Below are 288,358 nucleotides of genomic sequence, written 5' to 3' on the forward strand. Positions count from 1 at the left end.
GAGCTTGTTAGAAACAAGGACATAGTGACTCCCAAACCAGTAAAAAGTCATTAGTAACAAAGGGCAAATGTAATTAATAATTAAAGGGTCTTAAGGGCAAATGTAATTAGAGGGTCTCTGAGAAGGGAGCTGACATCACTGGCATATCTACAAACCACAGAAGGGGCGTTTAGATAACCGTGTTAGATTGTAACTCCGGAGTAACCAGTCATGGAGAAACGGGGAAGAAGGAGAGGGGAGGGGGAGCTATTTGCTTTAGGGAGGGGGAGCGCTCTCACTTTAGGGTGAGGACGCTGGTCAATTTCGCTTTGCCGTGGCAATTTCAGGGTGGGGAAGCCAAAACTATAAAACCAGCCATCTTTGTCTACTTGGCGCGCACATTCTCCTGGCTGTGAGGGTGCGCCCGGCTCTGCAGACTCGTGAATAAAGGCCTCGTTTTACTGCTCAAGTCCTGTGTCCCAGTTTTTATTGTGAGCGTTTCTCACAAGCTGACTCTCCAAGTGTTATCCCCAAGGAGACCTTCTTAGAAATACAAATTCTTAGTCCCCATCCCCAACCTACTGAGTCAGAAATCTGCTTTGTAATTAACAAGACCTCTGGGTGAGAAGGCACTGAGTAAGCCACTGTGGAGCTGATCCCTACATTCCTTACAGCCCTAAACATTTAATTCTAAGCAAACAATGAGAGAGTGCTAAGATTTTTAAAAAGATATTCAACAGGACAAGACATGATTATTTGTTTTGAATTATGTGTTTGGTTAACCATTTGATTTTCTGAGGCGTGAGAACACCGTACGCAGGCAAGGAGCGCTCCAACAGTGAAACGAAGCAAAGTTTAAGAACAGGCAGGAGGGCAGACAGGGCAGTCATTGGCAGGAACCCCCCTATTTGGGTACATACGTATCAGGATGAGTTCAGCGGGCAGACAGGAAAAAAAAAATCCCTCCCTTTTAGTGTTTAAATTTTATAGTTAAAAATAAAGTTATAACTCAGTTAATGAATTACCTTATAATTAGCTACTTTGTATTAATGCTGCTTATGTTTACAAAAATAAAATCTGCAAGGCTCATTGGATGAGTCATAAAAGCTCAAAGGTTGAGCTCTAATCCCAAAAAGCAAAGCAAGGCAAAGCAAAGCAAAACACACAAGCAAAGAAACAAATTAAACAAGAAGCAACTTCTTTCTTTCCAGGCCTGGTTACAGATGAAAAAGCCTGCAAAACTGGGATTTTCCTTTGTGTTCCATAGCATTCCCCTTGGGGTCTTCCCCCTTCACTTTTCAGGGACCAGCTCTTGAATTTCTTCTCCTTGTCAGTCATTTATGTTTGTCATTTCATTGACTCTTAACACTTTAGTAAGAATAAGCTTCATGTTGTGCTGTCAACCACACATTTTAATTTTGTTTGTCATAATAAATTCTAGAACGAAAGGTCCTGCCATTGATGAAAGGAGCTATAGGTATCACGCACTAAGTAGAGACATTTCAGAGCCAAGCAGAAAAGCCTCCAAAGGCAGTAAGGAGAGTTCTGAAAGTCGATCTTAGTGATTTTTCAGTGCAGTTGGGAGTAGTGATAGCAGGGGAAGAAGAGTAGTAGGAGTCATAGAGTAGCAGGGGGTGGTGGAGTAGCAGGGGAAGTGGAGTAGCAGGAGGGGTGGAGCTGGGAGGAGCAGTCCAGGAGCCTGTGGTAAAATGAATAGTAACTATATAGGCCTCTTTGCTAAAGAACATTCTCCCACAGATGGGCAATCTGCAGGTGGGCTTGTCAAGGCAGTCTGCATCAGTTGTCACAAAATCTGTATGGCGTCTTTTCCGGGACTGAACTCTTCCTGACCTACAGGTAAGATCTTCCCCTTCCTTCCTGCTTGTTTATACCATCTTTTCATGCATGAGTACAGATTAGCTCCTGCCCCCTCCCCCTAATCATAATCCATCTTCTGTCCCCGGAGCCAGGGCTGCTGTGTTGGTTGTATAGGTTGTACCCTTACACAGAAGGGTCCACCAAAGTGGCACCATGCCCAGGAGGCAAACGGAGACTAAAATCTAGTCCATGGTTTTCTCACCGAACCCTGTGTTAGGGGAGTGCGTTTTTAAACTCACACAAAAGGCCCCATAAGCTCGCGACAACCATGTCAGTAACCCCTGCATTGTTTTTTTGGACACATCTGACTCTCTAGATTAACCCATGTTTCTCATTCCCTCTGCAAAACACTCTGACAAGTGCCATGACACACCAGGCCAGCAGCTGGTAGATGCTCTCTTGTAGATCTAGGCATATCTGCACCCCCAGTTAGGTCTCTGCATGTCAGTCATCCTGATTGGTTCCCAGAATGGTTTCCACCAGTTGTACTTGTTTAATTATCCAGGTAAATTAAATATTAAATAAACTGATGACATGGCGTAAAAAGAGAGAGGGTTGTGGTTTCTGTGAAAACTAAGTTTAACACTTTGCAAAGATTGAAAAGGGGTAAGTACTAGAAATAGCTATAGCGTTAGCTGTTGGGAGGCAGCCAATAAAGATTGGCAAAAGAAAAATGCAAAATCTAAGATTCTGCACTCAATTATTTTATATGTGATTTGAAGTCCTTGAAGCACATTAAAGAAATTCAATCTAGAAATCACAGACCATGAATTATGGGTGTAGTTTATGAAAGAAAGACGTGCCTGCAGACCCATGTTAAAAACAAAAAATAATTTAAAATCTTTTTAAAGAGTTTTGGCACAATACTTAAAAACATATATTTTCATGTTTTAAGGTAAAATACATGCCTAAGAAATGATTTTTAATCAATTTCTATCAATATTTTAATCAATTTTAATCAACTGTAACAAATATGCAGTACAGATGTTGTCATATAAGGTTTCTACAGAATTTTATTTAAGCCTAATGAGATGTGTGTGTAGTAGCTCCTTATCTGATGCCTTTCCATGCAACTTGTAGTATCCTATCAAATACCTGCCTTTGCTAAAAGTATTTTTGGTTTTTAACTTTTTAATTTTTAATTGCTAACAGTATTTTGACAAACAATAAATACCGTCTCACATGAGAAAAGAGTCATTCTCAGTATGAGCCATATAATCATATCTATAGCAATTCAAAATATTTTTCATTTTTTAAAATTCATTTTAACTTTATGAAATACATTACAGATTAGAACAAGGCACACATTCCATTCGGCAACCATAAATTAGTATTTGGCATCTCTGTTGGGAATTTTGTAAAAATTGTCATTTAAGTTCAAACTAACTAAAATACAGCTGGGTATAACAAACTCAACTTCTCTTAGGAAGCATGATTCAATGTGAGGTTAATTATTCATTAAGGTAGGAAGGAAGAAGATTGGAAATAGGTTTTGTTTCATCATTTCCCATCCATCTGGAATCGAAGAATCATTCCCAGTTCTGGAACTAGGGAGAAACATAGAGGCATGCAGGTTATGCCTTTTCTTTCATGGCAGAAATTTCTTGCTAACATCAAACGGACCCCCACTGTGTTTTATTACCACTTAAAGTGAGATGTCCCCACACTGAACAGGATTATGCCTCAACATTGAAAAGCTCAATTTAGAAAATTCTTTCTTTTTAAAAAAGTGTAACAAATTACTAAAATTTAGCATCTGAAAAGAACATCAATTTATTTCTCATAGTTTGCACAGGTCCATGTCCTCTGTGAGTCTGGGCACAACTTAGCTGTGTCCTCTACCCTGGGTCTCACAGGCTGTAACCGTGGCATGCGCTGCAGCTGACATCTCATCTGAGGCTCAGGAACTTCTTCCAGACTTAATGGATGTTGGCAGAACTCTGTTCTTTGTGACTGTAAGATTGAGGTCCTCAGCTACTAGGGCCACTCCTCTCCATAGATAGTTCACAACATAGGTATTTATTTCTTCTTCCAGACCAGCAGAATCAGAAAAAAATTTTTCTTAGAAATTTTTTTTATTTTTAGAGAGAGGGTTAGGGAAGGAGAAAGCGAGGGAGAGAGATATCAGGTGTGAGAGAAATATCCATTGCTTGCCTGTCATGTGCCCCAACTGGGGACCTGGTTTGCAACACAGGCATGTGCCCTGGCCAGAAATCAAATCAGCAACCTTTGGGTTTGCAGGACGACATCCAACCCACTGAACCACACCAGTCAGAGCAAAAAATTCTATCACATTGTGAGTCTTGCTCTTGTCATTTTATCACCTCTACTTTTGAATATTGATTCTGAACTTTGCAATTTGAACATTTTTGTCCCTGTATATTTTGAGGGAACTGGGCGAATTTATCTTGGAGAAAACAAAATGTGTGTGTGTGTGTGTGTGTGCTAGATAGATTGTAGCTAAGAGTAATAAGCTTCTCAGTATAAGAAAAAACTGCCTATTAGTGTAGCAATTAAATGATATGGAGACTTGCCTTAAAAAGTTGTGTACACCCTTGCTCCAAAAGAGAGTAGTGATTCCCTACTTGGAAGTCTTTAGGACAGGGTTCTTACATTGTATAGAAAGTCAGAATAAGAGGCCTCTAAAATTCCTTCTTAAATTTTATCTTTAATATATTTGATATTTTCCCTGACTTTCTACTCCAAAACATACTTGGTTTATTCAAATATCCTTCATATGTTATGGTTTCCAGAACTTTTTGCTATTTTACTTGACCTGCTATGAGATAAATAACCTTAAAAATTTTAATCCACAATTACAATTTATAATTGGTAAACATGACACTGAAATGGAGTCATCATAAATTAACCTCCAGTTAGTAATGTAGATATTGCTTGTAAAAACCAGCATGAAAAGCATTGTTGTTAAAGAGCCTTGGAAAACACTAATTTCACTAAAGTGGCCAGAATTTATCCTTAGAACTAAAATGTCACTAATAAATCAATAAGTTAATCAGTTACTCCGTAGTTTAACAAAGAAATACAGGTCAATAATACCTTATAAATAATTCCAGAAAACTATGAACACCAATTTTTTCCATAACTAATTTGGTGGCAGGCCCTGATATGAACCACTGTAAGCTATTTGATTATTTGTATTTATCCTATTTTTCTGAATATTGACATATTTGGCTACTGAATTATTATAATCTTTGATTTGGAGGTACACTATATTATTTTTCTAAAATCAAGATATTTAAATTTAGAAACAAAACACATCTGGACAAAGAATTTTGGCTTAGGGACTACAAACCTGTGATATGTGATGTGAAAGGAGACTTTGGTGGGCATCTGTGTACTTGCAAGAAAAAGAAGTGATTCCATTTGTAATAGTGTGGTGTTCTAGACAGCCTGAAGATTCCAGCAATACAAATAAAAAAATTAGATCCTGAATAAAACATACTTTAAAGCCATGCTAGATTCCAAAGCAGCAATGGAATTCTCCCTCAAAAGCACAATCTATATACAAAATAAATAGAAATAGACCAAAAGACATTCCAAACCAAGGGAAAAAATAGAAAAAGGGAAGAAAATTAAAACACAATCATTCCAACAATTTTAGTATAATTTATTAGCCATAATAGGCTACTTGGCACTATGATGATAAATTAACTTCAATATCTTACTGACATAACATAAACACAATTAACTTCTCATTCTTGCTGCACACCAATGCAGGTTGGTAGGATACAGCTCTACAGTCATTGAAGGACTTGGTTGATGAAGGCTTTGTCACTAGCATGTTGTAAGTTATTACAACACGATAAAAGAACACATGCAGGATCATACCCACCTTTTCCAGCTTTGGACCAGAAGTGACATATCCCTTTCATTCCTATTGCTCAGGATTACTCATGCTGCTTCTCCTAAATGTAGGGTAGCACGTGGAATAGTGCCTATTGGCTATCTGTGCCATGAAAGGAGAATAAAGAAACATAGAAAAAGTAGGACAAATAGCAATTTTAAGTGACACAGCATAAAAAAGTCCAGATAAATCTGTAAGCACAATACACGATGAAATATTCTCATAAGTAAAAAAGCAGGTCATGTCAGAAAGGATTTTTTAAATCTAGTTATATTATGTTCAGAAGAGGTCCACCAAAAAATGTTGAAAACCAATAAAGCTTTAAAATAAAAGGACAAAAATGATATAACAGGCAAATATTAACCAAAATAAAGCTTATATGGCTATATTTTATTAAAATAATAGATATTAAGACTAAAAAGGAAGTAAAAAGAGAGAAACTCATACTAGTTTTTAAAAAGCCCCATTCACCAAAAAGATAGAAAAATTCTAAACCTATGTGCACCTAATAAAATAGTATCAAATTATATGAAGTAAAAATTGATAAGGTGAAGAGAGAATATGTCCCAAAAGTTTGAAGTGTTTATTATCTGGGCTTTTATAGAAGAAGTTTGTAGACCTCTGTACATGGACATAAGGTGTCTCAGCTAATTTCAAAATGTATCAAATTACAACAATCTTTGAATCACAATGCAATTAAGATGCCAATGAAAAATAAAACAACATCAAAAAAAATGCCATGCTCTTGAAATTTTTTAAAGATTTAAAATTGCATGGGTAAAAGAAGAAAAAAATAATGGGATTTAAAAATACTATATAGTAAAGGATAAAGAAACTATATTATATTAAAACTTGATAGATGGCCAAGGATAGACAAATTGAACATCACTAAGGGCACTAATTGCAATGCATTAAAACAGATCAAATATGTGTAAATCCGTAAGTGTAAATACTTGGGAAAAAGCTAGTAGGTCACCTTGGGAAGATGATAAAGAATCATACATTATGTTGAGAACTGGTAAATAAAGAGAAAAAAATGAAGCACTTATATCTTTACTACAGAGACTGTACCAGTGAACAGTCAATAATCTGTCAAGTGGAAACACTGGCACAGGTGGGCAAGTGGAAACTTGCAGGGAAACCCAAGAGGCCAATCATATCCAGATGCCTAAATGAAGGAGACTGTTGCCTCTGTGGGCTGATCATGGAATTTACGGAAAACAAAGACAAGCTGGGATCCAACCAGAAACTCACCATATTTGACTTCAACTAACTTCCAAAAGCAGAGGCCACTACTCCACTTATGCCTTATGGGAGAAGATGTGATAGAGTATTGAAAAATTCTAAGAATATAACTGTCAGAGGGAGCTTATCAAAAGCTGATTATTGGCTATTTTACCCAGCAAGGCTATCATTTAAAATTAAAGAGAAATAAGGAGCTTCCCAGAAAAGAAAAGGGTAAAGGAGTTTGTTAACACCAAACCAGTACCAGCAACAAATGTTAAATGGCTTGCTTGAAGAAGAAGAAGAAGAAAAAAGTGAAAGAAAGAAAAAAAAAATGAGGAAACTAGTCTAACAATAAAATGACACTAAATATGTATCTATCAATATCACCTTAAATGTAAATGGCTTAAATGCTCCAACTAAAAGACACAAGGTAGCTGAATAAATAAGAAAATAAGACCTTTATATATGCTGCCTCCAAGAGAACCATCTCAGATCGAAAGCTATACATAGACTAAAAATAAAGGGTTGGAAAAAGATATTTCATGCAAATGGAAAGGAAAAAAGGCTGGGGTAGCAGTACTTATATCCCACAAAATAGACTTTAAAAGCAAGGCTATAGTAAGAGACAAAGAAGAACACTACATAATGATGAGGGAACAATTCAATAAGAGGATATAACCCTAGTGAACATTTACACACCCAACATAGGAGCACCTAAATATATTAAGCAAATCTTGATGGACATAAAGGGAGAGATCAACAGAAATACAGTCATAGTTGGGTATTTTAACAACCCATTGACTCCAATGGATAGATGTGCCAGGCAGAAAATCAACAAGGAGACAGCAGCCTTAAACGACACACTGGATCAAATGGACTTAATTGATATTTTCAGAGCATTTCACCCCAAAGCAGCAGAATATACATACTTTTCAAACTTACATGGGATGTTTTCTAGCATAGACCATGTGTTGGGACACAAAACAAGTCTCAATAAATTTAAAAAGATTGAAATCATATCAAGCATCTTTTCTGACTGCAATGCTATGAAACTAGAAATCAATCACAAGAACACTGAAAAACATGCAAAGACATGGAAGCTAAATAACATATTACTAAACAATGCATGGGTCAACAATGAGATCAAGGAAGAAATAAAAAGATATCTTGAAACAAATGAAAATGAGGGACACTGGGAAAGCAATCTTAAGAGGGAAATTCATGGCATTACAGGCCTATCTCAAAAAAAAAAAAGAAAAAGAAAAAGAAAAAGCTCAAATAAACAATCTAAAAAGGAACTTGAAAAAGAACAACAAACAAAGCCCAAAGTGAGTATAAGGAAGGAAATAATAATGATCAGAGCAGAAATAAATGAAATAGAATCTAGAAAAATGATACAAAAGATCAATGGATCCAAGTGTTGTTTCTTTGAAAAGATAAACAAGATTGACAAACCTTAAACCAGACTCATCAAGAAAAAAAGGGAAAGGACCCAAATAAATAAAATAAGAAATGAAAAAGAATTGTAAGAAAATATTATGAATGACTATATGCCAACAAACCGGACAACCTAGACAAAATGGATAAATTCCTAGCAGCAACAATCAGGAAGAATCAGCAAATCTGAATAGACAGATTACACCTAGTGAAATTGAAGCAGTAATCATAAAACTCCCAACAAACAAAATCCCTGGACCAGATGGCTTCACAGGTGAATTTTGCCAAACATTCCAAGAGAACTGAAGTCTCTCCTTCTCAAACTATTTCAAAAAATTCGAGAGGCGGGAAGGCTCCCAAACTCATTTGATGATGCCAGCATTATCCTAATTGTAAAACCAGATAAAGACACTACAAAGAAAGGAAATTATAGGCCAATGTTCCTGATGGATATAAACACTAAAATCCTCAACAAAATATTAGCAAACTGAATACAGCAATACATCAAAAGGACCATATACCATGATCAAGTGGGATTTACTCCAGGAATGCAAGGGTGGTACAACATTCACAAATCAATAAAAGTTATTCACCACATAAAAAAATGAAGGATCAAAACCACATGATAATGTCAATACATGCAGAAAAACATACAATAAAATGTAGTACCCATTATGATAAAAACTCTCAGCAAAGTGGGAATACAGGGAAATACCTAACATAATAAAGGCCATATATGACAAACCCACTGCCAGAATCATACGCAACAGGCAAAAAATAACAGTGTTCCCCTTAAGATTAGGAACAAGACAGGGATTTCTGCTTTCACCCTCTTATTCAACATAGTACTGAAAGTCCAAGCCACAGCAATCAAGACAAGAAAAAGAAATAAAAGGCATCCAAATTGGAAAGGAAGAAGTAAAACTGTTATTATTTGCAGATGACATGATACTGTACATAGAGAATCCCAAAGATTCCACTAAGAAACTACTAGAACTGATAAATGAATTCAGCAAAACAGCAGGACACAAAATTAATATCCAGAAATCACTTGCATTTTTATATGCCAGTAATAAACTAACAGAAAGGGAAATTAAGAAAACAATCCTATTCACAATTGCTACAAAAAGAATAAAATACCCAGGAATAAACCTAACCAAGGATATAAAAGATGTGTACTCAGAAAATCAGAAGACACTGAAGAAGGAAGTCGAAGAAAATACAAATAAGTGGAAGCACATACTGTGTTCATGGATAGGAAGAATTAACATCAGTAAAATGTCCTTACTACCCAAAACAGTCTATAATTCAATGCAATTCCTATCAAGATTCCAATGATGTATTTCACAGAACTAAGACAAATATTTCAAAAATGTATATGGGACAAAAAAGGCCCTGCATGGCAATGGCAATCCTGAGAAAGAAGAACAAAGTTGGAGGAATCATGCTACCTAATATGAAACTATTATAAGGCCATAGTAATCAAAACAGCATGGCACTGGCATAAAAACAGACACATAGATCAATGGAACAGAATAAAGAGCCCAGAAATAAACCCACACCTTTATAGTAAATTAATATTCAACAGAAGAAAGCAAGCACATACAATGGGCTAAAGATAGTCTATTCAATAAATGATGTTGGGAAAATGGGACAGATACATGCAGGAAAATGAAACTAGATCACTTTCTTACACCACACACAAGAATAAATTCAAAATGGATCAAAGATTTAAATGTTAGACCTGAAATTATAAGAAGCCTAGAAGAAAACACAGGCAGCAAAATCTCGGAGATTGCACATAGCAATATTTTATCAGACAAGGGAAACAAAACAAAAAATAAACAAGTGGGACTACATCAACCTAAAAAGATTTTGGACAGCAAAGGAAATCATAAACAAAATAAAAATACAACCCACAGAATGAGAGGACTTATTCGCAATACATCTGATAATATCCAAAATTTATAAAGAACTTACAAAACTCTATACAAAAAAAAAATTAAAAATGGACAAAGGATCTGAATAGACACTTCTCCCAAGAGGACATACAAATGACCAATAAATATATGAAAAGATGCTCAACATCACTAGCCATCAGAGAAATGCAAATTAAAACCACAATGAGATACCACCTCACACCTGTGACAATGGCTATCATCAATAAATGAAAAACAACATGTGCTGGCGAGGATGTGGAGAAAAGGGAACCCTTTTGCACTGTTGGTGGGAATGCAGACTGGTGCAGCCACTGTGGAAAGCAGTATGGAGATACTTCAAAAACTTAAAAATGGATCTGCCTTTTGACCAAGTGATCCCGTTTCTGGGAATATATCCAAAGGATTCCAAAACACTAATTCAAAGGAACATAAGCACCCTTATGTTCATTGCAGCATTATATACAATCGCCAAGATACGGAAGCAGCCCAAGTGTTCATTGGTAGATGGGTGGATAAAACAACTGTGAGACATTTACACAATGGAATACTACTCAGCCATAAAAAAAATAAATAAAAAGTTTTACCCTTTGCAAAAGTATGGATGGACCTGGAGAAAAGACAAATACCATATGATTTTACTCATACGTGGAATCTAATGAACAAACTGAACTAACAAGGAAAATGGGGCCAGACTCAGATGGAGAGCAGGGTGACAACTAGTCGTTGGGCGCTGAGGGGATGAGGGATTGAGTAAAAAGGAAAAAGGACTCATGGACATGGACAACAGTGTGATGATTGCTGGGGTGGAGAAGGTAGATACAAGGGGACTAAACGGTAACGGAAAAAATACAGTGAAGATTAAATTAAAAAATTTTAAGCTGATTATGATATATAGTGACTTTGTAATTTGACAACTTCGTTAGGTTAAACTACATTCCCAGAATTCTCTTCTTTGTGTTTCCAGTTAGGGTGGGCCACAAGAGAGAGGCTTATGTGATCTGGTAAAAACATGAAACAGCATTTATTTTGTAGCTTGCATATATTGTCATTTATCTGTTGCCTCACCTCATTAGTGTGTGAGCTGATGACTGATCCTCCTTTGCCCAGATACTTGCAGAGCTTCTGCAACTCCTGAATCAGGAGTTCGTTCGTTCGGCAGCCGTCCGTCTCAAGAGACGATGGTGTAGCTTCTTAAGAGTCTATCTGCACCGCCGAGAATGGCTGTGCAGTCCAACTCGGGAGTGACACGGTATCTGTCTCCTCCCGTGTTGAATCAACATCTTTCGATGACGCTGGAGTGTCCTCTCCAGTGAAGCTGAAGCTACAGAGCCTGGGCAGGGTGATATGGAGGGTCTGCTGTTGCCCATGCAGCAGACCCCCCCTCTCTTCGCAGCTGAAGGGTCCAAGGGAAAGACGGAGTCAATACAGCTTGGCTTCAGGTGCGCCGCAGGAGTTGCCGGTATTGACTACAACATCAAACCGCCTTAGGGACTCCGGCTCCGGATTTTCTGTCGGGGTTTACTCCCTTAGCCTTTCCCCTGAAGAGGTATGCCGCCGCAAGGCAGCGGAGGTTTTTTGGAGTCAGAGTTTTCCTTCTCTGATGTGCCCTGACTGGAAGATCGAACCAGCGACACTTAGCTCGCAGGCCGACGCTCAATCCACTGAGCCAAACCAGCCAGGAAGTGAATCAGGAGTGTGTGTATGTTTAGTTCCATGACAGAGGGCCCCAGCTTGTGCAGGGAACCCAGGCCATCAAGGTCAGAGGCAATGCGGACTGACATGGGTTTTAGTCTATCCTCATGGACTCCAGCTCATGCTTTTGCGTTGTAGCTTATCCTTGATTATATCCACTTTATATCAATCTGCTTTTCTCGACTGCCTGCCCTGTATATACATTTTTTTACTATATCAGCCAGCATGCAATCAGAGAAGCAAAATCACTATGTACATATATGTATATATATTATACACACCAAACACACACATGTGATTCTGCTTCTCTGACTGCACCTTGATATAATAAAGAGAATATATAGTTTAGGACAGTGCTTCTCAATATTTCAAAAGCCATGTCTTATTTGGATAAGCATAAACACTTCTCCAGTTATGACAGACCCCTCTTAAAGAAGCATGCCCGTTAGGTTAAGGAATTCTGGTTCAGCAGAGATATACGGATGCTGTTTCCTATTGTAATTTATATTGTTTAAAATGTTATCATTTTCACTTTTTAAAAAGATTTTATATTTATTTATTTTTAGAGAGAGGGAAAGGGAAGGAGAAAAGAGAAGGAAAGAAACATTGATGTGCAAGAGAAACATTGATTGATTGCCTCTCACATGCCCCCAACTGGAAACCCGCCTGCAACTCAGACATGTGCCCTGATTGGGAATCAAACCGGCGACCCTTCAGTTCGTAGGCCAGCACTCAATCCACTGAGCCACACCAGCCAGGGTATGTTTTCATTTTTTAAATATAACATTATACTATGATAATAGCTATAGGTTTTTATTTTTATTTTATATTAAACACATCCACTTCCACATATTCTTAACTGTTCATTCTTCCCCACTCTTTGCCCCTCCCCATCACTTTTGGAGGATAAAGATTAGACATTCAGGTTCCTCTTTCAGTTTGTATGTAGAAAGTCACAAGAGACCACATAATTCATTCCCTAACACCTCCCCAAAACCCGATAATCTACATAATTATAGCTCTTTTCAACCATCAGAGAGATGAGAACACAGAGAAAACTAAATGAACTGAATTTCAGAAAATGACAATCCTTCATATGAGAGAAAAGATCCACAGTGGTTCTCACTCCTGACTAAAGTATAGAAAAGAGGAATCCAACATAGACAATGGTAAAGAGAAATTAACAAATTTTAATGGTAGTGTGTGGGCTGACATGGCAGGTTGGAATCCAGAGGAGTCACAGGCACAGAGCAAAGCCATACTACCTCATAATTCTTTCCTACTGATACTCACTAATTACTGGGGTAGGACCACAAAAACAAGGGCAATGAAGGAGAGCTAAGAGAAACTCGCAGAGATATACTGGACTTTCAAGCTAAGAAAGACAATAGAAGGAGAGTGGGGCTGAGAGAAAACCCCTGGCTTTTCAGAACTTCAGATAAGAAGGACTGAGGCTGGTAGCAGAAGAGCAGTGAAATCTTCTCCCGAGGCTAGAAACTAAGGAGGACATCAAGAAGAGCAGAAAGCTGAGAATAACAGATCTAAAATGGCATTTGCTTGTAAGAAAAGTCCTGATCCTGACTTCAAAATATTTGAGGGCAGTGGTGAATTGAATCAAACTAAAAAATTACAACATAACCCAAATCCAGCTTAACTATAATATAAATATAGAATAAATATAATACAGATTATATTTACTCAGCCTCAATTCCAGTGGCCTTATAAAGTGGCCTTTTGGAGAAAAATATCATTTAATTCATTGTCTACTGTGTTTTTACATAAAATGTCCAGCACAAATTTAAGAAATTAAGACACATACAAAAAAAAGCAGGAAAATGTATACCGTTGTCAAGAAAGACAACCCTCAATAGCCCCAGGTGCTAAAATTATCACAGCATGACAAAAATATTAAGGGACTCAGAGGAAAGAGTGGAAACCACGTATGAAGATATGGGCAACTTCAGAAATGTGATGAAGATTATATTTTTTTAAAAAGGAAATTCTAGGAAAAATACAGTATTAGAAGTAGTGTATTAGATAGGCTTAACAGTAAGCTGGACAATACAGAGGAAAGAAATTTGAAGAGATAAATAAAAGCAACCAAATTGAAAAACAAAGAAAAAAATTATTTTAGAAAGAGTATTTGAGACCTATGGAACAATGTCATGTGGTCTAACATTTGTATTATCAAGCAATAAAAGGAGAGGAGAGAATGGGCAGAAACAATATTCAAAGAGATAATAGATGAGAATTTTCCAAAAACAATGAAAAATATCAACTTACTGGTCCAAGAACTGCAGCCAACATCAAGCAGAGTAAACAGAAGGATAAGTATACCTAGGCACATCATAGTTAAAATTCTGTAAACCAAATTTAGAAGTCAGATCTTAAAAGTATCCAGAAAAAAATACATGACACACAGCTAAAATATGAACTACAAATGACTTTTAATAAGAAAATAATGGAGATAGAAATAGAATGACATGTTTAAAGTGTCAAAAGGGAAAAAATCTGTCAACCTAAAATTCTATATACAGTGAAAAGTATTCTTCAAAAGTGAATGTGAAATAAAGACATCCTCATAGAGACAAAAGCTGAGAGACTTCACCTTCAACAAACTGCACTACAAGAAATGTTGTAAAAAGTTCTTCAGGCCAAAGGGAAATAATATATGATCTGCAAGAAGAAATTTTAAAGAGTACCATAAATGACAAGTCTGGGAAAATTAACAAGAGACATGTATTTTATTACTTTCATTAAATACATATATTCACAATTTTTAAATGTCAAAAAACCCTACAATGTATAACATGCAGAAATAAAATATAAAACAATACAAAGGATGGGAGAGGGACAAATGAAATCATGCTGTGGTAAATTTCTTATAGTCATAAAATAAAATAATATTACTTGAAGATAGACTGTGATCATTAAAGATGCAAATTGTAATTTTGAGAACAAACACTATCCTTAATATAAAGAAGAAAAACTAGAACGACAACCTAGGAATTTAAACAAAATATTTAAAAAACACCCGATTTACCTAAAATAAGTCAGGAAACAAGACAAAGAGAAAACAACTGACAAATGGAAATGAATTAATGAAAAGAACTTCCCTCAATCACTATTGTTAAACACTGGAAGCTTTGGAAATTAGCTTTTGCTACACACGTGATAACGATTTTCATGAATTCAACCTAAAACTACAAGGCAAAAGAGCTATGTGTGAAGCTTATGCTGCAGTTAAATCACCTTGATACAACTAACATTGTTTGAATCACAAATAATATTAATCTGCTTTATACACTTCCCGTGCTACCAAAAGTTAAAACAAGAATCAAGATTTCCATTCTGACACAAATTTGGAGCATTTATTTTTTTTTCAACTCAAACTACAGTTACAACAGTGGTTTGTGGATTTGGATGTATGTGAAAAGGAAATTTTCATATTTAAAATCCATGTAACTGTGCAACTGAGGTGCTTCCACCTAACCTTCAATTGGAAGTGATTATCTGTAATGTAATGACATGCTAAAAGGGAACTATCAAGAGAATTTACAGAATTCTAATAGAATGGTATAAATGCCTGCTAAACAATGAATATGCTCAAAAAACCATATGCTCATGGATTGATATATTTGACAGTACGTATCTGGGTGAAAAGATATTTTAAAAAATGAAACCTGTAAAATCTCATTATCAATCAATATTAACAGATAAATATTTACAATTAGTTTTGATGATAGAGAACACCTGAATTGGGGTTTAAGTGAAATGCTACTCACCACCCCCCCACAAAAGAATTCCATTCCTCTCATCATTAGACCTGTATTACAATTATTATTACTATTACACCTTACATTTTTGTCAATAAAAATTGTGGATATTTATTTTCTCTTGTTATATAAGTACCTACTCAATGTTACCTCCGTGCACAAAGCCTAAAATTATTCATTATCGGCCCCTTCACAAAAAGAGATTGCCAATCCCTAGTCTAAACGCAATTTTTGCCACAGTTTCCACTGTGTATTTTGCTTTCGGACTACATACAATCCATTCTAATTCAAACTACTGCTTCAATGAGTCACCTGGAGAAGATAAGGAGATAGAAAGGGAGGTTGAGAGCTGTTTCAGTCATGAGGTTAAATAATTGTAGCTAACATTAGTTGAGCACATATAATATGTAAAAAGCATTCAGGTTATTGAGTACTTTGTATATATTTGCTCATTTAATACAAGAATCTTAATGAGATAGGTTCTATTCAGCGCCCCTATTTAGAAGCTGCGAGTTGCCCACTATTATACCGAGGTTTCTAGGATTTAACCCAGCAATAGGACATCAGAACCAACGTTTGCAACATCAGCCCAGAGATCAAAAGCAGATAGATTAATTGTTGGGGTAGAGAGGCAACAGGTGCGCCAAGAGGAGTTGTTGTGGACGTGAGCTCTCTTGGGGAGGACAGGACTACCAGGTGACAAAAACTGCTAAGGTCCCTGGACGCTTTCAAATACCCATTATCCTCACCTTCCCAGCAACAGGATTCTTTCCACCCTAATCCCTTTAATAAATTCTGGTTCAGAGTGTTCTGGTGAGCAAGTGAAAAAGCCTGAACTTTTGGAGAAGTGAGGGACAGTAGGTAGGACGGGGATAATCTGGGAAATCTGTCCTGGTCTGTACGTAGAAATACACGCACTATATTTATATGTGTACTTGTATATCTGGAACATAACACACATCTACACATTAAACCCCTGTGTATGTAATAGCAGAGTTTAGAATTTAAATATAATTATAATCTTCTCAGTCTTAAGTGGGTACTTAACAGCGCTTAGAGAGCCCATAAATAATAATAATAATAAATAATCAGACCACCTATACATGCCCTGAACTAGAACCCTCAGCTCCACCGACTTAACTTCCCCCTCAATTGTTCTTCCAATCATTTATTGCTCCCCTGGTAGCAGAGTCGTTCAATCGGCCGATGACCATTTCAGAGCAGTGGTCCTGGGGAGGGCTTTTATTTTCAGGAACATGGCCTGTCAAGTTTGCAGTCGACTCACCTATTTCGGTTGATAGCGACCGCTATTTCTTTAAATGGACAGAGTATTTCGAAACGGGGAGGAAGGGGGAGGGCGGTCAGGAAAAGGAACTCAACTGTCTTTGATAACTGCCCAGTAGCCTTCCCTTCCCTAGAACGCGTGCTTGGTGCGGGAAGCGCCTGCGGCGGTCGCAGCCCCAGACTGGCGCTCGCGGTGCGTCCTCCTTTCCGGGCGCCCACCTTAGCGGGGAATCCCCCCACCCGGCCGTCCTCCTGCCACTGCAGAGCGGCCGCCGGGGCTTTGTCTCCGGCGTCGCGCTCCGGCGCTCGCTCTCCCCACATTTCCCGGTGTGCAGGCTGTAATCCGATCTCCCATTTCCTGGTGGATTCTCTTAAAGAGGCAGCAGTCGAGAAGCAGAACAAAGGCTATTGTTTTATTTCCTCCTTTGGATTCTGCGTCCTTACTGGAATGTCCCTTCATATATAATGTTCTGTGCTTGGAGGGGGAAAACCTTGTGCATCGAAGAGACGGAGCTGGGGAAGGTGGGAGGCGTTTAATAAACCTGTTTTGTGGTTTCCTGGGCCCCGATGTAACGTTTTTTAACCATGTCTTCCTTGAGCGAAGCAATTGTTTGGTTCAGCCTAGGAAACCCGGGTCCCGGGCCGGCAGAGGGGCGCGGCGGGGAGGGCGGGCGCCCGCGCCATGGCCGCGCTGCGGTGGGTGGGCTGTGCCGCCCGCCTTGCCAGCAGCCCGGCATCGCGCGGCCCCGCTTCCCGGGTTTCCTCCGCCCGCGCCCCCGCCGGCGCCCCTCCCCCCAGCCAGCTTTTATTTCCCCGATGTCGGGCTGTAACCCGAGCTTTTATTTCCTGGTGGCTCCTTTAAGAGACGGAGCTCAGTGCTGGGAATTCGCGTCAGTTTCTGCACTGAAACTCTCAAGATCAATGAGCAAAGAGCTTTCTCCGTTCTGCCTTTCAGTTTCTCTCTTCCAGGAAGGAAAACATTCGAGAGAGCGAGCGAGGGAGAGCAGCGGGAGGGCGGGGGGCGGGGGCGCCGGCCGCGGGTGGGAGGAGAGAGCGGGAGGCCGGCCGGGCTGCGCCCCCGGTCGCCGCGCCGCGCCGCGACCTGCAGACCCCGCCGCTGCGCCGGGGCCCGGCTCCCACGCCCCCGCCGCCCAGCGCACCCAACTCCGCCCGCCGCCCCGCCCGCCCCGCGCGCTCGCAGACCCCCGGGGCGGCTGCCGGGAGAGATGCTGAAGAAACTTCTTAAATGACCGCGTCCGACTGGCCGTGGAGCGTTTCTGGGTTGGGGAGAGGAAAGGAAAGTGGAAAAAAACTGAGAACTTCCTGATCTCTCTCGCTGTGAGACATGTCTGAGACTCCTGCTCAGTGTAGCATTAAGGTAAAGATCTTCTCCCCCTCCTTCTCCGTGGTCGAAAACCTTGAGCTGCACCGGCCAGGGTAGTCGTGCTGGGCTCTTCAGAGGGGGCTACTGCAGTCGCTCTCATCGCAGGAGATTATTTGGGGCGCCAGGGAAAGAGATGCGGCTCGCGGCGGCTGTTTGTATCCTTTAGTGTAACCTTGCTACTTCCCCTTCGAGCCCCCTGCCGGCTCCATCGCCCCCACCCCACCCCCTTTCTTTTTGACAATGAAATGCCCATCGCAATTGGTCAGGAGGAGCCCGAGTGGTCTCTAGAACTGTAAAACACCCCCGTAATTAGTGCGCTTAAAAAAAAACAACAACAACAAAAACTGCTCCCTACTCCTACTCCCACCATGTGACTGAAATGTAACTTTTGTTCCCGAGGGGTGGTCCCCTTAGAAAAAAAGTTCTCCGGCCCCTATTGGGGATGGAATCGCTTGTTTTTTTTAAGGACTCCCTAGGTTTGATCAGACAGGATCTCCCCACCTCTGATGGTAATTGCAAGCGCTTGTCGGAGAGACAGTCCTGGTGTCAGCTTTTCCTGGGCATTGCACAATGAATGTCTTTCTCTCTCTCTCTCTCTCTCTCTCTCTCTCTCTCTCTGAAATAAGGTGAATAAAGTTGCTGAATGTTTATTTTACAACGATGCATGTGCAAGTTGAGCAATCCCAAAGTAGAAAACTGTGATGCAGGGAGAGAAGGAATTATCTGAGTGACCGGGCAAAATGACCTTCCTCGTTTGACAGTGCAGGGAGGATATCTAAGAGGAGAAATCTCCCGGCTTTCTGGCCGTGTTTCGCAGTACTGCAAATGCAGGGTGCTGGATATTTGCAGGCACCGTTCTTGGCTTCCAAGTACTTTTGTTTGCGCACATCTATCTGTCTGTCTGTCTCTATTGTAGGCTGGTGGCGCTTCCGTTTGTTGCTTCTCAGAAGTTGTAAAGTTTGCCACCGTGAGGAGGCAGAATGATTTGTCCATCTCCCCCAATTATTTTTCCCATGGCTGCCTTTCTTGGCCACTATTTATTTCACGGTTCCATTAGTACCCAGGTGGAAAGGCTGTCTGCTTCTGTGAGAGGCTGAAGCTGCTGGTTTGTTTGGTTTTGGTTTGGCCCATTTAGTGTGTGTTTATTGAGTAGACACATTGCAGGAACAATGAACAAATAACCTGTTTTCTTCATCTGTGGGGAACTAGGGTAACCATTCCTGTTTGAACGCCGCTTTTCATTAGCATATGTTTAGGGGAAACAGTATTTTATCAAATAGGCTTACTAAGTTTTCATACTTGTACTCAGATCTTAGTGTTTCTTATCAGGGAATATTTTCATGGGTTTGATGTGAACTGAAAAAGTCAGTTGGGTTTCTTTGTTTTTGCCTTACTAAAATGCCCAATGGAACTTTCAGCTTCTGTGATCATACCCAGCTGGGGGGTAGCAATACTTTTGTGGTGGAGGGGGTGTCAGAGTAAAGAACTTAGGATACTTTGCTACTTCCAAACCAGTTTCTTTTGCTGCGTAAATTAGACTCTCCAATAGGTTCAGAAAAATTCTAGGGTATGGATAATCTAATTTATTTGACACTTCATAACACAAACAGAGGTAACTAAATAATAGGGTATTAAATCAGTAAATTGTATTTAGCTCGCCAGTAAATCAGACACCAAGAAAACCTGGGCCAATGATGGGCAGTAATTTTAGGTTGAAACAACAACAAAAAACCTTTCCGTGACTTTTCTTGATGCCGCTTCAAAAGAGACTGTTATCCCCACTATTCTGATAGGCTTATGTTTGTGTGCTGCAGACAGAAGTGCTACCAAGTGGCTCATTTCACTGTGTTTTAGTGGGAGAAGAGCACATCAGCCCCTTTCCATACCCCCTCTCCCTCACACACACAACCAGTCCCAAACCCCAACAAAACACTTTCTTAAAGGTGACACAAAAATCGGAGCCATAGTTTGCCTGTCATTTCTTTCCTTATTATTTAGCCTCTGACTTCTTTTTAGGTGCCTCTTTTCATGGCTGTATTTCTGTGTAATTAAGAAAAATAAATGTAAATGCTCTTTACTAGTAATAGAAGTATCTTATTTTGGATTGTTCTTTGTGGAGCAAGTATACAGACTTACAGACACTCTGTTTGAGAGCACATATGTGAAGTGTGTTTTTCCGAGGAATGTGTTTAATTCACAGTGTTCCAATAATAAGTGCTGGCGATCAAGGAGTGGGATTATTCCAGGTCATCTGAAAATGTTCTGGTTGTGTGTGCCGTGTTTCCTTTAGTCCTTGGGATGTGCTACAGTGCATAATAAATGTGTTTGCTGGTAACCCGCAAGCAAGTCCTGGGATTGCTTCTAGAGTTCAGTAAACTATTAATAAACTTCTCTGTGGAGTGGAGAATGGATGTCAGAGTCTTTCAAGGATGAACTGATGAATCAGATGTGCTGGACACATGTGACATGGAAGGCTCTCTGCGTGTGAAGAGATTTCCCTTGCTCCTCTCCATTCCTGAAACTTTCCTCCCTTGCTCTCATTCCATACAGGCAGCTGGTCAGCAGGCAGCTGGGGTGATGGAGCACAGAGAACCAGAGGCAGCCACAGAGGGAAGGACTTGGTTTACTTCTGAATAGTGGACCATTTAGGTGGAATTTCCAGGGTGAAAGTTTCTGAGTTAATCAGTGTCACCATTATAAGCACTGCTTATATGGTACTGGTTGCCAGTGTATGCACGATAGTGGCTTTTATGTTCATTTTGTGCTTTCAAAGCACATTCCCCTCACCTAGGGCAGTTAATATCAGGCCCGCATTTTACAGACAACAGGTTGACTTGCTTAAGGTCACCTAAACTATCACTGAGCCCAACACTGTTCCTCTTCATTGGGCATGTGTAGTGACGCTCTCCTAGGGAGGGTTAAATGCTTCCATTTCTGACTGGGGTTGTTCAAATGTAAGGACAGGGACACCTAACTATCTAAAAAATCCAGTGATTTTTTTTTTTTTTTCCCCAGAGGATTTAGTGGCTGACTGTACTGGTCAAAGGAGGAAGGAAGAGGCTGTCTTTTCCATCATCAGCCTTCACCTTCAAGTCACCTGTTCAGTTTTAAGTTCAGCCAAGTTGCAGCGGAAAGTGGTTATGGCCCAGTAGACACAGTGCTCCGTAAGGCTTGGCACGGCTCTTTAGTCAGGGAGGGCTATCCAGAAAACAAAACCTAGTCATATAACTCTCCCTCTCTCCTGCCCTCTGTACTGGTTGGCTTTATGAGCAGACGAAATCTCTTTATTTTGCTACTAACTGGAAGACTCTCTGGGTTTCCCCCATTGGACTCTGAGCTCCTTGGGTTTAATGGTGGTTAACTTGGCGTCCCAGTACCTAGCTTGGCACATGGCACAGAAATGTTTCTCAGTAATGCTTGCTGATTTGAAGAGAGACATGGGATGAGGTCATTGCTCTTTCCTCTGTCTGTCCCCGTACACCTCAGGGAGACTTAACACCTTCATCTACTAGTTTGCACAAAGTATTTAATGGGGTCACACTACTGTCTCAGGGAAGCCTAAAACACTCCCTGGTTGTCTGCCCCAAAGTTATCATCAGTAGAATTTTGGTATTATTTTGATAACATTTTCAGGAACTGCTTTTGTGTCTAAATACAAATAGACCAAAAAAAAAAAAAAAATCATAAGGAATTGAATCAAAGATACAGCAAAGGAAGTTTCAGAATCACTTTAGAAGGTTCAGATGAGCAGGCTTCTATGTTTTCCTGTTTCTTGTCAATCAAATCAGGGAACTTATAGACATTCAGAGCTGAAAGATCACTGGGCCAACGTCTTATTTTTATAGAGAAGAGGTCCAGAGAGCTAACTGGTTTTGCTTAGCTGATTGGTGACTGAGCCAGGTTTAGAGCCACACAGGCCTCCTGGTTCTCAGCCCTAAAAAAGGCCAAGGAAATTCGATACAATAGGTTGTACTCTCTGTGGCATTTCCTAGCCTGGTCCATTTTAATCGCAAGCCAGCTGGTATGAGGGCACGGAGGTATGTGCCAAGGAAGATGGTGTGTGGGGGGAACATTGGGCAGAGGGGATATACTGTTAGATGTGAGAAGAGGAAGGAGTAGGAGTAGGAGATGAGGGAAGAAGGGCTTAATGGACTTGTATTTGTACCATTCACAGCAATAATTTTTTTAAATTACAGTACAAAACACATAACATTAAATTTACCACTTTAATTATTTTAAGATAAAAATAATTTAAATTTATTTTTAGAGAGGAAGGGAGGAAGAGAGAGAGAGAGAGAAACATTGATGTGAGAGAGAAAGAAACATTGATTGGTTACCTGTTGCACACACCCCAACTGGGGACTGAACCTGCAGCCCAGGCATGTGCCCTGGCCAGGAATTGAACCGGTGACCTTTCACTTTGTGGGACAATGTCCAACCAATGGAGCCACACCAGTCAGGGCCATCTTAACCATTTTTAAGTGTACTGTTCTGTAGTGTTAAGTATGTTCACATTGTTGTGCAACAGATTTATAGAACTTTTTCATCTTGCAGCTGCGAAAATCTCCACCCACCAAAAGTTAATTTCTCCTTCTCTCTTCCCAGCCCTTGATTTTGACTGCTGTAGATACTTCATATGTGTGCGACCATACATTATTTGTATCTTGCTTAGCATAATATCCTTGAGGCCCATCAGTGTTATAGCATGTGACAAGGTTTCCTTCTTCTTGTTCTTTTTTTTTTATTAAGGCCGTACTGTAGAAGCCACATTTTATTTACCCATTCATCTGTTGATGGAATTGGTTTACTTCCATCTCCTGGTTGTTGTGAATGAAGCTGGGGTGAACATGAGTGTGCAAATATCTCTTCAGGATCCTGTTTTGAGGTCTTCAGATATATACCCACTATGGGAGGGGTAGGATGCGATAGTACTTTTCTTTTTCTGTGAGTGAGTGACTGGTACTTCTACTTTGAGCTGAGGGCACCAGACCTGTTATCAGGATTTTTTTGGAGGAATCCTTAAGTGGACCAGAGGCTCGTTTATCCAGGGGCAACCAAACTTGTACCTCGATTTATGTGTGGTTAAGTTCCCTATTTCAGACAGTATTGGCCAAAAACATGGCAGCTGGTCCTAGAGAAATAGCTTATCTCCTCCTTAGCATAGACAAGTCAAGTTTAAAAAATACACCCAACGGGGCACTAGAGGAAGGTGGAAATAAACCAAATTCTATCAATCTGAGTTGAGCTGCATTTATACAGAGGAAGGTTGTGGGTGATGGGGTAAGGAGTTGTTGGGACTAACTTGAAGAGCAGTTGCATTTTATTATCCATTTTCCAAAGCTGCCCTGTGGTGTGGGATCTCCCAATTCAGTGACTCAGTGTCAAATGGAGCCCCCTAGGGTGTGGAGTATACAAATGACATATTTTTTCTCTGTGAATGCTACTTTAGAAAGAACACTGGAGTTTGTTTTCTGGCAGAGTCCTTCACTGCTGTACTTGTTTTTAAATGTGTTTAAGAATCTAATCTCTGTGTGTATTTGTTGAACAGAATGAGTGTGCGAATACTCAGGGTTCCCACACCCAAAGGGGCCCCGCTTAAAGACCGTTCACTGCCAGACCTAGTATTTGGGGAGCAAAACACTAGACTAAATTAGTGAGAAATTAGAATTATAGCCTGTTACCAAACAAACACAGTTTTATTGAGTTTTGAATATCAGGAACCGAACTAATAAAATGTTACCTACTGGGACATCTCGGTGCGCCTCGGTGAATAGGCAAAAGTGACTTGTATCATCTTTTGGAACAAGTGCTCCTATGTGTTTGAAACTGTTCCTTCAGTGTCAAAATATGCATATTACAGCAAATATATTATATGCTGGGTAACCTTTTCCTCATAGATTGTGAAAATACACAGATCAGCCTGGCCTTTGTCTAAATGAATTGGAATTTTCAGAGCATGGGCAGGGAAGGGGGGCTGATTAAGGAAGGCATTAGCCTGAGTTTGATAGGCGTGGACTTCCAGGTGAGCATAATGCTCACTCAGTCCTGTGGACCATGCTAATGGAAAACTGTCAAACACTTGCATCTTGGGAGCTTTATACATTCTATATAATTAAAGGTGTTTGTGAGCTGTTTTAGTGGTCATTGCTTCTATAGTTCCTCCTTTTCCTCCTCCTTCATCATCATCATCATCATCCCCATCATTTAGTCAATGGTCCTAGTGTTAAGTGTTTTATTACATTATCTCTCATTCAGTCTTAACAACTCTCAGGGATGCAGTGTTTCTCCCCATTTTGCAAATGAGGGACCTGAAGCCCAGACTGGTTAGGCGATGTGTTGGCCTGAGTTCTCACAGGCTGTACCTGGCAGCCGTAGGGCCAGCCAGCATCTACTTCGTGGGACTGCTGTTCCAAAGCATTTCCCATGACACTGTTCTCAAGTACAGCCATTGCTATGAAGAAAACTAGGAAACTAAGAGTGATGGGGAGATGGTAAGGCTTCAGGTAAACCAAGCTGAGAGGCAGGAAAAGAGCAGGTAGAGATTAGAGATGTCTACTGAAGTCCTGACTTTTGTTCCCTCTCTGGTTTCTGTGCAGGTGGGTTATTCAAGACATCCTGTCATAGTAGGGACAGCCAGGTGGTCACGCTTTGGAACGAATGGTCAGATCTTCCATTTTTATACCAACCCAATGCTCTCTAGTCATATTTTGTCTTTCAATGGGCTTCATTTTGAGTCCTTCATGTTTTTCTCAGAAATCTTTCTTTCTGCTCTCTGCCTCTCTTCTTTCCCCCAGTGCTTAATCACTTCTTAGTTAAGCAGGTGACAGGCTGAGGCTATATCCTCTCACCCTGTCCAACCTCAGGGGTACACACCTTACCTGTATCACTCCCTGGACAGTCTCTTCTCCTTCCACAATTTTTTGTTTCCTTTAAAACTTTTTAAACAATCCATAAACATGATGTTTTGTGTGTGTGTGTGTGTGTTTTAACCATCCTTGGTGTACATCTTTGAAACTGATTTCTAGGAATCTATTTGAAGTGTTTCCAGGTGTTCCCTGATGGTTCCCCACTACCAAAAGAATCATCTTTTTTTCTCTTCCTCTCACCTGATGCTGTGACCATACTGGCGTTGTTTTAATTGACTTAAATGAAGAGAGAATTTTAGCTTTTACTTGATAAATTTCTGGATTAGAACAGCTATCATGAAGCATGTTTTCAGTGCATATATAGTAAATGAAGCAGAGAGACAGGTGTCCTATGGAGGCAATAAGAGTGGATTAAGAAAGAATAACCCAAATTTCTCATGGAACAGATGACGAAACTGAGTCCCTTGGCTTCTTAATAGCATGCCCGAGGCCACCTTGTTCATTGTATCTGAGCCAGAGTCACAGTCAGGTATTCTGTCCTCAGGCCATGCCTCTCAACAGTGTGGCAGAGGAAAATTGATAAAAAGCGACCAGAATTCTAAAAGCATAGCTTCATTGGGAGGACACACATAGCATTAAGCCCCCCTGTATGGCACCACACCGTGACTGATGATATTCGCGATCATAATAATGACGTTCTCGTTAAAGACAAACTTTAAATTATGAGACTTAGGAAGTGAGGAAATCATATAATGTATTTTGGAAAGCTCTCCAACGAAAATGGTTGGCATAAAATAAAGTTAAGCTTCAAAAGGCCACACGTCAGCTATCTGGACGAATGACTTAAGAAAAATACTTCACTCCCCAGTGAAGTCAGGAACGAGCTATTCAATAAATCTGCAGGCTCACCAGACCTTGTGTTCTCCTCAGGGGTGTTTTCCCTTGGTATGTGGGAGTCAGACATACGGAAAACGATCTCATTTCCTGAATGACCTGAAAAGGATGTGCCGCCCTGCTGGGGTGAGTGTGCCCAGTGATGTGTGTTGCCACAATGTAGTGCCAGTCAGATCTGCTTCAGATTTTGATTTGTATTTCTGTTTGATGTTGTTCTTGAGTTCTTATCTGTGAAGTTGATTTCCCTTAAGGGGATTGCAGGTTGCTGAGAAGAGGCATCAGGTCATTGCCATACTGTGGAGTGCTTCTAGGGGAAGAACACAGACCCTGGAGCACACAAAACTGAGTGTGAGATCTGGTTCTTGAACTTGTTCATCTTCATCTTGAACCTGTTAACTCATCTGAAGTGGTAATAAAAAGGCTGATCTCTTAGGGCTGTTGGGATATGTAAATTCTCTAGTTCAGTGTCTTATAATGCTTTTTTTTTAAAGTTAGTTCTGCCCTGGCTGGTGTGACTCGGTTGGAGTGTTGTTCATGGGTTTGATTCCCGGTCAGGGCATATATCCAGGTTGCAAGTTTGATCCACAGTCAGGGCATGTACAAGAAGGCAACCAATTGATGTTTCTCACATTGATGTTTCTCTCTCTCTCTCTAAAAGTAATGAAAAGATGTTTTCAGATGGAGATTTTAAAAAGAAAGTTCTTTTTCCTCTTTATGATCCTCCACATGGTATGGATCTAGAAGGCCTAGAGGCTTTCTAGTCCTTTGCCTAGATTATACAGTTGAGAATACGGAGGCCAGAGATGTTAATGGTCAGGTTCAAGTTCACATGGCTGGTTCACGGCCCTCCCTGCCTGAACTAAAACCTAGGCTTCTCAAGTTGGCTGACGTAGCAAGTACGCTTGTCACTATGCCATTGAATTTCTCATAGGGCTGGGGTCACTCAGTCAGTGCTCAGAAAAGCTCTTATTCTAACTTTAATTGAATACTCGCCTCAACAGCAGGAGAGATGAGCCAACTGCAATTACAGGATAATAAATGCCTTTTGCATCTTACAGTAAAGTTTTGAGGGAATAGCTAGTATGGGTCTGAATAAGTTTCCAGAGATGAAAGAAAGGAAAAAAACCTGAGCCTGGAAGTACTGTACAGTGATTCTAACTAGCTCTATTACTCAGAACTCAAGCATTCAAACCTGTTGAGGGATCTGCTTGTTCATACAGTTGCTTATTATTTGCAACTGGAGTGAGTCTTAAAAGAGAGCATCAATTCCTCAGTCTGCTTTTGTTTAACAGGCAGTCCCATGTCTGTCTGACCACAGAACAGACACTGTTTGCTCTGGGCGGTGAATTCCCAGTTTCAAGAGCAGGGAATAGATGGCTCTTAGTGGAAGTTTATACAGAAGAGCTGGAAAAAGCCGAATTTTTTACTTTGGGGCATGCGGGGACCTTTGTTTTTAGATGTTGAGGGACCGACTTATCTATTTTGAGCAGCTATATTCTCTTTGCTGAGGATTTAAAATGTACTCCCGAGTTTTCCTTTATATATACAAGTTAAGAAGGTGAAATATAGACTGCAAAAGACCCTTTTTGAAGAATAGTGGAGAGAAGAACGTTAGCTGCCTCTACCGCTGACCCCATGAAAGCAGATGTAGATGAGAAGAAAGAGCTTGTTTAGGTTCAGAGAGACATCGTTCCTCCGCACTCCTGGAAAACACAGCAAAAGGTCGTGATTTCTTCTTGGCTGCCTTGACCCCTCTCTAGTAGGCTGTGACGGGGCCACGTAACTTTTTCTTTCTGGAGACTTATCTGGAGAATGAGGTCAGTAATCCTGCCTCACTTACATCCTCCTGTACGTGAGGAAGCAGAAACCAAAGATGAGATGCTGACTGTAAAGTATTTCCTGGAAGAAATGAACTACAGATAGAAACTGCCTTGTAATTAAAAAAAAATCCAACCCCAAAGAGCAGCCTGTTTATTCCTGAAGTTGCCCATTTCCCTCGCACTTCCCCTGTTCCCTAGTGGAAGTGTGGGTCTAGGTGTGGCCAGTGTGGCCCTGCTGACACATGAGAGAGGGAGGGAGGGCTCAGGTGGCCCCTTGCTGTGGGTGTGGTTAGGAACAGTGCCGGGGTCTCTAACAAAGAACCCAGGTCAAGAGACAGTTTAGAATTAGTGTTGTTCCAGCCTAATTTTGACTACTCAGATAAATAGGTCTGCACTGGAGTGGGCAAGAAGAAATGCAGTACAGACTTGCTAACGAGGGGAGTGGGAGTTTGCCGGGGTCTGCTGTGGACTGCTCTGAAGAGTTCAGACAAAGGAAGGAAACTTCTGCACCCTAGTTCCTTCATTATTCATTGTTGCTTCTGGACCATTCGTCTTGCCCAGACTATTCTTAACCATCCAGTCAGACTCCTCAGAGAACAAACTGGACTGGAGTGTCTCCTCACTCTGCCATATGGACCAGCTATGTATTTTTGTGTATAGATTTTGTGATCAAAGGCCGGCACCTGAGGGAACAGATGTGAGTTCTCTTTGGACCTGTTTGTGTGCTCCTGCCCAACTTCCTGCCACAGAGTTGGCACACCTGGTTTTGGGAAATGGAAAATTTTAAGAATTGGACCCCTGGTCTGTTTTGTAGCTGCTATGTCCTTCTTTTGACTTGAGATGTTGAAGATTTAAAAATCCGTGTCATGCATTCACTGGACTAGTGCCTTGCACTGTTGATACCCAGGGCTCTCCTGACTCACCAGACCTGACAGTAATGGCCAGTGAGAGGTGGGGACAGCAGGTCAGTAGTCACTCTCACTTTGCGCCCTTTGATCTGATCTATATTCCAAGTGAGGTAATGCAGGTGGGAGAGCTGTCATTTGGGGAATGAAGTCTGAATACTGTAGATTCCCTGAGGCTGAGTAAGTCTCCTCTTCTCCTGCCTTGGAGACCTGAATGACCCAATTTGGCTGACTACGTCTCAAATCCTCTGGAAAGCCGCCAGCTCCTTACTTGACTTTGTGCCATTTAGTGATTCCCTTCATCTGCTGACTCAAATACTTTAGGGTGAAAATAGAGACCATACCATTTGGGAAGGTAAGAGAACCAGAGAAACAAAGGCTCACTTTCTGACTTCTGCATTCAGCTTTTCTGTGCCTGTGAGGCTCTGTGCTGTGGCAGGGCGTGACTTCCATGGTGAGGGTGCACTGCTCCGCAGGCAGAAGTCAGCTGTAGGTCAGACACTGCGTTTGAACACGATGGAATCCAGAGGGAATGTTGGCGAGCCCAGGAAGGCCGGAGTGATGATCCTCTAATCGTTTTCAGCATGCTGTAAAGGTATCTAACTTTCACTCAGACAGGCAGGGCGATGGGCAGAGGGACCTAGGTGTTCGGTTACATCTCAAGTAGGGCACCTCTTAGTGTCCCCGTCTTCCATGCTCCCACCCCTCCTGGCAGCGTGGCTTTTCTGAGCTGCCTACCCTAGAAAATGAACAAGGAGGCACTGACATCAATGGCAGGATATTTTTTTCATTATATTCTGAGTGCAAGGCAGTGTGCTGTGCTTGGAGATATGTGGGATAAGGTGTCAGAGGGAAAAGAGCCTTAAAAACATAAGAAGGAAAAAGGCACAGAGCCACGTGGGCCCCACTGAAAGGCCTTGTTATTCTAGCCGAGAGGGAAGGGGTGGGCCCAGGGCACAGTCGACCGTTCACGTTAGCCGGTTCTTCTGAGAATTTGTCTTGCTTGAAGATTTTGGGAAAATGGCCAAATGGAGGTTGCCTAAGGTAGGACGAAGGCCTCTGGGAGCATCTGTGGTTGGCTGTCATGTGGAGTTGTCCAATGTAGGGGGAAGAGGGTTCTGTGTACATTGCCGTGTCGGCTGTGGTACTTAAAGGTTTACCATGGAGGAGGTGTGGGTGGATGAGAGTGCAGGCCTCTTGCCTCTTGGTTCATTTGTATCTAGGTTACAGGTGAAAGTGAGTTCACAACATGTCCTGTTTCTTACTTGGATGCAGTTTAGGATGAGCTGCAGAGCCCAGGGTCAGTTCAGTTACTCAGCCTCGATGCCCATGTTTGTGGCCTGCCGGGCTAAGTGCCAAAGGGGTTATTGGAAAGAATTCACTTCACAGCTCTGGCCCCCAGATTGGTAGTGTCTGTGGGTCTTCTTTGGGTCTTGCATTCCTAGGGTTTTCTTCTCTAATCTTCTTGAGACTCCGAGTGGGGCCTGTGCTGACAGGATTGTGCTACTTGAGGAGGTCTGGCTGCATATTTCTCCAGGCAGCGTGAGGCATGTGTCATTCTGGCTGGCTGCATGGTGGGCAGTTGACCACTTCAGGGGTTTTTAGGATAGCATTTGCCAGAAAGGCAGTCTTTCTGCTTGTCCTAGGGTCCCCGGGGCACAAATGTTAGGCTTTGGGGGGGAAAATCACAATTTTAGATTCACTCTTTGTTTGCATTGGTGTGCATGTTTGGCCTCATAATTGAAGTGCATTGAAAGATTGTTCTACACTCCAAAGCCTAGAAAGGAACTTTTGGGTTGGGGTAAGGTTCCTAGGTTGTTATTGAAGGCCCAAGTTTAAGAATCAACACTGGAGGTTAGAATTAGCGTGTTCTAGTGAGTACAGTGAGAGGGTAGCTGACACCATGCCTTGCGTGCTATTTTTAGTTCTAGTCAGGACTGTATGGAATGACTTGTGCTTTCTTGGGCATCATTCTGCTTTGTTCTTGTGACTCTTTGCACATATGCCCATACATGGCATGCTTACAGGGTCAGAAGTCACAGAAGCTATGGTATAATCTGATTTCTGGCTTACAGAGTGAAAGACTGTACAAAATCCAGCCTTATGACAAAGAAACCTTACATAGAGATATGAAATATATCTCCCTGGAGGGCTGGCTTTCTGACGGGCTATAAACAGATTGTTAACAAGCAGTGTGAGGGGCTGATAACAAGCTGCTTCTAAGGGCATCTCCTTGGTCTGATCTGGGAAGGTAATGTGGACATTGCAGCTATGAAGTAATTTGCCTGTGGAGTTTCTAAGTTGGTCGCTTATGTGTGTTTATATCTGCAGTAGCCAATGAACTGAAAAGATAATGCTAAATGTTAGTTGCTTCTTCAGTAGTATCCACATTCTACATTGGGCTATAGTCTGGTTTCTTTCTTTAAGCTGGCTTAAATGAAGAGGTGTTCGGTCAGCCACAGGGCATAAATCAACCAATCTTCAAAAAGCTTCAGTTTGTTTATGATAGTACCCTAAGTATGTAATAGATGCTTTAAGGATTTAGAATACTTGAAGAAGAGATAATCACCTCCTTGTTAGCAAACCAGCATTGAGGTTCCCAAGTTCAGCAAAGCAGGGTTTGTAATATGTGTTGAATCGAACTTGAACTTCTTTCTACATTCAGGTGACATTGCTGAAAATTGGTTCATACCAGTTTCTGCTGCTACTAGGTTTTAATGATAACTCTCTTATAACTAGGATGCCATCCTTGTACTGTGTTCGCAGCTGTTGTGTTAAAAAAAACAAACAAACAAACAGGTGTCTCTTACAATCCTCTGACTAGATCAGTTTGCCAGCTTGGCAAAGCCTTATTATTATTGTTTTTATTTATTTACTTTGTCCCACCTAGGTTAGATACTGTCAAGAGGCTGATGAGCAGGATTAATGTGAGAGACGGCAGCTATTTCTGGTGGCGGTTTCTGTTAAAAGAATCCATCTAAGAGTCTTATACCATAAAGACAGAGCTAAATAAAACTGTTTTGGCCCTGGCTGGTTTAGCTCAGTGGATTGAGCGTCGGCCTGCGAGCTAAGTGTCGCTGGTTCGATCTTCCAGTCAGGGTACATCAGAGAAGGAAAACTCTGACTCCAAAAAACCTCCGCTGCCTTGCGGCATACCTCTTCAGGGGAAAGGCTAAGGGAGTAAACCCCGACAGAAAATCCGGAGCCGGAGTCCCTAAGGCGGTTTGACGTTGTAGTCAACACCGGCAACTCCTGCGGCGCACCTGAAGCCAAGCTGTATTGACTCCGTCTTTCCCTTGGACCCTTCAGCTGCGAAGAGAGGGGGGGTCTGCTGCATGGGCAACAGCAGACCCTCCATATCACCCTGCCCAGGCTCTGTAGCTTCGTCGCAAGATGTCGATTCAACACGGGAGGAGACAGATACCGTGTCACTCCCGAGTCGGACTGCACAGCCATTCTCGGCGGTGCAGATAGACTCTTAAGAAGCTACACCATCGTCTCTCGAGACGGACGGCTGCCGACGAAATAAAACTGTTCAGGACATGAATCTCAGGGGAGAATAGCCAAAAGAAGGAGAGTCAATGAATAGTTCTGCCAAGTCACCTCTCTGCCATTCTTCAAAGGCCAACTTAAAGCCAGCACTGCCACAACAGCCATCCAGGACTAAGGAGAGTGAGTGATGACCATTCTCTGGTCCACAACATACTGCTAGACTCCCCCACCGTTGCTCCTTTAGGCTACTGGATCATACGCTTCTGGAGGGCAGATGTACTATCCTCTTGGACCTACAACCCAGTATCTCTTACACTGTTCTTCCATCTCCATCCTGAGTTGCACTGTCTTCCTTCTGACCCCAGACTCTCAGCTCTCTCTCATCTGATTGTCTTAGCTCCACTCATGCACCTTCCAATCAAACCCAGATTGGTTCTTTGCAAATAAAACTTTGTCACACCAGTTTCTTTCTGACACTGCAGTTCAGGGTAAAACCCAGCTCTTTATCATGGCATGTGAAGCCCTGTACAGTCTGCCTTTCTAGAATCATCTCTAACCTCCCCCTCCACGTTATGTTCCAGCCAACAACCTGCTGTTCTCCCAAACCACATAATGGACTTTTATGCCTGGAATCTTCCCCTGATCCTTTTTCTGCCCTGTAGCCAATTTGTCATCTGAAGCCTTCCTTGTTGCTGACAGGCACAGTGTTGGTCATGCTGTGTTGAACATGCCTTTGTTACTTGCAATGATCCTAGTATAGTTTAATTGCTTATCATCCTCTAACTAGCATGGAACGTCCACTGAGAGCCGGAGTCTGATGGATTCATTTTTATATTCCCTGGACACACAGATGGTCCAGTGTATGTGGGTTGAACAGAAGTCTTTAAATCAGCAAGTATTTATTAAGCTTCTGGTAAGGGCTCAGTAGGTACTAGGCTCTGCAAGACAGAAGGAAATTGTAAGATAAAGACCTCACGAAGTCCTAATCCTGAGCAATGACCTTGGAAGGTAGAGGAAGGCCTCATTTTTGTTGCCGTGTCAGGGCTAACCGCACTGCCACCCCCAACCCTGAAGTGTTCCCATGGGCTTAAGCACTGAATGTACTTGTGCACACGTAGCACCCACTCATTCTTTGCCGCTCCATTGCTCACCTTCCAGAGAGGAGCACAGAAAGCTGGAGAAAAGGCTTGAAGACATTCAGGCCAGATGTACAAGAAGAAGCATGGACAGCCCAAAACAAACGAACTTCATCACTTGTCCATCCTCTTGTCCTCGACGTAGCTCAAGATGCCTTCTGGAGGAGGAAGAGTGAGCTGACGGCTGCTCGTTGCAGCTGTGTGCAGTCTTACCTTTGCTAGCTGGGCTGCTCTGGGACCCAGCGGCCTGTCACCACTGTGTGGGACTGCCCATCATTCCCGTGCCTCGTTCCTCTGCTGCTGATTGGCAGAGATAAGTTGCAAGAGCAGCATAGCTTTCTGAGCCTTCCATGACGTCTGCAATGGCCTTTCCAAATCTGGGATTGCCCTTCAAGTGGGTCGCTTCTTTTCAGCCTTCTCCTTCAAATCCCATGTTCTCGTCCCCTATGTGTGATGATGACCTCTTATTTCACTCCCAGTGTCTTGCCCTGGAGGACTAAACTAATGAGAATGACTGAGTGTCCCACAGGACTAGAAACACAACTCCAAGTCATGCGTCTTAATGGATGGTGTGACAGCCTTCACGTGTCTGTTTACGGTAGACAACTCAGTGCTATTTGCTTAAAGAGGAGACTATTGGGAGAGTGTATTGAGGTTATGAACTGTCTGCTAAGTGTGAAATGGGCCAGTCAGGAGAAGTCGGGTATTTTTAGATAGAAGCAGATACACCTGGACCTTCCACATACGCCCAAATGGCTCAATTTTCCTTATTCTTGTTGCCGTTGACACAGTGCAGGGATATGGAGCATCAGGATAGCGAAGTTTTAACTTCCTGAACCCAACAGACTTCAGCAAGGGTTTGTTTTTGTTTGTTTGTTTTTTTTTACAATTCTCTCCAAACTGACATCTGCCAGATTTTCCTGGCCATCTGCCAGGGGCTGTCTTTTCCAGACCCACGCTGCATCTGCCTGGCAGCCCTGCTGGCCTTGATGTCATCTTGGCTGCAGGTGGGTTGTCCGCACACTGCTTTACTTGAGGCCTTTCTGTCTTCTCAGGAGCCCCAGGTTACCCTTGCCCCTCTCTGGCTCCAAGAGGGTTTCTGTGGCAAGTTGGGAGTTGTTACAGGAATGCTAATCTGAGCCACCGCGGGGAAGAGCAAAGCATAGGTCCACGTGTTCCCAGGGAAAACACACATCGATGAAACTGCTAAGGTGGGGGTGGCCGCTAAGGGTGTGCCCTCTCGTGAACTCAGCTCATATACCTCATACTTGGACAATGTGTCTTGTCGGGTTTCCTCCCACTGTTGCTATCCTTTCCCAACATCTCCACTGCCAAGACTGTTGATGTAGAGGCCGTTTCCTTCCCCATACACTTCCTCCCTCTCCCTGCCTTACCAGATTCCGTCAGTAAGCTGACTGCTCAGGGAACATGGGGGCTTCACACTGATGGGAATTAGGGTTCCTGACAATGAGTGTATCACAATCTAATCTTGGGTGGGACTGCCTCCATTTAGTCCTGGGAGGAATTGTGATCTCAGTTCTAGCAACCTGCTTAAGAATAACATGTGAACCTCAATGACTCTGTTAGGGCTATCAGTCATTGTTTTCACTTGAAGTTGTTTAAAAATTGACCTGACTAGGAGAACATTTCTTAATGAGCTGTCGAAATGTAAGCAGGAGTGGAATAACAAGTGTCCATGTAGGAGTTATCACATTTTCCAAACCCTACATTGTGATGTGTGGTCTGAGAAAGGACTTTTCACTGGCAAGTCTTACCCAAAAAAGGGAGTGTGCTGTTATATTTTAGCAATTACTTTTATTGAAAAGAAAATTCCATGAGATCAGGGTTGTTGAGGAATAGCCTTGTTTCTGACCAGACTTCAGTGGGGCGAAGGTGACACTCAGTGACCAAAGACACCACCACACCATGGCTTTTGTCTGAACTTCCTCCATTTTTCCGACCCCTGGCTGGTGTTGAAGAAGGACTCCTTAGTATGTTTGTCTTTCTTCTGGATAAAAGTTGCAAGGACACTTAAGCCTTATGCTTCAGGGCAGAATCTGATCACAAGTTGAGTCTGGGAAGAAATTTTCCCCCTGTGGTATCAGATTGCACAGCTGCCCAGCCAGGTGTGCTCCCTCTGTTAAACAAACACACACACAAGCACAAGCCTCCTCCCTGGCCATCTTCAGAGCAGGATGTGAGACCTCCTGGGCCAGTAGCCTAATCCCTTTGGCAAGCCCTGCACTCTGAGATGGAAGGTAGCTCCTCCACTTGGCTTTCCTCCAGGTGTGCTGGATTGAACTCAGGGCCATGTCTTCAAACCCTACAACTCCTTGCAGTTCTCACTGCAGATATCTCACTGGAGATATGACATAGGGTCTAAGTGGGTACACACTCACAGAAGCATAAACACACACATCTTTAAAGAATTTTTCATTAAACTCGTTTCCCATTCCCTGGACTTTACTTTAGTTCCCAGACTGCATCAAACCGGTATGCATTCCCAGAACATCAAAATGCTGTTCACAACTAATAGTAGAATTCTGTAACAGAAGGCCCACAGTTGCCACTCTCAACATTGTATTGTAAGTAATTTCGAAGTCTGATCTAATAGAAGTTGGGGAGGGGGCTGATGGCCTCTTCCTCCCTCCCTCCCCCTCCCTCCTTTCCTTCCTTCCTTCCTCCCTCCCTCCCTTCCTTCCTTCCTTCCTTCCTCCTTTCCTGCCTGCCTGCCTTCCTTCCTGCCTGCCTTTCTTTCTTCAAGGCTCTGCCTGTGCCACCTCTTGTGCAATAGGATTATTACCAGCAATTCCCAGGCTTACCTGCCTGCTTTTCTTCTTTGGTTCTCTGTCTCTTGTGGTGCAGAACTTCCTTCTGTCTCTATTATTAGCCTACTTAGCTTTATCATTCCCTTCCAGACCGCTCCCCGGCTCCCTCCTCATCTTTCTTTCCCTTTCACCTCTGTAAACTTATTTGGGGGGGACTTTTCTTTCTTTATTAAAATAATATTGTTTCTCCTTCAATGCATCATGTCTTGTACTCATTCATAGTCCCCAAATAGAAACCATCACCCATAATGTCTGGCTGAACCTTTAAAACGAGATGTGCTGAAGTGAGTCTCCAAAAACACACTTGCTCTGGTCGCAGGGCTGTGGGCTGATACCCCAGCTGCCATGTGCACATTCCCCCGCCATTTCTTGCCTTTCTGTCTGCTTTTTGATGATTCTACTACAGTCAAGTTCCTTCCCCAAATGACTGTTTTAGTACTTAAAGGTTAACTTGCTTTGTCCATTTTGTACTTTATTGTTTCCTTCTAACCTTGCAGTTTTTCTTGTTCTGATATTCCTGTTAATTAAAGATTATACGAATTTTCATTACCTAAATTTGCTTAGTGGACATAATAGCATTTAGTACTTATATTAAGTATATCCATTGGAAGGAGGGGAAGGAAAGTAAATTTTTGGCATCTTTTGATATGATAATTCCAACTTATAATAATTGAAAAATTGTTCATGTGATTGTTACAATGTAAAAGCATAAAAGTTAATCTTTTCTTTCTCATTTACTTAGGCCTCGTTCAACTTGGGTAAGCAACCCAGTTTAAATGTATGACTTTTTCATATAGTGGCCTTATAACTTATAATTATTGTTTCAATTTCAACAACTAACAATTTAATTTCTGTATGCTAAGACTTCTAATGTTTATGATGTGTTACTATGTAATATTAGCCTATTGACAATTATAATTTTCTCATTTTATAGCAGTTTATAATATGTACTATGCTATATTTAAGTAGTGAAGTTGAAGTCTTTTAAATAGGTTTTCCTATTCAGACTTTTACTGAGAGACCCATATTCTTTGACCCTTTATTACTACCCATGTGTAAGATTTTTCTGTAGTTTCATCCTGTTTGCAATATACCCTGTCCTGAAAAGGTGGAGGGAATTTGTTTGGTTCATACCTCACCAAAGAGCAACATCATTTAGGAATGAAAGCAGAGAAGTTCTCACTCTTCTAAAAATAATGGGGAGAAGATTTGGGGAGGTGGCTTATGGGATCAGTGGTAAGACCTGGCCAGACATACATGCTAATTCCCTCTCTGAGAATGAGAAGTAGCCTTTAATATAAGCTTTAATAATGGTCAGATGAGTAGGTGAAATTTTATGCCACCTAAAGGATGACATTTCTGTAAGTATTACACTTTGAAATTTTCCTTGTAGGGTTCTAAACATGTTCATGTCATGATTAATCATGTATAATAAAACAAAGAGTCCCTAACATTTTATTAAAACCACGTAGACATTTTGGAGAGGGATGGATGGAGGGAGCAGGGTCTGTGGGTTGTTCTTGCTTTTCCATATGTATTTGCTCTTATGAAATGATGAGAGCAACCAGAACCTTGAAGGTTATTGTGCATTTCTCTTTCCCAGAACAGGGACCTTCTCCCCTTGACTTGCATCCTATGGTTCTGCAGAGAAGGAGAGGAGAATGCTGTTAATTTATTATTATTTTTTTATTTGAACTCAGTGTTAGCCTCCATAGCAATTTCAAAACAGTGAGGACTCACCAACTCAGTTTGGGAATTCAGTGGGGTTTAGTGGTTGGGATTCCAGCTCAGGACTGCTGCTGTAGTCTGAGTCTGAAGCTTTGTTTCTTTGACTTTTTCATTAAAGCTTGGTGTGCTGTACAGGGCTCTGGGTCTCCTGTCACAGGGATAAAGGACCAGAACAAGCAGCATCATGATGTCTATCCAATCAGGTGTAACTGCTAAACACTTGTAATTCAGAAGATAGTTATTAGAATAGTAGAATTTAGATGTGTAGAGCTACGGGAATTTCAGACTAAGGCCCAAACTAGAACCCAGGTCTACTAATTCCCAGCTAGCTTGACGATTTTTGACTCAGTAGTTGGTTTTATTTACTGAAGGCTATATTTTCAGAATAATAGATTATTTTAAGTCAAATCCTTCTAATTCATTGATTTTTTTTTTCTTTTTAGTCAACCAGGTGAACTGAGTGAACACATGTACTTTAAAAAAAAAGTATTTATTTTTAGAGAAAGGGGAAGGGAGGAAGAAAGAGAGGGAAAGAAATATCAATGTGTGGTTGCCTCTCACACACCCCCAACTGGGGACCTGGCCTGCAACCTAGGCATATGCCCTACCTGAGAATTGAACCCGTGACTCTTTGGTTTGCAGGCTGGTGCTCAATCCACTGAGCCACACCAGCCAGGGCCAAACTTACTTTTCAATCAGGTGTTTTTTTATCATGTAAAGGAAACGACAAACTCAGAAGGTCTTGAATGCTTCATGTTTGAATTTATTTTTAATTCAAAATGAATTAAGGACAGTAGAGTAGGAAATAGGTCATATACATAACATACCGTTGGCTCACCTGTCTCATCACCTGCTCTCTCTTTGGGTGTTTCAGGGGTCATATTAAGGTGAGAGGTTAGTTCTGGTCCCTTGACTACTTTCTTTCCTTCTGGTAAAAAACAAACAAAAAAAAAACTGGTATCACAAAGTTTTTATTTTACAATGCACTTGGACTATGAAAAGGAACCAACTTCCAACCCAAACTGAATCGCCTCCGAGATCCTATTAAACAGCGAATGCCCTGAAAACCAGTATATGAAAATGCTTTTCTAGGAGGAGCTCAAAGCATTTCATCCTCCAAATAAAATCTATCTGCTCGCACTTAGATTGTTCAAAGGCAGATGGTAGGCAATTGAAACTGAGAGGCAAGCTGGCAAAAGGAAAAATAAAACCACAAATATCTGTACATGAAGGTGATCTATGCTCTTGCCAAACCCCCTCCTAACTTCGTTAACACAGTAGTGTAGCAATTAAATAACATGGGAACTCAGATTCATATGGCTAATACAATTGTCCTCTGTTAATGGGGTGAAACAAAGCTTGCCTGTAATATACAGTGCTATTTACCAAAATGCGAGCTAAAGGAGAGCTAAGAGGGAATCAGCAGAGGAGCCCATAAACCATGCTACCCGTAGCAGACAGCCACCTTGCTGGAATCTCACTGACCTGCACCACACGTTAATCATGGGGGTCCCGGCTATGAAATGTTTGCTGTTACAGAGTTGCCCTGGCTTAAGAAAAGGGCCCAGTCAGCAATATTGAGCTTCAGATTGGAAGGAAAATGTCCTCGAGGTGAGGGACGGAAGGTGGTCAGCAGAGCTACTCAGAACACTGACCGAGTCCCTCGCCATTGCTTCGTGGGCAACCCCGCATTAGCCAGGAACGGAGGCGACTGCCGCGTTACTGCTGCGGGAGGCTGTGTGCTGTGAAAGCCCTTCTCCCTTCCTCAGCCTTTTCACAGACTGAAGGACTTTCCAGACTTTGAAATTTGGCACTTCTCACTAACTTTGAACTTGAACATCCAGCGACAGAAGGCAAAGGGAGTGTCTCAGCTGCCGGAGCTGGGTATTTGTGCAGCTCTGACAGTGCCAAACTGTGGCGTTGTGATGGTGCGCGCAGGAGAGGCTGCTGATCCAGACTGTGGAAGGGGCAGCTTTCGGAGCAGGTGGGCGTGGTGAGTGAGGATGGACGCGGTGGCGCAGGATGTGAGATGAGTTCACAGCGCTGCGGAACAATCTGGGGCTATCTGTGAGGGAAGAAATCGGGGTGGCTGGTGAGACTGGGCTGACGTAGGAGAGAAGCTAGTGCTGCCCACCAGAAGAAGGGCAAGGCTATCTTAGTATCAGAAGGGAGCCACTGTTAGGACCTTAAACCTTTTGCTGCCTAAGTGACCAAGGGAAGACCTGGAAGACTTCAACATATTTTGAAATGGCAGTTAAATCAAGTCTAAACCTTGAACTTTTTAGTCATATCAAGTTCAAATATCAGGTGTTGGAGAGCAGTGATTAGAGGAAAAGTACGTTGGATGAATAAATGCATTCCTTCAAAAATTAATATATTTTTTCCACGTAAGCCCTTCAAATTTTATTAGTTACCCCCGATACATCAATTTATCTCTTCCATAAGAGAGTTTGTCTTGTTTTATCACCATATACCATTTTCAGTTGTTTTCTTGTTTAATTGTCCCATTTTTTACTCTGGCCAGATAATGCCAGTGGCTATTGTTAGAATGGTCTTTTTCCTCTTTCCCAGCCCAGTCAGCTGGTGGCCCATGGTCTCCAAACTGGGAGTTGGCAGTAATTCACTACCGTTGGGAGCACACTTCAGTAATAATACTCAGGAATGGAATGGCCATGCTGTGGAATTTGGTTGAAGCAGGTGTCATGTTCATTCCTCTGCTAATGCAAATGTATCTCAGAGAATTTTTCTGTACCCAGAAAGAATGGCCTCCGTGCCCCCTTCCTCTAAAAGGTACAAGGGGACAGTTATGTGTATTTAGTTGGTGTTCACCTTGGGGGCCGTACAAGGACAATGTGCGGAATCCAGCAAACAATAAAGAGCGTGTGGGTGCGCGTGGCTGGATCATTAGCTTCCTTCCTTTTTCGCCTGATTTTTGGGAAGTCCTTACTTGTTAGTTCCATAGGCCAGGGGACATAGCTGTCTAAAATGCCAGAGGATGTTCAAAAGGGCGTGTGGAGGAAGAGGGAAAGCAGGAATTCTGGGCCAGAGAGCAGACAGCCAGCCAGTGACCTAGGAAGGGGGATACTCAAGCTTTAAAAGTGAAAAAATAGTAATATTTTCTTTTATGCATGGCTTTCATTACGTGATACCATCGCTCCAAATCGGAGAGTTCCAAAAGTGGTCCTAGGTGCCTGCCCTCAAGGGTTTACAATCTGAAGAGGAGGCTGTGTATTTAGAGTAAGAACGACGTGCGGAAAACAGCCGGAGAGAATGGAGACACCCTTTGGTTTGGCACTTTCTGTGTCCCTGCTGAAGTGTGTGCTGTGGCTCAGGGCCTAGGGGATTTTTTTAGGTTTGTTTTTGATGTTTTCCCCACGATGACCTGGTTGTGCAACCCTGCCTTTGGAAGCCAGCTGCTTCCTGCTTCTCTTTTCCAGGAGTGCATGAATGTTCATCCTCCTGGAGTGATGATGGACCTGAGGGGTTGGGGAGGGGGACAGCTTGGCCGTCATTGCTTCCATGTCCTCCAGGAGTCAGGAACCGAGTCCTGATGGCCGCATCCCTGCTTCGCTAAGCGTGGTGGGGAAGCTGGTGGTAACCTGATGAGAGCCATAGGCCCCTAACGTCAGAGGGTGGCTGCAGCTCCCAGTCAACACTTGTTGAAGGCATTGCTTGCAGTATGGACGGTGCAGGTGCAGCTGGACCTTCATTCAGTTCCCTGGGGTAGCCCTTGCCTCTGTGTGTGCATTTGTTTATTTATTTAAGACATTTTTTTAATTGTATTTTTTCCCCTTGCCATTTAGTCCCCTTATAGTGCCCCCACCCCATAATCACTACAGTGCTGTCCAGGTCCATGAGTCTTTTTTCCTTTTTACGCAATCCTTCCACCCCCTCACCTCCCCCCGACTCCACAAACTAGCTGTCATCCCGCTCTCTATCTTTGAGTCTGGCCCCATTTTCCTTGTTAGTTCTATTTGTTCAGTAGGTTCCACATATGAGTGAAATCATATGGTATTTGTCTTTCTCTGACTTCCTTATTTCACTTAGCATACTGTTCTCCAGGTCCATCCATACTGTCCCAAAGGGTAAAATCTTTTTTATGGCCGAGTAGTATTCCATTGAGTAAATGTCCCATAGTTGTTTTATCCACTTATCTGCTGATGGACACTTGGACTGCTTCCATATCTTGGCGACTATAAATAATGCTGCAGTGAATATAACGGTGCTTATGTTCTTTCAAATAGGTGTTTTGGGTTCCTTCAGATATATTCGCAGAAGTGGGGTTACTAAGTCAACAGGCAGATCCATTTTTAATTTTTTGAGGTATCTGCATACTGCTTTCCACATTGGTTGCACCGATCTGCATTGCCCCACCAACGATGCAAAAAGGTTCCCATTTCTCCACATATTTATTTTTTATTATTATTATTTAATCATCACCTGAGGACATGTTTATTGATTTTAGAGAGAGGAAGGGAAAGAGAGTGTGAGCACGAGAGAGAAACATTGACGTGAGAGAGAAACATCTATTGGTTGTCTCCCATATGTACCCTGACCAGGGATCAAACCTGTAACCCTTTGTTGTATGGGATGATGCTCGAACCAACTGAACCACCTGGTCAGGGTTAGGATTAGGGTTAGGTTTAGGGTTATTATTTAATAGTAATAGACCTAATATTTCTGCAGGTTGGTGAGCCTACCTCTCCAACCTGCGGAAATATTACCACTGGTATGTTTTTGGCCCAAAACACCAGCAGCTCCCATATTTTTTTACATTGATCTCAGAATTACCCAGAAAGCATTCAGAGAGGACTTTGTAGAGATCACTACTTATACTTCTGCTCTAAAGGGCAGAAATAAAACAAGCAAACAAACAAACACAAAGCCCTTGAAAATCCTTTAGTAATATATATTTGAAAAATATAAATTACTCTCTGGGGCATCTATACATTTCAGACCTTTGAAAAATTCACTCCCCAACTCATGATACAGCCCTCTAAAGTTAGCACATCTTATACATGCAAAGGAAATGTTAATTTGAAACTAATACATGGGGCTTCTTTTTCTTTAGGAAAGAGTAAAGGTAGAGTTATGTATCCATAGAAATGGTTAAAAAAAAATACTTTAAAGAAAAAGTCATTGAAGACAGCCTAAAGGGTCCTGTCTTGTTCCTAGCCCTGTGTTTCTTGCCATAGTCTATGGCCGTGTCATGTCATTTTGCTTGTTAGTTTGCAGTGGGTCCAGGCTGGGTGATGGCTTTGCAGATGACTGCAGACAGTCGTTAGGGACTTCAGGTCTCACAAAGTGACGTGATGGAGCACACGAGCTCTCTGCCTTTTTCTTAGTGTACTCTCAGCTTGGAAACGCAGGAGCTCTGTCTGCCTCTCCCTCACCCCCAGTCATGCTTTCCCAAACTCCTCCAATAATTCCCTACTGCCCTCAGGTGAAAGCCCAGCCAACCCTGACTAGGCTGTGACACCCCGTGTGATCTGGCCTTACTTCTCTGGCCCTGTCCTGCGTCTCTTACTTACCCCCAGACCCCCTTTACCCAAACCAATATCTCAGAACTCTACAATGGTACCATCCTCCCATCTCCCAGTCTTTGCACCTGCCATTTCCTCTCCCTGAAACACTCCTTCCATCTTCCTTCTCCCAGCCGACTCCCTTCTCCTACTCATCCTCAGGTCTCAGCCCCCAGGAGCCTCTTCCTGAGTCTGGATAAGATGTCCCTCTCCTGTACCCTCATAACACCCATTTTGAAATTTCTGTCACATGAACCTGTAATTGCCTGTTTATATTCATCCCCTGACAATGAGCCCATTAAGTTAGGGCCCACCTTGGTTTTGTGGCCAGACCACAGGGCTGGGCATAGATTTGGTGCTCCATAAATAATTGTTGAATGGAGAAATGTGTAGAAAACTGAATACAGTCTTGGATTAATTCTGTTTGGCTCAGTGTCTGATGCTGCAGTCTGACTGCTAGCTGAGGGTAATGTGGATCTGCAGCATTATCAGATGTAGTCAGATTGTTAGGAAGTTTGCTTATGCAAAGAACAACACAGAATTTTTACTTGTAGTTGTCAACTCAAAATCTTCAGTCATACATGAGCTGCAGTAGTTCGGTTTTTAAATTGAGTTTCTTCTTATTGTTAAATGTAAACCAAATCAATGAAAGGAAGGTCTCCCTGTCATTTGCTCCTCCCTGCAAAGACAATGTGGCTTGCTTGGATGTTCCTGAAAGACAGGAAAAGCGATCACAGATAAATTCTACTTGCTGCCTCTGAAAAAAGAGAAAGATAGATGGGTCTGGCTTTGTGAGGAACCTTTTCTGTCTCTTCCCTCTCTCTCTCTGCCAGTAATTGCAAAACTGAACTGAAGTGCTACTAAGGATCCAAGTTCTTTCTTGGCTCTGCATAAGAGAGCATAGCATATACATCTAGACTACTTGGAAATACAGGGGTGGGGCAAAACTAGGTTTACAGTTGTGAATACGTGAAACACAAAGTTTATTCTTCTATTATTTCTTTATTACTGTGTTATTTATTTGCATTACAAATAGGTTGTAAACCTACTTTTGCCCATCCCTGTATACATACGTGCATATATACTTACATGCATACACACATGCATCTGCCTTTGACCTGATATGATGGTCCTACATGAAGACCTGTTTCTTTTTCCTAGGCAGGTAAATTGCTAGATTTATGTTTCTTTGCATCTTTCTTGGTTATTTTACTGGGATGTAGCTAACATAGCATGGGATATGGAGTCTGATCGCTGGATTAATTGAACAAATACTGACAGCTACAATATGTAATGGGGCCAGTCTAGTGCCACTTACTCTAACTGTAGCGAACAAATCATTTACCTCTTTAAACTTCCCATTTCTTCACTGTAAAATCAGGACAGTGATACCTACATAGGGTTGCTGTGAGGATGGTAACACATGCTTTGTAGGACTGCTAAGAGCATCTACTGCATTAATGTTTGTCCATTTCCACCTGACAAGCACCTGTTCATTCTTGACGTCTCTCAGTGTCGTCCCCCAGCCCTTTCAGACCCCCCCAGTGGCAGAGGAGGTGCTCCCCTCAGCACTCCACAGCCCCTCATACAGTCTGATGGGCACTTCGCTCCCCACTGTAAGCATCATTTGCTTTGGTGCCTGCACCTGGGCCAGGCTTCTTGCTGAAGTGCCACATTGTGCCCATCGCTGTAATCCCAGCACCTGGCACGATGTCTAGCACATGACACTTGATATATTTGCTGCTGAATCAATTAAAGAACAAGGTTTATGAATGACCAATTACCACACATGTCGTGTTATTGCTATAAGAACTTTGGGCAAGAAAACAGAACCAGAAGAGAGTGCTTTGAGGCTCTGGAAGTCGAAGAAGATCCTGGCATACCAACTTCTATTTTAAGGTTGTAAATATGTGCTGCTTTTTACCATGGATACTGAGAAACTACCCTAGTCTGTCTGATCAGATGTGAAGGTAAAGAAACTTCTTGAGGCCAGGGAGGAAGTCTAATTGTGTGTTTAACCTTAAGGTTAGAAAAGGTCTCACTAGCTAACAAAACTAACAGATCTAGGTGGTTGGCAGTAAGAGGCTTGTTCTGATTGTTTTATGCCTTGTGCTCCATGACTCACATGGTGGCACCTTCTTCCCCTCCCATAAAGAAGTATGTTTCTCCTCTTCTTGAAATTGCCTTTTTTTTCTGCTCTGACCATACATTTTGTTGTATCTATATAAATTAGATAATTAATATGGACTATTAAGACATTTGAATTGAGAAGAAATGTTATGTCCATTGTGGGGTGTGTGTGTGTGTGTGTGTGTGTGTGTGTGTGTGTGTAAAAATCTTTGACACAGTCTGAATGTGTGGGAAATAAGGGGTAAGCACTTTTGGGAAGAGATCATATTTTGGAGGATTATTATTTTTTCTCTTTACCCACCTGTTTGGCTCTCAGCATTGAATTCAAAGTAAGGTCAGATTGTTGTTTGAAAAGAAACAGCCACTCTTAGCACTTGTGTGCAGTGTTCTAGGCTGAATAAGTTCTTGGTGCCTGACGAATGAGTGAATGAATGGATGGATTGTTGCAGCTTTGAGAGCAAATATTTCTGAGTGAAGTTTGGTAATTCTTCCCACAGAATGTCCTTTCATCCCTCCTTAGTTTCTGCAGACCAGGGTGATAGAGTGATCTTTTTCCCTCCCTCCCTATGGGACTGCCACAAAGTTCACTTAGGGCATGTTCGGTGATCTTGGTGTCTCTCCAATCCCAAAATAAATACTTTAAAATGGGTCCATCATCCGCTTTGACTGTATTTATTCTTGTCACTCTTGTTCTCCTTTCCTCTCACAGGGAAATGGATTTAGGGAGACTTTTCCCTCATTGGTAACATTCGATGATTTGTGTCTTTCATAGACCATGTTTCTCTCCTGGTACCAGAGCTGGAGAAATGCAGTTTCTTATTTTCAAACCTGCTTGTTCTCGGATCCAAGAGTGATCTAGGAGAGTGACCACGCTTCTGCTGGCATCCATCATTATGACATCCTCTGGGTTTCTCACAGCTTCTCATCATATTTCTCCTCTCAGGTTTGCAGATCTCTTCCTACTGATTGTGTTTTAGTTTGGCATCATGATGTAGTGGGACCAGCACTTGGCTGGGAGTTAGGACTAGCTGTTCCCTTAGATAAGACACTCATCATTCCTGGTTTGTAGTTTTCTCTTCTGTCAAAGTTGAGACATCCAGCTTGATAGTTCTCTGGCAGTAAGGGCATTTTGACCTCTGAAGGCTGAAAGGAGGCAGGTGGGATTTCAATCTTTCATATCTCATGCTTTCCGGGGGCATTTTGGTCAGCCATCTGAGTGATGATTTAAAAAATCCTGTGTTCCCATGAGAACCAAAGAGAACTAACTACGTTGGCCATTTCAGATGGTAGCTGCTAGAAACAGAAACCCTACAGTTGTTGGGAGCAGTCAATTTATTTCAGGTCTATTGACAATAAGCTAGAAACCCAATTGCAAAATTGATCCATGCATATTATTTAATATCACCAATGTTTACATTTAAACATTTCTAAGCTACTTTTGATAGTGGAGTATTTTGCTTCCTTTGTATTTTATGGTTGAGAACTCCTTTGCCCTGTAACAGTGGTGCTGTAGCTGACTTCATGCCAAATGGTCCATATTACATGTCCAGCTAGGACAGGGACTGCATCAGGGCAAGCATCTCTAGTAGAATTTGACTTGATGTGAACACTTTAATTTTTTTGCAGCCAGGGATTAACTCTCTCCATCGAAGACTCATGTGAGGGGAAGAACAGATAGCAAATTGTTTGTGAAAATGATGGACTGTCCTTATTTGGCCTTCCGGCAGCAAAATGATCTGCTTGGGAACTAATTATAACATTTCCCCAATGGTGGTGATGATCTGCTTCTCCTCCTGGCTATAATTTGAACACTCCTGTGGTCTCTCAGGCAGTTGCACCACGCGCCAGGGCCTGGCCGGGAAGCAGTTGCCCATCCCTCCATCTTCCTAGCCTGCCTCCCTCAAGGAGCAGAATGATGGGAATGGCTTGTTCCTTCGACTGAATCTCAGACCTCTGATTTCAGGTTTGTTGTTTTAAAAGGTTTTCTTTAGTCCTGTTCAATGCTCGTTACTTCCTGCTTTTCAGAATCTTTCCTTTTGGGTCCCGGAGTGGACCGGGAAAATGTGCATCATCTACAATATCATGCATAGGGTGTTCGGAGACTTTCAGACCCTCCGAGTCTGGTCCACGTCTGTGGCAGCACAGGAACAAAGCTGACCTTGACCCTGGAAGCCCACTAGGCCAGTCTCTCTTCTCAGCACCCCACGGAGCCTAGACTTAATTTCTGTCTAATATGACTGGTGTACTTGTCACATGGATAGAGGATAAGGATGATCTTTGTCATGCCAAGGTAGCTGTAAGCCACATGCATCTGGGTTCCATAGAGGGTGAAGGCACCATCGAGTCCATTGGGCTTTTTTTTTAAAGGTAATTTTTGGTTGGTTCATATAATGAGTAGCAGACATAGCCCCACCTTTTCTTTCTTTCATAATGTGCTAATGATTCAGGTTCTGTGGCCTTATACGGTCATTTACATAGTTAAAGTTACCTATTAACAATCTTGAGGAAATTCTGTGCCCCTTTCTGGTGGGTTCCTTATATTTTGTATTATAAATCATAAAGTTCATAGCTTGCGTGAGATAATGCAGAAAATCAGGTGTGAGACTGAAAATAGGAATTAAAAGTTTCTGACTGTAAGTGTAATGCTCATTTTTACCTCTGAGTAAAGGCTTCAGGCCACAGTTCAAAGAGTCTGTTTATATGGCATATTTTTTTTACACTTTGAGGGTCAAAGCTAATTTTTTGAATTTTAAGATTTTTGCCTTGATTAGATTTAGTAATTCCTATTAGACATAAACTCATAAAATTTGTTTGTATTTCTACAAGACTGCTTTAATTTCACATTTCACAGGTGACACATAGACTTAGCCAAACTTTTCATACTCATACCTCCATTTTAGATATTTAAATTATAAGACAACTAAGATAAATTTAAAATGTAAAAAAGAACTCCAATAAATGAATTTATTCTTTCTTTCTTGAGAAACTTATTTATTATTTAATTATTAATTCATTCATTGATTTATTTTTAGCTGTGATGTATATACCACTAGGCTGTATTACTTTCTAATTTATATATAAGTTCAGAGTACTAGGACTGGAAAGAGGAAGAGGGAAAGGGAACATCAGCTCTCCCTTACGACTACTTTGTAAGTCTGACTATTCCTTCTCATGTCTCAAGTAACAGAGGGCAAACTGTGACCCTGAATTTAAAGTTTGTTTTCCTACAAATGTCATCAGAATGTAAACTCAAAGACAAATTGCCCAATGAAAAATTCCCTAAAGAATTGTTATTAATTTTTTTCTTATGTTACCGGTTTTCTTGTGGGATTTCATGTAATAATGTACTTCATAAAGTTGCCTCCCAAACTTCCCTGCTTAGCTCCTTTTCGGGACTATGTATTTTTTTAATTACTGTATGAGCATGTGCATAAAGACAAAAGCCTGACCTTCCTAAACACTATGTTATAAAATTAATTGCTAATTAATTCCACAGATGTGTATTGCCACATGGGTGGAGGATAAGGGTGGTCATTTGTCACAGACATTGACAACTGAGTCAAAAGTGACTCAAGGGAGTTGGCCCTGCATATAGGAAGTTTTAAGAACACCATGGCCAAGTCACGTCACTTATTTTTCTCTTAATATTTGCACAAGATGAGAGTAAGCATCATGTGTACATCTGAAAGTTCTTTCAAAAAGTACAAAATATTATAAATGATAAAGCATTTTTGCTTAGTGGTAGATAAATTGGTACGTGATACAAGCTACTAATCTAAGGCATGCTTTGAATCATTACTAATTTGATAAACTGAAAGACCATCTAGGTATGTATATATGTAGCTTTAAAATGTTTTTTCTTTCTTCTTTTGATATTTTACTTAGAAAGACATTCTCTCTCCTAAAATCAAATAAATAGTTAAATATGTGGAATGCCACCTGTTTCATTTTTTCAATTAGGTTTTAAGATTTTATTTAAAAAATTTCCCCACATATTTAGAAGTTAAGAGAACAGTGTAATGAACTATATATATTCATCACTCACTTTCAACAATTTCAGTCAATACATGATCAATCTGGTTCTATCTATAACCTATCACTTCTCACTACTTTCCCATTTATTATTTTGAGCTATAAATCCCTCACATAATTTCATCAATAAATACTTAAGTATATGTTTTTAACAGACTTAAAAAAATAAACAAAATGTCATTATTACACCTAACAAAGCTAACAGTAGTTTCTTCATATTATATAATTAATATCTGGAATTCAAATATACCTAGTATTGTAGGCACTGAGGATACAGCCTTTAAAAGGAAGGCCTAAAAGGTTTTGATACCCACTGGCCAATATTCTCATGTGAAGAGACCTACAAAAAAATAAATAAAATAAAAACAAGACCTTTTCTACTAATGATGAGTAATAGGAAGGAGAATGACCCAGGTGAGGGCGGGCTGTTCCAGGTAGGGTGGTTGGGAAAATCCTCAGGGGGTGGTTCATGGGAGCTGAGACAAGATTGAAAAGAAGAAGCTGGGAACCACCTTCACTTCCCGGCACTTGACGGACTTGTCAGGGTGCTAAGAGTGGTGAACTTGGGGAGAGTCATCTAAAAAAGCAGACTTTTTCTTTTTCTTTTACTGTCAATGTTGTCTGTAATTTTAGTCATTTGGAATGTGTAACTTTTCAGTATCTTAACTTTTCAGCAGGGTAAATAGAACCATTAAAAATATACTGATAATGGAACTCTGTGATAATTTTTGGCTGATTTATCGGCTATGCTTAATTGACCCTGGACATTCCAGAAAACAATGACACTGAAAATTTAGGCTACTTAAAGACCCTGTGAAATATGCAAACTCCTAAGGGCACAGAACTTATCTGTGTAATAATAGAGATCTAATTTCTGTAGGGCAGGTTCCCTCTTGAGAGTTTTGGGCACTTCCTGATTTTTTCTGAGTAAAATAAAAGTGACAACTTCCTTTTTTTTTTCCTTATGACTTTTTAATACTTCTTCTCTGAGTAGAAACCAGGAAGTGGGAAATAGAAAGCAACAATACACACACACACACGTATTTTCACATGTATGTGAATATATATGTGGGCAATGGAAAGGAGGCATAGAGTAGATAGTCTATCATATTTGATTTAAATGTAATAGCAAATTAGAGTACATTCTTGTTCTAACTTTTTCTGTAATAAAGATAAAATGGGGCATAATGCTCATAAGGTTAAATAAAAGTAGATGATTTCAGCCTTTTTCTTCTCAGCCATTAAAAGAATTTGAAAGAGACAGCCCTTACATATACATAGAAAGAGTTTGTCAGCCTATCTTCAAACACAACCAGCCACAGTCAGACTAAACATTGGTAGACATTTCATTTAGTCCATGGTGAAGATATTTGTTGAATCACATATTTTCCTTTTTACAAGGAAATCTTCAAGGTTCCTAGTCACTGGATTTAACCCAAAGTAAAATTCCATTGTGTTGTAAAACAGCTTAAAATGTTATCTTTGATTTAACCTAGAAAGTTCTGTCACCATCACTTATGAAGAAGGTTCTGGTTTTTTAGGTTTAACCATCAGCTACATTGAAGTCTTTGTATAGTTTTGCATTTTTTATGAAATTATTACTCTTGCTCATTTGTCTTCTTCATCTGCCAAGTATCAATGCCCTTGTGTTCACCAGGGCCTAACTTTTGTATTTTTTCTTCCTAGTATGTGGGATACCAGTAGGTGGGCCAGAGCGTTTATGGTAGATTCAGTTTGTCTTTATTTACTCAGCCACTCTCCAAGGGCTGGTGCCATCAAAAGTGAACTAGGAAGTTGTTGTTTGCACCTGTCAGGAATTCACAGCTCTCTTTTTTATGAGCTTTTATGCCCTTCAGAGACCATTCGGCGTACCTTGACTGTCAGAAAAGATCTGGGATATTTTTGGAGTGGTACTGAGATCGCATCTCAACAACTTAGTAGTCTGTTGTGATTCTCAGTGCTCTATAGTATCTGCTTTCTTAAAATTTAAGTTTCGATGGCAAGAACTTATTTTTAATAAGAAAAATTGGTAGAAACAACCCTTGGAGCTTACCACTCATTTAGTCAAGGTCACTGAGTGTGAGAAATGAATTAATTAAGTGAGCTAATGCACGGTTGTGGCCAAAGTAGAGCTTAGTAAGAACTACTGTGTTGTTAATAGCAAGCTTTTATTATGTCCCTGCATTTAAGATGCTTCCAAATATTGTAGGGAAAGACAAGAGCATGAGCTATAGTCTTTACCTTTAAAGAACTTGTAGCCTAATTGAGATAAGAAAGTAGTATGGAAAATCAGTATGTAATCAGTACCAAAGGCGAATGTGTGCTAAAGGGGTTTAAAAGAGGGAGAGAGTTCATTGCAACTAGAACAGAGAGATAACAGCAGCCAAATAATGACTTAACCACTTATTGAGTGCTTACCATGTACTAGGTACTGTTCTAGATTTTACAGATAGTCACTCATTTAATCTTCAAGTCAGCCATGCGATAGGCATTTCTATTACTATTTTTCTTTTACAGGTCAGGAAGCTGAGGCAGGGCTTGCTAACTGGCCCAGGCTCACATGCCAGGGAAATGGTGGAGCTGCCATTAGATTCTGGGCTGCCTGACTCCAGATCCACAGTTGTATCCATTCCAGGGCGGTCTAGGAAAACCTGAGTGACAGGGGGAACCAAAGACTCGTATCACCTCACAGAGGCCGCTGGTGTAGACAGAGAAGAGTGGAAAGTGAGGTTTCAGGGTCATATTGAAAGGCCTTCAGTGCAGGTTAAATGCATTTGGACTCGATCAGGAAGGCAGTTAGGGAACCAGTGAATGAACCGACGAAGAAAATAACGTGTACCCAACAATCTGGGAGGATGGATCTCTCAGGGGAACGTGGGAGATGTTGCAGGGCAACCACTATGGTTTGAGTTTGGGCTTTCTAATCCTTTCTGCTTCAGCCTTGTGGCGGTGCAGTGGTTTGTTTGATGTGTCCTTAGCCCTTTCTCCTTCAGCTTTGCGGGATCAAAAACTGCAAAGTCTTAGTCATCAGACAGTATGTGCTCACTGTCCCACTAGTCTTCCCAACAACTCACGCAAGGCCCGAGGGCTAGTGTGTAACTGCCTTCTCGAATGGAAGAAGGTAAATCCACATGGTATCTTTCCCCCTCAGGGATCCTTTACTGTTCTCTTGATTTGGGGCCAAAGAATTCAAAACCACATTTCAGAGCAACCTTGGCAACTCAGGAGGAGAATGGTGGTCCGCAGAGACCCTTGCAGAACCAAAGCCCCAGCTTTCCCTGGAGGCTTGGCACTGGGTCCCCAGGGGCTAATGAGAAGAATCCTTTGTGATCACCTGGCTACGACTGCATATATTTAGACAGCATGGTTAGGGGGAGTAAACAGTTTTCTCCATGCTGATTAATCTAGGATTTAAATACAGGCTCCAAAATAAAATGTAATGGTGGCAGCCCAAAGAGGCAAATCAAGCTTAACAATAAGTGACACAGGGCTCCTGAAAATGTGGGAAGGACCGGGAACAAAGGTTACTTACTACATCTAGAACTCTTTTTAGACAAAGAAAATATGTGATTAAGAAATGTTTTGGCAAGATCTCAGCAAGATTATTTACTGGGAAGGAGGCCCAGGACTCAGTCAGGCAGGAAAATGTGGGGTGTTTGCTGGGGTTGAGGAAGAAGAATAAAGTATGGAAGCCAAGTGGGGGCTTCTGGAGGGAGGGGGCATGTACCATAATGTGGTTTTGTGCTTTGAAGGACCCCATCAGAAGCTGAAATAAATAGAGGAAGGGGTCTGCTTGAAATTTATAGAGACCAGACTGCAGGTGGTGGGGAGGGGGAGGGCTCAAACCTTAAATCTTCTCCTTAGTCATACTTCAACTATTTAAAGGCGCAGCCCAGGACTTTGACTTTTTGTTTTATTTTATTTTATTTTATTTTATTTTAAATAATGGCTAGCTCCTCTCCGGTCTTCACCAGGAAGAAAACTTGATTGTTTGTAGTCATCCTGGCATAAAAATGTCCACAGTTATGCTCATGGGCAGGCTTAGGTGAGCAGAAAAAATTTCCCTTTCTGGTTCCAACATTTCACTCCGTAGCTTTTTATAAAAGAAAAAATAAACTGCCATCATCTGAAATTTCAGGTTAGGGGCTTGGTTTGAGGGTGTTTGGAGAAGTGGGAGCTCTTTGCCATGTCTTTTGTGGACATTGGACATGATTCAGTGTCCTGGCCGGCCACATTTCCCCCTGTGGCGCATTCTCTCCAGAATCATTTGTCTCCCACCAGGAGATTCTTTTTCTCCCTCCCCTTTGTCTATTTCTCAGACATCTGTGGCACTTTCTCTGGGGCATATGGTCCCAACCATCTAGAGAGAGTTTTTTATCTGCTTGGTATAACTTGTAGAAGAAGACCGAATTGCTTGATTTTCATTCGCAAATACAGAGATGTGCTTGCCAGAAGCTCAGTGTACTCAACGCCACAAGCATGGATTTATGATGCAATTTGAAAGGAGTCAGAGTATATGAAGATGAGATTAATGCTGGCTGGTCCACGAGTGCTTTGTGGTGCTGGGGTAACCAAAGCGTACCTAGCGCTCTCCTGTACTCAAGTTTCTTCAGCAAATGCCAGGAGGAAAAAGAGGGCTCCATGGATTGACACTGGGATGTGTGGATGCCCGTTTCTTGCCTCCTTTCTGTTGGCAATCTAGACATAGGCTGGCTGGTGGAAATCAGTTAGTGACAGGATGCGGCATGAGCCATGCTCTACCCTGTCCTCACTCCCTTAAAGGATACCTGTTCATTCTGCATAGATTCAGGCTCTGTGTTATAACATTCTCATTACTTTATTTTTTTTTTGTTTTGATGTTAGCCTTTATATGCCAAGAATTGGATTAATCATAATCCTTCATGACACATTTTCTTCATATTTTTACTTAAAGTAAGCAACCATAAACCCATTCCCTAAAACAAAAGCTAGGACCTGGAAGATAACCTACATCCGACCAGATATTGGTCCTCCCACATCTGACCCTGATCCGTTCCCTGCCCAGGGTAACCATCATCTGAATCCTGTGTCCATCATTCCCTTACTTTCCATTCTATATGCTTTCACCTAAATGTAGTCCTAAAACAGACTACATAAAAACATAAAACACACATGTAAAAGGTATCCATCTATACAGGTATCTATTTTAGTTTCTTTTTTTAAGAAAGGTATCAGATGATATGTAATCTTTTGGGACTTCCTTTTTACTTAATATTTGTACTTTTGTCGTTCACCTCTATTGCTACATGTCATTGCAGTTCATTTACTTCCTATGCTGTATGATGTTCCATTATGTGATTAAACTCAATTTATTCATTCCCTCTCCCATTAATGGGCATTCGGGTTGGTGCTGGGATTCCAGCTACTGCAAACATGTTTACCACAAATATTCTTGTACATATAGTCAGTTGTCCATGTGCAAGAGATTATTTTGTGTAAATGGCTTCATGTTTTGGAATCCAGCAATGTAGTACCTCTGAGTCAGAGGAACATTTGTGAGAAGCATGATGAAGATAAATCCTCAGTGCTTTTTTATTTCAGTTGGTGTGAAGAAGTAGCATGTAAACTTCATATGAGACAAGACACCATCTTATTTTTATAATACTTGTTCCTCCCACCACATTCCCAGTTCTACCCAATGCTTGGATCAATCTGGGCGCACAGCAAGCACTTTCTTTATACGTGGCTTAAGTGTAGTCAATGCTTGTTGACTTCATCTTACTTGAAACTGTTTGAAGATAAGACCATGTTCCCTGTGAGACCAATCTTTTTTGTGCTTTTGTATGTCTAATTGGGTCAATTTTTTGAATTAGATTATCTAGCATCTACCATGAGCCAGGCAGGTGTCATCTCAACACAGCATAGTTCTTGCCCTTTAAAGAACTCCTTATCTAGTAGGGAGAGGGTTGTGCAAACCAAGAATCATAATGTGTTATGATATATGCTGTGATACTTGGATCATGGAGAACAGGTGCTTACCTTTCCCTGGGAGAGAAGACTCTTTGGGGTCAGAGGGATCTGATATTTGGAGAATTGAGTAAGAGTTCACAAGCCAGATTAGGGAGGTGGATGGGGTAGACTATTTCAGGGAAGTTAGAGGCGCAGGGGAGCGTGGCACACTCAGGCCCTGGCAAGTGTTCGATTTTGACTAGAACATGCCTTGTGTGCCATTAAATGGGGTAGATGAGAAATCAAACGTGCTCATGTTTTTGTGGGCCTATTCAGTTTTGAGGATTGCAGATAGACCAAAGTCATTTTCACTTACTCCCAACCTTCGTCCCACTACTAGTTACATGGGTCTGTGATTCTTCGTGACAAATCTGACCGATCCTTCCCCTTCATGGCACATCCATTTGGCTGAGAAGGCAGGCATGACTGTGCACCTAAAGTAGGGAGAAAATCCCGGTGACCTCTGGTCCTGACATTGTCAGCCTGTTTGCCTAGATAGTAGAGTTCACAGTCTGGTCATGGAGTAGAGTTTTTCTCTCCAGGGACTAGATCAAGGTAACTCCATTGTAGGGTCAGAAAAAGTTCATGCTGGGAAAAGTGTGCCTCCTACTTCTGGTGTCTTTTAGCTGTAGAGCTTTCTCTGCTGTGTTTCTGCCCCCCAGCTGCTTCCTGGTGATGAAGCACTGGGGGAGCCACAGGGATGACAGCGTTGCCTGCATCCATCCCTGACCATCTGTTCTCACCCTATGGCTGGCAGAGGGAGCCATGATTATGGTGAAGAGTACCAGAGGGGGCTGGTGGGCAGCAGGCGTCTCTCTTCTCAGAGAAAACTGCGAGTCCTCTGTGGCCAATTCTCCCTCTAACTAGAGAGATTATACAGCCACTGCACACACAAACACACACTCACTTGGGAAGATGGGATGGAGTTATATCAAATAAAATTTTTTTGGAATGGATGGAGGTAGAAAAACTCATTTTATCATCCCACAGCATAATACAGTGTTATGTTTTGGATAGCTTTTTGCAAGTCTTTATTCTAAAATAGGTTTGTCGTATTAGAGGTCTAATTTCTTTGTATTCTTATACCTACCTTGCACAGTGGTTGAAAACACAGCCTTTAAGTCTGATAGACATGCCTGTGTTTGAACTGTGCCACTTTTTAGCTCTGGGACTTTTGGCATATTATTTAAACTCTGAGGCTGAGTCTCCTCAGCTGAAAAACTGGCCACTTATACCTACCTCCTATACTGGGTTATAAAGTTTATATGAAGTGTAATGCATATAAAATACTTTATAATAGCTTTTTATAGCATCACCTTGACCATCTTGAAATCAAATGGGCTATCTTCTGTAATGCTTAATACATTTTTAATATCAGATGTTAATTAGGAGGATGATCATATACAGACTAGGCACCTCTCTGCCTAAACATGGCTCTTTCACTTATAAAACAGTACTTTAAAAAATCTCCTTCCTTACGAAACTTTGCCAATGAAAACTCTTTTTCCACCTGGTTCCTGTGTCTCTGTTTGCGACAGACTCCTCTCTGCTTCATATATTTAGCTCTGCAGAGTCATAATCATTTACGCACAAATACTTTTGCATGTGTCTGTCCCATCTCTCTCTTTAAAAGACATATCCCCACTGGGGCATGGAATAAGGTTTCTTTCTTTCTCCTTGGACATGTCAGTTTTCCTGTCCTCAAGGACCTAAGAGAGAATTTGGCTTGGCATTTGTTATATGTGATTTTATTGCAGTGCTTTAGTTCCTTTAGTTCATCATGTGATTTTAAAAGATTAATTGAGGCAATGGCCATGTGATGATGGTATATGTCCCTTAGTGTACATTGTTGTAACTTCTGTGTACTGATTTTTCCTGAAATCTGCAAAAGGATACATACAAGACAGGCCCATTGGAAACATTTAATTTTCTGGCATTTTCTTACACATCAAACTGATCTGTCATGAACCAAAGATATATTCTTCTTCTTTTTTATGATATTAACAGATCTAGCCCAAGTTCAAAGGACACTTAAGAAAATTATTATGATATGAATTGATTTCTAATGAATTGATATAGAGATTTCTCCACCTTTTGTAATTAATATTTTGAGAGTTAAATAATGAAGTGGAGGGTGTGGGCAGAGAGGGATAGAAGAGTTTGGAGAAAGTTGGGGAGAGGACCGATGCGGTGAAGGGAGCAACAGCCACCAAGGCCATTGCTTTTCAGCAGCCGGAATCCTTTGATCAGATGCCAGGCACTGGTGTTTGCCCCGGGTGCTCTCTGCTCTCACCGGATTCTGGGTAACCCCATTGAAGTAAGTTGTATTACAGTTCTACCCAGGGGACTGAAATGGAGAGAATACTAATGGTACTAGCTAGAGGGAGAGGGACTAGTCCAGTCAATGGGACTCAGGACCAGCAAGGCTGTCTTTTCTCAACTATATTTCTCATCTGGTAGGTCCCCTACGATGGGCAGTCAGATTTTTGAGGGGTTTCCGCCTCTCACCTTCATGCTGTCCTTATCTAGGAGCCAGGTAGAGGGGGTCTGTGTCCTTATGGCACCTCCTGCTCTTCACTACTCCTTCGGTGCAGGATTGTGAGGAACCTCGGCCATTCCCCTTGCCCTTGGACCTGGCCAGGGACTCAGGGAGCTCTGGGATTTCATGGTCAGCAGCCTTTAGTATGTTCAGTTGGCCTTTTCCACATGACCAGTGACATCTTTCTTCTAACTAATCAAGAACACATGGAATGTTAGGAAAGGCTTTGTAGCTCCTGTCGTCTAACCCCTTCTTTTAGGGGTGAGGACCCCTGAGGCCTGGGAAGGTGAGGTGACAGGCCTACGGAAATACATTTTGGTCCATGGCAGAGCCAGGATAAGAACCCGAGTTTCTGGAATCCTCATTCAGAGCTACTGTCTTTACATGATGTCCTTGCTCTCTTACACTTTGCAGTGTCAGGCTTAAAGATCCACTCTGATTTCTTTAACTGATGAACCTCCATAAAGTTTCTACAAAAACCAATTTTAAACCTATTTTTTAAAATTAAGAACATGTTAATCTTATAATAAGAGAAAATAAAGTTATTTTAAAGAGGTTGATAGCAGGAAAGTCAGAGTTCCACTCATCTTGCTCTTTCGCACTGCATTATGGGGGAGATGCAGAAAGTGGAGGGGCTTGAACCCGGGCTCTGCAGCCAGCACTCTGGTGCTTCTGGTCCGCATCTGGTCTCTACTGACGTGACACCTTATTCATGGACCACCCTTTTCAAAATAAAAGCTACCCAACCCCCTTCAAACAACCCTTTTGTGGTCCCTTCACTGCTTTGTTTTTCTGTGTAGGACTCGTCACTCTCTGACAAGAGAGTGTCTCATGCTAGTTTGTTTTTGCTTAATATTTCTCTCCTTCCACCGTTATGTAAACTCCATGGAAACAGTGATTTTTGTCTTTTGTTCATTGGTGAACCCCAGCACCCAGAGCAGTGACTAGAACACAGTAAGGGAATATTTGTCAAAATATGACTGCATGAACTTAGAGCAAGAAACAGCTTTTCTATGCTTAGTTTTGTTGTGAATAAAATAAGAACTCAAAATAGAGCCTACCTCATCAAGTTGCATTGAGAACTGAAGGAGTTCATCTATATAAAGCACTTAGAATCAGCCTGGCACATAGTAAGTGCTCAATAAATGTTCCCTGTTATTACAATAATTATTAAAGTTTGACCTCCCTAGACTATAAACTCTTTGAGGACAGAGACTGTTTCTTATATCATCTTTTTATTCCTCATAGTGATAACACATGAGTGATATTCAGCATTTGTTAAGTAGATAAATAAATCATAGAGAAATGTAGGTAATACCTATGTAAATATTTGTTAAATCTGAATGACTAGGTTTCCTTCCTGTCTCTCCCGCCAAGCTGTAGTTGGTGAATCTGCATGGAATAGTATGATTATGTTGTGCCTTAGCTCATCACTTAAGCTCTGGGGCAAATAATTTATTTTTATTGCCATGACTTGGCTGAAATCTCCTGGGGATTGACGGCCATGGCAGAAAATTGGTGGGTGATGGATGTCACACCAGCCTGTATGACCTCAAGCAGTCACTTGAGCTCTCTTCCATTCATAGTTGGTACTTCACAGAAATGCTCCCCTGGCAAAAGGGGTGCTTAGCAGAGGCTGCAGGCATCTGAACAGACAGATGTAGGAAAAGGAGGAGAGAAACATACGCTTCCTCTCTGTTCTCAAGAAGAGTTAAAGGTTCTAAAAAGATCCAGCTTTTAAACTTGAGCCAGTCACTTGAATTCCATGGACCTCACTTTTTTCTGGTAAAATTTCAGAACGGGACTAGATGATCTCCAAAGAACTGTCTTACTTTTTAAATTTCCTGCTTCCATGGAAAATGTTTAAGAAAGCCCCTGACTGATGAAGAATTTAAGGGCAAAAGTTTAAATGGAGCTACTGATAAAATAGAAGGGGATGTTAGTGTGGGAGCATTGAGCAAGTAGCTCAATGACATCTACTGTCTGTTTGTCAGAGGAACTGGAAAATTATAGTATTTAAATAGAAAATGAACTCAGAGCCCACATATTGACCTCCTGGTTTGGATGGGTTGATTTAACTTGAACTAAGTTGTATGCATCTGAATTTGTGAACCTTTCCCATAACTAAGTCCCGAGAGATTTCCCATCATGACCATAAGGTAATTCAATTTGGCAAGAGGATTTGGACCTTCACAAAATCTCTTGCCCAATTTGGTTTCCAGAAAGGCTGACTTTACCTAATTTGAAAATAAATTGAAAACAAAACCTTTGGTTGTTACTTGTTTGGTGAAATGCCACAGATTTCTATGACCGCCCCCATCCCCATACTTCATTACTATGAAGAAGATTGTTACCATTTGCTTCTAATTATCTGTCCTTGGTTTACTGTTCTTCCCTGCCATTGTTCCAATAAGGCTAAATCACTATAGCAATGACATTAAATCGTAGGAGTGTGTATGTTTATTTGTATTTGTGTGTGTGTATTTTGTACTATGTGTATCTGCCTGCATTCTCAAACTCCACATTATTTTCCATTGCTGCATGACAAATCACTACAAACTTAGTTGTTCATACCAACACACATTGAATATCTCACAGTTTCTGTGGGTCGTGAATCTGGACATGGTTTATGTGGGTCATCCACTTAGGATCTCACAGGCTTCCAGTAATGTGTCAGCCTGGGCTGTGGTCTCATCTGAGGCTTGACTGGGGAAAAATCCACTTTTTTGGACAGAGGGTTTCAGTTTCCTGTTAGCTCTTGGCAAGAGGCTGCCATCAGCTTCTTACCACGTGGGCCCCTCAGCATAGATAGCCCACACATGGCAGGTAGGTAGCTCCTTCAACACTAGCATGGAAGTGTATTGTTTTCCTATAGCTCAAATTTTTTATAGATATGACTTCAGTTTTCCCCCTATTATCCTTGTAAGGTAAGATAGAACCAGGGAGAACCAAGAAGCTTCAAAAAGGCTAAGGGAAATGTCTAAGGTTGCAAAGCAGCCAATGGTTGCATTGGAATAAGAATACAGGCTGATTAATAACAAAAACTGACATTTACTCAATAATTGGTACACACCAGATACTGTGTGAAGAGCTTGATGTCACTATATGCTTATTCAGTTCCCAATACAACACTCTGGGTTAGGTATTACGATTACTAAACTATTTAACATGTAGGGAAATTGAGGCTTAGAGTGGTTCTATAACCTGTCTGAGGTTTGCAGTCGGAAAGTGCCCAGGTTTGAACACAGGCAGGCAGATTCCAGAAGCCACTGTCATCCTGTTGCGAAAATCTGCCATTAGGACGTAACGCTACCCTGTGTTCAGAATTCTTCCTCTCTTTTGTCAGGCACTTAAATCAGTGAAGTATTGCAAAAGGATAATGGTAATCAGTTGCTCTTCCCAAACTGCGTTAAGAAAATGGGGGGACGAGGTTCTTTGTTTTCTACCTGAGCCACGCTTTCTCATTTTCCTAAAGACATATGGAACAAATGGAAGGAAAACAGTATTTAGTGCGATTTGCATGTATTGACACTTCTGTTGCATATGCATCTAAAAAAAATCAAAATGACAAACTCCTCAAAGTTGATAGAATACAGCCTGTTTATTTTAATTTCTTTAAAATGTTTGTTTAGTGAGGCATGCATTTAATTATTCTATAAAAAATACAAATCATCTAGAAAAGGCAGACTAGGTCTGTTTTGTGTAGTTGGATCTGGTTGAGGGAGAGGTGTGCAAGACTGGATTTGAGAATTAGAAACTGAAGTTTGAGAGTAAAATAATCTAGTAGTGTGTGTGTTTCTTCTATATTTCTGGAAACCTAAATAGTTATCCTGCAGAATACTTTAAAATCTATAAATACAGAAGAGAAATAGAATACAGCAAGGTTTGTTGATTATTGAGCTTTTTCATGAGGAATAGGAATAGGATAGAGGTCAAGAGGATAGAAAAATGCTGTCCTGGATGAGACCCAGCCAAACACCTGAAAGTGCCGCGGCCATCCTCCGTGTTTTATAATGTGGAGAGTCTCAGCATCCTCCATCCGGAAGGTCCCTTGGGCCTACCGAGTGCCCCTCTTCATCGCTTGTGCGGATGCAAAGGGACAAGTGGGCCAAGGTCACCATCCAGCTTCCTTCGTTAAATGATTATGAATTTGCCTTCCTTTAACTCATGTTGGAAATCTCGAACTTACTGTTGTTCTTTCTCCCAGGCACCGTTTGTATTTCTTTTGCTAAACTTCAGTCCGAGTCAGTGCAGTGTGAGAGTTATTTGGGGATGTGTCTCATTCACCCTAGGGTGCCGTGGACTTTTTTTAAAAAATCAACTTGGATCTCCTTTCAGTGCCTAGCATGAGGCCTGACATACCGAAGGTGCTCAGTAGATACAGTAGCCACCCCCACCCCCGCCCCACCTGCCATTTCACTTTCCATGGTTTCTGTTACCTGTGGTCAACTGTGATCCAAAATTAATCATGGAAAATTCCAGATATTTTGAGAGAGAAGCCACATCATGTAACTCTTATTATATTATTATAATTGTTCTATTTTATTATTATTGTTGTTCATCTCTTTCTGTGCCTAATTTATAAATAAAACTTTATCATAAGGATCCTAAGTATGTATAGGAAAAAGCATAGTATACATAGTGTTCAGGACTATCTGTGGTTTCAGGCATTCCCTGGGGGTCTTGGAATGTATCCTCCATGGAGTAGGGAGGAAGGACTACTGTGTTGGTTGAATTGAATGAAAGGTATTTGAATGCATTTTATATACTTGACAGGGCTTCCAGCCATTAGTTCTAAAATTCCCATTGTAAGGCTTCGAGGGGGATCCCTCATTCCAGGAATCTGAGAGTTGGTGAACAAATTGAAATCCACTGTATCACTATTTTTCATGCTCCTATGTTTTGTTTTGTTTTGTTTAATTTTTGAGGAGGAAGGGGCTCCCTGTTATTGTCTTTATACTTTAAAAATGTGGTTAACATATATAACATAAAATTTACCATTTTAACCTTTTTTAAAAAGAATTTATTTTTTAATTCTTATCTGAGGACATGCTCATTGATTTTAGAGAGACAGGAGGGGTAGGGGGTAGGGGGAAGAGAGAGAGAGACATCCATGTGGGAGAGAAACATTGATCTATACACCCAAATTGAAGACTGAACCCCCTGCCCTGATGGGTGCTTGAACCCACAACCGTTTGGTGTAGGGGGTGATGCTCCAATCAACTATGCTACCCAGCCAGGGCACCATTTGACCAATTTTTATCTGTACAATTTAGTGTCACTAGGCACGTTCACATAGTTGTGCAACCATAACCACTATCCAGCTCCAGAACTTTTTCATCATCCCCAACTGAAACTCTGTACATATTAAGTAATAATGCCCCCTTTCCCCTTCCTTCCAGTTCCTGCTAACCAGTATTCTACTTTCTGTCTCTTTAAATTGACGATTCTAGGTACCTATATAAGTGGAATTATATAATATTTGTCCTTTTGTTACTAGCTTATTTCACTTAGCCTAATGTTTCAAGGTACATCCAAGCTATAGCCCATAAGAGAATTTCATTCCTCTTTAATTAAGCCATTCTCATTTAGGACTTAAGAGTTTCAGTGTTCTTAGTTTTTGTAGCCAGAGGTAGATTTTTCTTCCAGACCTGTCCGTGGCCTTTTTCTGGGATGAGATTTCTTCTTCCTGAGTAGTACTTTGGGATAGCCAAGTAGCAAAACGGAAGCAGTTGATATCAGTGTAACACAGTGCAAACTGTGTGTCAGCGGGTCTCCCTATGAACAGAGATTACACAGTCTTTTGAAGGAGTCAGCTGTATACTCACCTAACTGTAGTACCATGTGCTAAGTGCAAGGAGCCAAAAGGATGTGCTCAATCTGTCCAGGACTGCAAGGGACATTTAGGAAAGGTTAAAAGATGAGGGATTATTTGAAATGGGCTGAGCTAAGGCAAGTGGAAAAAAAAAAACAACCACAAGGATGTTGGAAGAATAGCAAGGAATATTGCATGGGTGTATAAAGCATATGGCGGGGTGGAAGAGTGGTGGAAACCTACAGGTGCGTGAACTCTGCTGATGAGTGTAGGTCATGCATTTAGAATGATGCCATTTCATCTGTGAGTTGACAGGGAAGTAGATGGATCAGAGTAGGAGTGCTGGAGGCTAGAGGCTGCTGTCTGTGCGTTGCGGGGCCAGGGCGGTGGTGGAAAGGCAACATAGTTGCAACATTTTAAGCAATAGATGATGAGGGCCTGAACCAAGGCAGCCATAAACCAGTTTGCTCATGGTGGGTATCATCAGGTATGTGGACCACAGAGTTCATTGGCCCACACCCACCTAGCCTGCCTTTTTACGTACTAAAATTCTTATAATTTCAACTCCGGTTTAGAGGCCTACTTTTGTACATTTTCCATCATGTCTTTCCTTATTGTAACCGTAGTGGCAAAGGAGGAATTTATTTATAAAAGACAATGGGACATTTCTATCTTCAGGCTTTCCACTCAATAAAATACCTTCTGGGGTAGTTTCTGATTGTTTTCCATGTGCTAAGTGATGTGGTATCTAACGTGTAGAAAAAGATACGATTGTTAAGGTTGTGTGTAATAATAGAATAACTGAAATGCAGTGGTAATGAGAGCACTTCACTCAAGCTACATTAGAAATGCACCACCCTGCCTTTCCCTGTGAGCTCTTGGTAACAGAAGAACTCAGACAGAATGTTCATACAAGGGAATGAACTTAAACTTAGAAGTACAAAGCTGGGTTGGCCTCAGAAGTCCTCAGCACGGCTGTCAGAGCCTATCTCATGGTCCACAGAGGACTTGGCTTTTCACAAAGTGCTTCGATAGTAAGTGTAGTAGGAAAAGACATAGTCCCTGCCCATATGCAGTTTATATTCTAATTGTAAAATGTCAGAAATTACTCTGGGAAAGTAGAAAAAGCAGACCCATCAGTACTCTCAAAAAGTGATGTATAAGGAGAGCCCCAAACATTCACCTACAGAAAGGGAAAATACTACTTAGTCAGGTGTTGAAACAAAATACGCAGGCATCATTAGTTGACTAAAAGCTAACTGAGGAAAAAGTACTGAAATATACTAAAAATAATACGAGTTTCAAGGAAAATACCCCTTTTGCTAACCTTTGCATTAGTTCATTATTAGAGTATTTTTTCCCCTGTTTTAGTCACACTTTTAAAAGAGTGTGTATAAATATAGAAGATCAAGAGAAGTGTGATAAAAATAATTTAAGATGTAGAACATGAGCGTTAAAAGAAAAGGTCAGAGAAATTTGGGAATTAAAACAAGCTGACTTAGTTATGTTCAAAAAAAAAAAAAATTAGAAGAATATTGTGAGCCAGCCAGTGTGAGGGTACCAAGAATTTTAAAACACACACTCTACCATAACGGGGCTTTGAGGGCCAGGTTTTCATTGTCCAAGTGAGCAATCAACATTTTTTTTTTTTTTTTTTTTTTTTAGTTTCCCAAGAGCACTAAGTGAAAGGAAATACATATTAAGTTATGGGAGATATTTTGAATACTCCATAGAGCCTAACAGAGTGCCTTTGGGAAATGAAGAGTTTCCTTCCTGGAGGTTGAGAGGGCCAAACTGAAGGAGTCTGGGCTCAATGGTCTCAATTGTGTAATTCCTTTCCATTCTCAGATTAGAGGGGACCTTTGGGAAGGGAGAAGTCACTCACTGCCCTGTACGTATATAAGAGTCAACACCTAAAAAATGTATATTTTTAAGCTTTTGAAAATAAAGAAAAGAAAATCTATCTAGGTCATTTCCAGCTCTTTTCAGGCCCTCCTTCTCTTTCCCTGTTAAAAGGGTAGGCATCATGAGAACAGGGATGCCGAGTTCTGTTCTCTATTTCTAGCATTAACCACGTGTCGACACATAGTAGGTGCTCAAGAAATCTGGTTGAATGAGAGTGGGTCAAGGGGAGAAGAGTGCTCAAAGACCAGTCAGTGGTTAGTGACCTACTGGAAGGGATGCTGGCCTGGGGTTAAAGAGAGAAGGAAGAGAGGGACAGAGTGGGAGAGAGAGAAGGAGAGTGAATTCACAAGGCCTATTTCCCTGTTGTTGTTGCCAGTACATTAGGTAAAAATGTGCTAAAAATGGAAGTCGTATAGTGTCATATAAAGAACAGAAGACAACATGGGCTGTGCCCAGACACACTGGCTCTGGGAAACAATTCACGATAACTTGCCATTGGATAGTTTGTTTATTTTTCCTAAAACAGACAACAGCTCTGCGAAAACCAAGTTTTCCTCATGTGTCAATCATTTGGAGGTTTTAGTGGTGGTGGTGGTGGTGGTGGTGGTGGTGTGTGTGTGTGTGTGTGTGTGACATCTGGCTCCTTTATTTATATTCTCTAACCTGGCCTTCAGAAGGTTTTTTTGAGCAGCTTTAGATTAGATTATCTGCATTGGGATAATGGAACAATTTTGTGGCAAACTGCCTCTGTGCTTTGGACGGTTCGACTCTTCTCAGCCCAAGTAGCCAACAAAGATCTTGATTTAGTCTAGTCTGGTCTGTTGTAGTCTGACTAAAGGACACGAAGTCCCAAACCTTAGAGTGCTCAACTTAAAATAATAGCATATTAACAAAAGGGCAAAAAAAAAAAAAAAAAATTAAACAAAAATTTAAAAATCACTTCTTCCAAAATAAATATCTTCCCCAAACAAATTCCACTGTCCAAGCTGCCCCCTGCTGATAGAGCTTTTCAGGGAAATGTTTTTGAACCACAGGTTTCCCTCAGATTCCAGGGGGGCATTAGAGGACAGTGAAGGCAACACTATCCGCAGCAGCCCACCCAAACTCTCACCACCCCGGTATGCCCTTCACAGAAGCACAGAGAAATGAAAAACGAGAGCCTTGAGCCTATGGACTTCTGCAGAATCATTTTTGAGAGATTACTGTCGTGGTGGGAGTCCCATCTTTTGGAGACATCCCCTAAGCTCTCGTGATTCTACACATCTCTGGAGGGCCTTGGACTTAAGTGGCTCTGAGGTCCCCTGCCAAGACCTTTTGGAGACCAGGATGATAAGAAGCAAATGTTCCTTCTGATGTGCCTGTGTCTCCGCTCTCCCTGTCCTCAGGCCCCACGTCAGTGGTGGTGAAAGGAATGAAAATAACAGCGCCTTTCATTTGTAAAGCAGGTTTTATAATATTTGCTTTGGTTATCTCTGCCCATCCTGGTAATAACTGTGTGAGAAAAGCAGGGTGGTGTTCTTATTGTCCTTGTATGGGGGAGAAACTGACACACAAAGCGGTTGCGTTGCCCGTTTAGTAAAGGGCAGAGCAGGGACTGGGCTCCTCGTCTTTTTGCTGTGAAAGCAGGCTCACGTGTAAGCAGGCCTGACAGGAAAGAAAGAGTAGAGGGTCCGATGTGACTTAAGCTTTTGGAGGCTAACATTCCTTCCTCCTCTGTATATAGTGAATGAGTGTGTCTGAGCCTCCAGTGGAGAGACCTCCACACCTCCTCAACCCCTCGTCCACCCAGGCCTCCGCGAGACACACATTGAGGTTTCTAATGGCCGAGTTTAAGTGCTAGAGAAACTGTCTTTTGTGAGCAGGACAAATAAGAGAGTAAGTCCTAAGTGAACTGAGCACTAAAGGAATTAAATTGGCAGGTGGCGAGGGTGGGAGGGTCCCTGTAAGGCTTGCTTCCTGCAGCCCAGCTTCTCCAGGCCCGGACTGTTAGGAACCGGGGATTTCCAGGATGATTGCGCCCATGGCTGGATCTGTTTGCTTTCTGATGGGGCATTTAATTTACCTTTTGAGTGCTATAAAATGGAATGGGGGGGGGGGGTAAAATCTTGACTCCATTGGACGTATGACCTGCAAGTCGGTTTCTGTTGTTCGGGGAGCCCTCAGCTTCACAGTGAATGTTTTGTACGGTCAGGTAGACCTCTCCGCCAGGGGACTGACTCCTGTGTATTTGAAAAGGAAGACAAACCTGTATTTTGTAGAAAGGGCCTATTGTTCCCAGGGAGTGGTTGTGGCCAACTTCTTGGGCTCCCTGGCTGACTCTGAAGAAGGAATTGAAGTCAGAATGCTAATCACTGACTTGCGCAGACATCAACAATCAAACCTCAGGGAACTCATAAGAAAGTAAACAACAGTGCTCAATTTCAGATTCTAGATGAAGAGCAGAAGTGTACACGAGGCTGGAGATGAAAAAAATGTGTTTGTGAGGAAAAATATTTCTCATTTCCTCCTTCTCAAACAGGTAGAAATAATGAAATCCTGAGGTGTGGCCAGGATTGGTGTGGCCGGTGACCCTACGCTGTTAGAGAGGGTCTCCTGGGCTTGGAGCTAGAGCATGGTTGTGGCAGTCATGCCGTGTCCTAACTGCAGGATTCCTCCGTGTGAGCTGGACACAGCCTTTTTATTCTGCATTTCCAGTGGTGCGTTTCATGCGCTCATTCCTTCCCTCGTGTTCCAGACAGCAGGCTGGTGCGTTTTCTTCTGCATGTGAGAAATTTTGAAACTGTTGGAACCAATGTGTAGGTCCTAGCAGTGGGTTTGTGAAAGGTCCTCACTTTGGTGGAGCCTCTAATGATTTTCCTTCTTTTAGTGTAAGTAGAGAATTATTTTCTCCTCATTGCTGCCCTTTAACCCCCTCCATATAGATTCATGTATTGCAGTCCGAATCTTTCTTTGATTCAGTTCCAGTTAATACAAACTCCAACTCATATGTGGCAAGTGGCCAAAAAGCTCTATCTCGAGTACAATGCTCTATCAGAAGCTTGGCCGTGGAGTGGGGAGATCTCGTTCTAGTTCTGACTGTGATTTGACATGTCACTAAACTACTCATATCAGTTCAGTGGGCCATATTCATCTGTTAACTGATGAGACTGGACTGGAAACATGGCCCCAGTAATTTGAATCTCAGCCTTCTCTCCTTCTACATTAGAGTATATGAAGTGGCCTTTTAAGCAGGATCCATTTATAAGCTGTTGGAAGTCTATCCATTTTTCTCTCAGCAGTTGTATTTATGATTCTCCAAGCCTGATCCCCCAGAGCTCATTGAGCAGAGAAATTATTCCCATCCAGCATTCTGTTAGCCTTATCCATGTGGTGAGCATCCTTCAAAAGCTATACTTTCTCCCCAGGTGAACCTTTGTTTCTAGTGGAAGAGGGCTCTCACCACCACATACAGCCTGATCTCCTTTAGCCAAAATTGGAATAAGTCAGAGCTGGGGTTCGTGGGACGAATGGGAGCATCTCAAGCATATCATTGAGGAGTCCTGATGAGAACAGTGAACTGAGTGTGAACTAGGGGTTTGATGATACACTGTTTACTTTCAGGGGGAGTCCTGTTATCTTCCTAGCTATTGATGGGACTGGGCAAGAAGCTTGTAAAAGATTGGACATTTGCTTGAGGACTTGGTTAGCAGTACCACAGTGCCTTACTGTTTTCTTAAGAACACTTGGGACAGAGGTGCCACATCCCTGGGAGGTGCTTCCCACTGGCTGCTCATAGCCTGGACATCGCAGATGACCCAGGCTCTCACCTGTCTTGGGTGCATCCCCTTCTACAAGCTTGGCTGTGTTATCCTTGTTTACACGGGCACCGTGTGTAGTCTCCACCACACGGGATGGGCATTGTTTCATTCTAGGCCTGTAAAAATCATACATGTGACCTTGCCTGGCTTCTGATGTCTCAGGCCAACTTTGGGAGCTGTTAATGCCTTCCATAAACCTGAAACCCAGTGCCGCCCAAGCACCTCTGCTTTTCCGCTGGTTTATTTTTGTTATCCTTGTCCCTACCCACCGTGTTTTTCAGCCATCAATGAGTTTTTATTGAATTACTCAGACATTCAGCCAGACTCCGTGGGGGAATAAAAAGATGTTGTAAGAAGTTGTCCCAGAACATGAGGGACTTAAAATTCATTTGAGAAGGAAAGGCCTGAGCACATGAAAAGGCATCCAGCAATATCAGTCAGAGGAGGAGATTTTCCTTCAGGAGTTGTCAGGGGAGGCTGTGTTGAGGTGGTGGTCTCACTACATGGCCTGAAAGCTTGTTTTTTTTTTTCCCCTTTGCGGATATGTGATATTTGATATATATACAAGGAGAGCAAATGAACACCTGCAAAGTCACTACCAGTTTAAGAACTGGAATATTACCAACACTGCTGCCCTCCTGAGTGTCTTCTTCCTTTCCCTTACCCCCTGTCGTCCCACCTGAGTTAGCCACTATCTTGTATTTTGTCAATTTTATTGCCTTTTTTCTCTAAAGTCTTTGTAGAGCTCATACGTTTTCTATGGAGATCTCATAATTTCCTGTGATAGGGAATCTCGAAAGGCAAAACAGCAAGCACACATGTGGTGGTGAACTTTATGAGTAAGCTGGCTGGGCCACGGTGCCCAGGTAAGTGCTACAACAGTATTCTGGAAGTTTCTGTGAGGGTGTTTATGGGGGAGATTGACATTACAATTGGTGGACTTCAAGTAAAGCAGATTGCCCTCCATAGTGTGGGTGGCCCGCATCCAGTCAGTGGAAAGACTGCGTAAATCAAAGGCTGCTTTCCCTGAGCAGGAGGCAACACGCAGCAAGCAGCCATTAGACTTCACTGTAGCATCGGCCCTTACCTGGGTCTCCAGCCTGCAGGCCCACCATGCAGATTTTGGACTTGCCAGCCTCCATAAATATATGAACTGATTCTTTAAAATAAATCTTTCCATATATATATACACATCCTATTGGTTGTTTTCTAGACACCCTGACTAATACAGCATATCACACTTCTCAGCGTGCCACATAGGCAGGGTATTCTTATATTAGCAAATCAACAGTATATTCATCCCATGCAGGGAAAGCTTTTGGCTGATTCTGGGCTAGGCTATAGAAGTGAAACCGTGATTTTTCTGTAGAAACAAAGGCTGTTCTCTCGTCTTGGGGTACTTTTTTCTCTTTTTTTTGGTACTCTGTTCCCTTTCATAGTCCTATGGCTTTCTCTGGTCACTCATATACTGCCTACCAACCCCTCCCCTGTACACCTACCCCTTCCCCACACATGTGCACAGTCATATCTCTGTGTTTGATTATGTAGAACCCTGATTCTGCTTGTCACCAGGAAAGACATTTAGCTTCTCTGAGCTCGTGTGTGTCCTCATCTGCTCCAGGGTTAGAGAGCATCGTCGAACTGTATTTGTAGTGTTGCTGTGTGCCGGGTACTGATGCAGGTGCCTTACCTGTTTGTTCCATGTGCAGTCGCAGTTGGTAGCTGCTGTCATCACGTTCACTTTGCAGTGAGAGAACGGCAATGAAGTCATAGGAATGAGATTTGAATCCATGCTTTCTGACCTTACCCCCACTTCTTACACTTTTTAAATACCCTATAAAATGGAAAGTGCTCTGCAAATGTAAAATAGAGCCGTTATTAAAATGCACCTATTGCCTTGGGGCCCTGTGCTCTGCTGGTTGATAGCTGAGACATTTGAGGAGCCGATTCAGGCTGATGAGGTCATTGGTAGGAATATATTGCCCTTCCTGGAAAGCTCTGGTTCTTTGACAGAAGTCTTCTTGGTGGCCACAGTTCTTGAGGACCAAGGAGGAGTTCTCTAAGGGGCCTTTAGGACCTGGTGGTGAGTGACAGGTTGGGTCTTGAGCCTCCCCTCAGGTCACACCAAAGAAGCCACGCCCTCCTTTGTGTTTAACTCTCTTTCCCTTTCCATCATCTGTCCTGGCTCCCCGTCCTGTGCTCTGATGTAGGCACTGCTATGTAGAGAGATTGTTTCTGACCCCCAGTCCCTTTTTCGAAGGAAAGAGAATGCTTGTGTATGCCATTGGTTTCTGCGGGAGACCCCCGCTGCTCTCTCTGCTTTCCAGACATTTCTCCCTGGAGTATTTTCCAAATGTCACTCCTACAAGGTAACAATGGCTTCTGGGGGCACAGTCTTAATTACTTAAAAATGAATAAAAGAAGAATACGCTCATCTGATGTTGTTATTTATATGTCACTTCCTTGCTTTCTTCACCATCATTATTTTTGAACCAGTAAGTATTTTGACCGTTTTTTGAGGAAGAATTGTATGGTATTTCCCAACCTTCCCCTGTGGGTGGGATTGCATCACTGAATCACTTTTCTCTATTTTTTTTCCGCTTTCTGTCTCCTGTTTTGTCAGGGCTCCAGGACACTCCGGGCCTTTTTTTTTTTTGGTGTTTTTTTGTCCTGAAGTTTCAGCCTGGCATCTGTGACTGTGTTAATTTCCCGTCATTATTTTCCAGCCCATCAGGGCAGCCTCATAAAAACAAAGCATGGAGGTTTGAACGCTGGTTCACATGGACCCTCCTGTCTCACTTTTTAGAAATCCCAGAAATCAGAAGGATAGTGATCTCATCAACAGTAGGCAAAGTGAAATACATGCTTCTACTTGCCTCTGCCCCCATTCCCTATTTTACCCACCCAATCCGTTTTAAGGGATAAAAATGCTGTATTAGAAACATTCTATGTGTGGTCAGATTTTTTAGCCTTTTAACCTGATCAGAGACTTAAGATGAAATGCCAGCTCCAACAGAGGCCCTGTGCGGAGTTAAGTACCTGGAGGCCAGTCGCAGTCCCATCCCTTCCTAGAAATGGAAATCTTCAGAGAGGTACCACCTCATCATCGATGGGGATGATACTAGTGGCTGTGCCCATCTGTAGCAGTCAGGGTTCTCCAGAAAAACAGAACTAATAGGGTGTGTGTGTGTGTGTGTGTGTGTGTGTGTGTGTGTGTATGTAAGTATGGAGAGAGAGTTGTTTTAAACAATTTAAAGAAATGGCTCACACCGTTGTGGAGACAGACAAGTCCGAAAATCTGTGGGGGAGGCTGGCTGACCAGATGCCCAGGGAAGAGGTGATGTTGCAGCTCAAGTCCAAAGGCAGTCTGGAGACAGGCTTCCCTCTTCCTCAGGGGACCTCAGTCTGTTTTCTCTTAAAACCTTTCACTGATTTATTAGATGAGCCCCACCCACATTATAGAGGAGAATCAGCTTTACTCAGAACCCAGTGATTTACATGTTAAGCTCATCTAAAAAAAATGACCTTCACAGAAACGTCTAGACTGGTATTTGACCAAATTTCTTGAGTTCCGAGGCCCTGCCATGTTGATACATAAAATTAACCCTCACCCCACCTTCCAGGGCTTTTAGGAGAATCCGCTCTGAGGAGTCAGGATCTGAAGGCCTGTGTGGAGGAAGCGACTGTCCTTCAGCGCTTCTCTCGTCTCCCCACCCCACCCCGCATCCTTTACCTCCTGAATTTTTCTCCTCTCCCCTCACCTTTACCCTTTCCCACCTACTTCCACGCACTCTGCCTGAGATGGGGAACATTTGTGAAGAGAGAACAACCCAGTGTGTGATTAATTTATAATGTGAAGAGAATAGATCTTGAAGTCATTCAGACTGGAGTTAATCTTGCCCTTTTATGATCATGGGCAAGTGAATATAGCTCTCTGAGGCTGTGGTCACTTATTTCTAAAAACGAGGATAAATGATATTTTTCTGATACAATCCTTGTGATGATTAAATGATCTAACATAGCCACATGCATCTCCCTTGCTTTCAAATGTTTGCCCATCTCCGAGTGCTTTTTAGATTTAAAACATTCCTCATTTTGAACTTAGTCCTTGAGTGCCTAGACTTCCCGTTAAGATCAGAGTAACTATTTTACTATGATTGTGAACCATTGTTTTTAATATTCTCCTAGTGAATATTCTTGTACTTAAGTCTCCTTTGCTATTTCTCAAATATGCCAAGCACACTTCTACCTCAGGGCCCTGGCATGTGCTGTTCCCTCCACATGGAGCTCTTTGCTCAGGTAACTGTGTGGCTTAGTCCTGCACATCTTTGGTACCTGCTCCAATGTCACCTCCTCAAAGGGCCTTCCCTGACCACTGATTATAAAAATATATACTCTCTGACTTTCTGTTGCACTTACTTTGCTTTTTTTTCTTAGTAGTTATTTGAAATAACTTTTTTTCCTACTCATACCTCCCACTAGAACGGTAGTTTTCAACCTTGGGTGTTCATTGTATTCGCCATGGGAGCTTTTAAAAATCCCAGTGCCGTACTGCACTCCCGAACAATTCAATCAGAAACTCTGGGGGAAGAGACACAAGCATCAGGAGTTCCTAAAACTCTCCAGGCGATTCCTGCGTGCAGCCAAGGGTGGGGACCAGTGCTCAAGTCTGGAACTGGACTACAGAGAACATGAACTAGTAGCAGCAGCATCACTTGGGAGCTCCTTAGAAATGAAGGTGCTTGCCCCCCCAACTCCACCCCCCCCAACCCCTGGGGTCCATTTCTGGCCTTTGTCAAGATCCCAGCTGATTTAGATGACACTGAAGTTAGAGGTGCACTGCACTAAAATGTAAGCCAGTGGCTTCATTTTTGCTAGCATATAGTAAGCACTTGCTAAATATTTATTGGGTGAATGATGAGTTAAATTTGGAGATAAGAGGAAGAAGAAGAGAGGGAGAGAAGACAGAAAGACAGGGAAGGCAAGACAGGAGAAAACAGCTCTGGCCTGTCAGTGTGCTTTGGGCACAGGTGTATATATATATACAGGGCTGCTGTCTTCCCTGCTCCCAATAAAAACCTAACCAGCCTGGTGGCCAACATCTCATGGGCCTGCCTCCAGCTTGCTGTGCTTTTCAAGGTTATAGCTGACTAATCAGAGATACTGTGATAATGAATTGCCTAACTATCCAGCCCTGCTTCTTCTCTCCTTGCATATATTTAACTAGAGGTCTGCTGAAACCAATTAACCAATTAAGCAATAATTTAGTAAGACTTTATGAATTACTTACTACATGCATGGCTTAACATGGCTCAAGAGGCTAAGAACCAAAGGTGGAAAGGACACAACTTATTGTCCAGCAGTAGAGACAGTCATTTATAATTTGAGACAAATGCTGTAAGAGAATGTAGACAGAGTGTTATGGAAGGTCAAGAGTAAGGGAGATCAGAGTAGGCTTCCTGGTGGAGAGGGTGAGAGACGTGTGAGTTGGGAATGTGAGTGGTTGGAAGCGTGCTCTGGAGTTCAGGCTGTAGCAAAGGCAGTTAGAAGGCATGAAGGTGCTGGAGCAAAGTCATTTCTATTTTGCGAAGATGACTGATGGCTGTGGAATGTGATTGGAGAAAGGAGGTGATGGATGCGTCAGGACCAGTTTGGAGATGGTTACAGATAATACATGTACTAGTTAGATGACAGGTCCCTGATCTTGGGCAGTGCCGGTAGGATGTAAAAATGTGGAGAGAGCTTTGAGAATTTTTTTCAAATGTAGATTATGTCTTTGTTATTTAACATAAATGAGTAGGAATTCTTGAGGTGACAACATTTGATAATATTTTGAACATATACTTTGAAAACTCTACAATATTATGTAATTATAAGTTGTTTTTTCTTTTATTGACCATCAGATAGACTGGATTAGAGGAGAATTGAGCACTGTCCCTCACTTAGTGCTTCCAGTCAAGATAGATCCTAGTGATTACTTACTTTGACCATTTTATTTTGAAGATGAAGAGAAGGAGACCAAGATATAAAATGATCAGCAGGGCCAGGATGAGAGCTCATGCTCACCATTATTGGTTATAGATTGTTGGCAGTTTTTATATATATTGTCTCCTTTAATCCTCCCAACAATCCTATGAAGTAAGTGATCTTATTTTTATTTAATTTATTGTTTATTTTTATTGAGATATAATTGATATGTAATATTATATTGGTTTTATGTGTACCACATAATGATTAATAAATGTATATATTGCAAAATGATTGCCACAATAAGTTTAGTTGGCAGCTGTACATAGCTACAAACTCTTTTTCTTTTTCTTGTGATGAGAACTTTTAAGATCTATTCTCTTAGTAACTTCCAAATACAGTATTGTTAACTATTGTTACCATGTTATACATTATACCCCCAAGACTAACTTATCTTATAACTGGGAGTTTATACCTTGACCCCCTTCACCCATTCCCATCCAACCACATCAGATTCTTTTAGATTCCATGTATAAGTGAGATTCTACAGTATTTTTCTTTCTCTAATTTATCTCACTTAGTTATTTTCATTTTAAAGATGAGAAAACCAAGATTCAGAGGTTAAGTACCCACCCAAGTTCACATTAATAAGTGGCATATCTGGGACTTGAACCCCGGTCCAAGGGATACCTTCTAAGCTTTATTCTTTATTTGGTCCTGCCGGCTCCTGAGCCACTACTGATGATAATTCAACTTTATAAGGAAAGGTCATATTTGTTTTCCTTATTTTTTAAAAAATATTTTATTTATTTATTTTTAGAGAGAAGGGAAGGGAGGGAGGAAGAGAGGGAGAGAAACATCAACCTGTGGCTGTCTCTCGCACGCCCCCAACGGGGGACGCAGCTCGCAACCCAGGCATGTGCCCTAACTGGGAACCGAACTGGCAGCCTTTGGGGTCAATCCACTGAGCCACATCAGCCAGGGCTGTTTTCCTTATTTTTGAACAAAGTTTTCTCTCATTATTTTAAATTAGGGGTTTATGACAGTTGATTTCTCTCTATAACTTTGGCCACATTTACATAATGTGACCTTTTGGAAATAAAGGCTTTGAGTTCCTTAAAGAATTAAATTATAAGAGGGAATAGAGCCCTGGCTGATGTGGCTCAGTGAACTGAGCGCCATCCTGCAAACCCAAAGATCCATGGTTCGATTCCCTGTCAGGGCACATTCCCGAGTTGCAGGCCAGGTCCCCAGTTGGGGGTGTGCCAGAGGCAACTGATTGACATCTCTCACACTGACGTTCTCTCCCTCTCATTCTCCCTCCCTTTCCCTCTCTCTAAAAATAAATAAATAAAATCTTAAAAAAAAAAAAAAAGAGGGAATAGAGGAAAACCAACCCAAGTCAGAGAATTTCTATCAGATTTCTTTATCAGGTTTATTATAATAATAAATACTCAGCAATATTTTTTTCACATAAATAGGAGAGCCCAGGGAAGAGCAGTGACCCTTGACCTAACTGTATCAAGTCTATAGTCCTGGTAAAAAAGGAATTTGCTGAGCAAATTGCTGATACAGAAAAGTTGAAGAAAGCAACCTCTTGTTTATTACCCTTGTGTTTAAGACCATATGGACCCAGCTAGGTGGAGATTAGGCTGTTATCTGGTGAATGGGGACTGAGTTATATCACCCAGGTGAATTTACCTGAATGAGTGGAATCCATCCAGAGTGCGTCAGTTTCTAGACTGTCATTTGTATTAATTTTTATGGGAGTCAGTCTGCTTTGGGCTGAAACTGTGAATGTGGGCAGAGCAGAACTGGTTTCTTTCCTTTGTCCTCTGTTCTGGAAATGCCCAAAGGAGGCTCAGGAAGACTCACTGTTCAGACCAGCAGCTCAACTGCCTTAGACATCTGCATTTCTCTACCTGTGACATAAGGGATCCAGTCAAGAGGACCACTCTTTCCCCTCCCAGCTCCAATATTCTGTGATTTTTCTTCAATACAGTAAGTGAAGTAACCCCCTGGGCTGCTGTGTTTGATTTTGCTTATTTCTTCACAAATTGGTCTGATTCAAGTCCATGTTCATGGCATACAATTCTCAGACCATCTCAGCGTCCTCAAAGCAATGTCCAGTTCATAAACTGCTCAGCCACATGTCCAGGCTTATGAGTACATGCAGATTGCCTATCTCTGAGGTCTAAAATAATTAGGTGGGTTTCAATTCCAAGAGCAAAAGGGCTAGTGTAGTAAGTAGCAAGCTCTCGTCTGAGCAGGTATTTTCGAAGGTGGTGCCGAGGTACTTCTGGCCTCAGCACACACAGGTAGACGGCTTCCTCTGAGCCCCAGGGAAAGCCTTTCTTTTGCCTGGGGTTGCTCTTAAGATCTGCACCACATACATTCATGTTCTCCTCCAAATACAGCAGCATCTGCTTAGCTCCATTTTCTCCCTTTTTGCCTGGAAGCAGGACCAGCTTGTCCCCTCTGCCTTCCCAAGAGAGGTCAGACCTGGAGCCAAGGGTACCACATTTTCAGCTATAATGGGAATGGCTTCAGTTCCTTTTTTTCATCACCGATTAGAATATGCAGGCTTCCTGCTGATTTCATGGTTCTGGAGGAGAGGCCCTTCATGAGGATAGACTGGAGTACCAAGTGGGGGTGCTATGGACTGTTTACTTATACTAAAGCGCATAGATTTCCTTTTGAAGGGAACGCAGCTGTAATGCTGTGGTGTGTGTGCGTGCCCAGGCTCTGAAGGGTAAAGGCGTATCCATCCATCTCTAGCTGGTATGTCTGAGAACATTACTACAAGCCTCAGCCTCATATGCCTGCAGGTGATCACAGACAGCTACTGGAGCATTTGAAGAAACAATGTCTCTGTGTTCTGGCTCCTTTCAAAAACACTTGGGAAAGCTTCCCTTAGAGAATATACTTTGGGACAGTTCTGTAGTTTGCACTTGGTGCTGACCATTGGGAAGTTTGCATTTAGAGAGACCCTAGACTGTGAGTGGCCCTAGTATTCCCACCTGTCGTTCTGATCAGTTGGGTCTGACCCAGGTGAGTTGCTGCAGCAACCCCGGCTGTAGCTGATGGAGTCTGGACTTGCGTTAGAGAAGTCAACAGCCTGGACGTGGTGGTGTTTCTCTCCATCTCAACAAAGCTCATCTCATGCAAATTTCTCTTCAGCTGAAAAGAAAAGAACAAACAAATAGAATGTCAGCTTTTAAAACAAGCTTCTATAAAACATTGGGGAAAAGTCAGACTGTATAAATCAGAGAGAGAACATGAGGCCCATAATCAAAGATCTGAGATGGATTTGGGGAGTTTCTAAAAAACATAAATAAATAAACCAGTGCTCGAAAGTGAGCAATATTTGGTATGTGTATTTGAGAAGCTCTTTCTGGTGCCTCTGTTGTCACCCCGTGAGGGGCACCGTGTGCTTCCTGTTGCCAGACCAGCTCCCCTCTCCTCTGTAGAGCGATCATCATCCGTCATACCCAGCCTTTCATCCCTCACCGCCGCCAGCCCAAAGCCTCACACTCAGCATGACTGCACCCTTCTTCTGTTGGCACATCTTCCCAGACACACTCCGTGTTTTGAAGTGACTTGACTGGAGTTAATATGCTCAGCAGGACCTGCTACATCATTGGTGGGACCCAGTGCAAAATGAAAATGCATGGCCCCCCGTCAAAAATTATGAAGAATTTCCAGGTAGCCACAGCACAGCATTAAAACAAGCACAGATAAGCTCAGACAAGCACAGGGCTGCTGCCCACGTCCCTCACCACGCCAGCCTCATGCTCAGGATTGTGTTTTGGAATAAATAGGAGTCAGTTTTAGGGCTCCATGACTCTCTAGCCCAGTTCCTGTGAGGGCCTTTGACACATCCCTGACCTGTGATTCAGAAAGAGTCATTCAGACAGGAACTGCCCAGGGTCTGGGCTTCTTGCTCTCTTTTGAAGTTATTGAGACCATGCAGAATGTATTTGGTTAGTGTTTCATCCAGTCTGGTCGGGCAGTCAGTGTGGTTTCTCTGGCATCCCCAGAACTGGAAGCAGATCAGATTTAAATGAAGGGTGCTGGAGTTACCCGAGCACTGGCCACGCTGCCATGCAGTGAGCGAGCCCCCGGGGAGAGGAAGCCGAAGCCTGGGCTACAGGCAGCCACACTGTTGGAGTCTGGGACCCATTTGCTCCCGGCAGGAGGCCTGCATCTCAAGTTAGGAGGCCCTGTGTGAGTATCTAGCATCATTGTGGCATTGTTTGGTCAAGAAATATGGTCCTTGCCCCAAGTTATTTTACAATCTCTTTGGGCAATGTAATGCCTATTAAAAATACCAACAAACTTTAAACCCATGAGAGATATTGATCTTCCAAGTCTACGATGTGAAAGAGACAGTAAGTGCCGTGGACAGGAGAGTGAAGAGATTATCTTTCCTGAAGGACAAGCTGTTGTATTGTTTCCTGTACTAAGATTAAGTCACCCCAGCCCATCTTTCACTCTTCAGGGATGGCAGGAAAGGACTGGCTGACAAATAACGAAGGAAGCCCACTTGTCATTTTACAGGACACTGAATAAACCCGAGTTTACCCCTGGCCACCACCAAGAGGCCTCGGTGTTTCCCACAGTGAGAGACTCGAGGTGCTGTGGGTGGCTTCTTTGGGGAGCTAGGGCAGAGTCGCAGGGAGCAGCGTGGCCAGCAAGGCGTGGGGAGGAAAAAGGCGAGTCCAGGCACTAAAATCCAGCGAGGGGGCGCTGGGGAAAGGGGCTGGAGCAGAATCAGGGGGGTGGAATATGGGGATTAAGACTGTCAACAGAATCACTTCCCCCTTTCTTCCTTCCGCCTTCACACTAGACCATTCGGCTACTTCCCTCACTGAAGTAGGAAGTGGTCATGTGGTGACACTGGGGGCACGGGCTTCTGCTGCGTACGCTTCCTGGCACACTCTCTGGCTCTGAGTCAAGGGGAAGTGAAGGCCTCCTCTCGCACCGTGTCTGGTCTCCCGCTAATCAGGAGCTGTGGACAAAGACCAGTTGCAGCTTGAACAGATTAGGCAAAAGGATGGAAGCTGGTAGTTATTTGTGTTAGTGCTGATAGCAGGCAAAAGAGTGGATATCTGAAAGTATTATGAGGGGCTTCTGAGAACGCTGTTTGCATGTTCAGGTACAGCCTGCATATTTAAATGGCATAGAAGGTAATCAGCACAGTCATCCTCCAAGTCAGCCTTGAGAGCACTGTCACAGTTGGAGTTCTGGGTGGAAGAAATTCTATCAGTGAGACTGAGTGGTGGAGTGGAAAGAGCATAGGTTTGGGGGGTGAAGAGGGGGTGAAGATCTCTGTGTTGAGATCTTAGCTCTGGTACTTACTAACTCCGAGACTTAAATTCTCTAAACCTCAGTTTCCCTATAAAATCAGGATAAAAATTTATTGCTAAGATGTTTTTGAAGTAAGCAAGATAATGTTTCTAAGATATCCAGCAGGAAGTCTGGCACCCTAGAACATAGTAGGTGCCTGATTAATGTTAGATTTTCTTATTTTTCTTATGAGAGTGAGTAAAGATGCACATATTCAGGTCACGGAAAGTTAGAATGGTGGGAAAAGTCAACTGTTAAAATGGGGTCCATAGAGAGTGATCACTTTTCTGAGTCTTTTCACTTGACCTTGGCCTTTTTAAGAGTTTTAATATGAGAAGTATCACAGGCTACCTCTATAGAAAGCTTGGAATTTGAACGTTGGGCTCTGCTTGCTTGTAGACTGGGCTGACACTATAAAGTTAGGCTGGCTTGACTGTATGTGCTAATTAGGGGCAGAGAAAGCATGGAGAATTGAAAACCGTAGATGATCCCAGTGTCGCATTTTAGCCAATAACAATTCTTCTCCCACCAAGTCTACCAGAACTGCTAACAAGGAGAAAATTGACTGGTTTGAGTTTCCTCACCTTTTCTTTTCCCCTGCTTATCCTCGGTAGAGGTGCTAATGAACAGTGAAGTGGCCAAAAGGGGAGAAGCAAAAGGCTTAGAAAATTCACAAACTGGATAATCGGTTTGAATAATTAACTCCAGTAGAAAGAATGGACAACTCTTCCTGCAATGCATTGTCAGAAGCTAAGTGAATGGTCAGAAGTCAAGCTTTCCTTTTTAGGTTTCATTTTTAATCCGGTGGTAGGTGTTTTAGGACACTGCATTTTACTGAGTTGAAAGCTATGAAGGACTTAAGCCATTCTAAGAATATGCAAGGATTCTCACCCCTTTCTAATCTCCTTCTGTCTGAGTATCAAGTCAGAGAAACCAAATCTACTTCTCAGAAAATCAAGAGAATTGAGTTTGCTCTCCCAAGCCTCAATCCTAGGCCATCCCCTAAACTGGGAGAAATGGATGACCCATTGCCAAGCAAGGTCAGTCGCATTGAGGGTGAGTTTTGAGTGTTCATCAGAATCACCTAGAAGGCTTGTAACAAGCAGTGTGCTGGGCCCTTCCCCTAGAGTTTCTGATTTAGTAGGCCTGGGTTGGGACCAAGAATTTGCAAACCTCAAAAGTTCCCAGGTTCCAGGGACCACACCTTGAGAGCCAGGGATGTAAGAGATAAGAAGATGAGCTCTGAAATCAGGCTACTGGAGTGTGAATCCCAGATCTCTCACCTGATAGTTGTGTGACTGGGTGTTTTTAGCTTATGCAATCTCTTAAATGTCCAAGTTTTCTCATTTGTAAAAATGGGAATACAGATATCTCATAGGTTGTGATCATGAAATGTATTAATACATGGTAAGCTCTTAGAATATTGTCTGCTCTATCATAAGTAGTCAGTATAGACCAGCATGACACATTACAGGCTCCCTACAAAAATGAAAATAATGACTAGTATTTACTGAGCACTTACTATATGCTGGAGGACCTAACTAAGCACTTTATAAGGATTTAAGACCTCCTTTTTTGCTTCCTGCCTTCTTCTTTCCTCTTTCTTCTATTATCCTTTTCCCTTCTACCAACCTTCCATTTTGTCTTGCTCTTCGTAAACTATATTGTAACAAAGCTAATCAAATTCTAAATAGAAAATACACATTGGCTATCATAAAGTGAGACCTTCAAGGGGATGAGCTCTTTAAGGACTGTCCCTTGTCTTCTTGATCCCTCTATCCCAGTGTGATACAAGGCACATAGTAGGAGTTTGGTGAATGTTTAGTACTCAAGTCCTGTCATCCTTACAAATCAAGCTGGCTGCATCCATTAGGGTTCCCTCTGGTTCCTTGTCCTGGCCTGGCTTTTCCTTCACTGACACATTGGTGAGTTTAACCTCTCTTCTTTTTCCCCCAGCTGTGGGCATACACACCCCAAAACAAAAGTGATATCACCAGCCATGTAGAAAGCTTTTGTTTCACTGACTGCTACATGGACTACCTGTCAAAATTTTCTGTACTCTTGAGACAAGGCCAGGTCGCCTTTCGAGCCTCCAGGAAACATGTGGGACCCCTGTACCCCTGAGGGCTCCTGGAAGGAGAGCAGGCCATCTGCAGCCACCCTGTGCTCCCTAACCCAGCAGGATTGGCTCCCTTCCTCCTCACCTCCAAGTTAAGGGATGCTGCATGCCAGCTCACCCAGTTCTCGGTCTTTATAAGGAAGTTGGTTGTCAGGTATTGCCCAGTTACCGGTGGTTTAAACTCACAACTACGACTCCCTCCAGATCGCAAGCCAGGTCAGCTGCCTGAATCTCACGTTACTCTCACAGCTTGGGTTTCTCTCCGACAGGTCCTGATAGGAGCTGGTTTTGCACAGTTAATGTGGCCAGGGCTTACATCAAGGTTTAAAGTTTCCATTTATAGCGTTCTTAGCAGGCCGAGAGAGGGACTATGTCCTGAGAGTTGCAGAGGAAGGTTCCTCCCATGCAAGGCATGTTCCTGGAACTTTAGAATTTGGAGCCAAAGATGAGAACTGGATATGAGCCCGTCAGACCAGGAGAATTTATACTCAGGGACAAATATGTAAACTCTGTGATGTTTCAAGGGTCCATTTTCACATTGTCTGCTTTCCCTGTGACTGGGTATTACATAGGTACCCTGCTTAGTACTAGCGGAGTGGGACGAAGGATACAAATATAGATAAGACATGGCCTTTTGGAAGTTTTCGATTCTATTCCTCTTGTCAGTAGAGAGGGTTGAGTTGGTGACGAGAATAGAGTTGGGGAGGGGGGACACTAAGAGATAATGATAAGCCTTTGAAATAGTGTTAACTTGGAAAGATATTAAGACTGTTCATTAAGGTTTTTGTGGTAGAAAGTATTTATATATGAGGCTTGTCGGGCTGTGTTCACCCGTGAGACCCTTGCAGGCATCCCGAACCCCTTCTCACCTGCTGCTCTGCCTTAGAATGAAGCTGTGTAGGGAGGCCTTCTTCATGACATGACACCAAGGTTCGGGGTGGAGTGACTCCAGTATCCACACAGATAGATCCTGTCCTCCTGCCCTTGGGTTTTCCCACTTCCCACTTGGGAAGACTGGAGTTTTACGACCATGTATTCTGTCATGAAATGGCTACCACCCCACTTTTCTCTTTTCTGTCCAGTTTCCCTATCAGGTTCATCTTGGGTCAGGGCGTATCTTTTCTCCAGGACGCATTCATTCTCTGCCAGGAATTGGCGGGGAGATTTTAAGACTTATATTTCTTTCTTTCCTTTTTTTTTTTTTTTTTCCCCACTCAACACCTAGTCTGGTGCTAAATACTTACATGTCATGCTGTGAATATGTGTATGAATGGATTGGTCAGAATTCCAGGTTTGAGTTGCAAGAAAATTCTTTTGTATTGCGATTGTACATGGCTTAACACAAGAAAAGGTACTGACAAGGACTTGGCAATCCTGAGATTGTCTTTGGAATGGCATTGGACTTAAGTGTTGACCTATTTTGTAACAGACCAGAATGGGGTTTCTCTTTTACCTACTATTTCAGTAAAGTAAGTGTGTTAAAGGTCTGTCTCAAAGGCAATATATATTTAAAATTTCTGAATAGTGTTCTCAGACTGAACTAAGATTTTTTCCGTTTTGTCTCATAGGGCTGACATATACTCTTGTCTTAGCATCTGATTCACCATTTTATTTTCAGAGTTTATTGCCTTTTCATCTGACTCCCTCCAGTTGCCGCAAAGGTAAACAACACTCAATGTCGTTCCATTTCTGTGTCCAACGGTGCATCCACAGTTCCTCTTGTTGATACAGAGTGTGTACTCAGGAAATGTTTATGTACTCTAGAAGTGATCAGATGAATGGATAACTTGGCTTATGGGAGTTCTTCAGGGCATTCCAAATGGTGGAGGAATTTGTTTGGAAGAAGGGACGTGAAGAGGCGAGGGGACAGGGAGAGATCAGCTATATCCAGAACTCACAGTCATTTCCTCAGGAAACATTACCAGATATTATTGGATGAGGGGGAAATGATGCCCCTTGTTCACTGTCCTAGACCACAGTTGTCATATTGGGTACCCACTTTGTGCACAGCTCATACAGTGGACAGAAGACATTAAAGCAACATGATTCTTCACAATCTAGGTACCATATAAAAACAAAATAATTAAAAGGTACAAATCAGTTCAGGATTATGTATTTGAGTACTTAGGTGAGAGAGAGGAAGAAATATATTGTGTTTAATACAGCAGTAGGAGCCTTAGACACACACACACAAAAAAACTTCATTTAGACTGCACAGCCTTTCAAGATAGGTGTCGTTATCTCCAGTTTCCAGATGAGGAAACTGAGATTCAGGGACCAGGTCACTTTTGCACAATTACACAGCTAGTAAATGTCAGTGCCAAGATACGAACTTGTGGTCAGGGAAGAGACATTATTCTGTTGTGAAGGACAGGTAAACTGTAGGTGGGCGAGGGGGAAGGACGCCAATATGCAGAGGCCCTGCCTTACAGCTTTGAGGAGGTAGTGTGCCCTTGCACATACTATATCTAAATACCACCGCAGATGACAAGCTGTTCGATGTGGAGTTTGTCCGACTCCCCCAATAGAGAGAGCGGCACAGAAGGAACCTTGCAGACCACAGATGTGCCTGCATCCCGTGGGCTATGGAGGCTCTTTGTCCTCACGCACAAGCCAACTGCACACTTCGTGGAACTAGCTTTTGTGACATGGGCCCTCTGTAAAGCCATCCTCTAGGGCCCTCTCCCTCGTGGCGGAGGTGTGCCTGGGTGCTTCCTGTTCCATCTGCGGTGTGCATGTTCCCTTTGGTCATTTTATATTGCGTTGGGCCTCGTCTCCCGCATTCGTGTCACTCCTGAAGTCACTTGGGAGGAATACTACTCCTAAAGAAAGATTCAGAAAATAAGAAATAGGAGGAGCTGAGAAAGTACAGCCCCCAGCATACTTGGAGCTGGTTTTCCAGAGAAGGGGTCTGAATAAAAGAGTGTTGAATGAACCTGATGGACATCATTATAAAAAGTGAAGAAAGCATTACAGCCCGTCCTGTACAGGCTGCATCACACATGTGGGGAAGAAAGCTAAGGTCTTTGGGGTCTGCAGGCTGTGCAGGGGGCTACGACCAGGTGCCCCTCTGTTGGCTCCACAGGAGCGGACCCTGGCAGGAGAAAGTGGCTATTTCCAGGTCTCAGATGTGGTGACCTGTAACTCAGTACTAGGGGCTTACGTAAGGCTTTCGTTGCCTGTCCATTCCTCTTTCAAAATGGAATTTGTTTAGCACAGACAAGCAAATTGGGGATGGATTATACACTAGCAAGCACTAGTATGTCTCACAAGAGAATAGTCTATACCTTTAAAAATCAGATTCGTTTCCTTTGCTGTGGGTGATGGAGCGGATGGGGCTGGCCTTGAGGCTACCTGCAGATCCTCTTCAAGGTTAATGTTTACAGCACTGGTTTCACTCTCAAATTGGACCATAGACATTTATAGTTAAAGTGTACCATTTAAATGTATTTATTGTTTATTAAATGTTTGAATCGTGTTAAATGATTTTTTTAACTTGAACCTTTTTACATAGTAACCAGCTATCTGTACCTGACTTCTTCAGGTCTATCCATATGCTCACAGAGTTGTTTCACAATTGTTATTGATGTTCATTTACAATTTAATATTTTACTTTTAACATTATTGAATATCAAAATAATAATATGTAATATTGTATGTAGGGCTTTAGAGTTTACAAAACACTGTGACATATATTCTCTCTGTTATTTTTGGTGGCTCTGTGACATTCCACTGAACTGATCTGCAGCTGTTTAAGGCTCTGTTCTATGAGTCTGTTTAAGTGTGAGAAACAGCTTTAGCCTTATCACCATTTCCTGCTCAGGCAGGTAAGATCTGCTAAAGGAAGGAACAGTTGCCAAGTGGCCAGGTGTGCCAATTCATGGCCTAGAAGGGGCAGCTGACGGTTGAACTTTGCCCATGTTTTCAGAATTTTATCTGATCTCTGGGTGTTCTTGTGCGTATGCTGCTGTGGGTGGGAGCATCAGGATTGGAGAGCTGTTCAAAGGCCTTGTGCCTCTAACTGAAGAATCTTTCTGAAGGTCCTTAGAGCTGTGAGCAGCCATCTTGGAAAAGGTGGGGGTTGGGTTGGGTGTGCAGGTGTAGGCGTGGGTTCATGCCTCATAATGGCCTCTCGGAGGCTTTGAGAGGGTTGTTCCCTGGGCCACCCACTGTACTAGGAATGGAGAAGGAGATGTGACAGGAGTAGCCAATTTCTCAGTCCTATTGGTGTTCCTGCTGGCAGTTTGATGATTCTCTTCTTAACCTTGAGGCAATCTTGGTAAGACTGACTCACACCATGGGGAAGATAGTGGCCTTTGAACTCTTGCTTCCAGACAGTCTTGACCTTGGTCAGATACCATCTTGACCTCTGGAAAGAACTGTGCCCAGGGCTACTGTTTTTGTGACTTCTTCTCCCCACAAAATAACTGATGTCTTTTAAGATTTCTTTTAACCATACATGTCTAAAATTGAAGGTCATCTCTTGTAGTGAAAAAGTAATCATTTTCCCTGTAATGTGCCAGATATGTGGGCTAAAGTTGGAAGATGAGCTGCCCTGGGTTCTATCCTAGGTTTGTTTGTTTGTTTGTTTGTTTTTGCTGATTCACAAAGGCATTTAATTTCTTTGCACCACTTCTTCTAGATCTGCAAAATAGAGAGGAAAGTTTATGAATTTCTATGTGCTGCTGAGGGATTTTTCTTCTGTGCAAGTGAAAAATTACTATTGCTACAACCATAGGATTTGCTGCCAGCTTCAAGGGGTACATTTTACTCTCTGGAAAGAGGCCAGCAGTAGTGATAGAAATACAGTGCATTTGACTTTGACCTTACTTTTGACAACTCTTCCTTTACAATCTTTAAAAACACACTTCACCATTTAAGAGAACATCAACAAATCTTCAGCAAAGCCTGTGGTCTGTGCAAGCCTTTGTACAACTTTGGGACTGTGGTGAGAAAACCCTGTTCTTCATTTGCTTCCTGATATCTTGGTATTTTAGAAGTGTCTGGAAATAAAAGTGGCAGAAAAGCAGCATAACCTGCTTGACAAGTCTTGTATCAACAGAGGAAGTCCAATAAGGCTCCTGGTCTGGGATTGCCAAGCTCAAAGAAGCCAATTGTAGTGTGCACAAAGGTGAGAGTCACTGAAGCCCAGGGAGCTCCCAGGAGGCCTGCATGCAGGCAGGACCCAGAGTTCTAACCAAGGACAGAAGGTCCACTGCAGCCCAGGAGGCAAGCTGAGTTCAATGACTGTGGATTCTTTGGTGAGGTGGTGCTGTTACCTGAACTGGCCATGTTGTTGGGTGGACATCTGACAATTGTTCCTGCTCTCCTGTCCTGTCAGTCTTCATCCAGTCCTCTAGACCTCATCCTGCAGGTGCAGAGACTGGTATTGGCAGCTCTCTTCACTGCAGGACGTGGGTGGATTTGTGAGCTTGATTTTGATTTTCCTCTTTTGTTGAGGGTATAATAATCAACCCATTAGAATGGAGGTGTAAGGAGAGAAAGCCTTTCCCAGGGCCCCTCAGTGGGCTGCCATTTGCCCTTCCCTAGAAAATTACTTTATATTGGTCAAATCATACTTCCAGAAAATCAGAAAACGTGGAAGAATGTCTTTCACAAATACATATGTATACAGGGCAGCTTTAAGCTGTTCTTGTGAGTTAAGGGAACCCATTCATATGTACCCTGGTATAACCCCCTCCTTGGCTCCCATCCTTTCTACCCCTTTCTAGGCCAAGTGCCTCCAGTGTATTTGGTGACCCAGAAATGGCGAAAGTGAAACCACTTTTTGTGGCACTGCTCTTTTTGAATGGGAAGTGCCGCCGGGGAGAAACCATTTAGTGGAGAAGCTTTACATTAGGAGTGGCTCTCTTCCTCCACAGCAATAAGAAGACTTATGAATAAATCTAAAAAAGCAATTTTTTATCTTTATGAAATAAAAACATATTCTCCTTGTTTAGTGTTGTATTGTCAGCACCTAGCACAGTGTTTAATAACAAAAACCTTTTTTTTTTTTTTTATACAAAATACAACTAGACGGCTGAATGAATGGGTGCTTTCCTAATCAGGTGGTTTTATACTTACCCAAAATGACACGGAGCCAGAATTTAGGATGCTTGTGGAGAAAAATGAGTGCTGTTTGTTTTCCAATAATATTTCTATGTGAAAGCGAGAGCTTACTAAACTTTAGAAGTCTTTGGAGGTTGTGAAATTCCCTACTGTTATTCTTAAAAGAAGAGAGGAGGGAACAATTTTTTTCCCCTTACCTTCTTGGGTGATAAGGAAAAGCAAATTTCAGAAAAACATGGGACGGAACAGGAAGTGCTTAGAGGTTTAGTCATACTTGTTAGGTATGAAAAAGCCCCACTGCATTCTCATTTTGTTTCTTTTATGGACTTGACACTTCCTACTTTGAGAATACCTTCCTCCCCAAGGGTTCAAAGCCCTTTATAGTCATTAACCTTCATCCTGCTTGTTAAGAACTTGAACTGTTGACTACCATGTAGCTGGTGTCAGACCAGCTAAATTTCCAACTAAGTGCGTTTTATCTATCTGGGTCCTATAGCTCAGTTGAGAATGTGACCCCACGGAATGCGATAGGGGGACCAACTCGTCCTAGTTTCTCTGGGACTTTCTAGTTTTAGCCTCCAAATCGCACATCTCAGGAACCCCCTCAGTCCCAGGCAAACCAGGATGGTTGGTCATAGCCAAGAAGGTGACCAGTGCAGGGAGCCCTGCATAAAGAGAAATCCTTCCACCCCGCAGTCCTTACCGTCCATCTGACCAGGTGCGTTAGAAATGACCTAAGCAATAGTTTGCAAATGCTGCAGTACAAAACTTGAATGCCACTTGTTAGAAGATTCAAAATACGCAGTCCTGGAGTTAGGGAAATTTGAGATAAGTAGGTATATTTTTATGTCTACAAAGTAAAATTTCTGGTTTCTTGTGTTTTTTTTTTTGTTGTTGTTTGTTTGTTTTGTTTCGTTTTTGTCTACCCTGTCTCTCTTTACTATGGTATACAGTGAAAAAGGAATTTCAGATACTTGTGTTGGTTTCAGATTTTTCGTCTGAGAAATGAGGATGCTGGTCTCGATTCCTAGGGCCCCTTTTGATTCAAACTTACTGGGAGCAAAGAAGCAGGAAGCAGGAGAGGCCAAAAAGAAAACGGATTCCGTCTCATTTAATAAACTACTCACAAGGAGGACATTACCCTTAAGCATAAATTTTTCCATGTACTTAGAGCATTTCCACCCATGACATCCCACCTGGCGTCTTCTGCGATCTTAACACTGTGTGTTGTGAATGCGCTGCTTTGTCAATATCAGGGATGGAGTGGGCATGGCCGTGGTTCTCTGTGTGCACCTGCCACACAGACATCCCTTCCTTTTCCTGCCTCTAAGGATCTAGAACAACCCTTGCTCTGAGGACATCCTGTCACTGGGCCTAAATACATTACCCTGGATGTCAGAATATTTAAATTGCCCCTCTCCAAGTTTGTAATCATCTTGTGAAACCCTAAAACTTTCAAAAACTTTCTAACATTCTTTACTCTCTTCCATGATTTCATATAAGTACCAGTTTCATTTTGCCAAAGAACCAGGGAGAAAACGTAGAAGGGTCATGGCTCTGGACTCCAACATACCCTTGATTAAAACAAAGTTCTTTAAGCTTGCTGAGACTTGTTATTTTTCATTTATAAAACAGAAAGCTATCACATCTTAAGTGTCTAGAACATGGTAGGTGCTGCATTTATTTTATTTACCTCTTCATTTTCCCTTAGCCCTTCCAACTACACCATGCTCTCTGACATATCACCTTGACATTCTTCCCCCTCTGTTTAATTTCAGAGGTTACAGAAAAGGTTACAAGGAAAGGGGAGTCAGTGCCCAGTGACTCTTCCTGACAATTCATATAATTCCACGCTGCCCCTGAATGCTTATGGAACCAACTGGGAAAGAGGTGTCATTAGCAAAGAACCAGTTACCTTAATGCAAGAAATGAAATGCGTTCATTATTAGAGCAAGACGGGCACATTTTACAACCCCCCCCGCCCCATGCTTGATGGTATTGAAGAGTTGATGTGTAAATCCAGGTGAAGTTGATGCTGAAAGCTGTCCCGCTGTACTGATTGCTGTAGCAGACAGCGGGAAAGCCACTTCGGGTTTCATGTAGTCACTAGCAGGTTAATCAAAAGAAGAAAATGTATGTTTTCTCTTTGGGCAGAGCCTGGGTCTTAGTGTTACAGAAATTGCCTTGAAATTTCTCTCATTGAGTACCTACCCAGTCCAGATAGATGGAGTATCTGATCGTGCCAGGACATGCAGACCTGGCAGGGCCACCTCTCCTAGTGGCAGCATCTTTATAGGAACCGAATCTTTGAGTTCTGTCTTCTCTCTTTTTTCCCTGCTGAAAACCATGATTTATAAAGGCACCTGAAAGTGATTTAAACTCTGTAATAGATAATAATTCTCCATGAGCATCATGTCTTTTATCAGATAGTCCTCTGTGTAAATTATGTGATATCTTGACCCTACCACAGATGGAGCCACCAAGCCCTCTCAGACAGGACCATATCTATGTGTGTGTATGTATTTATGTCCTTAGGATTTGCCACAATGCTGGCACATGTACTTGTCATTGGTAGTTATTAAACTTTTTATGCGCCAGGCCCTGTGCTAAGTTTATCTGCTTCAATCCTCACAACCTTTTAAGGTAGAGCTAGTGTTGTTTTCTATTTTGTAGATGAAGCTATAGCTCTTAACCACCATTCTTCACTGCTCAAAAATATATTTAGAACTGATTGAAGAGCCCTAAGGGAAAGGAAAACATGGTCCCTAGATCCTAGTGGTTTTTTGGTGTGTGTGTGAGATAATTTGAAACTTTTGACTCTTTAAAATGTCATTGAAATGAAACTTGAAAGACTTCATTCTTCGTCTTCTCCTTAGTAAAAATGGGCGAAATGTCTTGGTAATTTATGGTATATGTCCCAAAAGTGGCCACTGTCCTGACACTAGTCCCTGCTTGCAAGCCACCAATCCCATGTGTACTATTGTTTATCTCCTGCTTAATCCACTTACCCCCTCTGAAGGCATTTGTGGGCAACTGCTACACAAAAATACCTTCACCCCAACATCAGCACAGAATGAGGGTCATGGATATCTTGCTTCTTGGTGCATGTGTAGGGATCAGGGCAAGAGAGCTGGTCTTTGGAGGACTTCTTAGAGAGATGAGAGTTGGTGTGTCACCTAATATGATTTCTAGAGAAGTATGGGGTGAGGCTAAAAAAGGGTGTACCCATACCAGCACTCACATATCCAGGAAAGTTTGGTCTCCTTCAGAATTTCAGAAGCAGTCACTTACAAGACCATTGTACACACCTCGCTTGGCGTCGTGGAAGGGAGGAATCCCAATTTCTTAGTCTTTAAAAATGGAGATTAAAATATCAGACTTATTTGATTGCTGGGAACTTGAAATGAAATGATGTAATTTATGTGCCTGTTCCAGAAGAGCTGACAATAAATAATAGTTTGTTTCTTTCCCTTTAAGTCCCCCTCCCCACCTAGACTTTAAACTCCTTAAGGAAGATAGAGCTTGTTTTTCTTATGTATCTCTATATTCTCAGCGCCTAGAGGTGCCAGGCAGGTATTTGTTGAATCCAAGAAAAATCTTTAGAAGGGTCTTCGGATCATTCTTTCCTTTACTCACTGATTATTGGTTGTATATCTACTATGTATCAGGCACTGTGCTGGGGGAGTAGAGTCAACAACATAAATATAGCCTGTGTCACCACTTTTTAAAGCCTAGCTGGGAGAGAAACATTACATAGATAATTAGAGTAATAAACAACTTTGGCCCTTGACATGGGTTTTAACTTTTAAAAACAGCTGAAATCATTTGGCATCTGTCACATGTGATGACTAAGGTTTTTGGTCAGTACAAGAAAAAGCAATAAACCATTATCTGTAACTGGCTCTGAAAGTCCTGAAAAAGGTGTCTTTAAAGTACTTTTGAGGAATGATGGCATGATTGGAATAAGTATAAGTACATTATAGAGAATCTACCCTGAAAGGCGGCAGCGTCGATGGGATGGGATCACAGCAGGTAAGGTATTCCAGGAACTTGGAACTGCCTCGAATAAGTCTAAACACAAGTCAAATAACTGGATAATCAGGCAGTGAATGTGTCTCCTGGAGAGAAGTAGGAGACAGGACGGCAGTGCTGGCAGCTTGTAGCAAGATTTTTATTGTAGGCAGCTGGACTTAAAGCTTTGTCAGTAAGTCACTGGATGGCCCTGGGGGAAAACACAGGACAAAAGATGAGTTTGTGTTGGCATTAAGAAATGCTGTGAGATTGTCTAATGAGGCACATTCATTCATTCAGTGAATGCTCAGGGAGGGCTACTGTGAGCTGACAGGCACTGCTCACCAAGCAGGGGATGTGGTGGTGAACAGGACAGCCCAGGTCCCTGCTCCTGCGGAGGTCTCTGCCAATGACAGCCTGCGCTCCTGAGTGAGTAGGAGGGCTTGGGACTCCAGTGAGGTTTTGGGGTCTGAGAGGCAAGGGAAGGTGAGGTCCAACTGTGGATGTGGACACAGAGAAGTCAAAGTCGAGGCTCCAGCAGACCGTCAACCCAGAACCAAGGAACTGTGAGGTTGAGACCTAGATCCTAAGGTCAGGGTCTGCTGAGGAAGTCGGCGGGCAAGCACAGACTGGGGAGGCTTGGCCCAGGACTCGAATGAGCTACTGAGCTGAGTCCGTGGATGGGGAGGAAAATGCTTCCTGCGGTGAATCAGGATGATAGAGCTCAAAACCTACAATCAACTGTAAGAAGTTTTCTAAACACCTCTGTTTGACTAGGGAATGTTTATTGACAGTGGTTTGAAAGGAGTGGGATTTTTATTTAGGTCTTAGTATATTCAGGGTCATGCGGAGATTTTCATCTTCTTAGTATTTGTTCTGTAGTCTAGAGGTAACATACTCAAGGCTAGCTTTTGAAACGGACACTGCTTTATTTTCCTAGGCTCCAGTTGGAACTCTGGTTGAAACCATTGGTAAAGGCTTGACTGGGGATTCTGTAGTGTGCTTTCACAGCTGGGTCAGCAAGCTGCTTTCTAAGGAAGCGAAGAGAATTACTACCCGGTCAAGTAGTTTCAACACCTGAGTGAATTTCAGATGATAAACCCATATTCATGTCATAGTTCTAGCACTGTGTTAGAACTGTCTTTTGCTTAAAAGGAAGAAGAGAAAAAAATACTAATAACATCAAAATGCTTCAAAACCTTAGAAAAAAATTTTTATAGGAAGAGCTTGAGTTCTTTAAGTTCCAAGGTTTTTTTTTTTTTTTTTGAGATTGTTTATCAAGGAATAAGTAAATAATTCAGCTAAGTTCTTAAGTAAACTCTCCTTCCCCTTCAGAGCCATTTTAGGTGCAGACTTTATCATGATAACCAAGAGTTTCAAAAACATTGTAGGCAGAAGGTAGCTGGGGACTGATGGCAACTTTGGGTTAAGGGCTGCTTAGCTCTATCCAGAGAAGGTGATTCATTCAAGAATCTTAAAAAAAAATTTTTTGTAGTATATTCTTTATTGTATTTTTCCCATTACCATTTAGTCCCCTTATACTGCCACACTGCTGCCCATGTCCATGAGTCCATTTTCCTTTTTGCTCAATCCCTCCACCTCCTAACCTGCCCCTCCCCCCACTAGCTGTCATCTTGTTAACCCTTCAACTTCAGTTCTTACATCTGTCAAGTGGCTTTGTGCTAGTTCTGGTGACAGGACTCCAGGGGTGTTAGTAGCAGGTCCTTGAAGGACTATAAACTGCCTTTATTAAGAATCTTAGCAGGTTCTTTACCTCTCCTAGTTTAGGGTTCTAAGCTTTCATTAAGAAGTTAACTGCTTGGAGTTCAAGGCATCCTTCCAATTTTAATCAGTTGGTAGTTCATAATGCAAAAACAAAGACCTAACCACTAGGACCAAGGTTAGTTTGCGGGGGGATGTCCCACTCGCCACTTTAGCGTGGCACAAATGCAGCCCTCAGATGCCTCACGGGGATCATGCACCTCACGTACGGAGAAGGGGCTGTTCAGTGTCCAAGCGCCAGGACATGGATTCATTCTGGAGGAGAAGGGGCCTGGGGTTGAGCACAGGAAGGAGACAGCCTTCTGGGTGGGAGAAGGGGAAGGGAGGGCAGGCCAGGAGCGGGATGGGTTTTCATTCCTTCTTGCTTCTTTTTGACTAACTTCGTCCTGTTCCTTCTACACACTGCAAGTGCAGCCCGCGCTGGGAACACGGGCTCCAGGAGGAGCTGCAGAAAGAGGAGCTGATCGGCCTTCCTGGGGGTGGGGATGGGGGAACTCCAGAGGCAGTTGGGAGAGAAGAGGAACCTCTGCAGACACACCTGTCTGGGCAGTTGTTCGTATGTAGGTCAGGTAGTCACTAGTCAGGAACAGCCTGTATTACACTGATAATCTCCATTTTATGGTTAAAAGCAGAACAGTAGCAACGTATTCAGGAGGGAAGGACAGTTGGCAAGTTGATTAATAAGGTTTTTAAAAACCTATTGTGAAAGATAATCATTTAACATGTATCTTGAGTTACTCTTATTGCTGTCTTGATTTAAGACAGTGATTCTCAGCCTTACTCCTCTGCATATTGGAATCACAGGGAGAGCTTTAAAAATATTGATGCCTGACTGATTTACTTGGATACTGGAATTTTTTTTTTATCTTTAAAGCTTCTCCAGACGACTCTGGTGTGCAGTCAAGATTCAGAATACCTGATGTAAAATGTGTGTTTCCTAAGTCGTTAGCTGATCCCGAGTTCCTGAAGTATGTGGAAATTCAAACATACTTCTCATGTAGTGTTGACCACTAATCATTTTAATGAAGGCAAGGATCTTACGTAACATAAACTATTAATTAGCCTTAACAACAGAGCTACAAGAGGGCAACACATCAGTTTCCTTATTATTTCAAGCTGCTTAATATTCTGTTAATCACGGGTGTCATCATGTGCACGCACATACTTTCATATCTCATTCTCATCACTGTCATTAAGTTTTTTGAATGGTACTGATGCTGGTGGCATTTTTCATGGTATTAGTCACCTTGTCAGCAGAACTTGTTTTCAAAACAGTTGTCGAAAACAAAACTCCCAGATCTTTCTGACTATGACCACAGTGAAGGGGAAGATGCCCGAGCTCCTATAAGGAGTCTTGTGTCTTAAGAATCAGGGAATTTCTATGATTTTTGACAAGTAAGGGTAGAGATCACTTGTCAAGACTTTTTTTCTACAAGAGGCACAAATGTGTGATACGCTTAATCAGTGTTTGATGTTGTTTGTATGTTACTTTTTAGAGTTATAGTGGTTGGGAGGGGAAAAAAAAGATAAATTCAGCCCTTATTCCTCAGTCAGTCATAGAGTGAGGTCACTGTCATCTTCAGTCTTTGTTTCAAGTAAGTTCATTTCTCATTTTACAGCATAAAGACAGATTTAATTATTAAAGCAGACGTAAAAAGTGATACTTTGAGACTTCTCAAATTCCTTATCATAACAATGCCTTGCATTTATAGAGAGCCTTTGTTTCAAGAAACTCATAATATTTTATAAGCCTCATCTTATTTATTCTTAAAATAACATCATGTGGCAGTAAATGTTGGGTATTGTTATGCCATTTTCTCAGACAGCAACACTGAGGAGATGCTGACTTACTTCTTTTACTTTGCTTTTTAAGCAGAGTGCTCTTCTGTGGTTTTAATGAAAATTATTCTGGTAGTAAACATTTTGCAGAGATATAAATCTTTTCCAGATCTAATTTGCGCTTGTTACTCTAGGTATAGCTTACAAGGCTTTTTCTATTTATATTTATTTCTCAGCCAGAGGCAACCCAGGAATTATCTGATTATGTAGAGCAAGGGGCTTTGTTCAATTTGAGCTTGGTAGGGGTTGTAACCCAGCCTCCTCCCTTACTGGTTGAGGCATGTAGGGCTTGGGGTGTCTCCTGGTTAATTGGAAATGGGCTGGATTCTGATAGGACCTTGTAGGACTTCATGCAAACAGCTTCACTGGGGCTGCCATTTTAGAGACTTCATTCAGCATTTCTATGGATTTACCCTCATGTGAATTAGAATATAGATCTTGCTCTTGTATCAAGTCTTTAAAACCTTCTTATCAGGCCTGCAGTCCATTTAAGCTATAGACATCTTGTAATGACAAATCCCAGGGCATCAAGTCTCTTTTAGCTTGAGAGGAGGTCTGACTTGCCACCCCTCCAAACACCTCCAGCAACCAGCTGGCGTTGTGGGTTTGAGCTATGGCTTCACTTTATCTCTCTTCCTTCTACAAGACTTCCAGATGCAGCCATTCAAGAAAGAGATGAAGATGAGCAAAGCCCACGGTGGTGCTGTAATGGAAAGCAGAAAGCTGCTTGGCGAGGGGGTGAAGGATTTATGAGGTGCAAGAGGGCAGGTGGGAAGATAAAAAAGAGAAGAAGAAATTAATGGTTAATGCACAGGTTTGAAGCAATCCTTTGGGCTCCTTCTGTCTGTAGGCTCTGCAGAAGCCTGACCCCATCCTTTCCTCTGCCCAGGTTTTAAAGTCCCGTGATTCCCCAGGGTGGGGACACCATAAGTTCTGTAGGAAGGCAGTCACGTGGCAGGTGGAACATGCCTGGAAGGTATCTCTCCTTTGGGGGAGAAATTGAGAAGCCTCTCTAATGGTGCCCTTGATACAACTAAATAACAGCTCTCTCAGTTCATTACTTGTTAGCCTCCGGCAGGGACACACAGATTGGCTAATTGTCATAGCCAAACCCTTAAAGGGGACAGCAGCTCTGGAGGAGAAAGGAGCTAATAAAGAGCTGTACTTGGCCACTTGGTTGAGCCTGGAATATAAGCTGCTGTAAATTTAAGTACCTATTTCTTCTGCTATTAAAATTAGGAAGAAAAGATTTAGTGACCCTCTTTCAAAAGGCTGATCAAAAGCTTGGGGGCATTTTTGGATAAATCCAACAGCAAGACTTTATTTTTCCCAGAAGTAGTGCCTGCTGGTTCTGAATAAATAGTCACATCACCTTTCTTCTACCAAAGTGACCCACTCCCAGCAGGACATGCACTTTTCCTGGGGTTTCCAGGAGCGGTGATGTGTGTTGCTGAGCTCACGCAATCTCCGCTTTGAGTGACAGCAATCATCTACGTCATGGCAGGGATTAGGGGTGTAGTCTAGGACATGGAGTGGCACATGTTGAATTGTCAGACCCAGATCTAGAGCCCATGCTACGACCGTGTCTGCGTTAGCACTGGGTTCCAGCCAGGTGAGCTGAGCGCCCTTCAAGCAAAAAACACCCCTGGAAACCACAACCTGGAGTCACAGCTTGAGATTCTGCTTATTATTCATGTCAGAAATATATAAGAAGTTCAGAGAAAAAAACAAGCAAACAAAAAATCCTGTAGCATCTCAAGGTTGTAAAGGATCTTGATTAAAATTTTTAAAATTAGAACAATAAATAAATGTACTTGAGTTTTTTTGTTTATTTGTTTGTTTGTTTTTGCTTTGGGGGCTTGTCTTTAAAGGGGTTGCTCCTAGTTTTAAACACATTGCTTTTTCTAATTATATTCAGTAGAACCCCAGGAACCTGTGAAGGGAACTTGGGGGAGTAAATTGATAGAGAAGGCAATTGTGGTGTTCATGTTTTGTTTGGATCTGCTCTGCCCACACTGTAATTAATAACCTTTGACTTGCCAGGAGATTTAAGATTATAGAGAAGCAGCATTTTGGAGTTGTAAGGCACCTTCAAGTCCCCGCTTGGTGCAGGAACCCCTTGTAGAGCCAGCTTCTAGTCTCAGCATAAATCAGCTTTTGGGGGAACAAGAAGTCATACATATTTCTGTTGCACGGGTATATGTTGCTGGCCCTGCCCTCTGAGCTGCTACAGGTCAACCATAACTCTTCCTTACGGTAGTCCTTCTCGTGTTTGAAGACATGTACAAGGATCCTTTAAACCTTTTCCCCCACAGGCCACCTGTCTCCTTAGCGCCTTCATCCAGTCCCCATTGGAGAGAGTGAGAGCCATTGGAGAAGGCGTGTTGGACTGTGGCCTCTGTGATTTCTGGAGGCAGACTCAGCTAGCTCCCCTTCGGTATAGAAATCTGCAGTCTGCAGGCTCTGAATAAATGTTGGCAGGGGCCTTTCCTCCTCACTGCTCCGGTTGTCTCACCTGTACGTTTACATTGGCTGCTCTTGGAGAAATGGAAAGGAGTTGAGTAAGGGAAATGGATTTTGTTGTTGTTAAAGAAAAGGTTGGAGACAAAGGTAACATTTTTACTGAAAAATTACCCAAGATGAGATCTCTATACAGGGTGAAGTTTCATATGCACAGGAAATCTGTAGATGCCCTGTGGGCCCTGCTGTCTGTGTCCATGGGCAATACACATCCACAGATGAAGTCTCATGGCTGCACATGCTCAGAGGTCATGCCAGGAGAATGTCTCTGGTACATCGTATTTGGTCCCCTTCCTTCAGCTAAATGCATTGACTCCCTCCAGCTATGCAGCAGGCTTAAGAAAATCAGAAGCCTGACTTAGGCAGCTCTGTTTGATGACTCTCAAAAACCCTACTGGAACTCTGAGGGCACACAGCAATAAAATAAACCCAAATTGTGACAATTCTTACAAGCTTAAATTTGTCTCTTGTGATTCCGCATAAGTTGTGAAGCCACTGTGGACGGGCTGGTGCTACCTAAATGTCATTTCTAATTTGCCCTCTTTATACCAACTATTGCATGTCCCAAGCCGGTGACTTGTACAGATTGTTCAACCCCCGTGATCTTCAGATCAGGTTCATTATGTGGAATGGAGGTAATACTGCCTTCCTTACAGGGTTATTGTGAGTCTCAAATGAAGGCTTCATGGAAAGCATATTCCAAGGGCTCTCTTAATGCTATAGCTCCACTTCCTATAGCAGTGGCTCTATTTTCCAACTAAGATTGGGTTACATGTTCTGAGTATTATGCATGACTACCCACATGTAAAATGACACAGAATTTTTGATATTTGGGCCTTCTGGGAAATTCTAGGAGTGATGGTGGCAGAATCTGTAATGCCTAGTACATGCCTGGGCTCTTGGTTGATGCCCGATGAATGCTGAAATATTTCCTAACAATCATAGGAGGAAGAAACCTTAGTGACCTTTTATAGCAATGCTTGACTGCAGGGTCTCTTGCTAAGGCATCTCTTCATTCACCTTCTTGTACATAGATAACATTGTTCCGGGTAAAGGGAAGACTTAAGATGTTTTGACTTATTTGTATCTGACAAACACAATACCCTGTCTTCTGATTTCAGGATATAATAGGCCAGGAAGGTGAGGAAAGGAACTATTTCAGTTACAAATATAAATATGCAGGAAGCTGCATATTTCAGGGCCCGAACCCGTCTTCTCCAGTGTCCAAAGCAAGAGCACTCGTTAAGCTGGTGAAGCTGGACTCTTGAGAGGATCCCTACAGCAGAGTGAGTGTGGTTTGTTGGGCACACTGCTCACTCGCACCCCCACCCCACTCCCCAAGGCTGAATGGGCGTCTGGGTAACCAAAGGAGGAAGTTCTAGAGACCAGTTGTTTAGTTCCTACCCATCTAATTTTCCCCCCTGAAATCATTTCGTGCATGTTGAAAGCCAGAGACCCACTAGGTTGTACAAATCTAATGCCTGAGCACCCAGAGGGCCGTTTCTCTCAGGAGAGAAGCTGGATGCCAAGAGGGCAAGCTGATTCAGGCCCTTGGTTTAGATGTCTTCTGGAGCTTCTATGGGATGAGAAGATAGCGTCGCAACTGCTCTGTTGTGATTTGATGGATCTGGTTTTCTACTTCAGAATTCACATTTGAATACCTGAGATCCTAAGATATATCCCAAATCCTAAGGTGTACTGTTTGTGGGAAGATGGCAAAAATGCCATGGTCTGTGTCTGTCTTTACAGAGTATATTATGAAAAGAAGACCAGCGAGTGCGTCTTTTCTCAAGTTTATCTTGTTAAATTTTGGGGTAAACAAAATATTCAGCGTAGTTTTTCAAGTGAATGAAATCGATACTCAGGAGTTTAGGTTCCTGTGTATGTCTCTTTGTATCCATGATGCCAAAACCTAGAAAGCTGTGCAGCTCAAATTTCAGTCTTACACATTTTTATGATGTGTTTCTTTGGCTTGTTAATGAAAGCTTAATTAAAGAAAGCCAGTACCACCACCTTAAATCATTTTGCAGCCAGAAAAGCGTACTTAAAATAAATGTGTATTCAGACTTCAGTTTAGCAAATCTCAGAAAGTAGCTTCCCATAGGAGAGAGGTCTCCTGTTCAGTGTACAGAAAACAGCTGTAGTACAAGCATCAGCTTTCCTGAAAACCCTCAGGATGGAAAAGAGTCCATCAGGCTGAATGTTAGCCATGTGACCGCTGTGTCTCCGGTACTTGCTGTTTTCCATCTTGTCTGGGTTGCCAAATTTCAGTGCAGTGATGGGACATCAAAGAGCTGCAGGATGCAAAGGGTGCCTGTGGCATTTTTACTAGTGTCCCCCTCCTTGAGACTTCACACGGGCCTCAGAAAGCATCATTGGGGGAATCCTGGCATTTATAATGGAGATGGAACTATTTCTGGAAAGAGATCCTAAGCCAAGGACAGTCTCCGCTCTGCAGTAGAGGAATCTTTGAAATTACCTGCAAACCATCTTTTAACAAACAGAGCCAAGCTTTCTTTTTATTTTTCTCAATCCCAGAAATGCTTGATCTTTATTTCCAGAAAGTTAACATTTTAATAGCAATAAGATGTAAGTTTCTTAACCTTTCAGCCTTTTCAGAGAGTTAATGGTATAAAAACAAATGCATAAATAAACTAGGAGTGTATCAAATACACCAAAATTTGATTAGTTTTGAATAGGAAACTCTATATTGGATACTTTTGAATAGAAGCTCTATATTGAATAATTTTTTAGGTAACAATATTTTTAACTCTTTATAATATGCAACCACGGGGTGTGGGGTGTGGGGAATAAATGCCATGTTTCTACTCAGAACATAATGTATAAGCTTATTTTATGTGATAGGCACAGATTGCTAAGTGCTTGGTTTAAAATAAGCAGCATGAGGTAGTACCCTTCATTGGCCCTTCATGGCTGGGGGAGGGAGGAAGACAGGGCACAGAACTTATTCTGGTTTCAGTAGTGTGCTTACAGCAGTCCTACTCCGTATTCCATTAACTTTTTTTCTTGGAAAAGATTTCTGTACTGGTTAGTAAACACTTACATTTCATTCCTTGCCTAAAACTGTTTCTAGTCTCATTTTCTCTTTTCATAGCTCTGTGCTGCTCTTGCTCCTGCTGCCCCGCCCTCCTCATAGGTATTACAGTTGGCCTTGGACCTGGCAGCGCTTCCTTTGTGATCTGCCGGTTGGTTTGATAGGTGTGTCTGCAAATTTGAGAGCAGCCTGTTTTTTGGGTGTTTTTTTTTTTTTTTTTTCCAGCATCTAAACAATAATGTAACCACATCACAGCAGTTTTAGTCACTGCATTGACCTCCACTGGCAGTTTATCCCCTACAGCACTTGAATGCACCGATATCACTGTCTGTAGCATTTTAATTTAATTAGACCAGTAGTTATAATCCTCTTGGGAAAATTGTTATCTCCTCTGTAATGTTAAAGTGAAACACCTTTAGTTTTCATTCAATGGACAGTTTGTTCTAGAGGCAAATGGGAGCTGTAAGTTGGTACATCTCTTTGTTGGGGTCGGACCAGAGAAGCGCTTGTGAGCATAAGGAAGTTTCCTTTATTTGGGAAATTGGATGTTCGTCTCCTTAAGTCTCTGTCTGGATGTCTCCATCTGAGTACAATTTGTTTCGTTTTTTCTAATTGATGATAGTGTGTTGAAAATTAAGTGCATGGTTATAGTAGAGATAACAAATCAGGAACACCTGAGTCGCCCTACAGATTAAGAAAAACGAAGGATTCAGGTGTATGTTCGTTCTTTTTGGAAAGGAGCCCAGGCACTGGGCTACATCCTTTCTGGGGTCCTCTGAGTACTCTGGGGGCCCTTGAGCCCAGGGTCACAGAAGGTGTGTAATGACTGTCAGCAAATCACTGGAGGGCCTAGAAGTGCATTTCGCTTTCCCCTTCTTGGTCAGGGTACCCCCTCTTTTATTACCGACTAGTCTCCTCATTGAAACTTTTAAAAAGAGCTCCCCGTCCCAACTTTAGGGTGTTAAAATATTGCTGAGTTCAAACCATCATCAGGAATGAGGGGAATACAGTGTCAACGGTCACTCAGTCTCTGGCCTTCTTTTTTTATCAGTTTCAGCATAAAATAACACAGTCGTTTCTATCTAGAATTGTTTGGACGTGTCGGGGACGTGGGACATAACATCCCAGGGCAAGCACTGAAGTATGGCATTCCGTGCAGTAAGAACGGACCATGCCGGAGCTTAAACACTGGGGCTGCCTGCAGAGAAAGTTCAGTGAAATGAACGTACAAATGGTGGTGATTTAGCAAGTCAGAACATGCACATTTCAAAGGTGGTACTTAACTTGACTCTTTTGTAAGTAGGCTAGAGGTGAATTTCCCAAAAAGGAAGTAAAATCCTTTTTGAGGACATCCTTTTTGAGGACTGGGTTTCTTCCATCTTGTCCTTGGTAGAGTCGGTGAGGGATGAGGGAGCTAGGATGGGGTGGCCTGTCAGTCATAGGGACTAGTTACTGGCTCTTGTGTTTCTCCTTGCTTTAAAGAGAAAGTCATCGTATTACAAAATGCTGTCTTCTTTTTCTCCCATGCTCATGCCAAGCCATTTGAAAACTCTTTGGCTGCACCATGTTTTCTTCATCAACAGTTTCACTTCTGCAAAAAAACCCTAACAAAACAGAAAGCTATTTCTGGGAATGAAGTTAACGGTAGATAAGATATCTAGATATATATTGGGACTTGAGCGGGAGGTGGGGGTTTATTCGAGGGTTGAAGCGTGTGGAGAAGTTGTTACACTAGAAAAACAGACTATGTTGAAAAAACTTTAAAAGCCCATTTCATCTCGAAAAAACAGATTTTGAATATTTCTCATACATGTGTTTATATCTTTGCCTCTTTCAACCCCCAAACCCCAAACCAAATAGCAGAAATATAACTCATCCTTACCTTAGAGTTGTTCAAAATATGTGTGATGTTTGATAAAGTTCAAGAAAAGTGAAGTTGAAGGTTTCCCCTCTGGGTGACCTTTCATGGGACATCATGATTGGTACAGAAATGAAATTTAGGATGTATGGGACTGCCCTTAATTAACAAACTCACCAAGAAACTTTAGGATGTACGTTTATATATTCCAAATGCCCTATTTGTTGACAGAGGGTGCCTCAGGGAAGATATAGCGATTCCATTTAGAAATTACAAAAATATGTATGTATTCATTTAAAATTGAAACTTCCTACCACAACCACCAAACTTTCCAGGGTGTGAGCGGAAGAAAAACTTTACTTTGGTTATAGGGCCAGGGGACTCCCCTGCTTCCCTCTACATATTTGATGAAATATAAAATGTTAGAGAATTGTCTTTCCGAAACATAAACACCCCCTTTGCTTTATTTTAATCTGTGATTTTTCTTTTGCCCCTGATTTCGGTTTTCATAATGGCATCTGACTGATCTTTTCCCCCCAACCTATTTTTAGACCCAGTGTGTCCCACTTTACTTTACCCAGTTAAACCACAGAAACTAACGGAAGTTATCAAACTAGTAGGTATATAGATCTAAGATGCAAATTGCACCTTTCTTCTGGTCCAACATGATAGTTGGTTTCTTGCCATTATTTGCCATATTTTAACTTCAAACAAATAATAATCCTTCCCATCCCACCCAGTTGTTTTAACTGGTCTAACAAATACTGCCTGTTTGAATTTAAACAGTGGATCTCCTGAAGCCCCACCTTCCCTTTTCTTGTCAGTTGAGTGTTTTCATTTAAATAATACTTTTCTTAAATGTAGATGATCCTTCGAATCTCTGAGATGGTTCAGAAGGAAAGGAAATATTGATTTTGAGATAGAGAATGAAAGAGATGCTCATTAATGTTACAGACAATTCCTTGATGTAAAGAAAAAAGAATTAAACATTGGATATTTTGGGTGGTGGTTGTAGAATGAGATTGGTAGGTAATATTAACTAAGTCTGGAATTTATAATCCACCACTTTGAGCTCATTGGATCTGAATTCAGGATCATTGGATCTGAGTTCAGATCATACTTGGATTAGAAGGTAGAGGGATAATTGCCAGAAAAGAGGAAACGTGGTTTTAATGTGTTGGTGACGTTAATTATGGGACTGGGTACAGTCATTTTTGAGAATGGTCTTTAAAGCCATTCTCCTGGACGTATTTTTTTATTTCCTTCACCTTGTTTCCTCTCTTTACTTTAGCAAAACCACTGGTACAGAGAGAGAAAGAAATGGATACCTATTGATCCGAGTCCAAAGGAAAAGCCCTATTTTAAACCTTTCCAGAGTTTTGTTATAAATCCCAAAGCTGGAGATCTGAAGTGCGACCACCGAATAGTGTCTAGAGAGGGGTAGGCAGGATTGCTTGGCCAGTGCTCAGATAGCCCCCAACCCCCTACCCCCATCCCTTTTGCCCCCCACCCCTCTCCCTGATTTCACACCTCAGTTCCAAGCGTTCATTGTCTTTCCCCCCTCCTCTCTTCCTGCCCTTGTTTTTAACAGCAGGAGCGAATTTCATATACACCTCCCGAGAGCCCAGTGCCGAGTTACGCTCCCTCGACTCCACTTCATGTTCCAGTGCCCCGAGCGCTCAGGATGGAGGAAGACTCGATCCGCCTGCCTGCGCACCTGCGTGAGTGTCTGCGCGCCGGGGGCAGGGACAGACAGACCGACGGACGGACAGGTGTCCAGAGGGACTACAGGGTCAAAACGATTGACTGCATGGGGCCTGAGGGGCAGGGCTTCAAGCCAGAGAGGGGCAAGCTCTGGGAGGGTTTTCACATGACTTCACCCCCTCCTCAGAATGGCTTTGAAAACCTTGAGATTCCTGTCCCTTATCTTTCTGAGTATTCCTCCGGCTCTCTGATATGTTGCCTGAAAATCTGGGAATGGGCAATACATATGGCAAAGTTAACTAAATCTAAGAGGCCAGGTAAATTTGGGGGGACAGTTTGTCTGTCTTCCTAAAGTCACACTAACTCCACTTTAATATTTTCTTAGGCCTTAAATTGTGCTCAGCTTCTGAGTCAGACACAGTCCCTGCTTTGCCTGATAACTGTGTCTCTTCCTCCTTGCAGGGCCTCCTGCCTCCTGCCTTTTCCATGCTGGCTGCTTTTCTTTCCTAAATTTTGTGTGCCTGGCTGTGGCCTCTCTGTCCCCCTCCTTCCGTCTGCTCCCCCCCCCCCCCTTCTCTTGTGCCTCATTACCTCCGTAGCTCCAGTCAGTTTGTGGTCCTCTCTGCCCCTCTTCACTACCACCTCCCCAGGCTGAATCTTCAGCTGCAGCTTGGCAGGGCAGTGAGGCCGGCACACTTGTGCTTCTGGGGCCAGGCTCCAAAGCAGCCGACACCTGTCATTTCCTTTTTTGTCTTTCCTGTGTCACCACCCAGCCCAGATGATACAATGTGATGGGGGCAGCTGGGGAGAATGAATCACCTGATTCCCACCCTGATCACGGTGTCCAAGAAAATGCCAGGTTCTCTGGCTTGAGTGTTATCCTGAGAACACAAGTCCGGGTTGTAGAGGACACTGGGGGTCACCTTGGCCCTCCCTCGTTAATTCCTAATAACTTAAATAGCGGCACAATTGTGCTTGCCATCTCTTTCTGGCAAAGGGATGCTCCCCAGGTTATTCTCCTCTTGTTCCGTCCCTCCTCAGGAGCCAGAAGGTTGCTTGCTCAGAGTGAAGAACAATAGGAGACAGAGGACACAGACTCCTCTTTTCTCTTTCTGTGATAATTCAGGGAATCAGATGACTGTGATGCTGGTAGGTGGTGGGGCAACATTGCTGGTAAGCCCTTCTCCCCCACAGTTAGGATGATTGCTGAGCTTTTGGCAAGGAGTAGGGGACCATGAGTTCTCTTCCCCTCCTCCAGCTTTCTGAGTCCATCACTAGTTACAGGATTGCTATGTATTAGGGTCAGCACATTCCAGCCTCACTTAGGCAAGGAGGTAAAGGGCATAGCTCCACTCTACCATCTCCACAATAAACTTCTAAAGACGAGATTGGGACTGTAAAGGTGCCAAGGTCCTGGCTGCAGGCACTGTTGTCCTCAGTAAGCGAGTGTTTTGCTACCACTGCAGCAGACAGGATTGCAAAAGAAACCACAGCCAGGTAATAGCATCTTCTCCTCTAGAAGCTGTCCTGGTACTAGTGTATTGACTTCGGACCGCATCCATGACATGCAGGTAAAACGCTCCTACTCCCTAATCTGATTTAATTCTTCATTCCTCAAATAGTTATTGATTACCTGCACTGTACCAGGAACTCTTATGGATGCTGGGGATACAGAAATGAACAAAGCACCAAACTCCTTGCCGGTTTCAGAGGGAAAAGAATTATGAACACTTGTCCCATATGGGCTGCTGTTTCTTTCTACCTTTTTAATCCTGTGCTTTCACACTTTCCTCCAAGAAGGCCCTAATTCCTGGTTCCCTTCTGGATGCCTTTGCACGTCAGCTCTTTGACCATAGAACTGCCTCTCCGTAAGAAGTTACCATGGTCGAACAAACTAACATACACACCAAACTGGAAGCCAGGAGATCTTAATTCTTGACTAGTTCTGCTGTTAAACCAACTGTTTGACTGTGCGTCAGTCATTATAATCCGCAGTTCTCCTACCATCCAACATTGTGACTGGACAAGAGAATGTTAAACAGGCCTCTTCCAAATATTAGGATTCTTACCCAAGAAATCTTTCTCCCTGCTTGGAACTCTTTCTTCCATACCAAAACTTGAATTGTTTCAGGAGTAGACAGTTTTCTCCTTGGGCCACAGCTGTGTTGCTTACCACTGTTTTGCCAGGTCCTACCATGTGCCTAGCATACAATCGTAATAGCTGATATTTATTGTGGATGACTCTGTACCAGCCACTGTGTGAAGTCCTTTATGTAAATTACCTTGTTTAATTATCACAGCAATATTTATAAGGTTGATATTCTTTTTATACTCATGTCACACATAAGGAATTTAGGGCTAGAATTTAAACAGCTTGCCAAGGTCACAGTTAGTAAGAGAAAAAGTCAGGATTCAAACTCAGTTCTCTGACTCCAGAGCTTAGGTTCTTATCTATTGTGCCATGATGTGTGTTCAATAAATATTTTTTGGATGGAGATGAATTCAGAGTTGACACTTAGCCGTTATTCACTGATATGGCCATAGCATTGGTTTATTGCTGGAATCTGTTCTTAGAATCAGGATGTTCTTAGAATCTGTTCTAATAATCTGTTTAAGTGATTCAGTATTCTAATGGATTGACTGTGGTCAATCAGTTATTGAATGGTTTGCTCCATTAGGGGTTGGGTGGATGGATGGATGGATCCCCCACATAGATAATTATGAGATATAGAACTATATCATACCACTCCCAACCTTAGAATATATTAAGTTGTTAATTATGGATTCAGGTCAGGGTGATGATTCTGCCTGAATGCCTACTGTCTGGCAGCCTGACTTTAGGGACCTCCTTGGTAATCTGCATGAGCCCCGTGTTGACACCATTAGTTCCGACATCTGGAATAAATCCTTTGAAAGTGGAGGTTCCCAGGCTCTTGCTATTTGTCGGCAGCTGGGACTTTCCACATGAGGCTGAAATGCCCTCCTCCCTCTCCTGTTTCAGACCTCGGCTGCCCACCAACCTGTTTGAGAAACCTCTCATGTAGCCCCGTAGGATGGCTGAGGCCATGCCGTATACTTAAAGATGCACCCCAACTGAGTTTCCAACCTAAAAGGAAATAAATATTCTAACAAGGGAGTTGGGTTATTGCCGTTTTAATCTGGGATTCCAGACAATTCCCAGTGGAATGCTCATGGAAAGTACGGGGAAGAATCTGAAAGCCAAGACAGCAGCAGGACATTTATGGTATTGCTAGGTTGAAAGCATTTTAGCTGCTTCTTTTAAAGGAATACTCACCAGACTGGCGTGCCTCAAAGTGGCTTATTTTCGCCATTTATCCTCATTGATTTCCAGTTAAACCCTCTTTCTTAACTCTTTCTTTTTCTCCTCTCATTGTTAACATTAAAATATATCCTCTCTTCGTTGGATGGAGGGCAAGGATCATAGTAGTTAAGATTCTCTTACTAAGGGTTTCTCACCGTTTTGTTCTGCAAACACAAGGCTGTACCCAAACTGAAGACACAGTGTGACAGATTAGCAAGCTATTGAGAAGTAGAAAGTAAAGCCTTTTCTTTTTATTTGCCTGTGATAAAAACAAAGTGATAAATGGAGCAGAGTGTTAAGTGGTGATTGTGGAGGACTTGAAAGGGACAGGCAGGGACGGTCTGGGCCTAGGGAAGGACTCAGGGAGAAGGGCCAGCCCCCCCTGCCGTCCTGGTCTGGCTTCCTCACTCCCCAAAAGAGCAGGTCGGTGCCCTTCAACAATCCTGCAGCAGGTTCCTGGAGCTTCCGTGTTTCATCGGGAGAGCAAACACAAGTACATTTACTGAGAAGATGGGAGGAGCTCCTTTTTTCTTCTTCTTCCATAAACAGTGCTGAATTTCTTTTTGAAACTTGAGGATAGGTGAGCTGAAGTACAATTACAGCAAGTAGATAAAAACAAAAAGTTCCATTCTTTAAAGAGGACACGAGCCTTTTACCATACCTTTACAAGGACCAAAGATCCCACCTCCACCCCCCTACCCCCACCCCAGAGTTCCTTGACACAAATCACTCTTGATTCTCCAAGCAGTGAAGGGCCATGGCTCAAAGCAAAAGATGCCTTTTTCTAGTTCTTACTAGTGCCCTCATGATGTGAGGGAGAGACTTTCTGAGTACAGAGGGCACAAAAAAAGGTGCCTCACAAGGTGATGCCAGCCCTGTGGGAAACATGGCCTCACAGATCGATTCAGGGTGCCCCTGTGATAACAGTAAGTATATTTCAGATTGATGGGGCAAAATTTAAATAAGTAAATGAGCTTTCTTTATTCTAAATTCCTTTTTCCATCATCACTTCACATTTAGTTGCTATAATTGCACCTAATTACGTAATCGCCGTTTGCCCATAGACTTTGCACTCTGCAACACCAGTTTGGCCTTCTCAAATCCCTATAAATTGGTATTTAAAAATCGTAACCTAGGACTCATTCATCATATTTAATAGGGTTACAGTTTATGATGTTGCGGGTTAATAAATAGCCATGATAGCCGCTTGGCGTTTTCTAGAGTCAGAATACCAGAAATAGTCCCTAGGCTCTACTGCCTTTCCTTGTGAATCTTTCAAAATTCTTAAAGTACTACTCCTCCTTGTGTGTGTTTAATAATTTAATTTAATGCCTTCCTCTGTAAATGTTACCTCACTGATGCTCCCCTACTTGGCGATTTTGCATTCTCAGCAAAGTAACTCAATTTAAGACAGTCATGTGACAAGCAAAGCTATATTAGAACCAGGGTAGTAAAAAGAGATGCAGTGTCTCTCATTTCTAATTAGCTGGAGCAACCAACAATTTTATGTACTTTCAAGTTATTTGTGTACCCAAAGAAGAGGCAAAAATGGGAATTCCATATAATCGTAATTAATATTTTACATTGTTATAAGTAACAAAATACATTCGTCTGTACTATCTCATTTAATCATGCAACAGCCCTTGAGGTAGGTGTTATCAATTCTTTTTTATTGACGAGATGATTGTGGTTCAGATAAGTCCACTGAATCCTCCAGATTCATACAACACATGAGGAATCTAATGAGATTTCTATTTCCAGAGTCACCATTTGGCTTTCTTAGAAGAAAACATAATGGCAGAGTATCGTGGACTTGAAAGTACTGCTGACTATGGGAGTCAAGTTAGCTATGGGTACAGGAATGGGAGTAGCTAGAGCTCTGGTGATGCACTTGACCACTGATTTGTGCAGAACCTCCAACAGGCCGGCTTTCAACAGGAATGTGAGCCTGTTTTTACCATGGGTAGTTCATTTCTGATTTTGCTCACCCATTTCTACTGCTCCTCCCTCTTTTCTGTCTTGTGAGTTCAGGTTGAAGTTTAATTAATCTCCACAATCAAAGCATAGAGCTGTCCATGAAGGCCTTTGAGGGCCAGCTCTGGTAGTGGAGCTTGACCAAATATCCCCATTCTCTGGCATTTCATCAGGGTTGCCTTCTGGGGGCAGGTCCCATTTTTCCTTTCATTCTTGCCAGTCAAGAAAGCATGGTAACACAGAGGAAGGACTTAGGTTCAGACAGACCCACATGGGCTTGATTCCAGGGCCGCCTCTCTGTATTAGAAAGATGATTTAACCTCGCTAAGACTCAGATTTCTAATACAGCTACTGATGAGGGTTTCTTGCAGGTGTCAGGGCTATTGTGTGTATAACACCTTAGCACAGTGCCTGGAGACAGTGGCTGGTAACTCACTAGAGCTCATTTTCAGTTTCCCAGGATGGTGATTTGCCTCTTTAGGAGGTGGCTTTCTTCCATTTTCAAGGGCCTAGAGTTCTGTCTACATAGCACTGAGACTAATTTCCCCAAGTCACTGTGAAAATCAGCTTTATTTTCTAACGATTCCCTATGATTTCTAGGAGTCAAGTTCTGCTCCCAGGCCCTCTATCCCAGGGCCTTTTCTATTTGCATCATTATCTGTACCTCTGTGTGGAACTGTTTGCTTCATGGGCCTTGCCTGATCTATAAGTCTCCTTCCTCAGCCTTCCCTAGCCTCTTCAAAGACCTAGCAAACCCTCCACTGTCCTTTGCCATTATCCAGGTTCCAAAAATGGCCTCTCACACAGCTGCTTGTGACGTGTTGTGACATCACCAGCAGAGTTGAGGCAAGGACATGGGAAAGAAGATTTAATTCTCAGAATCTTGACAAAATAATAATGACTTCTCACAGAGACAGCCAGCCACCAGCATTTTATATTTTGTTCCCCTTCAGCCCTTCTTTGAGTGCCTTAGCTTTTTACATTCAAATGCTTAAAGGCTTTCGACTGTTCCAGCAGCCCGTGTGGGAGTACTAGGCCCCGAGTTCCCTGCTTCAAACAGCCTGACGAGAAAAAACAGCCCACAGCAGACCAGCCAGGATACTTGGGAAGGGAAATTTCCTTTTTGGGTTTGCTGTCTGAAAGAATTTCCGATGCAGGCAGACGTTAATTCCTAGCTCCACGCTTCCTGATAAGGAAGCAGCTTCAATAAATGCAGCTATTTTTAGATGTCTTTTTTTGAAAAAAAAAACAAAAAACAAAAAACATATAACCAGAGGCCTATTGACCTTTTCTTTCTCTTCTCATTTCATGCCCTGCGCTCTGTGCACATTTAAGGTAGTTCCTCTGGCATAAGCTCTGACAAAGGGGCTCTGATCCTGTGGGGAGGGGGAGGAGGGTTCTCAATGTCCTTAGAATTCTGAAGGAGACATTTGGAAGCTGTTGGCAATGGATTGTTTCTACCTGGTGTGGTGGGTTATTGATGTGAGCCCAGAGAGGCCAAACTCTATTCCAGACCCAATATTGAGAGTTTACAACAGACTCAGCAAGAGAGCCATTTAAAAAAGCCTGTAGAACTCGTTCATTCTATGAGTAAGACTTGAACAACAGGAAGTCAGAAATGACATTTTCATTTGTTCTGTCTCCTCTCAACCATCTCCCCTTGGATTTGCCCAGTCATCAGTACCTCTGGTCTTTCTCTTGGTGTATTCGGGTTCTGCATAATCAGAGGTGCCTGCCCCTAAGTTCCATGGTCAGCCTTGTGTATGTCTGCATAATCCTGCTGGCAGGCACGATAAACTTGATCTCATGTTGGCTTGGCCTCTGCTTTCCTAGGTTACTCCTTACCTCCTCTTTATTACCTCAAAGTGTTGATTGGGCTGAGTCTATACAAATATGATAAAGTTTTTATTCTCAAATAACAGATGTTTTCTCCCGTCTTGCTTCATGCCTGAGTTAAACCTCATCAGTATCTCAGACTCTTGGAGTTTCTGAAAGGAATGATGTTGACCACTTAGTATTTAAGCTTTTTTAGAAATATTACTGATTTCACTCTTGCCGTAGAAGGGCTCCTACTCAGTTGCCTGGACCCTGTGTGTGTGTTTTGGGGGTTATCTTCTTTGGTCTCTTCTGAAGCAAGATAGAGAAGGATTTAAGAGCTTTAAGCTGTCCCTGTTACTGGCCACATACTGACTGCAAATTCTCAAGAATAATTAGTCACCCTCCCCTGATACGTACTGCTTCCATCATGAGTAGGTGGACTAAACCCCACTCTTTTGAAATTAGACTCTATTTCTGTTTCCTCTAGATCATGGCTAGAAATAGCCTCAAATGGGACTCTTAAGATTTCGGTAAGAGAAATGCTGATTGCAGATATAGATACCAGATAGAGAGCTGTGGATGTGTGGTGGGCACGAACTGGATGCCTGGAAGGAAGAGTCTATAGCCAGTGCAGGGCTGTGCAGGGAACATCGATTCACCCGTTCAGCTGGGACTGTCCTCTACTCCGGGGGCAGGGCATCAACCAGAATGGTTCACTAAGGAGGGTGAAGGTTTGTATGGAGAGGTGTCACGACCATTTAAAAAAAAAGAATAGAGTACCTAGATGAGTGTTGAAGAGTGTGGAATAACAGTACTGTAAGGTCTGTCGGGCAGTTTATGTAGCTCTATTTTAGAAGTAACAACATTAAGATTTAATTACTTATTTGTTTTCCAGGAGGGACTTATCTTTGCAGATGAATTCTTTTTTCTTGTTTGTTTGTTTGTTTGCCATTGTACCTCACCTGCCAGTTTACAGGAGCTGTGCTCCTCCTTAGGAGCCATTCCAAGGCCAACTGTGTATAAGACGCCAGTCTAGAGAATCTCTGGTATAATAATGTGTGGAATGAGTAATCATTGTCACTATTTATTGAGCACTGTGTAGTGCCAGGAACTTCACAGGTATTATTCTGCATAATCACTCACACTGCAAGGTGGATATTATGTCTGTTTTATATCTGAGGATCACAGTGATAAATCACCTGCCAGAGATACACAGGAAGAAAGTGGAGGAGCCACACTTGGAATCCAGATCTATATCCAAAATCCAGGGTTTTAAATTTTTTCTTTCGCTTCACCATGTTGCTTCTTAAAAGTATTAGGAACTGATGGAAGTTATTTCCTTCTAGCTCTTGGAAAAACAGCCAGCAGCAGAAAAGCCAATGCAACAGGTTGTTGTTGTTTTTTTAATTTAAGCAAAATTTATGTGAACTAAGGACAAGAAAGGCTAAAGGGATAAAATCAGAGACATAAACTAAGTTATCATTTGAACTTAGAAGGAGATCATTTCAAATTTCAGTTCTTTATGCTAAATGTTATCTACAATGTCTTTTCAGGTATTTGTATAAATTCAGTCCTCTATACAGACTGTTATCTGCAATGTGTTTTCAGGTATCATATACATTCTGAAGTGTTAGAAACAAAACTAAATGAAGTAAGAAGAGGTTCCTATTTCCACGGCTTTCCTTCTTTTTAAAAGAGATGACCTCCCTCCCAGATTATTATATAGTAGGAAAGATGATGGGCTAGCCTAGAGATTCCATTACTGGGTTTCCAAATTAAAGTATTTCACTTTCTAATATTCTTTTGTTAATCTGACCTGCTTCAGGAAGATTGTCTGATATGTTGGTGCCTTAATTTACTCACTTGGTGTATATGCTGGGACATGCTACCTCCGGGCAACAGAACAGGGAGTACACTTGTCTGGGGGTCTGTCTTCTGAGTCAGTGCTCAGCGTGTTTACTAGTGGGGTGACCCTGAATAATTCATTCTTTCTCCTTGGGCTGTAGTATGCTCATCTCTAAAGCCAGGTTCTTCTCAGCTCAATTATTTTATTGTTCTCTTAATTCCAGAAGAGAGATCCAGGGGATATTAGTAGTGAAGCATTATCTATACATGCTAAGAATCATGATCGTTCACTTGATTTCAAGCGCTCAACATCAGGTTTTAACGCAGATGGTGGTATCTCAGTGATGCAGGAAACTGTCCTCTACATTAGCTGTGATTGTGTTGTGAGGATGCCCCCCTGCAAGGAAATACGGAAATTCAACACTTGACACTGTTGGATGCTTCCCTATGCTGCCTGTGATTGAGATCAGATATAGAGCCAGCTCCTGGGCCTTGCATGTCTTCTGAAGTCAGTCATGGACACTTGTACTTTATGCTGGTTCCCAGGATCTTACAGCCTAATCCCAGGCCTGCTCCCCTGTTCTCATAGCCCCCCTTCCAACCTTGTCTGTGAGTTGGCCCTTTGCTTAGCACATTATACCCAGGTGTGGCTCCTGGCCCCTACCTTCTTGACCCCAAGTCTATGATTTTTAGGAATCCCCTCTGCAACTTGAGGCATTTTGACCTTTCATGCAACCTGTAAAAATGACAATCTGCATTTTGCTCTCTCTCTGGATGATGTCACAGGGTTTTGGGCTTTACAGAACCAGCTGATCTGCATGGGTAGGCCACACTGTCCTCTTAAGCTGGCACCATAGCACATGCACAATTAATACTGCATTAATTAATTATGGTGGTGTGGGGGGAGCACACAGCTGGCAAGGAATGAAGGCTTTCAGTTTCTAAGTGAAGGCTTTGATGCTGAGCTTTAAAGTACATTTCCATCCGCCCAGCCAGCAGAGAGAATCTGTGACACTTATACCATCCCCTGGGCATGAAAACTCACACCCAAGAAACTATTTCTAAATAGAGGCCCTGAACTAGTTACTTGAATCATCTACTCCTTACCACAGGCTGGGAAAAGAGGGTATAGGGTTAGGGAGAAAAGAATTGTCCAAAGCAGCAGCAATTCATGAACAAAGCTGAGAAGGGTTTTTATATTGGCTCCGTAAGTAGCTCTTGGGCCACCGATGTCAGAACCTCTTTTGTAGAGAAACAGATATGAGCGTATGATTTGGTGCCAACCCTCTTGAGGAATAAAATTACTCCTTCTTCCTCCTTGTATGCCTCACGTCAGGAAGTAGCCCTAATAAATTCAAGTTCACATACTTGCTATTCTGATAGGTTGGAAGGTTAGACTGTCTTGGGTATATTTCCCTACTAGATATGAACAAAGTAGGAGAGAAAAGTCTTTACTTTCTTCTTCATTTTGATTCCTTCCACACAGTTGTTCACATAGAACTGAACTCCCTCCCACACGTACTCCTTTCTCCCTTCTCATGCGAGGTAGTGCAGAAGCCACCTCACAAAATCCCCACCCTGCACAGATAGTTCTTGTTTCCTTATTCGTAACTGCATCAAGCATTTTATGTGGGGCTCTCACTGACCTTAAAATTTGGCCATGATTCAAATATTCACCCAGATATTTTGGGGTTTATTTAAAGGTCTTTTAGGAACACAAAAGTAGAAATTCCCTTAGATATTTCTCACTTGACAGTCAGGGGTTAGAAACTTCAATTCTCTGATCATTCTGGGAGGAACTTCAGAGACCTACAGAAATCTAAACAGACACAAAATTTGTTTGGCCCTTGTAAAAGGAAATTTTTTTTTTCCTTTTGATTCTTAGGCAAAGAAAAAGTTTATTTCAGATGAATCCAAATGGGGGCAGAGGAGTGGAAAGTGAGTTTTGGATTGTCTAATAGCTATTACTCCAGATAGCTGCTTCATGGAGCTTCTGAGATGATTCCTATCACCCAAAGTGATCCAGGGAAAGACGTTGAAGAAATACAACTGGGTATTATACCATTGGCATGGTATATCCTGCTGTGTAACAGTCTCATGGCTGGTACTTTATTTGCTGAAGGAGTATTGAGATTCAGAAAGTAACTGGTTTCTAAACTTTTTATTGTCTAGATAGCACTACTCTGGTTCCAGGACAGAGGGCTTATAGTTGTCTGTGAACAGGGCCAATGTTAAGCTTCAGCAGGGTATGTGGTCACTCAGTTGCATGATTTGAGACTGCCCTGAACTTAAATATCTCCCACGGTGGACTTGTGGTACCTGAAATTTCACTGTTAAGATAAATACATTCCGTTTGGACCAAACATTATTTCAACCTAGCTCTACTTTAAGAGTGAAGAATTATGATAGCTGCTTTTACCTTGGATAAAGATGATTAATATCTTAAGTCCCTGATACCTTATTGAAAATTTATTTTAACAAATCTCTTGGATCTTTTGAAGTGGAAGAACCATGGCCAGCAGGTAAGGTCAAAGGAGGGGGTAGAGTTGGAAATAAACTTTCTGATTTTGCTTGGGGCTGGCCTTCTTCACTAGAAGAGACAGACATAAGATTAGATGGAAAATCCAGACCCCTTGATTTGGACAAAACATTGTGAACCTGGCCTAATGAAGTTGGACCTCCTCTAGCACACTGTCAACTTGAGAATGTGCAAGTCATTGTATTTTCATGAGAGGAGTATTTAATTTGGGGGTATAAATCTAGATTCCTAAATTAAGCCTTTCAACCATTTTCTGGGGTGACTAAAGGTGTGATCGTAACGCCAAGACCATGCAGGTGTATAAGGGACCTTTTAGTCCAAATCTCAAGTTGACGTGGTCAGGAACATCTTGACTTGTATGGTACTTGAAGGAGCTAGTCAGAGGCTTGTATAAGGAGTGGGTGTGTGGAATTGGGTAGAAAGATCCCTCATGGCTCTCCATACGGAGTAATAACTTCCCTTTATGAAGTGCTATGGTAGGCACTTTTCATATGCATTGTATCATTTAATCCTCATTACAGTCCTATCCACTGAGTTTTATTATCCTCACTTTACCAATGAAAAGTCAGGTTTAAAGAGGTTAAGGAGCTAGGCCAAAGCCACAGAGCTGGTAGGTGGCAGAACAGGCCCATCAGACTCCACCTTTCCTCCTGATGTAAGCCAAAGCCCTAATCCCTAGGCCATTCTCTCTATGAACATGAAAAATAGTGTTGGGTCCTCCTCTGAGATCCAGCTGTGATTACTCATAAATTTTAGAAAATATAATAACTCATTAAAATAAAATTATAAATTCACTCCCCAGAAAACATCTACCACAACCCAAAACCTCAGAGTTAATATATTTGGATTTCAGTGAGCTATATGATTCTCATTAGTCCCTTAAAAATCGCTCTGTTTCCTGGTCAATAATATCCCTTACAGAGGCCTGGCTCATGAATAGTGTAATAAGATCAGATCCTATCGCTCTGCCATTCCAGTGCAATCTAATTGCAGGGGGAAAATCCAGAGCCGTCTTAGTTCCTCATCTGTCTGTGTCTCTTTGTCCCTCTCTTGCCCTACAGTTTGAAGTTCAATGCCACTCCCTCTTTTTGTGTTTTAGGCTTCTTTGGTTGTTTCCTTTTCACAACATTTTTTTTTTTCTTAAAAGAAATTATTAGAAATGGAAAATTAAAAACTTAACTATGAGTTTGGCAATTGCCTACTAATAAGCTTCACAAAATATTATATATTATTATCCACTTCAGCACGGCTGCTTTGGGTTCTCACTGCTTAGTCATTCACAATATGTCTGAGATATTAATTTTTATAAGGTTATGGTTGGAGATTTTTCCCCTTCCATATTTTACTTCGTTAGGAAATTTTGTTTTGAAAAAATCCACCAGTCTTGAGACAAGGTAATTTAGTAATATATGTGCTTTAGGAACCTATAATGGACTATTTCATTTTTGTGCACCTTCTTCATTTGAAATACTGCAGTCTTTCTAACAGAAATCTCAAGTGTGTGGTGGGAGCTGAGGGGGGACAAGAACTGGTGCCTGATGTTGAAGTGCCATGTGATGGCTGTGGGGTGCCTGCTTGTGTGTGCACACACGTGCATGCAAACATACACACACTGATGTAGGGAAGTCTTTAAGCCTATTTCTTTTTTTTTTAAATCCATTTTAGAGAGAGAAAGAGAGAAAGACAGACATGATTTGTTGTTCCACTTACGTATTCACTGGTTGCTTCTTGTGTGTGCCCTGACCGGAGACTGAACCGACAGCTTGGTGTATTGGGATGGCGCTCTAACCAACTGAACCATCCGGCCAGGCCCAGATATGTCTATTTCTTGATGGGAAGTTGCAGGTATTGATTCCCTCTTGGAGAGTTAAAGCTCTTGGTATTACACAGGATGTGAGGGGGGCAAGGGCACAGGAGAATTAAGATGGTGGAGGAGGAAGGAGGAGGCCAGGGTCAATTTCAGTGGGGTCCCCACCCCCTGGGTCACAGCCCAACTGTTTATCCCAACATCCCAGAGCCGCAGAAAACCAGGGCTGTTTTCAGGACTCAGCTGCCAAAGTTTCTTGAAACAGCTCTGCTCAAAGGCATATGCTGGGCTCACTTCTGAGGGAAATTTCCTTTTTGGGGAAGTTGAAGCAAAGGAATTTCCTGTGTGGGCAGACAGAGCTTCCTGACTTGAAGGCTTCTTGGAAGGGAAACAGTTTCATAATGAAATGACAAATTAAAGACATACCAGCCGGGTTCACTTCAAAACAGCTATTGAGAGCGCAGGCAAAGCCCTATTATACTCCCTCACAGAACAAAAATAAATCCCATCCTGACAGGTTTCTGTATGCTGGGTTATATCCGTCCCCCCGCACCTTCCCCCCCAGCCTTCGTCCCCCTTCCTCCCGCCCCCACCATTAGCTGCCACCGTCTCTATCTTTAACAGCCCTTGGGGAGCAGCCAGCAAGGAGGTTTGGAGCGTCTCTCTTGCTGCCTTTCTTTGTGGCTTCACCCATCCCTGACCTGCACTGAGGCCTTACAGGTTTTGTTAACAGCACCATGCTGCCAAGACTCACAGAAATGACCTCCTTCCTTCCCTCTTCAACACAAAGCAATGATTGAAGATGTCTTCAGCAATGGGGAAAAAAAAAATTAAGCCATTTCCTCGGGCCGGCCTTTAAAATCTTGTAGGCAGTAAATATAAGTGCTTTTCTGGTGTTGGGAGCTGAGTCTGAAGTCTTTGCTGTGTTGAAGGAAATATGAGTTTGTGTTGGGCATAGGATGTTCTTATACCTGAACCCTGAACATAGCATTTTTCTACAGCTGCCTTGTTAAAAAATTGACGTGAAGGTTATTTTTTTTCAATGAAAAGACTAGGGAAAGAATGATGGCAGTATCATTTGGGATTAGTTATTAATTAGGCTTAGGCTAATGAAGTAGAAACAGCACAGGTTTTGGAATCAGCTGTTTAAATTCAAGTGCCAGCTCTAGCAATATACAGCTAGCAGTATAACCTTGGACAAGTCTTTCAAGTTCTTGGCCTTTTTATCTCTCAAATGCATATAGCAATACCTTTTTTACATTATTATGAGGAAATTAGATTATGATTTCAAAAACACTTTGTAAACTCCTAAAGCCTTCACCAAATAGCACTTGTTAATTAGCTACTATTGGGATCTTTGGGGATTGAAATAGAATACATTAAAACATCAGAATTATAAAATTTGTAGATTAATTTAGCAAATATTTACTAGAGGTTTTCTATATATAATTTATACTTGAGCTCTGTGGGGGAAAATAAACAAAATGAGATGTTTGGAGCGGCCACGTGGTGTAGTAGAAAGAATCTTGGGCTAGGAATCAGGAGGCCAGGGTTCAATCCCAGCTGTCACTCAATAGCTCTGTGGCTTGGGGGGACCCACTTAACCCTTATGAGTCTAATCTGCTCATCTGTAAAACTGGGGACATCAAACTCTATGACTTGAATAAATTCTAATTCTGACATTGTATAAGCAATTAAGAGGTCCCTGCCTTTTACAGTTGTTTATAGGATTTATTATAAATGGCCTATCTGATGAAGAAACTTACGTCAAAAAGCTAGATATTTCCTAGTATAAACAGGAAAAATTGGTGCTTGCCAGATGTGTCAGCTATAGCAATTTGGTTTTGGGTGTTTCTGAGTGAATACTGACTTGAAAAAAATAGATCATGTGTTGAACCTGGCAGTTTTCTCAAGACAATTTGTCTTGCGGCTTTGGTTCACCTTCTCCTAGCTACTCCAGGGGACACTTAGGATATTTCCAAATGGTTGTTCATTTAAGCCATTACCCATGGAGATCCTTGTCCAAATATTCATCCAGTACAGAGGCCACAATGTTGACTGGTCCTGCCAGGTTGGTTTTATTATATGCTGATATGGAATTTTAACTGCCATATTATTCTTTCTCCATTATTCAGTTTGTATGAGTAAAGGACTATTAGTAATTTTGCCTCAAAACAATCTTATCAGTATTCATTTTTGATTAGAGAAAACCTAGGTACTGGAAAAATTAGAGACAATGTATAAAATCACAACTGTAAAATGGTAACTTTCCAAGCACTGAGTAAAAACAGCTGACATTTATTGGGTGTGTACTATGTGTAACAAGTCTGGGAGTTAGTGATATTATCTTCGCTTTACAGGTACAGAAACTAGGGCTCTGAAATGTCAGGTAACTTGCTTGAGGCCACAGAACTGGTTGGTGGTAGAGCCAGAACTTGTACCCAGGTCCATTTGCTCTGGGATCTATGTTCCTTAGCCCTTCAGTGCATCCCATCTCTTGTTGTTGATTGCGATTAAATGGACCTCAATGCATAGAAGTGAAGAAATTCTATATCAGGCCCCTGAAAAGAAACAAAACTAGCCTCATAGTCAACATACTCCTGTAATGGCAGAAAAGCCTGCCACTCTCCATTGTGGAAAATAACAAACCTTGGCAATAAACTGAGCAAACATAACCCTGCCCCTCGTCTCTAGAAGAAAGCCTATTCTGGTTCATTCCAGGGCCAGCTTGGCCTAGAAACCCAATGGCTGGTTCTGGCCACATTTTGCAGGTTAAGACAGAAATCTTCTGGCCATGTTTCAGATAGGTAAGGGAAGTGCCCAGAGCCAGATAGCATTCTTTTCCATGTGAAAGTCCTTGGAAATATCATTTGTGGCTGCCTAGGCCTATTCTGAAGAAAATTCAAATCTTGTTCTATTCAACAGGCATTGATTAAATAACCCCTATGCTCAGGGCTGGGAATACAAAGATGAGTCAGGAAGGAACTCAGTGAAAGAAAGCAAAAACTCTGATAATACTATATTAATAAAATCAGTATCTACTGAGCACCTGCTGTGCCTAGTAGAACGGTAACTATGGGAAATAAATATATAAAACTTAACAAGGATATGTTTTATATCTCCACAGAGAGCACATTTTTTCTTGATTCTATTTTTGATTGTATTAACTTTCCTCTGTACAAGTAAGCTTTCCGTGTGTTGTCCAAAGTTGCTTTCTCCCCCCCACTTACTTGACGATAGTGTAAATAGCTCTGGAATTAACTTCTTTTTATTCCTATCATTAACCTTTTTTATCTTCCCCAAAGAATATAGACTTTCAAAACTATTTTTCAAGGCCAAGTTTTTTTAATTCACTTATATTTAAAACACAGATAAGATCCAGGAGAAAATCTGAGGAAAGAAAAACAATTTTGATGGTACCTAATTTTAGAAGACTCAACAGTACTAACTCTTTGACACATGCAGCAAAACACTGCGTAGGTGCCATTTTGAGTTCATAGTAAGGGGAGAATTGGTATCATTTCTTCTGTAGAGAAATGTAATCTCTCATTTTAATTTTTCATTGGCCTCTAGCAGCCAGTGGGGTCTTTTTAAAATATTTATTTTCTTCATAACTTTATATTACCTATTTGGGCTTATGGTACAAACGAGGAAGGTACCATTGAAATACTATGGCCAAAGCTAAACTTTAATATGCTCTTTTGCTCCTCTGGTGGGGAAGTGAGGGGATGTGGAAGAGACTGATTGATTTATTCATTATTTTGGTTGGAAGAAGAAGAAGGGCTGTGGAGGAAAGTTTGGAATAAGAGTTCATGTGCACTCACCTGCATCTCAGTCCTGTGATTCCTTGGGTGTTTTTCGTGCCTGCCACTCTCAGGCAGCTTTGCCAAGGGAGAATACATTAGAAGGAGGATATTAACAGAGATGTTGCAGAAGCTGAAGAGGTGCCAAAGGGAGCAAAATGACTGACAGGTGGATGAGAGTCAATATCCTTTCTGTTCAGTTTTTAAAAAAGAAAGTTGCTAATGATTACATTTGAGTTATATCTTCTTTTCAATATCCCCTGCTCTTCAGACACAGGTGAAAAAAAACAAACAAACCCACTGGGCCTTGAGATCGTTCAAGTAGATTGCCAGGCCTTGGATGTTAGGAGTTGACAGTGTCCTCCCACATGCCTGATAGTTTCCCTATCCCACCGAGACCCCATGTGGCTGAGGTAACAGCCCCAGGCTTAACTCTGGCTTTGCAGAGAAAGGAAGTTCCGCCCCCTTTGCTCACCTCACACTTGTTGGGTGCTGAAGTTGGCCTCTGCCCGTCTTAAAAAAATAAAACAACAACAGAGAACTTATGTCTGTGTGGTCCAGGCCCATCACGAAGGCTGAGGATTCTGGACATATGATAAGCATGGCAGTTCTAGCCTCCTTTCCCCAACTCCTGGGAATGCCTAATGGGGAGGGACAGTAATCTAGCCACTGTTAACCTGAGGATAGACCGTAGCCCCTCCTCCCTTTCTCTTCCTGCCTTCTAATAACCTGAAAATTTAGGGGAAATTAAAATAGACCTTCTTCTAGAAAGGTATCAAGTTCTCATGCACAAATGTACCTTTGTTGACTTTAGAGAAAGAAAGCCTTTGACTTCTGTGAATAAGGAATAAGGACTGGCTATGTTACACCCTCCTGGATGATCCAGTAGACTTGCATTAGACCCAGAGTGATTCTGACATGCTTTAACGGATGACCAACAGCACGTCTATTTGTTTCTCCCATTAGAGACTGATGTTGCCAGCATTGCTCCTGACCTGCCACATATAAGAACTCCAGTGTCTGGAAATGCAGTGGACTTTGTAGGGATTAACACCAAGTAATGCTTGAACATTGCATAACTCACAATAATGAGCTAGATGCTATGTAAATAGTGCAGTAGAGGCAATCGGTAAGTGTTAGGTAGTAATTCCAATGGTGTCCCCATTCTGATTTTACTTTTGGTTCTTTGTTAGGTAATATAATAACCAAGTTCATAACTCTAACGTAGGGACAGTTGCTCTATGTGCACTTTGTTGCTTTAAAATCTTGAGACATGCTTTCCTTACCTCTCTCCTTATCTCTCGAGGATTTATATTTATAATGGCATTTAAAAGTTAATCTTCAAACACTCTAGACCTAAATCCTAGTAGAGGCGAACTTGAAACTGGTGGGAGTTGGAGGTACAGCAGTCCTTCAAAGAATCAGAATGAGATCTGGTGGGACTGGTGGCAGGTTTGTATGTTACTGGAGTGATCTCCATGGCAACAGATCAACATGGCTCCAGTGATAGCTCTGCACCCAGAGCTTTAGGTTCCCATGAGAAAAAACTTTTCACAGTAAATAAAGGGGGAGAAAGCAAGGACGCATGCTCCCCTTCCTTGTAGAGTTCTGGTCATGAAGTTTCAGCTTGTATAACCAATGATGGACAGGTCCTATTTAACTACCTGTGTTCCTCTGAGTAAACCAAGACTCTCCAGAGAATGCTTGGTGTTCTCTTGAATGTCAGCTAAACTCATGCAAGGTTTAAACAGGCGTTCAGAGCAAAGAACTAACTATACTGCAGTGGAAGGACAGTATGATTTGGAATCAGAAAGCCGTACCTAGCTTTGATATTACCTTTCATATTCTCAAACTCCCACCGGTTCTAAAAGTCAATCATCCAGTCGTACTGAAAGCCCCTGATATTATACATTGACCATAAAAAGGTAGGTGATTAAATATAATACAGCTTGCCATCCTCACCACCATCAAAGGTATGAGTGATGTGATCATGTGTATGCAAACTTTCAAACACTTGAAAAAGAGAAGGTAGGATTCATCTCTATTGAAGATTAATCTCTGAATGCACCAAACAAAATCTGGAGGCTGGGCAGCCAACAGAAGAATTGATTATAAAAGTCTATGAGTTTGAAGAAAGAATCAGCAGTCACTTGTTCATCTTAAACCACGAGAGAATATTTGTGAATTCAGAAGAACAATTAATGTAATTTGGTAATCTCAGGAGCCCCTTGCCTGGGGATCAAAGGTGTCCGAGTAGTGAAGATAGTTTGCCATGGTCAGGTCTGTGCTTAGGGCTGCACTTGGGTACACTCTGAAGTAAGATTCTTTGTGGCCAAGACCTCAGTGACTGGGTGATGGGAGAATTGGGTGAAGGTTTCTGTTGTTTACATTTAAAGGCTACCAGTTTTTCCCCACAAGGGAAACAGCTTTTCTAAGGAATTTTTTCCTTGGGCGGTGGAGGAGTTAAACCCAGTGTGAATCAAGGAAGTAACTGATTGCATATTTCCTGTAAAGGCAACTATGGACATGCTACTGACTAAAGCTCCTTCCTACACCCCCACCACCAGAATATTTCTTTACCACATTTTGCAAGATTAAAAAGAACAGCCAGTAATGGTAAACTTCTCTTGTGATTTTCTCTGGTCTATCTTGAACCAACAAAAGGCTAAAATATTTATTTTAGAATCAAAATCTTGGAAGATCTTTGGATTGCCCACATCATAATGCTGCTGCTAAGACTGGTTTTGGAAAGGTCTATGATCAGAATTTAAGTATGGAAATCTTGATTTTATCTTATTCCCTTTGTCACTTCTTACTCGTAAGTTTACTTTGTTGACATAAGAAAAATTTTTGTATAGTTCAGTAAGAACTAAAAGGTGTGTGTGTTTCCTTAAATAAAGATCTTTTTGCCTGAGAATCAGTTGTTCTTGAGACTGTTTCAGTTGAAAATGGGAAAGTGCTTGAAGTGACATCAGAATGAACAGGGTGAGAGTTAGAATGTTAGAGCGTGGCTTTATTACTGTGCAATTCCAGGTCCAGAGCATTAGCATCGTCTTTGTTCACATGGAAATATGCATTATTTTATTGTTAGCTACTAAGTTACATTTTTGATTCTGCTTGTAATAAGGAGATAATTGGTACTCCTGGACCCTCTTAAAGGAGACTATGCATAGATCAGTCCAGAGAAGCAGATATTTGAAGCCTTTTTTTTTATGCTCTGGCAGGTAGGGCTTTCAGAAATAAGGTTCTAGTAGTAAAAAGAGGGCAGTGGAGGAAAACAGAGCATGTATTTAGAAGGAGAGCATACTTCATTCCCTTCAAAACACAAACCAACCAACAACCTATGAACAAACCAAAACTTGACTCTCAGACTCTGCTTCTCCGGTCTGGGAAGGAAATCCCATCTGTGTCAAGTTTCTCTGGAGCACCCTCCCCCATGGCTTCTGGGGGTCCAGCATATATTTGACCTGCTGCTGTGCTGATGCATGCCCTCCTCCATCTCCTGGTGCTGCCAGAGAAATGAGAGAGAGTATGAAGAGGGCAGAGACACATAGATGCTGTCACACAAATGAGGGCAGACCCGGGGCCCAGAAGGCTGAAGTGCCCCTGTCGGGGAGCAATGGAAAAAGAAATGGGCAGATCTCAGAAAGGGGAGGAAAAGGAGAGGTGTTTTGTTGGTTTTGGTTTTGCTATTAATGAAAGATGGGAGTTAAATGAGAAGGGAGGGGAGTTAAGAAGGCGCTGGGCAGTTTCACAGCCAGGGCTGAGAGATGTTCTTCTTAGCCGACCAACTACCTGGATTTCATTTTGATTTGAAGTGTGGCCCACCTTCCCGGAGAACTACATAGAGATGCTGCATTTTAACTGCCCAAGAGAGTTGATTAGAACATGGGGGCTTGTACAGACCGAACTCAAAGTCCAGGACTAGGTTTGGGCAAAGACTATGGACTCTCTACCTTCCTATTATCCAAGTGCCATGCACACCTTCTTGTCATAGGCCCTGTGGGGACATAAAATCGCAGGGTTAATCCACATCTTAGAATGTGTGTACCAAAGCTTTGTTGGCACCTGGAGCATGCCCCCTTCCCGATAAATAAACAATGTCAATCAGAGGTCCATTATCTTACAGAATCCTACATAACTCATCATCTGCCTGAAGCCTGGTTCTGGTAGACTTGTTTCAACCAACCGCCTTTTCTAGCAGAATTTATCTGGCAAAATACATGCCCAGATTCCAACCGCAGTACACCAAGGAGCACTTTATAACCACTGCTCTGCCGCCTGGAAGAACTTGGGAGAAAATGAACAACTAGGAACCTGTTAAATATCCTCTGAGTGAGGGAGGGTGCTGCGCTATACAGCCCCCAGGAATACAGAATTATGCAACAGAGGACAATGACCCCAGGGGGACAAGCTAGGGAGTTAGAGCTCCCTCTTCATAGCTATTTGCGGGTCACTACTGAGTGTCTCTAATCAGGAACTCTGTCTAAAAAGACGACGTCTGTCTATTTGAGCACGACTAGATGCCTTCACTGTACACTGTACATGGTCTCCACCTTGCACAATGGCCTTGTGCCAGAAGGCAGTTGGTTTTTTCTCATCAAAACTATGGTTTGAGAATTTGGCTCTTAAGCATTGAGAGTGAAGGAAAATGTTGGGATCTGGAAGAGTAAAGCCGCTGTTCCCAGAACTAAGGGCTGAATCGTGGCTGGTGGCTACAGAACAGAAGGTGGAGGCAGGGAGGCCGACAGTGTCTGGCAGTCTCCTGACCTCAGATGCTAATCCTGGGAGGTTAGCCAGAGAAGGAAGTGTAGTCATTCATGACAAACATTGCGAACTAATTTTGTTGCAGGCCCTGTGATGAGTGCTGGGGTTATCCTCTAAGATAGAGACACTGCTCTCTTTATTATTTATTCAAATGTCTTTATGTCAGTTTGTGTTCACGTCTTCAGCTTATAGTAACTGAGCACCTATCATGTGCCAGGTAGCTGCTTGACATTGTAGAAACCGTGGTGAACAAGAACAGACATATTCCCTGTTAATTCATAAAATTTACAGTCTGGAGGGGAGACCCCCCCCCCCACCAGATGTGTACAGAAGACACTGTCTACCTTTGACTGGGCATTAAAATGAAGTAACTTGCCAAAGAATAAATACCAGTATATACTAGTAATAATAAAATATTATTTTTTAATTTTTGTAACTGGCAAAAAACATTTTACTGTCAATTCTCAATTCAGGTAGAGTCATGGGGAGGTGGGCACGTTTATTTGCACCTGACACTGCTTGTCTCTCCAAACTTCCAGCAGCTCACACAAGAGTCATTCATGTGTAAGTGAAATAAAAAATAAAAAAATAGCAGCAGCAACCTGAGAGCAAAAATACACAATGCGATGAGCATAACCTTTATAGAAACACTTTGGCAATATAGGTAAAGGACCTTAAAGCAGATTTACTCTTTGGCTCAGTAATTCCTTTTCTAAAAATACATTATTAGAAAACAATCTCAGGTGCTTACAAAGGTTCTTACCCGTGGCTGTGCTGAGCAGCAGGAGCCAACCACAGGAGTTGGTTAAATACATTAGGGCAGATCATTATGCTGGAATATTATTCAGCCATTAAAAATCACGTTTTGGGAATGTTCATCTCCTGTCATTGAAAAGTCAGGATACACATCTCTCTTGCTCAAAATAATTCCATTTTCTTAATCCATAAAAATAGACCAGAAGGAAATGCAAGAAAAATAGCTATTGTGGTTATCTCTAGATGAAAGAAAGGGTTGTGGGTAGAGGTTTTTCTCTTTCATTGCTGTAATTTTTTTCTAGCATTGTCTAGGATTAGTTTTGTCCTTAGAAGTGACCATATGAAATAGCAGTCACTTCTGTCCCCAACTGGCCACTGTGCACCTGGATTTATTGTGTTAAAACGCAAATCTGGGCTTGTGTTTCCTATGGTCCCCCTCCCCTTCCCCCACTTAAGATCCCCAGGACCTTCCCACTGAGTGTAGGACAGATGTAGCAGCCTGCAAGGTCCCGCAGGCTCTGGGTCCCGCTCACCTCTGCAGCTTTGTTTTGTACACTCACCTCTTTGCTATCTGTTCTTCAGCCATACAGGTCCTTTCTCAGATATCGTATGGATCACATTCTCTCTCATCTTCTCTCTGGCCGCAGCACTCATTCTATGCTGAGCCCTTTCCCAGGCCCCGCCAGTTAAGATAAATGCAATATGATTCCCATTCGTTCTTTTAGGCCTCCGTTTAAGTCACTTACACCGGGCCTCAGTAAGGACTCGCCAGCAGCCAGTGTGCTTTTAACGTGCCCTCGACTTCCCTTCGATGGCCTAGGTTCCCCGTCTGTCCTCACCACCGAACAGCAAGCTCCGTGAGGGCTGGGGCTGTGCCACGTCCATCGGCACTGCACCCCAGAGGACAAGGTTCAGCTCACTGCAGCTGCTTCTGAGGTGTGGGGTGAAAGGGCAAGTCTCATCAAAGTGGACTGGAACTCCTGTTCTCATGGCAAGCCATGCCTGACCATAGAAAATGCATAGGCTTTGGAGCCGTACGGACTTGAATGTCACAGAGTCCCGTTTTCCTCACTCCTTAAAGGAGGATGCTGTGAGCTCCCATGAGTTCTTGCTTACCAAGTGCCTGGTAGAGCGTCTGGCACATGGCACGTACTCAGTAAATGATAGTGTCATCCTGGGCAGCCTGCAGTGCTCAGCCCCCAGGCCAGGCCTGGCACACATCTGTTTTTAATATAACCTTGTCTGCTGTAAGTCACTTGAGGAGACGTTTCCCCAGAAGAAATATTTTTGAGAAAATGAAGCCTGGTTAGGCAGTATGTTGTCTTCGCCGTCTTAGATTCCTGGGGTCCAGCACGGTGCCCGACACCTGATGTATGTGTGCTGAATTGGACCAGAACCAGATAGGCTCTGAGTGACACCCATGTGGCCATCTGCTGCCTGCTCCCTCATGGGTGCACATCATCCTGAGCTCTGCCTGACACTGCTTGACACCTGATTGGAAGAAGAGAAAGATAATTCCTCTGAGAGGCCAAAGAGTTCTTATTTTTTCTTAAAAAAAAAAATCACTGTTCTTTCAAACACCATTAAACTAGTTCAATTGTGTATACTCAGCTTGAATGGCATGGTGTAAAGGCCAAGTTCTTTCTCTGAGGTTAGAGCCCTCTGTGTGGATGATTTCAGGTAAAAGGCCTTAGAGACGCAGACAGATTGTTCTTTTATAAAACTGATCATTGAAGCACTACAGCCCCAGGGCTATCTCCTTATTGTAGCTTCTTGAACATTGTCAAACTGTCAGATGTGGGGCTGGTGGTTATTTTATCTTCCCAACAACCAAAACCAGATTTATGTTGGAAGTAGGTATTAGTGTGGCTTTTTTCCTTCCTGTATCTGGGCCCCGAACAGTTTGGAACTGTATTCATTAATTTGCTCTGTGTTTCTGTAGATCAGGGCTTTAAGCAGATGTGAAAATTGGGCCCAGTGGCTTCCCTCGGCATATGCACACACGCATCTCTGTGTTTGTGTATGCATGCTTTCCCAAAGAAGTCCCCATTGAAAATGCAGCCTTGTTATTTTACAGCTTGTGCTTTCTATGGTTCTTGGAAGATCACTGCAGCAAACATACTTTTGGTAGAAAGCACACAGCCCTTCCCCAGAACTTGCTATCACATTCGCTGGGTTCTCATTTTTGGAACTTGAATCTAATGACTTTTCCTGTGATGTGTTTATTTCTGATCTAAAACTGTAGTTGAAAATCTTAGTAGTCATTCACAGAAAAAAAGGAATGAATTTCTCAAAAAAGTCAGGTGCTAAAAATAGCTTCTCTACCGTTAAGGCCCACTTTCTTTTCTACCTAGGGAATCAAGACAGAAACATTTCTAGGATGGAAATGACATAGTTCAAGCAATGCACGCATTTGGCTGCCTGTTACTTTTTTCTTTATGCCAGAAAGAAAATATATGGTATCATGTAGAAAAATTTCCCCAGAGTTGTTAAAACACTCACTGAATTAACCTTTGGTGCTTAGTATGTTACCCTGAAAACTTGGATCTTTAGAATGGTTCATTTCTAAGGTTTTCCAGATAGTCAGGTTTTTAACTCCAAGATTGCTTGGGTATAGCAGCTCCTACTGTTATAGTTCAGTACATTATGAGACTTTTTCATGAAGGTAAAAAGTATAAAGGCAGTTGCTGAGAAGTGACCTGTTATTCTTTTCTGTGTTTGCCTCGTGTGCTGGATAATTAAATGAGTAGATAAAGTCTGTATGAAATAAGGTATTATGCAATATCAAATCAATGACATGACTTCTAAAAAAGGTTTTGTCTATAATATTTTTTTTTCTGTATCTATAACATTACAAATATTCTACCGTCGGCCTTCTCTGCTTTTACTTTCAGAGTTGCCAAAAAACCAAAAGGACTAGTTAGGGATCATTCCTTTTCTCTCTCCCTAGCACAGAGAAGGCTTCCAATAAATAAGTGCTGAATGAATGAAGCAGTCTGAGAGTCATAATGTATCACACAGTTAATTAATAAGGGTATAATTATCTCCTCAGGTTTAATAGATGTAGCTGATTTTTTTTTTTTCAAGTTGGGATTTTCTCTGTTGCTGGGATGTCAGCTTTTTACAACAGACATCTTGGGTTTATATTAGAAATAGTTCTGCCCTGGGTGGTGTGGCCCAGTGGATTGAGCACTGGCCTGTGGATCGAAAGGTTGCTGGTTCGGTTTCTGGTCAGAGCACAGGCCTGGGTTGCAGGCTAGGTCCCCAGTTAGGGGGCTGTGAGAGGCAACTGATCAATGTTTCTTTCTCACATTGATGTTTCTCTCCCTCTTTTTATCCCTCCTTCCCCATCTCTCTAGAAATAAATAAATAAAATCTAAAAAGAATAGTTTTAGGTTCAGTTATATATATATATATACATATATATATTACTACAATACATTGGGGCAAGAACAAATATTCGTTCTGTGATATAACACTGGTAGAAACGTGCCAGACCCTACTTGCAAATAACAAAAACAAGAAATTTATGTTAGACTTAATCAGGAAAGTTTTTAAAAATATATATGGGGTAGCTCATTGGCTCAAGTGTTTAAAAAGTAGCAGAAATCAAGGTAGGCTCGGCAGCCAAGAGCTCAGCCAAGGGACAGTCCTCTTAGGATGCCACCACAGCATGGCTGCCATCAGAATTTATGAGGCTGATGGCACTGCCATGAGTAACATCTCACCATCCCTGGGGAATTGGTTACTCCCTTAAGATTCAGAAACTGGGGCAGGAGCACATAATTGGCCCAGCTTATGTTCCAGGGGACAGGTCAGAAAGCCCTACCAGTTTTGGGATTCCCCCAAACAGAAGGGCTGTGTGGATGCTGAGCAGACAAAAATACAGGCATCTAGCATAAGGTTGTGGATTATCGTATGGTGGTGTGCCTCACTTGTTTTTATGTCTTGTGGAAGCTTTATTCATGGAAAAGCTAAGTGGCTCCGCATTTGCGTTCCGCAGGTCAGCGCACAGAGCGCATCTGTGGGTTGTCGTCTTTGTCATTTTTGCTCCACTTTCACGTATGAGGCTTTAGAAAATTATGCAAATTTCAATGATTTTTTGTTTCCAAATTCTGTTAGCATGCTAAGACGCTTGTCTATACCATATAACGATGGCAAAGCTCTCCTTCAAGAAAAAGATGGGCCTGACTTTTTAACACGTAAAAACATCTCTTTGGAAGTATTTCTTTTCTTTTCCTTTTTTTTTTGGTAAGGCTTTTGATAATTTCTGATACATGTCAATAAGTCTTAAGAGCTTTAAAGGACCTCAGAGATGATATTTTTTAACTTGTCACCCAAGTCATGAATGTCTCTTACAGCATACCAGGATATAGTATAAACATATTCTGCTTGCATATGTTCGGTGAGGAGTACGTTACCGCCCCATCTCCATCCCATTCTTGGATGGCTCCAGATGTGATAAGGCTTTTCTGAAATTCACCTCACTGTTACTTTGCTCTTTGCTTCTAGTGCTTCTAGTTTGGTCACATGGAACCAAATGGGAAATGTTCCTTCTACATTAATTCTAGAGGCAGACAAAACTTTAGAAACAGATATGGATTTGACTCCCACCTTTGCCATTTACACACAGCTGGGTAAATTTCAGGCAAGCCATGTCATCTTTTTGGAAATGCTGTTTCCTCATTGGCAAAATGAGAAAAGTAGTACCTTCTTTGCAGAGATTAAAGTATAATAGAGAGTCCCTCATACTATGTACTATGCCTGGCCCATAGTAGAACCTTAATAAATGCTAAGTATCCTCATTATTATTAATCATACATTTGAAGTTGATTATCTTGTCCCTTCAGCCATCTCTTTTCCATGTTAAACCTCTTCTCACTAGAAATGAATCCTCTTGAGCTCTCTTCTGTCACTGTTCTTCCAATTTTATTGATATTTGTGTGAAAATGTGGTCTGTACACTAACTGGGCCAGAGGGAAGGGGAGTATTACTTTCTGTATACGTATTTTTCTTCCAATAGGTGCAAACTAATTGTTGAGTGAAAAATAGACAATTATCTTATCAATGTGACATAAGGTTATGTTGGCATTTTAGTGCCTGTGTTATATTCATGTTGATCATTTTTACTTGGACTGTAGCCAAAAATAAGAGTTTTCTTCCTTTAGGTTTTTGTAGGTCTTTTTCTTTTTTTTAATTTAAATATATGTCTTTACATTTAATCCTGTTAAATTTCACTTAAGTTTGTTGAGGTAATTTTGATCTTATGTCTTCAGCCCTCCCTAGAATCTTTTTTTCTCCTTTAAGTCATTCAGTTTGGATGAGTATTCCCTATGTGTCTTTATGTTAATTATTTGGAAGGAAAAAGATTGAATGGGACAGGATCCCTGAAAGAGCCCTGGTGGCATACCACAAGACTGCCTTCCAGGTAGGTGCATACTGATCTTCATAATTAACAAGTACGTTGTGGTTGTGTTGTGTTTTATGGCATACAAATCTCTTTTTATATGCCATAAATGACACATCATCCTTTTTGCAAATATATATATTGGTTCTACATTTCAATTTAACCCATAAATAAATGTTAAACTAGACTGTCAAACGATTTACTGAAATTAAGATGTACTCCTGGGCTGTCCTAAAAATCTTTATCAAGTACCTTCTTTTCACTTTGCTAATCTGCTCATGGTGAACGTAAAACTTTACAGTTAGGCTTGTGGAAGAATACTTCTTGGGCTAGTGGTCACAACAGATGGTTAATCAATGTATATACTCTCAATGCTTTCAAGAGAGAAAAAGAAGAACTGTATTTTGTCTAAGAGGAGTTCTTAACCTCCTTTTTAGCAAGACAGCTAAAACATATCTTTAAATCTACTTAGAGGAAATATGTTTTGTCTTTTTACTCATGACAGTTTGTGTATGCATGTATTTGTGTTTCTGCAGTTGCACACTTACGATAATGGTTGGTGTATTTTATTTTTCACTTTTAAATGGGCTCTGTGGAATGTTCATTAATGTAATGGAAAGACAGAGGGATTTGGGGATCACTGAGAAATGCTTGGAATCAATCCATTATGTCAATATTCACAGTAACAAGTTCAAGAGGGCTGGCTTTTCTTATTTGCTATTTCACTCTAAATATCTTCTCGGAAAATTCTCAAAAGATAAGAAACATATGGGAGTTATACATATGCAGGGTGGGGCAAAAGTAGGTTTACAATTCATGTGGAAAGTAATACGATAATAAATAATAACACAAAAATAAACTGTTTCCCATGCTCACAACTGTAAACCTACTTTTGCACTACCCTGTGTATAAAACCATAACTACAAATCTGTTAACTGACTGAAGAAGGAGGCAGGAGCTAGTTTTTGAGTGGCCTAGGGTATGCCATGCTAAGAAATTTAGATTTTTACCCTGAAAGTTTTAAGGGTATCATTCAGGGAATTTAAATAGGGGAGAGAAATGATCAGACTTATGTTTAAGAGCTTTTGTAGGTAGCAACACAGAGGATGGGATGAGGTACAAAGCTGGTGCAATGATCCAGGTGAGAAAAAACACAGGCCCAAACTAAAGCAGTGTCACGGGGATGGAGTGATGGGAAATACTAAATGGATTCAAGGGGCAAGGTTTAGTGATGATCAGATGAGGAGGATAAGAGACAGAAGCAGAAAAGACGGGTCTCCATGGAGCCCACTATCTCAGGTTGCACAATGAAAGGAAGAGCCAATAATGGGCCCAGCGACGTAGGAGGCAAATCATAGAGGGCTCAAGGAAAGAGATTTCAGGAAGGAAATGTTGATCCCTCCCAACCGAAGGCTGCGGAGGAGTCAGGTAAGATGAGGACTGAGGATGTCCTTGGCTTTCACAAGTAAGGAAGTCATCGGTGACTGAGGCCAAACAAGTTCTGAAACGGGACATGTGCCCTGACATGTGGGAGAAAGTGATTATCAGTGTGTCTCTAATTGCCCATGCATTGGCATAGACAGATGAGAGGAGCTGGGGGCCACAGTAGGGAAAGGGAGGGTTTTAGTTTGATTGTTTTGTTTGTTTAATGGAAAATAATTGGCCATGAAGGATTGCTGGTAATAGTTGAAAGTTGAACATTTAGGAGAAATAAGGATGATTTATGGAACTGGGTCTTGCAGAAGGGGACAAAATGAGATGCAAAAGAAAATAGATGCATTCTTTAGTTTTCAATAGGAGGATAGGAACAGTCCACTGAACCTAGAAGAAAGGCATGTGTATATATAGGATCATTGTTACGAGGGCAGGCTTAATAATTGATGTGAATTCCCGCAAAAATCTTTTTTTTTTCCCCCTGAGAAGCCATAGATGGATGGGGTGGCAGCAAAGGAAATGTGACAGGGGCTGATGGAGCCCAAAAAATGGTTTGGTAAGTGGGGGCCTGGCCTTGCCTCCCAGCGGGAGACCATGAGTCAGTGTTTGTACATGTCTGTCTATCCGTATGGTTCTGCCCTGGGCTATTCAACACCATGGTGTAGTAGGGGAGCAAGGAGATGGTGAGACTCATTCTTTCAGTAAATATTAGGTGTGTGCTATGTTCCATACTGTTGAGAAATAGCAGTTAACGACACAGAAGTGAGGAAGTGAGCCACGTGGCTGTTCGGGTGAAATGTATTTCAAGCACAGAAGGCAATCAAGGCCTTGAGGAGGAAATATATTTGGTGTATTTAAAGGGACGGCAAGGAAGCAAATGTGTCTACAGAGATGTGTGGCAGGTGAGGGACAATTGGGTTTGGAAGGAAGAGTGGCAGCAGAGTACTTGGGGTGACCCTGGAGGCCACTGTAAAGAGTTTCCACTTTTAATTGCCAATGAGAATTTTAAGCAGAGGTCTGGCTTCGTCTGAGTGATCTTTAAAGGGCCATTCCTGCTGCTGCGGGGATCAGAGGAGATGCCGTGTGAGGAGGGAAGGAGTGTGAAAGCACAAAGGCCTGTCAGAAGTCTGTTAACAATAAGTCTGGCAAGACACGTGGAAGGCTGGGCCAAGCATGTTCGTACCTTCGGGCCTTTGCATTGTCTCTTCTGTCTTTCTGGGCTGGTCTTCTCCCAGCTGTTCCCATGGCTCAGGGCCTCCCCACCAGGTGTCGGCTTCCATGCGCATCCTGTGTGGGAGCCCACGCCCCCTCCCCCACCAGCATACCCTTTCCTTGCCTTTTTTTTTCTGTCCATAACACCATCATTTGATGGAGTATATATTTTACTTGTTTATTTATTTACAATCTGTTTTTTCTCACTAGAATGTAAGCTTCTTAAGAACAGGGATTTGTCTCTGTTGTGTTCACTGCTGCGTGCCTACTACCTAGAACAATGCTTGCACGGAGGAGTGCTCAATTAACTTTTGTTGAATCAATTAGGGAATGATGTGCTTCCTTCTCCATTATCACCAACTCCACCTCCACCATTACAATTGGTAAGAATTATGGCGTGCTCATATTATTCTTTTCTTAGCACATCTCCCTTTTTTGGAAAGACATGATACATCAAGCTTCATAGGTTGTCCTTCTAGACTAGAAGTATGTCACTAAGCCATGAAGTTGATTTCTTGGTTCCTCATATAGCAAGTAGCCCTGCATTTGCTTTGTGTCAGTCTTTGCATCTTTTTATAGTCACGTCGCTCACACTTTAGAATCCTCTAGCTTAAATTCTTGAGTAACTCTGGACACTGGAGTTAGCTGGGAACTTGAGAACCAGATGAAGGATACTGCCAACAACATGCCTTCTGTGCTTGGCATCTAATTTTGGCACGTGTTTTAGCAGGTTTGATTGCATAATTCAGCCATTGGCTACAAAAAGTGACCACATATCCAGGGAGAGAGGAGGATTTGGAGGCACAAAATAGAAAGTGTTCCAGGATTCAGAGGACAAGCTAGGGTTCTTGTTTTTAAAAATATACGGGCATTTGCAGGACTCTTGGGATTATTCCAGGCCTTGTGCATCGACCATCAGTGATGCACTTCCTTTGGGGAATGTGGATTGATGCTTCTGTTTGTGGTCCTTTAAATCAAATTACCATTTTATTATAGTTCTCATGTCTGGGCCCCCATGTTTTGCATTATTTTCCCTTCTACAAAATCTCTATCAATTAAGTAAAACCTAATATCTTTTTCCACTTTTTCCTGATTGAAGACCTGGATGTATAGACTGCTGTTCAGAATTTCTGATAAGTATGAAATAACTGAAAATAGCACATTTAATTGATGTAATTCCAACATACAAAGAATTCCTTGATTTAGTCCTCACATCCTCATTGTGGGTCAATAATAGGGTTTCTGATATTTTTGATGATGCCTTTTGAGAAAGCCTCAGTTCATTTCTAGAGGAGAAACTTTAGGGTTGGTTGTTTTGTTTTTAATGTGTGGGATTTAAGATGCAAGCAAAAAAACACTTCACCACAAGTCAGGACCATAGTTCTATCCCTAAACAGATGTGTCATCTTGGGCAAGTCACTTGGAGAAGAAAGATATGGTACATGGACAGCATTGAGCCAGATGACTCTTACAGCGTGCAAGTACAGTAGTTCTTGGCATCCGTCCATGCCTGTTGCCTCTTTACAGCATTCAGGGTTAAGGAGAGCTATCTGGAGCACTCTGACCTTGGAGGGAAATGGCTCATATCAAGAGAGCAGATGCCAGTCCCTCTAGCCCTCTTCCTGAGCAGGTGACCCACTCCTTATATAAAACCTGGAATATCTCCATCACCACAAAGTGCCTGCACTGTTGCTGGTGATCACATGCTGAAATTACCAAATGACAGAGCTGGAGGAGACCCTTTGGTATTATCTAGTCCAATTATGGCCCCCAGCTCCCTAAGAGTCTGAAAAGAGTAACGGGGGTGGGTCCTCCAGCCAATTAGTCTTCCCAATGCCCCATGGTAGTTCTGCATATGAGGGCAACAGTGTAAGGGTAATCAAGCTGTGGATGCATGAGGTTGCTGTACTTTTGACTGGAGTTATAAATGTGGGAATAAATCAGTTATTCCTGGTAACTGCCCATGGGTATGTAAAATCTTTCAAAACTGTCTATGGCTGTGTTGTTTAGTACAATTAGCCACTGGCCACATTGTTACTGAGCACTTGAAGCGTAGCTAATCCTTACTGAGCTACAATCCAAGTGTAAAAGGCATACCAGATATCTAAAACCTGCTGTGAAAAATGTGGACTGTCTCATAAATGTTTATTCTGGTAACATCGAAATGATAACATTTTAGAACTGTCAGGCTAAATAAAATAATTTATTGAAAGTAATTTTGTTTTTACTTTTTACTCTGAGGACTAAAACATTTTAAATTACGTGGTGCATATTACGTTTCTCTTGGAAACACTGATCAGGGATTTCTGGGTGGTGAAAAGGCTGGGGCTCAGTCTTTATTTTGCAGATGCTCAAAGTGAGATCAGAGCGGTTAGGCCATTTGTTCAAGATCACACAGCGAGATGGTTGCTGAACCAGGATTAAGCCAGTAGGTTTTCTGTGACCAAAAATGCCTGAGGAATCACAGCAATTTGTTTTACCTGGTGTCTGTAAAATTGCTGCTTTGAGTAAAAGCCAAGGCTATAATATAGATTATTAGTGATTTTCCAAGCACTAGCCTCAAATTGTATACCTTCAATATCAAATCCAGCCAAATTAAAGAGGAAAGAAGAAAAGAAAAAAAAAGTCCTCCTTATAGGACTCAGTGAGAACCCCCTGTTTTCATTCTTGAGCACAACCTGGCGTGGAACATTAATTGCTGAAGAAAACCACAATAAGAAAACATTTACAAGGAGTCCAGCCCTCATTCATCATGCTTTTCCCTTCAACACAGCAATCCCTTCAACAAATACCCATTAAGAGATTAAGGCTGACCAAGGATAATAAATTGTTTCTTGGTCCCCAGGCAGACAGTTCACTTGACATAATTTCCTCAGGATTAGGGACCCAAATGATATGCCTTTAGCATGGAGCTATGTTAATACGTAGTAATGTTCTAAACAGTTTTAAAATAATTTTTTTAAAATATTGAACGAATAAGACTTTGTCATAAATAATCATCATAATATTTTGCCCACAAATGGGGTCTTTTTTCCCCTTCACAGTGTGTAACCAGATGCACTTAAACATTGTAAAAACCGGTCTATGAAGTACATTTTTTGTCATGAGCACTTGACGAATCATGTAACTGAGTGGAAAGGAAACTTAGCATCTAGTGCACTTGTCCTTGGTCCCTTTTCCTCTGAGCCATCGTTTCTCCTCTGATAACTTTTTTCAGTTTTTAAGGTTATCAGTATTGTTACGTTTGGAACTTAAAGCAGCTAGCATTGCTACAAGGTTTGTTACAGAAATTTTCCATGTCCCCCACTCCACTGTCCCCGCTTATTATTTCTGGCTAGCTCATCAGAGGCAGCCCCTTTCAAATCTTTTCACTGAATCTTTAGTCATTTACCCCCAATTCTTAAATTATATGTTCATGTTGCTGTGTCTTTATTTGTCAGTTCTAGACACTTATGTATCGGTACCGCCCCATGGAAGATGACCATGAATAAATTGTTTATTCCTTTGCCCCTGACCCCAGCCCCTACCATAGAAGCAACCCAGAAATCTTAATTTTGGATAGATCAATATTTAGTGTTGGCATATTGTGATTATGTAAATGCTATTTGCATCTAACTGGTGTACTCTATTAAGATTACTTTTCCTCTCCTGTAATTTAGTTTTCCCATGTGCTTACTGTTATAATGTGTTTATGTACTTATGGCTAATTCAAACTGTGCCTCGCCTTTCTCTCTGCAGTTCAGACGCAGTAGGTGTTACAAGTCCTGAAGCAAAGTCTTTCAGTTTTCCATGTGCTCCAGGCGTGGCTTTAGCTTGGCTCCCATTTGCCATCTGGACCTTGCTTCTCTTTACCTCTTCTTTGCGTTGCACTCCATTTCCTGGGTTCCCTTTTTTTTTTTTCTGTTTTAATTTATACCCTGCTTTTAATGGAGGACAATTTCCAATAGCTTCCCAAGATGGGTTGGGGCGCTAGAAGGGAAGTAAATTTTTTTGAGACCTTGCATGTCTAGAAATATCTATTCTCTCTTCCTATGTCATAATTTGACTCAGTCTATAATTCTAGGCAGGAAATAATTTTTCCCCAGAATTTTGAAGGCATTGTTCCATTTTATTGTCTTTCAGTGCTACTGCTGTTGAGAAGAACATGCTGTTCTGATTCATAATCTTTGGTGTGTAACTCTTTTTGTTTGCTTGTTTATCCTCTGAGAACATTTTTATCCTCCAATTTCAAAATGTCATTGTCACGTGCCTCGTTGTAGGTCTATGTTTCAATCTGTAACTATTTCCTTGAGTTCTGGGAACTTTTCTTCCCTGTTTTCTCACTTCTTTTTCTGGAATGCTCATTATTAGGATGTTGGCTTTATGATTTTCTTTTCTCTTTTATTTTCCACCTGCTTATATTTTGAGTCCCTCTTTGGGAGTTTCCGCCACTTTATTTTCCAATACCTCTGTTGAGGTTTTATTCCTGACATCATACCTTTAATATTCAGGTGGATTTTTTGTGGCTGTTGTTGTTCTGGATATGTTCCTGTTACAGCATCTTGATCCTGTTTCATACATGCGATATCTTCTCTTCATTATCAGAGGATAATGATGGTGATACTTACGTTTTCTTTTTCCTGCATTGTCTTTGTTTTCTCCATGTTGCCTCTTTCTATTTGTTTTTTGGGTTTGGTTTTGTTTTGCTCTCTGTCTTTTATACTCAAAGGTCTGGTGATCTCCGCTTGTCTGCTCACATGTGAAAGTTGATGGAGCACGAAAGCACTAATGAAAAGCTTTTGACCAAGAGGTTTACTGGTCTGGGTGTTTCCTTAGGATACCTTTGGTATGAATATCTCCAGGAATTTTTGTCTTTGGCTACTCACATTCCCCAGACATGAATGACTCCTCTGGTATTCATCCTGGAGGGTTTAAGTCTAGCCTCCAACCTCCCGGGAATGCAGTGGGAGAAGGGGTGGGGGGAGAGCTCAACGGGCAACATATGCATATTCTCTTAATCCTCCATATAGAAATCCTCAACTAATTCCACCGAGTTGTTTTGGTATCAACTCCTTCTGATGTCGCTGTGTGTTTACTGTCTCCGGAGCATAAACCGCTAGCCTTCTGCCAAGGTAGAGGAGGAGCAGGGATTTGATTGTCCAGTTTTTCAGAGGTTCTGACCTGTAAATCTGGTGATTTCACAGCTTTCCTTACTGTGAGTTTTGACTTCCACTCTCTTGGGTCTGCTACGTGAGTTACCCCTGGTCCATCTGTTTTCAAACTTCTGGTTTGTTGTTCTTTTCTCTTTTTCTTCCCCTTCTCCTCCTCCCCCCTTTCTCCTCCCCCTTTTTGTTTTTTTATCATCTCTCCTGGTGTATTTGTCCTTGTGTTTTATAAAAAAGTCTCTTGCTGTTATTTTAGAGGAGTTGAGGGAGATAGAGCAGAGCTATAAGGACCTTTCTCAAACTCTTGACGAATTTGGCAATCTCTGCCATCGGGATATTGTCTAAAATATATGTGTTCTTATATGTACGACACACTTGAGCTTCCCAGGAAGAAAATTCTTGATCAGTTGAAAATGTTACTACTATTGCTTTTTTTTTTTTTTACCCTTAGAGCGGTACAACCTTTGTCACGAGCATTGCCTGTGCAGAATTCCTGTAAGGTGCTATTTAAGGGACAGGGAGTTGTATTTCTGTATTACTATATCCAATTGAGGGAAGCAAATTATTAGATCTCCTTTGTTATAAGAAATCAATGGAAGAATCTAGCTAAAACCCAGCTAGATTTTTGTTTTGTTTTTACACCAACAGCCTTTAATTCAGTGAAGAAATCAACATATGTATTAATAATAAGCTAGCTAATATATGCAAAGCTCTTAGAATCATGACTGGCACATAGCACTATGTGTTGATTGCTACTATTATTGTTATATATTGCTGTTTTTATAATACTTCTAAATTTTCCAAGAGTTGTATCCAGTGGTTCTCAAATCCAGCTGCACAACAAACTGACCTGATGTTCTTTTTAAAAGTTTCAGTTGCCCACCTCAGACCTACTTAATCAGAATCTTCAGGGGTGGGTTCCAAGTACATAACAAAGTAGAGCTCCATTTTTCTGGTGAAGGGGTACGCAAGAATTTAGAGAGTCACTGCCCTTGGGGTCATCTCATTACTGGTGGGGCATTTCATGTGGATGGCAGGTTCAGAAGACAGCAAGATGAAGCAAAGGAGCCAGCTCTGAGAGCTGAGATTAAAAGCAACGTATACATGCAAAACCAACAAATAAACTTACACAACAAACAAATAAAATATATTTTTTACAGTAAATACACACAGACATACACGCAACACACATGCCTGGCCCTCCGTCCGTACAGGACATTTCAGCAGTATGCTGCTTTGTCTTTCTGCTGTTCTACGCTTTGTTTAAATCAGATTTTACCTGGAGAGAGTTAGCAGAAGAAGTTCACGTGCATGGATATGCGTTTATTCCTGCTCTCCTAGTGGCAAACAATTGTGAAGCATTGGCCAGAGGCAGCTGAGCATTTACTTTAGACAAAATTCACACTCCTGAATGGGACCCCCATGAATCTGATGGATTACATTTAAATTAATTCTGTTCAGATTTAGGTCTCATCCGCTAGTAGGGTTCAATTTTCACTCACCTACTGTAAAGCCAAATAACCCATATTTGCAGCTGAACTAAGGGAGACAAAAGGGAGGAAATAAAAAAGCATTTCATTTTATTTCCATGTAAGTGACTCAGAAGGCTCTGAAAGATTATTTTATTTGAGAATTAGTAGCAACCCTTTATTTAACTAGAACGGTGTTGGTCAGAATAATTAATAGGATTATATATTTATAGAATAATTAATAGAAATCATAGTTGGGGTCTAAGAAGAGGGGTGGGCGATACACAATGCAGAATTGTAGAATGACCAAATTCACATCCACTAATTTTTGATGTCGTAAAAGTTTAAATGTCTGATTCTAAGGAATACTTCCTTATAAAAAAATGATCTTCAGATTCTCTTCATAATGTTGGAACAATAGAGAATAATACCAGAGCTGTCTGTTGGTAAAGTAACAGGAGCGAACACTTGCTGTTTGCTAACCACATGCAGGCACTGTCTAAGCACTTTCCATCAGCTAACTCATTTAATCCCCACCACAGCCCTTTGAGAAGGTTCTGTTAAGAGGAGGAAACTGAGGCCCAGGAGATGATCTTGCTAGTAAGTGGTGGAGCTCCTCTGTCACCGAACCACGTGGCGGTTGTACTGTTTTGGGAAGCTCACCACAGGTGCTGGGTCTGAAGGATTGGGCTGGCAGAGCTGCAGGTGTTTGAGACATGAGCTGAAGGACCCAGCGGCGTGCCTACCCCTCCTTCCGTGTGCCGTCTCACTCAAAACCAACAGGACCTCTCCTGGGAGGCTACAGGGTGGGGGAGGCTCAGAGAACTCCGACATTACTCAGGCTCTCACGGCTGGATGATGGCAGCCAGCATTCAATCCCAGTCTGATTCCGAAGCCGGTAGAATGCCTTCCTTTTTTTCTTAGTAGATATTACCGTTTGCCCTCTTTCGCCTCTCAGGAGGCAGGAGAGAAAGCCCGGGGTGAGCCGGGTGCCTCTACAGTTACCTGTAGATCTCTGTATGACTCTTATGGCTGTTTCCCAGGCCTAAACCAGACTGCATGGCAAATACAGCCCAGGCAGGAAGGCAGCATCCCTTTTGTGCCTAGAAGAAACAACACACTTTTGCTTTGGCATCAGAGAACTGTGCCCACCAATTCTAGTGGTGGTTTTTTTCTCTCTTCTCCCCCTTTTTTTTTTCTTCATCAAAAAGATATGAATGCTGAGATCATCTTAGAGAAATCTAGAATAAATACCATGAGAAAATGGTCCCTCTGGAAGGCATCTTGTTCTCCTGCTGTTTGTAATTGTGAAGAGCTCAGCAACTGGGCAGCTGGATGGGTATAAATATAGCCCGCAGCCCTGATGCGCACTGAATTCTGCTTTCTTAGAAGCACAATGGAAACCCACGGAAGTCAGGGAAGGAGCAGTAAAGCCCAGTCAGTCAGCCTCCCTCCTTCCCTCCCTCCTTCTCTCTCTCCCCCCACCCCCTCCCTCTCTCCTTCTCTCCCTCTCTCTCTCCATCCTGGACCTCAGTGTGGGTGTGAGGATAGAGGCAGCTCTAAGAGTGCACTTAAAATAGCTATTGGAACTGGACGCTGGCTAAGCTCAAAGGCAGGGAAGATGCTTCCTATAAAACCGGCCCCTGTCTGACCCTTAAGCCTAGGACTATTTTGACCATTCTGGTCTGGGGATCTGGGAACATGTTCTTTCTCAGTGCAGCTGCTTGGGTACAAGCAAGTTTTCTACTATGAATTCCAGGCCTCGCTGCTGCTCCGGACTCAGATATCTTACTCTAACCAGACTCCACTGTCTAAAGCCTGGGGATTAAATATAGCCTCCCCATGCTAGCTCTGGAACTGAAGGAGAGAGTCTCAGTGAGCAGAGAGGTCAACTTGACTCAAGGCACCTGACACATACCTGTGGGTTTCATTGCATCGAAGTGTTTAGTCTCTTAAGATTGCTTTAGTTTTATGCTATACCATTGCTCAATTTTTATGGCTTTGTGGGATAAAACAGTTGTCTTAGATTTGTGGGCATCGGTATCATTAGAACTCTGGATTTTGGCAGGAGAATGCCATTGTATTATTTGGTGGTTCCAGAAACAAATCGTGTCTAGTTATCTTTCCATGCAGACATCAATGGTGTTTGCTTCTGATGCATACATTTATTTGTTATCTCTTTCCTATTTGGCGGAAAATACTTCAAGGATGAAAAACTATATCCTCTACTTTTATTTTAACTGCCTACAAAACATCATAAATCCCCATATACGTCTTACCGTGTTTTGTAACTATTTAATTGACCAAAACAATCTTTCATATCCATTGCACTCCTCTAGAAAATGGCATAAATGCTACGTTATTTGCCTAACATTTCTTTGTTTAAGGTTCTGTGTTCACCAGTAGTCTAAGAATAATCAGTGTGTATATGTGTTTTTAATAGTTTCATTGGCTATGAACCACATCAATGCCTTTTTTTTAATTTGTAAGATTGCTTCCTTCGAATGAAACCCTCAGAGTATAATATTTGTTTAAAAAAAAAAAAAGGAGCAGTTAAAGCAGAATAGATTTAAACTATAAATTTAAACCTGTATAAATTGGAAAAGGCCCTGAAGTTGAAGAGGAGGGGCTCTGTCAGTCTGCTGGTGGCTGGAGTGCCCAGCACAGGGCCTTCTTCACAAAACATCCTGCCCCCTGTTCCCTGGCCTTGGAACAAGAGGCCTGTTAGCCGAAGAGCACCAGCTGTTCTGGCCTTGGTAATGACTCGTGGAGGAGGGGCACTCTCCAAGGAAAGCAGGCCAACGCATGGAGCAACATCAGAGAGCCAGAGTGATGATCATCCTCAGTTACAATTAGGAGCCGTTGCAGATGATATAGAGCTTTGAGGGTTGATTTCCTAAAATCCAGTTGCCTTAGTACAGAGCCTGGCACGTAGTAAGGACTCAATAAATGTTAGCTAAGATATGAAGAGGCTCCCAGCTGTACTGGTTATTCAACTTCAAAAAGCCTAGAAAAATAGTATGATGTATTTGATCAGAGTGACCACAGCAAGTCCTTTCCTTCAATTGATGACACTCTAAAGACCTTAGCCACATTCTTCAGGTTTTTACCTTTGCCTCTGAATGAGGAATCCACTTTCCACAGGTAAAATGCAAACACCTCAGCCTCCGGTTCAGCTACCATCTTATAAAGAAGGAAAGTACACTGTGAGTGAGAGTCATGTGAAAAGGACTAGTTAGTGATACATTCAAGACAAGAGGACAGATAGAGATTTAGGTCTTATGCACATGCCACAAAGGAAGGGAGAAAAGCATGGTGTGCTAAGATTCACATTCACCTGTTTATGCTGCGTTCATCTCTGCCCCATTATGTGCCATCCCTACAATATTTACCGTCTTCTTTAGCCCTCACGACAACCCACAAGCTGGGCGGTGTAACCCACAGTCCGCAGATGGGGAGACTGAGGCTCAGTGAGCAAGACGACGTGTCCAGGGTCATAAAGCTACTAAATGGCCATCTGAGGATCTGAGCCCAGACCTTCTGATATCCAGCCCGATGCGAATAAAACAGTGGAAACAACTGTTTGACCCTCCCAGAGTGTTCACAGGCGTTAAAGGTACCAACAGTCTTAAAGGCAGCACTGATCCTTATGCGTCACCATTGAAACCATAGCTCTGGCTATGTATTGTCCTGCCTGGAACCCATCGGGGAAGCTGAGGCTGTGCACTGATGGGTTTTCCTCTCTACAAACTTTATTTTGCTCTTTCTTCTAAGAAATGGAATAACACCAAGGGATCGTTCCTTAAAGTAGGGCTTTACCTCCTCTTTTTGAGAGGCATTCAGATGTCCTTTATTCAGTGAAAGATCCTTTTTCTCCTAGGAAGTTTGCTCATCCCCACTATGATGTTCCTAACAAATCCAAATCATGCCATAAATCTCAATTTTTGAGAGGCCATTCATTCTTTCAAACACTTATTTTTATTCGTACAACGTGCCTAGCACCAGTCTAGCCTCTGGGAACAGAGACTTGACATTCACAGTTCCAAAACTCCAGCTGTGCCCACAGAGTCAGAGCAATTAGGGAAGTTTCAGTATCAGATAATGGGAGGAAGGCCAGGGCTGCCTGTCTTTGGTGAGACTGGTAGGGAGGCGGGCTGTTAGTGGGTGGGAGCTGGGGTCTAGCATTAACTTTGAAAACATGAACTCAAGGAGCAGATAGCAGAACCCCACCCGTAGACACTGGGATTCAATCGTAGGACTTCTGTTATGGAGAAGAACTGGAAGACAGAACTGGGTGGGAAACCAGGATAAGGGCCCCATTACAGCAAATTCTTTTTTCCACGTTACAGAGCAAGGCCCAGTAAAGCCAGCAGTTGGGGTGATTCAGTACTGATGAAGGGGGCGGGGGAAGTTGGGCTGGAGTCTGGGTGCAGCTGAACTTATAGAGAGTGGGTTAAGTAAGCCCAGCTGGAGAGGTTATAGGGCCACCAGGGCAGACAGCCAAGCATCTCACTACAGTTAAACCCAAGTAAAATAAATAAGACTAATGTTATGCGCACATCTCTCATACAGGAGAAAATGGACATTTCAAGTGTGCATGATTTCAAGGAAAGGATTTTATTTTTATTTATTTTTATTGTTTTTCTATTACAGTTGTCCCATTTTTCCCGCATTGCTCCCCTGCACCCTGCCCACCCCTTCTCCCACAGTCGTTACCCGCCCTGTTGTCCATGAGTCATTTATACATGTCTTTGACTAAACCATTCCCTTACTTATCCCCCTTCTCTCTGTACCCCCTGCCCCCTGATAACTGTTATTGTTCCTTGTTCAATTTATTTCATTTGTTTGTGTTGTCCCTTAGTTTCCTGTATCAGATGTTATCATATGGTAGTTTTCTTTCATTGCCTGGCTTATTTCACTAAGTGTAATTCTCTCCAGTTCCATCCATGTTGTCGCAAATGGCAGGAGTTTCGAGGAAAAGATTTTAGTTCAACAGTCTTGTAGAATAAGAAGATTTCTAGATTGCTTAGGAAACAAAAATGTTTTGTGTGATCTGTTTGTTTATTTATTTTATAGTAGAAAAACAGAACATTCCTGTAGTTTTTATTACCACACAAGGATAAGATTTCAGAAGATTATCTTTCTAGCAAAAACCTATCAGCTATCTATTTTGTGTCAGGCACAGTCCTTTGCTCCCAGATTCCAAAACAAATAAGGTCGTTCCTGCCCTCAAGAAACTTGGTATCTCCTGGGGAAGACGGAGACCAAAACCACAAATTAGAACACAGGGCAAATGGGGATGCGTTTTATGTCACTGGCCCACAGAGAAGACGCCACCGACGCAGGGAGGGGGACAGTGTTTCAGCTTGGTCCTGAAAAAGCAAAAGGAAAGGAGACCGAGGAAGGCAAACAGAAGTGCAGGTGCGTAATTGGTTCTAGAAACTAGCCGAAGCTGGTGACTGGAGTGAAGGGGAATGGTGAAAAATAAAACTGGAAAGGCAAACCCGCATGCTAGGCTGAAGAATTAAAATTTCCCTCTAATCCAGCGAGCAGCCGTCAGAGGGTTTTAGACAGGAACGTGATGTGCTTCTTTTGTGCATTTTGTGCATTTAGGAAGAGTACTTGCGGGCCTCTGTGAAGGCTGGGTGGTAAGACGGGTCAGAAAGACTGGCTGGGAGGCGAAACGCCGCTGGCGAGGCTCGGGGGCTCACATTTTTCTCATGGCGCTGTTGGAGCTTCCGAAAGTGTGGGCTCCGCCGCGGAGCAGCCGCCCCGTGTGAAATGCTGGCTTGCGAGCCTCTCAGGAAAGGGGATACCGGTGCCCAGAAGTAGGCGGAAACAAGTTCTCTTAGGGCACACAGGTAAGGAAATTGCAGAAGAGTTTAAAATGTAAAGCTCTTTGTAGCCATGATATTTACAAGAGTCCAAATTTTATAACAGTAAAATGTACAGATTGCTTTGAAGTTCCACCCATCCCCTCACCAAAGCCTGCCTATCTTCACTTTGCGTTACCAAAAACCAAAAAAAAATTAAATGTTGCATGTCTGTGAGTGGTATTTACATTCCTTCGCAGTTCAGCTCTCTCAGGTCCATTTTTCTAGAATTTGTTTTCCTTTGAGGTAGGAGTTAATTGAGTCCCACGTTCGTCTGACAATAACAGCATTTTTTCCCCCATGAGGTAGCTTTCCCTCCAACCGTTTCTTGTTGTTCTTACCCAAGACCCAGTATCTGCCAAAACAAATGTATGTGAGTGATAAACGCTGGGAGGAATGTCTGTTGGACCACAGGAAATTTCCTGTTCAGGAAGAGATCTTAGGAACTTCCTGTGGAGGAGGGCCTTGTGGGGCTGCTGGCTGCAGGCCCTTGACCACAGCTGCAATTAACCAAAGGCAAAGGGGGAGGGGAGGGGAAGAAGAGGAGACGGCTACCCGCAGCCATTTTTATCCATGTAGCCGGAGGACAGAGAATGGGCTAATACGGGTCCAGAAGTTGCCAAGAGCACATCAATGTCTGGTGTGCACAAGTCTCCTTCATTGACACCCAGATGCTACCTTAGGGTTCCTAAACACAAGCCCTGTCACATTCTCCACGTGTGTCCTCCTAGTCCCTCGGGGGCTGCAGGACGTGTCCCCCTCCTCTTGAGCCCCAGCACCTGGTTGGACGCTCCTGCTGAGCCTCAGAACCGCTCATGGCTCCTGGTGCCCAGGCCTTGGAGTTGGGGACCCTTTTCCATCCTGAGTTAGGGGTGGAAGAGATAAGAAGAGAAAAACCTTAGCTCTGTGGCTTACCTCTGTTTGACTCAGAAAGCACTGAAGAAATGTTACTTAAGAATAAGTCCAATGTATAAGCGCAGTCGGAACCAACAGGTGAACCCTTCTTCTTTGATCTACGCTGCCGTGCAGGTGTGACGTCCCGAGGAATGTCTCATAGCCCCCCCCTGCTCAGCTCCCCTGGGTGGGGTACATGGCAGACCTGGGCGCTGCTCCACAGGGAGATTTCTGTGGCACTGTGGTCAGGAGGGAAGGTGGCAGGACGTGGAGCTTCAGAGCTGAGACTGACGACAGCAGTGGGACTAGCTGTGGGATCCCGTGCTGTGGAAAGGGCAGTCACTTTACCTCTTTGCGTTTCAGCTGCTTTTGTCTAACTTGGGGAATAAAAACGTTTCCCTTTTCAGGACTGGTGCAAGGATTAAATCAGATCATGTACAGAAGAATGCCTAACCCAAGGCAGACACTGAGATGCTGAGGGTTTTAGATGTATTTTCCCTAGAGTCTGTCATTACAAATTGGAAATTCCTTGGGTGTGGTTGTGGGTAGAGTCAGTGGAAAGGGCTCTGAGGGGCCTTTCGCCCTCAGTTCTGTGATTTGTATTTAAGGAAGTTTTTCTAGAACTTCCCCTCATCATCCCAGAGCCAGTCATTGCTTTATAGCCTCCACTCACCACTTTGTGGAGTCCATCTGCGGAGAGCAGGGCTTATTTGAGTTTCAGCATCGAAGTCGCACCTTGGTGATAGGTCATGTGATACTCCAGCACAGGTGGAGGAGAGGAGTGACCATCTGAGGACCAAAAAATAGCCCACACCGTTGCTGGATCATGTAGAAGCATTCTTCCCTCTATGCATCCACCTCAGTGCCCGTCCCTCTCATTCTGCCCTAACATGCCCAGGGCTGGTTGCTACACATGAATTTCTATTGTATTATAGTCACTTTTGTGTCTGCATCAGGTGCTGGAGAGGGACTCCTTGAGGACAGAGGCCGTGTCTGCCTCGTGGTGTGTGTGTAATAAAGGCTAAGATGAATCCACTTGGTTTTAGGGGAAAAGTTTCAAGGAGGCCATATTGTGTTGTGTTGTACTAGCCAGGCTGAATGTCTTTTATTATTATTAAAAATATGTGTTTGTCTGCTCTGCTGACTATCCCTTGTCAGCCTACATGTTCCATTGTCACATTTTTGAGTTTTCAGTTTCATGGCCCCCATTTCTTTCAGAAATTTTCTTTTTCTTTTTCTTTTTTTTTTTTTTTTGGTTTGGCTCTTGCCTACTCTAGAAGTTTGAAATACAGGCTTATTTTTGCAACAGGGCTGAAAAAGAAAGAGGCAGTGCTGTTGACCCTTGATAGAGTGAGCCCCCAGAATGTTTTCCAAAAATGAGGTTCAAAATTTAAAATGTTTTTGAGTGGAACCAGGTGTTCACCAGAAAGAATTAAAAAGCAAGGGCATTTTATAGCAAACATTGAGTGTTTAGTCTACCCCTGAAGTAGTACAATTACATCATGGTTTTGAAAAGAAAAACCAAAAAGGGAGCCATATTCATTGAAAAGTTGTCCTAAATGCATCCCATGTGATCTTGTTTTACATTATTCTGAGAAGCCTTGCCACATCAGAATGGCAAATATGCAAACAGAGAAACATAAATTAACTGGAAGAGAACAAAATAGACCTCTTCACTGACCTTTCTTTTTAAAACTCTGACCTTGGCCTTTAGAAGAAAAGGGCAAAGAAATTTTTTTTTAAGTTATCTGATTTCGTTCAAGAGGCTGTCTGGTTATGGCTTAGAGCAATTAGGCCCATTTCCTGCATTCTGAAAATGCTTCTTACAATTGGGAAAATAAAAGCCCATCTAATGCATCTTGATGTAACCAAAAATTTTAGGTAATCCCAATGCTTCCTTTCCACAGCTGGCGCCCTGTTTAATTCAGATTGCCTGACAAAGACTGAGAAATAGTGTGGTTCTGCCAGGGACAGACCTCACTCTTCTGTATGTAACATACCATTATCCAGGCATTTGCTGTAGTGAAAATATTGTTATGGTTAAGCTAGTACTATCTTACTTTTATATGATATTTCAGTTTACTAGTATTGACGTATGTATCTCTCACTTAATCATTACAATGCCCCTAGTTGTGCAAATGGGAAAATTGACTCCGAGAGGTTAAGGGTGAAGTTCTCCCAGCAGAATCTGCACTCACATCAGCTCTTCTTTCTCCAAGTTCAGTTTGGCGGGCGGTGAGGCTGCTAGCCTGGAGGTGAAAGCCCACGTGTGCCAGTCAGTGAGCAACTTTCTGACAAATCCAAGGCCAAGGGGAAGTAAAATAACTTCTTTGTTCCCCTCCATTTCTTCCCATGCTGTTCACCCCTCAACCCCCTGCCGACTTCCACCCCTATTCACACCCACCCCCTGCAGCCCCCACTGCCTCAGCCGCCTCTGCAGTTTCTGTGGGGGGCTGAGGAGCTCTTTGTTTGTGCAGTTAAGAGCTTCCTCACAGGAAATTTCCTGTGATGGAAACTCTGGGGAAACTTCCTGTTGGTTAGGTCACTGCAGGGGGCTGATAACATGAGCCACTTAAACCACCAAACCTCAGCTGCCAAGAGGGGTGGGATGACTTTTGCCTGCTTTCTCCATGTTTGGGAGGGCAAGAAAGTGTAAGTGTGCAGAAGCCTCAAAAGCCTCACTTGGGTGGCATTTTCTAGATGCTAAAAGCTACAGCTGTGATCAGCAAGTTCTTCCAGAAGGTCAGCCCTCCCTCATGGTTAAATGGACTGCTTAGCTTTCTAACGAGGCTGGTTCCTGCCAGGACATTTTGTCTGGAAGCATTGAGGGCTCTGGAAACTGCCTCAGGGTTTTGGATCTGAATCTTTCCATATCATTTAAAAACACATTCCTGTTACTCTTCAATATTATGGGTTTATGATTACTACAAACATTTATTTTCAGCTACCACTTACAGACTGGGACTTGTAGTTAATCCTTGTCATTGGTAGCCGTGATTGACTGTGTATGTGAAGTGGTTTTCTTAACACCAAGTGTAAATCATCTCGGATACATACTGCAGGATGACCAGTCTTGGGCCATAGCACAAAACTCTTCACTCAGCATTACATTCATCTGACCTACTCTGCATCTCTAATGAATTGTTTTGTTTGCTAGCATTCGGGCAAATTCATTGGGCTAAAATCCTTTAGAGTTGAACTTAGCTTTGAATATCTCCAATGTTGGGAATTCTGTAGGTTCCCTTAGCAGCTTTCAGCCCACCTCGTAGTTTAAAAGTTTGGTCTCCTAATTACTCTGAATCTTCCCTGATGACCTGTAGACCCATTACTACTTGCCCTGCCCTTGTATAATAAAAATAATTGACCCCCACTTTTTTCTGTTTCCATATAGCTAGACAGTTACTTAAGTGATGTCTCCTAATTACTTGATCTGCCCCAACCCACATCCATTTCTCTACAAGTTTTTTAATAACTATTATTTCCCGGTTTAAGGATTAATGTGACCTCCCCCCCTCCCTAAAATACACTAGATTTAATGGAAGCTTTTACTTCCCAACTCCCCAAACATCTGCCACAGGCTGGTGTTCTTTCTTGCTTTGTTTATGGGAAATGATCATTCCAGCATCAGAAAAAAATCATTGACCTGGATATATTTTTAGGTGGGATTTTGTGGTTATATTCTTGGTCCACATTGCAAATTAGGGAAGCATTAAAGATATTACAATTAACCAGAAAGAAATTTACTGGCTGATAAGTCTGCTTATTAGACTCCTAGAGGATAGAGACCATTGTTCATCTTTGTAAATACAAAATTTTATAATTTATTGGTACTTAGTGTCAATATGTGTTTGTTGAATGAATGAATCCTAAAAGTCAAAAGAGAACGTGTTCTTGGACATAGTTTGTTTCAAGAATGTATAAAAGTTGTGAATTTTTTCAACTTATTGTGTATTGAGTATTGATCTTTGAAATAATGAATTATCAGTGATAAGCTGATTTTTTAAAAATGCCTTGGAATAAGCTTTAAATATAGAAATGAAAACAGTGATTTAGTTTGGAGCATTCAGAAGAAGCATAGGGTTTAAGTGTTTTGCAATATGACTTACTTTTGGGTTTTATATTTGATTTTATATTATCCAATAGAATGCAATTAACTGCAATATGTTATAGAGAGATACTGTCATTGTGGATACTAATTAGCATCATTTGTCTGTGTAAGAATAATTGCCATTTTCAATGCATTCTTATTTTAAAATAGATCACAGTGATAATCATAATATCTATAGACTGAACCAAGGTGGTATTTTTATTATTGTTATGTCATGGTCTTTATCAGACTTGTATTACAGTATTATAGGACTCTGGTACATAGTCTTATCTTCTTAGGAAATCTAGCGGATTAGAAGCACCACAGGCTTTGATTTCTCAGAACTAATTTTCAGTTCTACTCTAGTTTTATTTATTCTTTCAACAGATAATTTATTGGGTGACTACTGTATACTGTGAGGTACTAGGTATATATCAGTGGCCAAAACAGATATGGCCCCTGCCTTCATGTTGCTTACAGTGTAGTAGGGGAGATAGAATTTTACTGAGGAATTAATCCACAGTAGATATATAGTTCATTTCCCATGCAGAAATCAGAGTGATTGCTTGTAACATATAAATGAAACAATCTCATTTACTGTTACAGAACCTCCGCTGACTCCCAGTTACATTTAGAAACATTCTGAGCTCTCAGTGTGAGCTGCTAGGCCTTGTAAACACTGTAAACCTCTCCAGCCTCGTTATGTATCATCTTTGGTTCTGCTCATTCCTCTTTTGCCATATTGCTCTTCTTGCTAGACTTAGAACACTGCTGCCTCAGGACCTTTGCACTTGCTGTCCTGCCTATAAAGCTGTTCCTGTAGATTTCCCCATAGTTCCGTCTCTCACCTTATCTGGGTGTCTTCTCAAGTAGCACCTCCCTGACAGTGCTACCCAAATGGCACTGTCCTTCATTCTCTATCCCTTTACCCTACGCTTTTTTCTTCATAGCACTTTTTACCACCTGATTTGTAATTTTTTAATTGGATGGTGACCCTTAGCTGTCTATAAAAATGGCAATTGGCAGTTCTGTGTGCACAGGTGGGGCTTGATGCCTGGTGGGTCCAACTGTGATGATTCAATTGAATGGGCATCTGACTATTTCCTGAAAGGCTCCCAGAGTCTTCTGGACAGTATTGTGCCCCAAAAGAAATCCTGTGGACTCCTGCTTGTAAGGAGCCAAGCCAGGAACGGGCTTGAGCTTTTATCATTCATAAGGCAGATCTCCACCGAATTTCCCTGTGTGCCTTTCATCCTTGCTCCTTTCTGCACCTGTTGCTCTTTGACTCACCCTGATCAAGCAAGCAGGTGCTCATCGCCTGCCAGGAGGAGCAGTCACCAGGCTGGCGGAGTGGGGAGCGGGCTGGAATACAGACATGCCACAGGGCCTTTTATTGGTAGCCCCTTTTGCTCCCCCTCCTGCCTTCAGAGATAGTTGGTAGCTCTAGTTTCTGAGGTGCTTTGAGGTTCGGTGGGGAACACCAGCTTGTTTCTTGTTGGTGTTTCCCCTGCAGGCAGGCAGGCAGGCAGGGGTCAGCTGTTCCACTCTGCTAAGCCAGATATCTGTCTGCTTTCCATCCTCCGTAATTTCACGTACCCCTCTCACTCTCTTTATGGGTTTTTACCTTTTATATCCCTCTTCTGTGGTTTAGTGGGTGCTTGGACAGGAGCAGGGGTAGACACAGATATGATTCACATATTTAGTTACACCTGGGGGTAAGTGAATTCATGTGGTGCTGCATGACGCTTTGAAAGCAGAAAGTGCGGGAACTTGGCCTAGTTAGCATACATTTAAGAGGAGATTTAAAAGCTTAGTAGGAGATAATCGGGTGAAGAAGAGGTAGGATTATTCCTGGAAAGGGGAATAAGATGTGTGAAAGCCCTGGGACTAGAAGAGGATTTGGTCTTCAAGGAATGTAAAGGCTGGCCCGATGAAATTTGGTGAATTTGCTGTAGAAACCAGAGCGACACATTATAGAACTGCAGGAGGTGAAGGTGGTGAGGTAGAGAGAGGTAATGTCACATTTAGGATTTCGGTCTTTATTCTAAGGACAACAAGCAGCCGTGACTATGCTGTGTAACTTTGGACCTCATAAAATTTGATTGTTTTTAAACCAAGCATGATAATCTGTACCCCATGGAGAGGTCAGCATTAAACAGCAACATGTATATGTTATATCTGGATTTAAAAAGGTCACACTTGTTTGCTGAATTTGATCTTTGGGGAAAAACAACAAGTTACTGTAGCCCCTCAGAACAGTATAATCAAAGCGTCCAGTTGAGGAATATTTGAAGTCAAGAAAAGTGGAAGATGTAAGGTAAGAAACAATTTAGAAGCATTGTTCTGGGATCCAAATGTCTCATAAAAGGGAAGCTTCAGTTGTCTACAACCTGGATGAAAATGGCATAGAGATGAAAGGATAAGAATCGGATGGTATTCCAGCTATACTGCAGAACGAATATTGCCTGAAAATTAAGAAGCTTATCAGCTGGTGTTGGGAACTACAGAGGAAGCAGGTTCCAAGGGAAGATGCATGGTTCATTCTGCACACTGGTCCTGGGCAATGCAAGTTCACAATGAAGCGGCCATCTTAGCTTTTCATGTAAAAAAAGTTCCCCAGCGTGTGCTTGGCAGTGTGCTAAACACTATAGACAATATAGGCAAGAAAATATCAAAGAGCAGGCTCTTGTCCTCAAGGAAATTTTAAGCTTGAACATATTTTTTGTTTGAGTTGTAATATATTTATTATTTTAAAGAATTGGCCAGAGAGTTGCACCTTCAGTGCTGGGATAAATTGGCCCATTTCAGGGCTCTGAGATTTGTAACATAAGCGCCTGGTGTTCATCTTGCCTGTTGCCAGCCAGCACTGAAGAAGCTGATGAGCTCAACTCTGTGAGCTCATCCTTTGAGCCTGGGAATGAGCCGTAACTTGTGATCTGACATTTCTGAACGTGCTGAACATTTCTTAAAGGAAAACAGTGACTTTTAACAGTCACTTGATGATGTCCCACCACCAATCAAGTCAATAAATAGAATTGTCACATTGACAAATGTTCTTGGATTTCTAGAATTTATTCTGGGTTTTAAAGATGCAGGCAGACTCTGAGGCCCACCAATTTCATGTTGCCAGGTAAATTTAGACAGTAAAGTTATCTATAAAGAGGCAGTGTGACTCACAGGCGATTGATGTAATTGTATTGTTTTTTATAGCTCAGTAAAAATTACTTGGCAGTTGTAAATTGTTGTAGAAGCAGGCATCTCATTCATTTTGATCTTAGAGAATTTGAAAGAAACTAAATGCACACTAGAGAGTCAGGTGGGTTTTAATAGCGTATTTCAAACATCACTTTTTATTAAGCACTTGCAGAAATGTGCAGTAGTAGAGAAAATTGGTAGAGTGAAGAAAAGTACAGATTCTTGTGGGCTTTCAATGAACGTCTGTGTGGTTAGGCAATGGTGGCTCTGGGCATGGACCTCTACGTTTGCAGGGCTCATTAGGCATGAGCAGGTAAGGCCCCTATTAGGTTGGCAGCCGTGCCATGAAATCTCAGAAATGAATGGTTTTTTCATTTCTGAGTCTGTTGAAAGGCAGACAACAGGAAAAGGATAGTCACATAATAAAATAATATGTAAAGACTAACCAAATAACCCACTTTAGGTTTTACTCACAGGCAGGCAGGAACACATCATATTTAAAGGAGGCTTTATGTAAATCTGTCTATGTAAACTAACAACCTTTCCAATGAAACAGACACACCTGTCTAAAGGTGTCTCTCTTCCTAGAGCAAGGCATGCTTGATGGACTGACAGATTTTATTTCTTTTTTGGAAACATAATAATAAGTGGTATCAAATCAACTTTTTTTCACTTGCCCCAAGAACTTTTGCAAAAATAGAAATTACTTTTTGAACTTGAGAAACTAGTATTTGACCTACATTTTATGTACCTTACTTAGCACATTCTTCTGAAGTAACAGAAGCATACATTTTTCTCTTTGATACCCTGCAGCTTCCTTACCCGATGATCGTCAGCAATATGCCCACTCATAAATCAGTGAAGGGGTCATGGAAGAGAAGCATAAGCTTCACTTAAAAAAGAATACCTATGAAGCATTTTAGAATTTTCAATGTAAATCTATTTTTTTTTTTTGGTCAGAAGTTAATTGTTCTCAATTATTTGATAACAAGGATGGTGTACATAGTTCCATTCAAAATCTCAGCTATTTGACAGATGCCATGGGAATGGAATTGGGCCCCACAAACCATTCTGCCATATGAGTAAGTCCAGCTTTAACATGAATTTTATGTTTTTCTTCACAATTGCAGCCACACCACCTCCACCCATCCACCACCTATTTCCCCCATAGGATACAATAAGAAGGATAAAGTACCTGGTAAGGTATACAGAAGAACTACATTCAAGAGTATTATAGCAGGTGGTTATGTACTAAGAGAAAATAATAGACATGAGTAGGGTACCTTGGAAAAGTAGAGGAGTGCTTGTTGGAAGAGGAAGGATGAGTTGAGAATACGACTTCAGGAAATTCATCGATAGCTGGATGACCTATTTAAACATGACAGGAAGTGTGTGAAAGAGAAGCTACAGGGAAAGGGATAATGGAATGTGTCATGGTCAAGGAGGAAGGAAAGGTCAGAGGGAGTACCATAGAATGAGAAGTGAAGACACAAAATGAATATAGAAAAGAGATGAGAGAGATGTGAAGGAAAAAGGAAAAAAGCTGTAAGAGGGGAAGAATGAAAATAAACGAGTAAAGTAGGAATTAAGTTTCAGATCCATTCAGCCATAGTTATAGAAAAAGCATATAGTCAACAATTGATTCTCTATTCTAATGTCGAGGAGAATGATATGGATGATCCAAAATAATGGATCATTTTCAAACCATTAGTATGTTTTGACTTAGGGTATTTTTTATAATTATATTGAATGATATATTTGTCTTTGTGTGTTTGTTGTTTTAAATTATGTTTATAAAAAATGTTTTAATAAAGCATACATAGTTGATTGAGCAGAACCAGCTCTTTGCCCCTAGTTTAGTCCCTTTCTGCATCCTCCTTTGGGCTGGGAAGGATCAATATCTTTAGATGTCCCTTAGTGTATAATAAAGCCATATCCCCCACCCATCCTTTGTGAAACCCTAATCTCAGTGATTGCTTAGAAACTGAGGAGGGAATAGAACACTTTGCATACAGCCTTCTGTGAGCTGACCCTGGGCGTAGGTTAGGACCCCCAACCCCCTTTTCTCCTGATTCTCTCTGAACAGTGGAGTTCCAGAGCCAAAATTCACAGAAGGGCTGAAACTAATTCAGTAACACCACGTCTCAATTTGAAAGTTCTTGAATGTAAATCCATGGAAAACAACTCTTCTTTACTTCAGAAGGAGTACAGAAGACCAATAATTCAAATGCATTTCCTCAAAGACCTAGAAAGAGCAGGGCGTGGCTTAAGTATGGAGGGTGCTAGTGTGAGCGCCTTGGTCTTTATCATGGCTGCACGGCTCAGAACCAAGCATCTGTGTGTCCCAATCCACAGTTGAGGGGGAAAGTGTTGGTAGGAATTAGTGTAAGAGAAGCCACACTAAAACAAAAAATACCTGTTATGCAATGAGGTTCTAGTTTGCAAGATCTGATCTAAAATCTGTATGAGTATCCCCATTAGCAAAATCCACATGTCAGATTTTTTTTTCTCTGTTTCTGATTAGAATTGACCTGGAGAGCTGGATCGGGTTCATCTTTGATACTAACTTACACCTCCTGGAAGATTCGAAGTTATTATTTACTTTTTTTTTTTTTTTTTTTTGCTGCTGCTACTACAGATTTATAGTAGGACTCTCAGACAAACATTCCGGATCATCTGATCCACTCCCACCTATGCCAGCATTCCACCTGTGGCTTCCCTGAATGCTGACCATCCACTTTCTGCCTGGACACTTCTGTGTGTGGGACCTCACTGTTTCCTAGGCAGTCTTGCCATTTTTAAAACACCACCAATTGTCAGAAAGTTCTTTAAATATTTAGATGCATGACATTTATTAAAAGAAAGCTTCATACCCCTTTCATAGTGGTACCACAGATAATCCATCCTCTGTTTTTTTTTTTCTCTGACTCTAATCATTGCCCAGATATTGTTTTTCACAGGATCTTAATCTCAACCGAGCTTTCTGCCTCTACCTCATGCTCTCGTGGTATCTCGAATATGGGAGTCATTTAGGTTCTAACTAAAAATGAGAAATCCTCTGTTTCCATAAATATAAAGCTTATCAATCAGTGGGCAAAGGAAAGGCAGGTTAGCAAAGGTTGGTGATACTTCCAAGAAGCAGTGTCTTTTGGAACATTCTATGGTGACCCTGCCCTCAGAGTTGTCTGCTTATCTGTCTGGTTTTAGAGTTTCCAGAAAGGACTTGTTGCCTTCAGAATTCTTCCTGGACCTTACTTGGGTGCCTGGATTTCTGCCCTTAGCAGTTTACTGCTTGAGTGTGGATTTTTTTTTTTTTTTTTTTTTTTTTAAATCACACACACACACAGACCTGGGTGTACATTTTACTTAAGCATTCATCATTTTTAGATCCCTTCCTGGAAGCATGTTTTAATGGCGTGGGCGTTAGGGGCGGGACACAGATGCGTAGATCACTAGGGTACAGGTTTCAGGGGAAGGATGGGTAGAGACGAAAAAAGGAAGGAAAGGTAACATTTCTGAGGACCTGTTGATGGTCCAGCACTTCCACACATATAACGTTCACAGCTGTGAGTTGAGGTCCACTTTTTATAGATGGGTCAATAAAGATAGGAGACTAAGTGCCCTGCCTGGGTCATAGCGCTAGTCAGGGACAGGGCTGAGATTTAAACCAGAGCTGCCTAAGCCAAAGCCCGGGCTCACTTATGTTTCATGATGCCATCATCGAAGGGAAAAAGACAAAGAACAGGAAAGCTGAGAGGGACTTTGCCTACTTCAGAATTTTGCATAAGGCTAACCGTGTCTGAAAGCATCACTTTGAAACCACATTGTGTGACAGTAATAAAGATATCCTAATGCTGACTACTTTCAAGCCTTGGCTTAATCTCACATTTCATATACGTATTAACACTGTACAATATTTTACTCGTAATGAGGTATTTGTTTATAAGAAAATGTTCTCCTCTTAGTCAGAATGCTTTTTTATCATTTTCTAATTTATTATTGTATTTCCCCTTTTTGGAGAAATGGGCTGCGTTCACATTCTTCATGCGAATCTCACAGAACTCTCATGTTATTACCGGGAGGTTGGGGAAGATCCACGCTGAGGGCCCTTCCACCTTGCAGCATTTTGACTGTAGGCTGTTACACTCGACCACAATAAGCCGGCTGTCCGTGTTCTGCACAGGTCTCCTCGGGAATGATACAGGACTAATTCCCTGTTATCCCCCCACGTTCGTCACCGCAACCAGTGCAGCAAAGCAATGCACTTAATGCTTGTCCGGGATTATTTCCTGCCTCTCACTTCGGCACTTTTGGGAGAGCATTGAGGACGCATGGTCTTCGGGGGAGTTTCCCTGTTTTCCTGAAACAGGCCGCCACAACGTAGGCTTCGGGAGAGGATCTCGTGGGAGGCCAGTCTGTTCTCCCCCACTCAGTATCCTTTCACAGCAACCACAAAACCACGCTTTCTCTGTTAAGTACACATTCCTAGGACTCTTAACAAAAGTCTTCTGTGAGCCTAAAAGCAGCAGGGGTGGGCACAACGTGAGGGACAGAAGATTTAAAGGGTTTCATTTCTTCCTTGCTGGGGACTGGATCGTGTTTGAATGCAGTTTGGAATCTGCTTCCCCACCACAAGGAGAAACAGAAAATGTGCCCTAAAGCTGCACAGAGACCCTGATGGGTCTTTATCCTCATAGCTTAGTGATTTCCTGCCATGAACAAGCTGCAGGGCTCCCGATATTCAGGAGGCCCCAGGAAGGCCCAGCCGGTGGGGACTGAGCTCTGAGTTCGCCAGTGTGGGCTGCTTCCCTTTGCCGAGCTGGCTCCTCAGCCAGAGCCCACAGCCACAGCCAGCCTGCCCTCCCGGGGGTGCAGGGGTTCGTTTTTTATAAAGAGGTAGAGGAAGTCAGAATTTTGCATCCTTCCCAATGGGGGAGAATTGAATTGTAAAGAGAAAGTAAGCATTGAAAAGAATCTTCCCTTCCCTCAGCAGTTCAGCCCCAAGAGCACACCATGCTGCCGTCCTGCGCTGGGTGGAAACCTTCTCTCCTGCCTGGTAGTGCCAGGCGCTGGGAACCAAGGGCTGGCGGTGCTGCCAAACTCTTTGCTTTTTCAGTAGCAGAGTTAATGTGGCCATGACTCAGAATTAGGGGCCCCCAGATGCTAAGGAAGAGAACTAGCTTCTTTTTGGTTCTCAGTGGACTCATAGTCCACAGAATAGGTATCACGTTCTAATGAAACAGCGCAGAAACTCTGTCCTTGGTGGCTAAGTGGTGTGTGGTGTGCCTCTAACTGTCTCTCTCTCTATTCCTGCTCCTCCCTCTTTCCTTTAGTGCCTCTTTCTTTCTTTTAAGTCAGAGCAGAGAACTGTAATTCTAGTCCACATTCCTTTAATCAAAGGGTCCTTCTGAACATGACCTTGAAAAGATTACTTCTTACGATATGCCCAGTGTTGCTTGTTGGGCCTTGGATTTAGGGAAAGCTGGAGAAATCTTTTACTCCGTTTAAGGAGAGCCTGTATGGTTAGTGGATAGGGCCTTGGACACAGGATTAACAGCAATAATGTGAAGAAATATACCTGCAAAATAAAAACTTAATGAAGAACAACTTACAATTATGTAGCATTTTTCTCCCAGGGAGTACAAAGCAGTTCCTTGTAAATTCTGCCCTATTCTCACAGAGCATGAATTATTTCCTAGAAATGATTTAAGCTCTTGGAAAATGCATTGATTCTTTTAACCATCATGATCCCAGTTACAGTAAAACCCCTATTATCTGATTTTCTGTGAATTTGTAAAGCTATTATTAACTGGCACATTCTATATTTCACCAGTACAGTGACAGCTTATGTTTATAATGGTGACCTCGGACTTCTGTAAGATCCTGAATTACCCACTCAGGAATCAAAGAAAGATTAAATAGTATTCAATAGAGTTTTTTAATGTCGTGTCTGTTTTATCGTATTCAAATCTTTTTTACGGAAGTCCAAGTATATGTCCACCTCTATTTTCCAGGGTAGTGCCAATTTAAAATATTTTTTCTTTTCTTGACATTGTAAACCAAACCTTGTAAAAAAAATAATTTCAATATTTAAGTCCAAACAACAGATGATTAAGTCTGAAACTGACAGGGAAACAGTTTCTTTTCTGGAGCCAGTGTGGCAGATATGAAATATCCCAAATATGATCACTGAAGTGTGGGAAAGATCACCACAAACATTCCCACTGTTAATCTCTCAGATCTTAGCCCAACTCTACATGCCAGGGTTTGACACCTCCATTCAGAGACACAGAGTAGTTTAGCATTCACATCATATGGCTCAGATCGATGGCCCTCCTTTTTAAGCTCTGCAGCTCTCTCTCCAGCCTTGTGAGATGTGCTTTGTATCATTTTCCTTGAAGGAAACCTTATATAGAAAACCAAATACAGTACACAATGAGGAGACTTTAACCAAGAGATTAGAATTCCACAAGCATCCTGGAAAGGGCTAAGACAAAATGCACCCAAGGGAGGAGAGACAAGCAGAATGCCCCCTCCCCCACTGCCTCTGCCTGGCATCAAGCTCTTCCCTGGGAAGTGTGATGCAAACTACCTTCCAGGGTGTAGGCAGGGTCCAGAGGCAGGGACCTCAGCGCTGCTTCTGCAGGTTAAGCTCAGAAAGCCAAGAGCTGGAACCCAACAAAAGCTAAAGGAGAAGGAACCAGAGGACCTACAATCACAGAAAAGGATGTACCCTGCTCTTCTATGGTCAGTCACACACCTGGCTGGAGAAGTCAAAACTTACCATGAATGGGACATCTACTTACCAGTTAGTGGTCCCATATGATAATTTTGATGACCCTTCCTGTCCTTTGCCTCATTTGATTTCACAGCAGCCCTGCAAAATGGGTGTGATAGAAGCCGTTACTCCCACCTTACAGATGAGAAAAGACTGAAATACGTGAGTGTCTTAGCTAAGTCCTCTCCAAACAAGGCAGCGACAAAGCCAGGACTAAAGTACAAGGTTTCTAATTCCGTATCCATGAGTCCCTGATGGAACAGGGTCAGCCTTTAAGGTGACTGACCCCCCAGGGCCCTGTTGTAAATAGGTGGATGATTTACAGAGAGGACCTTACAGAACGCTGACTCACAAGGCTACTTCTGCTTTCAGTCGGGGTATTAAATGATCCTGGACGCGGAGGCTGAAGACCTCTGTTCTAATCCTGGCCCTGCTCTTAACTAGTTGAGCAACTTGAAACAAGTCGGTGAGCCTCCTCCCCTTCTGGTTGCTCTGCTGGAAATAAGAACAATAAGGTCTGCACCACTGACCCATCTGGCTACTGCGAAGGCCAAATGAGAGAGAGTGTTTGAAGATCCTGTGTTGCTAGACAGGGTCACATCTCCATTTACCATGATTTGGCTCAGAGGAGAAGGACAGCCAGGGGAAGGGTTGGTAGGTGTTATGACTTAGGTTCGGGACCATTTGTGGACAGGACACAGCAAATAAATTCATTTGACTGGGCGCAGAGAGCAGTATACTGGGTATGGTAGAAACACCTGAAACCTGCATCATTGTAGAGGTCGAAACACAAAACTGATGCTAAGGGCAGTTCCATTACAGTTTCTGCCTTTTTCTTCTTCTTCTTCTTTTTCTTTTTTTCCTATTTGCCACCTCTAAGGATAACATGCCAAGTTCTTCCTGAGGAGGTGGATTGCAAAAGACTTCACAGACCTTACAGACAAGGTGACTCTGGAGGACTCTTAGTATATTTTGAAGCGTGAATGGTTCACCAGGCAGAAAACAGAAGCAGCCCATCCCAGGCAGAGGGGGTGACCGGTGCAAAGGGCAGAGAACACAGTGCCTCTAGGAATTGCAAGCCTGTCTGTGTGGCTGGAGCCAGGTCAGCCAGAGGGCAATATGACAAGTTCAGCAGGAACTTAGTTAGGAGGCCCTGGGAAGCTTCCGAAAGTGTTTAAGCAAAGCAGTAACACAGTCAGCTTTATGTTTTAAAAAGATAACTGCCTTCAACTCGGTGCTCAGCTCCCAGACCCTGATAGCTTGTATTGGATGGAGGAAAGGTCTCAAAGTCTGCAGAGAGTCAGAACTCATCTTGGCCCTCCCTGCATGTGCCCACAGTCAGCCCTCTTTCCCGGTCTAAGACGCAGGTGGTGAGGCACACAGAGCCGGGAGCTGGTCTGCACGGCTTTTGACGATTTGATAGCACTAAGTCACTCAAATTAAACTGTCTCCTGCTTTTGCTTTGATATTTCAATGTAGCAAATGGAATCTTTGACCAGACGCCAACTTCTTCCCATCCTTCCATTGGCCTTGCAGCCCACTTAGAATTCAGATGTTTGGAGTCTGAGGCCAGCAATAGCGTGTGCCATTACCGTCCTCAGGGTGGGTGCAGGGGCTGTACTCTCCAGCCTTTAGAACCGTCTGGTGATGAGCTGTGACATCAGGGGGCTAGGGGACCTGAACTTCGAAGTCGGACCGGCTGGGCTCTGAGTGCTGGTTCCAGCTCTGTGGACTCAGGACCTTTATCAGCCATTTAACTCCTCTGCCCATGTCTGCATTTTCTCATCTGGAAAATGAGAACAACAATCTCCACATGCCAGAGTTTTTGTGAGGATCAAACAGATAGTATCTCCAAAACAGCATGTAGACAGGGTGGCGCAAAAGTAGGTTTACAGTTATTTGTGTGGAAAAGGATATAATAATTAATAAATAATAATAGACTAAACTCCTTCACATGCTCGCAACCCTAAACCTAATTTTGCCCCACCCGTATGGTAAAATCTTAGTTTTCCTTCAAATGTCAGAAGTTAAGATTCTTTCAGTAAGTATTCTTGTACATCTGCTATACTATTTTGTGGAAGCTGAAGAAGTAGGAGTTAATGGTGAAGTATTGTCAGGAAAGAAATTGGCTCTAAGATGCCAAGCAAGGAAAACTTAGGAAGGAAGAAGAGCCAATAAATCAATCAATTGATTAGGAGTTGCATTGTCTTATTCACTGGCCTAATATCATAACTCCAAGGACCAACCCATAAAACGCTTTTCAGGCCAGAAAGACAACACTTACAGGATATATTCAAATTTAATACACAAGTCATTATTGCTTATTAGAAGTTTTCTTGCTGTTTCCATGGCTGCCAACAGTGCCCCTCACCCCCAGCCTGCCCTCACACCAACTCAAATCCATGAACACGTACCAGGATGGGTTCCATGGGGGCACTGAGTCAAATACGAATAGGTTTACACCTGGAACTCACTGCCTAGTGGGGAAAATGACTGAAGCACGAATAAATCTAATTTAACACAGACTCTGGAAATTCTGTATATATAGCTTCAGAGTGCTCTGGAAGCGAAAAAACAGGAGGGAAAAAGGCTTTATAGATAGAGTGGCTTTAGTTCGAAGCCTTAAAGGACAGAAGAGTTCCAGCAGAGATGGAGGGGGAAGGCATAGTCCAGGCAGAAGAAACTAGTCTGAGAGCTAAAATGTTCTGAGGGGTACCTGGTCCAGGGCAGGTATTACAGAGTGTTGGATGGGAGGTCTTGGGGGTAGCATGGGGGACAGGTTAAGGGGTCATTTTCCAGATGAGAAAATGCAGACTCAGGCAGAGGGGTTAAATGAACGTCAGTCATTTTTTAAAGGGAGTGATTTTATTCTGTATGGCTTTGCTGGGGAGCCTTGAGGGTTATCAATCAAAGGAGCAATGGGAATGGTTGATTTCTCTGGGAACACTGTATATTCTCGCTAAACAGTTTTTGTGGTTTGGGTTTTATATCCATTACAATGGGGAGCTTGGTATCTCTGAGCCTACAGTCTGCCTTTTCAGAAGAGCCCGGGTCGCTGCTGCTCTGTTCACAATACAGCCCTCAGCTGGACCCTGCTCTGCAAGCCGGGTCCCTGGTCAGCGCTCTTCTGTTCCCTGCAGCTGTTCCCCAGCCTCTCATCCCACCCCCTCCTCCTCTGCAGGCCTCAGCCAGCACTCCTCACCCTTGCCCTCCACATCCACAGCTTATCTGCATTGGTGCCAAAGCCCTGCTCTCCCAGCCCCAGTGCAAGAGGACTTCCCTGCACAGCATACGGGGCCCTTTCCCTGAGCTCAGGCACCTCTACCCCAGCCTCCCCCACTGGTCATCCTGTCCCTTCTCTACACTCGGACTTTTTCTCACTTGCATTTAGTTCCTTCCATCTTAAAAGAAACCTGCCTGGATTCTATGTTGCTCTTCTCTATGACCCCCCATCTGTTTTTTCCTTCACAGTCAAGTCTTTGAGAGGGTTATCCACACATCCTCATTTCCTTCCCATTAATGCCTCAGTCCACTGTGACCTGGTTTGCACCCTCATCACCCCTCTATTCTGGCTGGAATCACCAAAAGCTCAAGCCAGTGGGCTTACCCTGCTCCTCCTTATCTTGACAACAGCATGGGATGTGTCTAAGTACTTCCTGAGTCTCTCTCTGCCCTGGCTGGGAAGGAACCGCTGTCCCCTGGTTTGTCTCCTGCTGCCCCATCCTTCAAGGGTACACCGTTTTGAATGGGCTTGCCCCCTAAATGTTTTCCTTAAATCTCATCTACTCCAGTGACTTCAACAATCAATCACCAGTTGACTGATGACTCCTAAATTTCTTTTTCTATCTAGCTTAGATCTTTCTCTTAAGGAGCAAACGCATGTTTACACTGCCTACTGGGCCTCTTTGCCTGGCCATGCCACACTCACTTCATATTAAACACAGCTCAAGATGTTTTCTCATTAGTGTTCCCCTGTGGGCTGGGATGGATGGGCACTGCCATCGAGTTGTGGGATCAGAAGCCTCGATCTTGTCACCAACTGCTTCCTCCACATTGAGTTTATATCCAACTTCTGTCCTTCCTACCTTCATAGTATCTTGAACCCATCCTTTCACCCCCCCATTCCTCCTGATTTAGTTCAGGCTAACAATATCCATCATCTCCATTTCTGTTGATCTCCTCGTACCAGTCTTGCCCTGTTCTAATTATTCCTCCACTCTGCAGCTGGCGTGGTCCTTCAAAAACAATATCTGACTATGTTACTCTCGTGTTTAAAATCCCTCAGTGACTCCAAGTAGGCTTAGGATAAAGTCTAAACAGTCCTTAGTACAGCAGACAAGGCCCTTCCTGACAATGGCTGACATTTATCAAGTGCTGCTTCTATGCCAGGCACTGTTCTGAGTGCTAACATACGTCTAGACATACTGAACGCTCACCCATGTAACTCCTCTTACTATCCCAGTTTTACAGTTGAGGAAACCAAGGCATAGAAAGGTTAAGTTCCTTGTCTAAGATCACACAGCAATTAAGTTGGGGAGTCAAGATTTTACCCTAGGAAACCTGCTAGGACCACACTCCTAGTCACTGAGTATCTACAGTGTTGCAGAAACTGCTTGACGCACCGGGGATATAGCAATTCTTGCAGCTAATTCAGTAAAAATCAAATATATTTAATCTGGAGTCTACCTATGGGGCCATAACAAAGGATTTTTGAGAGGTTTTATTCAGAGAATGGATGTCAAGATAAAATAACTTTAATGATAGTAGTAGTTGCTTCATTTAGATAGTTTTCCAGAGAGTAAAATTGTATTTAAATTTTTTAATGCACCTATCCTTTGATTCAGTGAACACCAAAGAAAGAAAAAAAGAAAGGTTAAAAAACAGAAGTCTGTTTATATTCTAGTGAATAAAATTACTCATAAATAACATAAATAGTAAAATATATAGATTAGATATAATAAATATTAAGGAAAAACATAAAGCAAGAAAGAAGATAAGGAGTCAGAAACAGAGATTTGTAGTTGTATATGGAATATCTAGGGAAGACTTGAAGAAAGACAGGCTATCTGGGAGAAGAATAGCAAGTACAAAGGCCCTGATGTAGGAATGTGCCAGGTATGTTTGAGCAACAGCAAAGAGGTCAGTGTGGCAGAATGAGGAAGAGGAAGGATGGAAGGGGTCAGATCATGTGGTGCTCAAAAGATCAATTTCAGGACTTTGACATTAGCACTGAGTGAGCTGGGAAGCCACTGGGGATTTTGAGCAGAGGAGTGGCATCATGTCAATTACGAGCAGAGGAATGGCGTATTTTAAGTGGATCCCTCTGGCCGGTATGTTGAGAATAGACTCTAGGGGAATAAGGGTGGAAGCTGGGAGACCAGCTAGGGACCAACAAGAATAATCTAGGTGAGAGCTGGTGGTGGCTGGGACTAAAGCAGTAGCAGCAGAGGGCGCAAAAATGGTCAGACTTTGGATACATTTTGAAGGCAGAGCCAACATTACTTAACCAGTGGGCTGGATAAACTGCAGGATGTGTGGCCTTGGCAAATGGAAGAATGGCGTTGGCACTCCCTGAAACAGGAAAGACTGGGAATAGCAGATTTTAGCCAGTGATAGCAGGAGAACAGTGTGGGGCACATTGTCTAACATGGAGCTGCTTTATCGCTTCCTCCTTCACTTAAACACACGCTCACATGCATCTCATTTTTGTCCTACTGAATTACTCACAGATTCCCAAACTGGTTTTGCCTTTTCATGTGTCCAGGCCTTCATATCAATGTTCTCTCTGCCAAGAAATCTGTCACCCCATCCTTCGGTTCAGAAGGTCTTCGCTGGTCCTGCACAAATGTACCGATCTGTCAATTCTTCTTTATGTTCCTGTCCTTCCTCCCAGATTCTAAAATCTGTGTGCCATTCACCTTGATGTACCCTGCACATAATGGAAGCCTAATCAGTTGGATGGATGGGTGTAGTGGGTAAATGGTTGGAGTGATGAGCTCTCAGCACTGTTAGACCAAACTCCGTTTCAATGGTAATGATGGGAATCCCCCCTGGACCATCGCCAGGTGAGATGATCACCCCAGACTGAAATGAAAGAGAGAGCAGATGTCAGGAAATTTCTGTGTTAATCCTGACGTGAGTATTAGAGAGCACCCCAGCACAGGGCCCCCTTTCCCGCACATGCTCCCTGGACCTTCCTGCCCCGGTTCTGGCTCCTGGTCTTGTTAATCTCTAGCATCAGTGAACACAGACCCTCTGCTTGACACATCCAGGTCTGTAGGGGAAATTTTGTTATAAAACCGGAAGACTGTTTAACCCAATGACATGCAGCAAGCTTGCTTCCCGAGGGCCTCCGAGTCTGCCAAAAAGATCAGGCCTCATTATTTAGGAAGCTGCCTCAGCCAGGCATTACTAATTTGGGCATTAGTAATTCGGATGCCTATTCAGGCAAATGAGCAATGAATGTAAAGTGCTTTTGTCAGTGAATTGAAAGCAAAGAGAAGAGGGAGGGGGGAAGTAAAGGGAAGGTGATAGAATGTTTGAGTTCTGCCTCATTTCCAGAAAGGACAATCATTGCTTCCTGGAAGCTACGCTTGGCAACAGGCATGGAGAATGGGAAAGATTTATTCCCCTTTGCCAAGGCTCCATAATTCAGCTTGAGTATTTCAAATCGATACGTTTCTTGCAAAGTTTCCAAGGGCTGCATTAAAAAAGCCATTTTTAAAAATTATCATTACGTGACAGCATCCTCTTGATGAGACTGGCATGTCAGGGGTGAGTCGGGTCTTCCAAACAGACTAAACCGTAATGAGAAAGGAGGCTTTTAAAGGCAGAGAAGGCAAGTTGGAGCTGACAGCAAGGCCAGCCGCACCTGCAGAGCCTCCGGCGCTGCACACCCACCGCTCCACGGGGCTCTCCGCCGCCAGCAGCTGAAGCCCCCCTCCTTGGGCTGACAGGGGAAATCAGTGGCCAACACGCAACTCCGTATTTCTTTAAGCTGCAATTTGTCACTAAGCAGGAGAAAGGCTCTCTCGGGGAGATCGTCTTCGTGATCTGGGGTTTTTGAACTGTCTAGCTCACAGGCTGTCACTCAGATCTTGGTGAATTTTTAAAAACGTTGTTGTTCTGACTTCTGGCAGTCTTGAGTGTTTGTGATAGGAAGTACGGAAAGACACCCAAAGGTTGGGTTTCATTGTCGTTGCTGTTGTTTTAACCCCACTGGAAATTCCTCCTGTTTGGGAGTTTTATCTTCACTAGAATTATTCCCTAAGTCCTTTAAATAAGAGAAGCCAAGTATTCCCTCCCTTGATGTCCTGTGCTCACTGGGGCTTACAGCCATTGTATCTCGTGTCTTCCCCCTGAGTGCTGCCTCTGCCTCCTGCACTTCGGGCTGTAACCCCCTTTTGATGTGGTCAGAGACCCCTCAGGTTCATTATTACACTTCTTTCCCCTACTGCCACAAAACCCAGCAACAGTTCACCCAAAGACACAAGAGGATTGGTGCTCTTTTTTTATGAGACACCAGAGGGATGCTGTCCTTGCAGATGCATAGTATTCTGTGGCAGAGACTGGGAAGACGGCATGGGCAGCAGCATCATTTTTAATCTCTTAGAACCCCCAGGTAAGAGCAGAGCAACTCAATAGCAGCATCAGAACCCCACGAAAATGACCAAACTAGGGGACAAGATAGTCCCAAGATGCAATGAGGCTTTTGATGGACTTTAGAACAGGAAACGCCCCAAAGAGCCAAGACGTTTTCACTGGAAAGCGTGGGTGTTGTTTTGAGAGGGGCAGGAGCAAGTGGCCGACAGCGAGGTCTGAAGGGTCTAGAGCTCTAGTCACCATGAACTCTGGAACTACCCAGCCAGGTCCTCCTTCCAAGATGAGCCTGCATGGAGAAGCTGCCAGGAGTGGAATCAGATTGAACAGGGACAGACTTAGGCGAAAGGTCGCCAGAAGCCAGCAGCCATAAATTTGGACACTACCTAAACACACTAGGAGAACTTTGTAAAGTTAGAACCGTGTCATGTTTTAAAAGTTCAGAAAAACTAATTTCACATGCAAACAAGCAATAGAAAAGCAGTGAGGGCAATTCCATACAAAGTGTTTATCAGATGAAAGAAACTAAAGAGCGGGATTCCCAAAGAGAGCATGCCAGAAAGACATGGTGTGGAGCGATTCAGAGCCATCACCTGTGTCCACAGGAGCTAAAAGACATTAAGAAAATCATATAAAACATGGAAGAAAGAAAACCCAGCAGAAATGAGAATTAAGAAAACAAATGAGGTGACAGGAAATAATTTAAAATGAAAGAAATGAAGAGTACACTAATAAGAGTACAAGATGAATAGATACAAAAGGTAGTTTTTAAGAGAAACGGAAGGGGAAAGCCGGAACATTTTAAAAATGAAAAGAGAGATGAGTTTGGGGGGAGGGGGGAAGAAGGTAAAGGAGGTCAAATGGAGGTGACAGAGGATATTAGACCTTGGGTGGTGAGCACGCAATACAGCATACAGATGTCATAGTATAAAGTTGTGCGCCTGACATTTATATTATGTTGTTAACCACTGTTACCCCAATTTAAAAAGAGATTAAAGAATTCAAGAGGAAGTGACAGGTATGGAAGAGAGGCAGAGGAATTTCCACATGTGGATACCAGGACATTGTGAAGAAGAAAGCCAGGGTGAACTTGGGTCTGCGTAACTCCAGTCCCTGCCTCTGCCTCCGTGTGACCTTTTCTTCAGTCTTCCTCCTGTGTTCCCTCATAAGGACATTTGTCATGAAATCTAGGGCCCACCCAAGTAATCCAGGATGGTCTCATCTCGAGATCCTTAACTAATTTCATCTGCAGAAAACGTTCTTCAAATAAGGTCACATCCACAGGTTCCAGGGATTATAGCATGAACTTTTTTTTTTTTTTTAAGGGAGGTCCACCACTGAGCTAATAGGTGACAGAAACAGGATTTGAATTGTATTTTATAATAAAGTAACAAAAGGAAAAATTTCGTATTTTCAGAGAGTGAGCGATTCTTGCCAAGAAACCAAAGTAGGCAGCATGCTTTTATAAACAGCAAGACTATTGGGGGTCAGCCTGTGGACCATGTGCGGGCCTCACCCGGGCTCACTCTCTGCCCGGCCTCAGCATTTGTGCACTTGGTGAATGACCGGTATTTGTGCCGCCAGTAATGCATCACTTATTGTGTTCATCCTTTTTTAAGATTCTCAAGCCAAAGTTAAAAAAAAGCCAAAAACCACATAGGCCTCTGGAGAACTCCGAACAATTGCCTCTATGTCATAGCACGCAACACCTTTCTAACACAGAACTGGAAGCACCTTTGAAGAGTCATAGTCATAAACAGCTATAGACGAAAATGACCAAAGTTGTCTTCCTTTTGGTGCCTCTACCATTCTGTCTCCAGGCCACTCCAGACCACATCCCCATCCTAAAAACCTGAGGGTCCTCTCCCTCATTCCTTGTGACGTGTCACCCGATTGCCTGACATCTAGGTGTAAAAAGATTCTCTTGATTTGGTGATTTACTTGCCGCCCCCTCCACAGAGGTCTTCGTGCCTTCATCCTACGGAGTGAATAATACAGAACTTCCGAGAGGATGACAGAGCCCAAGAGAAAAGTACTGAGTGTCCAGGGAGGGTCGCTCGGTGTGCCCCTTTGGCCACTGAGCTTGCCTAGCCGCCCCACCTCCCAGTATCTGGAGACTCAGACCAGCACAGGGCCAGCGGTAAACACAAGAGAGCAGGGGGTTGCATGGCTGCTGCCCTGGAGGGGGGCATGGGGTTGTTTTGTTGTTTAATATTCCTGATTCCAAGGGATCGTCTTAAGCCCTGAAACCAGGGGATTAGTAAACTTGATCACTCTGATGCCAAGGAAAATAACTGGTAAGGAAAACGTGAAAACCATTTCCCTGTGAATATTCTCAGTAAAAAAGGAACAAGGGGGCTGAGGAAGAGACAGAAGTCTGTGACACACATACATGCACACGCTTACACACACACATGCAACACGATTAACTTTAAATAGAAGTCGCTTCTCCACGTTTGATTTTTCCTTATCGTTCCACGAGGCATCCGCCGCTGGGAAAATGACTGCACCCTGCCCGTGCTGCCGCGCTCAGCCTGCCCGCGGAGAGCCGAACCAGCATCGCTCAGGCAGCCTCCTCAAAGGAGAGTTGATTCAAGACCAAAAGGCAACCCAGAGGGCCTTTGAAAACACTGGGAATCCCGCACCAAAGAGTCAGGGACGAGGAGAAGGAAGGGGGTACAGGGGTGGGATTCTCCTTTGCTTGAACCCCTGGCCAAATCTGCCTTTCAGTCCTCTCTGTATTTTCTGAGGTCTGCGGAATTAAGCAATGTAAAAATAAAACTTATTTCAGTCTCCCTTTCCCTGGCTCCTCCCTCCCCACCATGCGTACAAGCTCCTCCAACCCCAGCCTTCTGTTCACCTCAGAGGAATCGGTGATGATTGGAATTGTTTCCATCCTGAGAAAAGGCAGCCTTGCTTTTCAAAGTTTCCTTGAAATAAGAGAACCCAAGAGGGAGGAGACTAGGCATCGCTGACCCACACAAAGGAAAGCATCTCCCAGGCCAGTGACAGGGCAGCTCAGACCCCGTCCAGAATCCGAATGAGTTTTCTTGTTCCATTTTGCAAAGGAATGTTCTGGAGACTGTGATGGGCACAAGAGACAATCCTGTGTGGTTTAAAGGACCAAGATGGGAAAGAAAGGATGTTCATTCTTCTTTCTCCAGACACCCGTAGTAGGTCATCTGTGCTTTGTGGATCATGCAAATCCAGCAGAATCTTAATGTTCAAAGTACCTCATCCGTTTCCCCGGAGGATTAGAAAACCTTCTTGCACCAGGTTTCTGCCTGGGAGTTTCAACTTGCTCGCTAAATCTATCTGAAGAACATGTCAACTCTTAATACCTATTTTCCTACTACATATTCTCCTTTTTAAAAATGGGCTTCTTTGTGTGCATAAATATCAGTAAATTTAAAAATAAATGTAGCTTTCTGTCCCGCAATATGACAAATTCTGCGCTTAATTGCCTCTTTCCTTTAGAAATTTGTCTTTTGATAGTCTCTCTCCTTGCACAGATCAGTTGCCTCCCTGTTCATAAATTAAGATAATTTGTAGTGATGAACCTTCACTGGTATGAATAAAGATGTTCAGTATGTTAGCAGTGATTTCTAAAATACCTGAGGAAGGGACATTCCATATTTAAGGTTAGGTGCGTGCATTTCCTAAGGAAATGACATCTAGAGTTGGCTATCATTTCATTGCACCTCCTCCCCTCACTTTGGAGTTAGAGGAGGGCACCTTGCCTGCCTCTCTTTCTCTCCCCCAAATATCAGGAGAGCTCTGTGTGTGTTTCTCTTCTCAAATCTAATTTGGTTTTGGCATTATGTCACTAATACATATTATCAGATCCATTTGCATACATGAGGGTGAAAAATTCTAAGGTGATTTTCCAAGGGTCCAGAGATAAACATGAGCTAATTCATAAATGTTGCAATTGCAGCCCGCTGTTGGTGTATGTGTGCCTGTGAACTTAGAAAGAGGGTCAGTAGCTCTCACTGAATTCTCAAAGGGATCTGGTACCTCCGAAACTTAAGTACGTCTTTACTCTCTCCTCCCCGCTGTCATTACACCTCCATCATCTCTCTCTTCAATATGGCGGCGGCAGCCGTCCGTCTCGAGAGACGATGGTGTAGCTTCTCAAGAGTCTATCTGCACCGCCGAGAATGGCTGTGCAGTCCGACTCGGGAGTGACACGGTATCTGTCTCCTCCCGTGTTGAATCGACATCTTGCGACGAAGCTACAGAGCCTGGGCAGGGTGATATGGAGGGTCTGCTGTTGCCCATGCAGCAGACCCCCCCTCTCTTCGCAGCTGAAGGGTCCAAGGGAAAGACGGGGTCAATACAGCTTGGCTTCAGGTGCGCCGCAGGAGTTGCCGGTGTTGACTACAACGTCAAACCGCCTTAGGGACTCCGGCTCCGGATTTTCTGTCGGGGTTTACTCCCTTAGCCTTTCCCTTGAAGAGGTATGCCGCAAGGCAGCGGAGGTTTTTTGGAATCAGAGTTTTCCTTCTCTGATGTGCCCTGACTGGAAGATCGAACCAGCGACACTTAGCTCGCAGGCCGACGCTCAATCCACTGAGCCAAACCAGCCAGGGTCACTCTCTTCAATATAACTTTAGTTAAAATGTCGATGTTATGTTCATTGTGATTTTTTTTGCATTTATTTTAATTTTTGAATAATGCATTAGCCTGTTATTTTTTGTAATGACTGAGTTTTTTGGCACAACCTTAAATTTTACACCCAAGGAGAAGGTCTCACTTGCCTCACTCTAGACCCAGACCTGAGTGGGCTCCTAATTCAGCCTTTTCTCCTCCAGCCTCTAACCTGCTCCAGTCCTTTCTCTCCATCTCCTTCTGGGCCACTGTCCCCATCTGCACACTGATAATGCTAGTCCCCTTCTTAGAGTCCTCTGCTGGCCTTGTAGCGCCTACAAGAGCCTTTACACAGCTTATAAAGGTTCTTGTAAGTGAGCTGCAGAAAGTATTTCAGTCCCCAGGAGACAGGGGACAAAGTACAATTCATCTGCTATCCAGTCTCTGTCCTATCCAACCCCTGAAGATGCACTGAGCACATCCTGTGTCCCAGGCACAGTGCAGTCTTTATATGGATTATCTCAATTTATACCTAAATTTGCTCTAGGTGGCAAGTGCTATTCTTGGTCCCATTTTACTGCTGGGGAAGCTGAGGTTCGGAGATATAACTTACCCAAGGCCACTGAGCTATTAGATGACAGGACCAGTATTTGAATTCAGGACCAGCTGAGTCAAAACCCAAGTTTTTATTTAAAATATTACATGCTTCTCACTGTGTTGGGCTTGCTGCTCAAAAGAAGACATGAGAAGGAATCTTGAAAGTCACGTTCATGAGGGTGAGTGGCAAGTCCCAGGCTGGTTTTGCTGCCAGCAGGTTTGCTGATGGAAATCTCTTTGTGGATAAAAGTGAGAGCCAAAAAAATATCTACCAAATGAAGTTTATAAGAAAAAAACATTAATTGAGGGAATTGAGTGTGATGTGGGATCTAAACGTGAACATATAGTATTCTTGTTCTTGGGGTTTTGTCCAAAAGACATGAGTGTATAACCTCCCATCCTCCACTTGGAAACTGAGTGCTGAGATGCAGGGTAACCTTGGGGACAAAAATAGGAAATGTTTTGGAACTTCCAAATCCCAGTAACCGAATTTGTTTGTTGAAAGCGGTTTTGATCAAATAGCACATCCAAAGTTAGAGGCAGACCCAGTGGAATGAGAATTCTGGAGCTTGTCACAGTACATCTGTGACCAGTGCAGGAGCCTGGAGCACCCGGCCTGGCCAGTGCAAAGGGAAAGGAGTCAGAAGGGCCCCTGGAAAGTGCTCTGGGGAGCAGAACACTTGAAGAGTGCTGATGATTCATTGTTTTACTGTGGAGGGTTTATTTATTCCAAGGTAAACCCTGCCAGCTGCAGCCCCTTGCAGAAGTCGGAACAGGCTCTCTGGGGCACTGCTGAGAGTTCTGAGCCTACAGTTAAACCAGACCTGCCATGAGAAGTGGAGTTTCTGGTTTGTTATTCCTAAATCCCTTGACTTTTTTTTTTTTCCTTTTTGTTTTTCTTTATCCTCACCCAAGGACATTTTTGTATTGCTTTTAGAGAGGGGGTGGTGGAGAGAGAAGCATCAGTTGGTTGCCTCTCACAGGCTTCCCGACCAGGGATCGAACCCACAACCCAACTGAGCCACACCGGCCAGGGCCTAAATCCCTGCCATTTTAACAGTGGATTTTAGAGTTCAAGGGGCTTTTATATCTTTCATTTCCTTTGATCCAGAGGAAGTTCACCGGACTAATACAGAAGAGCTGGACCTGGCATTCTGGTCTTAAGCCCATGTGACCTTGGGAAAGTCCCTCAACCTCTCTGATCTTTATAGTTTCTTCAGCAAATATGGTTGTGCCCTTAGCTCAATCACAGAGTGGTTGCTGGGATGACATGAATGTGGAAGCATATGGTAAAGGTAAAGAGCTGCGTAGATCTGAAGTGTCCTCCCTGATGTGAATGCCGTCAGGCGGGAGAGGGGTGGTAGCCGCAGGCTGCAGAGCTGGCCCACAGATGGATTAGGACTGGGGATCTTTGGCTGAACAGCCTGACATTATTGGGTATGCCAAGCATGACATATGAGTCACTGAGCAATCCCCTTCTGCTATATGCATGCACATTTTAATTCTTAACACATGCACCTATAGTTCGCAATTTTATTTCCCAGAAGGTAGAAGAAGCAATAAGGGGTGCTGCTAATTTGGACTCAAGTCTGACAAATAAGGAGGAATTAGTTGACAACGTACAAATGAAGGGAACTTTTGGTGAGAATGAAAGCATTATTTTAGAAGTGGGGAAGGGAAATGAAAGACACGATTGGATGTATTTTCTTGACTTAAAGAAGGCAAATTTTAAAAATTTAGAGAAAATAATACCTATGGTTCCATGATCTGAAATACTAAAATGCAGGTCAAAAGAATCAGGGTACTTTTGAAATTCTGACATATAAACTACACATGGCACTTAGAGTGGAAAGGGAGAAAGACAACCAGACAGTCCGATAAGGCTGTACTGGGGACATTCTCTGATGAGCTCAATTTCTAAATAGATTTTTTTTTCTAAATATGCAAGTAACACATGGTTAATATAGGGAATTGGAAGACAAAATGAAAAGGAACTAGCAATCACCTATAATTTTGTTGAGTGACATTGGCTGTTAATATTCGTATGTTTTATTATATTTTTCTTTGCATTGTTTGAGGTTATAATACATATGTACACATGCTACTTGGTGTTTTTCCATATGAATAGATACTCTTTATAAACATTATATTACTGCCTGCATAATTTCTATCAGAGATGTCTGTAGTTTACTTAACTGTTTCCTTATTGGTGTTCCCAGTTTCCCACTCTTAAAAATAACATAGCAATGGCCCAGGCTGGGTAGCTCAGTTGGTTGGAACATCGTCCTGTACATCCTAAAGGTTGCGGATTCTATCCCCAGTCAGGGCACAAACCTAGGTTCCAGGTTTGATCCCCCATTGGGGCATGAATGAGAGGAAACCAATCAATGTTTCTCTCTCACATTAATGTCTCTCTCTCTCTCTTCCTCCCCCTCCCCGTCCTTCCCTCCCTCTCTCCCTTCCTCCTCTCCCTTTCTTCCTCTTGTCTCTAAAATCAATAAACATGTCCACAAATGAGGATTAAAAATAAAATAAAATAAAAATTGCACAGCAATGAACATCTTTGTGCATGGCTGATTTCTCTGCATCCTAAATTATTTCTTTAAGGTAGAGTCTTAGAAGTTAACATTTGCAAGGCTCTTAACCCACCATTACCAAGTTGTTTGCCAGAAAGAGCATGCCAATTTATCTTCCCACTGTTTTGAATACCAGTATAAGGAGCTTAGATTTTAAAAAGATGTATATAGTGGGCTGGATGGAGGTGGGCAAATGGGAGGGGGGAGGGGGGGCATCTGTAATAGTGTCAGCAAGAAAAGTAAAGTTAAAAAAAGATGTATATAGTGGGTGACAGAGCAACTTACTGAAAAGAAAAACATAAAGAGATATTTTTAGATCTAGAATGTTAAAACTAAGTAATCCAAAAACTAGGGAAAGTGCTTAAGAAAAAGTAAGTATTGGGCGGGCAGTGTAAGAATAAGCATGCTATCAGAGTACAAATAGGGTTGAATGCAGTGACATTGACAAATGGCAGAGAGAATAAAACTGTTCAACTTCTCTCTTTGTTCCCTCTCTTCCATCAAGGAGGATGATCGTCGGGCTGAAAAAAGTAGTACAAACATTGACAGAAGAGAATTGAAGCCCAAGATAGGTGAATTGATTATAAAAGCGAATCTAAGTTGTTCTAAATAAATTCAAGACCCTTGGACCAGACAAGTGACAGCCCAGAATAGAGAACTTACAAGGGTGAAAGACAGGCCACTGACAGTGATCCCCAGGGGTTATGGACAATGGAAGAGGCACTAAAAGAAAGAATATGAGCCATTGTTCACCTGGCATTGAGAAAAGAAAGGGGGAAAAGAGTGTGTATACAGACTGAAAGCAGCTCCCATGATCTAACTTCCAGTTGAAATTCAGGACAGATTTCCAAATATGTATGTTATTAGCACTTACTAAGAAGTTACCCATTAGTAGCCAACCTGCTGCTGCTTCTCTTTCTCTTCAGTAAGTGTTGCTGTAAATTTTGTAGTTACTATATTTCTGAACCTCAGGAAAGCAGGTCATTGAATTTCAGGTGGTGCCTTTATGGCTGACCTTGGAAAATGTAGTGCAAATAGCAGAATATTTATCTGGATTGATACTTGAACACCTGTACCCAAAAGGAACCAATAACTTGATGAGTACCCATCAGAGAGGAAGTGGCTGGTGTGTCACCGGAATGCTCCCATTTTAGCCCTCACCTAATCAGCACTTTGTCAGCAACTTGTTAAGGTGACAGATGCTTACTGATGCTGTAGATGATATGAACTACAAAGTTTAGAGGATACTAGGAATAGATCCAAACTAGAGAGACTACAGCAGACTAGAATGGTGGTGAAAAATAACAAGATGAAATCTGGTATTCATTAACATACATTCTTACACTTTGGTTCCAAACACCAGCTATATATGTGAAAGGTCAAGTGAGTGTAAAAATGATAATGGTAATAACAATAGTAGGAAAACAATTGCTAATATTTACTAATGCTTGCTCTCTGACAGATGCTATCCGTGTTTTATATCATCATCATTTGCATAACCTTACTCTATACTAGCTTGATGTCATCTGCAGATTTGATAAACACATCATCTGTGATTCACTTCTACTTACTTCACAGGTTGAAAGCTGTCCCCATTTTCCATTGGGGGCAAGTGAGAAACAGTGTAAGTAACTTGCCTGAGGTCACACAGCTGGGAAATAGTTTCCATGCTTCTGCTCAGTGCCTGAATGCAGAAGCACTGTGAACGTTCACACCATCACTGAAACTTTCTCCTTCTCTCTCTTTTTTGTCACGAATTTAACTTGATGTCCTGCCAAAGCACCAAATAAGCTTAAAGAGATAGGTGGTTAATAATATGGACTTTGAGCCAGACCAACTGGGTTCAAAACGTTGACTCTTCCATTTCCTTGGCTGTGTGACTTTGGCGAGTCACTTAACTTCCTTGTGCTCCAGTTTTCTCCTCTATAAATGGGGATAGTGATTGTTTATCTTACAGGATTGCTGTGAGGATTAGACTAATTCTGTACAGAAAGCATTTTAGAACATGCCTTGCAAGTGTTTGGAACGCTTGCAGGTGTTTGCTGTTATTATCGGGCTACTTGAGAAACAATATGGTAGGGTGTTAAGAGTTGGGACTGTGGAACCAGGCCACCTGGGTTTTCAGTCCTGGCACCACCATTTCCATCTTTTGTGTGCTGTAGTTTTCTCATTTGTAAATGAGGATAATAATCGTTGTAGTGAAGTTTCAGTGTAAGGGCTTAATAATTGTTAACTATTACTATCAATAGAAGTATATTGTCCAGAGAAAGAAAGGTCCTAGACCTGCTTTGGTGCTCTGTTTAGGAATGGGAGCCAAATATTGGGTTGGCCAAAAAGTACGTTTAGTTTATTTCCGTAAAATAGAGGACACATTTTAGAGGACACATCTTTCATTTTCACCAGTAACTTTATTGGGATAATTTGAGTATGTCATCTATTTCCTGCATGGTATTATGTTGATTTTTCTCAATTTATGTCTTGATTTGATCTTCAAATGGTCTACCTGACTGTTGGAGCGTCATCCAGTGAGAAATCTCGAGCACGAAACCACTTTTGACACATTTGATCAGTCTCAGCACTTTCTCCATACATGCATAAATCTTTTTTTGCATTTCAGTTGTATTTTTGCCTTTCTTGAAATAATAAAGCATAATATGCCAAAAATGTTGTGCATTTTCTTCCATCTTCAGTATTAAAATGACTACACAAAAATTCACCAATTTTTATAAGTTTTTTTTGAAGTGCACGCTGATAGGACAGCTGTCACACTACAGTCTAACAGAATTGTTTTAGAATGAACTTAAAGACAACTAAACACTACTAGGGCTATCTTACAGGAAAAAAGAAAAAAAGAACTTTTTGGCCAACCCAATATTACCTCCAGAGGAGGTAGGCAGGTCAGTGAGGGTGTAAAATCTACAGTACAGAACTTATGTTTGAGCTGATTAAGAACATGTAATCTGAAGGCAAGGCAGTGATAACTTTCCTCACTTATGTCAAGAGTTGTGGAATTGTCCCGTGTCGTCGAATCAAGTTATGAGATGTCAGAAAGGCAGGGAACCTGGGGCAGCTTCATCGTGGTTCAGTCTCCTCCTGGCTTCAGTTTCCTAATGAGTAAGATTGGGGGGCGGGGGGGTTGGACTAGATCGTTGCTGAGGTGTCTTCTGTCTTCTTTAATGCTAGTCTCTAAACCATAGCATCCGTAGGAAATTCCTGTTTACAGAGAAAGTTTGAGTTAAAGGGTGTTTATGATTAATGTATACTACAGCTAAAGAGCTTGAACTGAGTACTGTATTGTTCCAACCAATAAAGGCATCTAATGACTCTGAGCCCTGTATTTTCTCATCTGATAAATTGAAATGAGAAGATGACGGATTTCCCAGGGCATTTGTGAGAATCCCAGGAGGCAGTGCACGTGAAAGCGCCTTAGCCAAGTGTTGTGTCTATCATCACCGTTGCTGCGCTATACCTCTTCCGAGAATTAAGAGTGTGATAAAGCACACTTAAGCACTAAATTCATTTCAAGTAACTTAGTCTGTTTTCTGTGATTTGGGCGATCCATCAGGAAGTTACAAAATTTCCGGGTCATTGTCATAAGCATGAGATAGTTCTATAGAAAAGAAAAGGTTTTTAAGTTTTTTAATTAAATGGGAGCATATTGACTGTATTAAACCCAGAAAGAGAGATCACATACTTGAAGCCCCTCATTTGGTAGCTGAAATCACTGAGCCAGAGAAACTAAGTGACCTGCCCAGAATCACATGTTAATTAATGTCAAATCTGGGAGTAAAATCCAGGCTCCTGACTCCCAGCACTCTTTATTGTTAGTTATGTTTAAACTCAGAAGGTCTGAAACGAGCTTAAGAATATGCTCATGAATGTGGTGCAACTTTGAAAGTGGAATCAGAGAAAGATTAGAAGGAATTTAAGGGCCGAGGTATGTCACTGACAGGTAGGGCACCATGAACTTGACCCACTGGGGGGAAATAAGTGCCATGGAATTCTTAGCAATTTTCTTAATCATAGCAGTTCATATCTTCTGTACGAAATTCATCTGAAGTATGCTCTGAGATGAATTGGCACTTAAGTTCCAGGTCTCGGTATGGCTCTCACAGGCTTGTTATGTGCACAGGGAGTAACATAACAGGCACAGAAAAAGGGTCCCTCTCTTTATTTTTTTCATCAATGATCATGAAAAACTATGCCTTTCAACTTTGTTGAGTTTTAAAGTTGCAAGAGATAACAGTAAAACCAGTTTTATTCCCTGCGCCTCCCTCATCTTGCTCATGTCCCTTCTCTGGGCCATGTGAGGAAGTCTCAGGACCAGTGCCTATGAGCCGTGAGTGCCTCTGAGCAAGAACCCAGGGAAGGCAGCACCTTATTCCCCGGGTGGGTTAAAAGTGGCATTCCACCTCTACCTCTTTCCTTTTCCCACTTATAAATCTGTTTCTTCAGGTATCTAAGATTTTTTTGTTGTTGTTCTCCTTTTATTTTATTGATAACTTGAAAAAACCTCAAAGGATCAAAGTCTTGAGTGGAGAGGATTCCATTTACTCAGTCTTGTCTGAATTCTTAATAGTGTTGAAAATCCATCTGAATTTGAATCTGGGTGAGAAATGCATAGGTAAGCACAGTGTGAGGGCTATGAGCACAGACTCTTGTTATTATGGCCATTTGACCTTGGCAAAATCCCTTTCATGCACTGGGCCTCGGTTCCCTAACCTGAAACACTGTCTCATAGGGTTGCTGTGAGCGTGCAATTAAATGAATAGTTACAAAGTCCTTAGAATAGTGGTAGAAGTGCTTAATAAGCTAGATGAAATGGTCCTGATTAGACCAGAGTTGCCCCCGGGTCCAAGGCCCTATTCCATTTGATGATGTTAACACCCAGGCCTGAGGGCCCTAGGTTTGAGTAAAGGAGACGTCTTTTTCCTTAGTGAAAGTTGCAAAGCTCATCCTACAGCCACCTTTTTATTCTGTTGAACTAGAAAGGCAATAGCAGTGAAACTTGACTTTGAGCACCACAGTGAATGTGTCTGCCATCTCTTCATGCTAATTGGAGAGTAGGGATTCTGATAAATTTATTGAGTGGCCTCAAGCAGGTGGCCTGCTCTGTCAAGGTCACCTTTGTAAAACTGCTAGGATTGCCACGGTATTCCCCGCACTGACTGTAACTCGCTGGGTTCATTTTGCACACAAGCCCGAGCGCTCGCTTTGGTTCCTGGTGAGGGGGTTTCCGCCGGGCGGCTCTCCTTGTGGCAGGGGCTGTGGGAGAGACAAATGGGAAGTGAAAAGAGAAACTGTTGTTCTTAACCAGCGGGGCTGTTGGGAGTGTGTGACTCTTCTTGTATTTAGGGAAAAGATTACTCATGACTATTTTCTTCCATAGAATATAAAGAACCTCAAATTACTACTCGCATCCCCCACCCCCTTCTCACCCGCCCCCCTCCGTTTCCGTGTGTCCTCTGCAGAAACTTCAGCATTTTACTCTCATTTCCCCTCCCGAGTGGGATTCAGTTCTGTATTTGCTTTGGCACTTGTGTTTGCAATCAGCTCCCCCTTACTTTTTCCTGTTTCTGACCCAGCATCTTCTGCTCCGTGGCCCTTTCACCACCAGGCGCTTTCTTAGGCCAAGCTTGACTTGGAACCTTGAAGTTGTCCCCTTGTGTGAAGGAGAGGAAGGGAGAAGTCCCTAATGACAAATCATTATGCCGTTTTTGTTCAAAGATGCCTGACACCATTGGCAGTAATAGGAAGTAAACTTTATGGTTTTTTTACCAGTTCAAAAGTTAAGATTTTGCTGAGCCATCCTCACACCCTCTCCCTCCTCACTGTGATTCCAGATATGCATTTTCAAGGTCATTGGAAGGATTTGGGGCGCCCCCTGTATCCAAGGGCCATTTTTTAATAGGCATTGCTTCTTGGCCTAGTCACAGTCTAAAACAAAACACTGACTTCTTTAGTGGCCATTTTATTCTAAAGATCATAGAGCAGTAACATGCTACACGTTATTATTTTATAATGTCACTTTTTTCTTTCTATGTGAAAAAAATTATAAAACTTAAAACCAAAAAAAGAAAAGCCCTTCTACATGCCTATCTCTGTTATTACAGTGCTTGTAGTTCTTTGTAATTCTCTATTGATGCCCTACACTATGGACCAGTTTTGAAGATACTTTCATAGAGTTTGAGGGAACTAGCTATCACTCTTACAAAGGAGCCACCTGGAAGTCAGAGCCAAAGCCATGCCTAAAGGCCCTCTACCTTCTCCAGGGGATCTGAGCCGTTCATTCCCCAGGGATGGTGAGCAGTTCATCCAAGTAGACCAGACAGTTCTCTGTCATGCCTGATTTAAGAAGGAAAGGTGATTCTTTCCAGGCTCAAACTGAAGGACACTTTTGTAGCACATTCGTGAAGCCTCCTTACCAAGTTTAGGTAACTGAACAGAGAGACTGAGGCTCCTCTTAGCCTCTTGTATTTAAATTATTAATTCACACAATGCAGTTTTAGAGAACGAAGCTCTATGGAGCATCGAGGTGTTTCTAACCCATCCACTCTCAAAGATTCTGGTCTCAGGACTCCTTTCAAATCTGAAAATTATTGAAGACCTCAAAGAGCTTTTGTTCATATGGGTTTTAGCTGTCAGTAATTACCAGATTGGAAATTAACACTGAAACTTTTAAAAATATTTGTTAACTTACTGAAAAATAATAAGCCAAGCATATATTATCATGAATATATATTTATAAATATATTTTCCGATACAAAAAAATTAGTGAGAAGAGTGACACTGTTTCTACATTATTGCAAGCCTCTTTAATGTCTAGCTTCATAGAAGATGGCTGGATTCTCATCTTGGCTGCAATAACACATGTTGTATAGCCACTGTATACTGCTCACGAAAGAATGAGAGTAAAAAAAAAAAAAAGCAAATAACTTCCTAATATTGTTATGAAAAGAGTTTTGACTTCATAGACCCCTGAAAAGGTTTGGGGAACCCTGAGGGGGTTCCCAAATTATACTTCGCGACCCACTGTTCTAAACCACTTGAATGATATCAAAGATTTCTCAGAACAGCAAAATAAAATTAAAAGGTAGACTTCCAGACAGAGATCTGGGAGTCCTCAGGAGCAGCCCTTCCTTTGACTCTACTCCTGATCCCCACCAAGAAGTTCTAACATCAGCATGCAGAATAAAAAGGCAAAAGACCTTTTCTCATTACCTTACCCTCTCAATTCCCAGAGACTAGCCTGATAGTTTCCCAGAGGCTGAGTGAATGGCTCTTCCTGGAAGAAGTTTCAGGGAATACTTTATTCTTTTGCATCTCTGGAAGGTCAAGCCCAGCTCTTGAACATTCTCACTTCAAAATGATGCTGGGCTGCAATCAGATCAGCTCTGATTTTAAGGTCCCCTTCAAAGTACATTGACATGTATCATGACCCTGAGCCCCCGTGGGTGCATCAGGCCACCACAGAGCTGTCCCTTTAGGACAAACCTGGGATCATGACAGCCCCTCAGCAGGGTGAGGAAGGACAGGGCTCTAGATAGACAGTCCCTTGAGGACATAAAAAAGGATTTTTTTTTCTCATTTTGCCTCTACACATAAAGCTCATTTGGTATCACCTTTGGCACTTATGAAGCTTGAGTTTTAACCTGGGATTCAGCGTTGAATATAAGGGCTCTTGAAATATGGAGACTCAATTTTGTTAACCATTCAGAAATCTTTCCCCTTTATTCCTACTGTCTAACTGACAAGACCTTGTTTTCTCTCTCCTCCTTTCTGCCTTGCTCTTTCTCCAACAGGCTTGCAGCCAATTTACTGGAGCAGGGATGACGTAGCCCAATGGCTCAAGTGGGCTGAAAATGAGTTTTCTTTAAGGCCAATTGACAGCAACACGTTTGAAATGAATGGCAAAGCTCTCCTGCTGCTGACCAAAGAGGACTTTCGCTATCGATCTCCTCATTCAGGTGAGAGTCTGGACTCTGGACACGTGCTCAGCTTAGAAAATCTGTTTGTCACTGGTTGGTCTTTGCCACTGCTCATCCTATCCAAAAAATCTTTACAGTAGGTCACCATGGGGATGTCGTACTGACATATGCCAGTTTGAGGGGAGAAAAGGAAGAGTTTTCAGATCAAGGGGAAACTTGCGAGGTTCAGAAAAGTAACCCCCTTCTGACCTATAGTCAGTGGAATTTAAAGGATCTAGTTGTGCCACCAGATGAGAAAGAAAATGCATTCCAGCCCTTGCTCCCGAGTCTGAAGACTTAAAAAGAGATGCTGGAGAGCGAGGGAAGGTTGTGCACTGCTCAGTTAACAACAAATACAGGAAGGGAAGGGGAATGAGTCCTGCTGAGATAGCTAGACTAGAAGGTCAAGGAAAAATGAGGGAACTAGGAGGTAAGGACTGCGCAAGGTGGAGATCCTTAGCACCCGAAGCAAGTTCAGAAATACACTCCAAGGGCCTTTGGAAGTACTGAGTGTTTTGAAGTAATGCATTTTGTAGCATGTAGAAATCCTGAACACTACAAGTGGAAGTTTCCTAGTTAGGCTCATCTAACTAGGAAGATTTGTCAAAATAAGGGCCCCGAAGACCACAGGGAAAGATTTAGTTCAGTAAGGAATATTTGGACCTGCAGAGTATATTAATGATGTAGATAAGGCTTCAGATATACTTTCCAATTTCATATCTTAAATTTGGTGGGTGTTCAGAAGGTAGCTATTTGGGAACTCCATATGTCCAAAGGGATCTTTGGCCTCTCGAGGGGCCTGTTCTTCAAGTACCAACAGGCCCTCCTTATATTGATTCAGCTTGCCTGGCAAAGACCCTTCTTTCCTTGACCAAGGACAAAGGTCCTACGTAAGGTCTTGGCATAGTCTCCAACTCCATTCAACCCTTATTTACTCCTGGCGGCCTGCTAACAGTTAATAAACTAACCGTCATGAGGAAATGTCCCCTGTCACAGGGGGTGAGATAAGGACAGAGAACAGAATCTCCCCTGCTTTTCCCAATTTTAGCAGACCGTTTATATGAGGAAATGACAAAGGGGAAGTTTCCCCCAGAAGTAGAGCGGGTTTTGAAACTTGAAGGCTTATAGCTCTGAAAAACAGATCATTTTTTAAGGCTTTATAATGGATACAAACATACCCAATATATTTGATCTCAAATCATTGACTTTTAGTCTCAGAATAAGAAAACTATAAAACAACCACATAAATAAAACTAACATAAAAGGAACCTAGATAGTTCCTTTTAATGTAATGCAAAAATACTTCCCTTCTCTGTTCCAGTGGAAACTCGGAGATATTATGCTCAAAGAGACAAAGTTACCTATCTGCAGGAAAAGACCTGTTAACTCTTTTATGTTCCAGGCAAATCATTTATGTAAGACAAAGGAAAGCATAGTGATGTGTTTTGACTTGATTTGACTTAGACTTTGGGCAAGATTTTCTCTCCGAGTCTTTGCAAATTCCTCTCTTATCATATCGCAGGTGCTCCTTTTGTTGCGGGTTTATTTTTCCCCTCAGTAACCTCTCAGCTTTAGATATGAAACTAGGTTTTCTCTTCTCAAAGCTGGAAGCAAAGATATGCAAAAGCCTGTCAGCCGTTCCTTGCTACTCTGTCAAGCCTTTGCTGGCGTGGGCCATGTAGAAGACTGAACAGGAGTCTGCTGTCCAGTTAGATAGGTAGGACTGCATTGTACCTGAAGGCAAAGGAAGCTGGAGAAGGGAGAGGGCAGAGTAGGATGGGTCTCAGAAAGAATGAATGGAGTGGGTTCCCAACATGAAGGATGAGCGGAACTGAGTGAGTGGATGGGAGAAGGAGAACAGTCTGGGTAATTGGAATAGCATTAGCCTAGCAAATTTGGGTGATGATGAGAAAACCCACATGATGAATGAAAAAGGCAGGGGGCAGGAAGGCCAGCTAAGGCTGATTCATGAATCTGGGCATGAGGTTCTGTAGGTGGGGGCAGTAATTCATTCCATGAATACTCTCTGAATAGCCCATGCCGGTGGTACAGGAGTACAGGCTCAGGAAGTTGAGGGTTAGGAGAGGTGCTTTCTAGCTATATTGTCAAATGAAGCTCAAGGGGATGGTGATGGAGAAGGACTTTGAAAGGTAAGCAAGGGCGAGGTAAGGAAAGGTGGTAAGGAGCTGAAGGCCAGTTTGCGAGGAGGAAGAGTTCAGAAATAAGGCCACATACACTAGATCCTCTACTTGAAATACTGTTCATCATCACTCATCACCCCTTCCTCACTTGTCTAATTGCCTCTTCATATTTCAAGTTCTGCTGCTTTCTCTAGGAAAGCTTTCCGTGGCTTTCAGCCCTGCTTCCCTGATTCCAACCTGCCTTTCTTTCCTCCACCTCTCTCCACGTCCATCTTGGTTAGGTACTGTTCCTCTTTTATCCCAGAGCTTTCCCTAATTCTGTCATGGCCTCGGGGACACACACACACACCCTGTGTTATATGTGACTATCTGCTCTGCCACTTCCTCTGCTGGGCCTCTTTAAGCTGCCGTGTCTCCAGCATCTAGCACAGTGCATGGCATCCAGTTGGTTCTCAATAAATACTGGTTGAAAACTTACCCAATATGAGAGGACCTTAAAGCCCATGTTAAGATGTTTAGATTTTATTTGCAGGTAATGGGAAACCACTGAAAGGTTTTGATTGGGAGAATGATAGGAGTGGAACACTCCCTTTGGAACAGATATTTGCCATCAGTGCATAGGGTAGATTCATGGAGACATTAAAAGCAGGAAAGCTAGTTAGAATGCTACTGCTGCAAGTCCTGATGCAAGCCACTGAAGTCCAGAACTGGATCGGTGAGCCCAAAATAATAGCATTCAGACACAGGGTCATTAGCTAAGATGGGAGGCGATCTAGAAGAAACAGTGGTGAGTTTGTTCTGGCTGAGCAATGCCGGGACTTCCAGGAAGACGTGTTCTGTTCTGCAGTTGGAAACGTGAGATAAGAGCCAGGCCAGAGCTGGGAATTAAAGATATGAGCATCATCCCCATTACCTTGAGTTGGGAATAAAGATAAATTTAGACTACAGGTAATTTAATTAAGGCATCAACCAGAAAGCCATGAACAGAAGTTCAAAATGATACCTTCCAGTAAGGGCTACAAGAAAACTTACCACAAAAAAGAGGAATATTGTCAGAGGGTTTGAAAGATAGAACTGAGGAATTGAGGAGACCCTTCTCGTGAAGTGCCCCCCCTCCCCCAGCAGGGTAATGAAGACATGGTATACCTACCCATGTTCTCCATTGGTAGAGACAAGTTAGAGAGAACAACTCTTTTTTTTTACCTCTCAGGTGTAGCATTTGCTGCAGCTGCTTCTGACATGGGCCTTTCTCCTTTGGTGTGGCTGCTTCTTTCATAGATCACACCGCCTCACTTGCTCTTATTTTCCTCATCCATGAAATGGAATTTTCACCTCATGGTTCTTAAACTCCCTTCAACTCTTAACACTTCAGTCTAGCTTCCACCACTGAAACAGTGTTAATCTTCTAGTAAACAGTAAGACTTCCCACTCTATAAGCAGTGAGTAAATACTTTGATCTCCTCCAACTTATATACCTTGTGAAACTTAAGACTTCACCCAATTTTGTCCTTTCTTCCCTTGAATGTCTTTTGCTGCCTAAGAAGACTCAGCAGCCGCATCTCACTAGTCATGTGGCTGCTGGACCACTAAGTATCTGGCTACTCTGTCACCATGAATGAATGTTTGTAGCTTCCTTCTGGTCAGGTCTCACCGAGTGTTATGCTCTCTAAATATGGACATAGCATCCCTTAACACAACTCCTGTCAAATGTAGAGAGGAGACGACATAACTCAATAAATTATAGTTACCTGAAATATTAATATACCTTAGGTCCAAATACAATAGCCTCTCCGAAGTCTACATTCTTGAACCAATTTAACAAACTATACTTTTTTCATCCACTTTGAGGACAAGGGTCCTCCATTTGCAGTCATTAGACTAAAGCAGGGAACTTTGAGAGCCCCCCCCAATGGAATTATCTTCTGGAGGACAGACCCCTTATAGTACAGGCTTCCCCTGCTAGGTCAGTGCTCTAGGAACCGATCTGTATCAGTGTACCAGCTGGCGTTGTTGTGAGAGGCTGCATTCAGCTTCAGTGAATTTTTTTTTTTGAAGACTCTTTCAATGTGTGTTGCCCATTTCATGATGGGTGATTTATCAGTATGAGCACAGGTCCACACCATGCTGAGTGTTCGGCAGTTTTTGACCAAAAACAGCATGACCCCCATGCCCCACCCTTCCTTTTCACCAGTCTTGCCCTGAACAACTTATTTTTGTTTCCCCGGATGAAAAAGTCCTCAAAGGGAAACTGCTGATGTGGAAGAGGTGAAACAAACAGCAGACGCACTAAAAGGCACCAAAATCAACGAGTTCAAAAACTGCTTTGAGCAGTGGAAAAAACATTTTGATAGTGTATTGCATCAAATGGAGAGTACTTCGAAGGTGACTGAAGTTTAAACATGTAAGAATAAATACACAATCTTTTATAAATAAACTCTGGGGTTTTTTTGTCCCCCCTCATATGAGGGTATGTACATAGTCAATCATTACCTGAAAATTCCACTTTAAATGTACTAAACTTGAGAAGTTAAATGTTGTGAAGCCCCAACAAAGGCGGTGGGTAGCCTTGTCAATGACACCATGCATTGGTCCCAGTCTTCTGGAGAACAGGCAGTGTAAACAAGAACTTGAAAACTAATCATACCCTTTCACTGATAATACCGTTTTAAGAAAAAGAAGCCCTAAGAAAACAATCTAGTAGGGGTAAAAAAAAAATTGTCCTAAGCAATTCTATTTATAATTATAAAAACTGGAAGTGCCCCAGTCACCCCAATTTGAGATTTGCTAAACGAACTCAGAGAATGTAAATAGAAAGGAATACACTATAACTTTACAACTATTGGTGATGTCACTTACTATTTCTTCAAGAGATTATACAGGGCTTTGCAGATCATGTTCAGGACAGTCAGTGTTATTTTAAAGACAGGTAGAAGCCACTCAGGGTTGAAGCCGAGATTGGCAGGACAAGGCAGAGATGAAAAGTTGATGCAGGCGGTCGGTGTCGCTGGCATTGAGAGCGATGGTGCTGACTTTCACTGAGACGGGGCCAGCAGGGAGGACGGGATGATTCGAGGAATATTTAGAAGACAGAGTCTATAAGGGGACTGATGAGATGTCACATGAGAGGGAGAGAGGTGTTAAGGACGACTCTCAGGTTTCCAGCCTGATCGACTAGGCATTAACTGAACTCCAATATCCCATGTGGGTTGTCAGGACTCAATGTGTGGGTGCCCATATGACAAGCCAGAGGAAGTATCTGGAGATAACTGAAATGTTATGGAGTTAAGAAGAAATGCTTGGCAGGAGTAGGCTTGGCATAGACAAGCTTGTGGAAGCCATGAGAGAAGCTGAGAGTACCCAGAAAGAAAGATCAGTGAATTTGGGGGAGACTTACTGTGGAAGGATTGGAGAAGGAGGAAGAGCAGAGAGGTGGGAAGAAAACCAGAAATAAAACAGGGTCTCTGAAACCATGGAGTATTCTGAGGGGAGAGGTTATGGTTCCTGATGAGAAATGCTGCTGAGAGGGCAGGTGAGTCCCCAGGTACCAACCACTGCTCTTTGGGTCTGACACTAGGTAGGTGGCCTGAGTAAGAGCAGTTTGGAGGATTGGAGTAGAGCCCAGAATGAGGGGCCCTGGGGAGTGGAAGGGGAGGAGAGTGATGGTAACAGAGTTGGACAGCTCCTCAGAGACCTCTGGCTACAATGAGAAAGAAGCAGAGATACCTGGAGTGGAAGATAAAGAAAAAGGGGTGTGTGTGCGCACGCACACACATATATAAGACAGGAAAAACTTGAAGCTACTTAAATGTTAAAGGGAAGAAACCCATAGAAAGAGGTTGAAGATAAAACTGTGAACTAGAGAGAGAGAGAGAGAGAGAGAGAGAGAGAGAGAGAGAGGGACTGTGAACCAGAAATGTCTATGAAATGATGTCAACTGGAAAAAAAATTCCATACATATAAATGTGACTTCACTAAACTTGTATGTGCTTTAAATACAAAAGCATTGAAGCAAAGCAAATATTTTCCAGATTTTTTTGAGACACATCTGTTAATAATTATTATAATCATAAGGGGTCCCATCTACTGAGTACATGTGATAGCAGACAGACATGGGTTGGTGCTTGTTCACATCATCTCATTTAATCGTCATAACAGCTCTGCTAAGTCTGTGGCATTATTTTCATTTACGAGAAAGAATGTTGAACTAAGCCTTGAACTCAGGCTCAAAAATAGTTTGACTGAGCTCGTGCAGCTGACAAACAGAGGAACCAAGATTCAAACTTGGGACTTCCTTGCTCCAGAGAGCAAGTACTTTCCTCTAAAGGGTAAAGAAACTTAGATAAATTTGACCCCATAAAGAGCATCTGTATGTTCTTGATCTGTAAACAGTAGTGAAATTGATAAGCAACTTACAACAGTTTATTCCATCTCACTACTATCCATTTGAAACAAGTTGCGAATAAAATAATGAAATTTAGAATTCTCAAAGTAGATGTCCAGATCACCAATGCAAAACTGTATGTGTGTTTAGTTTGTGGGTTTCTATGTGTGTGTGTGCATGCACTGACATGTATGCACACATGCAAGTTCTGCATGTATTGCGTATGTGCATGCACCCAGAAATATATCTAGGTTTTATAGGGCCTGAAGTTTATAATTTGGGGGTTGCAAGTAGTTCTAGGGTTCCTTGCAAGGGACTGTGGAAGTGAAGGCCCCTAAAACTCACTAGCTTCATGGCAAACCCACTTCTGCACAGGCAGGTGTGTACATGAACTATGTATGTATGCACATAGATATATGGAAGAACCAACAAAAGCTAGAAGCACCTTTTATGGTTAGGACTAGTTATTTCTTTTTTGGGAAGACAGAGAAGATTTATCAGGAATCGAATGGGCCAAGAATTTTCCGAAAAGTGCCTTTTGATTTCAAGCCAGTGATCATTAGCTAAGTTAGATATGAGTGCTTTGGCTCATACTCTTTTATTTTCAACAGCAACTAAATATAACATTTTAAAATACCATCCTTATTCCATAGATCTTTCTGTTATTACTACTTTCAGGTATGATCTCTTGCCCATATGAACATTTTTAAAAGTGTACCAAGAGAACAGGCTAGGTGTTGGAGGAATTAGGGGACAGTAGAATTGGAGGAGGACGGGAGGCCGTCCTTATTTATTTAGAAAACAGTTGTAGATGGGACACGTGTTCATGCAGCTCCAGAAGCCAAAACTAGGAACCAAAGTACATGAGATTGCAGGGGGCCAGATTCCAACTCAGCAGAAGAACTATCAACTAGAGCTGTCCAAAAACAGTTTGCTCATGTTGTGGCCGGCTGCCCATCACTGGAAGTTCTTTGCCAAAGCCAGTTCTTGGCTGGGGAAAGGGAGGCGGGGGACTTTACTAAACACAGGTTTGAGTCGTTAGAAGAAACCTCTAGAATACTCTCTCAGTCTAAGGTACCAGGCTATTACCGGGCAGACACTATTATTACTGCCAATCATACACACACAGAGTGTGTCACAGTTAGTTGGGTTTCCCTCCGCAGTGACGTGTCTGTACTGAGCCTGACACGTTCCCCAGCTGAACCCCTGGTTGCTGAGGAAACATGTCGGAATGGATGGATCTAACTGTGGCCATACTCCATGGCCTTAGAATGAAGTTTTTTCCTGGCCTGGAACCTGGGACCTTGGGCTCTTGCCCCCACACATTAGCCTGATGTCACAGGTGGTGCTTATGAAGGCTGTCTTACTCGTTTTCAGAATAGGCTTCGTCGTCGGCAGCCGTCCGTCTCGAGAGACGATGGTGTAGCTTCTTAAGAGTCTATCTGCACTGCCGAGAATGGCTGTGCAGTTCGACTCGGGAGTGACATGGTATCTGTCTCCTCCCGTGTTGAATCGACATCTTGCGATGACGCTGGAGTGTCCTCTCCAGTGAAGCTGAAGCTACAGAGCCTGGGCAGGGTGATATGGAGGGTCTGCTGTTGCCCATGCAGCAGACCCCCCCTCTCTTCGCAGCTGAAGGGTCCAAGGGAAAGACGGAGTCAATACAGCTTGGCTTCAGGTGCGCCGCAGGAGTTGCCGGTGTTGACTACAACGTCAAACCGCCTTAGGGACTCCGGCTCCGGATTTTCTGTCGGGGTTTACTCCCTTAGCCTTTCCCCTGAAGAGGTATGCCGCAAGGCAGCGGAGGTTTTTTGGAGTCAGAGTTTTCCTTCTCTGATGTGCCCTGACTGGAAGATCGAACCAGCGACACTTAGCTCGCAGGCCGACGCTCAATCCACTGAGCTAAACCAGCCAGGGCTCAGAATAGGCTTACAGTGCAGGTAAGGAACTGGCCGAGTTTGGCATGATTTGCTGCCCCACCACCATCACATCCCTCATTTTTTCCTCACTGCCGGGCTCCCTTGGCTAGCTTTGGGATGGGGGGCTGAAGAGAGCTGGCGCAGAAGACCTGGGAAAGTTTGGGGCAGAGCACATGTCAGTCCCGCTGGAGGCTGAGCCCACCGGGCCAGGGGGAGGTGTCCCAAGAAGCCAAGAATGGGTGAATGGCCTCGGTTAACCTTTGCCCTTTCTGGAGGGGAAGCAGCACTCACTGACCATCCCCGGAATGCTCCTTCTTTGTTCAATATGTGAGACCTCCATAGGGACCTACAAGTCTGCCCTAATCCACTTTAATAATATCAGTAATAAGGGGAGAGGGAGAGAAGGGGGATAAGTAAGGGAAGGGTTTAGTCAAAGAACCCGTATAAATGACTCATGGACATGGACAACGGGAAGGGATATGATTGCAGGAGGGGGTGGGTTGGGTGGGGGAGAGAAATTAGGGGAAAAGGGGGCAACTGTAATTGAAAAACCAAAATAAAAAATAATAATAATAATATCAGTAATAATAATGGTGGTGGTGGTGGTGATAGCAGAGGTCACAGCCCCAGCTAGTGTTTGCTGAGCTCTGTTTGCCTGATGCTGTGATGAGCTCATGGCGTGGGTTCCCTCCTTGATCCCTCACAATAATCTGTGAGGTAGTTGCTGTTGACAGGCCACTGTATGAGGAGGGAACTGAGTGAGGCCTTGAGGTGTTAAAGGATGTGCCTGAGTGACCAGTCTGACTCCACAAAGTAGACTCTTCCCGGTCCGCATGAGTGCCACACTCTACCAGCGTAGAATGGGAACACAGCAAAACAAAGCACGGGATCTGCCCCCTCTCTGCCCAGTCCTTAGCCGCCACACCTCAGAGCTTCTCCAGCCCCAGGAGTGACCTCCAGGGAGAGGTTAGGGCGTGACAGTGCACCAGACTCTGCTCTAGGTGCTTTGATAGATTCCTGTCATTTACTCCTCACAGCAAACTTCTGAGGTGGGCGTGTTTGCTGTTCGCAGAGAGGCTCAGGGACTTGCTCAAGGTCACTGGGTGGACAGGCTGACATTCCAGTCCAGCAGTCTGTGCCTTCCCACCACATCAGCATGCCTCTCTAAACGAACATAGTTGAACACCCTCACAGACACTAAATTTATATTTCCTGGCCTCTGCTTCCAAAATGGATGCACTAATTACTGACCTTTTTTTTTTTTTGTAATAGTAATCATCAGGAACACATTTTTCAGTGTTTTCATTTTCTCTTCTGCACACTACTAAAATAAAGCATCACTCAAACCCACAGGATAAAACCCAGCAAGCTTGAAGCCACATAAATTAAGAAAAGTTTAGGAAGACATTACACTAAACCAGAAGAAACGAAGTGTTGATAAGGGACTTATTTTTGTAAGCGATTAAAATATGAATCATTAACGTAGGACTGAAGTTCAGGCTCTCTAGCCTCGTCTCATCGCAGACATTACCATGACTACTGGACTGCGACTAGGTGAGCTCTGAAGCCTTCCCAGCTCCGAAACACAATCATGTGTGCCACAGGTCTACCTCATAAAGAACTTGTTAAAAGTCTGATTCAGAACACCTCTGCGTCTTCTTGCCCATTTCATTAAAAGGAAATACCCAAGTGACATGGTGTCTTCAGCTCCTTAAACTCTTTTGCTTTATTGAGTCATCATAGTAAATAGTGTCAGTAAATAACAACCAAAATTCAAAGGTAGAAGAAGGAACAAAGCCAAAGCAATGACCTAAAGGACCCGAGGAATCCCTTAGAATAGAGTATTATGGAACTTTATTTGGTATCAGTGGCAAAGGAGTAGAGGTTTGGACAAAAAAAGACTTTAACATGGAGCATTTCTCAGGTTCAGGCTCAGTTTAAAAGAAAAAAAAATTAGTAATACCTGCAGCCCCAAATATACAGTTAAATTAAGTTGTCAATTAAAGAATCTGTTTAAAATGGCTAAAATTAAAGATAAAAGACCATTGTTTGCTACAGTTGTTGACTGTACATCTGTCTGTGGAAGGGCTTGGGGGGGCAGCAGTCAGAAGGCTTTTGTATTTTAAAGCTTAATCCCCCCTCAAGGGGTTTTGAGGCACCCACCTGCATTTTGAACTTGGATGTAAGCCGAAAGGGTGGGACAAGACCATGACAGTTTTTTGTGTTTTTTTTTTCTCTAATAAACTTCTCGGTGGACACTTCAAACACCAGATACATGAGAACAGAAGACCCCAGCACAGAACAGCCCCCACCAATCTCTGCAAGAGCTGACACCTAAAGATGATTTTCTAGAAATTGTGGAACCATGGAGTAAGGCTCATGTTGTATTTTTAAAGAGGGAAGTATCCCTCTTTAGGATGGACAGGGCTTCTTTCTTCTTAGTGATGAAATTCTAGGCAACTTTTGTTTTCTTTACGGTTTTTGGCATTTTATAAAACTTTTTGTATATTCCATAACCAAAAAGGTCTATTAAAAAAATATGGCTCCAACCTTCAGAGTTTCAGGGGACACATCTTGTCTGTCCCCTGTAAGCTCTGTGAGAGTAGGTAGCATGCCCATCTTATTCATGTGACATGGTGTCCTTAACCCAGTGCCGCACAGAGTCACTGGAAATAGTTGAACGAAATATTTCCATTTCTTGATTGCTCTTTCCTCTCCTCCAGGTGATGTACTCTATGAACTCCTTCAGCACATCCTGAAGCAGAGGAAACCTCGGATTCTTTTTTCACCATTCTTCCACCCCGGAAACTCGATCCACACGCAGCCGGAAGTCATACTGCATCAGAACCACGAGGAAGGTACCCAAGGAGGTTTCTCTCACCTTGCCCGGCACTTAGACAAATCCAAGAGGTTTCATTAATAATTTGATAAGTGGTTCTTTTTTTTTTTTTAATGTGATTCATTTTTCGATCAACAAATTACTGAGTGCTTGCTTTGTATGAGACCCTGGGGAAATGCCAAGATGAATAATACACACTCTTGGTTCTGTGCAACTCACAATCTAGGTGAGGCAATGAAAAAGATCTACACATATAATAGTAGGCGTCATAAAGAGGGGGCGGAAGGGGAAATACATCCAGGTACAAGCAGCAGGGCCCGCTTCATGAATGAGGTGGCTCTGGAGGATTCCTTGATGGCCCAGCAGGATTCGGGTAAGCGGGGGTGAAGTGGAGAACATCCCAAGCAGAGAGAACAACACAGTTGAAATAAGTCCTTGGACTAGAAAGCAGTGAGATGACTTGGGTTATAGAGCTTATCTTCCTCCTGACCCTCCCCACCACAACCTTTTGTTATAAGAAATTTCAAACATACCCCAAATAGAGAGAATAAACTAAATACACCCCTGTGAGCCATCACCCTGCTTCAAGGACAATCAGCACTTTGCCTCTGCAGAGCTCCTTACGCCAAGGCGGTTGAATTGGAAATAGAATGTTGAGAACTTTGATGGTGGAAAGTAATGGGGAGTAACTGGAGATCTGTGAGCAGAGGATAGTAAACGCTGGAGGAAGAAAAAAGACCCAAACCCTGTGAACTCTGTTGGGGGCCCAGAGCGTTCCTCTTCTTGCACCGAATGTGGTTTCTTACAGCATAGTCAGTATAAGTGCTTATTTCAGCCATGCCAGGTGCTGCTTTTCTCCTGTGAGTCACACTCATCAGAAAAGTCGTTGGTAGAAAACAGGACAAGAAAAACATAGTTGAGTTGTGGCCCTGGACAGAGTTCCAAGGTAGGCGCACGGGTACGGAATTGGGTATAAAAATCTTACTTTGTGCATCACTTCGAGCAGTGGTGCCTCTCTGGAGCTCATATCCCTGTGCTCCTGCCCAGACTGGCTCCAGAGCAGATGTGGACACTCAAAGCAATACTTTTAAACTTGTACTTTTTCTTAAGACCAGATTAGAGGGGACTAAAACCCTGGTCCCTTGGGGTATTTCCTTAAATTGATAGATCACGCCTAAGATCAGGACTAATGTTTTTGTTTTGTTGTTGGCAAATTTTTAAAAAGCGAGAAGTTGTTCTCTTAATTAACACTTCACAAAGAGAGCCTGACTCCAGGCGATAGGTGTGTCTACCTTGTGCCAAGTGTTTCACAGCAGGTCCCCTGCTTTCGTGATGGGGAATAAAGGAGTGCTTCTTGCCTGCTTTCTGCCGGTTTCTCTCATCCTTTCTTTCTGCTATATTTAGTAGCTGGCCCCACCCCCAGTTGGGTTTCTTCATTCTTCTGCTCTTCCTGCATGTACATTTCCTGCTTGCATAATAACCAGCAGCTACTCCAGACAAGAGGAGGTGGGTTTACTGAAGCTTGACATGAAGGCGAGAAACATATTACCCTGCCTGCCTCTTCAGATACAAAGGGTGCGCGATGGGTTTGTTTTCTTTTTTCTCCTCTCCCTCTCTTTTTCTCATTACTTAAAAAAAAAAAAATCCATTTGGAATTTCTATTCCTCTTTTTATTCCCAAATGTGATTGGAGACTGATGGTCTCACCTCATCACAAATCCTCCCTCCTTCCCCCATGGCCTGATTTGACTCATAAGCAGGCGTGTTTGCGGTTGTTCTCATTTGCAGGAGCTAATCAATAGAGAAAGCTGGCTGACTCGCGGAGCCGCTCTCAAACCGAGTAAATACAGATGTGCCGCGACCTACGCGGTAATGAGCTGTGCTCTCAAGTGTTATGATGGTGGTGGTGATGTGCTCCGCAGGCAAAAGAATGGAGCTAACGAGGCCAAGGTCAAGGGCTTCGTCGCCCTGTGAACCAGTTAGCTCTGCTTCAGACCCAGCTCTTAAAAGTACTGTGTTCTCAGGGACCGTTCCTTAAAGCTGTCAGCCGGGAAATAAGATCTGAGCGTATGAGTCCTCTCCTCCGCCTGTTCAGACGCAGAGCGTGCTCTCAGGTGCCCAGATGGACACGCAAGAAAGGGAGCGCAGGTCTTTATCAGGTCGTAGCAAATGAGCAGAGCAGTACAAGGCACAGAGGTGGTGTGAAGAGGCTGCCTGCTCCCGACTTCCAGGTGTATTGGTGCCCTTGGGGACAAAGGAACCAACTAGAGGTGAATGGACCGGTACAAGTTCCCTACCTGTGCCCCCAGCAACTTCCCACCTCTTCCCTTTCTTTTCCACCAACCAGAAGAAATATTCAGCTCAACATGAACCATCTCTGGAATCAATACTGTGATATTTACTTGTGGCTGGTGACATATGAATATGGGCATGTGAAAGAGTTGGTCCTGAAAAAAAAAAGGTCTGCAAAGTAAAATTATGCGTATTAAGTATTATATCCCCCGTGATTTATTTTCCACAATTGGGGACACAGTGCCATGTGAAAGTACAGTGCCCCTGACTTGGCACAGAGAAATATGGCGGCGTGGAAGGCGCACAGAGGCATTTCAGACAGGAGGCTGGCACGCGAGGCGTGCAGAGTGAAGGGCAAACACAGAACTTCATTCAGCCCCCCTGTGACTTCACCTCGTCACTGCCACCCACTTAACCAATTCAGACTCATCATTTCACAATGGGAACTTATCTCACAATACAAAGTATCTTGTTGAATCTAGCAACAGTTCCCTGCAAGTGTCCCATCTGAGTTCATTACATTGAAGTCACGCTTCCCTTACTAGCAGCCACAGGCGGTCCCCTCAGCGGGGAAGCTGGTGTTAGCTCAGAGGCCCCCCTCCGGGCCCTGATGGGAGAGGAGGGTGATCCTACTAATTCCCACCTTTCTTTTGGTAAACACTCATCATCTCCGTACCTGTTCTGAAATTGGGTCATGCCTTGGGCAAAGCTGTCCTCAGATTACCACCTACGACTAGGAGAACCAGCATTTCTACTCTTTTTCCTTATCATGGGAAAAGGGTGCAATATTATATAACTAAGGTAACCTTATAATTTTTCATCCAGATCGAGACATTTATGACAATGAAATGGGACTCTAATAAGTAAGCTAAGGCAACAGGCATAAACCAGAGCCGTCTCTGACAAACTGGGACACTTGGTCAGCTTAGATAAAAGTGTTCTGAAGAATGGTGTCGGAAGTCAGGAAATGGAGTTCTAACCCTCTATTCTTCCAGAACAACCATAAGGGCTAAATTTCTCATTTCCCTGGCCCTTAGTTTCCCCAGTTCTGAGATAGGGGATTAGACTAAACGCTCTCATGTTTTACAGCTCTTAAATCGTCACGTGTTATCCATGGTCTGAGCCTTCCTGGGTGATACGAAGATGAATAAGACACATTCTCTACCTTCAGGGTCACGGGCAACTAAAATCTAGACAATCCTAATAGTGTCCTTCCTGCCTGGTGTTGCTCAGAAATAGCTCAACGTGTCTCCTAGATTCCTTTTCTTTGACTGTTGTGACCCATTTTATCTGCATGTTATGAATTAGATAGTTTGGTAGGAAGGAGGCGAAATAAACGATACTACTTCTTTCACCAAAGCCAGGAGGCAAAACATTTTTAGAAACTTCAGACCAGCAAGTCATTTTAAAATAAATTTATTTCGCCACACATAGTTGTAATATCCGCTTCTTCTTTTAATACCTTAGGTTCCAAAGTCACTCGCTTTTAGCTCCCATGGAATTTACAAAAAAGGGGATTTGTCCCGAAGTATGAATTTAGATTGCCACTGGTCCTTTGGTGTTCGAACTACTCAAACAGTGATTTCCTAAAAGCTCGCTGAGCGATATAAAATATGCTTTCGGTCTGGGCTAGTCTCGGAATGGCAGAGTGACCCCTTTTGGCCTGGACATGCACAAGTGTCTAGGGAAAAGAAAGAAAATCTATATTTCTTAAATGTTCTTAATCCTACCACCTCTTTAGAGGATGCTCTGTAATTTCAGCTTCAGGTCCACCCTCTGCTGTGCCCCGGCTGAGAGACTGGGAGATGGTTTTTAGTCACGTTAATTTGAAAGTATTTACATATGCGGTGCTCAGATTGCTTCTGCAACCATGGACACGGTTTTAAGGTAAAAGTTCTGCTCTGGGGCAGCTCTTTGTTGCCAGGTGGACGTGGAAAGCAGAAGTGAAGATGAGAAACTCCGAGTGTCGGAATACTGTTTTTCTCAATTCTTCCTACAACCAGCACGGGGTAAAGGAGTAGAGAGAAATCATGTCTGTGTTGGGGCACAGGGTCAGTGGCCTGCATTCTGGGATGGCCCTCTGAATTTTTATTGATATGATTGCTCTATCAAGGGAGACATATCTCTCCCCACCACCCAATCCAAGTGCCCAAATACTGTTTTGGAGGAAGGAAATCTTACACACACTTAATGAAAGAATTAAAGAAGATGAGGTATATGAATCTGCTTTATAATAAGAAAATAAGAGCTAACATTTATTGGGGCCTTTCTGCATGTCAGGGCCTGTTCTAACCTCTTACGTGGTTCCATCGTTCAATCTTCACAATCAGCCTTTAAAGAAGGCAATATTATTTCCACTTTATAGATGAGGAAACGGGGGCTAGAGCAGTGAGAAGTAACCTGCCCTAAATCACCCAGCTACAGAGGAGGAGATAAGCCTTAACCCCAGGTCCACAGGACTCCAATGGCTGTGCCTGAATGAGCCAACCAAAATAACATTTTTATTCATCTTTTTTGCAAATACCCTGAAAATGGAACGAATGAACGAACAATGAATAGAATTGTAGAGATCAGGATGCCGTCAGTCTCCTGACGGGGGTACACCGTGGCAGGTCCCAGCATGGCTGCTTAAAAGTGTTCTGCTTCATAGCACTTGAAACTGCCAAACCTAAATAAAAAGTCCGAGATAACTTCTGAGACACCAGCATATGTCTTCAGTTCATGATATGAAAAACCCATACTGCCTTGGACTGAATTAACCCATATTGATCTCAGACTGCCTCAGGATGACTGGACTTAGCATGACAAACACCCCCAGCTGATGAGAAGCGTGGGCTCTGAGTCAGGCACGGAGCCAGCCCCTCAGGACAGCTGCTGAGTGGGCAGCAGGGAGATGAAGCTTTTAGCTGCTCAGGCCACATCCTATTACTGGTTGTTATTAGAAAACGCCCTAGGATCTCTAGTCTTGCTGGAATCGTGTTCAGTCAAAGAGTGATGGAGGCCGTTGGCTGGGGTCTGACATCTTTGTAACCCATGTTAACTATGTAAGGCAGGATGGAGCCAGAGAGTATAATGGTGTGCGTCTGCACTCTGGACCCAGAGCAGCTGTTCACATCCCAGCTCCCCAGTTTGCCAGCTGTGTGACTTTAGCCAAGTTACTACACTTTCTTGTGTCTCAGTTTCCACCTGTAAAATAAGGACAATGGGCCTATCGAATATGATTGATATAAGATTTGAGTTAGTATGGAAAATGCCCTGAGAACAGCATTTATCACATAGCAAGCACTCAGTAAATGCTATTCATTATCATTATTTGATATTTTTTGCCACTATTTGATTGGGTTTTTTTCTTTTTTAAACTTAAAAAATGCAATTGTGATAAAATACACATAACACATATCATCTTAACCATGTTTAAGTGTTCAGTAGTGTTAAGTATATTTGCATTGTTGTGCAGTAGTTGATTGGTTTATTTCTTACCTTCAATTCCAATTTTCTTAACCAGTCCTGTTATTGCAACTGCATGCACTTCGTGTAAACACCATGTTTGTGTATTCCAGTATTCCAGGCACAGGAAGGGCCTTTTGCCTACCCATGCCATTATTCTAGAATTCTTTCATTTATTAACCAGGCACTATATGCAGCATGATTTCTATGGTAAAATACATTTCAAGTCCCAGCCTTAGTTACTTTCAGGACACAGCCGGTTTTGAAAATGAGCACTGCATGCACTTTGTAACCTCGCACGACTTGGCACGTGGTAGGTCCTCCATGACCCATTTGGAACCTGTTAATCTTCTGGGTGTCTCCTCTCACATTTAAGAACTGTAATATTAACTTTTGCATGTCTCTTTCAATTCTGTGACTCTTAGATCTGACAGGTCATGAGGTTCCACCTGAGGAAGAACAGGCCCGGATCTCTACTTCTTGTTATCCCCTGGGGAACCAGCTAACAACATCTTTTCTCATTATCAGGCCTCATTCCACTGTTTCCCAACTCCTTTCCCCTGTTTTGCTTTCTATATTTCATAGTCTAGTTCAGCATGACCTTTTACGCTCTGACCTTTGTGCCCTAATGCAGCATTTGATTGTGATGGGGAAGTGTGGAGCCACTGGATGGTGGGTGCACACGGCTTCTTTTCAATGGTCTAGTCCAGTGGTTCTCAACCTTCCTAATGCCGCGACCCTTTTAATACAGTTCCTCATGTTGTGGTGACCCCCAACCATAAAATTATTTTCGTTGCTACTTCATAACTGTAATTTTGCTACTGTTATGAATCGTAATGTAAATATCTGATATGCAGGATGTATTTTCACTGTTACAAATTGAACATAATTAAAGCATAGTGATTAATCACAAAAACAATATGTAATTATATACGTGTTTTCTGATGGTCTTAGGCGACCCCTGTGAAAGGGTCGTTGGACCCCCAAAGGAGTCGTGACCCACAGGTTGAGAACCGCTGGTCCAGACTGTCAGCCTACTTCAGGGAGGGCCCACTCACCTCCCCTGCCTCCTCTGGCTTCCTCCAATGGTAGAGGCCGCTCTTCACCCAAGAGCTAGCTGTCGCTATTAAGCCACAAGTTTTAGGGGCAAGGATCCCTAATAGGCATAAATATCTGTTCCAAGGTAACCAGGAAGTCTTCAAGAAACTTCCTCTTACCCTTAGGGAAATGTCATTCGATTTTTTTGAGATGAGTAGATGGGAGCCATGTGGGTTCCCTCCCAGACAAGGAGGCCCTTGGCTGATGTTATCTTGCTCTTTCCCTTTTCAGCACTCCTCTGCCTTACCTTTGTGCCACCCTGACCCCACTGCAAATGATTTACAAGGTTTACACCCCCCCCCACCCCCCCACCCCGGTCTAGTAGGCTCATTTGAAATCTGATCTCTTGATTTCTTCATTTATGTCTTTTGTGCTGCTTTATTGAGATCCGGGGAGATTCCTTCCTCTGCACTGCCTGCTTGCAAAGGGCAAAGACAGCTTACAGCCCGGAGAACCTCTGCTGCTTGCAGACCTCCCCCTGCTCTCTGTACTGAGCCATTGGCAGAGGTAATCTGTTTGGAGGCCTTCCGCCCATAGTAATGCAGATGAAACCTCTTGAGTCCTGCAAGTTACCTACTAGCTTCTTTCAGTTCCTTTCACCAAATGCTTCTAAAATTCAAAGAGCTTACTTAGGCTTTATTGTGCATAACCTCAAACACCTGTAAATCATACCCTGCAAACTTGGGCAGTTTTATTCTTAGGCCCTACAAGTGAAATCAGCAGCATTGGCAACTTGTTGAGATGAATAGACTGAAATGGGCAGGCGAAGGGTCAGTGGAAAGTCTTGCCTGAAACTCTTGTCAAGGGAGTAGGGGATGAGGGGTGCATTAGTTTTCTAGGGCTGCCATAACAAAGCAGCACAGATAGTTGGCTTAAACAACAGTAATGTATTATCTCACAGCTCTGGAGGCTGGAAGTCCAAGATCAAGTTAGGGCAGGATGGGTTCCTTCTGAGGACTGGGAGGGAGAATCAGTTCCATGCCCTGCTCCAGCTTCTGTGGTTTGCTGTGGTCTTTGCAGTTGCTCGGCTTCCTCTTCACATGGCATGCTCCCTGTGTGCACTGGCTTTTTCAGCCCCTATAGCCTTTTGATGTGTGTTTTTTAATGTGTCTTTTCTCTATTCAATTATAGTATTTTTGAGAGCAAGAACCACATTTCCTTACTCTTTGCATGTTCTTCATCCAAGGCACTGCTTGAAATATAGTTGATGTCACTCAAGGTTCTGTAATTTAACATCTATTTTGAAATCACTGTGGGGCAAAACATCCCGCCTTCAGTCATGCAGTGTGTGTATGTCTATGTGTCCAAATTCCCCTTTTTATAAGAATCCAGTCATATCAGATTAGGGGCCCACCCTACTCTAATATGACCTTATCTTAACTAATTACCTACAATGAACCTTTTTCCAGTAAAGTCATGTTCTGAAGTGCTGGGGGTTGGGACTTAAACACATGAATTTTTTTTGAGTGACGGGGAGCACAATCCAACCCATAACGGGATGACAACTTAAGTGTATATGTGAAATCTGTTTTGAATTCTACCTCAAGACCTAGACCCTTTGATCTCCGTATAGCTCTTTATATCATTCATGGTTCCCACTAAGCTTTTACAAAATTGCTGTGGGAAATGGTCCCTTCTGGAAGAATGTGGGATAGGATGGGCTGAGGCTGATGAATGAGATTTGCCCGCTGGGCCTGTTTATTTGCATCTCCCAATCTTGACTTCTTCTCTCATCATCACCTACATTTTAAGGAAAGTGTGCTGGTGGATGCGGGATCCTGGTGTGTGGGCTCTAAACTTGACCTTAGCCTTTGTTCTGCCCTGGAAATTTTTTAATCAAAACCCATGATTTTAACCAAAATTGAGTTTATTTTTGGTTTTTCTTTTTTTTTAAGATTTACTAGTATTTATTATTTATAGCATGATTAAATTGGGTTAAATTTTGGTAAATTTTAAATAGAGAAGCTTTTCTAATAAGTAAAAGAATAGAGGATGAGAAAAGAAATCAGACCTTTTTTTGGTAATCACTGCATTTAACTACGTTATTTGGAGCTGATGGGCAGTGAGAAGGGATTATTTGTGTCTAAAAGAGACCTACAAAGAGCAAGGTTTGGGGTCAGAGAACACTTTCAACAAGGATGAGTTCCCTACCAGCCCTTGGTCTTTTTCTCACTTTCCCTCTTCCTTCCACACCCACACTAATTATGTGTGGCTTTCCCTCCCTCTTCCTTAAGCATTTCCCTCCCATATCAAGACCTTCAGACAGAGGGCAATGTGGATAATTTCCCAGTTTTTCAGCTGGGCAATTCACCAAGAACAAACCCAGACATCAAGGCCAGGCCAAAAAAATCTTCTTGTTTTAGACAGAAGACTCCTACATCTGGGGGATTTAATGCACCCACTGTCCGCTCGGTGCATTTCCTGTGTCCGGAGCTTCTCTGCCTGCCGGCTCTGGTCTCATAAGTTTCCATACCCTGCTGCCAACTTACAATAACAGAGGCAGCAGGCAGCAGGGTAGGAACGTCATAGCCCTCTCCATCTGTGGACGCGTGCTTTGCAAACTGAAACAAAAGCTTGGAAGACCTCATTGCAGGCCTTTCAGCCTTGACATTGGTTGTGCCCAGACCACCAGTTGCCTGGAATTAATACCCACGGATCCAGTTCTCTACCATTAATGTTATCAACTTCATCAAGTACTTCCTCTTTGAGTGGTGTCTGCAGACAAATAAATCAAGCTCCTCCAAGTCCTGTTCCTGTCCGGATCCTGAGTCAAAAGTAAAATCTGAGTTGATTATCCAGAGCACTGTCTCCCTCCTTTATTGTTCCCAAAGATCTGGGCAGGCACAGAGAGTGAAATCTCCCCAGGACATTACATCAGTTCCTCTTTTACCCTTGGCGTGAAAGTTCATCCTCTCCTAGTCCTCCCAGACTTCCTAAGGCTTGCCGGGCGTACACTCCCACACACTGAGCCTTGAAGCCCAGGACATCAAAGAAAGCCTGCAGGTAACCAGACCACTGGCCAATGCCTGTGTCCATTTTGAAATCTATAAGACGGGAAATGGATTCAGGAAATAAAATTTTTCAGTACATGGTCTTCATCATCCTTAAGTATTCTTAAACCTTAATAAGATTTGAAGGAAAGGGAGAGATTCTGCCAATGGCATTTAGAAGAAAATGTATGAAACTTCAAAATGCAAATATCTTAAAATAGTTGCTTACAATGGCCATATTCTGTGACAAATGAAAAGTGAACCATGGATGAAAGATGAATTCATTTTCATGGGTAGCAGAATTGCGATCCATATTAGCTGTGAAAAGACTGCCTCATCCCTAAAAGACTGCAGATCATTTCTATCATACTAATAATTTCAGCCATTGAAGTTAACTCCATGGGCCCAATCAGTACCCTGAAAGCATTTATTTGCATTTGGGTTCAAGTGAGGAAGTCAGTATTTGTCCTCCCAGCCTGTATCATTGCAAGATCGATTAAGCACTTGAAAAAACTCTTTATAGTTTAAAAGTATCAAATTGATACAAAAGTAGAGTTACATAATGAACCAAAATGTATCCATCACCAGCTTTCATGCTCCATTATGGCCATTCTTGTTTCCTCTATATGTCACCTACTCTGATAAACCATTCAGATTTTTGTAAAGCAAATCCTGGGTATATAATTTAATCTTCATCTGTAAATATCAGGACAGGACTGAAAAAATAAGGGCCCTTTATAAAGTCATAATTGTAGAGCTATCATATCACCTGAAAACTAATAGTTCCTCAGTACCACCAGTCTACTAACACTGTCTTCTGTCATCTACAACCTGCTATTACGTCCATCCAGCAGTCCAGTTTAAACCAGGATCCAAGCAAGGGTCTGTACATTGGAAATCCTTGATGTGTCTCTTCAGTCTCTTTCAATCTATAGGTCTCCATCTTATGTCTTTCTGGTGCACATGTTTATTCTGCCTCCCCACCACCCCCAACACACATGCGCACGCGCGCGCACACACACACACACACACACACACACACACCTCTCCCTCTCTCTGTATTTAAAAAGTTAGCCGCCGCCGCCCCCCGCCACACACACACACACACCTCTCTCTCTCGGTATTTAAAAAGTTAGCCAAAGTAACATAACTTCTCTCTTGTACATAGTGTGTCTTTTTTCCTCTGGTTCCTTTCAAGATTTTCTCTTTATCTTTGGTTTTCCGCAGTTTGACTATGATGTGCCTGGGTGTAGCTTTCCTTATATTTATTTTGCTTGGGATTTGCTCAGCTTCTTGGACCTTTAAGTTTGTCATTGTCACCAAATTTAGGGAGAATTTAGACCTTATTTCTTCAAAATGTTTTGCCCCATTTTTTGTTCTTTCCTTCTTAGACATCAATTACATGTCTTATTAGACCACTGACTGCTGTTTCAAAGGTCACTGAGGATCTGTTTGTTTTTAATTTTTATTAATCTGCCTTTAGGTTTACCAACCCTTTCTTCTGTCATCTCCAGCCTGCTCTCCAGTCCATCCAGTCCAGTCTTCCATTTCAGATACTGCAGTGTTTCAGTCCTAGAATCTCCTTTTTTTTTATAGTTTCCATTTCTTTTCTGACAGTCTCCATATGTTATCGCTCATTATGACCATCATTTCTAAGTGCTTTAACTTATAACTACTTTCAAGGGTTTTTGTTTTGTTTTTTGCTAATTTCAACATCTAGATTACCACAGTCTGTTTTTGTTGATTGCCTTTCTCTTGATTATGGATCACGTTTTTCTGCTTCTTCACCTGTCTAGAAAACCGTTAGTGGATACTGGGTATCCAATAAAATCAGATAACACATTGTAGAGACTCTGTATTATGTTTTATTCCTCTGAAGGGTGTTGACTTTTATTCTAACAGGCAGTTAAATAACTAACCTGTCACTTTGAATTTGTGGATGCTAGGCCTTCCATTTAGTTAGGACAGATGTATCTCAGTTTTGCCATTAGCCCTCAGGTAAATACCCTTGTCCTAGAGCATTTTTCTTACTCCTAAGGTTAATAAACTCCTGGGTTAATAAACAGCTTGAGGTGTTTACAGAGCTTTGTTGATACGACTTCAACTCCAAACTCTGTCTCCAGTACAGTGGCCAGTACCTGAGATTTCTGCTCATATCTTTCAAACATTCAGCTGTTGCTTTTCACTGAGCTCCTTAGTTTCCTTTGCGCATGTGCTGTTAGTGCACATTTAAGGATTTGAGGGAACTTCATGTGCAAATTTAGTGGCTTCTCCCTCTGAGGCTCTTTTCTTTAGGAGACTTGCTCTCCTGCTTTTTCAGGGAGGGAAGGGAGGGGCATTCTGGCAGTTTCATACTCTACTCCCTGATACCTCAAGCAACTTTCTATTCATTTTCTGGCTGCCCCACATTGCATGGAGTTAGGAGGATCCTCAGGGAAAAGGCTGTGTAAATTTGGATCTCACTCTGTGCAGTTCCTTTCTTTCAAGAGTAAAATCCCCTTCGGTTTTCTTTACTACCTTCAGATAAGTTTTACAAATGTATTTTATCCAGATTCTCGTGTTTCTGTATGTAGAAATGTTAGTCCAACAGAAGCCATTATGCCATTATTGAAACTGGAAGCCCCTTCTTCTTTATTAGGAAAATGGTAGCAAACCATAAATAATTCATCTTGTTTTGCTTATCTTAACTGTAGAGCCTATAGGCCAGTCCTTAGCAGAATATTGAGGTACTCTTCATTCCATTTCATAGCTGCATAGTTATCCATTGTTTAAAGGTGTACTATAATGTATTAAACCAGTCTCCTACCGGTAGCTATGCCAACAATTAAGTGCTTTTAAATTCATGGCAGCAGGTTACACAGCAGTCACAAAATTAACCCTTTGCCTTCAAGCAGGTGATCTCTTAATGATCATAAACAATATTTCTGTTGTTAACAGTCTCATATCATAGGTGAGATCAAGAGGAGTCCCCATTTTCTGGCTAACGCTGTGTAAAACTTTCTAAGAAACCACCACCTCTGTCTCTGTTTACTAACCCTATCAGATTCCCGGACTCCCTTTATATGTTCTTCATATAGGTATTGTCATCGTTCGTTGAGTTGCTTTACTTAGAACCACGGACAAGTCTTTAAGCAGAACAGGGACCCTCAAACATGCCCTTCCTCTTGGTGAGACAGCTCTGGGAACAGATACGGCCATTAAAACCTCATTAAGATGGAGTGCAAGGCCCTGGGGGAAGCTCCATTTTCAGAGGCAGATTTATCTCCTTCCTATCCTTAGCTGGGACCCTTAAAGTCAAATGTGTGCTGGGTCTTCCCTCAACCCAGCCTCCAAAACTCTTGTGTAGCTGAGCTGTGAACACTTCTGATGTTGTCCTTTCATGAAGGTCACCACCTTGAAAGTTCAGGTGGGATGGTGGGATGGGGTGGGAGTATGTTAGGAGTGTCCATCCCTCCTTCTTACTTACCTCTGCCTGTTTTTACGCACTGGTAGATAGGGTCTGTGCACTCAGAAAGAAGGGGATCCTAAATGTTCTCTCAAGTACAATTAGATTTTCATTCTGTACATTAGGCCCACTGTTCATGCTTACAGCAGGTTTTGATATGGCTTTCCCCCCCAGTTTGTGCATAGTAAAGTGGTAGATATTGTAACAGGTACATAGGTTCTAGAATCTGATTGGAGTCTGGTTTTAATCCCAAGCTGGCCATGTGACCTTGGGTAGGTTGCTTAACTCCTTTATGCCTCCACTTTCTCACCTGTGAAATAGAATTAATGTACAGTAGTTAGTATCTCCTACTTACGCGTATTAGAAATCTGAAACAGTGCAGTTCAGTACCTAGGATACAGTAGTTGCTTTATTATTATTATTGTTAAATGCCGAGAACTCCTGGAGGTGGAGAACAGGAAAAGGCGAGTCAGTGAAAGCACCTGGAGAGAAGCCCTAAGGACCCTGAAAGCCGCCTCTGAGAGTCAAAGGTAAAGAACGAAGGTTTGGCTTCCTTGTGCCTGGAAGCTGCTAGTAGGTGATTCATGGGGTGTTTGTAGACATTCTTAGCTGGTCTAGTGGCAGGAAAAGAATTTGAAGGATGCACACTTTAATTGTTTTTAAGTGGTGAAAACGACACTGCTTCCTGGGAAGAAAGTCGCTACCCTGCCCACGCTCGGTAGTTGACTGCTATAGAACCGCAGCGAGGTCCCTCTTCTGACATTCACTGGGGCTGTGATTGTCTCTCCTTCTGCTCCACAGATAATTGTGTCCAGAGGACCTCAAGGCCATCAGTGGAGAGTGTGCACCACAACCCTCCCACCATTGAACTGTTGCACCGCTCTAGATCACCCATCACGACAAATCACCGGCCGTCTCCTGACCCTGAGCAGCGGCCCCTCCGGTCCCCCCTGGACAACATGATCCGCCGCCTCTCCCCGGCCGAGAGGGCCCAGGGACCACGGCTCCACCCAGAGAACAACCACCAGGAGTCCTACCCCCTGTCAGTGTCTCCCATAGAGAATAATCACTGCCCACCGTCCTCCGAGTCCCACCAGAAGCCAGCCAGCCCCCGGCAGGAGAGCACACGCGTGATCCAGTTGATGCCCAGCCCCATCATGCACCCTTTGATCTTGAACCCCCGGCACTCCGTGGATTTCAAACAGTCCAGGCTCTCCGAGGACGGGCTGCATCGGGAGGGGAAACCCATCAACCTGTCGCATCGGGAAGACCTGACGTACATGAATCACATCATGGTCTCCGTCTCCCCACCTGAGGAGCACGCCATGCCCATCGGGAGGATAGCAGGTAAGCGGGCACTCTCTCTGCTGCCACTGCAGCCTTAGGGGAGACCTTGCAGCTGGCCTCACACCATTCCCAGTTCAGTGCCCTCAAAGGCTCTGCGGAGGCGAGCAGAGGCTTCTGCCTGGATGAAGCGGAATCCCTAATGGGCTAGTTAATGAGCCGCTGGGACGAAGTAGTTAATGAGCCTCAGAAATGTTAAGAAACAAATGTCCTACATCCAGCTTATAGGGAGAGTCACATCAGAATCAGGGCTAAGCAAAAACATTTAAAATAAAAGGTTTATGAGCATGTTAATGGCCCTGTCCTGAAGTTCCCAGTCGCTAATTAATAAGCAGACACAGCATAAAGAACCTTTGTCTCAGACTCAGGCCTGTAATTCCAGCCTGTGGGCAGTAACTGCATGCAGCCTTCACCTTGGGAGTTGGGTAGGAGAGAAAAACAGAATTATGGTGTTGGCGGTAGGTGTTGTTGGGTCGTTGGGACAGAGGAAACCACTCTCGAATTCTTTTATGATGACAAGCCTTAATTTGCTTCCCTAAGACAAGAAACCAGTGGAAATCTACACATTGTATTTTGCTAGTCTTCCCATCATTTACGTGAAGTCATCCTCCAGAAGCTTAATCCTCTAATCACTTGGCAAGGTTAGCTCTTTTCCTGGCGCATCACTCCATTCGTGAGACATTTGTTGAGCACCAACTATGCACAAATGCGTTAGGAAGCAGGGGACACAGAGCCGATTTAAAACACAATGATGTCCTCAGGAAGTTAAAATTTACTGGGAGACAGATGTGAAAACCACTATCTAAGACAGAAGGCAGAGTGAGTAGGTCCTATGTCCCATACATTCAGTGCACAAGCACTTATTCACTCACCTATTCCTCACTTACTGTGTGCCAGGGTAATTAAGCACCGTGGAAGCGCTTTGACTGGAGGAGTGGAGGAAGGTTTTACAGGGATGCGGAAGGTGATTTGTGTTCAGTAGTGGGAGAAGTGCATGGGGGAAGGAGGGGTCAGGCCTGTTCCGGTAAAAGTGGGAAATGCCTCTTCCCCCTGAGCTCATGCCCCAGGACAAAGCTCCTGCTGAACCCCAGGATGGAGCAGGGCTCGTTAACACCACACAACCAGGAGTCCTGCCAACTTCTTTAACTATCTCTGCCTCAACTTGTTGTCCAGACTCTTTTCCCTATTTTATTTAAATCCTTTGTTTCCAGATATTTCTCTGGCCCCAAGTGCACCTCCAGTGTTGCCTCAATTTACTGTTTTAAGTAATTTACATCAGGAATGTTGAATCAAGAAAATAAAATAGCAAAGAAATATGACTTTGTGTTTTAAAAACTATGAAAAATGAAATTATCCCTGTCTGGGACTTGATTCCAAAAGATCCTGCAGGGCCGGGCAGGAAGAATGGATGGAGTCTACTTAAAATACAGTAGCCCAGAGCTGATGGCCGTATGACTGGGGTAGAAGGGGGTGTGCACAAGGGGTCACGTGATTATTCTCTCTACCTTTCTAGAGAAGTGGTTTTTAAATAATAGAAAGAAAAAAAAACTGTGGAAAGAAGATCAGGTGAGAAAGGAAGCTGAGCTTAGACCAACCCTGAGAAATTCCTGAGAAAGAGAAAGAGGTCGGTCGGGTCAGTATATTACAGTGAATACTATAAACGACCTACCTTGTGCTTTCCAGCAAGACCCTTATCATGTTGTTTCTTGCATGGAATGCACAGCAGTACTGGACATTTTGCAGATACTTCCTGCTTGTTTATAATTCTCAGGGCAGTGCTTTGAAGTAGCTTATTACCACTATACTTGTTTTATATGGGTCAGTTGGACAGGGGAAACCACAGAGGAAACTGACCCCAGAGAAGCAGAGGTCAGATAGGGCTTGGGTGACTGCAGGGTGGCCTTGCCGCCCTGTCAGTCGCTGCCCTTGTGGGGCCGCTTTCCTGACGTCTGCTTTGTCCGCTTCCTCTGTGACATAAGAAAAGTGAAGTCTTTTAGACTTAGGGAGTTATTTTTCCCTTGTTTACTAGGTTGGTAAATTTTAAAATATTAGACCCTTAAAATTTGTGCTACTATTTTTTAAAGCTTACTCCCAAACATCAGAATTATTGGATCATGGATGTAGTCTGATCAGTAAGGCGTTCCGTGGAATATCGTACCAACCAAGTGATGAACCTTGGTTCCTATGGGTGTCCTCTCTCTTTTAAGAACACACAAAAAAGGAGAATCGATGCTTTACTTGGTGATTCTAGGAAATCAGGATATTCATGTTAAATAACCCAGATCCTTTGGGGGAATGTGTTAACTCCTGTAGTATGGTAGAATACCCTAAGATTATTTATTAATGCTATAATGGTATATTCAAAAGTTTAAACTTCTCCAGGTGGATGTATTAACTAGTATAACCCAATGCAGAATTAGCTAATTTAACTTTATAAAAATCACTGTTTTTCTCAAGGGTGAGAGGGTTGAAAACTCTACACTCTTAACTCTACCTCCAACAGTCTATGACCTAAGACTTAGTCTTGATTCTGTAACCCGCCGAAGAGAACTCATCACAACTCTAGGCTCCTTTGTTTCGTTTGCGGGAGCCCTGTTTCTCCACCCAGTCCTTCTGGTGTCTTTTTGGATTACTCCGATCCTTGTAAAATTGATTCTACTTATTGAAGGTCAAATTCATTGGGTGATTTCTATGTACAATGTAAAGTTTTGTCGTTGCTAAACAGCCATAATAGTCTTTCAAGTCTCTATAAAGCAGATGTGAGATGAGAAGACTTAGTTCCTTTGACTTTTTGTGTAAGCACAGAGCAGAAAGAAATGAAGGTGCTGTAGAATGTCATTCTGATGAATTCCATAGCTGGAGGGTATGGATAGGAACACTATTTATGAGTGTTGATCAAATAATAAAGTCAGATTCTTATCCATTCAGATATAATTTGCTCAGGTACAATAGGATTTATGCATTTGGATACCTTCGGCATTTAAGGCACTGTACTGCATTCATGGGGGTGGGGTGTTCTAGGAGGTAAGAATCTTTCATTAAAGAGCTGAACACAGCTGTTAAGTGCAGTATGTGGTTTCTTCAAAGGACTCCTATTAAGTACCACAGGAGGTGGGAGTAGCATATCAGGGGAGACTTCATGGAGGAGAGGGCTTTTAGCTGGTCTTAGATCAACGGTTCTCAACCTATGGGTAGCGACCCCTTTGGGGGTCGAACGACCCTTTCACAGGGGTCACCTAAGACCACTGAAAACACATACATAATTACATATTGTTTTTGTGATTAATCACTATGCTTTAATTATGTTCAATTTGTAACAATGAGATACATCCTGCATATCAGATATTTACATTACGATTCGTAACAGTAGCAAAATTACAGTTATGAAGTAGCAACAAAAATAATTTTATGGTTGGGGGTCACCACAACATGAGGAACTGTATTAAAGGGTCACAGCATTAGGAAGGTTGAGAACCACTGGTTTAGATGAATGCTTTGAATATGGACAAGTGGAAATTAGGGCAAAAGCAGTTATTCCAGATGTAGAAAACATCAACAAGATAAGGTCCAGTATATTTTTTCTACTTCAGGTAAAAATGTAAATCTAAGAATCCAGGTCTATTAAAAATCCTTCACACTTCATCAGTTCTTTATTTTTTTTCACTTTTTTAAAAAAGATTTTATTGATTTGTTTTTAGAGAGAGGAGAAAGGGGGGAGAAGGTGAAGGAGAGACACCTCAATGTGGGAGAGAAGCATTGATACGTTGCCTCTCTCATGCCCCCGGGTGGGCACCCAGCCCACAACCCAGGCATGTGCCCTGACTGGGAATCAAACAGGCAACCTTTCAGTCCACAGTCTGGCACTCAGTCCCCTGAGCCACACCAGCCAGGGCTCACTTTTTAATATTGAGATGCATCATACAATTAAGAGACTACATGCAAAGTTGTAATAGTTTACTCAGGTATTTATATTGGGGCAAAACTAAAAGAAGCAATAAATGAAATTTTGGAGGCAGTTGACAATTTCAATACAAACCACTAATTAGATCTATTTAAATATAACACGTAGCTTATTTTTAAAGGTGTTGTTTATTTATTGGGTTGAACAAATTAGAATGGCTGGCATTTCTGGGAGAGAGTTTAACATCAGCCAGAGGGAAACAAGATCCTGGCTTCTATTTTTTATTGAATAGCTAATGGCAACAGTGAACAAGTTGCTTCCTTTTGTGCTTATTTTCTATTTATTATCCTTAGGAAGGGATTGCTTCATGGGGCAGGGGAGAAGGGGCAGCATCTGTCAACCTTCTGACATTTTTCTCAGCCCACAAAAGTTTTACTGGCCTGTGTCTCACCGATGTGTTTTGTAAGCAAAGAGAATGTTGGCAGTGAACACCATAAGTTGATGAAGTGTAGCTCTGGTGATGGCGTGAGTCATGTTTTCAGCGTATATTGAAATTCATTCTTAGAACTCCATGATTTCAGAGCTAGAAAGATGAAGAAAAGGAGGTTCAGACACATAAAGAGTCCTGCACCAAGCTTCCACTTAGCATTCTTTCCAACACACTTGTCTCCTTCTGACCTGGGACTCCAGAGCAGGGATTGGAAACTTGGGCCCGTGGGCCAAATCAGCCACTGCCTGTTTTTGTAAATTGAGTTTTATTGGCACATGGCCGCACCCAGTCACTTAGCACTGTCTCTGGCTGGTTTCGTGCTGCAAAGGCAGTGTTGAGTAGTTGCAGCAGAGATGGTACAGCCAGCAAAGCCTGAACTGCTTACTGATCGGCCTGTCACAGAAAACGCTTGCTGTCTCCTGTTGTACAGCATCGCTTATGTGTCTGGTCAGTGTGCTGGAATCACAGGCATAAGGTAGCACGCGGAAGAAGGAAACACTGTTCATCTTCTCGAGGAAGTACTTGCACTTTAGAGGATGAGGCAAACCTAAGACATGTGGGAGGAACAATAACAAGTGATGTAAGAAAGGAGACGCAAGTTCTAGGCTGCAGGCTGTTTGCAGAGCAGTCCCCAACGGTTACAATAAAGTCGTCAACATAAATGAAAGACAGCTAAGTAACAGAAATTATTCCTTTCAATAGTTTCTTTGAATTGTATAGTTAAATCATTCATTCATTCAGAAATTATCGTGTCTCTCTTGTGTTTCAGACATTTTTCTAGGTGATGGGCAGAGCATCTTAAATGCCAAATATGCATCTTTCCTGGCCTAGGCAATATCCCTCTTTCATTATGCCACCCAACAAACTAAGCTCCTGCTTTGTTTTTAACTATAGACAGCTAAGTCTTAAAAGAAAAAATTGAAGTCAATTTGGCTTTCTCTTAAAATTTTTCAATTGCATTAACACCTGAGTGATCAGACTTCCTGTCTGCTTCTTGCATCCTTGGGCTTAATCCGACTATCTGCTAAGGAAGCAGGATTCATTGGGACAGTGCTTTAGAATTCATTCAGAGCCCCTCCTTTTCTACACAGAAGTGGGACTTGGGAAGTCTGTCAAATCTGGTTGTTCAAAGTCCATGACCCACCCAAATGGAGGATACTTCTTGTCTGGTGCTTGTCTTGGCTTTTGTGTAAGCCTCTCGATTGGCTTTGCAAATGTGAACTTTCTCACAGTTGGTGAGGATTTCATTGGTTGGTTGATCCTACAGCAGATAAAACACAGGATTCGCCCCTCCCAACCCAGGCCATGTTCTCTCCATTCCCAACCCTCACAGAACATGCTTCATGGCAAGCTTTCGGGTCCTTTTTTAAAAATGTTGATTATCTCTCAAGCTTCCTTTAAAAATTTTTTTTTAAATCCTTACCAGAGGGTATACTCATTAATTTTAGAAGAGAGGAATGAGAAGAGAGAGAGAAACGTTGCAACCCAGGTGTGTGACCTGACCGGGGATCAAACTCACAACCCCCGGATGCACAGGACGACGCTCCAATAAACTGAGCCACCCGGCCAGGGCTACATTTTTAACAGAAACAAAATTCTAATCATGGAGACATCGCGACTTCTTTATTGCTTATTTGGCCCTAAACTAGGACAGTGTGCTTTCTTGATCTGGTTGTATTGACTGGATGAGTTTTATATGCACAGAAAGTCAATCCTGGAAGCCTCTAATCTTAAATCAGATGAAGAAAAATAAGCCTGAGACCCCAGGGTAAGCAGTTGGAGGCTCATCCTCTGGGGCTTCAAGAACGGGGAAGTCACACGGCACTGTTCCCTCGGGCTTCCTCGCCAGCGGTAGTTAGTGCTGGTAAAATTGTTTCCGATGAGGCTCTGGACTTTTCGCTTCCAGTGGAGCCTCAGGAGCAGGCTTGAAGGGGAAAAAGCAGTGTCATAAAAGGAAGTCTAAAGGGATTAGTACGAAAGCGATGATAGGCCTTTGCGGTGAGGTGTGGGGTAGGCAGGCGTGTGCGCGCCTTTGCCTGCACCCTTGCCTGTGTGCCTGTGTTTGGAGGAAAGAAAGGGCAGGCCTAGGGGACGTCTCCATGAGAGGAAGGGCTCAGAATTTTAGTAGCAGCTGAAGGAACCACGTCCCCCTACACCACCTCAGGCAGATAACCCTCCGCAGACCCCTGCAGCCCAGAGCCCCCCGAGGGCTCCTGGCCCGGGTCCTAATGCACAGCCCGCCTGAGGTGGAGGGCAGCCGGGGGGGCCTTTGGGGCACGTGGGCTCTGGAGTCAGCATGGTTACATTTCAGTCCAGTCTCCCAAGGAAAGCTGCTGGATGTGCGTGAGGCCTGGTTGCCTTTCCCGGGATCATGAGATGATGAATACCCCTTTCTGGGCTCTTTTGAGTACTGAGGAGATAATAGGTAAATGTATAGCACAAGTAGGTTAATTACTATGCATTAGAGTCCCTCCTCTGCCCCATTTTCCCTTGCTCTGCGCCAGGGCCATGGAAAGCAGGAGCAGCCAGCACCACTGCCCACCAGAGCCGGCTCGGGGCACTGACCTCTGTGCCGGGTGTTTGTTTCAGGTGATGCTAGCCTGCGGAAGGGTGCCCTTCGGGGCGTCCCGGTGTCCTTATTTCCTTGGAGATGAACCCCTGCACTCCCTCCTGCCTGCTCTGGGCTTTGCCCGCTGTCCATATTTGGAGGAGATAGATGAGCACCCTGGGGAGGGGAGGGTCCTTCAGTGCAATAGGACTGTCCACTGTCCAAGTGGCTGTGACCTCTCACACTCTGACTGAGTCACTGCACTTTATTTTCACCGTGAACTATTGAAAGATCAAAGCACCCTAAAAGAGACCGTAGTTCCAGGACAGCCTTTTTAAAAGATACAGTAATGGCACAGTGGCTGCATGGAAAACAATAGAAGGGGCTTGAGACTGGAAATTCCCGTGTGCCTAAGGGTACACATTTCTGCAGACAGCGTCCCACCTCCCTGCAGTCCCTGGGGAGGGATCCCCAGGCTGCCCCGCAGCTGAGCCAAGCAGGGACGGGCGGTGCTGTGTTCCGGTGACGGCTCAGGCTGAGCTGTAAGGCCTGCGTGGCAGATACCGGCATTTCCCAGCCTCACTCCACACCTTTGGCCGCCGGAGGTGCAGAGGTCCAGCCTTGTTTGTAACTGCAGTCCCAGTGCCCCATGAAGCCAGGAAGCATAGATGTCTTCTTTTCCTCAGCTCCTCCCTCCCCCAGCTTGCCACTGTGCACATATGGTTTCTGTTTGCCTAAGCCACAGCAAAGCACAAGCAATTATCCATTGTAAACACACCTCTGCGCATCAACACCAGTTGGCCGCACTGGATTTAGAAGGAGAAACTTTCTGCTTCTAGGTAATGGCTTATCTAGAAGGGCGTGGGGGGCCAGCTGCAGGTCACCCCCTGCATGTTGTAAACTCCATGTTTCTCTGAGCAGCATTTCTCAAGTTTGGCACTCTGGATATTTGGGCCAAATAACTCTTAGATGTGCACGGTTGTCCTGTGCATGATAAAATATTTAGCAGCATCCCTGGCCTCCTCCCACTAGAGGCCAGTAACATTCACCCCAGTTTTGACAACCGAAATTGTCTCCAAATATTGTCAAATATCCCATAGGAAACAAGAGTTTAGAAACTGTGGTTACTTTTATAATGGAAAATAATGCTATTTTTTTTGCATCTTATTTCCCTGTTTTGTTGCTGAATCTGAAATATGTTTTATTTTTTTTCATAATATAAAAAAATTAAACAGGGACACTCAACTTCTTCTTCTTCTTGGAGATTATACCCACAGAACTCCAGTCTCAAGACCTTCATTTAAAATTCCACTTAGGCAATAAAAACTACATAAAATTACTCTCTTAGAAGCTTTACCAAATTTAAATTAACCACCCTCATGAAACATTTCCTTTGTCAATAACTTGACTTCCCACTCAGATTTTGTCTAGCATGGTTTTTTTTCCATTGGAAACCATGTTGGTTAAGTGTGAGTTACCCATCATTTTTACAATCTCTGCTCAATAAATTTATACAGTGATAAGAGACAGACATGGGAGTGAAAATATTTCTTCCTCACCACAGAAAGGGACTTTTTTTTACAATGTCTTTTAGCTATAGACACCCAGGGTACCTTACAGGACAGGAAAGAGAGAGCCCCGTCTTTCTGCAATTGGGAAATGACTCTTCATGATGACATTGTACTCTAGCTAAATCCTTTCATAAACTTCCTCTCATGGAAGAGACAATCCAAATAATAGGCATTTGTTTAAAATATCCATGTGCCTTGATAGAGAAGGCCCTTTAGGAGAATGCCCTTAAAATTAATGACTGAATACCTTGTGATATAACATTTTTTATATGCATGTTCAACTGTTTTATAATGGGACGTAATTTTGTTTATAGAGTTTGATGAGTTTTATTACATAGTATTAAGCTTGATGATCAAAGAACATTGTATCTCAAAGAACACAATGGTGGTTACCAGAGGGGGGGGGGTTTGGAGACGGGCAAAATGAGTGAAGGGGGTCAAAAGGTACAGACTTCCAGTTACAAGATAAATAGGTCATGGGGATGTGAGGTACAGCATGGCGACTATAGTCGGAGATATTTTTGTACATATTTGAAAGTTGCCAAGACAGTAAAAAAAATTGTAACTTTGTCTAGTGACAGATGGAAACTAGAATTATTGTGGCGATCATTTCCCTATAGATATAAATGTCCAATCATTATGTAATGTTGTACACCTGAAACTAATACTATGCTGTTACATGTCTGTTATACCTCAGTTTTATAAAGAAAAAGGACATTGTACCCGTGCAGACATGGATTTCAACAAAGCTGAAAAACAATCTCCAAAGCATCTAGGGAAGTAAGAAGGATCTGCCTTTTACTTAATTGAAATCTTAAAAACAAAAATAACTCATGGCTCGAGCTTCAGTTGTGAAAAAAGAAGAAAAACGTGTGTGGTCAGGCAGTTATTTTTACCATCTGGCATAATTTTTAACTGAAGAAACAAAAACAATCAATAGTGTCTGTCATTAAAGCCACTTACACCGTGAGCTTGAAACAACTGCTTTATGCCACAAAATTCCTGTTACTACCTCCATTAGTGACTAATTCAATATGTCTTGAATGTCAACATATTTCTATTACTCAGCTAAAGTTGGCTTTGCTGGATTAAATGCCATTTAAAATGATTAAATAGCAGCTTGTTTAGGTTATTTTCACACTTATGAAAGGGAAAAGTTTTCAAGCTACAAATGGTTTTGAATCTTACAGGTAAAGACTGTTCTCTGGTAAGCCCACCCTTCATTTACCAACCGAAGAGCAGATAACCTTCCAGGTCTTTTTGTAGTAAATGGTTTGCATAAACATCCCAGTTTGACAAAAGACCAGCATGCTCCCCCCACCCCCAGCTGGGTAAGCCCTTACTTGAAAAATGGTTACATTTTTCTGTCTTATGAGAAATAGATGCTACCAATACAGTAAAAGAGAAGCACCAGAAACAATAAACGTGAAAGTCCTTGTGCACATGGGGATGAGGAGAACCAGCCGTTTGAGGACTGCCAATGTATTGGTCACCTTCATAAGGGCAAAATGTCTATATCAAACTACACAGGACAATCAGGTCATTTTTTATTATTAAATTTTATTAATATGAACGCTGTAGAGAATCACATTCCCAAACCAGACATCAAGCCTCTTTGTAGTAAAAATGATTGTAACAGGAAACAGCAGTTACATACAACACCTGCCCCCTGCTCCTCCACTCTCTGCCACACACACACACACGCCTTGTTTCTCCCGTTTACCAGCATTTAATGAGATGATAGTTGGTTTTGTCAGATATTTTCCAGTTGGAAGAGGTGATGGGAAATCAAAATGTATCTGCCATTTGATGGCAAGACCAAACCTGAGCAATTAATCCACAGCTCAGTTCTCCAGGAAAAATGTTGTAAGTGGAGGGGGTGGAAGCAGGGATAAGACACATTGCCTGTATCGATGCTTTGCCAAAAAATGGGAGTAGCCCTCTTCCTAGAGCTAGGTTATTCTCAGTCTGCAGTAGCATGACCTTGACTTCTCCAGGTACTTTATGATGCCCAGATTCCTCCCTCTGCCCCCGCCCCTCCCCTCAGCCTGCCGTCTGGCAGCAGGAACGCTGTGGCAGGTAGGGGTGGTGATGGAAATGGCTGGTCAGCTTCTGTTAGAATGGAGCTCGGACTCCAGGAGCCCAGTGTCATTGTTTTTAACATCGTTTGGCCATTTCCAAAACACAGTAAATCACACACCACATTAAGTTTTAGATGCAAGTAATCAGGGTTGGGGGAGAAGGACACAGTAAGAGACACTAAAGATTTATGGTCATTTTAAGTTTCATGATAGTCCCTAGAAAAATTTAAGACTCCCAGAAATGTCATATTTTACGCCAGTTCTTTCTGTTCAGAGAAAAAGTCTGGATTTCATAAAGGGTGCAAATAAACAGTTAGACCTTGCTCTGGAAAAGTCCTAAAATTGTACAGCTGTATACCTGTTCCCCAGCTTCTGTATATCTGTTCATGTGAAAAGTGTGGCACAGCATGGGCCTCAGAGTCACGTAGAGCCTGGAACCCTATGCATGCCCCTCACAAGCTGTGCCCACTGAGTCAATTACGAAATCCTGTGAGCCCCAGCTTCCTTGTTCATAAAATAGGAAGAGCAACAGCACCTGCCTCCTCATGTGTCACGGTGGTCACATGCAGCCATGTTTGCAGAGTACACAGCACAATGCCTTCAAAGAGCACCAAAAATACCATTGTTACTTTCATTACTTTATTACTTTGTCTTCACTCGCATTGTCACTCATCCAATAATCCTGTAAAGTAAGTCTTGCTAGTCCCGTTTCAAAAATGAGGAAACAGAACCTGGAGAGAGTCAAGAAACTTGCCCAAGGTGACCTGACTCAATTCCTCTTCCTGTAAAAATACTCCAGAGAACAGTGTGTTTATTTCTCTGGGAGGTGAATGTGCTGGCTTGAAGATACTCCCAGTCGCACCCAGAAACACCCTCCCAGGTCTCCCAGGCCTCGCCCAACAGAGGAAGTCAGCATGTTGTAGTGCAGGATCCTTGGAAAAGCTCCCAGAATCAACAGTGAACACCTGGAAATTGGGGCCTCTTCTTCCTCATCTGAAGGCCAGTCCAACATCAGCTCTCCATCCCTAGAAAGTACCCATCTATCCCCATCCACCTGTCAAGGCTCTGCTGGAGGGTAAACCACATACCATTATAGCACAAACTCAGAAAGCACTAGAAGAAAGGAATGGCGTGCACTACATCTCTGCCAACCCACAGCTAAAAGGCAAGGCCAAGCCCAGAGGCTGGCCTGTACTAACTCACTTCCTAAGTATTTGTTGCCTAACCAAATGATCCAGCGTCCATTGTAACAACAGAATTAGAGAAAGGGGACCTTTTGCACTGGGTTTCTTTCCACCCTGCTTTCATTACAATAAAACAGTTTTAAAGACCTCCAAAGTATGCTGTAGTGAGAATAGTTGTATTCTTTTTTTAAAAAAAAAAAACATGCTAATCATAGTTCCTATGGTCACAGTCACCAAGTCACAGTTTTTCTTTTCCCACAGCCTTTCACGCATCACGCCTTTTTCTGCTATTTTTTAGCCGACCCCAGTCTTCTCGTCTCAGTATCCCCCTGCAACCCCAGCATAACTTTGGCGCCACCACTTACACTACCTGCTCTCTGGAGCGCTGGGACTCTTCTGCCCTGTCACCCTGCCAGCCCACTCTTCAGCCCATTTTCAGAGCCAACCCATTTGCAATTCAAGCTTGCAATTCTCTCTCTCCTGTGGCCTCTGCTGGAATTCAAGTCATTGGTCTTGACCATGGATAAGTCACTTCCTCTCTGCAGGTTACTGTGACCCCATCTGTGCAAGGAGGCACTTGGCTTGGATGGTCTCTGAGGCCCTCAAAAGACAGGTCACCCTCCCCAGCACCATCCCACATGCCTGTCTGGACATAGGTCTCCCTGTAAGGCGAGGAAGTGAGGCAGCCCATTCAAACTAGGCGAAAGGAGTTCCTTACTTGCCTGTTTTCTGATTCTTGTCCTTGGCCTCCACAAGAAACGTTTTCAACAGTATTCTCTTGCCCTTTTCCCCTATAGACTGTCGACTGCTTTGGGACTACGTCTATCAGTTGCTTTCTGACAGCCGGTACGAAAACTTCATCCGATGGGAGGACAAAGAATCCAAAATATTCCGGATAGTGGATCCCAATGGACTGGCTCGACTGTGGGGAAACCATAAGGTAAAAGGGCACCAGATATTTGTTCCGTAAACTAGTGCCAAAAGAAAGCCTTTATCCCAGGGTTGGAGGATAATTGTCTGTCTTCTGCTTCCTAAGCCTGCCGGTAATTATTTAGTTTCTTCCTTACTGGGCAAACAATTAGACAGTTGCAAAGGGAAGGAGATAATTAAAGATGCCCCTTTCCGTTTGTTATTTAGGCCACGTGCCAGTTAATTCAGCATATCCTGCCTGGTCTGTTAGGGCTGAGGTCTGAAAAACCCTCACTCACATCACCTTGACCTTGACCCGGCCCTGTTACCCCACCATCCTTAGGAACAGGATAGCAGGGAAGCGCTGTGGGCTCCCTGACTCACAAGGAGCTTTGCAAAATGTGGCTTCGTTCTGCTCTGTCGGAAGTTCCCATGTTCCCGAAAACCCATTTCCACATGCAAAATACTCACATCCCAACTTCAAAACATCCCCCTTTAAAAGCAGACAGTACAAGAAATAGGTTTTCCCCATTATTTCCCACACTGAGAAGAAAAAATGGAATTTAAAAGGTAGTCTTTTAGAGTTAGGAAAACTATTCAAGTGTGTAGATAATAAAAAGTGGGTAAAACAACCAAAATGTCCATCCATGATTGACTGCATAAAGGAGCTATGCAACAGAATATTATTCAGCCTTAAAAAAGAAAGTCTTCAGTATGTAACAACGTGGATGAGCCTTGAGGACAGTATCCTAAGTGTGATAAGGAAGTCCCAGAAAGACGAATACTGCCTGATTCCACTTGCATGAAGTATCTAAAATAAACAAATTCATTGACTCAAAGAATGGAATGGTATTGCCAGGGGTTGGGGGAAGAGGGAAATTAGGAGTTACTAGTCAACTAAAGTTTCCTTTAAGCAACATGAGTAAGTTCTAGAGATCTGCTGTACAACATTGAACCTATAGTTAACACTAGTGTATTATACACTAAAAATTTGTTAAGAGGATAGGTCTCCTGTTAAGTGTTCTTACCACAATAAAATAAAATAAATAGAGCAAAGAACTTCCCTCCCCCTACCCTCAGCCCCCCCAAAACACTTGAATGAATAAATCTGTATTCCTACTTAAAAAAAAAATAGTAACCAAGATCCAACAAGGATCAAAGCCAGCAAGGTGCCGTAGTGGCACAACGCCAGATCAGCCAAATGGGAGGGGACATGGGGGCCCCAGCGACCGAGCTGTCCTGGCTGCAGCCTTAGAGGACCTAAGCGGGCCGTGACCAAATGTGGCAAGGCCCACTGCCAGACACTTCCGTGTGAGGGGCTGAGAAAAATCCTCCGCAGCGCCTACTTTGTGCCACAGCCCCGGGGCTCGGATCCACTGTATTCCTGCTTCCAGAACAGGAATTTAAACAACAATAAAAATCTCTTCCTTAAGATGACATACTAGAAACACAGTTTGAGAAAGGTCACTGCAACAAAAAAGAAAAGAAAAGGCTCTGTGGGTCAGAAGGTGAAGGATGACCCTCCGGTAGTGGGAGCCTGCAGGAAATTCCTTGGGCAGAGCAGGGCTGGTATTGGGAAAGGAAATAAGGGAGGTTACTGAGGGCTATGCCCTGTTAGCTAGAGCCCTGGGGCTTCTGACAAAGGGTGATTCACTAGGAGAAACCTCGGCCGCTACCTGTGTAAAAGCAAAGGGGTGGGAACTAATGGACCTGGAAGGCAGCAGATTAGCAGGTAGCTTCCCCAAACTAGCAGGGCTATAGGAGCAGCTGAAGAGCTTTTATTTTAATAGCTCCCCGGGTGCCTTTTCTGAGGTTCATTTCATTGTGTCTTTGTGCCTTTTTTTTTCCCTCTCTCTCTCTCTTCCTCCTTTGAACAAACAGAACCGAACAAACATGACCTATGAGAAAATGTCCAGAGCCCTGCGCCACTACTACAAACTAAACATTATCAGGAAGGAGCCAGGACAAAGGCTTTTGTTCAGGTAGCACTTCCTTTTTCTCCTTTCCTTCTTTTGGGAGGATATTGTTTTCTTTAAATAAGTGGGAGGATTGTTAAGATCTCTACCTGCCTATCTGACACTCAAAGCCATCGTGGCTACAAATCAGATACCAGGTTCTGGTATGTTAGAACTTATTTAAAAAAAAATTTTTTTTTTCTACTATGTCTGTCCTATAGTACAACCAAAACTAAGTAAACACAGTCTGACTCGCCTTTAAAATAATGCAATGATCAAATAGTATTATCTGGCATTAACACTCATTGTAGTTAAAGGGAACAACCAGAGTAATATCGTCAATGGCAAAGCAACAAATTAAACCTACACTTCAGGATACCAACGCTGTAATTCTGTAAGCTGTTTGTCAGGCTACAGTCACGATCTATGAGTGAATCATGAAATAGATTTAATGAGTCAGTCACAACTTGTTTTTTAAGTAAAATAGGACAGAATTGAAAATATCAGACTGTATCATATGAAATTAAGAGGGACCGTTGATTCACGAAAATTTTGTTATGTGTTAGTTGAGTCATGATGTAAAATGTATTTATTACAGTGCATTGTAATCAGAAATCAGAAAAGTGAAAGCTGTTGCCCTAGACATTCCTCTTCCCAGTATGCCTCACAGCTGAGTTCCAGCCATTTAAACTCCCACATAGATTGTGATTCCAAGTACAGTGTCAGAAAGGAGAAAGAATTAGAAAAGGAAGAAGAAGGGATCTAAAGGCCCAATCGGGAGATGCAGAGCACTGCTCTTCATGGGTGGTAATTGACATGGCGAGACCAAGTGAAAGCTGGGAGAAAATGGGATCAACAAACCACCTGAGGTCATGGGTTTGGCAGGTGGGACAGAAAAGACTTACAGATGGGGGCTAGAGATGTGCATTTGGAATTGTTTATGTACAGGTAGAAAATGACACCGTCTATGAGCAGATGAGCTCACTGGACAAAGCAAAGAACCTGGGCTTTAGCATTAGGAAGGAGCAGTAAAAACCAAGTGAGATCTTGAAATCAAATGAGAAAGGCTCTTCAAGAAATAGAAACAGAAGGGAATGAAGTAAAAAAGAACCACCTTTTTCTGGCTCTGCAGATGCCTTTCCTTCACCCTTCTCTCCTAACTTAGTACGTGGCTGTATTCTTCCTACTCTATAGTTTTTTCCTGAATGAATTGATCCTGTTACACAGCTAAATTATCACCTCATAGGTTATACTCTTAAATCTCTATATCCAGCTCTAAAATCTCCCTGAAATTTCAAATCTGAATTTCTAAGAGCTTCTTATACGACATGTCCTTTTTAATTTTATGTTAGCATCTCAGACATGAAACATTCCAGACAGACCGAGAAATATCCGCCCTGAAGATTCTTGTTTCTCATCAGTGGCATCATCATTGTTTTAATCAACCGAACTTGACACTCCAGTTATCTTTGACTCTTCCTATACCCAAGTCAATCACTATGCTGAATTGACCATTGGCTCCATTCTGTATTGCAGGGGCTAGAAACCTGGGAACCACATGTCCCAAGATTTCTTATGAACAGGTTCCTGACTGGAGCAGTATTCCCTCACTTATCGTGGGTATTACATTCCAGACCACCGACCCACCCCACTCCACCCCCCGCAAAGTAGGAACCTTACATTTATTCTACACTCTTAAACCTACGGAACTTTAACAACATCCGTATACAGTACCGCAAAATCCCACGATATAGCAAAAAATCTGCAATAAATAATTAAATATAATATTTTTAAAAATCCTGTGATACAGCAAGGCCACAATAAGTGAACCACGATATAGCGAGGGACTACTGTATACCAATGATAAGCACCTTCTTGTGCTTTGGAAGATTAAAGAAAGGCAAAAGCATTATGATTGCTTCCCAAGCAGTGGATACTGATAGCTTAACATCATATTCACACCCAGATTAATTCAACATTCTCTTTCTACCTCTGGTCCACGCTCCTGCCTCCCAGATTTATAATATACACTGCCAGCTACCCGACAACTCAAATATGATTCCCTGTGCTAGAAACGTATATCCTTTAACTTTTGCTTTTTTAATACATAGGCTCTGTAGGTCCATCTCAAATCCACTACCTTTATACGGTCGTCTTCATCTGCACAAACACACAGATATCTTCTTCTATCATCTCTTGGGTTCCCTTGGCCCTAAACCACATAATGAAGTCCTTCTCCCCACAACTAGATCATAACCTCCTGGAAGGCAGAGGGTTATATTTTGTATAATTCTGTCTTACAACTTATGGAGGCTTTCAACAACTATTTCTTGACAAGCATAGCATGGAATATCAGAATCTTAATATGGAAAAACAGTCAAAAGATGAAGGGGTAGTCCAAAGGGCCAAATATAGTATATCTGTGGGGTTGGCCTGGAGGAAATCATTAGTGGCTTCAGGTGTTGAGAGAGAAGTTTTAGATAGGGGAGAAAATGTAGAAGACAGGCTGCAGACGCTCCAAATCATACTGCTTGAGAAGTTCGGTAATACGGGCAGAGAAGAAAAGCCATGGTGGTTGGAAGGTTCATAGGTTTCCAGTAGTGATTTTTAACAAGATGAAAAGGAAAGAACAGTGCTATTAGTGAGGGAGATTAGTCGTTTTTGAGGAACTAAGTGTTGCCAGCCAGACTTGCCACAAAAGGAAGACTTCTTGGTATAAAACCCAGGGTGTAATCAAGTGAAGTGTTAGTGGGTACTCTTTGTAAGATAGATAGGAGTTGAGGGAGGGAAGGCTTTGCTGTAGAACTGGTGCCATCAGCAGCTCTTTGATGATGAGGTGGAGCTCAAGGAGTGAGCAGGGCTCAGACAGGGAAAGAGGGAAGAGGGTTCCGAATACGGGCCAAGTGAGAGGTTTGGAGGATGGCATGAGCCAGGATCGTAGAGGAAAAAGACTCGCCATACTGGAATGGAGGATTCATGCTAGTAAATAGTGGAAATCAAGTGTTTCCTGGAGAAGGTGACAAAGGGCCCCAGTGGGAAGGCAGAGAGCCTATCCTTGACTTGATAAGTGGCCATCATAGGCTTTTGAAGATAGAGGAATGAGAGAAAATGTACAATATGTGTTAAGACAGTTCCTCTGGTGCAAGGCAGAGAACATGGGAGGGGCACAGCGTGCCAGCCCAGAGCTGGGCTGTGGAACAGCACACTCACACTGTAAGGGCAGGACATTTGTATCTGGCTGCCTCCTGAACCATGGCAATCATGGTTGAAACATGTCACCGGAGTTATTTCCATGTGAACCCAATGAACAAGAAAATAAGGCTTGCTGTATGCACCTCGCTGTGTAGGAAGATAAACCAAAGAGGATTCATTGTTTACACTCAGGAAACATCCGTGATAACACTGAAGATTTTCTTTTTGCTTTTCTGATTTCCAAAAGCACCACTATTCACTGACCCAATTATCCAAAATTTCCACTCAATGTTTAATTGTATCCATTGAGTTAAATTCCACTTTTGGATACCATTCCCTGGACTTATAGTCCAGGGTGGAAATGGCACTACAGCTCCCATGGGTCCTTGTACAATGTAACTCTCTCAAAATAAGAACAACAGATAAGTGAGCCATGCCAGGGTCCCCTTGTGTGGCCACGCAGGGACACACTGTGCCGTGCCAGTGGGTGCTCACTGCCTTGCGGTCATCATAGCCTTTTTTATAGTTATTTCGCCATTTTTCAAGCAGTCAGGGCAAGGGGTGCCTTTTTCTAATTGGCACTAAGTGAGCATTCAGAGCTGGTTCAGTAGCTCTCCAGCTGTCGGAGGCGATAGGGCCTTTCCTTTTAGGTTCGAGTTCAGGGTGAAGACCGCTTTAGGAAAATGTAATCCCTTGACTCCTCCATGTGCTCTCCCAAAGGTTTATGAAAACCCCGGATGAAATCATGAGTGGCCGAACGGACCGTCTGGAGCACCTTGAGTCCCAGGAGCTGGATGAACAAATATACCAAGAAGATGAGTGCTGAAGGCACCAACCGACCCCCTCGCAGCGGGCCGCCGCTGAGGGAGCCCAGCCCCCCAGGACCGCTGGAGACGGGACGGAGCAGGCGGGCTGAGGAGAGTGGGGAAGAAAAAGACCCAGAAGTGGGAGTGACCCTTCTCTTGCAGACCCGGAGGGACCCCAGAGCACCTTAGACAAACCACCCGGCAAAGGCGGGGCTGGCATTCTGGCCAAGGGCGCGAGCCTGGGACTCGCGTTTCGCGTTCCCGACTCATTCGGAATCTGTCTGTAATTCCTCACCCTCACCCTTCCGTCCACTGTTAGTTTCATGGCATTTTTGTTTCTGTTTTTTTAAGACCATGCAGTTTGACTTTTCATCGTTCATCTAGGGGAAGACATCCCAGGTTGTTTTCTTATGGAAATATATATCTATTACATATATATATATTTTTTTTTTGCAAATCTCACAAAAGTGCGGCAAACCCAGTTGTTCAGGAAAGAGAATATTTGCAGAAAGGTTCAGGCTCCTCTCTCCTGGCAAGTGGATCAGGTCTGTTCCTGTTGCTGTTAGGTCTTGGCTGGGAGTGGGGGAGGGAAAAAAAGATGCTTTTAAAAAAGATAAAGTGAAAAGGGGGGCTCTCTTTTTCTCTCTCCTCTCTTTCCTTTCCTGCGCCTCCTCTCCCAAGAGTTCAGCCTGTTGGAGAGTCTGGGAGCAATTGGCACCTAAGCAGAATTGGGGGCCTGGGTGCTTTGGGGCCAGCACTGCTAAATCAAACCCACACCCCGGCATTTGGCTGCCTGTCGGAGGGAGGCCCAAAACAGGAGATGAGTGTTGGTCTAGCAGACCGCCCTGGACATGGCCGTGCGAGTCACGCAGCTCTGTCAGAGCGTCAGCTCAGGATGGAAGGCTGTCCGAGTTATTTGGACGGCCCTGTCACCTTGGGATCAGCTTTACCGAGTGGAAAATCCAAAAAGACCACAGAGGCCTGATGGTCTGCAGGTTAGAGAGGCTAGTGAGGCAGGTCAGGTCTTCTCTTCTCCAGCCCAAAGGTTGTCACATGGTCAGCTCCAGGCCCGCACCTATTTTTTCAATTCCTAGGCTTTTTAGAAGTTTCGTTGTCCCCATAGGACACAGGACATTTGAGAGGGGAGGACCCTGGAGTGCACAGTCTTGGTTGCTGCCGGTGTTTACCCAGCGTGGGCAGAAAGGAAATTCCTCAGATACAATACAGTAATACAGCACCGTTTCCTTCTTTCCTCCTTGCATAGCTGTGTTTCAGAATTGACCCATTCGTGGCTCTTTTTCACCTCAAAATAAGCTCAATAATATCTTTGAAAGTGAGGTAGGCGCCACCCCTTAGTACTTCAGATGATAACATTTTTAGAGAGCTGTCTGGGTTTGCTTTCCTTCTCTAGCTGTCTAAATTGACTCTTCCAATACAGGTTCAGATTCCAATATTAGGAGTATGGTGTATTTTTAATTCAAAAGATTAGACCGGCCTTACAAAGCATCTCATAGGTCCTCCAGGCTGCGTGTGTGACTGTCAGCAGCGGGTCCCAGGTGAAGCTGCCAGACCCCCAGCCTCTTCTCTAGGCACCTGAGTTGAATCAGGCCCACACGATTCTCCCCCAGCCTCCTGACAAGGACACCAGCCGGGGGGCGGGGGAGGAGACACAAATAAATCGACTGTGGTTTAAGGACACTGGAATTAAGGAGATGATCAGGCTCTTCAGTCTGTCCGTTCCTGCCTCATGTCACACCACACAGACATATGGAGGTGCCCAGCTCGCTTTCACCATCCCACAGTCCCCCCACACCCGCTTCCAGAATCTCGGGCTTGCAGTGAGGCCAGGGACCTTCAAGCCTCCCTTTATGAAGGGTTTGGTCTGCAGCGGCTTTGGAGGGTGAGGAAATGCAGCCGGATCCCAGCGTGCCACAGATGTCTTTCAAGAGTGTTCGGCAGCACACCTTGATACACTTCCCAGCCTCAGAGGTGACTGATGTTGTATCTCAAAGGGAGAGATGTAGCCAGATACCTGGTGTGTTGCGAAAGCTGGAGAGAAAGGGTGGATTTTTACGGGGGCCCATTGTGTGATTGTGAAATCAGACACCAGGGCATGATGCTCTTCCCTAAGATCGGGACATCTCGTTCTGTTCCCTGTACCAGGTCTGAGGGGTCAGGCTCTTATCATTCCAAGAACCTTAGGGTTCAATTATGGAGGAAAATCCTCTTGTGCCCCAAGGATTTCTGTATTAAAGCAATATTCAGTGAGAATATATAAGACTTAGGATGACACCTTCAGCCACTTAAAGAAGAAATAGAAGGTGCTAACTCCAGTCTAGTGTTGATTTCCCACCCAGGTATTACCAATAATGATTTTCTGTTGATTCCCTTACCAGCAAAAGACCTTCCCACTTGTTCTTTGAGAGAACACCTGGGCAGTGCTGACACCAGGGGTACAGGAGTCACACACTGCAGACCCCAGAGACTTCAGATCGAATTTAGCAAACCTTGATGAAGCACCTGTTAGACACTGTGAGGAATTCAAAATTGAATCAGGCACAATCCTTCCCTCTGAGAGCTTACATTCTACCTGCAGAATCCATCCAGCATGACAGTTCTCACTTCAGCACTACGTACTAGGGGTGATGAAAATGTCACCTGGGTCCCAGTTGAAAGCACGTCTATGACCTAAATAGTTGGTCTTTTCCTGCTGCCATCATTCTTGGCTGCATAATCAGAAATTGAGAAAGGAAAATGCAGAAGGGGGCGGGGTGGGGTGGGGATTCTGCTCTCTCCACCTGTGTCCGGATCGGATACTATCACTGCATCTTGAAATCCTCTAGCATCTTCTCCCTGCGCCTAGAGTTAGCTGGGGTACCTGCTAGATAACAGTGGCCTTTGGCTGGACTGGCTATGTGGTAGTAACACCATCTCTAAGATCTTTTTATCCCAAGGCAATTGGGTCTGTCCTAAGGCAGCATCACCTATGTTCCAGATCTCTGAGCCGGGACCAGGGGGGAGGGGAGAAGTCCTCACAGGAAAAGAGGAACAACAGACTGATGGATTTGCTCCTTTCAGCGGTGTCTTTGGAAGCCTCTGATCCATTGTCTTTTTACACTGAGAACATAGATTTAGCTGAGACTTAAAGGCTATGGCAGGATTCACCTAACCACCATTTCCCCCTTTCCCTACCTGGGCTCCAGCTCTGAATACATTTTTGAAATATGAACTCCCTTTTGCAGAAAGGGAAACCTGAGTATCAGAGAGGTAATAGGATTTGCCCTAAGAGTAGACAGCGTGCCAGGGACAGAGTTTGGTTTGGGATCCAGCCTGATCATACCCGCATTTGACCCGTTCTCACCCAGGAAGCTGAAGATAAAAGGTCCGGGAAAATACACAAAGAACAAAGGGCATTTCTCTCTGCCCAAGCATTCGGTGCTAGTTAGTTCTCTCCCACTCCACCTGCTTCTCTTCTGGGCAGAAACCTGGAATGAAGGGAGAGTGACACCAGGAAGCCAGCGCAGGGGGAGGGAGGGGACACAGTGATCCCTGCCCATCTAAAACCACAGCAGACTAACCCGATACTCTGGGCCCGACCGGCATCAACACTAAACAACTGCGGACTCCCTGACTTCTTCACACATGCCAAGGGAACATTCTTGAAGATTTCTCTTTGTGACTGCAACCACCTGAAAACCAGAATCTCTTTGTCTTTTCTCTCTTTTTTTTTTTAATTTCTAATCTCGTTGTTTATGAGGTGTGGGGTTTATAAGGGACTGAATCAAATGAATGTAACAAAAAGAAAAAAAATGCCTTTTCTCAGGGCCAGTGAGTTGCAAATAATTTTTAAAGAAAAGCCTATAATTGCATCATCTCAATAAATTTTTTATTAAAAAAGAAAAATCCCAAGTGTCTATTTTTAATAAGATGAAATGGAGTCAGACAGGCAAGGTGCTCCAGGGAGGTCAGTCCTGTCTCCACTCACTCATGGTATAAAGGGCAGCCTTGGGTTTTCCCTGGCAGGAAGCCTGGGTCACACAGCGGTCTGCAGACAACCTTTAAACAGGCAGCACCAGTTCAGAGCTGAGCAGCTGCCACAGGTGGAGAAACCAGCCAGGAGGAACCCCGATCAGAGATGCTTGGGTCCTATGCTGTGCCAAAGGTGTAACAGTACACAGAGGACTGAGGTGAGTCCAAGAGTTAAAGGACCCCGGGCCTTTTCACGAGATAACTGCTCCTTAATTCCGCTGAAGCCTATAGGTGCTGAGGGCATGAATGGGGGTCAAGCTCATATCTACATACCAGACCAGAGGGTTGCCACACAGCTCGGTCGGCACCATGCTCAGAATGTCTCAGCAGCACGGGCCAATGGAGCCAACTGCCAACCTGTAGATGCTTAGAATTTCAACATAAAACAACCAGAACTATCTATTTGTTGTCATTGGTGGGTAGAAACTAAGAGAAGAATGGAAAATGAAGCAAATTACGGTTTGTTAGCAACTCGGATGTAGGTGTGGAAAGCAGAAGTTTGAACTGAATGGTCTCAGAGAATGTTGTTAGGTGATTTCTGTATTTAAATTGTCCCAGGTACACTGACTCCCATGACCTTGGATTGGCTGCTGAAATGTGGCCCTATATGCTATATCATCAGAGCACAGAAACAAATAATAAGGGTCTAGGTATTTCCTGTGGTGCTAAAAATGCATCTGAAGCTACTTTTTCTATAACCAAGAATTAATGTCACCTGGGAATTGCTAGACATGCAAAGTGTCAGTTCCCACCCCATAAACTGAACCATAAACTTAGGTGGGGGGCTTAGCAATGTTTTCACAAGCTCTAGGGGTGAATCTGATATGCACTAAAGTTTGGAAACCACTACTTACATCAATTTGTTGAAAAACAATGTGTGGCCATTTGAACAGTACACAGAATAATTGACAACTAATTTGCATTAATAGTACACACAATAATGCTGCTTTCTAATACTGGATATACTGCAGAATTAAGTTAAATGAACACAGAATTACATACCAAAGTTCTCTTCCTCCTTCAAACCTTTTAAGCAACAAGTTTGCTCTAAAAATTAGCTCTTTTAAAGGGTAACTAACATCTTACCTGCCCTTAAAATATAGTCATTTATTCATTTTCATCGATTTATCTAACCAGCCTAATCTAAAAAGAAAAGTCAAAGGATCGTTCTCATCTGCTAACTGACCTTGGCTGTCTGTCCCTGGAATCCATAAGGTGACCACTGAACTAAGCTAGCGCTTCTCAAACCTGAAAAGTGCTTGCAGATCACTTGAGGGCCTTGATTAGAAAAAGAAAGCAGATGTTGCCGGTAATAGCAACATCTTGGGAAATATGGGCAGAAGGTCTGCTCTTCCTCCCTGCTCCGTCCGGGTGAAGCTTGAGATTCAGCATTTCTAACAAGTGATTCGATGCTGCTGGTCCTCAGACCGCACTGGGTAGCAGACCAGTGTTCTGCCTTCAAGCCCTGAGATTCTGACCCTCGTGCAAAACTGAGCTAGCCTCTCTCTTTGCTGCATTTCTTTGCCCGTTCCTCCTAGAATAGTCCCTGGGGCCAATCCTGATCAAAAGCTTGTTTGCCAAGTGAAGGAACAGCTGTTCATGACCTAGACCTTAATACTGGTGCTCATACGGAGATGCCTCAGGTTAACCCTCCTTACGGGAAGGGAGTGAACACTCCTGTGGTCACTGCCGCTCGAGAACTTCAGCTTCTGAAAAGACCGGTCTTGATCGCTGCGAGGAAATAGAAAACTGACAATACCATTCTTGTCTTTCCAAAAGACAATAGGATAGATGAGCAGCTCTTCCATCCCAGCTGCCTGAGATGTTGACCTTAGATGGGGACAATCTTGGGGGCAGTGTCCTCACTGTCAGTACTTACAGATTTTGTCTTTTCTTTTTTTTTAATTAAGGACCTCAGTCACCCCTGCTAGACTGGAGAGGTAGTCTCTGCCAGTAAAAATCTCCAAGGAAATTCTGCCTAGTCTCTTTCAAGGCAGTGGAAGACGATTCACTTCCTCCCCAACCCCTCTTAGCAACACTCTTCTGCAGTCCTCTGAGGGTCTCTGTGACTTTCCCCTCAGCCAGAGTTTTGGTCATGAGATCCTGTATCAGACCACCCAAGCCAGCCCTTGCTTCCTCCGATGACTCTGGCAGTGCTACGCACTCCCTCCTTGGTGTCCCCACTGCAAGTGCGTCTGTAAAAGCGACCCAGTGCCCGCCTGCGATGGGTTGCTCAAGTTTCTCTGCCCCCTACTAGGGCTCTCGGAGGGGAGGAAAGTGTTTTATGCACTTTTACACTAACAGCCCCCTGCAGGGTGCCTGGCACAAGCGTATCTTAAGAAGTGTTTTGAATGAGGAAGTCAAGTCAAAATCTTTGTGATCTTAGGTCACACAAAAATTTCTTAGGACACCAAAAACACAACCCATAAAACAAAAAATGTGACAGACTGGACATCATCAAAATTGAAAATTGCTCTTCAAGTGATACTATTAAGAAAACAAAAAGCCATAGACTGGACTCTTATGTATAAAGTAAGAAATTTATTACATGCACTGAACATATCTTTATATTTTTACTTTATCTAAAATTGCCTTGAGTTATTTTTCCATTCATAACTGGATAGTGTTAGTCACTCACATAAAAGACAAAGATATATGTCTACTATAATAAAACCATCTTCAAAAAATGTGTTTTAAAATTCTTCTGTCATATTGGCAAAACACTTTTCACTATTCTGTAGTTCATATTTACTCTTTCCTTTTGTGAATTTCTGAAGTAGCCTCTTGGGAGGCATGGAAAGGGTTTTCAAATTAGACAATAAAGTAAATCACTTATTTCTGATAAACCGCACTTGGCCTTAGAACTTCAGCCTATTGCAATTACAGGCAAAGCAACATTTTCAAAGAGTGGGTTTCAGGGCTGGACAACAGCCTGCAGTGTCAAGGTGCTGTGTCAGGAGCAAAGCTGTCCTCAGAGATAGGGCAGTAACAGGGAGGGTGTTGGTTTTGTCCACCCGAGGATTCTGCCTACTTGGGCTCAGGATCCACCTTTCACTTTGGGGGTCACATCAGGAATCCCTGATAGAGACCTGAATTCACTGGTACCAACTCTCTGATGTATTCTATTCTGATTTCGTGTCCCTTACATGACAGGGGCCGACACATCTGGCTGGCCGCCCTAACAGAGCAGAGTGGTTAACCGGTGCGATCCTAGTCACGGTGCCTGGCTCCAAATCCCACACTTCCTCTCACCAGGTAGATAACCTCAGGCAATTTACTTAACATCTCTGTGCCTCAGCTTTCTTAAATGTAAAATTGGGATAACGATAATATTTCCTACTTCACAAGGATGTTTATGAGGATTAGTGAGTTATTACAGAGAAAGGGCTTAGAAAAGTACAGGGCACGATAACTATTACCCTTTATTACTTTTATACTTCACTCCGGATCTGCTGAGCCACAACCAGCTACATCATCCCAAGATGCTCTGCTTTTATCAGTCCTACATATTAGATTCCCCGAAAATAAACCTTCTTTAAAAAGTTTCCACTGCTTCTGATTTATGTTGTTTTAGCGGAAAGAGTGCAACCGCATTATGTTGCAGATAAGGAGTCAGAGGCCAGGCCAGGTGAGGGCTACCTGAGCCCTCCTGCACCCCACAGCTGCCTGAGCCAGGGCCCCCGGCCCAGCATCCTCTGTGGGCCAACTTCTCAGCCTCACGGAGCAACTGGGCACTCAGTGACATTGACTTGTGGCAATAGACTCAACCCAAGGGAACTATTGGCTTGATTTGGGTTTACTGAGAATATTTTAATCTGGTTTTGTTTCAGTTCAGTGGCTTTGGGAAATGTGTAGGTTTTATTCTATTAAAATTGGTTTGCAAGATTCCTTGATTTATGGTGTTGCTTTCTTGTTAAGGAAGGCCTGGCTCAGCTCACATGTGCATGAAACAATGTAATTTGGGTTCCATTTGGGGACTGGAAAATTAGAATGTTGCTTTTGAGGGAGCCACGTCATAAAGCCTGAGAAGTGTGGCCATTTGGGAAAGCAGAAGGTCCAGCCATGACACGCCCCTGACCATCTTGCTCATGCTGGACTCCTGCTTTCCTTTTAGAAAAAAGAAAAGTGCATATGACCAGGGTGAGAGTCTCCTCTTTCCAGTCAAGATGGATCTTCCTACAGAACAGCAGGAGGAATAGTAGCCATACAGCATTCTAGTCCCATCTAACCACTATCTCCAACAATTTGCTGTAGGTTGAGCCTCAATTTCTTGGAGAATTACTTTCCTCAAAGCACATTTGAAATGATTCAATGAAGAAAACATGTAACAATCCTCACACATGCATGTTAGTTCCCTTCCCTCTTTCCTGCCTGCCAAAACCTCTCCTCAACCCACATACACACTGCCCTTCCAGCACCAAATTTCTATAATCTGATTCTATAGATTCCAGGTGGGAAAATTACCCAATGGCAACTGCTGAGGGATAGTAGACCTTTTGATTCCAATTAACTGAATTGCCACTTTACTTTCTCAACACACCTATGGCCCTTAGACAAGACTTTGACCAAAATAAGTAGAATGCCTTTCAACAAAATTTGGGAAGTCAGAACAGCTATCCTCTGCCAGCCTCCCATAGGAAGGGCCTCCGTCTAGATTAGAAGTCTGCAAGCTCTTCCCCTCCACCAGCCTCTTCCTCCTAGTAAATCCTGCATGTCATTTGCATCAGCTTGGAGCTGGTCAGTCAAATCAGTAGGTGAATGCAAATTCTCCGAGGAATTGGAAATCTGCGTAGGGCAATTCAGTTTGGAGATCTGTCCTTACCTTTCCATGCCAGCCCCCATCACTGGTTCCCCGCTGAGGAAAACCCATAAGAACATGAAAAACTCCAGAAATGATTTTATCCCCAAACCAAAGATTTTCTATTGAAAGGGAAATCTGGGGATTTGTTTCTCCTGCTTTAGTGTAATCAGGGTTTTAGACACGAAAATATGGCTCCCTTGCTCGTGAACACTTCATTTTCTTGCTCTGCTCCCAGCACTCACCACCATGGTCATCTTCAAATACTGCCTTAGTGCCAGTGACAGGATGGCACTTGGCCACATGCAAGGGAAAGCCACCCTTGAGGACCACTGAGCCCTTTCTCATCAAGGGTGTGGACCCAGACGCCAAATCCACATGGGTAGAGGAAGAGGTGGTGACTTCAGGCTTCTGGACCAGGCCGCTCAGCTGAGACATTGCCATGAAGAATACCCCATTTAGGCCTATGCTCACCTACAAAGGTTTCTTCCATTTCAGACATGTAATGTGGGTTAACCAACAGTCAAGCAGGAATTACACCAATGCAAAATAATTATATAGTGTCATGATGTAGTTGCTCCTTTAGTCTCCCTCACTTTATAATTTTGAATGCCAGCCTTCGGATGGGCTCAGACTTGACAAAGCATGTCCCCTGTTGGCTGCACCATGGAGGACCCTGTTCTGGGGAGACTGCCCAGGCCACGGCAGAGTTCTAACATGTCTAGCCCATGGGCCTTCAGGCCAGTCAACTTCACATTATTTTGAAATATGCCTACTCTTTGTTTTTGAACCTATTTTGAAGGAGATCCAAGTGCCCCAGGTGCTGTGCACCTTCTCAGATGGCTCAGTAAGCTTCCTCAGAAAAAGAAAATCAAGGTAGTCATCTGGTTAAAAGAGCACAGGCTTTGGGATCAGACAGAGCTGAGTTTGAAACTTTCTCTACCCACTGCAGCAATACAAACATATAAAAATTACTCATCTTCTTTGAGTAGGCATTTCCTTCTCTACAGTTTGGAAGGGTTTCTTTGAAAAATAGAGATAACTGTCCTGGGTGGTGTGGCTCAGTGGACTGAGCACCTCTCTAGGAAGCTGAAAGTCTGCTGGTTCGATTCCCAGTCAGGGCACATGCCTGGGTTGCGGGCCAGGTTCCCAGTTGGGGGCATGTGAGAGGCAACTGATCTCTTACACAACAATGTTTCTCTCCCTTTCTGTCTCCCTCCATTCCCCTCTCTCTAAAAATAAATCAATAAAACCCTTTTTTTTTTTTGTTTTTTTTTTTAGGAAGAGATAATGTAAACTGCATGGCAATTGTATATGTTCAATAAAGAGTACGTATTATTATTCATCTGGATGGGTCCTTTCTCCAGAAAATAGATGGATAGGTAGAAACAAAATCTTCTGTTCAAAAATTTTATCTTTCACTCACCAAATCTTACCTAGCTGCTCTCTTTATATTTTGTTCTTTTTTCTCTTCTCTTTTCAAGGGGAAAAAAATTAAGCGAAGTAATTTCATCAAAGGAACTATTCTGGATTTATCTTTTTGTGAATGAACTGACCTCTTTCCCAATTAATGCTGTATATGGTGAGGCTAAGAAGCATTTTAAAATCCTGAGTAAAAATCTTTATACTTGCACAGTACTTACAAAGAGTGCTTGCATACATTATATCCAAAAATATCTTTTAACAACCCCATGAAAAATATTTTCTCTTTCATTTTAATGAAAAAGAAGCTAAGATTCAAGAGAGGGTAAGTTACTTGGTTAAGTTCACATAGAAAGCAGGAGAGCTTGGTTTCAGACCAAGATCTTCCTATTCCTTTTTTCATGTTCTGTCATGTTATCCAGAAAAAGACCCTCTTCACACCACTGTCAGCCTTTGGAACAAATGTTTCCTGATCTGGCTAGTAGAGAACAGGGCTCTTCAGGAGTGAACTTAGGACACATGAATCTGGCTAGAGCGGAGAGTTGAGGGTGACCGTAAGCTAGATAGAACTTGGAGTCCTGAGAACTGGATGAGGGTGCCGCTCCTGTGTTCTCATACCAAGGAAGGTGCCAGAGCACAGGAAGTGTGGGGTACAAAGAAAGAGAGTGTCTGAAAAAGACATGAGAGAATACTGAAAATAAACTCCCTCCAAGTTACTGTTTCACCTTGGGCCAGTCCCACCTCTCTTTTGCTTTTTTTTTTTGTTGTTGTTGTTGTTAAATATTTTATTTTTATTCACTTTTAGAGAGAGGAGAAGGAAGGGAGAAAGAGAGGAAGAGAAACATCAATGTGAGAGAGAAACATCGATTGGTTGCCTCTCTCAGGTCCCCAGCTGGGGACCTGGCCTGCAACCCAGGCATGTGCCCTGACTAGGAATCAAACTGGTGACATTTAAGTTCGCAGGCCGGCGCTCAGTCCACTGAGTCACACCAGTCAGGGTCCCACCTCTGTTCTTTACTGTACTAACTTCATAAATTTCTACAACTTTTTCCATGGCCTTTTCTCAGGAATCCTGTCACCCACAAGAATGCAGTCCGGTTCATTCACATATTGGGAAGGGCCACGGACATGGAAAAATGGAAGTCCCCATTCCAGGTGAGCCATCTGGAAGGAGAGGGCCTGGTGAAGGGATTAAGGAGTAGAAATCTGAAGACAGAGGTGGAGTACAAACCAAGGAGCAGAGCTGAGCAGACTACCAGGTAGCTAAAACGGGTAAAAGTCAGATTTAAGAATATAAACACTGAGGCTACTTGCAGAACAAGGTAAAGGCAGCATGAGAATCAGAAGATCTACAGAAGCCACTCTAAGAGTGAGGATGATCAAAACCAGAAGTGTCAGAGGTTAATGAGAAAGGAGAGCTGTCTGTGTGTGTTTGTATTTACTTGTATGTGCTTTTGCATGTGTGCATGTGCATGTCTGTGAAAAACTGATACTATTGCTGTAGCAGCTCCAAACCCACCCGCTGCTGGGTAGTGTTTGTGTGTCTCAAAAAGTACAGTTCAAGTCATAGAATCAGAGAATACAGCATTCCCTCACTTATCGCAGGTACTACATTCTAGACCCCTGGCGATAGGTAAAAATCCATGAAGTAGGAACCTTACATTTATTTTAGTATTTATATATATATTGAGGCTTTTATAAACCCTTCCCAGACACTTATAAACTGTTCCCAGTCCCTTATTAACCTTTCCCACTCTCTTATTACCTTTTCCACACTTTTATAAACACTACTTATGTTCTTAAACATATTCTACACTCTTAAACCTACGTAATTTTAACAACATACATATATACAGTACCAGAAAATCCTATAATATAGTGAAAAATCCACGATAAATAATTAAATATAATATTTTTTAAATCCCGCAATACAGTGGGGCCGCGATAAGTGAACCACAATATAGAGAGGGACTACTGTATTAGAACCAGAAGGAATTTTAGATCACTTCATGTAAATTGGAGCTAAAAGCAATGGAGTGACTGACCTAAAGTCACACAACTACTCAGTGGTATAGCTAGCACGCTTCTGGTTCATTGGCTTTGGTGCAAGGCGTCAGGGAAACACCTCAGGAAGGAATCAGAATCAAAGAATAAAAATCAGTCCTCAAAAGCTACCAACAAACAGCATAACATGTAAGTAAAAAGAAGAGAGGGAAATATTCTGGAAAATACAACTCAGATATAAAAAGTACCACACATGAGAAGATAATTTAACCTTAGGAAAAACAGACCCTGAAAGCAGAAATGGCATAAGATACTGTCTGAGAAGGAAATGCAAACATACACACAGAGACAAGAATAATTTTAATTTTATGGGCAGCTTGATGTCAAAGGGTTATAATAAAGTGCATGCCATAAATATTTGATTTCACATGAAGAAGTACAAGGAACTGGCTTGTATGAGAGGAAGAAGTCTTGGATGCTCACTGCAATTTAAATTTTAAAAGAGGATGAATAAACCTAATTTATTAAGTAAAAGCCTGTAATTGGGTGTTACAAAACAGTGGCCTCCTGTAGGCTTCTAAGCAATTTATAAACACACATGGACAGTTTCAGAAACAAGGAGTCCACTGAGGCTATAAACTAGGCTTTGGTTTTTACTCTTTTCCCAAAAACTATTAGGTAGGCTAGTACCTTAAATCACAAAACTTCAGAAGAAATGAGATTAGAGGGAAAGTTATAGCATTGTAGTGCGGGGTGTTTAACATACAGAAATGTAATACATATGACAACTAAGGCATAAATGACAGTGGAGAAGGTAGTAAATGTACCTATATGGTTTCCAGATTCTTCTTACATGGTACATGAACTAGTACAATATTAGCTCTAAACTCTGGAAAGTTAGGCATGTATATATTGTAATGTCTAAGCAATAACTTTCAACTGCAAAAAGGCTAATAGATAAACTTAAATAAATTTTTGAAAAATGTCCAATGAACCCAAAAGAAACCAGAAAAGGAGCAACAGAGAAAAAGAACAGTTGGGACAAATAGAAAACAAAATATAAAATGTAGACCTAAATGCAATCAAATTAATTACATTAAATGTAGGTCAGGGCAATAGTATGTCCAAAGACACTCAAGGAGGAGAGGTCCAGAATTTTTAAGGAACTAAGTTGGAGTGGCTAGAGCCCAGAGAAGGGATGACAGGGGCTAAATCTCATGAGAGAGTTTTACCAAACCTTCAAGGAACATAAAATCCCATCTTATATAAAATTGTCCAAAAAGTTTTTTTTTAAACAAGTAAATTTCCTAATTCAAAAGATTAATATTACTTTGATACCAAAACCATATAAGGACAACACAAATGTGGAAATTATGAGACAATCTCACTCTTCAATAGATATAAAAATCTCAAATCCAGCAATTAATAAAATAAGAACACTTTATGTAGGCTTTGGGGAGTATTACAAAATAGCCCAAAGCATTACATTTTGAAAACTAGCAAAACAATTTATTGTTGCTTTCCATAATACTGGAAAATTTGCACCTGATTGAGATGTAAACAAATTTATAATAGGCAGCATTTATAATCCAAGAGACACTCAGCTTTCAGATTTTACATTGCAGGAGGGACCTGGCCCCACGCAAATTTGTAAATAGGTAAATTTTGCCTTTGAAACCTAGTCTGCTTATTTTCCTACCCTCAGCCCACAACTTCACCTTAAATGGTCCTACATTTCCCTTTGGGAAAAGGCTTTGGGGCTGGGTAACCTCTCTGTGAAATGGTGGTAATGCCTAATTATGAAACACTGTATAGTAAATGTCTGCAGCAACACTTGGAAAATAGCAACAACTGAATCATTTGTCTCTTCATGTTGAATGAAAGGTTTTGTGTTCTAAGACTGATGGTGCTTCAGGAGCACAGAGAGAAATGGTGGGAAACAGAGCTCCTGACACAAAATCTCAATGAGTTACACGTAGAGCAGTAAGTCAACCAGATTCTGAAGAATACATTGAGGGAGAGTATCCATCAAGAACTTAATTTTATTTGTTCCCCAATAAAGTTCATATTGCCTTTGGTTTGTCCTATTTCCACCCAATAAGCAATCTCTTTCTTTTAAAAAGTATCTTAGCTGTTCATATCTAAACAAGGATCTCATTAAACCCCAGACATTCTCTTAACGACTTAATAAATATTTATTAGATTGAATGAATCACATGTAAACATACTGCTTGTAAAGGACATCTCTTCCATTTGTAGGTCCAACTAAGCGAGTATCATTAAGTCCCTATCAAAGCCATCTCACACTTGCCATCTTAGGAGTTCAAAACGTGGAGTGAGACAGGTAACATCCAAAAATAGAACCAGATTCTCCACTGGAAATAGGGGTTCTGTCTGTTTCACAGCTATATAAAGCACACCAATGCTTTGTGAACCCTTCATGCCTCACTCACCATTTTCAACTGTGTAGCAGAAGGGGAAGTAAAGGATTGACTTGGAGTCATCTGACATAACTAAAGGCATTTATCATGAGAGTCCATCAGTGGAGTAAGGTGTATATATCACCTCACCAAAAGCTACTGCTCTATCTTTTCTTACATCTCTTCCCACTATATTGAACACTCTATGAAAGTATCAACCAGAAAGACAGAAAACTATCTTTTTAAAACATAACCGGAAACTAAATTTTAAACTACAACTAGCCCAAAATTAGCTCTGATAGATACTGATTGATTGACTTATTTTAATGAATATACTGGTTTCCAGTGATGACTGTTTAGATTCTGACTTGTCTAATTGTTTATATATTTCTTTGCTGCTCCCCATTTCACCCCAAATTTTTAAGCCCAAGGAAGGCAGATTCATGATTGACTCATATTATCTGTGCTTTATTGCCCCTGCATGTGGGAAATACTCTCAGGGAAGAGAAATCAAGACTTAGCTGTCCCTGTGAGAGCTCTGGAGAAATGAACTGGGGCAAAGACTGATCTGACCATCTAAATCAACCTCTTCTCAACCTTTTGGCTAAGATCAAGTGTGATCATCCAAATCACCAAGTCCAGAGGGCAGTAGCAAGCTGGATCTGAACCATGTTTGAATCAACATCCAGTATCTCACACGGGGGCAACAGAAAGGTTAATGCCAAAAGGTGGGGGGTGTACCAGAAAAGGGGCTGAACACTGCAAGATGGGAAAGTCAAATGTGCTCCCAAAAGGTTTAGTCACCTCTACATCACCACAAAGCGATTGCAGAAGTCCTATTTCTAAGGCAGTTCTGTCTGGTTGAAGGAACAGAACAGCCAGTAACTTCAAAAAATGGAAAACCAAAATTAGCCCCAACAATATAAAGAGATCCCATTAGACTCAAGGCCTTTCCTTAATGAATCAATAAGTATTTAATAGGCTGAACAGATCAAATAGAAACCATTGCTTATAAAGTGTACTTTTGTTGATGAGAAGGGAATGACTGTATGGGAGAACATATTTGCCAAAGATACCTCAGACAAGGGTTTGACCTCCAAAATATACAAAGAACTTATATGACTCAACACCAGGAAGACAAATAATCCAATTAAAAAATGAACAAAGAGACTTCTGGCCAAGATGGAGGCCTGGACAGACACATTGCCTCTCCCTCCACAACTAAGAAGAAATACAACTACCTCAAAACTAGAGACAACCAGGGGTTCCAGAAAATTAAGCTGCATGGAAGTCCAACAAACAAAGATATAAAGAAGAAATACTCATCCAGACAGGTAGGAGGGGTGGAGCCAGACGGAGAGGACATAGTGTGGCGGTGGCAGCAGTGGCGGCAGCAGCAGACCAGCAGAAACCGCAGTCACACATTTTAAAAAGTAGGGAGGGACACCTGGGGAGCGCTTCCAGCACCAGACCAGAATGCACAGCTCACAGTCCCAGCACCAAGGAAAATAAAGCCTCATTGCTTCTGACTCTGCAAAACAGTGGGGGTTGGAGCGGAGTAAGAAACTGCCAGTCTCTCAGCAGAGTCTGCTTGTTTAAAGGGCCCCCACGGGAACATCAGCAAACCTACCCACTCTGGGAACAATGGCTAGGGCAACAGCTAGAGAGGCACCAGTCCCATATGGAACTGGGAGAAGTGCCTGGAAAAGGGGTGAAGTGCTGAGCAAGCAGCATTGCTCCCTCTCAGACCCCTCCCCCACATACAGCACCACAATGTTGTGAAACAGGTCACCTAAGGCTCCGCCCCTTACAACGTAACAGGTGTGACAGCTCTACCTAAGACACAGAGGCAAACAAACATAGGAGCCTAAGGGGGGCTGGGATTGCAGGAAGGAAGGAGTGTACTTGGCAGAGTGGAGCAAAGGGAAGAAAAATTGGGACAACTGTAATAGCATAATCAATAAAATATACTTTAAAAAAATGGACAAAGGACCTGAATAGACACTTCTCCTAGGAGGACATACAGATGGCTCACAGACATATGAAAAAATGCTCAACATCACTAGCCATCAGAGAGAAGCAAATTAAAACCACAATGAGATATCACGTCACACCTGTCCTAATGACCATCGTTAATGAATCAACAAACAACAAGTGTTGGTGAGGATGTGGAGAAAAGGGAACCCTAGTGCACTGTTGGTAGGAATGCAGACTGGTGCAGCCTCTGTGGAAAGCAGTATGGAATTTCCTCAAAAAACTAAAAATGAAACTGCCTTTTGACTCATGACCCCACTGCTGGGTTTATACCCTAAGAATTCTGAAACACCAAAAGAAATTATGCACCCCTATTTCATAGCAGCTTTATTTACAATAGCCAAGTCCTGGAAACAGCCTAAGTGCCCATCAGTGGATGAGTGGGCCAAAAAATTGTGGTACATTTAAACAATGGAGTACTATGCAGCAGAAGGAAAGAAGGAACTCTTACCTTTTGCTACAACATGAATGGAACTGGAGAATATTATGCTAAGTGAAATAAACCAGTTAGTGAAAGACAAATACCATATATGTTATCTCACTTATAAGAGGAATCTAATGAACAAAATAAACTAATGAGCAAAATAGAACCAGAGGCATAAAAGCATGGGACAGACCGACAGCTGTAAGAGGGATGGGGGGGGGGGGGGGAGACGTGGACTGATTAAAAGAAGGCGAAGGGATTAGTCAAAGAACATATATGAAGGACCCATGGACATGGACAGTGGTGAGGAGACTGATTATGAAAGTGGGGAGAAGATGGGTGGAGGGGACAAAGAGGGAAAAAGTGGGACAACTGTAATAGCATACAATATTCCCACACTAATCATGGGTATTATGTTCCATACACCCCCGCAAAGTAGGAACCTTACATTTATTCTACACTCTTACACCTACATTGCGGTTCACTTATCGCGGCCTCATTGTATCACAGGATTTTTTAAAATATATTTTTAAATTATTTATCACGGATTTTTGGCTATATCACGGGATTTTGTGGTACTGTATATGTATGTTGTTAAAGTTACATAGGTTTAAGAGTGTAGAATAAATGTAAGGCTCCTACTTCGCGGGGGGGTATGGAACGTAATACCTGTGATAAATGAGGGAATACTGTATTTAACAATAAAATAAATAAATAATTCAGGGAAAAAAGTGCAATTTTGTCATGTCTTGATCCATCTAAGAGTTTCTTAGGCTTTCCACTGGCAAGATTCACCTGCATGGTACCTAAGAAAAGGCAGAATTGACAAAGTATTCTAAACAATTTTGGCCTCTTCCTGGTTGTACCCCACCAAGTCCAGCTACTGGTTAGACTGATTTGACAACAACTAGCATCAATCCTACTATCTAGGTAGACCCTTATCTCCACAGCCATTTTTGTTTCTCCCTGCCATAAACTATATACTTCCCCTCCACCATCACTTAAGAAACAGAGCTAGAGTAACAGGTGAAAATGGAATCCAGCTCAAATGGCAATAAGCTGTGCAGTTCTGCAGAAGCAATATCTGTGCATGGTATGGTCAGTCTTTATCTCTGAAACCCATCTGTGGCTTTGAATATGGGTCACCTACTGGGGTTTTCTTTCAAACTGCACACTGCTCCTCTACTTGCTCCCTAGGGTCTGACTCATTATGACCAATCTTCCTTTGGGGTGACGTCCAACCTCTGCCAACTTCAATACTTGCCAGGGAGCCAGCATTTCTAGCCCCAAGTACACATAGATTTAGCCCAGATTCTACCCAAATCCTCAGCTAAGACACTTCCCAGGCAATTAAAATTTTTTAAAAAACAGAATGGGTTACATTTAAATGCAGCTCCTATGGGGTTTCTTGCAGTAACTTCTTTATTTTCCGATAGTCATACAAAGACTTTACTTCTTCATACCAATCACCATGTTAAAGCTTATTTCCAGGGTGGACAGCCCATTCTCACTTTTGCTAAATATAAATCTGGAACATGGGAGAACCTGGGAAGTAAACAGCCAGAGAATGCTTTTCTCTTCTAAAGAGGAAGACATATATTCCATAGGTCAAATAGAAAAATAAGGAGAATATTCTTACTTTCTTCCTTAACACGTATTTGCAAGATTCTCTACTGAATTCTCTGTAGCACCAGTGAAATCAAGACTAAAATATTTACCAAAACCCTCAAACTTAATTTTGAATATTTTTAGAATTCAAAAATTCCGTTTAATGAAAAATAATTCATTTGTTATGCATATAGGTGATATAAAATGTAAATCAAAATTTCAGAACACTGAAATTAATATTTTAAGTCCTGAGTGACTTTATTGTTTTTTGTTTTAGTACAACTTTTATTTTAAACAGCAGTTTTTTGTTCACAGTAAAATGTCCCCTGCCCTCACACATGCACAGCCTCCCCCATTATCTACATCCCCCACTGAATGGTACATTTGTTGCAACTGATGAACCCGCACAGACACTTCCCTATCACCCAAAGTCTGCAGTTTACATCAGGCTCACTCTTGCTGCTGTATATCCTATGGGCCTGGACGAATAAATATATAATGGTATGCATCCACCTTTACAGCATCACACAGAGTAGTTTCACTGCCCTAAAAATCTCTGTGCTTAGCCATCCCTAATTCCTGGCAACCACTAATCTTTTTTTTTTTTTCACTGTCTCCATACTTACGCCTTTTCCAGAATGTCATATAATTGAAATCCTACAGTATGGTACCCTTTCCATATTGACCTCTTTCACTTAGTAATATGCAGTTAAGGTTTCTCCTTGTCATGGCTTAATGGGTCATTTCTTTTCAGTGCTGAACAAAATTCAGTTGTCTGGCTGTACCACAGTTTATTTACTCATTCACCTACTGAAAAACACCTTGACTGCTTCCAGGTTTCGGCAAATAAATAAAGCTGCTATAAACATGTGTTTGCAGGCTTTTGTGCAAACATTGAGCTTTCAGTTCCTTCAGGTAAATACCATCAAGCATGATTGCTGGATCCTGTGGTAAGACTATGTTTAGTTTTGTAAAAAGCTGGTAAGTTGTTATACCAAGTGCCCTTTTGCATTCCTATCAGCAATGAATGATAGTTCCTGTTACTTCATATCCTCACCAGTAAATGGTGTTGTTAGTATTCTAGATTTTAGCTATTCTAATATGTGTGTAGTGAATGCTCATTATTGTTTTAATTTGCATTTCTCGGGTGACATATGATGTGAAGCATCTTTTCATATGCTTATTTGCCATCTATATATCTTCTTTGGTGAGGTGTCTATTAAGGTCTTTGGCTACTTTTTTAATTGAGTTGTTTTCTTACTGTTGAGTTTTAAGAGTTCTCTGTATATTTTGGAGAACAAGCCTCTATCGGATATATCTTTCTGCAAATATTTTTTCCTGGTGTGTGGCTTGTCTCTTTGTTCTGTTGACAGTGTCTTCCACAGAGCAGAAATTTTTCATTTTAATGAAGTCCAGCTTATCAATTCTTTTGTCATGGATTGTGCCTTTGGTGTTGTATCCAAACCAAGATCATCCTGTGTTAGATTTCCTCCTGTGTTATCTTCTAAAAGGTTTATAGTTTTGCATTTCACATTTAGGTCTGTGATCCATTTTGAATTAGTTTTTGTGAAACTTGTAAGGTCTGTGTATAGTTTTTTGGTTTTTTGGAGGGTTTGGGGTTTTTTGTTTGTTTGTTTGGTTGGTTTTGGTTTTTTTTTTTTTTTTGCATATGGATGTCCAGTTATTACAACACCATTTGTTGAAAAGATCATTTTTGCTCCATTATGTTGCTTTTTCTCTTTGGTAAAGATCAGTTGACTCTATCTTGTGGGTCTGTTTCTGGTTTCTATTCTGTTCCATTGATCTGTTTGTTTATTCTTTTACTGATATCATACCAGCTTATTATTGTAGCTTTATAATAAGTCTTGAAGTTGGATAGTGTCAATGCTTCAACTTTATTCTCCTTCAATATTGTGTTGACAATTACTTTTTAAATTTATTAAAATCTTTTTAAATAGCAGCTTTACCACTGTTACAATTTCTTGGCTTATTAAACACATAATGTTTGTATATTATAATTTTTGCTGACTCAGAATCATGTGTATTATTGTTTACCCCCATACAAGATGATTCCAGAATGCATTACACTTTGGTGATTCCATTGTTTCTATAACCTCTTCTCTCTGTTCCTTGGCCCTTCATTTCCTTTCCAAACTTTCTTCTTCATATGTACTAAATTAGATGAATAAATGGGAATAAACTAAGGTTTCCAGAGAAACTATGTTTTACACTCACTTTAAAGATAAATGGTCTAAGAGTTTCTAAGGGGGACTTAATGTGTTTCTTCTATGGAGTGAATTACTCTCAGAAGCTCAGAGGCATGGTCTGGGCAGCCACACTATCCACAATTCTATCTCAGATGTGAATCACAACTATAATAATAACAACTGTAATTGGCAGATAAATATTAACTGGATCTTTCTTTTTCAAAAACTTAATTTCTGGAAAATTTTCTTCATCCTTTCCTTTTCCCCCTCACTTTATTTTTACAAGAATAAGCAACTTGAGCTCTTTCAGAACCTTTAAAACTATATAATAGATATCACTCTTAGTAGCCACCAAAACCTGCATCTACCAGTGACACATTCCTCCCTTAATTCCTCATTCAGACACCTGCAGGTTACTTTTCAATATTGCTGTGCATCTAGAGATATGGGAAGGATTGCAGCCTGGGAAGAATTACACAGCTCAGGGATTAGAATTGATCTAATGAAAGTTGATAAGACTTGTTTGCCTGGGGTCATTGATTTGCAGCCAAGCCAGCTCAATGGGTCCAGTTTCTAACTTATCACTTTTCACCCTTCATCAGGAGCAGGCACTGGAGAGCAGCTGAATCCACAAAGCCAGTATTGTCAATTATGATTAAAAGGAGTGTGGGATTCACTTTCTCTAACACAAGGGAGAAACTGAAGCTGACTCAACTAAGAGGAGGGCAAGAGGAGTCCTGGCCAGTGGCACCTCACCTGGAGAGGGAATGCAGAGAGGACTGGGGTTTCCATTGTACAGGGTCTTGGGGAATGCTAGAGGAACAGGGCTCTCATTGTTCCCCATCCAGCATTTAACTTCCACAGATGAGAGCTTCCTTTCTACTTATTACCTATGGTCCAGAGTCGCTGGGAGAGGTAATCAGACCATACTGTAACATCCTTTGAACTCCCTGGAGAGCTTCAGTGTCAGTAAAGCATGTGGGATCCTTATCAGCACTAACTCTCTTGGGTCCTCCTCACCCATCTTTGTACCTATGCATAGTCAGTCTATCTGGTTCAGTCATTCTTCATTCTTTTCCTGCTGCTGTTTGCTTCAAGTCCATTAAAACTCGCTCCAGGAAGTGGAAAATAACATAAAAACCTGTGTCAGTCTTCCAAGCATCAAAGGACAACGTGGCGGGGGAGAGGGGAAGGTGGTCGTTAGAATGAATTCAGCCTCTTTCCAGATACTAAAGTAATGACAGTACCCATTGATTTTGCAAACTTAAAACCTTCAAAAGAGGCTTTGGTCATTAGTGTACCTACATTAACCTTCCCTGGAAGGAAAACATAATGCTTTTCCTCTATATTCTTCTCCCTCTTTAACTCCAAAACAGGAGTGTCATTATTTTTACATCAAAAAGGCAGTTTAACAAAATGTCCTACAGATTTTAAAGATGTTAACAAAAAACACAAACACAAATGGAAACACTTTAAAAAATGTGTTTCTTTCCAAGAAGGTCTGAGCAGTGCAGGTATATAGAAGAACTTGACATCATTTCAAAATATACTGTGTTGGATTTAACCTTCAATTATGAGCAACAATTCAGTCTGGCGATTCAGTATCTGGGCAATATAGAAATGGATTCTATTTGCCAGTAAACAAAAACATGTTTTACTGAAATATGCTCCATTCTGAAAACTTTCTCTTGACCCTCTTATAAACTTAATAATCACACTCCTGTCTGGATTTCTTTTTCTCACTAACCTATCATCCGTACTGCTTGGAATCTCATATCTGGTCAGTATGTCTAAAATTCAAGGGCTTATATCTTATTTTCCAAAACAAGGTTTCTAAGGTATCAGTCAAAAACTCTTATACTGGGCATAGATGAATAGTTTCTTGAGAACATTATATATGAAAATACACACATATATAAAGCAAGAAATATATGTATATATATTCTTTGCTAAATCATAAATAAGACAAGGCTGTCAACTATCACCATTCCTATTTCTGTTCAACATTATTCAAATCAATTAGAAAAGAAAAAAATAAAAATTGTAGCATTTGGTGGTACTATATATGCCTAGAGAACCCACAAAAACCCACTAAAAATTATAAATAATAAGAAATTGAAGTTGTCTAAATTAAAATTAATATTTAAAAATCAACAGTCTTCATGTATATGAACAATATCTTCTTAGAATTTATAATGGAAGAAAATATCCCATTTATAATAGGAACAAGAGATAAAGCACATAGGTGAAACTCAAAATATATGCAAAAAAACCCCAAACAAACCTGTAAGATGCTACAGATGGACTCCCCCCAAATCATAAATAAATAGAAAATAGTAAGTGTTCTTAGACTGGAAGACTCAACATCATAAAGATTTTTTAAAATATTTTATTTATTTATTTTTTAGCGACAGAGAAAGGGAAGGAGAGGAGAGGGAGAGAAACATCAATGTGCAAGAGAAGCATCAACTGGTAGCTTCTTGCACACCCTCAGCCAGGGACCTGGCCCACAAGCCAGGTGTGTCGTGACCAGGAATTGAACCTGCAATCTTTCTGTCTGTGGGAAGATGCCCAACCCACTGAGCCACATGAGCCAGGGAGAGATGTTTATTCTTTCTAAACTAACTTAATTTGTGTGTCATCCACATAAAATATCAACAGAATTTTTTTAACTTGACAAAGTGATTCTAGAGCTTATTTGGAGAATTGCCAGGATAATTCTGGGGGGAAAAAATAAGAAAGAAGTCTGTTCTACCATATTGTAGCTAATTAAAACATATGGTACTGGTTCATGAACATATCAATAGAATAATCAAGAAAAATAAAAATTGACTCAAATTTATACAGGAATTTTGTATAAGATAAAGTTTTAAGCGAGGACAAGGTGGATTATTTAATAAACTGTATGAAGACAACAGGTTATCATCTTAGAAAAAAGTTATATCTATATTCAAAAATTAATAATATAGAAACCAAGTGAATCAAAAATTGAAATGTGAAAAATTAAACCATTAAATTATCAGAGGAAAACATGAGGAAGTTGTTTTTATGATCTTATAGTGGGGAAAGCTCTTTTAATGTGCCAAACACTGTGAGTTTTCTGTCCATTATATTCCATTCTTCTCTTCCCACTTTTTTCTGGCTAAATAAAACCAAATTCTGTTCAGGGTGGCAATAGGCCAAATCCAAAAGCAAGGGTCTGTTTTGCTCTCCACTTTCCCAGCTTCCCTTGAAGCTATGGTTGTTATGTGACTTGGTTTTGGTCAATGAGACTTCAAGTGAAAACCTGCTGGGAAAATTTCTTGCTTTCCTAGAAAAAATGTACAAACACATTGGCACCCTATTTCCCTCGAAAAACTAGTTCTGTAGAAATCATCTTGGGACAAAAAAAGGGAGGGACCATGAGAATAGATATGAGATATTAATCCTAATGTTGTTGAACAGCTGAATCAATGCTAGCAACCACCTACCCTTAGACTTCTCACTGAGACAAAAATCCTATTAACCTGAGCCACCATGTTTAGACTTTTGGTTTTGTGCACTTATGTGAACAAAATCTAAATGTTCATCAATATAGGGCTAGTTATTTAAGTTATGAAATATTTATACAGCTATGCCACATAATGATGTTTCAAGTCAATGACAGACCACATATACAATGGTGGTCCCATTAGATTATAATCAAGCTGGGAAATTCCTAGTACCTCATAATGGTGTAGACATTGTAGCAACACATAACTCACCTTTGTGGTGATGCTGGTGTGAACACACCTACTATGCTGCCAGTCAAATAATAACATAACACATACAAATATGTACAGTACATAATACTTGGTGATTATAATAACTTTTTCTTGTTTATGTGTTTACTATGCTATAATTTCTATTGTTATTTTAGTGTTCTATTTCTACTTATTAAAAATAGTTTGCTGGAAAACAGTATGCCTCATACATCTTGTGTTTATGGTGTCTCTTGATTTTATCATTTTCTCTTGTGCTTCATTTAATGTAGTGTCATTTTATGTTTAGTATAGACTAAGTATAGTGTTTATAAATCCACAGTAGTGTACAGAATTGTCCTGAGCCTTCATTCACTCACTGCTCACTCACCGATTCACCCAGAGCAACTTCCAGTCTTGCAAGCTTCATTTACGGCAAGTGCCCTGTACATACGGGTGTATCATTTTTTATCTTAATACCGTATTTTCACTGTACCCTTTCTTTGTTTAGATATGTTTAGGTACAGAAATACATTGCCTACACTATTCAGTACAGTAACATGCTGTACAGGCTTGTAGCCTAGGAGCAATAATAGGCTATGCCATACGGACTAGGTGTGTAGTAGGCTATGCTATAATATCTAGTTTTCTGTAAGTGCATTGTATGATATTTGCAAGATGACAAAATCACCTAATGATGCATTTCTCAGAATGTATCTCTGTCATTTAGCTGAGCATGACTGTATAATAAAATATTATGCATGTATAAAAAAGAAATAAAAACCTCTATATTTGTGGTTGAAGAATCTTTAAGATCAGGTGTTAGACAGGGAAAAAAAATCAAAGTTCAGAACAAAGTGCATGTTATGCAACCATTTGTTTTAAAAATACATTAAAAGGAAAATATGTGCTTTCATGTTCATAAAATATCTTAGATAAAATACACAAGAAACTGGTAATGACGATTGCCTCTGAGAAGGAGAACTGAATAGCTGGGTGTTCCAGTTATCTATAACTGCATAATGAACCACCCCAAAGCATGGTGGCATAAAACTACATCTATTTTTATCATACCCACAGATCCTGCGAGTCAGGAATTTTGTGAGGGCACAGGGTGGGATGACTCATCTCTGCTCACCGATGTCTGGAATTCCACTGTGAAGAATGATTGGCAGCATGTGATCTAACGGGTGAAGCTAGAAGCATCTGAAGGCTTCTTCACTCTCCTCTCTGGCACCTGGGCTGTGGTGACTCAGCATTAACCGGTGTGCCTACAAGTGACCTTTCCATGTGACCGGGTCTTCCTCACAGTGTGGCAACCTCAGAGTAGTCAGAGCTCCTATGTGACAACTCAGGGCTCCAAGGGCAAGTGTTCCAACAGGAACACTTCAGGTCTGTATGACTGGCCTCCGAAATCGCACGGCTTCACTTTCACGGTCTTCCATTGGCTGAAAAAGACAAGCCTGCCCACACTCAAGGAGAAACTTTAGTACATCCATTTGATAACAGTAGTTATCTCTAGGACATGGAATTAGGGGAGATTTTATTTTCCTCTTTTAGCTTCCCTTTATTTTCTAATTTCTCTAAATAAGCAAGTACTGCCTGTGCTATAAAATATGTTTCAGAAAAATCATGGATCTCTCTTAAGATTCTCTTCTGTAGACTACAGCAAAACCATGTTTCCCATGCATTTACTTTGTGAGCTTGAAGTAGGGACAGAGTTCAGAGATACAGACATATGTATTTTTCACAAATCTCCCTAAATCACAACACATCATATGAAGAAAAGTATGCCTTATTCATTTGTAGCATGTTCACTTGGCAGAATCAGGTTCTGCAGGGACAGAGAGACACTGCTTTAATTGACTTAGCTGGACCTTATCCAGCTGTGTGGCATAGCTCCGTTGGACCTACATCCTGTGTCCTTGTCATATGGTTGTGAAGCCATACCTCTCCTCACCTCAGAGAAAGGATAACCTCCCCGGCCCCAATTCTTTCATTCCTGGCCTGCAGGCTCCCTGCTCTCCAGAGCTCCTCAGCACTGGGTCCTCTGCCCGGACCTCACCTCTTTCCCAAATGATAGCACCTATCTCCATGGCCTTACTTAAAGACCCTCCCATGCTGATAACTTCAGGCTTAGCTCTCCAAATAAGAACTCTCCTCAGAGTCCCAAACCTTACACCCACCTACATACTTCACAGCTCTACTTATGAGCACCTCAGAAGACGTTCAAAACCAGATTTCTTGGTTTGTCCACACCCTTCCGGCCTCAGGACAAAGTGACTAGACCCCTTCTCTCAACAGGAAACCAGAGGTTTAGTGTTCAGAGAAACTGAGGCTTGCTGCTCCACCTCCAGACACCAGCCACAGAGGGTAAGGGTGAGATGCAGAGCTGAAAATGAAGGAATTAATTGGAGGTTAAACTGTATGTTCCATGGTGGAAAGCAGACCCAGTGCCCTTCCTCGCCAGGCTCCTAGAATATTAGGAATCAAAGGCAAGTCCCCAGGTAAGAGACTGAAATTTTTCTCCCTGGAGAAATTGCGAGGGCCCATAGAAATGACCTCCAGACACTGATACGAGGCCAGTTCGCCACCTGTTTCCTTTTCAAAGAGGCCTCCTAGCCACCAAGAACAACGCCAGCCATGTGCATGAAGCCTTAAGTCATGCACTAGAGTCTACAGGTAATTAGGATAGTGCTAGTAATAAGGTGTTTGCAGTTTGTCTGACCTGGGGATAAATATCAACTTACTTTGTTACCTTAAAATTCAACCCATGTCATACCTATAACCCATCCTGTCCAAAATCACAGTGACTACTTCAAGCACTATTAGACACAGATTTGAAAGGAGAGGTGTGCACTCTGTTGATGTCAAAGCCTGTAATTAAACAATCTTCTCTCCTATGTACCACAGAGCAGAAGCTGAAGCCCTGCCTTGAGGAGAAGGGAGAATCAAATGATTCTTCAACATCCATTCCAGTTCAAAGATTTAATCATTGGATGACTCATCATTGGCCAAAGGAAATTAGATTAGAAGATAGGGTGGTAGTAAGCTGCGAAACTCTCATAAACTTGGTCATACTTACTGAGCTACTAAATCTATAGATTAACATCCTACAAAAGAAAAGCACAGAAGAGAAAAAGGGAAAATATCATATTTTATATCAGCAGAGGCCAGAAGGTCTGAGATCCTACTAATCATTTATTACTTATTAAGCAAACATTCATTTATACAGAACTCACTGTATAACTATTTAAGCATGGTGCTTGAAATGGGAGGCACATACATAGCATAAATCCCTTTGCTCAAAGAGTAGTGGAGATAAACTAAAAAATAAATAATAGCACAATCTGGTGAATTCTATTGTGGGGGTAAGTGCTGCAAAATTCTACAGGAAAAGAGGGAAATGAGTAGCTCTGCTGAAAGAGTTAAGACCTTATCAAGGAGATATTTGAGCTGGGCTTTGAAGGATAAGCAGAAGTTTTCTGGTGAAGAGGGGGAGAGGATTCCAAGGAGGAGGAATGGAAAACATAAAAGATTAGCAATATGAAAGATCTTAGCAGAAAAAGAAAAAAAGAAAAAGAGTACTTTGAATGTGTGGAAGCAGGGGTGCAGAGGGGTGAGAGACTAGAATCAAGGCAGACAGGGAACTGATCATTAAGGATTCTGTGTGCCACGCTAACAGCTTAAATTTTTCCTATAAACAATTACATGATTGAATTACTTTTTCCAAGAGTGCTTCATGATCAGATTGCTTCTGTTAGAAATATTCCCTAGTGGGATTTTAGAAAATTAAAAGAAAACAAAGTCAAGGAAACCAGTCAGGCGGCCACTATAATTGTCTAGTCAAGAAATAAGGGTTTGTCTTAGCAGATGAAAATATGCTCAACGTCAGTATAATGAGAGAAATTGAAACTAAACTCACAGTGAATACCATTTTTCACCTATCAAGATGGCAAAAATTCAAATTCTTAAGAATACACTCAGGTTAGTGAGGCCATGGGAAAATAGGTTGTCATATTTGCTGGTAGTAGGAGTAAAAAATAGTACAACCCACATGGAGAGGAGTTGGCAATTTCCTATAAAACAATATATGTCTTTATTCTTTGACCTAACAATTACACTTTCAGTAATTTACCCTGAATATATACTTCTACAAATACAAAACTACATATATATATATATATATATATATATATATATATATATATTTTTTTTTTTTTTTTTAGAGGCATCTAGTTCTATAAATTATGGTAAAGTCACAATAGAATATTATACAGCAATGAAAAAGAATATCAAGAACTCTGTGACTTGATATTAATGATTTTCAGAATATATTGTGAAGTTAATAAAGCTAGGCTCAAAAGAGTATATATAGAATGTCACCCTTTGCTTAAGAATAAAAGAGTAATTAAAACAAGTATGCATGTTTGCTTATTTTTGAAAAATTAAAATCAAATCAGAAATAAATGCAAATTGAAAGAGTAAGAAAGAGTGGATGAGAATGAGGTGTAAGGAAAAAACATAAGAGTACTCAGGAATAAATATATTTTATGTGAAACCTAAAATTGAATGCAAATATAAAATGTTAATCTTTGGGACAAGGAAAGGTCATCTCTTCTCACCACTGCTTTTCAACATCACACTGGAAATTCTAACTAATGCAGTAAGACCAAAGGATTAAATAAAACTCTCTTTGTTCACAAATCGACAAAAAACTTTTCAAACTGAGTGATTATAACAAGATTGTAGAAAACAACCTTAACATTAAAAAGTCAATCACTTTTCTATATAAAACAATAAACAAGTTAAATTTGAAATTTAAAACACATTACCATTTACATTGGCATCCCCCAAAATGAAATTATTGGGTAAATCAATGGAACAGAATAGAGAGCCCATAAATAGACCAACATAATATAGTCAACTGATCTTTACAAAAGAGCAAAGGCAATACAATGGAGCAACAATAGTCTTTGCAACAGATGGTGCTGCAACAACAAGACATCCACATGAAAAGGAAAAAAATGAATCCAGACACAGACCTTACATCCTTCATAAAAATTAACTCAAAATAGATCACATATCTAACTGTAAAATGCAAAACTATAAAAGTCCTAGAAGATAGCAGGAGAAAATCTGGATGACCTTGGGAATGGTGATGAGTTTTTAGATACATCACCAAGGGTATGATCCATGAACGAAATAATTGATAGGCTAGACTTCATTAAAATTTTAAAACTCTGCTCTGCGAAAGCTACTGTCAAGTGAATGGGAAGACAAGTCATAGTCTAGGGAAAAAGTATTTGCAAAAGACACATCTAATAAAAGATTGTTACCCAAAATATACAAAAACCTTTTAAAATTCAACAATAAGAAAACAATTTGATTTAAAATGGGCAGAAGATGAATACTAGATTTATTGGGGTGATCACTGTGTAAGGTATATGTATAAATGTGTAATCACTATGTTGTACACCTAAAGCTTATATAATATTGTATGTCAACTATAATTTAAAATACATTTAAATTTAATTAATTAATTAATTAAAATAGGCAAAAGACCTGAATAGACACCTCACCAAAGAAGATACACAGATGGCAAGTGAACATATAAAAAGATCATCATTTGTCAGGGAATTGTTCGTTCAACAAGAAATACCACTATATACTTATTAAAATGGCCAAAATCCAAAAATCTGACAGCACCAAATGTTAGCAAGGATGAGGAGCAATAGGAAGATTCATTCATTGATAGTGGGAATGCAAAATGGTACAGCTACTTTGAAAGACAGTTTTATAGTTTCTTACAAAACTAAACATAGTCTTAAGGTCCAGCAATAGCACTGTTTGGTATGTATCCAAATGAACTGAAAAATGTTCACACAAAAACCTGCACATAGGTGTTTATTGCTATAAACATTTGAAATTTGAAATTGCTTGACTTATAATTGCCAAAACTTGGAAGCAACAAGATGTTCTTCAGTAGGTGAACGGATAAACTGTGGTACATCCAGACAATGAATTATTCAGCACTAAAAAATAAAAAATAAAAAAGAGAGAGAGAGGGAGAGAGAGCTATCATGCCATGAAAAGACATAAAGGAAACTTAAATGCCTATCACCAAGTGAAAGAAGCCAATCTGAAAAGGCTACCTATATATAATTCTAACTATATGACATTCTAAAAAAGGCAAATCTATGCAGATGATTGATCTCCATATGGTGAATATAGGTGATTTATACATTTGTCCAAATCCATAGAATGTATAACACCAAGAGTGAATCCTAATATAAACTATGGACTTTGTGTGATGATATGTCCATGCAGGTTCATTGATAGTGATGTATGTACCACTGTGACGCAGAACGTTGATAGTGGGAGAAGATGTACTTGTATGGGGTTAGGGGTATATGGAAACTCTCTGTACTTTCTCCTCAATTTAAAACTGCTACGAGACAATATGACTATCAGCTGATTTCTCAGAGGACATTTTGCAGGTAGGAAGGGACTGGCAAGCAGTATTCAATGTGATGAAAGGCAACCTGCAACCAAGATTACTCTCTCCAGCAAAGCTATCATTTGGAATGGAAGGGCAGATGAAGTGCTTCCCAGACAAGGTGAAGCTAAATGAGTTCATTATCACCAAGCCATTATTATATGAAATGTCAAAGGAACTTACTTGAGAAAAAGAAGATCAAAACTATGAACACTAAAATGACAACAAACTCACAACTATTAACAACTGAATCTAAAAAATAAAAACAAAATCCAACTAAGCAAACCAGAATAGGAACAGAATCATAGGTATGGGGATCATTTGGAGGGTTATCAGCTGGGAGGGGGTAGGGGGAGAAATGGGGAAATGGTGCAGGGATTAAGAAGCATAATTGGTTGGTACAAAATAGACAGGGGGAAGTTAAGAATAATATAGGAAAGGGTGAAGCCAAAGAACTTATATGCATGACCCACAGACATGAACTAAGGGGGGGGGGATTACTAGAAGGAAGGGGGGTACTGGGCAGAGGGGAGCAAAGGGGAAAAACATTGGAACTACTGTAACAACATAATCAATAAAATATACTTAAAAAAAACTACTATGAGAGATCCAGTCAAGATGGCAGTATAGGCAGACATGACTCGCCTGTTTACACAACCACATCAAAATTACTACTAAAACATAGAACAACCACCAGCCAGAACCATCAAAAATTGAATTGAATGGAAGTCTGACAACTAAGGAATTAAAGAAACCATATCCATCTAGACTGGTAGGAGGGGCGCGATGCGAAATGGGCTGGTCTCTCACCCACCTGTGGCAGATAAACATTTGGGAGGGTTATCTCAGGAGCAAGATGTCCAGGCCCCACACCAGACCCGAAAATTCAAGGTTACAGTGCCAGGAAGTTAAGTCCCCACAACTTCTGGCTGTAAAATTGCAGGGATTGAGTTGGTGGAAGAAACTTCTAGAGCCCCAAGCAGTTCCTCTTAAAAACCCACACACAGACTTACCTACTCAGACTCACTCACCTGAGCTCCAGCACTTGGGTAGCAGCTTGAAAGTCACCAGTGGCATGCAGGGAGAGACTGCAGTGTCTGGTATCAAGGCGAGCACAGGCTATGTTCTCTTTTCTAAACCCTCCCCTCAGAGTCAGCCAGCTGTGACATATCTGAGATTCCATCAACCTGGCTAACTGTTTGATCTGCCTTGGAGATTCCCAGAGACTCCACCCCACCCAGTTTACAGGCCTATTGAAGCTTCTTTTCCATATGAATGACTGGTCTGGACTCCTGCTTCACAACTTCCTAAATCCTATCAAACAAGTAACAGCTGGCCTCAGTGAGCTTCAGGCCCAGCACTACCAGCAGCCAGCTTAGGTTCACAGCTTGCTTTCACCTGGGAATCTCCAAGCCCAGCACAAGTAGCAGCCATCACACATGGCTTTAAAGCTCAGGCAGAGTGCCCCAAGCAAAACACAGGTGGGAGCTGACCTTGGCCTGCACCACCCAGGAAACTTCAGGGCCAGTGCACCCAGTGGACAGCTACAGACCATGTTGGAGCACCACCACCTTGTGCTGCACAGCTGATCCTCCATAGAGGGCGGAGGTTGGTGGTAAGTGGTCACAGCCAGTCATTGCAGCTGACTGGCCTGCATAAATCTCTCCCATTGACCTGCCAACAGCAACCAAGGCTCAACTACAAGAGGAGGCTGAACTCAGTCCACAAAAGGGCGCATCTCAAGAAACCAGCTTGGGTGATAGGAAAGGCTGTGCCACTGGACCCTACAGGACACCTACTACATTAGGCCACACTACCAAGACACAGAGTAATAGAAGCTCTACCTAATGCACAGCAACAAACACAGGGAGGCTGCCAAATTGAGGAGGCAAAGAAACATGGCCCAAATGAAAGAACAAGTCAAAGCTCCAGAAGAAGGCGGACTTCTGGCCAAGATGGAGACCTAGACAGACATGCTGCATCTCCTCCACAACTAAGAAGGAATACAACTATCTCAAAACTAGAGACAACCAGAAGTTCCAGAAAATCAAGCTACACAGAAGTCCAACAAAGATATAAAGAAGAAATATTCATCCAGACAGGTAGGAGGCATGGAGTACGGGTGGAGAGGACATGGTGTGGTGGTAGCAGTGGTGATGGAAGGCTGGTGGAAAACACAGTCACACATTTTAAAAAGTGGAGAGGGACACTTGGGGAGCGCTTCCAGCTTCTGACCAGACCACGAAGCTCACAATCCCAGTGTCAGGGAAATCAAGCCTCATTGTTTCTGACTGTGCAAACCAGTGGTGATTGGGGCGGAGGAAGAAACTGCAGGTGTCTCAGCAGAGTCTGCTTGTTTAAAGGGCCCCCACGGTCCTAGATCATCCACAGACCAACCCACTCTGGGAACTATGGCCAGGGCAACAGCTAGAGAGGCGCTAGTCCCACAAAAAAGTGGGAGAAATGCCTGGAAAGGGGGCAAGTGCTGAGCAAGTGGCATTGTTCCCTCTCTGACCCCTCCCCCACAAACAGCATCACAACATGTTGAAACAGGTCGCCCAGTACTGACGAATACCTAAGGCTCCACCCCTTAAACATAACAGGTGCAACAGCTCTACCTAAGACACAGAGGCAAACAAACACAGAAGCCTGTCAAGATGAGGAGACAGAGAAGTATGGCCCAAAAGCGGAAATGAATCAAGGTTCCAGTGGGAGAACTAAGTGACAAGGAGATAGCCAACCTAACAGATGCAGAATTCAAAACACTGGTGATATAGATGCTCACAGGCTTGACAGATATGCTTGAGGCTATGCTAAGTGAAACAAAGGAAAATCCACATGAAACCAGTGGTGAAAAGAAGGAACCCAGGGTTCAGATCAGTGATTTGGAACATAAGGAAGAAATAAACAGTCAACCAGCACAAAATGAGGAAACAAGAATTGAAAAAAATGAGGAGAGGCTTAGGAACCTCTGGGACAACTTTAAACATACTAACATCCAAATCATAGGGGTGCCAGAAGGAGAAGAGGAAGAGCAAGAAATTGAAAGCTTATGTGAAAAAAATAATGAAGGAAACTCTCCAAATTTGGCAAAGGAAATAGACATACAAGTCCAGGAAGCACAGAGAGTTCCAAAGAAGCTAGACCCAAAGAGGACCACATCAAGACACATCATAATTAAAAAACAAAAGGGTAAAGATAAAGAGAGAATCTTAAAAGCAGCAAGAGAAAAGCAGAGAGTTACCTACAAAGGGGTGCCTATAAGACTATCAGCTGATTTCTCAAAAAATACCTTGTAGGCAAGAAGGGACTGGCAAGAAGTATTCAAAGTGATGAAAAGCAAGGACCTACAACCAAGATTACTCTATCCAGAAAAGCTATCATTTAGAATGGAAGGGCAGATGAAGTGCTTCCCTGACAAGATAAAGCTAAAGGAGTTCATCATCACCAAGCCCTTATTATATGAAATGTTAAATGGACTTATTTAAAAAAAAAGGAGATCAAAACTATGAACAATTAAAATTACAACAAATTCACAACTATCAACAACTGAGTCTAAAAAATAAAAACAAAAACAAACTAAGCAAACAACCAGAACAGGAACAGAATCATAGGTATGGGCATCATTTGGAGGGTTATCAGTAGGGAGGGGGAAGGAGGATAATAGGGGAAAAGGTACAGGGATCAAGAAGCATAATTGGTTAAAACAAAATAGACAGGGAGATGTTAAGAATTGTATAGGAAAGGGTGAAACTTATATGAATGACCTGTGGACATGAACTAATGGGGGAAGGATTGTTGGAGGGAAGGGCGGTACTAGGTGGAGGAAGGCAAAGGAAAAAAACTGGGACAACTGTAACAGCATAATCAATAAAATATACTTTAAATAAACAAATAAAACTGCTACGAAAGATAAATATTTTAATTTTAAAAACCTAACTTTATATAAATTCAATAGCATAACCAAACAAAGAATTAATTCAAATAATTTTTAAACACTGTATTCTCTAGTCTCTATATCCTTAGTGGGATATATATTCTAAGGACAAAAAAAGTGAATATGAATCTTAAATTTTACTTAGTGGATTTATTAGTAGTAGTAATGATGGTATTATGTACCCAAAATATTTTATGCATATAATAGGATAAAACAAGTGAATATATTAATATTATTAGAAACCAAAAAGAGATAAAAGTCTAAAACAAAAAGGTAAGAATAAATTTGAACTGTAAATATCAGTAACCTGAAGATTTTTTAAATGTTCAGGTGCAGTAACACACCAATGGCCATGAGCACATCTAGCAACCAGATCTTGGTGTCTAAAATATTCTCTACTGAAAAGGCCAGGGTTCCTTGGAGAAACGATCTAGTCACTGGTCTGGGGCGAGAAAAATACAAGTTAAGCATTGGATCTCTTATTGTGCCCAAAACAAGAAAGTACACAAAGACCAACAGTCATGTTAAAAAGTCTCAGGCCCTGGGTGGTGTGGCTCAGTTGGTTGCAGGGTCATCCCATAAACTGTAAAGGTCACGGGTTCAATTCCCAGACAGGGCACATGCCTAGGTTTCCAGTTGGGTCCCTAGTCAGGGTACATACGAGAGGCACTGATCAATGTTTCTCTCTCACATCAATGTTTCTCTCCCTCTCTCTCTTCCTCCCTTTGCCTCTCTCTCTAAAATTAACGAGCATGTTCTTGGATAAGGATAAAAAATAAATAAAAATTTTAAAAAGGTCTCAAGGCCTGGCCTGAAGGAGCTCGCAGTGACAATAAAAATTGATTCTGACAGGGATCATCAATAGATACTGAAACCACTGGGTAAATTTTGTTGGGCATCAGGATATTTATACCACCTCAAAGTATTACCTACCGATTGCTCACTAATAACAAAGAGAGGAACTTACTTTTATAATTGAGAAATATGATTAATATTGTCTCTTTTTCTCTTCTAAGATTTTCTTTTTCTAGGATGCTAATCAAGTTCACTATCTGTGGTGGGTTTGTACTCTATCAACTTAGCTAAGCTGGAACCACGTTTCCCAGAATCCCCTTTCCTAATGTCCTGGAGTCGAGCTGGTCACAAGTGAATTTTTGAGTGATTTAGAAGGTAGACATGAAGCACCAGAGTCAATAAAGTATAGTTTTCTGGGGCTGAAATTCTACTGGGTAAGGGCCATGCAACCTATCTTCTCCCCCAGCTAGTCCTTACCCTTCCATTTCTGGACTGTGAGGCCAATGATCTGGATTCAGGAATAGCAGCACAGAATTGGATTTTTGCTCATTTTCCTCCTTAACTTCTCTCATCATACCCACATGTGGGGTCTGGGGTCATGTAAAGCCCCTGTGTATTGGGCATGAAGAAAGTAGCTCATTTAAATATCTGTGACATCAATGGAACAAACACTAATTAAACAGATGGACAGTGACATTTTTAGTGTCACACGTACTACAAGCCTACCGAAAAATTACTCAGCCCACCATGATGCTAGTGACTCATGGGTGTTAATAGTGACAGTTCATAACTCTACTGAGCATACATCCAATCTCTGCTTACCCACAAATAGATTATTACACTGCCAAGTACTAGCACAGCAATCTGTTCCAGCCGAGGCCAGCATAGTAGATCCCACCTCAGGTAAGGACAGGGCTGTTTAGACAATACGAGGGGGAAGGAGGCAGAGGGGGGAGTGGAATATAGGCTGAAGGGTAAAGGAAGATTTTTACCCCAGCATGTGTCTAATGACATTCTAAGGTGAAATGATTTTCATCTGTGTCACCAAATATTTACTGAGCATCCACTGGGACACTATGCGAGCCAGTGGGGATTCAAAGCTACTAAGTAGTATCCATGGTTCAGGAACCCTACACTAGAGTTTATGGTACAAACCATAAACATAAAAACATATACAGTAGTCCCTCTATATTGCGGTTCACTTATCGTGGCCTCACTGTAGCGCGGGATTTTTAAAAATATTATATTTAATTATTTATCATGGATTTTTCGCTATATCGCGGGATTTTCCGGTACTGTGTATGCATGTTGTTAAAGTGACATAGGTTTAAGAATGTAGAATATGTTTAAGGACATAAGTAGTGTTTATAAAAGTGTGGAAAAGGTTAATAAGGGAGTTGGAAAGGTTAATAAAGGACTGGGAACGGTTTATAAGTGTGCGGGAAGGGTTTATAAAGCCTTAATACACATATAAATACTAAAATAAATGTAAGGGTCCTACTTCATGGATTTTCACCTATGGGGGAGGGGGGTTCTAGAACATAATACCCACGATAAGTGAGGGAATACTGTACATCAATATCCATCAGCAGTGACAAATGCCCAGGTGTGCAATGCAGCCCGTAGAGAGTAGAGAAGAGGAATTATCCACTAGGTAGAGGTGATGGATGAATTACAGGACTGAGTGAATTCCCCAGGGAGAAAAGAGAAGCAATGGGAGTGAGAAATATTTATTTAGAATATACTAATTATGCTGCTAACAGCTGCCATTTGGAGACATTTAATAAATGCCATGGTTTACCTGTACTTCCTCATTTCATTGTTACAATGACCACATCTTAAAGCACATTATTATTCCTATATTATAGTTATTCAAGTGCAGTCTCAGATGAATAATTACCCCAAGGTCACACAACTTGTAAACAATGGAGCAGGACTCACATGTGGGTTTGTCCAACTCAGAGTTCTTCCTTTTCCTGTTTCATAGACTAAGCTCACTCTTCCATGTCTTTCCACACTGGAAACATGTCATACACACCATGTATGAGCTCCATGATCTCTGCCTTCAAGGTGGTGGGGACAAGAAAATATCATACAAAAGGGTGGTCAAGTACCCGAATGTATGACAGAGATCATTTGTGCTGGGAGAGGAAAGCTTGTGGAGGGGCAGGGGGAGCAGGAGGGGACCCATGGGGAGAGGATGCCCCTCTTAAAGTGTCAGGTCCCTCTAGCTGTGTTCATACAAATTCTGGTACAAAAATTGTAAACAGCAACAACATCCTCTCAAGGCAGGTTCTCTTTATCTAATGCTGTACAATGGGGCACCCTGATTACACTTCCATAGCAGACAAATGACCCATGAGTTGCCTGACCAGGACAGTCAATTGTAGACATAACGTAGCTGCTGTTTCCAAGGCCCAGCCACCCATCTGAGAGACGGTAGAGAAAATCCCCCATGCCTGGACCTAACTAGTGTCAATATTTATAAAACAACTCAAGGGAAAACAGATGGATGGAGTGAACCAAAAGGCAGCCACTTCCCAGTCTTCGTTCTGAGGTCTCCGCTGCAGGAAAGAAGGAGCGATTAGGGGAAGTGGTGCTCTGTGCTCACCTTAGCAAACTTGATCATTCTCCTTAAACGTTTGAGTAACTCCCCAGTGAAAGGTGGGTCATCACACAACGACAAGAGTTCAGTGAAATGGTAGCATTTGTCTTAGGATAAAACAAATTCTCCTCCTCCCTCTGACTGTAATTTTCTTCTGTATCATTTTCTAGCAGTTGTTGGCTAGTTACTAGCTATAAAAAAACAACAGCATATGATACATGGGGTCAGAAGGAAGGGAATTAAATTGGCCAAGGAAAACCCTGAGGTGCCAACAGCAAAGACTGTGATGTGAAGAAGAGGAGCCCATGAACTCTAGGTGATCATGAATGGACATAAAGAACCAGGACTGAGTCCTGGCTAGTGTGGCTCAGTTGGTTGGGCATCGTCCTGCAAAGTGAAAGGTCACTGGTTTGATTTCCAGTCAGGGCACGTGCCTGATCAGAGCATGTACGAGAGGCAACCATCAATGTTTCTCTCCCTCTCTTTCTCCCTCCCTTCCCCACTCTCTAAAAACTAAATAAATAAAGCTTAAAAAAAAAAAAAAAAAAAAACAGGACAGAGAGGTGTCTTGGGAGTCCCAAAGGGTCAGAGACAGCTGGAAAATCCAGTGAGGAAACAATGCAAAACTGTCCCCTATGCTTAGTATGTAGGTCATGAATGAGTTTTGGCAACGTGGTGTGGTTCAAAAACCAACTCACATGGCATAAGGAGCAAAAGGAGTTGAGGAGGCAGAGGCCAAGAGGAGAGGTGAGTTTTCAAACAAATTTGAATATGCTAGCAGGGGAGGATCAAGGAAGAATAATTTTTTTCAAGATGGGAATTATCTGAGCTTGAAGAGAGGCTTCACAAGAAAGATCCGGTAGGGAGTGAGAAGTCCTAATGGGCGTGGGGGACTGATGGAAGGACATGAGGAGACATCATCCAGAGGGAGCCGAACATGTGCTCCTCAGCCAGACTCTCACGGCTTTCTCGAGAATCCATAAACAACGAAAATTGTTCTCATTGAGGTCCCTTTGTAACCTATTCAAGCACCAGAGGCCCGGACTGGCCACCTTCTCTGACTGCCAGCTAATCAGTTTACCCCTAAAACATGCAGAGAAGATTTACTGTATACAGACTGTCCACAGCGTTTCTTCACCCCCCTGCTCGCACACATAAATCCTTACCTTACCTCAGCTTAAGAACAGATTCTCTCACATATGAAGAAACAATTTACATACAAAATAATTAGCATGCAAACTAACTCTGTGTTTTTCAGTTATTTTTTAAGAATAAAAAGAAAGGGAGAAGATGCAGAAGTAAGCGAGAACCAAAGAAGGTGGGAGGAGACAGGGTCAGAGGTACGGTGGTGAAGTTGCCTTCAAATAGGAAATGTAGAGAAGGCACATAGATTGGAAGGGAAGGGGGGTGGTATAAGTGTGGAGGGGTTGAGGGGTAAATAGAACAGGAAATTAAAGGGCGGTCTGCTAAGAGTAAAGAGGTCGTGTGTGTAGGAAATGGTGAAAGTTTAAATTGTTGGAGAGAATGGGAGATGAACATGACAAGAGAAAGAAAATTTGGCTGCATATCCACAATGACACAATTGAGGTTGAGACCCAAATGGTGACCAGTTGCACTGGCTACATGATTTCCCACCAAACTGCTCAGCTGCCCAGGTGTAAAGGGCACGGAGGGCTGATAGGTGTTTTGTTCGTGGGGGTAGGGGAGGTGTTGCAGAGGAAGGATGGGTGGTGGAGACGTGGAGCTCAGATGGTCATAAAACTTGGCTGGGACAGGGAGAAAGGCAAGGAAGGTGCTTATGGTGGACAGTGTTCCAGTTAGAACAGAATCCACGCCAGCTAGCTTAAGCAGAAAGAGATAAAGGTAGCTCAGAAAAGTCACTGAGAGCTATAAAGAAACAAACTCTGATCTTAAGGAGAACGTTTTTAATTTTTGCCCATTGAGTATGATGTTAGCTGTGCACTGGTCATATATGGCCTTTATTATGAGATATGGTTCCTCTATTTCCACTTTGCTGAGAGTTTTTATCATAAGTGAGTGCTGGAGTTGGTCAAATGCTTTTTCTGCATCTCTGGATATAATCGTATGATTTTTAACCTTCATTTTGTTTGTGTGGTGTTATCACATTAATTGATTTGTAGATATTGTATCAACCTTGCATCCCAGGAATAAATCCCACTTGATCAGGGTGTATGATCCATCAATTCCATTTCTGGGTATATGTTCAAAGAAACCCAAAACACTAATCCGAGAGAATAAGCGCACTCCTATGTTCTGTGCAGCATTACTTATAAGAGCCAAGATACAAAAGCAACTCAAGTGCCCACCAACAGACAAGTGGATAAAAAAGCGGCGGTACATATACACAATGGAATACTACTTGGCCATAAAAAATAATGAATTATTACCATTTGCAACAGCTTGGAGAGGCCTAGAGGATATTGTGCTAAGTGAAATAAGCCAGTCAGAGAAAGACAAATACCATGCTTTTAGTTATATGTGGAATCTAAAGAACAATATAAATGAACAAACAAAACAGAAACAGACTTGTCAATCCAGAGAACAGACTGATCGTTGCCAGATGGTTGGAGAACTGGATGAAAAAGGTGAAGGGATTGAGAAGTACGTATTTGTAGTTAGAAAATAGTCACAGGATGTAAATAGGAAATATAGTCAATAATATTGTAATAACTGTATGGTGCCAAGTGGGTACTAGCAATATCTGGGGGAACACTTTCTGAAGTATGTGATTGTTTAACCACTCTGCTGCACACCTGAAACAAATACAAAATAATATTAAATGTAAACTGTAATTGAAATTTTTTAAAATTTAATTTTAAAAAGACTCTGGCCCAGTGTCCAGGAATGACTACCTTCCTACCCCTCACTCCCTACACACACACACACACACACACACACAGACTGTGGAACTGGCCCATCAGAGGAGCTAGGCCTCTGCCATATTCACGAAGCTTTAGCTCAGAGGCCAGCCCACCCCTGCCAGCTATAGAACCAAACCCCCTCAGCCACCATGCTCCCAGAAAAACAGATGCTCCTGCTCAAGCTTTTCTATATAACTCAGTTTTGAGTCCGTCTCTGTAGGTGCATCAGGTTGGTGGAATCTACAATAAATCACATATCTGTTCCTGGAAGCAAAGAAGCAACCGAGGCTGAGAATCTAACTGTGTGTGTTTTTTTTCTCCCTTCCCCACCTCAGCCCCAGTTGGGAGGTTGGTATTTGCACTGTGAAGAAAATGTTTAAGAAGTGCAAAAAGAGTTCAAGAGTTTCGGGCAGCCATCCACGTTAGGGTATATCAATGCTGTTGCCTCTGGGAACATTTTTTTTAAATGCTCTACTGGGCACATGCAGTCCTGTGGGTCCGGGGCAGGATAAGAAGAAAAGGGTGCTCCTGTCCTTCATAAGAAGAAAAGGGTGCTCCTTCTTCCAGGTCACTGCCCTGTCCGGTGTACAGCTTACCAAGCAAAGTGCTGGCTGGGTTTCAGCCCCCACCTGCCCACTCAGGTGGCAGAATCTGTGCAGTATGCAAAAGGCACAACCAATTGTGACAATTTGGAGCTTCCTGACTGGAAAAAAATGGAGAAATCAAGGCCAAAAAATCTCCATGAAGTCAGAGAGTATGTTTAGTGGGAAGAAGACTGTGGGGAGCCAGCAGGACAGGCTTTATAGTCACAACATGAGACACGGGTGTCTGAGAGTTCTGGGGGGATAACAAGTGACTCGGGGTGGGGTGAAGAGCAGGGGAGTTAAGGACACTGGGAAATTGAGGAAGCAGTTTGAGAGACAAATCATCTACATGATGTTAAAAATAGAGTTGGAGGAAGAAGAAGGGATCCAGATTCCAAAGTCTGCTTGAGTTACAGGGTCCCACCAGGAGGAGGAGAAGGAGGCAGGAACCTCAAAACAGGAAGGACTTTATGCCAAGGGGAGGTAGCAGCTGGAAGTAAACAATCACAAAATCCCAGTTTTTCTCTCCTGGCCCCTTGCTTTGTGGGACATGGATGTGTACATTTAAGCAAATTGTCAGTGACCCTCCAAGTCTTAGTCAGCTTGGGCTGCCATGACAAAGTGCCACAGACTGCATGGCTTAAACAACGGAAATTTACTTCTCACAGTCTGGAGGCTGGAAGCCCAAGATCAAGGTGCCACATGAGCAGGTTTTGAAGAGGGCCCTCTTCTTGGCTTGAGGTTGGCCTCCTTCTCCCTGTGTCCTCACATGGTGGAAAGAGGGCAAGCTCTTTGGTATCTGTTCTTATAAGGCCGCTAATCACATCATGAGGGCCTCACTCTCAGACCTCATTAAACACAAATCATCTCCCCAAGACCCCATCTCCAAACACCATCATATTGGGGTGAGGGCTTCAATATATGGTTTTGTGGGGAAACAACTCCACTGTTTGTGAGCAAAACAAAAGCTCTATTCTCATGGAGCTTTTATTCTAATGGAAGGAAGCAGACAATAAACAATAAAATAAGTATATACAATAATATGTAAGGGTGCTAAGTGCTATAAAAAAAGTTAGGTTGGTGGGGTGAGGGAGAGCCAGGGCATTACTGTGTATAGAATGGATAAGGAAGAAGAAGGGAATGAAACATTGAATACCTGGTAAAAGAATGTTATAGCCTGAGAAAGCATAAGTGCAAAGTCACAGAGGCAGGATCAGGTTTGACCTGCTAAGAAACTGGAGAGAGGGAAAAGGAGGAATGTGGTATGCTCTGTTGTCATTGGAGTGTGACAGAGGACAGATCACACAGGGACAGTGTAAGGACTTCAGCTTTTACTCAGAGTGAGGTGGAAAGCCACTATAGGTTAATGGAGAGAGAACCGCCATGATCCAGAAATGGGAGAATAGAAAATCCTCCGTGACAAAAGTCACGTGTGTGGTGTTCCTTAAAGGAAAGGTGAATCACGGGCAGGACAGGGGTGGGGGAAAGGTGTTTGAGGAGGTAAGCATTCCCAGGGCACAGTGGAGTCAGGTGGGGAGGGCCAGCATGAGGAAGACAGAAGGGCAAGGGCACGACAGCGCGAGAGAAGGACAGAAGGTGGGAGGGTGCCTTGGAGATCCAAGACTAAAGGAATGAGACATGGCACTGGCCTAAAATGCTTCAAGGCCTAAAATGCTTCGAGGCAGGAGGATGGCAGGTGTCAGAGCAGAAAAAGAGCTATCAGGGTCTGCAGAGGTGGTATAATGTGGAAGACAGCAGAAGTCCCATAGGTTTCAGGATGTTGGGGAAATGGCAGGACACGGAGAAGCTGGGGCATGACTCAAATGTGCAGAATGGCACCCTAGGCATCTGGCAGAGTGTAAGCAACTCTGGCCAAGATCTGTCTTGTGGTAAATTTTGAGGGAAAAAGAGGAAGGAAAGAAGGAAGGAAGGAAGGAAGGAAGGAAGGAAGGAAGGAAGGAAGGAAGGGAGGGAGGGAGGGAAGGAGGGAAAGAGAAAGAAAGAAAGAAGGAAAGAAAGAAAGAAAGAAAGAAAGAAAGAAAGAAAGAAAGAAAAGAAAGAAAGAAAGAAAGAAAGAAAGAAAGAAAGAAAGAAAGAAAGAAAGAAAGAAAGAAAGAAAGAAAGAAAGAAAAAAGAAGAAAGAAAACCTGGAAAGCTGTCAAAGCAGGAAAAACCCCCACCGCAATGGGATCCTGGGACATTTCCTCCTTCCTGGCTTCGCCCTCCCGGTGACCTGGGCCTGCAGGGGACAGGCAGGGAGGAGGCCATGGAGTATGAAAGAGAATAAGCCACAAAATAGATCTAATCAAGAACCACTCTCCATTTTGCAATTTGCATTTGCAATTCATTCGCTCCTTTGGCAAAAGGCCCCGTGCAGCTGTGCAGTTGTTGGGCCCAGAGAGCCTTTGCCAGGTGAACCAGGGGCTGCGCAAGATGCCTCCCAACTGCCAGCCTGATGGCTGCAGGACTCTCCCAGTCTCCTGACTCCCAGCTCTACTAACTCCAGACTCTTAGGCCAGAGTTGCCCTGGGGGACAGGTGAGGGAGGAGGCCTAGGCACAAGCAGGGAGCACTGCCTTTCCCTTCCTTCCGGGGTGAAAGCAAGACACAAAGCGCTCTTTAATCAAGCCCTCTGCCAGTTCTGGAAGGCCCGTGTTTGTCACAGCTCCAAAAAAAAAAAAAAAAGAGCAGGAGGTTGCTTAGCTATGGGTGAATAATAATTTGGGCATTTGTCTAAGCTACTGTACTGATGAATAATTGAAAATTTTATTACAGTTGAGGTGAAAAGCACTCTCCCTACATGGATGGTCTGTCGGCTATGCCAGGGGAATGCAGGTAACAAAAGAATACCTTCCAAGTTCTGAAATTATCATCATTATTATGGCTATGATAGCGGGGCAGAAAGCTGGGAATCTTTGGAAAAGTTTCAGGGGAAGCAGCCCCAAACACCGAGGTCCTTCCCTTGACACTTCTTTTCAGGATTAATAAGATAAATCATGGCAGTGGGACTTGGGCGTGCAAATGCCTGAAACAGCTGAGGAAAACTGGAAGCGAAAACCAGGAGGCAACAAATAAAGAGAAAGAGGTAATAATTCAGCTCTGCAAACAGCCCTATACCATACCAGTGATAATGACTGATGACAATGGAGAGGGGACAGCTGGAGTATAATGGGAAAAGTGCTGCTCTCAGGAGTCAGAACATCCCTAGTTCAATGGCTTGACGACTTCTTGGCTGTGACCTCTGGCTAACTCACTAAACCTCCACAAAGCTCCCTTTCTGCCTCTATAAAATAGGGATAAAACTACTTAATCATGTGTTGTCCTAAGAGTGAAACAAGATGGTGTTAATGAGAGTATTTGGTAATCATAAAGACAAACAGAAAATGCAATTATAACTCAAAAATCCGAATTAAAGGTAATTGTGTCCTGACAGCATTAGCCTTGGGATAGGGTGAGTAAATAGGATTCAGAAATAATGGAAAAGAGTTTTATAGGGTTCTACTTAAATACATTGTACAAGGTAAATAAATATCCCTTTAGTTATTAAATTGAGCTTTATCTTTCTCTGGTTTGTCAACAGGACAGTCCACTTAAAAAGAGACCACTAAGTGCTAATTACTTTAATGAGAGAGTGCCCATAGAATTTATACACCCACCAATAAATATTGACACAATGGGAAGTGCCTATGGGAAGGAGGGACTATTTTTGAAAGCATGTGATGGGCAATAAAACTTTAACCTGCCTGAGGCATAAATTTCAGCATTGCCCTGACTCCACAGCCTTGAAGTCCATTTGATTCGAGCTGATGATGAGAACCAACAATCTGAAATGTGTAAAGGTTGAGCATCCATCATACATTATCTCCTTTAATCTTCACAGCACTCCCGTGTTTCCCATTTTACTTAGAATAAATCTTAAGATGTGAGAGGCTTATAAACTAAGCCCAGGTCCCAAGGCTACTAATGCACAGAACCAGAATTTGAAGCTTATTTATCCCTCAAAAGCCATCAAAACATTCACTATACTATTCCCCTTCATAGTTTATATGGAGATATAGCATTGATTATAACAACGTCTACTAGGAGAGATAGTACTGCAACAAATTGATCCAGTATTTGTTGGGTACCTTTGTTCGAGGCGCTGGGGAGTCATGGATAAACAAGAGAGATAAAAATTGTTCTTGGAAATGACTATGTGGTCAGTGCCATATGCATGGTGTAGGTTCCATACTGGGGGCCTTGCCGGACCCTTCAACAGCTCTTGATAGTGAATCCCCTTAAGTTCTTGCCATCAGATGTCCATGGATGGAGTTACAACACAAGCATCCCCCACCACACTTGAATATACAAAAACTGGCAACGGCAGGCAGGCTGGCATAGAAGTAAACAGAACGGGGATTTAAAGGAGCGATCCTGGGTCCAGTCTGGCTTTATCCTTCCAAGACCAGTGACCATCTAGTGAACCCCTCAACCATCAAGTCAGTCTCTTTGTTTGTAAATGGGGATATTGTTGAGTAAAGAGGTGAGACCTTATCTAAAAGTGCCTTGAAAATAATATTAAATAAAGTTATCTTTTATTAAGCCCAGGATAGTTTGTGTTTCCATCACTCTGTAAGGCTCCATCAAGCAAAACAACCTCTTAATATTTCAGCCTGCTCCCCTGTTGCATGAAGGTTCTGGTCATGATGGGAAGGGTTGTTGCAGAAGTGAAGGGCCATGAAGGAAAATGAGTGTGGGGCATCTTTCCAGCTCCTGCCTTCCATCTCTTCTTGGGCATAGATCTCTGTAGTACATGCTAGAAGTATGGGTAGTTTCACTGAACAAAGAGCCAGGTGGGAAGAGGAGGCATTTCTGACACTTCTACTAGAAATGCTGCAGCAGTTAGCTGCCTGGAGCTCCCCTGACACCGGAGTTGCTGCCATCCCTCCCATCAGACTCTGCCCTGGCGCTGCATCTGAATGGCTGTGCCCTGACCACGGAGCTCCACGGGCTGGGAACGCTGCCTCATCTCAGAATAACAAAGCAGCTGCTGTCTCCCCATCTGAATGAGCCTGGACATCTGGCTGGTGTCCTTCCAAGGGGCTCCATCCTGAGCAATCCTCAAGCAAAACACTCCAACCTTCCACTGTGGACTTGGGCCAGGACTGTGCTTGACTGTTAGCCGCCAGCTGCTGCGCTCCTGATGAGACAAGTCATGAATAGTTGGCTGGTATCTCAGTCCTCCCAACAGCCAGATTGAATGTGACAGATGAGCAGTCAAGTTCATTTTCCCAGCTCTAAACTCTGCTACCTATCAGAAAGAAATAGAGCCAAGCCCTGAAAGGTCAACTTGGGGCGTTGTATAAACAATATCTTCACTGTGATTTGTCCTTTACCTCCTAGCTATCTCAAGGTGCTTATAGGAGGACTGTAGGCAGTTTGCCCACCACCATCCAGGGATGAATATCCAATAACATTTCACCAAATCGGCTGTCTTCTCCTAAAACTCAAGAACATGTGTGGTTGGCTCATCTGCCGAAGCACAGTGTCCCGACAGTGTCATGCTGGGAAGACTGTGGTACTCATGCTCTCCGCCCTCCTGCCCTGGTGCCCCTGAGAGGACAGGGAGAGATGACAGTTCTATGAAAACAAGGAGACACAGGCCCTACCTTTCAGAGAATCAGCCCCCCTTGGAGCTAGACCACCTCGCACAACCTTTCTCCCAAGGGTCAACATGAAACTACCCAGTACGTCACCATCAAGGGCCTCCCAGCTTGACCTGCCTACACCTCCTCAGAGTCCACTGTGTGAGCAGCCCTGTGCCCTGGTATGCATTCAATTATTTGAAAAAAAAAATTTTATATTGAAATGAAACCAGCTTCTCTAGAATATTCTTTCATTGCTCTATTAATACACCACACTGGTATTATACCTTCAGAAACTATAAGTGGCCAAAGAAGGAACAGGTTCCTCTGCTCTCCCTTCTAGATCCTCCTCCTAATTTATCCCCATAGAGGTATTTCAGGTTGTTTTTAGACCCTTTTTTAAAAGGCAGGTACTCGGACTCGTATCTTCATCAATTATAAAAGACTTTCTTGAGTGTACCCTTGTTCCTGCGCTCCTCGTCTTAGATGTCACCAAACCCTCCAATCGTCCCAGTATCCAGCACACGCATACTACAGAAATTCAAGGCACAGGCCAACGTAAGTAATTGTGAACATAAAAAAAAAAAAAAAAAAAAAAAAAGACAATTGTGGCTACTTCTTAATGCTTCTGAGGGACAGAATAAAACCAACAGTGATAAACTTTATATTTTCTGGTGGTGTCTCAACCCAAGCATTGGCCCATAGCTTTAACTTTTCTCCAAAATTACTTGTGCAAACATGTCGACACTGCTCTCATTAAAAGGTACAGGCCTACTCTACCTGCATGAACCATCATCACAAAATCTCCCCACCTTCTCACCATCACCCCAGAGCACTCCCCTGTGAGGGGAAGGGAGATGGTGGGGAGCAGAGCATTAACTTGTTAATACAGCCTTTCATTCAACACATGTGCCATGAATAGACTTTTTGTTTTCACAGCATTAAGGGGCTAGAAAAAAAAAAAAAAGTCACAGTCATACCCCATATATTCCAGTAGATTTGTATTTGAAATCCTCCAAGTAGGAGAGAATGCCTTTATTGTTGTTGATGATTCAGGATGATAATGATAATTTTGTGTTTCCTTGTTTTACCTGATAAAAGTATTTCAGTGTAAAAAATGAAGTATACAGACTTGAAAATACACATGTAAGTACCTAAGTGGTATTGAAAAAATTAATGACTCTTTATTCAAAAGCTACACAGTCAGGGCACATCAGAGAAGGAAAACTCTGATTCCAAAAAACCTCCGCTGCCTTGCGGCATACCTCTTCAGGGGAAAGGCTAAGGGAGTAAACCCCGACAGAAAATCCGGAGCCGGAGTCCCTAAGGCGGTTTGACGTTGTAGTCAACACTGGCAACTCCTGCGGCGCACCTGAAGCCAAGCTGTATTGACTCCGTCTTTCCCTTGGATCCTTCAGCTGCGAAGAGAGGGGGGGTCTGCTGCATGGGCAACAGCAGACCCTCCATATCACCCTGCCCAGGCTCTGTAGCTTCATCACAAGATGTCGATTCAACACGGGAGGAGACAGATACCGTGTCACTCTCGAGTCGGACTGCACAGCCATTCTCGGCGGTGCAGATAGACTCTTAAGAAGCTACACCATCGTCTCTCGAGACGGACGGCTGCCGACAACGACGACAAAAAAAAGTTTGGAATGACTCTTACAAACCATAGATTTATAAAGTAAGTGTTCTAAGAAGAGGTCTATGTAACTCACAGTTCTGTGTTTGGATTGATCATCCAATATAACTCCAAAAGTTAAAATTTTCTTCCCATAAAATTATTTTGACCACATAGTCAATTTACTCTTTTTCTTCTATCACATCTTGGAAAGAGCTAAGAATAATTTATGTTCTCATAACTACCCTAGTTCATTTGTGTGTACATTTTCTCTGACTTGAGGTCATATTTGCATTATATTCTTTTTTAAATTAAAAAAAAAAAAAGAAAAGAAAGAAGGATAGATAATAACAAAAAAATAGTTATGTATCCACATCTGGTTTTAACACTATTCACAATTTACCATATTTTGTTAAGTTTTTTATACAAACCATAAAGCAGTTAGATATATGTAATGCTATGTCAGCATTCCTCCCAGATCCCACTCACTGTACTCCATTCCAGTAGGCAACTTCTGGCCCAAGGCTAGTGTTGATGGTCCCATGAAATCTTTTAAAAAATATTTACTACACAAAAGGGAGGAAAATGAGGACATCTGTAATAGTTTCAACAATAAAAATTTAAAAAATGTGTTTAAAAAAATTAAAAAATATTTACTACATATATGCTCATCAAGAAATAATGAGGTTATTTTATATTTTATATTTTTAATAAAATTGTCATGCTGGATGTTTTATTCTGCACTTGCCTTTTTCACTCAAAAGTATGCTTTGGAGATGTACTCGTAATGATACACGCAACTCTGAGTCATGCCTCCCAGCTGTTATTATTCCTCCAATCTTAAAATAAAACTTCCATTGACTTCACCAGCCACTTACTGCCCTCTCTGCTGCTCTCGTCACTATTTTTGGCAATAAAATTCCCTGAAAGTGTTGTCTATACTCACCATCTCTAAGTTTCTCCCAGACTCTACCCACCCCGTTAGGGCCCCTCTCGCCACAAGCAGGAGACTCAGGTGTGAGAGCTAAAGGGTTCCTGCACTGCGTCCTGAAAGGCTAAGGAGTGGCCTCCTGTCTCAGTTCTTGGAGGTGGTCTTCGTGGGACCCCCCACCGCTTTAGAGCACCTTCACCAGCTTATCTGTCCTGAACTTAAGGGCCTGGGGCCAAGCACCCTTGCAGACTGACTCACCTCAACAATGATGGCAACTCGGCTGCCTCTGCTACCACATATGTGACCCTCTGCAGTGTAGGGACACCCAATTTAGGAGTCTTTTCTGACAATTTCTAAGGAGATGCATGAACACCAGAGAACTTTTTCCTCCCCTGTGAACACTGCCATACAAGAGGAGAGCAGAGAGCGTCTCTCCAAGAGCCCCTCCCGTCCATGGCTCTTGGCTTCCACTCAGGTAACAAGCAGAAGTCCCAGCACTTAGGTGGTAGAGGCACCACAGTGGGGGCCAAGAATAGCTCTTCAGCCCACCCCTCCCACTCCTGAAAACGTACCTTGTTGGCTTTTGCAATAAGGGTTTATGTATAAGTGCTTAGATCCCTGTTAGGGGGAGGACCTCGGGCTCATGAAGGAGCAAAGACGCACCGTTCTCAGACCATCTCACCTGTGAAAGGATTCTTTTATCGTCCGTGCAGGTGTTGCCACAACTTCTCTTCCCACCGGAGAAAGATGGACTCATACACTCAGAAGCCTAACTCTACTGATGAATCTCTCATATGCACAGGTCAGACTCATGGTGGGGACAAGGCATTTCATTCTTCTTTCTTTTCCTTTTTCTTTTTCTTTATTTATTTTTACTACTTTGCATCTCAGTTTATCCTGAGATATGGGTGGAGAGGCCCAAGTTCCAAAACTCCCAGTGTCCTGCTCAGGAAATATTGTGGAAAAAACAGAACGCACGCTGGCTCTTCTGGCCAAACCCCCGGCACTGAGAAACAGATGACCTGTGGGGAGAAAACCCGCACGTAGATGCTGCTTACCCTGTCAGCGTGTTTTAGAGACTAATTTTTATTTTACACTATGCTTTCCATATAACTGCATTCCGAAAAGGTTTCACAATTATCTGTGTAAATGGAGTAATGATTGCAGAGAGAAGGAATTAATGAAAGGTATAGGCCAAAAGAAAGATTTTATAAAGATTTTGGAAAGAAGAGTCATCTAGGACAAATTGAAAATTGTAAATGGGTGCAGTATAATTAAATAGAGAAATAACTACTAAGACCAATAAATTGCCTTTTTTTCTCCTTTCTTTACATTTGAGTTATTTCTCTCTTGGATACGACAGCCAGTGTTTGAATCTCGGCTCTCTCACTTACTATCTGTGATTAGGGGCAATTTATTTTACCTCCACAGGCATCGGTTTTGTTATTTGTAAAATAAAACATAATGACAGCATCCATCTCTTTGGATGGCTACAAGTATTTAATGTGAATGAAGCACCTGGCACATAGAATGTTCTGTTCAATAATGTCAGCTGATACTATTACTAAAATGTGCTTCACAAATTTCTGAATATTTATTTCCTCCCGTTTAATCTCCCTTCGCCCCTTAATTCACTCCAGCGCTCTCGGCCTCTTGCCTCTTCACTGCCTTTATTCCCTTCGTAATCTGCCTCAATCTCTCTTTCCAGCCCCAAATACTTCCCTGGCTCTATAAACTCACCCTCTGCGCTGGCCACCCTGAGCTCTTCTCAGGCCTTGGTGATGGCAGCTCTTCAGCATTTCTCCATCCTTATTTCCTTTGTGTTCTTTTCCTGGAATTCCCTTCTCCTCCTGTTCTATTCATGACAATCAGTCCTGCATTCCATAGCTCTTTGAACCCACCTCTGATATTGCATTTGTCTCATTGTATTGCCAAGTTTTACTTATGGAATATATTTCTTAGCCATATGGTGAGCTATATACCCATATCTAGTCCTAGAGATAGGTAGGCAGGTGGGTAGATAAACTATATATAGATAACTATGTATACTAATCTGTATATCCCCACCTAGTATACTCAAAGCATGCTTGTGGACTGAATGATTGAATGAGCAGACTATTTCTTCTAAGGTGTTCCACTCCTGCTAGGCCACTTGGAAGAACTTCCAGGGACACCAGATCAATGCTGTCTTTTCTTACAACCTACAAAACACAAAGTGTGTAAGACACTCAGGTCACTCAAATTCGTTTTCCAGATTGAAAACACCAAGCCTGAGAGCATTGACTCTTGCGTGGAGGTGAGCCTCTTCTGCAGACGAAATGCAGAGGAGGGGTGAGATTCCTCTGGTGGCCCCATTTCCCTGTGAGGTCCTCTCGTGACTTACAAAGCATCCTGGAAAGGATTATGTGGCACTTGCCTTGTCCATCCTGGCCTATGATAAGATAAAGCTCTCAGTAGTCCATGTGGCTCTGTATCAGCAGCCCCTCCCATACCCATGGGTGTTGGAGAGGAGAACATTAGAGCAGAGATTTCTTGGGAGACCCTGAAGATTCTTCATCATTTTACTATAGTGGGAGGGAACCCAGAAAGGACTCACAGCTGAACCACTGTTCCACATCAGTACATCACGTGGCCATTTAAACTGGAAACCAGACAGCCATCTGGACACAATCTATCCATAGTTTTGTGACGTTGTAAATACACAGTGAGTAAGAGAAGTCCGGTAAAACCCTGTTATAATGCTGGAGCTGGGAGCCATGAGGAACACCCCTTAATAGAAATTCCCTGATCTAGTGAAAGACACACTTCCTACAGAGGCTACAGCCATCAGGAGACAATATTCTACCTGCTAGAAAAGTAACTCTAAGGAGAGAGAGGCACTACCCAGTAATCTTTTGCTTTTCATTGTTGTTTATGTTGCTCTTTTTTTTTACTGCAGTTCATTTCTGCAGAATGGAACTCTTACATGATATGGCACCATTTCCCTGAGTTTTAGTAAAAGACGTGTAAAAATACGAAAGCCTCCATGGCAGACTCAGAAAAAATGAATCAGCATATGGAAAAACATGAAAGGTAAGTGACCCTCCCAAGGTCACCCGGTTAGTGGCAGAGTATGGACCAGGGTCCAGGTGTCCTAATCACTCACCACCCGTCCTCCTTCTCCTGGACAAGATCCCTTCTAGGTCAGAGCTGGGAACCAAGGAGATGGCTTTGTGTGATGGGGGACAGGCAGAAAAGGCAGGGGGTGCACCAGAGGGCCAGTTCCAGTCCTAACTCCAACAGTCTGGGTGCAAAATCCAGCCCTGCTTCTCAGCAGCTGTGAGCTGCTGGGTTCACTTCGTTAATTTCCCTGTGCCTCTATATCCTTACCTGGAAAATGGGGTTGGCGAGAATATGGGTCTCTCTAAGAACTGATGATACACTAAAGCTTTGGAATGAGGACCTGGCACATATTAAGGACTGTGTTCGTTGTTATTACTCTCATAAGGGCTTCTGTACAAGCCTTCTTCGAGGGGTGGAGAGCGTGGTTTTCATCTATGCCTTGTATCATGGCCATCAATTTGCTCTGGCACTAGCAGTCCTGAGGCAGAATCCTCTGTTAATGTCCCCAGGCCCATGACCCATCTCTGCTTGGAAACTTTTCAGTGGCTGCTACTTACTAGTTTTTTTAGAGGTCCCTTCCACTGCCAGACAACCGCAACCCTGGGACAGGTCCCTCCTGCATTGGGATAAAATCTGATCTTCCTCTCTAGAACTTCTTCCTATTGCTCTTAACACAACTGCTTTACTTCTCACACTAAGATATATGTTTCTCCTGGAAGATTTAGTGTTGTGTTTCTGGGGTATAAACCCATAAAACATATATGGCAGGTTTGCCTGATGAACCGAATTGAAAGGAAATTTTTAAGTTTTGCATCGCAAGTCTTTGCTTTTTAAAAGATTTTCTAACTTAAAATACTTCTCATTAAAACAAGCATATTATTATGTATAATATAAAGTTCAAATAAATTCTTTTTCAGATTTGACACAAAATTCTGCTTCTGGCAGCTCTACCCCAGACTTCCCAGGAGTATCTATTCACTTGCCTTTGACATTGGGGAGTCCTAGATGGAAAGCCTGAGAAATGCTACTCTATTGAACAGAGCTACAAAGAACTAATTTAATTCCTTTCCCACAGGACTGCCAGCTGAGTTTTCATAAGATCTTACAGTTGGAAAGAGACTCAGAAGTTGTCTAAATCCATCTCCCTTCTGCAGCCGTCCTAGCAGATGGTCACCCAGCCTCTGCTGGATTGGGCTCAAAGCAGAGACCATGTGGTATCCTTGCCATTCCATCCCTGGCCAGCTCCAATTGTTAGAATACACTTTTCTTAAACTCAGCAACATGAACATAGGCCCTGGAATGAGGCAGACCTGAACTGAACTCTAGGACCAGTCACTTAATCGCACTGGGCCTCAGTTTCCTTAATTGTAAAATGAGGTGAATGGCATTAGCTACTTCATAGGGACATGGAGAAGAGAAAATGCATATAAATCGCTTAACATTCTGCCCAGCACATTGAAGGATTCAATAAATGTTCACCATCATCATCATTTTCCTACATAGCTTTCATGAGCTAAAGTTTCAGGGACTGTTTGTAATGCCTATGCTCCAAAATTATGTTTTAGATATTTGATAATAGTTAACATACTCTCTCCCCACTGTGCCTAAAAAGCATTTTCCTTAAGTTATTATGCTGTGACCTTCCTCAATAGAATAACATTCAGACCCTTCAGTTAATATCTTCTTACAAAAAGCCATTTGAACGTGCATTAAATGACCCTTCCAGGTGAATTGGGAGAATGTTAGAAAAGAAAAGGAGTAGAGTAATGAAGATGGGAAAGGGTGGGGACAGGGGGTCTGATTTAAAATAGACTAGTCGCCCTGGCTGGTGTAGCTCAGTGGATTGGGCATCGACCTGTGAATCAAAGGGTCACTGGTTTGGTTCACGGTTGAGGCACATGCCTGGGTCTCGGGCCAGGCCACTGGTTGGAGGCATGCAAGAGGCAAGCAATCAATGTTTCTCTCCTTCTCTTTCTCCCTCCCTTCCCTCTCACTAAAAATAAATAAATAAAATATTTTTAAAAGATAAAATAAAATAGAGTAATCAAGTTTTGAATGAGGTTAGTGTCTAATATAATGAGTCTGTAGACTGGTTGTCCCAAACTAAAAAGTACAGTAACTAGAAATGTGTTCTTAATGGTTGTAGTGTTGGCAAAGCACTAATATGCATAAAATAAAGGAATTACACAATGCAAAAAAAAAAAAAAAAAAGAGTAGTCAAGTAGCTCAAAAGACTGGAATTGCTCATAAAGTCTGATTGGAGAATGTGACTTGGACCAATGTTATGGGGGCATTCCACCATGTCTTCCTGCCTGATACAGGCCTTTCTTGAACAAATCCTCTTTCTTGGTATACTTCAGGTCCAATCTCTATGTTTCAGGCAGAGAGACTTCTGTGCAGTCAAGTGGATCGAGCTTCCTCCTCTTCCAGAATCTTCTCTGGTACCACTTTCCATGCTGTCTTCCATTGTCCTCCCCACCTGGGTACACTCCACCTGGAATTGCTTTCTGCTGGCTGGTCCTTCGCCCCCTAGTCCCTTCTCCTTCCTTCAGACCAGCAAGATCTCCTCTGTGGGCCACACAGCATGGAATGAATTCTAGCATCTGACGATTCCCAGTGTCTAAGGCAGGTTTGTTTGTTTTTTCAGTCTTACCATCTCTGCTTTGACCAGACACTTTGGGTAACTTCAAACGTCGTCCGTAGTCTGGCTGTCGAATAAGGAACTCTTGGCCCATTTTGAAGCCAGCTCTCCTGAAGCCACTCTCACATTCAGCACCCTTAATATAGACTTTGTCTACCACAGAGTAAGGAACACTGAGGAGGTAGCTGGGAATCGGGGAGGAGGCTATTTCTTGGCTTGTGATTTCCAACCCAGTGGTGGAACCAATGCTGAGTCTGGTGATAGAAGCTGAAAATGCAAAACTGTGGACCACAGGGTGAGAAGCAAACACAGTTTCTCAGGCTTGGCTAATCAGAGTTCATTATAAGGCTTCTCTA

The 288,358-nt window shown here is 42.4% G+C and overlaps 1 protein-coding gene across 2 annotated transcripts; it reads left to right on the top strand.

Moving 5' to 3' along the window:
• The first annotated feature begins 18,220 nt into the window (after window positions 1–18,220).
• ETV6 (ETS variant transcription factor 6) lies at window positions 18,221–232,553 on the top strand. 2 transcript variants are annotated; one of them, XM_090272850.1, is made up of 8 exons: window positions 18,221–18,456; window positions 106,020–106,149; window positions 187,421–187,585; window positions 198,750–198,884; window positions 212,938–213,483; window positions 226,053–226,195; window positions 228,046–228,146; window positions 232,032–232,553. In XM_090272850.1, exons 1-8 carry the CDS (start codon window positions 18,424–18,426, stop codon window positions 232,135–232,137), a joined length of 1,359 nt encoding a protein of 452 aa, XP_090128976.1. In that variant the 5' UTR covers window positions 18,221–18,423; the 3' UTR covers window positions 232,138–232,553. The 2 variants fall into 2 exon arrangements, with proteins under 2 accessions (XP_090128976.1, XP_090128977.1); XM_090272851.1 differs by having other exon boundaries at window positions 106,023–106,149.
• Window positions 232,554–288,358: the final 55,805 nt, after the last annotated feature.

This window comes from Furipterus horrens, unplaced genomic scaffold, assembly GCF_987537825.1.
Source record: "Furipterus horrens unplaced genomic scaffold, mFurHor1.1.pri manual_scaffold_4, whole genome shotgun sequence".
Taxonomy (NCBI): Eukaryota; Metazoa; Chordata; class Mammalia; order Chiroptera; family Furipteridae; genus Furipterus; species Furipterus horrens.

What these genes read in the sequence shown, in the direction of transcription:
- ETV6 (XM_090272850.1), top strand. Translation starts at nt 18,424, where the DNA reads ATGTCTGAGACTCCTGCTCAGTGTAGCATTAAG. An exon ending in CTGCTCAGTGTAGCATTAAG is followed by an intron (nt 18,457 to 106,019) that starts GTAAAGATCTTC and finishes TGTTTTTAACAG; the next exon opens with CAGGAGCGAATTTCATATAC. An exon ending in CTATCGATCTCCTCATTCAG is followed by an intron (nt 187,586 to 198,749) that starts GTGAGAGTCTGG and finishes CCTCTCCTCCAG; the next exon opens with GTGATGTACTCTATGAACTC.